Source organism: Toxorhynchites rutilus, chromosome 3, assembly GCF_029784135.1.
Source record: "Toxorhynchites rutilus septentrionalis strain SRP chromosome 3, ASM2978413v1, whole genome shotgun sequence".
Lineage (NCBI taxonomy): Eukaryota > Metazoa > Arthropoda > Insecta > Diptera > Culicidae > Toxorhynchites > Toxorhynchites rutilus.
The window spans coordinates 213,692,155-213,959,485 of record NC_073746.1 but is presented as its reverse complement, the minus strand read 5'-3'; the positions used below and the strand labels follow the sequence as shown (position 1 = coordinate 213,959,485).

General features: G+C 40.8%; 7 protein-coding genes and 2 long non-coding RNA genes across 31 annotated transcripts; 4 read left to right on the top strand and 5 right to left on the bottom strand.

Moving 5' to 3' along the window:
• Positions 1–3,137: 3,137 nt before the first annotated feature.
• On the bottom strand, positions 3,138–4,701 carry LOC129777198 (histone-lysine N-trimethyltransferase SMYD5). Its single transcript, XM_055783325.1, has 3 exons — positions 4,518–4,701; positions 4,084–4,460; positions 3,138–4,030 (listed from the first exon to the last, which is right to left on the bottom strand). The coding sequence occupies exons 1-3, from the start codon at positions 4,551–4,553 to the stop codon at positions 3,268–3,270; spliced, it is 1,176 nt and encodes a 391-aa protein (XP_055639300.1). The 5' UTR covers positions 4,554–4,701; the 3' UTR covers positions 3,138–3,267.
• Positions 4,702–54,832: 50,131 nt separating this feature from the next.
• Positions 54,833–55,742, top strand: LOC129778067 (uncharacterized). Its single transcript, XR_008743359.1, has 3 exons — positions 54,833–55,027; positions 55,086–55,326; positions 55,384–55,742. It is a non-coding gene; the product is annotated as an uncharacterized LOC129778067 (long non-coding RNA).
• A 3,676-nt stretch (positions 55,743–59,418) lies between these two features.
• On the bottom strand, positions 59,419–98,228 carry LOC129778065 (ras-like GTP-binding protein RhoL). Of its 10 annotated transcripts, none has more exons than XM_055784714.1 (6): positions 97,943–98,211; positions 97,250–97,323; positions 60,423–60,488; positions 60,240–60,355; positions 60,055–60,172; positions 59,419–59,989 (listed from the first exon to the last, which is right to left on the bottom strand). In XM_055784714.1, the coding sequence occupies exons 1-6, from the start codon at positions 97,951–97,953 to the stop codon at positions 59,784–59,786; spliced, it is 591 nt and encodes a 196-aa protein (XP_055640689.1). In that variant the 5' UTR covers positions 97,954–98,211; the 3' UTR covers positions 59,419–59,783. The 10 variants fall into 10 exon arrangements, with proteins under 10 accessions (XP_055640689.1, XP_055640696.1, XP_055640690.1 ...); XM_055784723.1 differs by having other exon boundaries at positions 59,855–59,989; positions 60,059–60,172; positions 97,943–98,228; XM_055784721.1 differs by having other exon boundaries at positions 60,240–60,488; positions 97,250–97,666; positions 97,943–98,199.
• Positions 98,229–111,226: 12,998 nt separating this feature from the next.
• Positions 111,227–166,436, top strand: LOC129774029 (TBC1 domain family member 1). Of its 6 annotated transcripts, XM_055777721.1 has the most exons (10): positions 111,227–111,966; positions 120,681–120,778; positions 120,887–121,091; positions 146,649–147,182; positions 149,096–149,298; positions 151,327–151,449; positions 152,922–153,845; positions 153,913–154,508; positions 163,716–163,867; positions 163,929–166,436. In XM_055777721.1, the coding sequence occupies exons 1-10, from the start codon at positions 111,847–111,849 to the stop codon at positions 165,258–165,260; spliced, it is 4,287 nt and encodes a 1,428-aa protein (XP_055633696.1). In that variant the 5' UTR covers positions 111,227–111,846; the 3' UTR covers positions 165,261–166,436. The 6 variants fall into 6 exon arrangements, with proteins under 6 accessions (XP_055633696.1, XP_055633697.1, XP_055633698.1 ...); XM_055777722.1 differs by lacking the exon at positions 151,327–151,449; XM_055777723.1 differs by lacking the exons at positions 111,227–111,966; positions 120,681–120,778; positions 120,887–121,091 and adding exons at positions 124,910–124,980; positions 125,743–126,144.
• An 11,936-nt stretch (positions 166,437–178,372) lies between these two features.
• On the top strand, positions 178,373–181,261 carry LOC129774030 (uncharacterized). The gene is made up of 3 exons (XR_008742709.1): positions 178,373–178,539; positions 178,598–178,838; positions 178,894–181,261. It is a non-coding gene; the product is annotated as an uncharacterized LOC129774030 (long non-coding RNA).
• Positions 181,262–194,195: 12,934 nt separating this feature from the next.
• LOC129774027 (uncharacterized) lies at positions 194,196–201,869 on the bottom strand. Of its 7 annotated transcripts, XM_055777717.1 has the most exons (4): positions 201,576–201,869; positions 201,432–201,516; positions 201,301–201,364; positions 194,464–201,238 (listed from the first exon to the last, which is right to left on the bottom strand). In XM_055777717.1, exon 4 carries the CDS (start codon positions 201,123–201,125, stop codon positions 195,120–195,122), a length of 6,006 nt encoding a protein of 2,001 aa, XP_055633692.1. In that variant the 5' UTR covers positions 201,126–201,238; positions 201,301–201,364; positions 201,432–201,516; positions 201,576–201,869; the 3' UTR covers positions 194,464–195,119. The 7 variants fall into 7 exon arrangements, 3 of the variants coding, with proteins under 3 accessions (XP_055633692.1, XP_055633694.1, XP_055633693.1); XR_008742708.1 differs by having other exon boundaries at positions 194,196–194,528; positions 194,591–194,654; positions 194,722–201,869; XM_055777719.1 differs by having other exon boundaries at positions 201,432–201,869.
• An 18,256-nt stretch (positions 201,870–220,125) lies between these two features.
• LOC129775635 (histone-arginine methyltransferase CARMER) lies at positions 220,126–222,777 on the bottom strand. The gene is made up of 2 exons (XM_055780601.1): positions 222,061–222,777; positions 220,126–221,708 (listed from the first exon to the last, which is right to left on the bottom strand). Exons 1-2 carry the CDS (start codon positions 222,563–222,565, stop codon positions 220,438–220,440), a joined length of 1,776 nt encoding a protein of 591 aa, XP_055636576.1. The 5' UTR covers positions 222,566–222,777; the 3' UTR covers positions 220,126–220,437.
• A 9,078-nt stretch (positions 222,778–231,855) lies between these two features.
• LOC129777702 (zinc finger protein ZFP2-like) lies at positions 231,856–233,674 on the top strand. The gene is made up of 3 exons (XM_055784137.1): positions 231,856–232,027; positions 232,085–232,206; positions 232,266–233,674. Exons 1-3 carry the CDS (start codon positions 231,905–231,907, stop codon positions 233,614–233,616), a joined length of 1,596 nt encoding a protein of 531 aa, XP_055640112.1. The 5' UTR covers positions 231,856–231,904; the 3' UTR covers positions 233,617–233,674.
• A 2,755-nt stretch (positions 233,675–236,429) lies between these two features.
• On the bottom strand, positions 236,430–240,029 carry LOC129779239 (uncharacterized). 3 transcript variants are annotated; one of them, XM_055786605.1, is made up of 3 exons: positions 238,735–240,029; positions 237,472–237,761; positions 236,430–237,414 (listed from the first exon to the last, which is right to left on the bottom strand). In XM_055786605.1, the coding sequence occupies exons 1-3, from the start codon at positions 239,080–239,082 to the stop codon at positions 237,306–237,308; spliced, it is 747 nt and encodes a 248-aa protein (XP_055642580.1). In that variant the 5' UTR covers positions 239,083–240,029; the 3' UTR covers positions 236,430–237,305. The 3 variants fall into 3 exon arrangements, 2 of the variants coding, with proteins under 2 accessions (XP_055642580.1, XP_055642578.1); XR_008743600.1 differs by having other exon boundaries at positions 236,430–237,761; positions 237,818–240,029; XM_055786603.1 differs by having other exon boundaries at positions 236,430–237,761.
• Positions 240,030–267,331: the final 27,302 nt, after the last annotated feature.

Below are 267,331 nucleotides of genomic sequence, written 5' to 3'. Positions count from 1 at the left end.
CTGAAAATTCTTACCTCTGGCGCTTGCGTTACTTTGCGAGATTACGGCAGTGTACCTGTACCGACCTGTTTTACCGCTGTACCAAGACGGGTCTATGGTACTAGGTGAGGCCGTTTCGTCACTAAGTTGGTTAGGGGAGCGGTATATGACGGTATATAACAGCACGGAAGAAAGTAGAAGGGGAATTATTTGCTTGTAGCGTGAAAGAGACAGACTGATCACGAGCGAGCTTCGGCAATAGCGTATTGTGTTTTGTTTAAAAAACACATAATGCCGTCCGAAATTATCCGAAGTAAAACAGATTCAGTTTACGCGAGGATGTTTTGAGTTTTGTTACAAGATGTGTTTCGTTTCGTTTGGAGCATTTAGAAGAGTGTAGCTGTTCACCAAATCCGACATTTATCCATCAATCAACACTCAGCTTCAATATCCGAAAGAGAAAACAAAAAAACAGTAGACTTCCAAGATGGCTGAAGAGTGGTTTTAGCAAGTTGGCCCACCTTAGTATATACTTCTAGGCGCCTTGCGCTGTACATGGCTACAGTTGTACTGTGCGCAGCGCCATAGACGGTTAGTGGTGGGTAGCATGAACAAGCAGAATCAAATCACTTGATAAACGTTCTTTTCAATGACTTTCTCTTAAGTTATTAACTCAGATTGGAAACTTGTTTGTTGTGTTTGATAGTTTAGACACTAAATAAAAACCTTTTTCATTGAAATATGTGGTGGAAATTGGAAAATATCTAATTGTCAGTTCGACAAACGGTACAATGTACAACCAAAGTATGTCTGTCATGGTACGATGGTACCTGTACAACGCTGTACACGCACAACGCAAGAACAGCTGTATGTCTGTCCATGGTATAAGATGTCATAATTGAGAGTGTATAAGTGAATCGTGTCGGACACACTTCGAGTCCAGGATACCTTCTCATAAACGTACCCTGGTGTGTCATGCTATCGTGATACCTGTACAACGCTGTACACGTACAACGCTAGTACCCTTAGAAAAATCCTCGGTCGAAAACTACTAAATACATTTGGTAATGCAAAATTAGTAGAATGTACAAATTTTTTGTACATATTGTCAACAAACCCGCATCCCTACCAGAGATTAGTATATTTTACTCGATAACATTAGTAAGCTTGGATATTGTCATATCTGAAAATTGGTGAGAAAAGCGCGTATTAAACATTTTCATTGTTCCCATAAGGCAATACGGAGGTATAATAAGGATATAATTCTGATACGTGCATTTTCGGCGAGAAAATGTAGCCGATATTGGGCTTCCGAATCATGGTTCTGCTTGACATATGTGTTTATTAGTACGGTCGAAAATGACTATAGATTGGTAGTATTTACCAAAAAATTCGTTATATTTACTAATTATTTCTTCAGTGTACAGTTGTATGTCTGTCCATGGTATAAAGGCTGATTTAGACGATGCCAGTCACCGCTCTAGTTGAGGTATCCAGTGAACAGAGAACAGACACTCTGTCCAAGTTACTTGTACCAGTATCGAACAAGTAATTGGCCTCTAACTTGAACAGAGTGTCTGTTCTCTATTCACTGGTTACTTCAACTGGAGCGCTGACTGGCATCGTCTAAATCAGCCTTAATTGGTCTCTAACTTGAACAGAGTGTCTGTTCTCTATTCACTGGATAACTTCAACTAGAGCGCTGACTGTCATTGTCTAAATCAGCCTTAACAGATACCTAAAATAAGGTTGGTAATACTTATGACAGACATACAGCTGTACTAGCGTTGTACTTCGAAAATTGTATGTCTGTCACCATGTACAGCGCTAGAACCATGCAAGCAACTCGGTACAATCGCTGTACCTGTACCGACCTATTTTACCGCTGTACATGGCTACAGTTGTACTGTGCGCAGCGCCATAGACGGTTAGTGGTGAGTAGCATGAACAAAACGAATCAAAACATTTGGTATACAATCTTTTCATTGACTTTCTCTTGAGTTAATAACTCAGATTGGAAACATATTTGTTGTGTTCGATAGTTTCGACGCTATATAAAAACCTTTTTCATTGAAATATTGGTGAAAATACAATGCAATAAATTCAAACTTCTGATTGTCAGTCTGACATGCGGTACAATGTACAACCAAAGTATGTGTGTCATGCTATCGTGGTACCTGTACAACGCTGTACACGTACAGCGCTAGTACAGTTGTATGTCTGTCCATGGTATAATACTTGTGACAGACATACAGCTGTAGTACCGTTGTACTTCGAAAATTGTATGTCTGTCACCATGTACAGCGCTAGAACCATGCAAGCAACTCGGTACAATCGTTGTACCTGTACCGACCTATTTTACCGCTGTACTGTGCGCAGCGCCATAGGCGGTTAGTGGTGGGTAGCATGAACAAACCGATCAAAACACTTGGTAAACGTTCTTTTCATTGACTTTCTCTTGAGTTATTAACCCAAACTTGTTTGTTATGTTTGATAGTTTGAACGCTAAATAAAAACATTTTTCATTGAAATATGTGGTGAAAATCGGAAAAAAATCTGATTGTCAGTTTGACATGCGGTACAATGTACAACCAAAGTATGTCTGCCATGGTACGATGGTACCCGTATAATGCTAGTACAGCTGTATGTCTGTCCATGATATAAGGTTACCTTGTATATTTCAGTCGATTTTTTTCATGTTCGATGTTTGACGTTGTTTACCAATGTTGATAATTGAGGAGTGGCAAACAAAATAGGATTTGTACAAATTTCAAACTAAACTTTATCTGTCAAAAAGTGTCAAACATTTGACCTCCGGACAAACAGTGTACGGCCACCTTTAGGGGCTTTGGACCCTCTGCTCTGGTTCTCAATGGTTTCAGGTACATGTTTGGACATGCTGCTATAGAGATCCAGCGTTCGCAGGCGGAATTACGCAAATCAATGTGATTTTGACAACCGAAACTATTCGAAGATGTAATTGTAATAATAATAAACAGGCTGAATTGCAAATGCAGCGAGCAGACGCTTCGTCTTCTAACTCCTGACATCGCTATGCTCCCAGAATTTCTTCGGACCGAATCTTAGAATACTTTGAATGTAGTACTGAAAACGGTTAGCAGCAAAGTTCAAAATGATATTCAGTTATGACTCAGAAATTATATAGCATGACGCATATTTGGTGACCGCGTGCATTGTATTTCAATGTTTTTTTCTTTAAATTTATTTTTAATATTATCAATTATTATCATTTCATTATTCGCTAGCCAGAATTTGAAAAAAAAGAGTTCATTCAGAATCGTCCATTTCTTCATCTTCCTCCTCATCCTCATCATCCGATGTTTCGTCGGCATCATTTACTTGCATCTCACACTTATCGCATTGGCATAGGAAGAGATAATTTTCAAGAAGTTTTTTCTGGCGCGAGTGGCGTGACCGTTCTAATGAACACTCGTCTAGGTATGAAATACAAATTTCTTCTCCTTTTCTGATATCTCGAACCGTCGTTAGAGCCAACACATTATTTGAATACGGAAACCGACATTCCGCGTTCGGTGCACAGCTATGATTGACTTTACTTTGATTGCTATAGAGCGCTGATCCCTCGTTGTTCAAAAAGCTTCCAACGACATCATCCAGTTTAGTGTACAAATTATCTATAAGTACATCTACAGATTTTCGTTGCTTCTCAGTTAAATCCATTTCGGAGACGTTCCGAACCCAATCAGCAAATGAACTAGTTCCAATCCCTTGGCCATTGGTTCCTACCATCGCTAGCAGTGATTGAAATCCGGTTAAAGTAAACCATTGCAATCGCTCGTCCGATGCTGTGTCGAATGCAACCGTTATGAGTGAATATAGTTGATTTATTTGATCAGCAAAATTTTCGCCCAATAATTTGTGACAAATCATCAAATCTTCGTTGGTTGTTTCACTCACGAAGTCTTTGAATTTCATGTGAAGTTCACTCACATCATCACACTGCTTGAACATGCCGATAATCTTTAGGATCAGGGTTATGCTGGATGTTTCTGGCGGATAATGAATTTTCCTGGAAAGTTATATAGTGAATAAGAATGTAGTGAAACTGTGGTTTATGCTTACTTCCAAAATTCAACAATTTTGTTGATGGCATGCTCTTTGTTATCCTTTTCTCCATCACGACACAAAACTTTATGATAATATTTGAGCGCATTTTCTAAACACTGTTCACTACAATACATTTCGCTGCAAGCAGAACATTTTGTGTGTGCTTCTAATTGATTTTGAGTCGGACAGCATTCCGGATACGGTAAATTGATTGTAAAATCGTTCGTTAAACGACGAACATTACATTCTGCTGTTTCCAACGGCCGTAGACAGTACTCGCATGCCAGATATGCATATGCAGCGTTCCAAGGGAACTGACAGGATATTAATGGTGATTCCTCGGATAAAACGGTTCCTGATTTGATGTCGGCGGTAGAAAATACACCTCTCCCCTACAATGAAGGATGATTAGCTTGTTTCATTCTTGAGGTTGTATCGTCGGAAAATACTTTGTTTGTGGTTTGACGAATTTCAATTAAAGACATGGTTCCTGAATGTCACGTGCGCTAGTACAAGTTCCGGCACAAATTAACTCCACTACTGCGATATTAGAATTCTTTACAGTGCAATACAGCACATTTTTAGACATCGCGTGCTAATAAGATTATGTGACATTTGTAGCCTTGCAGAGAGCGGAACAATGATGCCAGATGTAAAAACACTGGACCTACACTAGTAGAAAACATTTTGCAACCGAAGCTACTTAATTTTGACGTAGGACTACGCCTTTAATCTTTTAGTCTTCTTTTTTTCTTTAATCAGTCTTTTTAGGATCAGCTCACACTGAAAATATATTCATTCATACAAAAATGTGTAATATTACTCACAAAGTAGTTTCTTTTTAACCTCGTGCATCTTTCTGTCATTTTGGTCTCTATCCTTCGCTTTCCCAACTATATTTTTCCTCCTATGCAACTATCCTGCACTCTTCCGATGCTTTTCTGTCCTTCTGTCCACCAATTTCAGTTTAATTTTCTTCGATATTTTCACCTCTATTTTCCATTCATTTATAACATTTTCTCTCTTCTTTCTTTCCAGGTATTTCAGACTTCCGGACGTTCTCTTACTGGTGAATTATATATATATATATTTTTTTTTTTTTTCCAAAATATATTTTTTATTAAGGCACATGTGGCGTTAGCCTGACGGGGCCGGGAGTCCAATATTTTGACAATTTTTGTCTTACAACTATGTTAGTAATATGTAACCGATTACTCGCGGTTGGCTCGAGGTTAGTATTACAAGTGTTCTCATAATTGGTATGTTGCAGTCTTCGATGCTCTATACGTGTGCCCGACACGGGCTACTTCCTATTGGGATGCAGCTGACCATTAATCAGCAACGCTCCCTAGTCTGTACCCCATATCTAGCGTGGTGCGTCTTTCTCGACTCGAGGAATCCAGGATAGAATGGTCCCTAGCCGGCGCAATCATCAGTTCGTGTAGAGTTGTCATGAGCGGTACAACCTTTGGCTCTTGTTGAAGGTGAAGGTGTTGAAGGTGAATTATATATGTCAAGCGCGTTATTTGCACTTTGATCATATAAACGATTTTTAAACGATATTTCAACAATCAAAAACATTTAAAAAAATGGTGGCAATATAGATGCCACCTGCCCGGCTAGCGTAAAATGTTGGTTACAATATAATTGCCAAACTCCATTACAACGACATGTTTACATGCTAAAATATACAAAACATTTTTTTCAATACGCAAAACAATCAAAAACATTGAAAAATTTGGTGGCAATACATATGCCACCTGCGTAAAATGCTGGTTGCAATCAAGGTGCCTAGAATTATATCCTAAGGTGAGGCCGTTTCGTCACTAAATTGGTTAGGGGAGCGGTGTATGAAAACAGTACGGAAGAAAGCAGAAGGGGAATTATTTGCTTGAAGCGTGAAAGAGACAGACTGATCACGAGCGAGCTTGGGTACAAGCGTATTGTGTTACAAAACACAGTAGACTTCCAAGATGACTGAAGAGTGGTTTTAGCATGTTGACCCACCTTAGGATATACTTCTACGCGCCTTGGGATATACCAAGGCGGTATAATAAGGTGGAACGTTATGTCAGAATTGCTGTTCAGCCATTACTTGAGTTCGAATTGACAGTGGCCAAATGAACGGCTAGCGTTTCCGAGAAAGAGGATAACAAATGGCATGCAATGAAGAATGCATACCGCTATGTGTTTGTTTGTTTACGCTGTTGGCATCATTGTTGTGTTTCGGTGACTGCTGCAAGTTATTGTCTTCATTGCTGTTTTACGGGACGTGAGGGTTGTTGCCGTTGCTGCTGGGTGTGATATCCGGGATTCGCACTATTCAAAAACACCTTTGTTCTCTGTCCTGTATACCAAGCAACTGGCTTTATTTATTCTCTCCCTTAGACTCGCTTTCTTACACACACATATACTCTCATCTAGGGATGCCACATCCTCCCTTTTTCGAAGTTGAAAACAATATATAAACTATTCCAAAAACTAATTATGTTCATCACACTGGTTGAGATAACGTTGCGGGCGCTTGGATGGCCTGACATTGCGTCTCTTCGCAATCGGTTCCGAGTCTTCCGAATTTCTTTCTACGGGTTGTGCAGGCTCCATGCTTTGGACATCCAATGGTAGCTGCGGCGATGTAGTTGGTTCATCATCCAGGGTCAGCGATACTTCCTCAGACAAATGATCTTCCTCGTAAGCATCATCGTTTCTTTCAATATATTTTTTTAAACTCTTGACGTTCCGTTCATATATTTTGTTATTCGTCAAGTCCATAACCGTTGCTCTCCCAGCTCCTGTCATCTTCACCACTTTATGAAAAGCATTTTTATATACCGTGTCAGCTTTATCCCGCTTCTGTTGCATAACCAACACCGTATCCCCCGCTTTAATGTCGGTATTCTTAGCTCTACGCCTAACATCCTCTCTGGTATTACGCACAAATTTGGCGGTCTTATCACGATCACGTAACTCTTCGTCCAGGATCTGCATTGAGTCAACCTTCATGTTCGGTAACAAACTCCTAACAGCTCGTCCAAACATCAGCTCAGCTGGCGGTATTTTCGTAACGTGATGTGGCCATGGATTATATGCTGCCACATAATCAGCCAGGGCGTCCTTCCAGCTTTGTTTGCCTAACCTTGCTATAGCAGAAATTTTATTGATTCCTTGCATGCTACGTTCGACGAGGCCATTTTCGGTCGGATTAAGAGGCGTACTATGTATTAGCTTGATGCCCCAGGTGTCTCTGTGCTATTGAATGGAGGCCCATTGTCAGCCTTGAGTGTTTTAGGTACATAGTACGTATTGAAAATTCTTCGAAGGGTCTTTTTCACCGCCTCAGTATCCGTCTTTTCCGTTGGAATTGCAACCAGAAATCTAGAGTAATTGTCGGTGAGTACCAATGCTTTCCAATTGAAAACGTCGGACGATGAAGAAAAATCCATGGAAACATAATCCCACGGGTTGTTAGGAAGCTCAGTCATGGTGATTGGAAGAGGATGACTGTTTGCGGTGACTAACTGGCATTCTGGACAACTTTTTACAAAATCCTCTACTTCCCGATCCATATTAGGCCACCATAAACCTTGCCGTAAAATGTTCTTCATTGTAGACATACCTGGATGACTGCGATGAGCTAGACTCAATGCTCGTTTACGTAATGTCAATGGAAGCACCAATTTTTCTTGTTTCATCAAAGTCCTGTCTTGAACGTCCCGTATCCCGTATATCCCGTTGGAACGCCTGGAACTTTGTAATTTGCAACGGCCATTGTTCTGTTTTGTCAAGCCATTGGATGACCAATTGTAAATCATTATCCTTCAGTTGTTCTTCTTTGACCTGTTCAGTAGTTAACGCTAGCAACTGTTCACTAATACTGTTGATGTTAGCTTCAACCCAACACAGCTCATGCGGCTCCTTCTCCAAACCAAACTGGAGATCATTCCGCTTACCACCGATCCTGGAAGCTGCATCTGCAATATTATCCTTGCCTGCCACATGTTCGAAGTCGTAATGGAAATGTTCCATTCTCAAAAACCAACCTTCCGCCCGCGACATTATACGTTTTCCGATATCCTTGCGCTGTTTGCTCTTAAGCATGAACATCAGTGCTTCGCTATCCGAACGTAGTATGAATTTCCTCCCCAGCAGGTAGTACGCAAAACGTTCCATGGCCCACACAATGGCCAATGCCTCGCGATGTAAGTGTGGATATCTGCTTTCCACCACAGTTAAGCTCTTAGACACACATGCAATAACACGATGTTCTCTGTTACTAACGTTCTCTTGTGTCAAAACAGCCCCCAAACCCCAAGGAGAGGCATCGGTATAGAGAATCGTTTTATCGCTTTCCTTAAAATATCCTCTTTTAATCAAGTCTTTCTCAGCTGCACTTTTCAGATCTTCGAAAGCTATCTGTTGTTCGTCCGTCCATTTGAATTTGGAATTACAGGAAAGCAAATCTCGCAATGGTTTCGCTTTATGGGAAAAGTTCTTTATAAACGGGCTAACCATGCCTAACAGTGAAACTAGAAAATGGTATTATGAAATTTATTTGTCTGAAATTTTAATATTTTCTCCCGTTTCTGATCAAACTACAAATCAATTACACTCGTGTCTACCTGATTTATCTTCCCTGCTTCTCGTTTCATTTCATCGTAGCCATATGATCTGCCATGATTTGAAGTTCCCGGTTTCTTATTTGATGAACGACAGAATTCAGCGAAATGTCCGACTTTATCGTAAGCGTAACATCTCGCCAGGAATGCTTTACACTGCTTCGGTCCATGTACACGGCCACACCTAGCGCAGTTTGAATTTCCGATATTCCGTTCCCCCTTTCTTCCGTTCCAGCTCTGGGTATACCTTGCTCCAGTATTGTCCGGCCTACGGCGGTATGGTTCGTCACGATTTCTCTTGAACACTTTTCCCATCGGATAAACGGCGTTAACAACTCTCGATGCATCCTGTTGTGAATCATCCTGCTGAGATACTGCCGCCTCCTTCAAACTAAGCTTCACCTCCTCCGCTTCTGATTTTATATAATCCAGATGTTTCCCGTGATTGATGATACGCTCAAGGTTGTTTTCGAAAAAGTCAGACATCTCGTACAGCTTACTAGCGATCTCAGGAATCGAGCGTCTCATCAAAGCCTAATTGAGTTCCTCCTTGCATTGCTCTTTCGAAAATTCACAGAATTTGGCCTGGGATTCTAAACGAAGCACCCAGTCAGAAAAGGGCTCACCAATTCGCATTCTCATTTCTCTAAACTTCATTCGTTCCTTGGTGGCATCGCACATTCCGTTAAAATATTTATTTAGTCCCGAAATCGTCGATTTGTAAACATCTTCCGATCCACCAATTGGTAATAGCCGTTCTTGCATCTCGACAATGCTGAGTAAATAGTTACCAGCGAAAATCTTATGTCCCGTTAGCTTGGCCGCGGTATCAAGGCGCTTTACATGAAACGATGCGCTCGAACTGATCCCGAAAGCGAATCCATTCTGCTTTTCGCTTATTTGTTGGTAGAGACTCATCGAATTGTCGTAGTGGTCATGAACCCGAGAGCCACTCAGTCTGAGGACTGTTTCTGTTGCCATGTTGACTATTCTTCATTGACGGCACGATACCACCATCAGCAGCAGAAAAATCATCACCGGAGTCCTCCGCCCCAGAGATATCGCTTTCATGCCAATTTCCACTCATGTTTCCACTTCACGATTCTCAATAAACTAATTTCCTTTTTTTTTTCAAAATAGTCTCGTCACAACCAGCAAAATGTCCGATATGTACCGTACGATAGAGAAAAACAAAACGCTATTCTGCACACGCTCTCGAAATAATACCTACAGAATGACTATGCTAATACAATCAGTTTCATTTACTCAGAGTCACTACCGATAGTCTAGTGTTGGTGTCATCATGACCAACTGAATTCAGAAAAAACACATACTCTGCATGCCTAGAGTCATATACGTAAATAAATCAAGTTCATTACTGTGTCTGTGTGCGTGTTTCCGAAAAATGGTATCTCGAATATAGCGATTCAATATGCAGTGCTGCCATTTTTCTTCCTTGTTATTCATTTTCAAACATTTGCTATAAGTTGTTTTTGTTACGTTCATTATTTGTTCTATTTTCTCTCTTTTTTTTTTTGCAAATATTCTGGCCATGAGCTGCACTCGGCGCAGTGATATTTACACAGGTTGGTCATGGGCCTTACCTGACTCAACTATTCAAATATGTGCGCATACCACACCCATTAAGTTTCAAGATGTATCCTGACCATGGGCTTTACTCGGTTCAGGGAATAATTTTATGCTGGTCATGGGCTAAACCCGACTCAACAATTTTTTTTTGCACAAATATTCTGGCCATGAGCTTAACTCGGCGCTGTGATACTTACACATGTTGGTCATGGGCCTCACCCGACTCAACTATTTACATATGTGTGCATACCACACCAATTACATTAAATTTTAATATGTATCCTGACCATGACCTTTACTCGGTTCAGGAAATATTAATATGTTGGTCATGGGCTAGACCCGACTCAACAGCCAAATAGTTTTAATATTTGATATCTTACCATATATGCTTGGTAATGAGCTGAAACTCTACTCAAACATTGTATTACACAAATCTATTTTCTTCAGAAAAAAAAAATTTACTCCAGTTTAAAAAAAAATTCTACAACATTACTGGCAACCTTACCTGTATGTAACCAATTTTATCTCGATTTATCCGCCATTCGCTGCTATAACCAGAAGAGCTTTTCGAACCAAACATTTTTCTTTCAGATTCCTAATCTACTCTTGATATTTTCATAAATTGACGGTTCAACTATTATGGCAGGATCGCCAATGTGATATCCGGGATTCGCACTATTCAAAAACACCTTTGTTCTCTGTCCTGTATACCAAGCAACTGGCTTTATTTATTCTCTCCCTTAGACTCGCTTTCTTACACACACATATACTCACATCTAGGGATGCCACACTGGGATTGGCAATTCAGCGATTGTGGGAGCTGTGCTAGTGGGTATATGAAAGAGCCACTACCGGCGGGCTTGTACCGTACTGCTCCTAGTTCCATTCGCTTTGATCACATTAGTCGTTGACGACCCACTACGATTGAGTGAGCGCAACGGTACGGTTTGGATATCCAGGCATGTCGTTTCCCGACGACTGCTGCTTCAGCTGGAGACTCACCTGATCGTGCGGGACACAACAGCTAGTTCGATTGAAACCGGTCCAGCGTAGGTAATTGTTGGTGTGCAGAAAACGTTATGTAGCATAAAAATTGGACCTGGTTTGTTTATAAACAAAAATAGTCGCTGTCATTTTTCATCCCCTCTCGCATCTTCCATGCCTTATCCTCATACTGTCGAAAACGAACCACCTGTCAATTCCAGCTCCTTGGGATATACTTCTAGGCGCCTTGGTCGCAATATAGCTGCCACCTGAAAATCACCTATCTTTTTCTTCAGTTCAGCCGTGTTGACACTGGGTTATAATAGCGAATTCGTTTTTAAAACTCAGTCAGTGCCAAACTGACTCTGTAATAAAAAAAACTTTTCCAGTTTCACGAATGCAGTGGTTTGTTGGTGTGCGTTATATAGTCCGATTTGTTTATATTTGCGATGACAAATGTACAGTGTCGACGTCTGGTGGCGATAATTATGCTTGGGAGGTAAATTATTCGCTATCAGATCTGAAGGGCCAAGAGCAGTGTAAAAATATAAAAGTTTGAATGAAAATTTTTACTTCATATTGTTTGATTACCTGACACATGTAGTTCTGACACTCACTTAACCATTTGTCGATGTATTTCCTGTTTGTTCCACAAATAATTACTATTATACTATAAAATCATCATTAGACACAGTTTTCGTTCAATATGTGTCTGTGATATCGGAAAAAAAAACCTCTTATTTCATCACATAAAATAGACGGCGCCAGTGGTTGTATGGTTAGCGTAACAGCCTCACAATCCGATCGGCCTGGGTTCAATCCCAGCTGGCGTCGTTGGGATTTTCTGAGGCGAAAAATCTCTGGTTACGTCTTCCTTCGGAGCGGAAGTAAAAGAAGTTGGCCCGGCTCATGAGTTGTTGAGTCTGATAGGTAGGAACAGGTGGAGTCGCCTCCCTGATGTCGGTGATTGGCACTAAAGTGGCGGAAATAGGCCGACGAAAAATAAGCGAAGATAAAAAAAAATCACATAAAATAAATATTCGATACGTTAAAGTCAATTTTCATTCATAATTTTGATTTTGAAAGCTGGTTTATTCCACCTGAATATCCATAATTATTTTCGCCTCCCAATGAAAGCACACGTAGCTTACCCAGCAAACATTAAATCGTATAATTTTGCACGTGCCTTGTCTTACAAGAAATCCGAATAAATCATAATTGCATATAATATCAATCAAAGTATGTATCGTGTATATTTGAAATCGCATAAAATGTAAAAACTCGATTTAAAATACCATTATCAAATTAAGTCGCAATTTGGTATAATAAACATCAATTTTATGATGCACATTGTCGTAAATTATATTAAAACCGCATCATATGCGTATATTACGCTGATGCAGTTTATGTGTCGTATAAGCGTATAATTTAAATCGATTCAGTACTGTAGTGAATCGTGTTGCATGCTGAAGAAAATCATGAAACAGTGAATCATATTATACCAGGGACAGACATACAGCTGTACGAGCGTTGTACAGGTACCATCGTAGCATGACAGACACACTTTGGTTGTACATTGCACCGCATGTCAAACTGACAATCAAAAATTCGACCAATTTTCACCACATGTTTCAATAAAAAGTTGTTTATTTAGCGTATGAACTATCAAACACAACAAACAAGTTTCCAATCTGAGTTAAGTGCGATTGACATACAACATCCACGTCACGTCACGTCGCGTCACGTTACGTCAATTATTCTTCCATGCAATTCTTATAGAAGCATTCACATACACCAGCAATGGCAAGTCGAAGTTTCCGTTGCCGGTGTATGTGAATGTTTTCATAAGAATTGCAAGGGAGAATAATTGACGCAACGTGACGTGACGGAACGTGAACGTGACGTGGATGTTGTATGTGAATCGCACTCTATTAACTCAAGAGAAAGTCAATGAAAAGAATATTTACCAAGTGTTTTGATTCAGTTTGTTCATGCTACCCTCCACTAACCGTTTGTGGCGCTGCGCACAGTACAATTGTAGCCATGTACAGCGGTAAAATAGGTCGGTACAGGTACAACGATTGTACCGAGTTGCTTGCATGGTTCTAGCGCTGTACCAAGACGGGTCTATGGTACTAGGAGAGGCCGTTTCGTCACTAAGTTGGTTAGGGGAGCGGTATATGAAAACAATACGGAAGAAAGTAGAAGGGGAATTATTTGCTTGAAGCGTGAAAGAGACAGACTGATCATGAGCGAGCTTGGGCTCAGGCGTATTGTGCTTTGTTTACCAACAAAACACAGTAGACTCTCAAGATGGCTGAAGAGTGATTTTAGCAAGTTGGCCCACCTTAGGATATACTTCTAGGCGCCTTGGCGCTGTACATGGTGACAGACATACAATTTGGAATAAGAAGGTAGTCTACTCCCTGCTTTGTTCAAGTGTGGTAGGCAAAGGAAAAAAGCAAGAAATAGTAATAAACCATCGATCGAATCCATATAAATTTCAAATTTTTATAATTTTTCAAATTATAATACAAGAACTGTCTCCAAAAATGTGTCGAAACGATGAAATAGCAGTTTTCTTAATTATTTTAAAATTAAAAACTGTAAAATTATCGCACCTGTACTATAAAAATAATGCAATCCGATAAACAAATGTGTTGAGAGGTTATATCGAAGCAGTGTTGTTACCGTCCCCGATCCATGGAGCGAATGCATGGGATAGCTGAAAACATCTCCGATTAGTTTATCTCATTCGAAATTATTCTGTTCCGGCATTGTGGGACGTGGTACTTCAACATTTCGCTGAAGCAAGCAAAACCTGTTCAGTATGAAATCGATAAAAACCACATAAAAACTTACTTGCAAGCGGTACATTATCGTGTTTACCGTCGGCACGACTTGCGGTTTTGTCTCTATTCAGGATTTTTGGAACTTTTAAAATCGAGAAATATTGAAAAAAGACGGGTGGGTAATGTCGGTGACATAACCGGAGTGACGTAGGACTATAAAAAGCGGACAGCTTTTGCTAAATATATATTTTAAATATATTGTTTTATTTTCTTCTCCAACGTGAATACCTACCTATCTACCCGAAAAATGGATTAGTTTACTGTTTACTCTTTATGAACATGTTGGGGGTTACCTTTGGTGTTGTGTTTTTGCGTTTTTTTTTTACAAACTTGATTCTTGATTTTTTTTCTGACGGCTTTGTACTTATTAAATGTTCAACGTCGGGCATCTTTCGGCGTATGCATCGTACAATCAAAATGATGGCTGTGATAGGGAATTCATAGCACTATTGAGCACATTACCGTACCTTAAGCTGTGTTTTCGGAGACGAATGAATTGTAAGATTTGTAGTCTCCGCAAACAAAGAAAATAAAAATGAAAAAGAACTGAGGTTTTGGAGACGAACTCTACGATCTGTCGAGAAATAAACGAGCTATAAGCGTTCTGAAAAACCAACAGTAAATACAGGGACGGATGACCTTCGGATTAAAGTCCTTTAAAATAAGAACAGAGCAGCAGGAAATACATAGTTCATCGTGTTGCTCCTTTGTTATTTCTCTATGCAATGCAGATGTAACGTCAGTCAATTTTCAACATCAGTCATCAACCAAAGAAAGCAGTTCTTGCTATTGAGAAAATTCGTTAATGCCATCCTGCATACAATGTGTTGTAATTTGAAGCCACTTTTAATTCGGAAACCATACATGGGTTTGTGAAAACTGAATGATCAATTTAAAAGACCCCAACCACCAATATGTTCAAGAACAAGCATAAACAAAAAAAATCAGTTTATATTATATGTCATATTATGTCACTTTAGAATGAATTGGTATTGTGAAAAACATTTAATAACTCTTCTTTGAAAGGTTTAATGGCCCTGAAAAGCGCCATGTTTTACGGTGGCTGGTTTTGCCACCAAAGCAGTCTGTATAAACAAACTTTCTCTTTCTTCTACCTGCTGCCGTTTTGCGATTGCGTTTGCCAATCGCTGAAACTAGTTGTTGCCTTGATGAGCGCCGAACCGAAGCTGCTCTGTTCTTGATGCGTGTTTTCTGATTGTCGTGAGCAGCTTGCAAGCCAACTCGAGCACTCCGACGGCCGAAACTCTATAATCGTTGTTAGGTATACTGGTACTCCGGCACCAATCCGTTCGGCCTAGTTACCCTTGCGGAGCAATCAGTGAATGCGACCAACAGGGAACTGGAGACCTGCACGGTTCGAGTGAGACTTTGCCTTTCCCTCAACTTGTCCTTCTTTGTTACGTCCACACGTCCACGTTGCTGCTTGTTTTCTTTTTATGATGTGATAAGATGCGATGCCGTACAACCACACTGGTTTACGGTTTGAAAGAAAATGAGGTCCGCGCGTTTTATACTCTAGCGGTACACACTCACAGGATAGAGACAAATCGGCAGACTCAGCCAAAGGGGCGAGTCCAACGAGACGAACGAATGAGCGTTAAAAGGCAGCGATGGCAAAAAAAAATAATTCATTACGATTTGTTCGCTCGTTGGATTCACATGCAGGCTAAAAAGGGTCCTTTTCAGGATCACAAAGTTATCTTCAATCTAAAGAGTTTATTGTTTTGTTATCACTCGATATCCCCATCTTGTTCGGCTAAACCTTTCTGTCTAGCGATTGCGTTTGCCACTCGCCACAGCTTTCACAGTTGGAAAATTTCTTCCCATCCAGCTTGTGACATATTGTACAGTAAATTACATTTAATGGCACGTCGCATTACCACCACTCAGTGTCGGATTGGAGGTAATTTTAACCTGTAATTGAACATTTGCGATGACAGTGGTACAGTGTCGACTTTCAATGTGGGGTCATAATTTGGATCTCTATGTTTACCAAAAAGGTCCAACTAAATATGTCGCATTACATGTCCGTCCAATTAGCTAAATGTCGAACTAATTGTAAATTACTGTACTTTCAATCTGGAAACAATTTAAGAATTGGTGAAAATTGAATAATCAGGAAAGTCCCCAACTATCAATAAGCTCAGAACAACTGCCAAATTCACATACTCATCAGATCCAGGCAAACAAATTATGAAAAAATCAATTTGTGTTTTATTATTATTTTGGATATTATTTTGGATATTATTTTAGAAAGCATTGAACTGTATTTCGTAAACTTTTTTTTGAAAGGTTTAATGGCCCTGATAAGCGCCGTGTTTTATGGAATGGTTCCAATTTAGAAAACTTTGTACTCGTGGTTTTGAAAAAAAAAACATTTCGAACGCCCTCGATGCCGCCTTGTTCTGGATTTGCCACCAAAGCAGATTGTATAAAGAACAAAGTTTTTTCTTCTGCTACCAGCTTGCGATTACGTTTGCCACTCGCCACTCGCTGCCTGTTGTCTTGATGCCCACCAAACCGAATGTGTTCTGTTCCGAATGCGGGTTTTCTTATCGTCGCGAGCAGCTTTACCAGCCAACTCAACCACTTCGGCGGCCGAAACTATATAACGCCGGCTAGGTGGACTGGTGCACTGGTACTAACGCGCTCGGCCTAGCTACCCTTGCGGGAAGATCCAGACCAACACGGTTCGAGCGGGATTTTGCCTTTCCCTTCGCTTTTCCTCCTTTGCCATGTCCAGACATGGCTGCTTGGGTTGGTTTGTTGATGTGTTGTGATGCGAACTGATGTGGTGAACGGTTTAAATGAGAATGATCGTTACGGCAGCGGAGCGGGGATTTTTAAGCTGACTGGCTGGCTCGAGAATTACGCATGTGTGAGACTGCGACCAATGTTTCGTTCATTTTTTTCTTTTTCCTTTCCAATCGTGCTTCATTCTATTTCGCTGCTGCTCTGGTTGCCCGTTTTGGTCGGTACGATTTGAGGAGCACAAAATGGACCAATCAAAAATGGGCACATGGTGCATTTTGACAATGCTTGATATTTCACAATTATTCAATTATTTATCTCAAGAAAAATGAAATGTTATTCGTTATGATAGATGCGTAGATATATTTCCTATCAATTGATGCAAAAACCTTTGCGTTCTATTGAGAAATGCTCGAGTTATAAGCGTTCCAAATCTTGCATTTTTTCCTACTTGTTCAGTGCCTAGATTTCCATTTCACCCCCTATATCTTCCGGTTAGACGTAGTCCTACGTCAAAATAAAGCGCGGTCGTCGTGAACAGTCGTAAACGGTCGTAAATGTTCGTATTCTTGACGTAAACTCAAACATAGTGAGAGAGTGAGCAGTGAGCAGCTGCGATGCGTTTTTTGTGTGAGAGAGTGTGTGCGTCTGCGTGTGTTCGTTTGCGTGTATGTGTTTGTGTGTGCGTGTGTGTGTGTGTGTTTGCATGTACGTTTTTTTGGCAGACTTATCTCACTTCTTAACTAGACGAACCTAGCCAGAATTTTCACCTGCCCCCGGGCTTCTGAATGCCAAAGGGGGACTAGGCTCTGCGGAATGCACGTATCTGCATGCTCGTGCTGTTTCAGTCCTGACCGAGAAATTGTCGGACAATCGCGCAGGTGCTAAGGATGACCGACTTTTGGATGCCGGCCAATTCCTTCTCCATATTCAACACCTTTAGCGCTTCCAGAAGTGTCTTCGGGACAATTCCAGTTCCAGAGAGAACGACTGGAACAATTCTTGGGACCTCCCTTAGCCCCCACAGTTCCTTGAGCTCCACGGCCAATGGTCGGTACTTGCAGATTTTGCGACCGTGGGTCTCCTCAAGTTTCTGGTTCAGTGGAATAGCGACATCGATGATGGTGACTTTGCGGTCGCTCTTGTCGTAAACCATTATATCTGGGCGGTTGTGATGGATCGAGAGGTCGGTTAGAACATTGCGATCCCAGTACAGCTTGAAACGGTCATTTTCCAGGACAGGTGCAGGCAAGTACCGGTAGTTTGGTACGTTGTCTTCCAGTAGAGCACATTGGAGCGCCAGTTGTCGATGAACAATACGGGCCACGTTGTTGTGGCGCTCGGTGTAGGCTGCGTTGGCCAAAACGGGACAGCCTCCCATAATGTGCTCTATGTTTTCACCTGGTTGATGGCACATCCGGCAAATGTCATCAAATTCATGATGCCAGACGTACCGCCTGCAGTTTCTCGTCGGCATTATCCTGTCCTGGATGGCTATCATGTCGGCTTCTACTACGGAAGAGAGTTCACCACGCGTTAGCCACAGATTAGATGCGGCCTTGTCGACGTGTGGCCGGTCCAGTTGATGGGGGTGCGCACCATGCACTGCCTTCTGCTTCCAAGCTGCAATCTCCTCCTCCACTGTCTGCAGATTGCAGTTGAGTTGGTACTCCGCTTGCGCCGAGTGCAGAGCGCTGTATCCTCTGTCGGCGGCGCAGACAGCCCGGTATAGCGCGTTTTGGTTGGCGCGTTCTGCGAAGTACTCGCGCAGTTGTCGTACCTGGGCAACACACAGTGCAGATATGTCGACTATTCCAAGTCCCCCTTCTTTGCGTGGCAGTGAAACTCTCTCCAGTGCCGATTGAGGATGGTGCATTCCGGCCTCTTTAAATGTTTTCCTCATCCTCCTCTCAAGGTCCTCTAGGTCAGTTTTGCTCCATTTGACTACACCAAAACTGAAGGTCAGCAGGGGAACCGCGAATGTGTTGATCGCGCGTACCTTGTTCCCCGCGTTGAGGAAAGTCCTCAGGACACAGTTCACTCGACTCAAGAACTTGTCTCGCAGCTCCGTCTTGATGTCGGAGTGGCGAATCCCGGTGAGCTGTCGGAATCCAAGATATTTATAGGATTCGCCACGAACCATGTCTCTTATAAACTCGCCGTCATAGACCTCGTAACTTCCGGATTCGGTAAGCTGCCCTTTCAGCAGATGGACATATCGGCACTTGTCGAGGCCGAACTCCATGCAGATGTCCCTGCTTATGTCTTCGACAACCCGGATAGCTACACCTAGACGCTGACGTGAATCAGCGTAGACCTTGAGATCGTCCATGTAGAAGGTATGGGTCACTTCTTCGTGGGCGCCGTCGCCATACCTTATTTTATAGCCATGACCGTTTCTATTGAGCGTCCTACTGAGGGGGTGCAGTGCCAGACAAAACCAAAGCGGACTGAAAGAGTCGCCTTGGAATATCCCCCTCTTTATCTGCAGCGTTCTAGACTGCAACACATTTTCCCCATCACTAAGGTGCAGAGACGTGCTCCACTGCCTCATCGCATGCTGCAGGAACCTAACGACGACGGGATCAATTTTGTAGAGCTCCAATACCCGGACGAGAAACGAGTGAGGTATGGAGTCATAAGCCTTCCTGTAATCGATGTAGGCCATACTTAGGTTCCGCTGGTTATATACCGCCTGGCCGACTATGGCTGCGTCGATGATGGCCTGGTCTTTGCAGCCATGCGTATTTTTCCTGCATCCTTTCTGCTCTTCTGCGATGATGTGATGCTGTTCGCAGTGAGCAGAAACTTTGGCGGTAATTATGCTGCTCTGTATTTTGTACAGACTCGATAGGCACGTTATCGGTCTGTACCCATCAATTCAATGTGTTTCTGTCTTTCGGGAGGAGGAAGGTGACGCCACGAGTGGCGAATTCAGGCAGGTTGTGTGGGTCACGTAGCACCTTGTTGAAGCACTCAGCTATCTTTGGATGTGCGACGGTCAGCTTCTTGTGCCAAAAGTTCTGGACACCATCGGGGCCCGGTGCTGCCCAGTTCCTCAGGTACCGCGAGGCTTCGCGGACATCGTTCTCTCCGACGATGATAGCTGGCATCTCTCCAATTTCACCACAACGCTCCTCCTCCCGTCTTAACCACATTTGCCCGTCGCGATGTTCTACTGGGGTCTCCCAAATACCAGCCCAGAAGTTCGTCACATCGCTAATATCTGGCAAACCTTCGCGGTAGTCGGGCTTCTCGTCGCTAATGTGGTCGTAGAACGCTTTTTCGTTATCTCTGAACATCCGATTTTGTTCCTGGCGCTTTGCAGAGTCAGAGTAACGTTTCAGCCGTTTAGTTAGGACGCTCAATTGCTGTACCAGTTTGTCGAGTTTTTCCGGCAGCTGGTGAGCTCCCAGCTGGCGAAGTTCAGTAGGCCGCACGATCACAGCAACTTGGCGACATAATTTCGCCGATCTGCTGCCTCTTTTGTACGCCATCAGTCTTCCAATTGCGGCGCGCTTGTTTAGGATCCGTTGCTCCAATCTCCTTCGCCATGGAGGCTCACGCCTTTCACGGAGATGTTGGAGCAGTCCGCCTCTTGACCTAATACGGTATCCTAAACTTTTGGCGGTCGCCACAGCAGCACAGTAAACTTTCAGTTGCAGCTCCTCCATGTTCTCAGCATCAACCAAGTGCAGCGGAAGAACGTGCTCGTTCATGAGCTTTACTGCGTTTGTCAGCCTGCGGGAATGCTGCAACTTCGGGATCCTGGGGCGCGACAAAGGGTCCGTGTCGCGGAACTGTGAGATCGCCTCGTCGTAATGGAAGACCAGATCGCGTAGTAGTTGTTGATCTGGCTGTGGATCTTCCGGCTCAGGGGGTTGTTGTACTGTGGCCTCCACTGGTGCTGATTCGCGTGCCCCACTCGCGAATGAATTGCTCAGACGTACTGAACTTCGTCTCGACACATCGCTTGCTCTGCTTGTTCTGGAGCTTAGTTCTCTCTGCACCTGCTGCTTGATCTCGTCGACTTGCGTTTGGGAGAGCATATTGTTGCGTACAATCGCTCTACGCCTCGCGTTCATCGCGTTTTGGTCAAGCCTCCCGACGAACTCTGGATACGCTTCCTCGAACATTGCGAGTATTCGAGGGCGACCGCTCATGTCCGTCTCCAAAGCAGTGCAGATGTAATAGGCGCGGATCACGAATTCGTTCATTTCGTGTGTCCACATGATCCGTCGCCTAGTAGTACCCACAAGTGTGGACGACTGTCGTCTGACAGTCGCAACACGCCTCGTAGGCGCAGCGTTTCGTTGGTGATGTCGATGGCTGCTGTTTCCGTGTGGCGGTAGCTCTTCGGGTTGAACCCGGCTGGTGGCCCGCTCTTGCACATCGCCCTCCAGCCGCTGGCCGCTCGCTCTTACGCCCGTTCCAGGACCAGCTCCAGTTCGGGAACCCTCCTCGGGTGATCGCATTCGTAGTATTCGTCTTGACCTTAGCTCCATTGTCTGGGTGTATCTCCTTTGCCCGGGAGACAGCGGGTTGGCAAGGCCTCCATGACCCGGGAGGCCTTCCCCGGGAGAGATATAGCGCTCTGACTCGCTCGCACCCCCTCACTTAGCCACTTTCGACACCCGTTCTCGGAGCCAAGACCAGGTGTGTGTTTCCAGTTCACGCCCGATCTAAAAATGTCGTCATATGATCTTCGTGGAGGCGTGAGATAGGAACATTTGAGACCAACAGGCAGGCTCCTACCCTATGTTGATCCCCATTTGAGAATTTGAGAAGAATTTTTTTTTTTTATATAGAGGTGAGGAACGCTCTTCCAGCCTTATCTGGGAAGGGATAACCCAGACGTCGAGTGGGGATCGCACCCACAAAAACCAAGCCCTCTACTCGTAGCCTCATTCCCCCCGGGACCACATCTAGGCGACTACTTCAGGGGGCGGCTGTGCTCATGCACTTCACGAGTTTTCAACGCAAACTAACGTTGATCCTTCCCTTTTTCTCTATATTCTTATTCACCATTCGTTGCTCTCCACTGCGCTTATGACCATTTTGCAGGCATCCATTTACTCGTCGAGACGTGCACCGATTAGGAAGCGCCCTCCAACTTAACGCGCGACCCGTCACAGTCACCCTCGCAGGATTTCTCTTCCCAACGGAGCGCCGATTAGGTAGTGCCCTCCAACATGACGCGCACTCCGTCACAGCTACTCTCGTGGGGTACGCACCAGTTTGTCGATGGCTTCCTCCATGATGCTCGCTCCTTCGAAATGTTTGCAGTGCCGATTAGGTAATGCCCTCCAACATAACGCGCACTCCGTCACAGCAACTCTCGTGAGGTACACACCGATTTGGTGACGCCTTCCTAGGCGCTCGCTTCGTCGAAGTCCTCGCAGTATTCTTCTTTACAATCCACCATGAGGCATTGCCAGCAATTTGTCAATCTTTCTTGCCAGATTCCGCTTACCCGTCGAGACGTGTACCGATTAGGAATTACCTTCCATCTTGACGTGCACCCCGTCACAGCCACCCTCGCGGGATTTCTCACCTGTCGAGACGTGAACCGATTAGGAAGCGCCCTCCAACGTAACGCGCGCCCCGTCACAGTCACCCTAGCAGGATTTCTCTTCCCAGCGGAGCGCCGATTAGGTAGTGCCCTCCAACATAACGCGCACTCCGTCACGGCCGCTCTCGTGGGGTACTCCGGTGCTTCAGATCTCACTGTGGTTCATCTTTTATAGTCAGGCGTACGCTGGTCGGTCCTCCACTTCCGCTGCAGCTCGGACATGATGTGGACGATTGCACTGTTCACTGCGTTCCAGGTGCCCTCGTCACGACACATTTCCTCTACGATGTTCCCAGCATGAAGGGTAGGCAGCCCCTCGCGCCTTGTGGTGAATCTTGGACATACAAATACGACGTGTTCCGGTGTTTCCTCCACATCTCCACACTCCGGACAAAGAGGCGATCTTGCATTCCAAACCGGTGCAGATACTGCCTGAAGCAGCCATGCCCAGACAAAAACTGCGTTAGGTGAAAATTCACCTCTCCATGTTTCCTGTTTACCCAGCCCATTAGTGTCAGTATGAGCCTGTGCGTCCATCTGCCGTTTTGAGCCGCACTCCACTCTTGCTGCCACCTAGCCATCGGCTCTGCCCTCATTAGCTTCCGGATTCCTCTGGTTCCCCTCATCATATAGCACTCGCTGTCTTCTGCCAAGATGATGTTGATAGGGACCAACCTGGCTATGACGCAGACCGCTTCTGTTGATATGGTTCTGTACGCACTCGCGACTCGCATCGTCATGAGCCGGTACGTACTATTCAGCCTCCTCATGTTCCGCTGAGTTTCTAACGCCGCGATCCAGGCTGGACCCCCGTAATCGTAATGTCGATGTCGATGAGGAGACACTAGCCAAAAGGTGCCTCTTGCTGCTGTTTAGGCCAAAGTTGTTGGGCATGATTCGTGTCAGTGCATTGATTGTCTTCGTTGCTTTTTTACAAGCGTAGTCGACGTGACTGTTGAAGTTCAGTCGATCATCGATCTGCACCCCCAGGTATTTTAAATCTCGCTTCGAAGTTATCAAGTGCTCTCCGATGATGATTTCTGCACGTTGCACCGCCCTGCGGTTGCTGACAATCAACATTTCCGTCTTGTGGTGGGCTATCTGCAGTTTCACACTTTGCATCCACCTTCCGATCATGTCTATCGATTCGGTCGCGAGCATTTCGACCCGTTCCAAGGATTCTCCGGTCACGAGAATAACAATGTTATCCGCGAAGCCAATGATCTCCACACCTCTGGGCAGATTCAGTTTTAGTACGCCATCGTACATGCTGTTCCAGAGCGATGGACCCAGGATAGAGCCCTGCGGAACTCCAGCCGTAGTTTTAATCTGCGCCTGGCCCGTGTTTGTCTCGTACACCAGCACACGGTTCTCGAAGTAGCTTCTCAGTATTCTACACAGGTATTCAGGGACTCTCATCGTGTGGAGCGCAGCCGCGATGGCCTCCCAGCTGGCACTATTGAACGCGTTCTTAACGTCGATTGTTATCACTGTGCAGTATCGATTTCCTCTGAGCTTCTGTTTGGATGCTCTGTTTGCTCTTTCGACCACTATGCGAATGGCATCTACCGTGGATCTCCCTTTTCGAAATCCTAATTGACTATCGGACAGTCCACGAACTCCCTCCGTGCATTCCGTCAGCCTATTGAGGATGATTCTCTCCAAAAGTTTCCCCAGAATGTCCAACAGGCATATGGGTCTATATGATGCTGGATCACCCGGCGTCTTTCCTGGTTTGGGCAGTAGTACTAGCTTTTGTACTTTCCATCGATCCGGAAAGTAGCATTCGTCTAGACACTTCTGCATTGCTGTCCTGAACATATCAGGGAATGCTAGGACTGCCGCTTTTAAAGCTACGTTGGGGATTCCATCTGGGCCAGGCGCTTTCTTCGTTTTGAGGCGTTTCATAGCTGCAACTAGCTCGTTGTTCGTCACCTCTCTGCGTTCGATGCTATCCTCATCCTCTCCATATGGCGTGGGTGGCCAGGTCGTTGGGTCGTGCTGCGGTTTGCATGTACGTGTGCGTGTGCGTTTGCGGGAGTGTGTGTTTTGGTTAGTTGATTGGTTGATGTAATCAAAAACAGTGTGAGAGAGTGAGCAGTCAGCAGCTGTGATGCGTTTTTTTGTGTGTGAGACTGTGCGCGTCTGCGTGTGTACATGTGTTCATTTGTGCGTGCATGTGCGTGTATGTGTTTGTGTGTGCGTTTTTTTAGAGCAGCGAGTAGAGAGTAGAGAGAGTGGAAAGGAGAGAGTAGAAAGGAGAGAGGAGAGAGTAGAGACAGTAGAGAGTAGAGAGAGTAGGGAGGAGAGAGTAGAGAGTAGAGAGAGTAGGGAGGAGAGAGTAGAGAGTAGAGAGTAGAGAGTAGAGAGTAGAGAGTAGAGAGTAGAGAGTAGAGAGTAGAGAGTGGCCGTGGAGCTGCCGGCCTAGAATAGCACTTCGGGTCTACGTCCCTGTCCCTGTCGTAGAAGGCGACTAATCGGGTGACAACGCGAGTAAGGGCGCGGTAAAGCCTATGGAGAATGCACGGGGGAAATACCGTGTACAGGAGCAACGAGAGGAGTGCCGAGCACATCAGGATCGACGCCAGTAAGATCCTGATTACGACATACTGGTATGACATGGAAAACGGACAAGACACGAAAACGGATAACATGCGATGCTAAAAACCGACAGTCGTGCTATTCTGCTCCCTGAGTAAGGAAGGGTGACACCTACCTGAAATGGCGTGTGGGTTAATAGTACGGTTGCCCCCGTCCCGGTAACAACTTGGCAAGTCTTCGGGTACGTTCGATGCTCGTCTAGGCCTTGGCACTAGGTACTAGGCATCAGATGTCACATTCCTGACTTGCGCTGATCCGGCTCTGAACACGGTCCCCATGAAGGACCGTGTCAACCCCTGCATGGCCTCACTGCTTGCATAGATAACCATGGGATCACAAAAAGGCGACTATGTACAACGAGCGGAGATAGCGGCCCGAAGTTGGGACCCAACCAAAATGGAGACAACCTACAAAACCAACGAAGAACGAAGAGAGAGTATGATGGATACAGGTGACCAAGCCAACGCGTTCATTCGTAGTAAAAAGCTTCTGCGATCGCCAATACTCAAACAAGTGGAAACACCAGGCCCTAGCGGCAGTAATGGAGGAATACCTGAGACCCAGCAAAGTCGGGGGATCAATCCCCTGTTCCTGTCAAAGTCCAGCGGTAGTTTAACCCAGGAAGGAGGGCTGACTGGAGATAGCATCCTGAGCACGATCATGTTGAGGGTCAAAGAACTCGACGCCTTCGTGCAGGACAAACCCAACGTGCATAAGGAGATCAAGACCAGGATGTCGGGTATAAGATCTCTCTTGGGACGAGCTTTGAAGGAGCACGATGGACTCGTCGAAAGGACGAAAACCGCCGAGAAGGCACTCGCAGAAGCGTTGCAAAGAGCTGCAGCTGGACAGGTGACGCCAAAGATTCGTCGAAACCGTTCGGAAAAAAGAAAAAAGGATTCACCAGCAGAAGAAGAAATGCTCAAAAAACGCAAGGACGATCATGACAACGATGATCAAGACGATAGTGCCGCCCAGGGCGACAGCGAAGAGCTGGGTGACAGCGATGACCAGATCAGCACTGGAGCACGGTTACGAAAAGAAACAAGAAAAAACAAAGGAACGAAGAAAAAGAGAGGGAGAGAAAAGTGAAAATAGTGGAAAAAAATAAGAAAGAGAATGAAAAGTGGCAGGGGCCAAAAGACAAGAAGCCTAATCCTCGGCGGGCGAGAGACAAAGGCGATGCACTCATCGTCGAAGCGAAGGGCAACGTATCATACGCTGATCTCTTTAAAAAAATGCGAGAGGACCCTGGCCTCAAGAAACTGGAGGAGAGCGTGGTGAAGTCCAGGCGCACCCAGAACGGCGAAATGCTGTTCGAGCTGAAGAGAGACCCAGAAATCAGGAGCTCAGCATTCAAGGATCTTGTAGAAAGGGTTCTCGGCGATGGAGCGAAAGTAAGGGCCTTATCCTCCGAGGCATCGATAGAATGCAGGAACCTCAGTCTGTTCACCACCGAGATAGACCTACGTCAGAAGTTGGAGGAGGAAAACATCCTGGGCAAAGTTCCGATGAAAATCCGACTACGAAAGGCGTATCGCGGGACGCAGACCGCAACGATTCGTCTCTCAACGGACGCAGCGAACAAGTTACTGAAGTTAGAGAGTATAAACGTCTGCTGGGCTGTGGGTCGTTTTAGAATCATTCCGCCTGTTCCCAAGCAACTGGAGCGATGTTTCAAGTGTTTAAACTTCGGCCACCTGGCGAAAGGCTGCTTGGGGCCAGATAGATCCAAACTGTGCAGGAAATGCGGAATAGAGGGACACTTTGCCAGCGACTGCAAGGGAAAACCAAGGTGTATGCTCTGCGAAAAAGAGGACAGTAATGACCATATGACGGGAGGCTTTAATTGCCCTGTGTACAAACAGGCGAGGGCAAGCCAACAGTGATGGAGATAACCCAAATTAATCTCAACCATTGTGACATCGCACAGCAACTGTTGTGGCAGTCAACGACAGAAACAAAATGTGATGTCGCAATTATCGCGGAGCCGTATCGCGTTCCCCCCGGTAACGGTAATTGGGTGACGGATAAAGTAGGAATGGCCGCCATCCAGGTCATGGGCCGATATCCCATTCAGGAGGTAGTTTCGAGGTCTCGCGAGGGTTTCGTGATCACAAAGATCAACGGAATTTTTATCTGCAGTTGCTACGCACCTCCCAGATGGACGATGGACCAGTTCCACTATATGCTGGATGTTCTCACCGAGGAGCTCGCCGAACGAAAACCAGTCGTTATAGGAGGGGATTTCAATGCTTGGGCAGTAGAGTGGGGAAGCAGATGCACCAACGCGAGAGGGACTAGTTTACTAGAAGCTCTAGCCAAGTTGGATGTTACCCTGTGCAACGAGGACACCACTAGTACCTTCCGCCGAGAGGGTCGAGAGTCCATCATCGACTTGACTTTCTGCAGTCCTTCGTTAATGACGAAAATGAGGTGGAGGGTATGTGAAGGATACACCCACAGTGATCATCAAGCCATCCGTTATACCATTGGCCAACGAAACTCCGTGGCAGTACGGATAAATAGGACATGCCCGCGCAGGTGGAAGACAAAAACCTTTGACAAGGACCTTTTCATCGAAGCACTACGCGTGGAAAGCGACGTCTTGAACATGAACGCGGATGAACTGACGGAAACGCTAGCAACAGCATGTGATATAACAATGCCAAGAAAAAGGGAACCCAGGTATAAGCGACCTCCAGCCTATTGGTGGAGCGAGGCACTTGGCGTGCTTCGGGCCAACTGCCTTAGCGCCAGAAGACGTTTCCAACGGTCAAGCATAGACACCAGAGAAGAGCGGAGAGTGGAATTCAGAGAGGCTAGATCCACTCTTAAACGGGCGATTAAGCGGAGCAAATCTAATTGCTTCAGGGAGTTATGTCGGGACGTGGACGTCAATCCATGGGGCAATGCTTACCGAATTGTGATGGCGAAGCTCAGGGGCCCAACGACACCTTCCGAAATGTGTCCCGAAAAATTAAAAATTATCGTGGAAGGGTTATTTCCGCAGCACGACCCAACGACCTGGCCACCCACGCCATATGGAGAGGATGAGGATAGCATCGAACGCAGAGATGTGACGAACGATGAGCTAGTTGCAGCTATCAAACGCCTAAAAACGAAGAAAGCGCCTGGCCCAGATGGAATCCCCAACGTAGCTTTGAAGGCGGCAGTCCTAGCATTCCCTGATATGTTCAGGACAGCCATGCAGAAGTGTCTAGACGAATGCTACTTTCCGGATCGATGGAAGGTACAACAGCTAGTACTACTGCCCAAGCCAGGAAAGACGCCGGGTGGTCCAGCATCGTATAGACCCATATGCCTGTTGGACACTCTTGGGAAACTTTTGGAGAGAATCATCCTTAATAGGCTGACGGAATGCACGGAGGGAGTTCGTGGACTGTCCGATAATCAATTCGGATTTCGGAAAGGGAGATCCACGGTAGATGCCATTCGCATAGTGGTCGAAAGAGCCAACAGAGCATCCAAACAGAAGCTCAGAGGAAATCGATACTGCGCAGTGATAACGATCGACGTTAAGAACGCGTTCAATAGTGCCAGCTGGGAGGCCATCGCGACTGCGCTCCACACGATGAAAGTCCCAGACTACCTGTGTAGAATACTGAGAAGCTACTTCGAGAACCGTGTGCTGGTGTACGAGACAAACACGGGCCAGGCGCAGATTAAAACTACGGCGGGAGTTCCGCAGGGCTCTATCCTGGGCCCATCGCTCTGGAACAGTATGTACGATGGTGTACTAAAACTGAATCTGCCCAGAGGTGTGGAGATCATTGGCTTCGCGGATGACATCGTTATTCTCGCGATAGGGGAATCTTTGGAACGGGTCGAAATGCTCGCGACCGAGTCGATAGACATGATCGGAAGGTGGATGCAAAGTGTGAAACTGCAGATAGCCCACCACAAGACGGAAATGCTGATTGTTAGCAACCGCAGGGCGGTGCAACGTGCAGAAATCACAATTGGAGAGCACTCGATAACCTCGAAGCGAGACCTAAAATACCTGGGGGTGCAGATCGACGATCGACTGAACTTCAACAGTCACGTCGACTACGCTTGTAAAAAAGCAACGAAGGCAATCAATGCACTGACACGAATCATGCCCAACAACTTTGGCCCAAGCAGCAGCAAGAGGCACCTCTTGGCTAGTGTCTCCTCATCGACACTACGTTACGGTGGTCCAGCCTGGATCGCGGCGTTAGAAACTCAGCGGAACACGAAGAGGCTGAATAGTACGTACCGGCTCATGGCGATGCGAGTCGCGAGTGCGTACAGAACCGTGTCAACAGAAGCGGTCTACGTCATAGCCAGGTTGGTCCCCATAGACATCATCTTGGCGGAGGACAGCGAGTGCTATAGGAGGAGGGGAACCAGAGGAATCCGGAAGCTAATGAGGGCGGAGTCGATGGCTAGGTGGCAGCAAGAGTGGAGTGCCGCGCAAAACGGCAGGTGGACGCACAGGCTCATACCGACACTAATGGGCTGGGTGAACAGGAAACACGGAGAGGTAAATTTCCATCTAACGCAGTTTTTGTCTGGTCATGGCTGCTTCAGGCAGTATCTGCACCGGTTCGGACACGCAAGATCGCCTCTTTGTCCGGAGTGTGGAAATGTGGAGGAAACACCGGAACACATCGTATTCGAATGTCCCAGATTCACCACAGTGCGTGAGGGGCTGCCTACCCTTCATGCTGGGAACATCGTGGAGGAAATGTGTCGTGACGAGGGCACCTGGAACGCAGTAAACAGTGCAATCGTACATATCATGTCCGAGCTACAGCGGAAGTGGAGGACCGACCAGCATGCGGATAACGCTTGACCATAACAGATGAATAATCGAGACGGCTGTAGTACCGGATAGTCCCCCCCGAGAGCCGCCGTGACGGAGTGCGCGTCATGTTGGAGGGCAATACCGAATCGGCGCTCCGCTGGGAAGAGAAATCCTGCGAGGGTGACTGTGACGGGGCGCGGCGTCAAGTTGGAGGGCGCTTCCTAATCGGTGCACGTCTCGACAGGTAACCGGATACTGCCACGGAGAAGAGCAAAAATGCCTGCCTGGCAACGCCTGATAGTGGCCTGGATGGAGAAACACTGCGAACGTTTCGAAGGAGCGAGCATCAAGGACGAAACCATGATCAAAATGGTGCATACCCCACGAGAGTAGCTGTGACGGAGTGCGCGTCATGTTGGAGGGCACTACCTAATCGGCGCTCCGCTGGGAGAGAAATCCTGCGAGGGTGACTGTGACGGGGCGCGCGTCAAGTTGGAGGGCGCTTCCTAATCGGTGCACGTCTCAACAGGTAACCGGATACTGCCGCGGAGAACAGCAAAAATGCCTGCCTGGCAACGCCTGATCGTGGCCTGGATGGAGAAACACCGCGAAGGATGAAGCCGTGATCAAAATGGTGTATACCCCACGAGAGTAGCTGTGACGGAGTGCGCGTCATGTAGGAGGGCACTACCTAATCGGCACTCCGCTGGGAAGAGAAATCCTGCGAGGGTCATTGTGACGGGGCGCGCGTCAAGTTGGAGGGCGCTTCCTAATCGGTGCACGTCTCGACAGGTGAGAAATCCCGCGAGGGTGACTGTGACGGGTTGCGCGTCAAGTTGGAGGGCAATCGACGGGTAAATGGATGCCTGCGAAGAGGACATAAGCGCAGTGGAATGAAAAGCGAATAGAGAGAAAAAATGTTGAGAAAAAGGGAAGGACAACGCTAGTCAGCGTTGAAAACTCGAAGAGTGCATGAGCACAGCAGCCCCCTGAAGTAGTCGCCTAGATGTGGTCCCAGGGGGAATAAGGCAACGAGTAGAGGGCTTGGTTTTTGTGGGTGCGATCCCCACTCGACGTCTGGGTTAACCCTTCCCAGATATAGCTGGTAGAGCGTTCCTCACCTCTATATAAAAAAAAAAAAAAAAAAAAAAATTCTCAAATGGGGATCAACATAGGGTAGGAGCCTGCCTGTTGGTCTCAAATGTTCCTATCTCACGCCTCCACGAAGATCATATGACGACATTTTTAGATCGGGCGTGAACTGGAAACACACACCTGGTCTTGGATCCGAGAACGGGTGTCGAAAGTGGCTAAGTGAGGGGGTGCGAGCGAGTCATAGCGCTATATCTCTCCCGGGGAAGGCCTCCCGGGTCATGGAGGCCTTGCCAACCCGCTGTCTCCCGGGCAAAGGAGATACACCCAGAAAATGGAGCTACGTTCACGAAGAGTAATTAGAATGCGATCACCCGAGGAGGGTCCCCGAACTGGAGCTGGTCCTGGAACGGGCGTAAGAGCGAGCGGCCAGCGGCTGGAGGGCGATGTGCAAGAGCGGGCCACCAGCCGGGTTCAACCCGAAGAGCTACCGCCACACGGAAACAGCAGCCATCGACATCACCCAAGAAACGCTGCGCCTACGAGACGTGTTGCGACTGCCAGACGACAGTCGTCCACACTTGTGGGTACCACTAGGCGCCGGATCATGTGGACACACGAAATGAATGAATTCGTGATCCGCGCCTATTACATCTGCACTGCTTTGGAGACGGACATGAGCGGTCGCCCTCGAATACTAACAATGTTTGAGGAAGCGTATCCAGAGTTCGTCGGGAGGCTTGATCAGAACGCGATGAACGCGAGGCGTAGAGCGATAGTACGCAACAACATGCTCTCCCAAACGCAAATCGACGAGATCAAGCAGCAGGTGCAGAGAGAAATAAGCTCCAGGAACAACAGAGCAAGCGATGTGTCGAGACGAAGTCCAGTACGGCTGAGCAATTCATTCGCGAGTGGGGCACGCGAATCAGCACCAGTGGAGGCCACAGTACTACAACCCCCTGAGCCGGAAGACCCACAGCCAGATCAACCACTACTACGCGATCTGGTCTTCCACTACGACGAGGCGATCTCACAGTTCCGCGACACAGACCCATTGTCGCGCCCCAGGATCCCGAAGTTGCAGCATTCCCGCAGGCTGACAAGTGCAGTAAAGCTCATGAACGAGCACGTTCTTCCGCTGCACTTGGTTGATGCTGAGAACATGGAGGAGCTGCAACTGAAAGTTTACTGTGCTGCTGTGGCGACCGCTAAAAGTTTAGGATACCGTATTAGGCCAAGAGGCGGACTGCTCCAACATCTCCGTGAAAGGCGTGAGCCTCCATGGCGAAGGAGATTGGAGCAACGGATCCTAAACAAGCGCTCCGCAATTGGAAGACTGATGGCGTACAAAAGAGGCAGCAGATCGGCGAAATTATGTCGCCAAGTTGCTGTGATCGTGCGACCTACTGAACTTCGCCAGCTGGGAGCTCACCAGCTGACGGAAAAACTCGACAAACTGGTACAGCAATTGAGCGTCCTAACTAAACGGCTGAAACGTTACTCTGACTCTGCAAAGCGCCAGGAACAAAATCGGATGTTCAGAGATAACGAAAAAGCGTTCTACGACCACATTAGCGACGAGAAGCCCGACTACCGCGAAGGTTTGCCAGATATTAGCGATGTGACGAACTTCTGGGCTGGTATTTGGGAGACCCCAGTACAACATCGCGACGGGCAAATGTGGTTAAGACGGGAGGAGGAGAGTTGTGGTGAAATTGGAGAGATGCCAGCTATCATCGTCGAAGAGAACGATGTCCGCGAAGCCTCGCGGTACCTGAGGAACTGGGCAGCACCGGGCCCCGATGGTGTTCAGAACTTCTGGCACAAGAAGCTGACCGTCGCACATCAAAAGATAGCTGAGTGCTTCAACAAGGTGCTACGTGACCCACACAACCTCCCTGAATTCGCCACTCGTGGCGTCACATTCCTCCTCCCGAAAGACAGCAACACATTGAACCCATCAAAGTACAGGCCGATAATGTGCCTATCGAGTCCATACAAGATATTAAGCAGCATCATAACCGCCAAAGTTTCTGCCCACTGCGAACAACACCATATCATCGCAGAAGAGCAGAAAGGATGTAGAAAAAATACGCATGGCTGCAAAGACCAGGCCATCATCGACGCAGCCATAGTCGGCCAGGCGGTTTATAACCAGCGGAACCTAAGCATGGCCTATATCGATTACAGGAAGGCTTATGACTCCATACCTCACTCGTTTCTCGTCCGGGTATTGGAGCTCTACAAAATTGATCCCGTCGTCGTTAGGTTCCTGCAGCATGCGATGAGGCAGTGGAGCACGTCTCTGCACCTTAGTGATGGGGAAAATGTGTTGCAGTCTAGAACGCTGCAGATAAAGAGGGGGATATTCCAAGGCGACTCTTTCAGCCCGCTTTGGTTTTGTCTGGCACTGAACCCCCTCAGTAGGACGCTCAATAGAAACGGTCATGGCTATAAAATAAGGTATGGCGACGGCGCCCACGAAGAAGTGACCCATACCTTTTACATGGACGATCTCAAGGTCTACGCTGATTCACGTCAGCGTCTAGGTGTAGCTATCCGGGTTGTCGAAGACATAAGCAGGGACATCTGTATGGAGTTCGGCCTCGACAAGTGTCGCTGTGTCCACCTGCTGAAAGGACAACTTACCGAATCCGGAGGCTACGAGGTCTATGACGGCGAGTTTATAAGAGACATGGTTCGTGGCGAATCCTATAAATATCTTGGATTCCGACAGCTCACCGGGATTCGCCACTCCGACATCGAGACGGAGCTGCGAGACAAGTTCTTGAGTCGAGTGAACTGTGTCCTGAGGACTTTCCTCAACGCGGGGAACAAGGTACGCGCGATCAACACATTCGCGGTTCCCCTGCTGACCTTCAGTTTTGGTGTAGTCGAATGGAGCAAAACTGACCTAGAGGACCTTGAGAGGAGGATGAGGAAAGCATTCAAAGAGGCCGGAATGCACCATCCTCAATCGGCACTGGAGAGAGTTTCACTACCACGCAAAGAAGGGGGACTTGGAATCGTCGACATTTCTGCACTGTGTGTTGCCCAGGTACGACAACTGCGCGAGTACTTCGCAGAACGCGCCAACCAAAACGCGCTATACCGGGCTGTCTGCGCCACTGACAGAGGATACAGCGCTCTGCACTTGGCGCAAGCGGAGTACCAACTAAACTGCAATCTGCAGACAGTGGAGGAGAAGATTGCAGCTTGGAAGCAGAAGGCAGTGCATGGTGCGCACCCCCATCAACTGGACCGGCCACACGTCGACAAGGCCGCATCTAATCTGTGGCTAACGCGTGGTGAACTCTCTTCAGTAGTAGAAGCCGACATGATAGCCATCCAGGACAGGATAATGCCGACGAGAAACTGCAGGCGGTACGTCTGGCATCAAGACGTTGATGACATTTGCCGGATGTGCCATCAACCAGGTGAAAACATAGAGCACATTATGGGAGGCTGTCCCGTTTTGGCCAACGCAGCCTACACCGAGCGCCACAACAACGTGGCCCGTATTGTTCATCGACAACTGGCGCTCCAATGTGCTCTACTGGAAGACAACGTACCAAACTACCGGTACCTGCCTGCACCTGTCCTGGAAAATGACCGTTTCAAGCTGTACTGGGATCGCACTGTTCTGACCGACCTCTCGATCCACCACAACCGGCCAGATATAATGGTTTACGACAAGAGCGACCGCAAAGTCACCATCATCGATGTCGCTATTCCACTGAACCAGAATCTGGAGGAGACCCACGGTCGCAAAATCTGCAAGTACCGACCATTGGCCGTGGAGCTCAAGGAACTGTGGGGGCTAAGGGAGGTCCCAAGAATTGTTCCAGTCGTTCTCTCTGGAACTGGAATTATCCCGAAGACACTTCTGGAAGCGCTAAAGGTGTTGAACATCGAGAAGGAATTGGCCGGCATCCAAAAGTCGGTCATCCTTAGCACCTGCGCGATTGTCCGACAATTCCTCGGTCAGGACTAAAACAGCACGAGCATGCAGATACGTGCATTCCGCAGAGCCTAGTCCCCCTTTGGCATTCAGAAGCCCGGGGGCAGGTGAAAATTCTGGCTAGGTTCGCCTAGTTAAGAAGTGAGATAAAAAAGAGCCAAAAAGAGAGGCATTCGAAGTTTGAAGTTTGGTTCTCAAATGGGGATCAACACTAGGGTAGGAGCCTGCCCGTTGGTCTCAAATGTTCCTATCTCACGCCTCCACGAAGATCATATGGCGACATTTTTAGATCGGGCGTGAACTGGAAACACACACCTGGTCTTGGCTCCGAGAACGGGTGTCGAAAGTGGCTAAGTGAGGGGGTGCGAGCGAGTCAGAGCGCTATATCTCTCCCGGGGAAGGCCTCCCGGGTCATGGAGGCCTTGCCAACCCGCTGTCTCCCGGGCAAAGGAAATACACCCAGAAAATGAGCTACGTTCACGAAGAATACTTAGAATGCGATGGCCCGAGGAGGGTCCCCGAACTGGAGCTGGTCCTGGAACGGGAGTAAGAGCGAGTGGCCAGCGGCTGGAGGGCGAGGTGCAAGAGCGGGCCACCAGCCGGGTTCAACCCGAAGAGCTACCGCCACACGGAAACAGCAGCCATCGACATCACCAACGAAACGCTGCGCCTACGAGGCGTGTTGCGACTGTCAGACGACAGTCGTCCACACTTGTGGGTACTACTAGGCGACGGACCATGTGGACACACGAAATGAACGAATTCGTGATCCGCGCCTATTACATCTGCACTGCTTTGGAGACGGACATGAGCGGTCGCCCTCGAATACTCGCAATGTTCGAGGAAGCGTATCCAGAGTTCGTCGGGAGGCTTGACCAAAACGTGTACTGTACTGCTGTACTGGCTGTACTGGGATCGCACTGTTCTGACCGACCTCTCGATCCACCACAACCGCCCAGATATAATGGTTTACGACAAGAGCGACCGCAAAGTCACCATCATCGATGTCGCTATTCCACTGAACCAGAATCTGGAGGAGACCCACGGTCGCAAAATCTGCAAGTACCGACCATTGGCCGTGGAGCTCAAGGAACTGTGGGGGCTAAGGGAGGTCCCAAGAATTGTTCCAGTCGTTCTCTCTGGAACTGGAATTGTCCCGAAGACACTTCTGGAAGCGCTAAAGGTGTTGAATATGGAGAAGGAATTGGCACTCCGTCACAGCTATTCTCGTGGGGTATACACCATTTTGATCATGGCTTCATCCTTCGCGGTGTTTCTCCATCCAGGCCACGATCAGGCGTTGCCAGGCAGGCATTTTTGCTGTTCTCCGCGGCAGTATCCGGTTACCTGTCGAGACGTGCACCGATTAGGAAGCGCCCTCCAACTTGACGCGCGCCCCGTCACAGTCACCCTCGCAGGATTTCTCTCCCAGCGGAGCGCCAATTAGGTAGTGCCCTCCAACATGACGCGCACTCCGTCACAGCTACTCTCGTGGGGTATGCACCATTTTGATCATGGTTTCATCCTTGATGCTCGCTCCTTCGAGCGTTCGCGGTGTTCTTCCATCCAGGCCACGATCAGGCGTTGCCAGGCAGGCATTTTTGCTCTTCTCCGTGGCAGTATCCGGTTACCTGTCGAGACGTGCACCGATTAGGAAGCGCCCTCCAACTTGACGCGCGCCCCGTCACAGTCACCCTCGCAGGATTTCTCTTCCCAGCGGAGCGCCGATTAGGTAGTACCCTCCGACATGACGCGCACTCCGTCACGGCGGCTCTCGGGGGGGGACTATCCGGTACTACAGCCGTCTCGATTGTTCATCTCTTATGGTCTGGCGTTATCCGCATGCTGGTCGGTCCTCCACTTACGCTGTAGCTCGGACATGATATGTACGATTGCACTGTTTACTGCGTTCCAGGTGCCCTCGTCACGACACATTTCCTCCACGATGTTCCCAGCATGAAGGGTAGGCAGCCCCTCGCGCACTGTGGTGAATCTGGGACATTAGAATACGATGTGTTCCGGTGTTTCCTCCACATTTCCACACTCCGGACAAAGAGGCGATCTTGCGTGTCCGAACCGGTGCAGATACTGCCTGAAGCAGCCATGACCAGACAAAAACTGCGTTAGATGGAAATTTACCTCTCCGTGTTTCCTGTTCACCCAGCCCATTAGTGTCGGTATGAGCATGTGCGTCCACCTGCCGTTTTGCGCCGCACTCCACTCTTGCTGCCACCTAGCCATCGACTCCGCCCTCATTAGCTTCCGGATTCCTCTGGTTCCCCTCCTCTTATAGCACTCGCTGTCCTCCGCCAAGATGATGTCTATGGGGACCAACCTGGCTATGACGTAGACCGCTTCTATTGACACGGTTCTGTACGCACTCGCGACTCGCATCGCCATGAGCCGGTACGTACTATTCAGCCTCTTCGTGTTCCGCTGAGTTTCTAACGCCGCGATCCAGGCTGGACCACCGTAACGTAGTGTCGATGAGGAGACACTAGCCAAGAGGTGCCTCTTGCTGCTGCTTGGGCCAAAGTTGTTGGGCATGATTCGTGTCAGTGCATTGATTGCCTTCGTTGCTTTTTTACAAGCGTAGTCGACGTGACTGTTGAAGTTCAGTCGATCGTCGATCTGCACCCCCAGGTATTTTAGGTCTCGCTTCGAGGTTATCGAGTGCTCTCCAATTGTGATTTCTGCACGTTGCACCGCCCTGCGGTTGCTGACAATCAGCATTTCCGTCTTGTGGTGGGCTATCTGCAGTTTCACACTTTGCATCCACCTTCCGATCGTGTCTATCGACTCGGTCGCGAGCATTTCGACCCGTTCCAAAGATTCCCCTGTCGCGAGAATAACGATGTCATCCGCGAAGCCAATGGTTTCCACACCTCTGGGCAGATTCAGTTTTAGTACACCATCGTACATACTGTTCCAGAGCGATGGGCCCAGGATAGAGCCCTGCGGAACTCCCGCCGTAGTTTTAATCTGCGCCTGGCCCGTGTTTGTCTCGTACACCAGCACACGGTTCTCGAAGTAGCTTCTCAGTATTCTACACAGGTAGTCTGGGACTTTCATCGTGTGGAGCGCAGTCGCGATGGCCTCCCAGCTGGCACTATTGAACGCGTTCTTAACGTCGATCGTTATCACTGTGCAGTATCGATTTCCTCTGAGCTTCTGTTTGGATGCTCTGTTGGCTCTTTCGACCACTATGCGAATGGCATCTACCGTGGATCTCCCTTTCCGAAATCCGAATTGATTATCGGACAGTCCACGAACTCCCTCCGTGCATTCCGTCAGCCTATTAAGGATGATTCTCTCCAAAAGTTTCCCAAGAGTGTCCAACAGGCATATGGGTCTATACGATGCTGGACCACCCGGCGTCTTTCCTGGCTTGGGCAGTAGTACTAGCTGTTGTACCTTCCATCGATCCGGAAAGTAGCATTCGTCTAGACACTTCTGCATGGCTGTCCTGAACATATCAGGGAATGCTAGAACTGCCGCTTTCAAAGTTACGTTGGGAATTCCATCTGGGCCAGGCGCTTTCTTCGTTTTGAGGCGTTTGATAGCTGCAACTAGCTCATCGTTCGTCACATCTCTGCGTTCGATGCTATCCTCATCCTCTCCATATGGCGTGGGTGGCCAGGTCGTTGGGTCGTGCTGCGGAAATAACCCTTCCACGATAATTTTTAATTTTTAGGGACACATTTCGGAAGGTGTCGTTGGGCCCCTGAGCTTCGCCATCACCATTCGGTAAGCATTGCCCCATGGATTGACGTCCACGTCTCAACATAACTCCCTGAAGCAATTAGATTTGCTTCGCTTAATCGCCCGTTTAAGAGTGGATCTAGCCTCTCTGAATTCCACTCTCCGCTCTTCTCTGGTGTCTATGCTTGACCGTTGGAAACGTCTTCTGGCGCTAAGGCAGTTGGCCCGAAGCACGCCAAGTGCCTCGCTCCACCAATAGGCTGGAGGTCGCTTATACCTGGGTTCCCTTTTTCTTGGCATTGTTATATCACATGCTGTTGCTAGCGTTTCCGTCAGTTCATCCGCGTTCATGTTCAAGACGTCGCTTTCCACGCGTAGTGCTTCGATGAAAAGGTCCTTGTCAAAGGTTTTTGTCTTCCACCTGCGCGGGCATGTCCTATTTATCCGTACTGCCACGGAGTTTCGTTGGCCAATGGTATAACGGATGGCTTGATGATCACTGTGGGTGTATCCTTCACATACCCTCCACCTCATTTTCGTCATTAACGACGGACTGCAGAAAGTCAAATCGATGATGGACTCTCGACCCTCTCGGCGGAAGGTACTAGTGGTGCCCTCGTTGCACAGGGTAACATCCAACTTGGCTAGAGCTTCTAGTATACTAGTCCCTCTCGCGTTGGTGCATCTGCTTCCCCACTCTACTGCCCAAGCATTGAAATCTCCTCCTATAACGACTGATTTTCGTTCGGCGAGCTCCTCGGTGAGGACATCCAGCATATAGTGGAACTGGTCCATCGTCCATCTGGGAGGTGCGTAGCAACAGCAGATATAAATTCCGTTGATCTTTGTGATCACGAAACCTTCGCGAGATCTCGAGACTACCTCCTGAATGGGATATCGGCCCATGACCTGGATGGCGGCCATTCGCACTTTATCCGTCACCCAATTGCCGTTACCGGGGGGAACGCGATACGGCTCCGCGATAATTGCGACATCACATTTTGTTTCTGTTGTTGACTGCCACAACAGTTGCTGTGCGATGTCACAATGGTTGAGATTAATTTGGGTTATCTCCATCACTGTTGGCTTGCCCTCGCCTGTTTGTACACAGGGCAATTAAAGCCTCCCGTCATATGGTCATTACTGTCCTCTTTTTCGCAGAGCATACACCTTGGTTTTCCCTTGCAGTCGCTGGCAAAGTGTCCCTCTATTCCGCATTTCCTGCACAGTTTGGATCTATCTGGCCCCAAGCAGCCTTTCGCCAGGTGGCCGAAGTTTAAACACTTGAAACATCGCTCCAGTTGCTTGGGAACAGGCGGAATGATTCTAAAACGACCCACAGCCCAGCAGACGTTTATACTCTCTAACTTCAGCAACTTGTTCGCTGCGTCCGTTGAGAGACGAATCGTTGCGGTCTGCGTCCCGCGATACGCCTTTCGTAGTCGGATTTTCATCGGAACTTTGCCCAGGATGTTTTCCTCCTCCAACTTCTGACGTAGGTCTATCTCGGTGGTGAACAGACTGAGGTTCCTGCATTCTATCGATGCCTCGGAGGATAAGGCCCTTACGTTCGCTCCATCGCCGAGAACCCTTTCTACAAGATCCTTGAATGCTGAGCTCCTGATTTCTGGGTCTCTCTTCAGCTCGAACAGCATTTCGCCGTTCTGGGTGCGCCTGGACTTCACCACGCTCTCCTCCAGTTTCTTGAGGCCAGGGTCCTCTCGCATTTTTTTAAAGAGATCAGCGTATGATACGTTGCCCTTCGCTTCGACGAGGAGTGCATCGCCTTTGTCTCTCGCCCGCCGAGGATTAGGCTTCTTGTCTTTTGGCCCCTGCCACTTTTCATTCTCTTTCTTATTTTTTTCCACTATTTTCACTTTTCTCTCCCTCTCTTTTTCTTCGTTCCTTTGTTTTTTCTTGTTTCTTTTCGTAACCGTGCTCCAGTGCTGATCTGGTCATCGCTGTCACCCAGCTCTTCGCTGTCGCCCTGGGCGGCACTATCGTCATGATCATCGTTGTCGTGATCGTCCTTGCGTTTTTTGAGCATTTCTTCTTCTGCTGGTGAATCCTTTTTTCTTTTTTCCGAAAGGTTTCGACGAATCTTTGGCGTCACCTGTCCAGCTCTTTGCAACGCTTCTGCGAGTGCCTTCTCGGCGGTTTTCGTCCTTTCGACGAGTCCATCGTGCTCCTTCAAAGCTCGTCCCAAGAGAGATCTTATACCCGACATCCTGGTCTTGATCTCCTTATGCACGTTGGGTTTGTCCTGCACGAAGGTGTCGAGTTCTTTGACCCTCAACATGATCGTGCTCAGGATGCTATCTCCAGTCAGCCCTCCTTCCTGGGTTAAACTACCGCTGGACTTTGGCAGGAACAGGGGATTGATCCCCCGACTTTGCTGGGTCTCAGGTATTCCTCCATTACTGCCGCTAGGGCCTGGTGTTTCCACTTGTTTGAGTATTGGCGATCGCAGAAGCTTTTTACTACGAATGAACGCGTTGGCTTGGTCACCTGTATCCATCATACTCTCTCTTCGTTCTTCGTTGGTTTTGTAGGTTGTCTCCATTTTGGTTGGGTCCCAACTTCGGACCGCTATCTCCGCTCGTTGTACATAGTCGCCTTTTTGTGATCTCATGGTTATCTATGCAAGCAGTGAGGCCATGCAGGGGTTGACACGGTCCTTCATGGGGACCGTGTTCAGAGCCGGATCAGCGCAAGTCAGGAATGTGACATCTGATGCCTAGTACCTAGTGCCAAGGCCTAGACGAGCATCGAACGTACCCGAAGACTTGCCAAGTTGTTACCGGGACGGGGGCAACCGTACTATTAACCCACACGCCATTTCAGGTAGGTGTCACCCTTCCTTACTCAGGGAGCAGAATAGCACGACTGTCGGCTTTTAGCATCGCATGTTATCCGTTTTCGTGTCTTGTCCGTTTTCCATGTCATACCAGTATGTCGTAATCAGGATCTTACTGGCGTCGATCCTGATGTGCTCGGCACTCCTCTCGTTGCTCCTGTACACGGTATTTCCCCCGTGCATTCTCCATAGGCTTTACCGTGCCCTTACTCGCGTTGTCACCCGATTAGTCGCCTTCTACGACAGGGACAGGGACGTAGACCCGAAGTGCTATTCTAGGCCGGCAGCTCCACGGCCAGTAGAGAGTAGAGATAGTAGAGATAGTAGAGATAGTAGAGAATAGAGAGAGTAGAGAGTAAAGAGAGTAGAGAGTAGAGATAGTAGAAAGTAGAGAGTGGAGAGAGTAGAGAGTAGAGAGAGTGAAGAGTAGAGAGAGTAGAGAGTAGAGACGGTACAGAGTAGAGAGTAGAGATAGTAGAGAGTAGGGAGAGTAGAGAGAGTAGAGAGAGTAGAGATTAAGGAGAATAGAGAGAGTAGAGAGAGTAGAAAGTAGATAGAGTAGACAGTAGATAGAGTAGATAGAGTAGATAGAGTAGAGAGAGTAGAGAGTAGAGAGTAGATAATAGAGAGAGTAGAGAGTAAAGAGATTAGAGAAAGTAGAGAGTAGAAAGAATAGAGAGTAGAGAGTAGTGAGAGTGGAGAGAAAGTGGAAAGTTTAAAATAAAGAGCAGAGAGTAGAGAGAAGAGAGAACAAAGTATAGAGTAGATAGTAGGAAATGAAGAGTAGAGAGTTGAAATTCAAAGTCAAAATTGGAAGAGCAACAATTGATCGCAGAGAAAGAGTAGATGTTCGAGACATAGAGATATTTGGACTAAAAAAGAAACATTGAATAAAAGAAAAGAAAATAAGTTGCGAGAGTCTGTTTGAGTGCAACAGCAAAGCTATTCCAATGACTTTGCGGTAAACTTATTAAAACATAGAATTGGGCCGCTAGTCATAAACATATAATGTTTAATTATAATTCTGGTGAACTTTTGATCGAACAATTCAGAGCTGCGAGAAAAACAAATTGGGATAGTTATCATTCCAAATTCCAGGAGAAAATTTTTGTATCAGTGAAAAGTATTTGTTCCACTGAACAGCTTGAAATAGTTTCATCAGAATTTGAAACCAATATTAAATCCTCCTCTGAAGAAAACTGTCCACTGAAGCAGAAAACTTCAAGTAAGGATGCATCCTGCTGGAACAAAACAACTTGAGAAGCTTAGAAAATTGTCTAGAAAACGATTCAACCAAGCAAAAATTACATCTGGACCGATTACAAAAACTGTCTAGCAGAATATAACAAAAAAATCCGTAAATCTAAGAGAAGGGATTGGAAGTTTCCCTGTTGTTTTAAGACTTCGTAAACCCCTTTCTAAGGATCACACCAACGGACTTCCCAGGCTCAATCCAGTTGACTCCCGAACACGCACAGGTCTTCAATACAACTCAATCTTGGCCAATCAGAGACGAGAATAGAGATAAAGAAATGGATATGGATGGTTGAGTGGGCAGTGGATTCCTTAAAGCCCTTTAAATCTCCTGAAACAGATGGGATTTATCCGGTGCTGTTACAAAAATGCAAGGATATTGATGAGGTACAGAGTTGTTAGCGCAGCAATGGTTTATTTGATAAAGAGAACGATACAATTTAATGACAGCGTTTTTATAGCTACAGAAAAATAAAGAGCCTACTACTCAAGAGCATCGTAAAGGATATGTCGAAATGAAAATTTTATCTAGTTATCTAGATCGCGTGTCTGTTATTCAACACCTCCTCTCAGACGCAGCGTTGCTCGATGTTCCTTGAACATACACACCAGAAGGCCTTTGGTGAAGAAGTCCGCAAGTTGTTGCCCCGTTGGTATGTACCGCACTTGGATGTGCTGATTATGGATACACTCGCGAATGAAGTTGTACCTGATGTCTAAATGCTTCATCCTCTTTTGGTCGCGTGGTTCCTCGGCAATACGAATGCATGACTGATTGTTTTCGTGTATTACCAGCGGTGCACTCAGAACAACGTCGAATTCTCCTGGCAAGTTCCTCAACCATATGGCTTCACATGCTGCTTGGCTAAGAGCAATGTACTCTGCTTCGGTCAACGACAGTGAAACGGTGTCTTGCTTCCGGGTGATCCAACAGACAGTGTTCCCGAACATTTGAAAAATGTATCCCGAGGTTGATCGGCGATCGAGGATATCATTTCCCCAGTCGGCGTCGGCGAATCCAACCAAAGGATCTGCTCCTGGACTCCGTTGATACTACAGGCTGAAGTGCTTCGTACCTTGCAAGTACCGAAGAATCCGCTTCAGATGGACCCAGTGGACTTCGGTGGCGCCGTTTTGGAAGCGACTCAGATAATTCATGGCCACACTGATATCAGGCCGCGTTGATACCATCAAGTAGGTCAGACATCCTATTAACTCTCGGTACGGATGCTTAGTCGGGACGTCGCTATCTTTTATCTTTTCCAGCTGCAGAATCGACTCCATTGGGGTTGATGCAGGCTTGCATCCTTCCATGCCGAATCGCTTCAAGAGATCAAAAACGTATTTAGACTGATTAATTATTAATTTACCCGTTTGATGATTTCGTTCGAACTTGATTCCGAGAAAGCTGTGAAGCTCGTTCATGTCATCCATCTCGAATTCCTTCGATAGTTTCTGTTTAACTTTTCCAATCTCTTCCAGACCGTTCGAAGCCAGGATTATATCGTCCACGTAAAGCACCAGATAGACCTGCACGCCGTTCTCGTTCTTCGTGTACAGGCAACTATCGTACTGAGAACGACGGAATTCCAGCTTGAGTATGAACTCGTTGAACCGCTCGCTCGTTCCAGCTGCGTGGTGCCTGCTTCAAGCCGTATAGAGATTTGTTCAGTCGGCAGACCAAACTTCCCCTCTAAAATCCAGGAGGCAGCCGCATGTAGACCGTTTCTTCCAGTCGTCCGTTGAGGAAGGCAGTGCGCACGTCCATCTGGTGCAGATGTAGATTCCGCTGCGCCGCAACCGCCAGTAAGGTCCGCACAGTCGACATCCGGACCACCGGAGCGTAAGTTTCCTGGTAGTCGTAGCCCTGCCGCCGAATCGGGTGGGCAGATTCCGTTCACGATCGCTTCGTTGCACTCGAACATCTTCAAAGACTGGAACTTCCACCGCAACTGGTTCAGGCAGCTGCTCGGGTAGCTGGTCCGATACTAAATGATCTTCGGTGTAGATTTCCGTATACTCACGTTTCCGTTTAGTTTCTTCCACAGCCACATCTCGAGACACAATGACCTTGCGACGAACAGGGTCCCACAAACGATAGCCGTTGACTGCGTAGCCTACCAAGAAACACACTTGGCTTTTAGCATCCAGCTTGGTTCTCTTCTCTTTCGGCACATGACTGTAGACTTTGCTTCCGAAGACTCGCAGCTTGGACACATTTGGTTTGTGCCCGAACCACATCTCGTACGGCGTTTTCGATTCCTGCAAGGCGGACGTAGGACTTCGGTTGATCAGATATACCGCAGCCAACACCGCTTCGCTCCACATCAAACGCTTAAAACCTGCATCGTCCAGCATCGCCCTCGCTCCCTCCATAATCGTCCTATTCATTCGTTCGGCAACACCGTTCTGCTGCGGTGTGTATGGAACGGTGGGTTCCATGACGATTCCGGTGTGCTCACAAAAATCAATGAATTCGGCGTTAATGTACTCACCACCGTTGTCACTGCGAAGTCTGGCAATGCTGCTTCCGAATCTCGCCGTGGCCATGGCAGCAAACTTCCGGAATGCGTCCAGCACGTCACTTTTCGCCTTCAGCGTGTACACCGCGGTGAAGTGTGTGTAGTCATCGATGAACGATGAACAGCTTCTGATTATCCCATGAGCATGGTGTGAATGGACCGCAAACATCCGAATGTATCAGCTCCAACGGACGAGACGAACGAGGCGAATCGGCTTCTTCAAACGGCAACCTGTTTTGTTTTCCCACCATGCACGAGCCGCAAATTTCGGATTCCGGCTTCTCGCTTCTGTCCAAGTCGATGCCTTCGACCATTCCACTTCGGATGAGCTTCAGCAGATTCGTATTCCCGATGTGCCCGAAACGCCGGTGCCACAACGGTAGGCTGTTTTCCACACTTCCTGTCATCGCCGATTCCGGATGCTTCAGTTCCACGTCCAGCTCGTACAGGCGCCCTCTGCGACTGGCTGTACAGACCACTTTCGACTGCTTCATAATCCGCGCACTATTGCTTCCGAAAGTTACCTCCATGCCACGTTCCGTAATCCGTTTCACCGAGAATAAGTTCGTATACAGTCCCGGCACGTAGAGAACGTTGTGCACCGTACAGCTCAACTTTTTGCTTCCAACAGTCGAGAACATTTCAACTTCACCAGCTAGAGCACTAGTGAGGGTAACCCCACTTTTTGCCACGTTTATCGTCACAGGCGTGTCGAGCGGCCGAACATTTTTAAGATAGCTTCTGGTACTCATCATGTGTTCGGACGCCCCGCTGTCCAGTACTCACTGGAAATCACCGCTACCCGACTTTGATTCGCTCGTCATGAAGGCGATGTCACTGTCGGTTTCCGTTGAATGGGCTTTACTCTGCTTCTTTTGCTGCTTTTCCGGTTTCATCGACAATCGTTCCTGCTTCACTTGTTCTGGGCAGTTCGCACGCTTGTGTCCTGGTTTTCCGCAAGAGTGACACTTGAAATTGAAGTTCCTGCTCTTTCCCGCAAACGCAGTGCCAACTTCCTGCTTCACGACGAAATGCTGTCTCTTAACATTTTCGCTCAGCAGCCTCGTTTTGACGAACTTCAACGAACATTGTTCCACTGGCAACGTTTCCAGCACGGTGATGAGCTGCTCGTAGGATTTCGGCATCGACTGCAGCAAAAAGAACACTATAATGGATTCGTGGAATTTGATGTACGCTGACTCCAATTCGCGAACAATCTTCTCGAACTCCAAAATGTGCTCTTCCATTGGCCGACGATCGTCGTACTTCGTCCCGGCCAACTGTTTCAGAAGAAAGAAAATTCCCAAAACTCCTCTCCGCTCGAACGTGTTCTGCAGCGTCAACCAGATGTCTCGTGGGGATGTTTTTCCGCGGATGTATTCCAGCTGCGAATCGGCAATCTTGCGGATCAGTATTGCTTTACACTTGGCGTCCTCCTGCTTCCGTCGATTTCGCTTCGCCTCCTTCTCCGCTTTCACAGCAACCGTGTCCGCTTCATTTTCTCCGAAAAAATCTTCCTCTTCCAGCTTCTTCTCGACGCAATGACGTATACACATTTCTTCCAGGTACACTTCCATCCTGAAGCTCCAATTTGAGAAATTTCTCCCGTCGAAAAGATACACTCTTTGTACGTGGTCATCCATTTTATACGATCCGAAAAGAAAAATTTTCACTCGCAAACGAATCTACTCGCGACGCGCACACTTTCAAACAAACTTCCGTTACTATGGTAACCTGCTCGCTGGGCCCATAACCTGATGAGGTACAGAGTTGTTAGCGCAGCAATGGTTTATTTGATAAAGAGAACGATACAAGAAAGGAAGGAAGGTATTGAATTAGAGAGACTTTAAACTCTGAGAGTTCATTCGTCTCTGGGACGATACAAGGAAGGAAGGAAGGTATTGAATTAGAGAGACTTTAAACTTCAGTGGACAAGCGTGGACATTGACTATACCCTTCCCCTGTTGTCCACGTGGACATTCTTCCATATATTTTAATTGGAAAAAAAACAGGAAGTGGGTTATATCTATGGTATAACCGCAAGAGTGACGTAGGACTATCGTTGATTTAGAGATCATTTGTTTGAAGTTGAATCTGAATTCATTCTGAATGAATGAATATTTGGAGAACTTCGAAAACGAGAGCGTTACGTTGGAGCCACAAGGTTTTATGCATCCAATATTGGATACGGAAATATCCTACTGATGGGAAAGAATAATCTTCAGAAGCTATCCTGTTAATTGCGATTGATTGAAAAATCACAAAACCAAATGTATTTGGTCACAGTGTTTCTTGGATAGAAAACATTAAAATAAACTCTTTCACATGAATGTAATTTTAAATTCCCAGAGGAACTGGCAGATTATTTTCAGTAACGATTAGATATTTCCACATTTTCCTCGATACTGGAAGCCCACCAGTGGTTAATGCTAACTCGATAACCATCTGTTAATAGCACTTGATTGAAACATATTTGGTCACAGTGTTACATGGATAGAAAACATTCAATTAAACTCTTTCACATGAATATATTTTGAAAATTCCCAGAGGAACTGGCAGATTATTTTCAGTAACGATTAGTTATTTCCACATTTTCCTCGATACTGGAAGCCCACCAGTGGTTAATGCCAACTCGATAACCACCTGTTAATAGCACTTGATTGAAACATATTTGGTCACAGTGTTACATGGATAGAAAACATTCAATTAAACTCTTTCACATGAATATATTTTGAAAATTCCCAGAGGAACTGGCAGATTATTTTCCAGCAATGATTAGATCTTTCCGGAACTTTCCCGATGCTGAATGGCATCCTAACGGAAAGAGTTCTTCGCGTGTATGTGTCGATCCTTTGCCGTCCACCTCCTCCAGCACGTTAGGCAACGATGTTGTCTTGTCGATGTCCTCACGAAAAATGAATGTGTCTCACCACCAGAATATCGCTTAAGTATGCTTTTTGTGTGTGATTGAATCGAGAGAAGGTGTGGTTTACGATGGCAATTTGGAAGGCAAACTAGAGGGGAATGAACTCTCTGAGCTCGGAACTTTCGGCGACTGAGCAATAATCGCTTGCGGGCGCATACAATATTGGATACGGAAATATCCTACTGATGGGGAAGAATAATCTTCTGAAGCTATCCTGTTAATTGCGATTGATTGAAAAACCACAAAACCAAATGTATTTGGTCACAGTGTTACATGGATAGAAAACATTCAATTAAACTCTTTCACATGAATATATTTTGAAAATTCCCCAAGGAACTGGCAGATTATTTTCAGTAACGATTAGATATTTCCACATTTTCCTCGATACTGGAAGCCCACCAGTGGTTAATGCCAACTCGATAACCACCTGTTAATAGCACTTGATTGAAACATATTTGGTCACAGTGTAACATGGATAGAAAACATTCAATTAAACTCTTTCACATGAATATATTTTGAAAATTCCCAAAGGAACTGGCAGATTATTTTCCAGCAATGATTAGATCTTTCCGGAACTTTCCTGATGCTGAATGGCATCCTAACGGAAAGAGTTCTGCGCGTGTATGTGTCGATCCTTCGCCGTCCACCTCCTCCAGCACGTTAGGCAACGATGTTGTCTTGTCGATGTCCTCACGAAAAATGAATGTGTCTCACCACCAGAATATCGCTTAAGTATGCTTTTTGTGTGTGATTGAATCGAGAGAAGGTGTGGTTTACGATGGCAATTTGGAAGGCAAACTAGAGGGGAATGAACTCTCTGAGCTCGGAACTTTCGATTGCGGGCGCATACAATATTGGATACGGAAATATCCTACTGATGGGGAAGAATAATCTTCTGAAGCTATCCTGTTAATTGCGATTGATTGAAAAACCACAAAACCAAATGTATTTGGTCACAGTGTTACATGGATAGAAAACATTCAATTAAACTCTTTCACATGAATATATTTTGAAAATTCCCAAAGGAACTGGCAGATTATTTTCAGTAACGATTAGTTATTTCCACATTTTCCTCGATACTGGAAGCCCACCAGTGGTTAATGCCAACTCGATAACCACCTGTTAATAGCACTTGATTGAAACATATTTGGTCACAGTGTAACATGGATAGAAAACATTCAATTAAACTCTTTCACATGAATATATTTTGAAAATTCCCAGAGGAACTGGCAGATTATTTTCAGTAACGATTAGTTATTTCCACATTTTCCTCGATACTGGAAGCCCACCAGTGGTTAATGCCAACTCGATAACCACCTGTTAATAGCACTTGATTGAAACATATTTGGTCACAGTGTTACATGGATAGAAAACATTCAATTAAACTCTTTCACATGAATATATTTTGAAAATTCCCAGAGGAACTGGCAGATTATTTTCCAGCAATGATTAGATCTTTCCGGAACTTTCCCGATGCTGAATGGCATCCTAACGGAAAGAGTTCTTCGCGTGTATGTGTCGATCCTTTGCCGTCCACCTCCTCCAGCACGTTAGGCAACGATGTTGTCTTGTCGATGTCCTCACGAAAAATGAATGTGTCTCACCACCAGAATATCGCTTAAGTATGCTTTTTGTGTGTGATTGAATCGAGAGAAGGTGTGGTTTACGATGGCAATTTGGAAGGCAAACTAGAGGGGAATGAACTCTCTGAGCTCGGAACTTTCGGCGACTGAGCAATAATCGCTTGCGGGCGCATACAATATTGGATACGGAAATATCCTACTGATGGGGAAGAATAATCTTCTGAAGCTATCCTGTTAATTGCGATTGATTGAAAAACCACAAAACCAAATGTATTTGGTCACAGTGTTACATGGATAGAAAACATTCAATTAAACTCTTTCACATGAATATATTTTGAAAATTCCCCAAGGAACTGGCAGATTATTTTCAGTAACGATTAGATATTTCCACATTTTCCTCGATACTGGAAGCCCACCAGTGGTTAATGCCAACTCGATAACCACCTGTTAATAGCACTTGATTGAAACATATTTGGTCACAGTGTAACATGGATAGAAAACATTCAATTAAACTCTTTCACATGAATATATTTTGAAAATTCCCAAAGGAACTGGCAGATTATTTTCCAGCAATGATTAGATCTTTCCGGAACTTTCCTGATGCTGAATGGCATCCTAACGGAAAGAGTTCTGCGCGTGTATGTGTCGATCCTTCGCCGTCCACCTCCTCCAGCACGTTAGGCAACGATGTTGTCTTGTCGATGTCCTCACGAAAAATGAATGTGTCTCACCACCAGAATATCGCTTAAGTATGCTTTTTGTGTGTGATTGAATCGAGAGAAGGTGTGGTTTACGATGGCAATTTGGAAGGCAAACTAGAGGGGAATGAACTCTCTGAGCTCGGAACTTTCGATTGCGGGCGCATACAATATTGGATACGGAAATATCCTACTGATGGGGAAGAATAATCTTCTGAAGCTATCCTGTTAATTGCGATTGATTGAAAAACCACAAAACCAAATGTATTTGGTCACAGTGTTACATGGATAGAAAACATTCAATTAAACTCTTTCACATGAATATATTTTGAAAATTCCCAAAGGAACTGGCAGATTATTTTCAGTAACGATTAGTTATTTCCACATTTTCCTCGATACTGGAAGCCCACCAGTGGTTAATGCCAACTCGATAACCACCTGTTAATAGCACTTGATTGAAACATATTTGGTCACAGTGTAACATGGATAGAAAACATTCAATTAAACTCTTTCACATGAATATATTTTGAAAATTCCCAAAGGAACTGGCAGATTATATTCAGTAACGATTAGATATTTCCACATTTTCCTCGATACTGGAAGCCCACCAGTGGTTAATGCCAACTCGATAACCACCTGTTAATAGCACTTGATTGAAACATATTTGGTCACAGTGTAACATGGATAGAAAACTTCAATTAAACTCTTTCACATGAATATATTTTGAAAATTCCCAAAGGAACTGCCAGATTATTTTCCAGCAATGATTAGATCTTTCCGGAACTTTCTCGATGCTGAATGGCATCCTAACGGAAAGAGTTCTGCGCGTGTATGTGTCGATCCTTCGCCGTCCACCTCCTCCAGCACGTTAGGCAACGATGTTGTCTTGTCGATGTCCTCACGAAAAATGAATGTGTCTCACCACCAGAATATCGCCTAAGTATGCTTTTTGTGTGTGATTGAATCGAGAGAAGGTGTGGTTTACGATGGCAATTTGGAAGGCAAACTAGAGGGGAATGAACTCTCTGAGCTTGGAACTTTCGGCGACTGAGCAATAATCGATTGCGGGCGCATACAATATTGGATACGGAAATATCCTACTGATGGGGAAGAATAATCTTCTGAAGCTATCCTGTTAATTGCGATTGATTGAAAAACCACAAAACCAAATGTATTTGGTCACAGTGTTACATGGATAGAAAACGTTCAATTAAACTCTTTCACATGAATATATTTTGAAAATTCCCAAAGGAACTGGCAGATTATTTTCAGTAACGATTAGATATTTCCATATTTTCCTCGATACTGGAAGCCCACCAGTGGTTAATGCCAACTCGATAACCACCTGTTAATAGCACTTGATTGAAACATATTTGGTCACAGTGTTACATGGATAGAAAACATTCAATTAAACTCTTTCACATGAATATATTTTGAAAATTCCCAAAGGAACTGGCAGATTATTTTCAGTAACGATTAGATATTTCCACATTTTCCTCGATACTGGAAGCCCACCAGTGGTTAATGCCAACTCGATAACCACCTGTTAATAGCCGCGCGTGTATGTGTGTGTAGCGATGTCTTCCCAGGGAACCGTTTGTGGCATCACTCTCCTCCTGATAGATTCCCTTCTGGCCTAGGGTGCACAAACAGGCTCTTGGTGACACCGTTCATCCGCGCTTTCATGATAAATAAAGAGCTTCACCGCAACAGCGACAACATGCTCCAATCGCTGTTCAATTAGAACTGAGTGGATTTCCGAGCGCCGCTCGCTTATATACCGATTGGTGATTTCAATAGCCTGTTTTGAAAGCAATTTTAAGACTATTGAAACAAGTTTTTGGATCAAAAAGTTACAAGTATATAACGCGTAGACATTTTATCTTTCGAATGAAGTGTTTATCATACCATTTCGTTCAGTTGTTTAGGAGCTATTAACGCTCAAAATCTCGGTCTCCGGCGTAACGCTTTCGTTTTCGAAACTTTGATTTTACACCCCGGTATAGAAATGAAAGACGTAGTCCTACGTCAAAATAATTGCATTGTGTCTACATTCGATTTTAAATTAGTCTAATTTTTTTGTGTTTTTATAATGATGAAAAAAACAAGATAAAACCATTGAAGGAAAAAAAAGATGTCCTTTGTTTTGGTTTTTTCGCATTGAACACTTGTTTTAATGACAGATTCCTAGCGACCATTCTGAATTGAATATCCAGATTTCTCTCGGAGTGCTCGTGAGGCACAATTACACTATACAATTCTTGACTCAGACAGCGCATCTTACTATCGTTGCAAGGCAAACTTCTTCACATCCGGAGTCTGCAACATTGAAATAGTTTTATTCGGATCATAATCCTAAATCCTTTTTGAAAAGAAAAAAAATGCGAATAGGCTTTATTAGTAGTTGCAGTTGTTTTCTATTGATTGCACCTCTTCCTACCAATATATCCTAGAGTTTGAAAATATGTGAAATAGTTGGCTGCAGGAAAAGCTCGGTAATGGCAACTGTATGAAATGGTGGATTAAAGTTGCTAAAACAAAAATTCATTCTTTTCCATCTCGTTTGTTCTAATGCGTATGAAAATCTATTTAATCATTTATGTAATAATTCCACTATGATAACTGGTATTATACCCAAAATATTACTCCTTTAAAATCGCTTTTCGAGAACATTCGAGAAAACCAACGACAAATGTATATCCGCTTTTCTAATGATTAAAACGGTACGGCAGTAGAACTGCACAATCTAGCAAAAAAAAATTTGTAATCGTAAAATCACAGCTGAATCAATAAACTATAATCAATGACGCATGAAATAACACCAGAAGAAACTTATTTGGCAATAGAATCATTCGCCTGCAGAAAATCTCCGAGAAACAAGTGTCTATCGAACATAGTTTTTTTGGAGACTTCTGAAATGATTTAGCACAATTGAATGTTGTTTTGAATGAAGCTAATCAAGATACTGTTAAGAAAAAACTGTCGAAAGCATTACAATGGAGTAGCAACCAATGGATTTCGGCATACTTCTTTACTGAACTTTGACAGCAAGATAGTAGTTCAGATAATGAAGCGAAAATTAGAACAAATAAAACAATATTTTAGATGCTTGAAATGCTCCAATTTGAAACAAAAATATTTTCGATGCGGTTAATTCCATAAAACGTGGAATTGTCAAATTCAATTTCAATATACGAAGCCTTATGGCTTGTGATTTACACTATGCCATTGATCTAATCGATAGCAGTTTTCTCTTGGCTGTGGTGCAAAATATGTAATCTAATCCCGGATTCAAAGACTCTTGAAAAAAAACCCGAATGTTGTAATAACATGTACTAATTAACGGAAAACTCACTTGTAACATCCCAATCTTTCGTTCTGTAGTAAAAAGTGATCCACAAAAAAAACCGCATTCCGGTGCTGAGCATGCCTAACTCAGCTACATTAAAGATATCGTCTTAAAATTCGGGAAATATTCGGGAACGAGGGTACTTAGAAAACGTGGACTGAATCTGGTTCTTCTATTACACAAGTGCAGGTGCAGAGATTTGGGTAGCACTCGTTTCCCTAAGTCCTTCCAAATTATTTAGATAATTCTTCAAATATTCCGGTCATTTCATCATGTTATCAACACCCCACATGTACTCTGCAGATAAAAATGTATCAACAGTTCGCAATGTCAAATTTACTCTCCGTAGACTTGGACCTAGAACAAGGAGGTCAGTTTATGCTCAAATGACGTAGCTTAGAAGTTGAAAACAATGATCCTCTGCTTCCAATTGAAACTTGATCGCTCACCGTTTATGTGAGTTTCATTTAGAATACATATTTGAGCGGAGAAGTTCGCTGATTTGGAAAAATATTCGAAATAACCATTCCATGGATGAATGAGCGAAAAGTTCAAACATTCTTAAAACTGCAGAACAGATTTCGTTTATTTTTGAAAACATATCTGAATGCGCTTTTAAAAAAATTTTGTTTAACGTGTCCACGTGGACATTATCTGAACTCTCACCCCCCTCACCATGGACAAACATGGACATTTTCGTACCCCCTACCCCCCTAAAGTTGTCCACGTGGTATGTGGACAGCCCCGAAGATCTTTGAAAAAATCTCGATTTGCCTACCAAGCAAATAAATCAACTAAAACGTTACTTTCAAAAATAGTCTTTTTCTTTTCTAGTCTTTTGATGCTAAAGAAATCTCACTTACAGTTTTTCTTGACATTGAGGGAGCATTTGACAATGCAATGCAGCCGATCTACTTCAAAGTTTTTTTTTGTTTTTAAACGAACGAGTAGCTCCATACATACAAATCAAATGTCAAATTTCGTGGTATGGGTGCGTTCGTAATTCTTCGGATTGATTCAAAGTACGTAGAATAGAAGGTAAGTGATATTACCTGTGTATACACACGGAGCGCGCACACAAAGAAGATAGTAATAAACAATCCTCAATTTGTTCGATGTTCGGAAGTTTTTGCAATATTTCTTGTTTTGAAAAGTTCAAAAAATCGTAAAAAGTGACCAAATCGTTGGTCGAGCCGACGATAATCACGATAGTGTACCGCATTTTCACTGCAGGTAAGGTTTGATGTGATTTTTTATCGATTCCATATTGAACAGTGTTTGTTTACTCCAGCAATATGTCGAAGTGCAACGTCCCGCGATGCCGGAGCTGAAAAATTTTGAAGAAAATCGGATAACTTTCCACCATTTTCCGACCAACAAATTGTTGAGACGGAAATGGTTAAACTTTTTCGAATACAAAAGCTCGTTCGATACGCGAAACATATTTGTTTGTTCGCTTCATTTTTCGCCGGATTCTTTTGGGGATACTGTTTTAACCTATAATCAGCAAAGAAGACGTCTTCGTACTGGAGGTAAGTGTGTTTTTTATATAAATTGTGATGAGATAAACTAATCGGAGATGTTTTCAGCTGTTCCATGCATTTGCTTCTTGGATCTTCCAAAACGTTCCGTTTCAATGGTTTCACACGAAATTCCAAATTTATACATTCACTTCTTGCGAAAGTGCAAAATATTTATCTGCAATCACTTCGGAAGATGATCCGGGTGGGGAAAATGTTTTTCTCGTTTTCCAGAAACGCCAATTTGGTCCCTTAAGTGGCTGAACCCCCACTACGGTCCCCACTACGGCTGAACACTCCAAACTGAGACCAATGAAAGCGTCGCGATGATTCATGATGGATGCTTCAATGAAAGACAAAAAAATCAGCAGTGTTCATCTTTCATCATATTATCAAATTGCGGGAACGACACTGCTTCGATATAACCTCTCCACACATTTGTTCATCGTTTTTTGCGTTATTTTTATAATACAGATGCGATAATTTCACTGTTTTTAATTTTAAAATGATTAACTGTTGTTTCATCCCCTGGAAACATATTTTGAGACAGTTCTTTTGTTACAATTTAAAAAAATTCAAAAATGTTCGAATTTATATGAATTCAATCGATGGTTTATTACAATTTTTTGCTTTTTTTCTTTGCCTACCACTACTTGAACAAAGCAGGGAGGAGACTACCTTCTATTCTACGTACTTTGGGATTGATTGACCCTTGACGTTACTCGTAACCGAGTAACTTACAACGTCTAAATCCGGCTTAATGATCGTAGTGGTACAATGCTCCTATAGAAGAAGAACTTAGGCCACGGTGATAGCTTCTTAGGCTGCACGCAATGTCCTGGAAAAAAGGTAATGAAGATGGTGGTTTTTCAAGCCACCATAACTATTTCTCAAATAGTGACGTCAGTCGTTGTGTTTATATTTGATTACCTACCACATCCATGTGAAAATGCGATTTTCAGCAAGTGTTTTATCAATTAAAAACGTACATTTTATAAGAGTTCCCGCTGAATATGAAGCTAATGTGACAGCGTGCAGTGAATATTTGTGAAATCACGTCGAAAAAGACGGATAAAAGTGATATTTCCATGTGCCATATTCACTCCCCCACGTTCATAGAAACAAACGAACTTTCATTATTTTAACGTTACGAAGTTGTTGTTTTGAAGGCTTTCAGTGTCGGTGTGTATGTTGTGAGAAAATAATGGACAATTAATAAAAATTTCACCGAAAATGTTACTGCTTTCGAGATCTAAGTATACGAGTGCTCTCTGGACGTTTTTACTACATAAATAATCGAAATAAGCCACAATACAATTGGCATCTGTTAAAAACAAACAGTTGAATAATTTCATGAGCATTTCGGCTCAAATTATCATGCAACCGTGAGTACTTTGAACATTGTTTTGTTTTTTCCATATACATTCCATATTGAATGCAAATAATTACGACACGATATTTTGCTTGCCAATACAGATATACTTCGTCTACTGCTCCACCTCAATATGTACCTCATTGGGCTGCACGAAACGCAGACAATCGTGAGAAGTAAACAACTACATAGAGTTGTATTGGTGTGGTTACATTGCTCCCCACTTGCTTCGTTCGAATTCGCCAGCTTCTATCGAACAAAATTGTTTCTTTTCGTCAGTTATGCACAATCAAGTTTTCGTGCGTACTCCGAGCCAATGTAACCTTATGGGCACCTTACACGATCAACCGGATTGACAATAAGTGTCTTCAATATCGTGACAGCTAGGCTTTCAACATCTGATCTAACCTCAATCAATATTTTTCCACCTTACACGGTCAATATCGCCCTCAACCCGAGACAACGAAAATATCCGCGATGGCTAGTGGCGACATTCGAGTTTGGGATCCAAACTCTATCAGATTAGAAGGCTAAAAGGCAATTTTCAATTGGTAAAATTTGAATGAAAATATCTACTTGGTATTATTTAATTAGTTGAAGCGCGTAGTCCTAACCTTAACTTTCCTCTGAATTTTCAGATATTCCTACTAAAATGTATTATTATAATATAACGTCAATTTCAGACATATTTTTGTATGGGATTTTCTCACCACTTGCAGAAAAAAAGTGATTTGCATTCACATAGAATACTAATTTGATTCGTAAAAGTTAATTTTCATTCATAATTTACACTTCAGAATTCGGTTTTTCTTCTCAAAAATACATCATAATACTCGTTTCACAAATACAGACTGTTCCTTTCAGTTTCAGAGATGCCAGATTATTTTAGTTTGCGAAAATATATGCAAGTTATTTTATCTGCAAGCAAATGTTTTTATTCCATAAATGAGACTATGACAGTAGAACCTCGATTATCCGCGAGCGGATGATCCGCCCTGCGGATTATTCGTGACTGCGAGTTCCATAGTAAATCAATAGGCCTTTCCGGAATTTGTTAGTGAGTGGTAGGCCCATGCTCTTTTGTTGTGGTCATGGCTTTTACATTATTTAGCCACTGGTGTACACGACCTTATAGATGGATAGTTGATTGATTTCTGTATTGATAGAACATAGTTTTTATGTTGAAACATCTCTTTTCGTGTTTGCATTTTTTTGTCCTTTAATGGGTCATCCGCGATTTTCGTTAATCGCGGTGAGTTTGCCCAGATCTTCTCATTCTCCAAATTTTATAGCGGAGTGTGAAGAAACACACAACCCGCTCACTAGCGCAAAGAATGACCCAGTTCAACGTTAAAAAAATCCTAAAACGTTTTTAAGTTTCATCCACTCTCTCACCATCACATTGTCAGTTTACTTTGAAGTTTTGATTTGTATCGTGAAAAGTACCGTATTTTGCTATTCAGAGTATCGGTTTTCCAAACCAACAGCTTCCATTTATGATTCCTACAATTTCAGTAGTTTATAAATTTTAATTGCAATCGCAAAAAAGACTAACAAAAATTAAATGTGCGCTTGCATATCTGGCAACTCAGTCTGGAAGTCCGTGAGGTAAAACGTCAACATCATGCATCTATATTAGAGGTGTGCAAATCAGCTCATCATGGTGAACAGCTCTGATCATATCAGCTCATCTAAATGAGCTGTTCTTTATGAACAGCTCTTCAGCTCAGTTGTCAGTGCCGACTTTCAATTTGGGTCCCAAACTCGATAGCCACGAAGCCAGTTTGAAAATGTTAAAATTCAAATGAAATTGTTCACACCATATTATTAATTACTTGAAACACGTATTCCAGACTATTATTTACAACAGACTCGGCGAGTACAACATTTCCGACATTTTTACTGAGGCTTTACATTACAATAGAAAGTTTTCTTCAAAAAAAAAAATCTTATGAGATTTTTGCACCGCCTGCAAACAAAGTGTTTTTCATTGAAATAGAATACTCATTTGATACACAGAAGTTAATTTTCATTAATAATTTGAATTTTAAAAACGTGTTCATTCTGCCTGAGAGCCAATTATTATTTTTGGCGCCCCCTAAACTGGTAAACAAAGCTCAATGCCGTCAACGCGAATATAACAGTTGAAAAGACGAGGGACAAATGAAACTAAACTGATGTCTTAACACGAAGAGCGAGAGACGGTCAGTTCATTTGAATCTTACAGCTCACACACTCTCTTCAATTCTACAGCTCTTTTCTCTCCTTCATCATCATCAAAGTGAGCTGAAGAGCTGTTTAATTTTTTTTGCGAGCTGTTCCGCGTCAACTCACTTCAAAGAGTCGATTCTTCGGAACAGCTCATGAGCGGATGGCACATCTCTAATCTATATGAAATGTTACGATATTGATGCTCGAAAATCAGAAAATCTTGGGTACAACCGTATTGTGTCTTGTTTACAAAACCAGGATGGCTGGAGAGTGGTTTTAGCAGGTTGGCCCACCTTAGGATATACTTCTACGCGCCTTGGTTCTGCGATGGGTGCGGTCAGTGGCGTCGAGTGAAGCTTTTGCACCCGGGGTGAAAGAATTGTTTAGCATTTTGCTGTTTTCTGGGTGGTTTTCGACAAACAATTATATTTTTTTTAGCAAATTGAAAACCAAACGCATATAAATGACCCTTTAGTTTGTTCGTTAACTGTTGTGTCATCTCAATACATTTGTTCGTTGGGTAAGGCAACCAATGTACTTATGTTCACTATATTTTACAATATTTTTCCAATAATTTTTTTTACAAAATTAGTATGACTAGCTAACGAATATGAAAATATCTGCAATATTTGGATAAATTTTATCATCCTTTTGCTAGATTTTACTATTTCAATATACACAATACTTCATTGGTAGGAAATATATAAATACTTTTCTTCTTTTTCATTTCAGGGTAAGCTCAAAGATAACTTGATCTACAGTAATTTCAAATTGAGGAGAGGATAACCCTGGAGTATCTGTCCTTACAGAATATCTCCTATCATCACTGGCCTCAGTCTTGCAATAATAATCTATAACAAAATAAAATCTAAAGCATCGAATGATACTACAGTATGGTGCAAACCCGCGGTTTGGTATGTGGCTTTTTTTCCACCGCTCGGACAGCTTCGTCGAACACATCTCCGAGGTTCAGCTTTTTCTTTGCGGAACATTCGACCAAGGAATAGGCTTTGATTTTGTGCTTTAGTTTCTTTCCCTCCGCAGTAGTGACAAACTTTTCTGATCCTTGTACTCTCAAGTCGCTTTTTGTACCTTGCGAAGAAACAAAAAAATAGATTGTATACTCATTTTAGCTGATTTTTAGTTTGTTATCTCACCTACGAGCACTATTGGAACATTTGGTGCAAAATGTCTTATCTCGGGGTACCATTTTGAAAGCACATTATCGAAAGATGTTTTGCTAGATATGGAGTAACATATGAGAAAACAATCGGTCTGTAAAACGAATAAATGATAAGCAAAAGGGTGGCCTTCAAATAAACATTCAGTTACGGCTACTGACGTTTGGATAGCTGAGCGGTCGTAGTCTTTCATAATCCTCTTGACCAGCAGTGTCCCATAAAGTGAGGGCATATTCTTTTTCGTCCACGTTGATGTTGCAGGCGTGGTTATCGAAAACTGTTGGAACATATTCACTGGGGAATTCGTTCTGAGTGTACGTAATTAATAGGCACGTTTTACCAACCATTCCGTCGCCGACGGTGGTAATCTTCAGCGGTCGCATGTTGCCCATGGTCATTTTGATGTCGATCTGTGGATGAAAAATAAATCCATTATGTTTTTTTGCCAAAATATATATGTAAAAATAAGCTATGCAAAAAGTTACTGCTTTCAAATGGTCGGGGTTCTGCCAAAACGAACCAAGCGCCAAAAACATTATTTTGAGATATTTCAATTAGAAGTTTGGACTCCCGTTAATTAACCGTGGATGATCAAATCTACTATTTAATCGCACAAGTATCACAAACAGGATATCTTCAAAACACAGAGATTGTGATTATCTGTAAAATAACACATAAGAATAGAAAAAAAAACTTTTAGTTTTGGTTCGCATGCACTCAGTACACTTTGGCTGAATGAAAAGATTACGGTTTTCAGTTCGGTGTTGTTGGATGTATTTTTAGTCCGAATCTTTACTACAATAATAATATTGAAAAAAATATGGTTGAGAAAAATGTAATGTTGATTGCCGTTGTATTTCACACTAGAATTACTGTACTCATTTGGGTGTAAAGTTCCATTTTGGTTTGACCAAGTTTAAACCAAAGAAAGGACCATCTGGATCGTGGCTATACTTAAACATAAGTATTCCGGGTTTCGATTTTATCACACGAATGACTTTCACTTTCTGGTTCTAAAATTGAATGATCGAAGAAAATTTGATAAAAAAGTTCAGCCAAAGTGAACCAAGTATAAAAATGTAACCAAGAGTGCTATTGCCTCCTAAATTTCGGGCTTTATAACTAAGTTTTTCGCAATAACGAAGATGTTCGCAATAATGAAGAGACTGTACGCACACATATTCGTCAATTTTAGTTTCACAATCTTTATGAAACAAAAAAAACAAAATTATGTAGCTGCTAGACACGCAAAACTTCGTTCTCTTTGCAGCCCGAGTGAACCAAGTACATGCTAGCTATTAACATTATATCATTACACAATATATTAGTATTTTGTAGTGGCTCTTGACTAATTTCATAAATGATATGTATACAGCCGTTCCATGCAAAATCGACATTATGGTTCGCAGTTTTTCATCAGAAGTGATAATTTTGTTCTTTATCGTAAAATATTAGACCCGTATTTTTAAATTTTTTTATTAGGGTGCCCATTTTTTTCTACTCCAAACCATGAAAACAATAAAAAAACGGATACAATCAATAATTACGGAAACAATATCTATTTTCTTGCAAGCGTAATATTTTTATCTAAAAATACAAAATAATTGTTTTTTATTTGATATATCGATCATCTTAATCGGTTCAGTAGTTCAAAGATTATGAATTTTCAAAAAAAAAATCATTTTTGGAAAAAAGGGCAAAAATGAATTTTTCGGAACACCATTCCCATATTAGGAATGAGCACCCTAATCTAACGGGTCTAATATTTTGCGATAAAGAACAAAGCAACCACTTTTGACGAAAATCTGTGAACCATTATAGAGTAGTGCGGGGCAAAGGTGCGCACCTAACTGATGTTGTCCAATAACTCTTGAAATAAAAGCAAATAAAATTCAATTAGCTTACCAAATTGTAACTATATATTACCTTCGAAACGTAGTACAAGAATTTCTCAAGTTTTGTTTGTAGTTAAACAAAAACCTATTTCAATACAAAATGGCAAATGCGTACTTTTGTCCCATACTGCCCATGATTACATAGGAGACGTAATAGACAACACCATTAGTGTTGGGAAAACGAATTTTTGATATTTTTTGGCCTACAAGCATAACCATGCAAATTTCCGATGAAATGATCTGTCCAGTTGAAGGATATTATCAGCAAAAAGAGGGCCTAGGTGATTTTGCGGATTATAACATATTTTTTCCATTTGGAAAACGCTTGCGTCTATTTATACGGACAACCAATCGTTTCAATGAACATTTGTCCGCATAGCTTGACGTAAAACAGATTGCTCTGTTTGTAGCGTTAGTATTTATAATTCCGATAATAGTCAAAACGTTTCCGTCGGTCGTTTCAGTTGTTATCGGATAAAATCAAAAAGGTTTGGAAGAACTTTAGTGAATTGTCTGGAAATGGTGCTCTTGATTTGTTGCGAGTCTATGATAGTACTTTTTCCTGAAGAATACTCTGGGATATGATGAGAACAGCAGGTTCGTGTTTTTTCAATTAATTGAATTTGTAAAGGCAATCTGCAATGTTGGTAATTTTAGCAACATGATTTACCGATATCACGATCAATCGCATAAAGATGGTGGAGTGACTTACACCAACGGCATGAGTTAATGCTGAGTATGCGGAATAATTTAATGTTGAATCCGAGGAGTTATAATGCTAAGAACCTATATTATTTTAATTTTACTACTGATCTGATTGTTTCATTATCTACTTGAAGATTCAAATGCAGCAATTTAGGTAATTATAACATTAAAAAACACAATTGCTTCTCTTTGTTCATCGTATACAGAAAATAGTAATTATATAAGCAGCGTTTATTATATTCATCTATTAGGAAACACTATGTAATAAGACACTATCGTGATAGACATGTTTGGATTCTACAAAGAATGTGATTCAAATGTAGATTTAGCTTATAGCACATAATACTGACAATTGTTGATTTTCGAACGATGTATGAAAGCTGTATGGAACTACGTCTGTAATGCGGACAAACAGCGATTTTTCGGAAAGGTTTTTTCAAAATTGCTCAAATGTTTTCGTACAAAAAATGTTTGTTTGCATGTTGAGCAAACGTAATGCATTGTGTAGAATGCAAAACAGCGAAAAAGTCGATTTTGTTCATTTTGTCGTTTACGTCTCCTATACAAACATGGACAGGGTAGTGCTCTTTTGTTTTGGCAATTACTTTACATTGTTTGATCACTGGTGTACACGATATCACAGATGGATAGAGTAATGATTTCTGTTATGATTAGGCTGACCAAATAGTTCAGGTAAAAAAACGAAACGCGTAAGCCAAAAAAAAAAAACAAAATATTCAAGCATTCTTAGATGCACCTGCTTTGTTTCCTACAAAGAAAGAATGTTTTTTAAAAGTTAAATATAACGAAGGAATACCTTTTTTTAGTTTTATCATTAAATTTGTCACATTCCAGGTCGAAGTTCTGTTTCACAATTATTATAACTTTCATGGTTTCAACATTGAGTCGTGACTTTTTTGTTCATGGCAGAAAAATACTTTCACCAGGTAGATACAAAATATAGAGAAATTCCACGCCATAACAGACGATTTTGACGCGACCGTTTATTTTATGTAGAACGAAAATTGGAAGCACAATTTTCCTGATGTTGTTAGGTTTTACAGAAATTTTGCATGATACATAGGAAGAATGGGAGCACCGGGTCGACTTTCATGCCGTCTGACGAGAGTGCTTATACATTTATGCATGACACGCACATTTCGTTGTTTTATGCGTTACTAAATGTAAATTGTCAAAAAAGAGTTTATTGTTAATTCAGGGGACTTATTGGTGACTTTTTCCGATCGATCATTAAATTTCCGTGAATTCGAGGATTGTTTCCGGGTTAAAAGTGGCGTCAAAGTGCGGTGTTGCTTTTGACAACTGGCTCTCGCGTGTGCTTTATTGGGTATTTCGTCGAGAGTGGTCTAAGTGTTTTAGATGGTGCTTTGAGCTCCAAACATATTTCATGCTAACCTAAAGGGATGCAGAAGAGGAGGCTCAGAATACAACGTTAAAAAATCTTACTCAAAAATTGAGTTCAATATTGAAAATTTTGATAACTCAAAACATGTCCCCATGTTATTTTTCCAAAATAATCCATTGATTTTCCAACAACTTTGCTGTACATTATATTTTTTATAGACCTTTTTTATATACCGAATTATTATTTTAGCAAAGAAAAGTCAATGATTCTAGACTTGCCCTTATGCAAAATCAGTCGTTATTAAAATTGATCATCTCATAATTAAAATAATGATTTTGGTACCTCCCACCAACTCAAATGAAAAATTGTAAAATATCTACGGCCGGCTTTATTGGCGTGGAATTGATCCATAATTCGTTAGCTTCACGAATTCTTACACTCTAAAAATTTGTTTTCCATCTCTGTGAACATCTGCACCTTCCGATTTGCAACCTACACGTATTCTTTGTTACACATTTTTATCTCATAAACTATAAATTATTCAATCATTGTCCACTTATCAAACAAAAAATGTTCATTTATTTGAACTGGATTTTTTTGACATAGAACTACGTCTTTCAGGAAGGGTGTCAAATCAGAAAACAGGTCACGTTTTTATGAAATAAAGTTAACGTTAATAACTATTTTCAAACACGAATTCTTTGTTACACATTTTTATCTCATAAACTATAAATTATTCAATCATTGTCCACTTATCAAACAAAAAATGTTCATTTATTTGAACTGGATTTTTTTGACATAGAACTACGTCTTTCAGGAAGGGTGTCAAATCAGAAAACAGGTCACGTTTTTATGAAATAAAGTTAACGTAAATGACTTTTTTCACTGTGAACGAATTCTCATGATTTGCACACCCATCGAATCGGAAATTGTCTAAGATTTGTTTGATATGCTATACATCACAATTCGCTAATCTATAAATGGTTTAAATCCATGAAAACTGGAAGAACTTCCTTTTTTCCCATACACTTGTTCTGCCGATTTGTGTGCTAACCCTACCCGTATTTCGAATGCTTATAACTCGAACATCTCTTAACAGACCGGAAAGATGTTTGCATCAATTGATAGGAAATATTTCTATGCGTCTATCACAATTAATAAATATTATTTTTCATGAGATGAACAATTGAAGCGTTATCTAAATGACCTAACTGCCAAGTTTTGATTGGCCCGATTTACGATTTCCCCGCTTTGCAAATATACATGCAAGTCGGGGGTATTTTCGTTCCCACCAAGCTGTGTTTCCCTAACACGGACTTCAAAACCAATGTGTCTTGGGTAATCCGCTTTGTTAAAACATGCAAGTCGGGGGTATTTTTCCCACTGAGTTATGTTTCCCTAACACGGACTTTTAAATTAATGTGCCTGGGGGAATCCGTTTTGCAAATACATGAAAGTCGATGGTTTTTTTTTGGTGTTGAATACTTTTGTACTAGCTTGTCGTTGTGCAAACCGGAATATGTTTCCCTAAAACGTACTTTTAAACTGAGAAGCCTAGGAAAATCGTCATTTCAGATACTAGAGGTGAATGAACTTTCGCGGTTCGAGAACTACGTAAACATGAGATGTGCAATAATTTCAGAGGGAAATGTAAAATACAATGATCGTTTGACAATTCTTCCGTTCACATATTTTGGTAGTCCTAGGCGTTATATCAAACGTAAAAGAATGGTCATCAAATTTACTTGTAACGAAGATCATAATCTATTACAAAAATTTCGATGCATTCTAAAATAATATTCGAAGTGGTAAACAAGTGGATTGCATAATATAATTGAGAAGTTCTACGTCGAAAATATGCGGTAGTGTCCTAGATACAACCCCCTACAATTTTTACTACTGCTTCTTCGAACATCTGACCATTTAGAAATTTAGTAACAATCCATACATTCTATTATCTTTCTCCTAGACTAGCCTTCCGTTATTCAATGTATTCCAACGCAGTATCGAACATTTTTTCATAGTTTTAATAAATTTAGCATACTATGTTTAACCTGAATTGACTAAAGTTTTAAGAATAGTTTGCACCTCGCTAGTCAAAAATACATCTCTCCTTTCACGTTGAAGGATTCTAATGATATGATCAAAAATAAAAACAATTTCAGCAACATTGTTTCTTGCAACAAAGCTGAATAATGTCTGAGAGGTCACTATCCGATCTCTGGTAGAAGGCAACCATAATTTGCGGCACGGGGTTTCGAACAGATCGCGGAGTGCAACAAGACATAATTTTTTCTTTTTATACTCAAAATACGGTACAGATTGATAAAAAGACGGGACAATAAAAAAATATTAGAAAAAACGGTACTGTCCCGTTAAAAACGGTACGTTTGGTCAACCTACACTCTGTCCAACTTCTATAAGACCACCCTGATTCTATTTCGTTGCAACATAAACAGTTAATTTTCAACAAGATACATTCATACATTGTTGAATGCTTAGAATAAAGTATATTTAACGTCAGAAGAACCACATCAGAGAGCTCGAATTTACGTGGAGCTCTCTCCTTACCGTATCCTTGAGGATTCGCCAAATAATTGAGCACTACTTGATGGGATCGTCCAATCCGACGAGAAATTTCTCTGATACCAACATTTTCTTGGTGTAATTCATCGATTTGTCTTTCTTCTCTCTCCGTGAGGACTTTTCCCTTCGGCATTTGTCAGATTTAATTGATTAAAACAACTAAAACAACGGAAAATGTAACTGGTCTTACAGAAACTTCACAGTTGAAAATACAAAAAACATTCGTTTACGCTCAGTGCTTGCACACACACATATGAAAATCATGCAGTGTATGGTAGACACCAATACCTACACACTAGAATAAAAATTGAAGCATTGTTTGTTTACAATGACACAAAGAAACAGGATCATCACCTGGTCTTATAGAAATTGGACAGAGTGTATAATTTATGATGAAAAATAATTTTCATGCTGAAATATCTTTTTTTCGTGTTTGCACCTCATTTTTAGCCCTTTGTTGCGTTAACCGCGATTTTCGTTATACGCGGTGACCTTGCCCGACCATTCCGCGGATAATCGGGGTTCTAATGCATTTTATTTTTATTTTTCCGAGTAAAAGCTAATCGGAGACGATCGTTTCGTCATATTACATTAATGTTGCATTACTGCAAATAAAAAAAGTTAACGAATACAATACGCCAGTAAAATCAAAATCAACATGAACACTTTATTTCTGCCAGTACTGTAAGTTATAACGAAATAAACAAGTAAACAATATATGCCTCGAGGATGGCTTTACATATTACATATACAGCCATTCCATGCCAACCCGATATAGTGGTTCTCAGATTTCCGTGAAAATTTGTAGTTTTCTTCTTTATCGCAAAACATTTGACCTGTATTTTTTTTATTTTTGACGTAGGACTACGTCTAACCGGAAGATATAGGGGGTGAAATGGAAATCTAGGCACTGAACAAGTAGGAAAAAATGCAAGATTTGGAACGTTTATAACTCGAGCATTTCTCAATAGATCGCAAAGGTTTTTGCATCAATTGATAGGAAATATATCTACGCATCTATCATAACAAATAACATTTCGTTTTTCTTGAGATAAATAATTGAATAATTGTGAAATATCAAGCATTGTCAAAATGCACTATGTGCCCATTTTTGATTGGTCCATTTTGTGCTCCTCAAATCGTACCGACCAAAACGGGCAACCAGAGCAGCAGTGAAATAGAATGAAGCGCGATTGGAAAGGAAAAAGAAAAAAATTAACGAAACATTGGTCGCAGTCTCACACATGCGTAATTCTCGAGCCAGCCAGTCAGCTTAAAAATCCCCGCTCCGCTGCTGTAACGATAATTCTCATTCAAACCGTACACCACATCGGTTCGCATCACAACACATCAACAAACCAACCCAAGCAGCCATGTCTGGACATGGTAAAGGAGGAAAAGTGAAGGGAAAGACAAAATCCCGCTCGAACCGTGTTGATCTGAAGTTCCCCGCAAGGGTAGCTAGGCCAAGCGCGTTAGTACCAGTGCACCAGTCCACCTAGCCGGCGTTATATAGTTTCGGCCGCCGAAGTGATCGAGTTAGCTGCTCGCTGCTCGCGACGATAAAAAAACCCGCATTCGGAACAGAACACATTCGGTTCGGTGGACATCAAGACAACAGGCAGTTGCAGCGAGTGGCGAGTGGCAAACGCAATCGCAAAACGGCATCAGGTAGCAGAAGAAAAAAGACGGGTGGGTAATGTCGGGGACATAACCGGAGTGACGTAGGACTATACAAAGGGGACAGCTTTTGTTAAATATATATTTTAAATGTATTGTTTTATTTTCTTCTCCTACGTGAATACCTACCTATCTACCTGAAAAATGGATTAGTTTACTGTTTACTCTTTATGAATATGTTGATGGTTATGAGAAGAACCTTTGGTGTTGTGTTTTTGTTATCACTCGATATTTCCATCTTGTTCGGTTAAACCTTCCTGTTTAGCTATTGCGTTTGCCACTCGCCACAGCTTGGAAAATTTCTTCCCATCCAGCTTGTGACATGTTGTTCAGTAAATTACATTTAATGCGACGTGCCGGAGAAACACTTTGCCACTCATTGAAACTAATTGTTGCCTTGATGAGCGCCGAACCGAAGCTGCTCTGTTCTTGATGCGGGTTTTCTGATTGTCGTGAGCAGCTTTGCAAGCCAACTCGAGCACTCCGACGACCGAGACTCTATAATCGCTGTTAGGTATACTGGTGCTCCGGCACCAATCCGTTCGGCCTAGTTACCCTTGCGGAGCAATCAGTGAATGCGATCAACAGGGAACTGGAGACCTGCACGGTTCGAGTGAGACTTTGCCTTTCCCTTAACTTGTCCTCCTTTGTTACGTCCACACGTCCACGTTGCTGCTTGTTTTCTTTTTATGATGTGATGCGATGCGATGTTAAACGATGCCGTACAACCGCACTGGTTTACGGTTTGAAAGAAAATGAGATATTTTTTTGGGGTCCGCGTGTTTTATACTCGAGCGGTACACACTCACAGGATAGAGACAAATCGGCAGACTCAGCCAAAGGGGCGAGTCCAACGAGACGAACGAATGACCGTTAAAAGGCAGCGATGGCAAAAAAATACATTCATTACGATTTGTTCGCTCGTTGGATTCACATACAGGCTAAAAAGGGTTCTTTTCAGGATCACAAAATTATCTTCAATCTAAAGAGTTTATTGTTTTGTTATCACTCGATATCCCCATCTTGTTCGGCTAAACCTTCCTGTTTAGCGATTTGTTGCCACTCGCCACAGCTTTCACAGTTGGAAAATTTCTTCCCATCCAGCTTTATGACATGTTGTACAGTAAATTACATTCAATGCGACGTGCGGAAGCGCCACTCAGTATCGCATTTGAGGCGATTTTAACCTGTAATTGAACATTTGCGATGACAGTGTTACAGTGTCGACTTTCAATGTGGGGTCATAATTTGGATCTCTATGTTTACAAAAATGTCCAACTAAAAAAGTCGCATTACATGTCCGTCCAATTAGCTAAATTTCGAACTAATTGTAAATTACTGTACTCTCAATCTGGAAATAATTTAAGAATTGGTGAAAATTGAATAATCAGGAAAGTCCCCAACTATCAATAAGCTCAGAACAACTGCCAAATTCACATACTCATCAGATCCTGGCAAACAAATTATGAAAAAATCAATTTGTGTTTTATTATTATTTTGGATAATGTTTTAGAAAGCATTGAACTGTATTTCCTAAACTCTTTTTTGGAAGGTTTAATGGCCCTGAAAAGCGCCTTGTTTTATGGAATGGAATTTAGAAAACTTAGTACTCGTGGTTTTGAAAAAAACCATTTCGAACGCCCTCGATGCCGCCTTGTTCTGGATTTGCCACCAAAGCAGTTTGTATAAAGAACAAACTTTTTTCTTCTGCTACCTGATGCCGTTTTGCGATTGCGTTTGCCACTCGCCACTCGCTGCAACTGCCTGTTGTTGGCTTGATGTGTTCTGTTCTGAATGCGGTTTTTCTTATCGTCGCGAGCAGCTTTACCAGCCAACTCGATCACTTCGGCGGCCGAAACTATATAACGCCGGCTAGGTGGACTGGTGCACTGGTACTAACGCGCTCGGCCTAGCTACCCTTGAGGGGAACTCCAGATCAACACGGTTCGAGCGGGATTTTGCCTTTCCCTTCACTTTTCCTCCTTTACCATGTCCAGACATGGCTGCTTGGGTTGGTTTGTTGATGTGTTGTGATGCGAACCGATGTGGTGTACGGTTTGAATGAGAATGATCGTTACGGAAGGAAGGTCTTGAATTATAGAGACTTTAAACTTTTGCAGTTCATTCGTCTCTAGCCTTGAGAAAGGCCCTTTGAAAACTCTACTCTATTCTACTCCAGCGCTACCACCTCCGCCCTCTTGCCTTGAGAAAGGCACTCGATCCCTCGCCGTCCTGCTCGTCCAGCAACGATGTTGTCCAGTCGGTGTCCACACAAAGAATGTCGTTACGGCAGCGGAGCGGGGATTTTTAAGCTGACTGGCTGGCTCGAGAATTACGCATGTGTGACACTGCGACCAATGTTTCGTTCATTTTTTTCTTTTTCCTTTCCAATCGTGCTTCATTCTATTTTGCTGCTGCTCTGGTTGCCCGTTTTGGTCGGTACGATTTGAGGAGCACAAAATGAACCAATCAAAAATGGGCACATAGTGAATTTTGAGAATGCTTGATATTTCACAATTATTCAATTATTTATCTCAAGAAAAATTAAATGTTATTCGTTATGATAGATGCGTAGATATATTTCCTATCAATTGATGCAAAAACCTTTGCGATCTATTGAGAAATGCTCGAGTTATAAGCGTTCCAAATCTTGCATTTTTTCCTACTTTTTCAGTGCCTAGATTTCCATTTCACCCCCTATATCTTCCGGTTAGACGTAGTCCTACGTCAAAAGTTTGTTCTTTATACAAACTGCTTTGGTGGCAAATCCAGAACAAGGCGGCATCGAGGGCGTTCGAAATGGTTTTTTTCAAAACCACGAGTACTAAGTTTTCTAAATTGGAACCATTCCATAAAACACGGCGCTTATCAGGGCCATTAAACCTTTCAAAAAAGAGTTTACGAAATACAGTTCAATGCTTTCTAAAATAATATCCAAAATAATAATAAAACACAAATAGATTTTTTCATAATTTGTTTGCCAGGATCTGATGAGTATGTGAATTTGGCAGTTGTTCTGAGCTTATTGATAGTTGGGGACTTTCCTGATTATTCCATTTTCACGAATTATTAAATTGTTTCCAGATTGAAAGTACAGTAATTTACTATTATTCGACATTTAGCTAATTGGACGGACATGTAATGCGACTTATTTAGTTGGACATTTTTGTAAACATAGAGATCCAAATTATGACCCCACATTGAAAGTTGACACTGTACCACTGTCATCGCAAATGTTCAATTACAGGTTAAAATCGCCTCCAATGCGACACTGAGTGGCGCTTCGGCACGTCGCATTGAATGTAATTTACTGTACAACATGTCACAAAGCTGGATGGGAAGAAATTTTCCAACTGTGAAAGCTGTGGCGAGTGGCAACAAATCGCTAAACAGGAAGGTTTAGCCGAACAAGATGGGGAGATCGAGTGATAACAAAACAATAAACTCTTTAGATTGAAGATAATTTTGTGATCCTGAAAAGGACCCTTTTTAGCCTGCATGTGAATCCAACGAGCGAACAAATCGTAATGAATGTATTTTTCTTTCTTTCTTTCTTTGTTTTTAAAAGGCTTTAAACTTTGCCATCGCTCCCTTTTAACGCTCATTCGTTCGTCTCATTGGACTCGCCCCTCTGGCTGAGTCTGCCGATTTGTCTCCATCCTGTGAGTGTGTACCGCTAGAGTATAAAACACGCGGACCCCAAAAAAATATCTTATTTTCTTTCAAACCGTAAACCCATGTGGTGCCGTGCCGGACCACCAGTATACCTAACAGCGATTATAGAGTTTCGGCCGTCGGTGTGCTCGAGTTGGCTTGCAAAGCTGCTCACGACAATCAGAAAACCTGCATCAAGAACAGAGCAGCTTTGGTTCGGCGCTCATCAAGGCAACTTTTTAGTAAGTGGCAAAGTGTTTCTCCGTCACGTCGCATTAAATTTAATTTACTGAACAACATGTCACAAGCTGGATGGGAAAAAATTTCTAACTGTGAAAGCTGTGGCGAGTGGCAAACGCAATAGCTAAACAGGAAGGTTTAACCGAACAAGATAGGAATATCGAGTGATAACAAAAACACAACACCAAAGGTTCTTTTCAGAACCATCAACATGTTCATAAAGAGTAAACAGTAAACTAATCCATTTTTCAGGTAGATAGGTAGGTATTTACGTAGGAGAAGAAAATAAAACAAATTATTTAAAATATATATTTAACAAAAGCTGTCCCCTTTGTATAGTCCTACGTCACTCCGGTTATGTCCCCGACATTACCCACCCGTCTTTTTTTTCATTAGGGTGACCATTTCCATTTTGGGGTTGTCCGAAAAATCAACTTTTTCCTCTTTTTTCCAAAAATTACATTTTCAAAAATTCATAACTTTTGAACTACTCGACCGATTCAGATGATCGACATACGGAATAAAAGCCAATCAATCTTTTTTGAAAAAATACTACACCTGCAGAAAATTCGAATTCTGTTCTCGTTATTATTGATTGTATTCGTTTTTTTATTGTTTTCATAGTCTCGGGACCAAGAGCGCTATATTTTTTTATATTTTTTCTGAAAAGCTGATTATTTCCACATAACATATGTCGAAACCAGAGAGGCGTTTTTTTTCGTTTTTAAATTATGATTTTTCAAGGTTAACCGATGGTCCAAAAAATCATTTTTCACTTTCTTTCCAAAAATGACTTTTTTCAAAAATTTATTACTTTTGAACTACTGGACTGATTCAAGTGATCGATATTATATAAGCCAATTAGCTAGCCTTTGACACATTTGCTAATTAATTGAATTCTAGTCGCATACACCCAGTCTAGTCGTATAGAAATATTGAACGAAGACTGAAAATATGTTAAATCATAACTTAAAAACGAAAAATAACACATCTCTGATTTTTGGATATGTTATGTAAAAATTCAGCTTTTGAGAAAAAAAAATTAAAAAATATAGCATCCTTGGTCCCGAAACCATGTAAACTATAAATTGGTGACTGGCTTTAATTTGATATGTCGATCATCTGAATCGGTCTAGTAGTTCAAAAGTTATGAATTTTTGAAAAAAAGACATTTTTTGGAAAAAACAGGAAAAAGTTGATTCCACATTGATTCGGACAACCCTAAAATGGAAATGGTCACCCTACTAAAAAAAATAAAAAAATATGGGTCTAATGTTTTGCGATGAAGAACAAAACTACCACTTTTGACGAACATCTGAGAATCACTATATCGGTTTGGCATGGAATGGCTGGATAGGTACATTTTCCCAAAGTATAACGCAATCGGTTTCGACTAAAACGTACCTCAGAAATACCTCCTCATACTCAGAATAAATAAAGGGTGTGTCTTATCAAATTGCATCACGGGAAAAACGCTGTAGAAATTCGCCCAGTAGACCGATCCTTTTGAAAATTTTAGACAGTAAAATAAAAACTATTAAACAACTTTTGGCATTTTCTTTTTATTCATACTTCGAGCCCAAGCCCGTATGCTCGCACCTTTCTCTTTACCCCGTCCGTAAGGTTCTGTACAACGTCAGGTTGTAGTTTTTTTTAAACAGAAATCCATTTTCTCTTGAAGTCCGCCTCCGATTTGACAACTTTTGGGTTCTTCCGGAGGGCCTGCTTCATAATCGCCCAATATTTCTCTATTGGGCGAAGCTCCGGCGCGTTGGGCGGGTTCATTTCCTTTGGCACGAAGGTGACCCCGTTGGCTTCGTACCACTCCAACACGTCCTTTGAATAGTGGCACGAAGCGAGATCCGGCCAGAAGATGGTCGGGCCCTTGTGCTGCTTCAATAGTGGTAGTAAGCGCTTCTGTAGGCACTCCTTAAGGTAAACCTGCCCGTTTACCGAGCCGGTCATCACGAAGGGGGCGCTACGCTTTCCGCAAGAGCATATCGCTTGCCACACCATGTACTTTTTGGCAAACTTGGATAGTTTCTGCTTGCGAATCTCCTCCGGAACGCTGAATTTGTCCTCTGCGGAGAAGAACAACAGGCCCGGCAGCTGACGAAAGTCCGCTTTGACGTAGGTTTCGTCGTCCATTACCAGGCAATGCGGCTTCGTCAGCATTTCGGTGTACAGCTTCCGGGCTCGCGTCTTCCCCACCATGTTTTGCCTTTCGTCGCGGTTAGGAGCCTTCTGAACCTTGTATGTACGCAGGCCCTCCCGCTGCTTGGTCCGCTGGACGAATGAACTTGACAAATTCAGCTAATTGGCGACATCCCGGACCGAACTTCTCGGATCACGTCTAAACTGCTTAACTACGCGCTTGTGATCTTTTTCACTGACGGAGCATCAATTTTTGCCGTTCTTCACCTTCCGGTCGATGGTTAGGTTCTCGAAGTATCGTTTTAGTACTCTGCTGACCGTGAATTGGACGATTCCCAGCATCTTACCGATGTCCCGATGTGACAACTCCGGATTCTCGAAATGAGTGCGCAGGATTAATTCACGACGCTCTTTTTCGTTCGACGACATTTTTCCAAATTTACGAAAAATTGACAGTGAAGCATGGCCAACGTAATCTATACACTCTTATCTGATTATAAGCGAAAGCTGAAGATATAATTCCTAAAAATTAAATTTCTACAGCACACCCTTTAATCAAATTCGATCAATTGTCTGTAGAAAGATTCCCTCCCAGTAGTAACTGAGTCTGTTACGAGGATGGTATATGAAATAGTGATAAATATAATATATCTACTCACATCCATTCGGTCGTAATAGCAGCTGATTTGCATATTATCACATACTCATAAAGGCTTCCCATCACGAAAGTATCTTCATAAACGCGGATAACAACTAGAAAAATTTAATTATCTCTTCGTCGCGTGAAGTCGTGTTCACTATGAGTTTGTATTTTCCAAACAGGTGAACTTGACTGCATCAATTTAAATTGGTGTAAATAACAAGTTTCTAGATATACTCCTCTACAGTTCACGAGCCAGACGTGCAAATGTACGTGAATGGTGTCGCTGACGCGATGAGTAACATGCAGACACGGCAGAATGTGGTCAGTCGTTGCAATTCAGCTTTCTAAAACACAACATGCACACAACACAGACGACAAATGGAACAGAAAATTACATCGTATCATCAGAATGAAGACGATTTACTAGTTTTCGAATGCTTATGTCATACGGGAAAGCATAGCAAATACGCATAGTGCAAGACGAAACTCGTCCGAACGTAGAAAGTATGAGTATCACTAATAGCCGTAAGCCTCAATGACTCATCGGATTGCTATCGGGGTAAAACATGTTCAATGCTAATGCCTTCTCGATTTAATAACGTATACTTGATCTAACGGAAGTGAGAAATATTCTGTAGGCCGCGAACAACGTTTATGACATCGTTTGGGATTTTTTCAAGGTATTTGTCTGTATGTATCGCACATAAGTTGAAAATACCAATGTACAAGAAAGGAAATTTTAATGACAATGACTTCATTGATATACACCTCTGATGCGTTAGAGCCCAAAAAATGGGGTTTCGGTGCATATTCGACTTATTTCGCTAACCATGTATTTTAAAGTTACATTATGTTGCCGGAGTTACGTTTATGTGATTTCAATCTACTGCCGGTTATGAGGCATTCATCAGATTGAAATACGTTTGGTGTAGCAAGCTCATGTCTACAAACTACAAACGTATCCGAGGAATCACATACAAATTTAATCAATAGTTGTATGATTTCCAATTACAACACTTATAATATTCTTTCGAACTGGGTCAACTTATGTATGGCGACATATGTCAAAACCTCCAGAATGTGATCCGATTGATAGAATGCGAAAACATGAGATTAAAATAAATCAAAAAAATTCCGTAGAACATGTAAATATCCTCTGATTCCAAGAAAAGAACAATGAAATCATGAATAATAAACACGTAATGTTATAATTGAAATAAGTAGGGATTTTCACTTATATTCACATAACACAAAGCTTAATGTCAAAGGTGCGAAAACAGGCGACCATTTGTTTCTGAACGCTTTGAGCGCGAACGAGTTTAGTTGGGTTGCCTAATCTTGAAACACCCATATAGTTGCATGTTGGGTAGTTCCCGGTTCATACGCATGGACACGCGATTCGTCACCTGTTGCAAACAAAGATAACTTTTGAGGCACCTCAAACCGCTTGGAGTAATTTTCGTTCACTTTTCAAATGGTGCTTTTCATTATGGGGAAAAAGAAATGTCGTATATTGTCAATATATGGCAACACTTAAACATATCTTGTATTGTACTTATCGCATCGGGTTATACTATACGGCTATTTAAAGACGACAATCTTTGCTACAAGTGTCGTTTTGACAGTGTTGTGATTGTCCTTTTCAGTCTCAAGTTATAGCACGTCAAAGATGGAGTCCACCAAGCAAGAAATTCGCCATATTTTACGTTTTTACCTGCGAGGTAAAACTGCAACGAAGGCGGGCGAAAAAATTCGTGTAGTTTATGGACCCGATACTGTAACGATTCGCACAGCACAGCGTTGGTTTGATCGATTTCGTTCTGGTGCAGTGGCTGTCGAAGATACACCCCGTACTGGTAGGCCAATCATCGTGGAAACCGATTGAAATCATCCAAGTAGACCGGCATGTGAGCACTCACTCGATTGGCCAGGAACTGGGTATAGACCATAAAACCGTTTGGAACCATTTGCAGAAGATCGGATTCCAAAAAAGCTGGATGTATGGGTGCCACATGATTGACGCAAAAAATCTTTTAGACCGAATCAACGCCTGCGATGCACTGCTGAAACGGAACAAACTCGACCCATTGTTGAAGAAGATGGTGACTGGTGATGAAATGTGGATCACCTACGACAACCTAAAGCGAAAAAAGTCGTGGTCGAAGCGCGGTGAGCCGGCACAAACCATCGCCAAGCCCGGATTGACGACCTGGAAGGTTTTGCTGTGTGTTTGGTGGGATTGGAAGGGAATCATCCACTATGAGCTGCTCAACTATGTCCAGACCCTCAACTCGGTTCTCTACTGTGAGCAGCTTGACCGTTTGAAGCAGGCGATTGACCAGAAGCGGCCAGAAATGATCAATAGGAATGGTGTTGTTTTCCACCAGGACAACGCTCGGCGTCACACTAATGAAGTTGCCTTCTAAATGGCAACAAGTTTGCGAACAAAACGGCACATATTTGACTTAAATTGGATAATTTTAAGTATGTTAAATAAAGCGTCAAATTTCGATCAGAAATACGATATTTCTTTTTCCCCAACCCAATATGAACAATATCACCAAAGCTCATTTCTTGGCGCATTTATTTTAATCGTGCATTTGAAAAACATGAACACCCAAAATTTTGTAGGTATGTGCGTGCAGATTGAAGTAGCTATTTCTATTTGGACATTTAATATGGCGTTCAAGCATGAGAAGCAACGCCTCAAGATTTCGCTCGCGCATCGCGAAAAACCGAACTACTCGCACATCGACGTAACATTGTTAAAAGTAGCTAGATGTCACCAACGTAATAAACGTGTTCAGGGGAATGAAGTTCAGAATGAAGTTCAATTGCATGGCGATGGATGACGAAACCTACGTCAATCGAGTTTTATACGGCAATCGGAAGAGGAAACAAAGCACACATGTTGAAGCATGTTCCGCATTTTTTGGTCGGATTTGGCATACATTTATCCATTACGAAACAAAGGCCACAGAGTAGTATGACACCAACAACGTGCAGAATGTGCCTAAGTACTAGATTCCTTCCAACACGCCAGAGTTCCGTCCAGTTGATAAATATTGAAAGGGTGAGTATCACATACGTATGCAAATAGATTTTAGAAAATCACATAATCTCATTCTTAGAATTCCGCCAAATTCAATAAAATACAATATGACTATCTACAGTGTGTTCTCGGAGAGTCCCAGTAGCAAGAAACCCCTCGAACTGCGCGTATTCTGATGTTAGTCAGGGGCGTTGTAGTCCACCAGGTCAATGGATCTATGCCCAAGTCCTGCGATCGAACTTTGGACAAACATCTCTCACATACACCACTTCTGGATAGTTTTATGGGTCTGCTCCAAAGCTCATGTCTAAGCCCCCTTCTTTATAACTTTGATGTGAAAGATATTGACAGTTGTTTGGCAGAACAATGCACGCTAATACTTATGAAAGACACACAACTGTACTAGCGTTGTACTATTGTATGTCTGTCACCATGTACAGAACTAGAACCATGCAAGCATCTCGGTACAATCGCTGTATCTATACCGTCCTGTTTCACAGTTGTACATGGCTATAGTTGTACTGTGCGTAGCGCCATAGACGGTTAGTGGTGGGTAGCATGAACAAACCGAATCAAAACACTTGGTGAACATACTTTTCATTGACTTTCTCTTGAGCTAATTACTTAGATTGGAAACTTGTTTGTTGTGTTTGATAGTTTAGACGCTATATAAAAACCTTTTTCATTGAAATATGAGATGAAAATTGGTCAAATTACTGATTGTCAGTTTGACATGCGATACAATGTACATCCAAAGTATGTCTGTCATGCTACGATGGTACCTATACAACGCTATACACGTACAACGATAGTCTGTCCATGATATAAGACAGCTTCCCTGGTTCTAATGCACAACGCTACAGTGCGTGTAGCAGCTCCCGGTTGAGACAACTTTACCAATTCCCATATCCCAATCCTGACCAGTCCCACGAAATTGTTGCCCCCTTAACCTCGAGTGAACCGCGAGTAATCGGTCGAATCCTACTAACCATAGATTTATAATTAAATAATTTAAACGACACTGAATTAGCAGCCCCGCAAAGCTTCTGCGATTGAGCCTTACAAATCTGGATCCCAAAAGCCCCGCTTTCGTTGGTGAAAATGATTCCTTACTATATAAATTAACAACTAACAATCAAGAACAAAAACTAACAGAACTGTGACAAATTGTTGTAACCAGAAGATATTTTGAAAGTTTCTAAAATCTCATTCGCTGAAGCACCTCATCAATATAGGGATGAACGAACATTTCGATATATCGTTCCACCCATCTAAAAAGACTTGTACTAACTGTCTGATCTGTGCAGTGCCACGGTGCGCACAAATATAAGGTGATATAGTAGGGACACGTGGTGTCATTCTTTCTTCCTTTCTACCTAAAATCCTTTTTAATACTACATTTATGCTAGTTAAACCAGAAAAGCTCCTGTGATTTAACAATGCAGCAGCCTTCAGGTCCGAATGATTGAAATCTCATCTGCGTATACAATCTGTACCAAAAACATCGAAATAAATTTGTACCTTTCGAGATAAATCTGCACTTGTGGCAACACTGCAGTAAAGTAATACCAGGGACAGACATACAGCTGTACTTGCGTTGTACGTGTACAGCGTTGTACAGGTACCATCGTACCATGACAGACATACTTTGGTTGTACATTGTACCGTATGTCAAACTGACAATCAGATATTTTTCCAATTTCCACCACATATTTCAATGAAAAAGGTTTTTATTTAGTGTCTAAACTATCAAACACAACAAACAAGTTTCCAATCTGAGTTATTAACTTAAGAGAAAGTCAATGAAAAGAACGTTTATCAAGTGATTTGATTCTGCTTGTTCATGCTACCCACCACTAACCGTCTATGGCGCTGCGCACAGTACAACTGTAGCCATGTACAGCGGTAAAATAGGTCGGTACAGGTACAGCGATTGTACCGAGTTGCTTGCATGGTTCTAGCGCTGTACATGGTGACAGACATACAATTTTCGAAGTACAACGCTAGTACAGCTGTATGTCTGTCATAAGTATAACATTCGTCAAAGAAACGCTATTTTATAACAAAAAGTTGGATAATTCTTTTTTACACTAGCATAAGTGAACGCGCGCTTCGTTCTGATTTGTTGGTGGAAAAATCGCAAATCACGAGAGCGCTCATTATGAACTATTGTAAACATGGCTTAAAACTCAGGGGAAGGTGGTCCTGACCCGACCCTCTAAATCGCAATGGCCATTCATGACATAAAATGCTTCTTTTTCGGCGACTTCGGCTTTGAATCGTATACTAAGCCTCTACTATGCCTATTTATGTTTTCTACTGGACGGTATGGTTCATGAGTGTGAAAAATAGGGAAAATTGAGGAAAAATCGGAAGTTGTTTTTTCGACAATTTGAAAAATGGTGCTCCTAAGCCGAGCCTCCATGGTCCTGAACCAACCCTCAATGAATTTACCCCCAATTGGTCGTAAATGACATACACCCCCAATTAAGTAGATAATACGTTAAAATAACTGACGAACGGAAAACGAATTTTGTTATGAGTACCGGTTTACTGAAACTGGCTATAAATGACCTGTAACGATAGAAAACTTCTACGCGTGACTAGAAAAATCGCACATGAAATAAGCGTAACAGAAAGAACCGCAGAGAAAAAAGCGTAATGTCACAACGGAAATGGAAACGAATCCAACCCCAACGTCAACGGTCAACAGTCAATGCGCAAACACAAACGTCCACGAACGTCCATACACAGACGCAAAAACAAACTTTAACAGGCATGGCGGACGCAAGTTATTCAAAAGTATTTAATAGCACAATTGAATGCATTCCCCCGGTAGTGAGCAGGCAAACCGATGAGCCAGGTTTGAGTGAACCTTTGATGGTAAACGCTTGAGTGAATGCGTTCAGTAACTACGGAGCAAAAACAGAGGATCGGTTTAGGATCACCCCGACTTTGTTAAAATAACGACATGCCGTGTACTACAGGCAACAGGTAAGTTAAATTTACATAGCCTGTTTTCATGAGCAAACCATAAACAATCGAAATTGCCTAGTTTTGTAATTTTTTCGCCGTCTAAAAGACAATTGGACGATTCAGAACCAGCAGTCAGATTAGAACCACCTTTCACTACATGTCAATGCTGATAATTAATTTGGCAATTTTCAAATTGACTTTTTATCGCTTTGTGAATTGTTCGCGTCTACAGGTTAGTTGCCATTACGGACCACATATTTTTTAGGCTATCGAGCTTATTATTATTATTGTCATTGAAAAGATTTCATTTCACAAAAATGGAGTGTCCTTCCAAAAAAGTTATACCAGAGACATGCTATCGGAATAACTGTCATGTTTATAAACCCATTTTTACCATATCTTAACATTATTTCTATCACTTTTCTATGTAAACCTATTTCGATCAAGTAGTATATGTTTACACCTTTGTGTTGAGAAAGAATAATCCAAGAAATAATTATTCACAAAACACTATATTTTCTACACAAAAATAAAATATTAATATTAATTCTTAAAAATTCTGTGTCTTCTGACACCTTTCATAACAATAATGTTGAACTCAGTGACGACGGGTTGTCGTAACTAACGATGCAAGCCACACTTTTCTCCAACGAAAAAAAATCATCAGACATTTCCAAACCTTGGACATCGAAAAGACGATGACGACGATTCTGTTTCGGGATCATAAACCGCCTGAGAAACGCTAAAGGTTATCGCAAAACGTTCCGCGGCGATGCACCAGCAGTGACCTACGGAATCTCATCGCTCATCGCACTCATCGCATACCATAATATCTTATTTCAAATAATTAGTTATGAGTTATGGACATGTTCTGAAAAATTTCAATTGTGTCCTTCAAAATCATGTTTCCTAAAATATGAATGCAGTTTCTTACAATGTTTTTGGAAATATGTTTTACAATTAAAAATGTTTTACAGAAAAGTGTTTTTCAATGTTTTTTCACTGAAATTAAAACAGACCAAAAAGTAGAACATTTTTCTCATCACGAAAATCTGTTAAATTATCGAAAATCGAATTAATCCACCTAGGATTGATATTGTACTTTTCAGCAGTATAAACGGACAAACCTTTAGCTATTTTTCTTTTGGTTCCAGCTAGCTCTAGTTCCAGTCCACCTTTCGCGATTTGATTTTCGTTTATAGACGCAGGACATTCCTTAGGAATTGAATAAACATACTTTTCATAGTTCATCTCACTCCCACTGGCAACTGTCCGTTTCAACCCACCAGTACAATTATTTCAATAACATAAATTTGTCACTTAATAATAAATTTACATATCCGTATATGATTAACATCGCTTCTCTCTTAACTTTCACGCTCGAATATAACCATCAGCGAATTGAATTTTGATATTAAAGCACTCAAAATGATTAATATCGACGCCGCAATAATTATATCCATACGCGGAATCATATATTATTTTCAGTTTTTCTCTCTTATACACTTATGATCAGAATTCATTGTCATAGAGTGACTTAAATATTATAGAATAACATGTAGAAGGGGTTCTCATTAGCATAAATATGAAATTTATAATCAACACCCTGTCCATATTACCCCCACTGTACGTCGTTCTCGTGAAATTTAGTTTATTCAATCAGTTTGGACGACTGTTAACATATTCTAGGAGAGGTGAACAGATATTTTGTTCAATCTCAGCGATTAATTAGCATTGAAATTACTTTGATGTTCGGGGGCAAAGTGGTCATAGTTGCATAACTACTTACAATGTTCTGTTTACTAAAGCAAATATACCTCATTACATTCTTTTCTTGAAGAGGTTCCTTTTGTGGTTGACCCTGGAAAAATATGCCACTCCAACTAAACCAAGTCTCATTATGCGGAACGTTCTGTGTTTCTTACAACGTTTTTGTATGCATGAGAAAATTTAAATTGAGACTCTAGGTGAATAGACCAAGCTTATTTCATACATGCCCCCACTATATCGAATATGGGTTGAACTAATTTGGACGAAAAAACGCATAAATCTTGATATGTGATATGCTTGATATGTGCGAGTGACCACTTCGCCCCCATTAGGTGACCACTTTACCTTCACCTTTACCTCCTTAAATGTACTATTTTGATTTTTTATAGTAAAAGCCGTATGCTATCTCGAACAACAATGAGTTGAACTATAATATTCTTAGAAAAACGGGAACTGTTGCGGTATGTGGACGCTGGAAATGGGCATATTCTTTAGGGCGACCACTATGCCCCCACTTCCCCTACAGGAAATGAAAAAAATCTAAGTTTTGCGCAACACAAACAATGCCAAAGACTGATGGCTGGAAGCGACCTATATCATTTACACTCCTCTCTTTTTTGCCTGCTTTGACATGGCTCGGATCGTTGTTTTAATCGCAATTCCAGATGCTTCTTCTTCTTGGATGGCACTAACGTTCCAGTGGAACTTTTGCCTTCTCAACGTAGTACTACTTGCGTCATTTTTATTAGTAGTACTTGGTTGAGATTTCAAATCGAATAACACGCCTTGAATGTACTCTGGAGTGGCAAGCTCTAGAATACGCGTGACCACAGTGCAAGTCGGAAGAATTTTCTTTGACGAAAAATCCCCCGGCCAGAACATGAATCGAACCCTGGCCTGCTGCACAACCTTTCACATCAACTTTATAGTTAGACCTCACCCGTCTTACCGTCCATACATTTTCCCTTCTGATACCAGTTGTGTCTATAGATGCAGTGCGCTCTCACTTGGATATTATGGGCCCGATTATAGAAATCGAATCGATGATTCGATACAATCACTGTCACTATTACACCGAGCAAAATCTCGTATTTTTTAAATCGAGATAATCTCGTACCAAACTAAAATTTCATTTGTTGGGATAGCATATATTTATCACTAGCGCTGCACCGATAGCTATTTCTATAATAGGGCCCTATGTTTCTCTTCAGAACCTGGTATCAGAAATTGAATTGGATCATTCCAAAAGATGAACATTTCTTGGTAATATAAAAAGTAATTCAAACGATAACAATGGCTCTCAAATTACACTTTCAATGCATATTACTACTGTTCAGTACACATGTTATTCAATTCTCAGTTATTAATCTTTGACCATCCGTTACGATTAATTAAAATTAATCTACATCAATTAGTTCACACTAGCGCCTCTCCATACGCCATTACTATCGTCGAAGTGCAGTTCCATGTGGCTCTATCAACATTATTCATTCATAGTTTCTGTGCAGTGTCAAGAGGGACTGGGCAAGTGATAATGCAAGACGGTGAAATGAACACATGCATATGGGGGCACGAGATGTTATACCAAACAGAAAACTTTATTTCCGGAAAGATAACGTTGGAGTGTTCTAGTTCTGTTCCTCCCAGTTGTAGAATGGAATGTTATTGTTTATTGGCATAGTCTAACGAATAGTGTGTCTCTACAAGAAATTCTTAAATATGTTTGGAATATGGATATATCATTGCATGATATATTCGAGCAGTATATAAGTAGTACACTGATTGTCGGTTCTATTTGTAATTGAACAGTTGTTCAAATGTTGTGTGCGAAATGTGGCACAATGAAAATTACGATTCAAGTTAAATATAAAGTGCAATTTATGTAGGGAAAGTGGGTATAAAGTGGTGACTGTAAGGAATATGCCAGTTTCCTGCTTTCCACATACCGCTACAATCCCCGTTTTTCGAAGAATATTGTAGCTCAACTTATTGTTGTTCAGCAAACGGTTTTACTATAACAATTACAAATAGTACATTTTTCATATTAAGAAATAAATTGTAGAACCGAACATTTCAATCTTATGGGATTGAAGTGGACACTCGAACATATCATGCTTAATGGGATAGATTTATGCGTTGTGTTTTGTTCAAATTTGTTTAAACCATTATTAGGTACATGTCTGAAATAAGCTGGGCCGATTTCACTGAAGTCGTAGTTGAAATTTTCTCATCTCTCAGTTTTACTGATATACACAGTGACTCAAAAGTCATGAGACTCTTTACAACTGGCCACTTTATCCCCACTACCCCTTTAGATAAAACACTCCTGTACTTTCCGTAACAGATTCTATTAGGGAGTCAAACATTCAATTGTCTTCTTCGCATAAAAAATCCTCCACAGAACAAATTATGTCACGTAAGTCATATTGTATACATTGTTGGTGGATGTTTGTATTTGGTGAGCAGCGATGAAAATTGAACAGACAGAAATAATATACAGTGATGACAAAAATAATAAATACATGCTATACGCGCACATTTTTCTAATTCCGATATTTTTTTTATTTTTATATATATTTTTTTATATGTTTGTCGAGAAATGAAGCTATGTTGATCATGTGAATGTTTGTTTTACCGCAGTGCAATGAGGTACATATAGAGGTGGAGCAGTAAGCGAAGTGTATCTGTATTGGCATACAAAATATCGTGTCGTAATTATTTGCATTCAATATGGAATGTATATGGAAGAAACAGAACAATGTTGAGAGTACTCACGGTTGCATGATAATTTGAGCCAAAATTGTCATGAAATCATTCAACTGGTTGTTTTTTAACAGATGACAATTATATCGTGGTTTATTTCGATTATTCATGTGGTAAAAAGGTCCAGAAGCAGTCGTTTGCTTAGTTCTCGAAAACAGTAACATTTTCGGTGAAATTATGATTAATTGGCGATTATTATCGCACAACATACACACCGACACTGAGAGCCTTCGAAAAATCAACTTCATAACGGTAAAATAATGAAACTTCGTTTGTTTCTATGAACGTGGGGGAGTGAAAATGCCGCATGGAAATATCACTTTTGTCCGTCTTTTTCGACGTGATTTCAGTAATATTCACTCCACGCTATCACATTAGCATCATAGTCAGCGGGAGTTCTATAAAAATGAACGTTTTTAATTGATAGATTACTCCCTGAAAATAGCATTTTTACACGGATGCGGTGGGCAATCAAAGATAAACACAACGACTGACGTCATTATTTGCGAAATAGTTATGGCAGCGCATGCTAGGTCGCTCGAAACTCGACCATCTTCATTACCTTTTTTCCAGGACATTGACCGCAGTGTATTTATTCCTTTCGTCACCCGTGAAACACTAGTCTTCATGAAAATATCTAGTAGTCACTGATACAAAGAAAACTCTATTAGATCATTGAATAGCGTGCACACGGATCGCAAACAAGCAATGGGCTACATAGGCTGAAACGTCCCGGGATTTCTCAACAGAGGGCGCCACTAAAAAATGAACAAGATTCATTTCGAGAGGGTCAACTGTCACTAGCTTATGTGTGAAGTTTCATGACATTTCGTTTATTTGTTCCCAAACTACAGTTATTTAACCCTTTCGTTACGAGCGTTGTCTATAGACGACATCCGCGCGACGTCCTGTGTGTACGAGCGTCGTCTTTAGACGACATGAAATTCACACCGCTCTTCGATCACACCAGCGTGATGTGCATACTTTTCGGCGCAGTGCTCCGTTCAGGGGTAACACTTCGGCGGAGCACACTTCCGTAATGAAAGGGTTAAGCGTCACTAACTGAGCATTCATATAGAAAATGGAAAAGGAGGAGTATCGTATTTTGACCAAATATTGTTCTTTTTATGGGAAAAACGCCTGATCCTGAACCGAAAACGTTGGTGGCATTAACAGTACCTTCTTCTTCTTCAATGGCACTAACGTTCCTAGAGGAACTTCGCCGTCTCAACGTAGTATTACTTGCGTCATTTTTATTAGTACTTAGTTGAGATTTCTATGCCAAATAACACGCCTTGAATGCATTCTGAGTGGCAAGCTCTAGAATACGCGTGATCACAGTGCAAGTCGGAGGAAATTTCTTTGACGAAAAATTCCCCCCATTCGCTATCCAACTCTTGACGAGTAAAGTTCAGTGTCGGTATTGTGCGTTGCCACTTTTGCTATTGTGCTATTGGTACGAGTGAACCGTGTACGAGTGAAGGTCATTGCTGTCCGCTTTCGACCTGACCATTTGTGAAGTGGAACGAAGGAACAAAGGAAGCAGCTCTCTTGTAGCGAGCCGGATTGCGGCTGTTGAACTGATTCGGCATAACGGGATCGCCATCGCGTGACTGTCCCAAACGGGATTCATCATCACGTGGCTGCGTAAGCTATTCTTGCGCTATTGTGTTGTCTCCGTAGCGCGTAGCTCTGTCTCTCCCTGATTAGGGCAGTAGAGCGCATTATTGGAACAACTTATATATTAAGGTACACATATTTATTATTAATATTATTATTCAAGTAATTTGTTCATTGTTTGATATTATTATCATAATTTTTGTTGTTGTTATTTTTTTTAAGATTATTGTTAAAATCAATAATAATTTAGAAATAAGACAGACATTTTTTTGAATGGAGAATAGTGGAGGATCTCCAGAGATGGAGATCTCCGATAATGAATCTCATACAAGATCTGGGAAAAAAACATAAACGAGTCCCTCATAAGGAAGATAATTCTTCTGGGGACGAATCCGCTCATCCTACCAAGCCCCCCTCTAAGAAAATTGCAAGCCTCCCTTCTCAACCCACTGTTACTTCCACTCCCCCTCTCCCATCATCGATTTCGCTTCCCCCTTCTGATGCTTCCGATCCAACCCAATCCTCGTCCTCGTCCTCATCCTCATCCTCGTCCTCGTCCTCGTCCTCGTCTTCCCCCTCTGTTGTCTCCGCTCCACGTGTCAGAGTTTATCCAGAAGATGCACCTGGAACTGGCCCTTGGGTTGTTTTCCTCCGGCCAAAACCGAAAGGAAAAAACCTTAACGTGATTCAGATCATGAAAGATCTGGCCAGATACACTTCTGTATCTGAAATTCGCAGGGTTAGACCGAACAAATTGCGAGTTGTCGTGAATGAACGGAAACACGCAAACGAGATTGTTGCTGATCAACATTTCACTCTCGAATATCGAACATTTATACCCTCCCATAACGTAGAAATTGAGGGGGTGATAACTGAAACGGGTCTGACGAGCGAACAAATAAAAGCAGAAGGAAAAGGCAAGTTCAAGAAGCTCCTCTCAATGGAAGTGAAAATCTTGGACTGTCGCCAACTCGGGAAACTTTCCCATGATGGGGACCAAACTAAATTTACGCCGTCCGACTCGTTTCGAGTCACCTTTGCTGGTACCGCCCTCCCTGACTACGTTATGGTGGACAAATTGAGACTACCTGTGCGACTCTTCGTGCCAAAGCCCATGACTTGCAACAAATGCAAGTCAGTTGGTCACACTTCGGATTATTGTGCCAACAAGGAGCGCTGTGCCACTTGCGGAGAGCAACATGAGGGGAAATCCTGCAGTGCGACTGAGCATAAATGTCCATATTGCGGGGGATCCCCACACGAGCTCTCAGTTTGTGAAAATTACAAGAGTCGCTGGGAGAAACAGAAGCGCTCTTTGAAGAAACGCTCGAAACGCACTTTTGCGGATATTTTAAAGGGCGCTTCTCCACTGGCCCAACAACAACAACCAATCAACACACAAAATGTCTTCGCCACGTTGCCCGTTGACGAAATAGAAGCGGACCATGCTAACGGGGGCACACCGTTCATTTTCCAAGGGAATCCCCGGCGCAAAAATGTGACCACTCCCAAAGTTCAAGGACAAGCCCCTCCGGTGATACCCCCTGTTAGCATGCCTAAAAAATCGAATGCAGCGGACAAGCAAAATCAGGTTCCTCCTGGTTTCCGTAGGAATAATTCACCTTCGAATGGCCCAGCACTCGAGGGGACATCAAAAACCCCAACTGTCCCTGTTATTCCGTCCAGTTCAACTTCCCAATCGGGATTTATAAAGTTGTCTGACCTTTTGGACCAAATCTTCAAGTGTTTTAATGTTTCCGTCTCCATCAGAACCCTTGTCATCTCAATGCTTCCAGTATTAAAGACAATTTTGCAACAATTGATGCAAACATGGCCCCTCCTTGCAATGATTATCTCTCTTGATGTCTAATTCAAATAGAGAGGTCGGAGATATCACTGTTTTACAGTGGAATTGTCGTAGTCTTATCCCTAAATTGGATACATTCAAATTTTTAATTCATAACTACGATTGTGATGTTTTTGCTCTGTCCGAAACTTGGCTTTCTTCGCGAGATGATATCTCTTTCCACGATTTTAATATTATACGCTTGGACCGTGATGATAGATACGGAGGGGTGCTTTTGGGGATCAATAAGTGCCACTCATTTTTTAGAATTGACCTTCCACCTATTGGAGGGATCGAAGCTGTTGCTTGTCATGCAAACATCAGAGGCAAAGACCTCTGTATTGTCAGCTTGTATTGGCCTCCGAGAGCTGCGGTTAGCCGCAAACAACTTGATGACATGTGCTCACTCCTTCCTGAGCCACGATTGATCTTGGGAGACTTCAACTCTCACGGAACTGCCTGGGGAGAACAGTACGACGACAATCGTTCATTGTTGATATATGACCTTTGTAACAGCTTCAATATGACTGTTTTGAACACTGGGGAAACAACACGTGTACCTAAACCTCCTGCTAACCCAAGTGCTCTTGACCTCTCGCTTTGCTCGAATTCCCTATCGTTAGATTGCAAGTGGAATGTAATCCAGAACCCCAACGGTAGTGATCACTTGCCAATCAAAATTTCCATCACCATTGGGTCGAATTCTTCTGAATCTATAAATATGGCATATGACCTCACAAGACACATTGACTGGAAAAAATATGCGGACGCGATTGCTCTAGCCATCAATTCCAGAGATGGTTTACCTCCATTGGAGGAGTATAACTTCCTTTCTCGTTTGATCTATGACAGCGCGGTTCGCGCTCAAACGAAACCCATCCCAGGTTCCACCATTTCCCGAAGGCCTCCCAATCTATGGTGGGATAGCCAATGTTCCAAGCTTTATGTAGAAAAATCGAATGCATTTAAAGCTTTTCGGAAACGTGGAACCACTGAAAATTTTCGAATGTATTTAGCCCTTGAGAATCAGTTCAAAAATTTGATCAAAGGGAAAAAAACGTGCTTATTGGCGAAATTTCGTGGGAGGTTTGTCACGAGAAACGTCAATGAAAAAATTATGGAAAGTGGCGCGAAACATGAGAAATCGCTCTTCAACGAATGAAAGCGAAGAATATTCACATCGATGGATTTTTAATTTTGCACGGAAGGTTTGTCCTGATTCCGCTCCTGTGCAAAAAATTGTTCGAGATATACCACAAGGTAGGTGCGATCTTGATTCCGAGTTTTCGATGGTAGAATTCTCTCTTGCTCTGCTCTCATGTAACAATTCTGCTCCGGGATCGGATAGAATTAAGTTCAACTTGCTGAAAAACCTCCCTGATGTGGCGAAACATCGCTTGTTGAATTTATTCAATCGGTTTCTGGAGAATAATATTGTTCCAGATGATTGGAGACAAGTACGAGTTATAGCTATTCAAAAACCCGGAAAACCCGCGTCCAACTTCAATTCGTACCGCCCAATAGCAATGCTGTCTTGTATACGGAAATTGTTGGAGAAAATGATCTTGTTTCGCCTTGATCGATGGGTTGAAACGAATGGCCTACTCTCAGATACACAATATGGGTTCCGCAGGGGCAAGGGGACGAATGATTGTCTTGCGTTGCTTTCTTCAGAAATTCAAATGGCTTACGCCGAAAAAAAACAAATGGCTTCAGTATTCTTGGACATAAAGGGGGCCTTCGATTCTGTTTCAATAGAGGTTTTGTCGGACAAATTACACTCTCGGGGTCTGCCGCCTCTATTGAATAATATGTTATATAACTTGCTTTGTGAGAAACATTTGAACTTTTCTCACGGAGATTCGGCAGTAAGTCGGGTCTCTTACATGGGCCTCCCCCAGGGCTCATGTTTAAGCCCCCTTTTGTACAACTTCTATGTAAGCGACATCGACAATTGCCTTACACAAAATTGCAGCCTAAGACAACTTGCAGATGATGGAGTGGTGTCTGTCGTAGGACCAAACGAATCCGACCTGCAAGGACCCTTACAAGATACTTTGAACAATTTTTCAACCTGGGCCATTGGGCTAGGGATCGAATTCTCCACGGAGAAAACAGAGATGGTGGTTTTTTCTAGGAAGCATAGACCAGCAAAACCAAAGCTTCAACTTTTAAGTAAACCGATCACTCATGCTATGTCATTCAAGTATCTTGGGGTCTGGTTCGACTCCAAATGTACTTGGGGGGCCCATATTAGGTATCTGAGTAAAAAATGCCAACAAAGAATAAACTTTCTCCGTACAATTACCGGCACCTGGTGGGGAGCCCACCCAGAAGATCTTATAATGTTGTATCGAACAACTATTCTCTCAGTGATGGAGTATGGCAGTTTCTGTTTTCAATCAGCTGCCAAAACACACCTCATTAAACTCGAGCGAATTCAGTATCTTTGTCTCCGTATCGCGTTGGGATGTATGCCCTCAACGCATACCATGAGTCTCGAGGTTTTGGCAGGTCTACTCCCACTAAAAGATCGCTTCAATTTATTATCTCTTCGGTTGGAACTCGCGACATCTGCTATATGCAGTTGATCTATATGTTTGTGAAACGGTCTAGTATAAGTATTTAATGCTTTTGTGTTTTTCTTTTTCGTTATTAGTTTGTTTGTCTTGTCCCCCCATCTCACCGTCGCCCACCCTCGACAGCTAGTCGAACACCAGATGCTATCCCTGGTCATTATGCACAATGCTACAGTGCGTGCGGCAACCCTCGGTTGAGACAACGATACCTCATATCCATATCCCCAACCTGACCCGTCCCACAAAAATGTTGCCCTTTTAACCTCGAGTAAACCGCGAGTATTCGGTCGAATCCTACTAAACATAGAAATTAGTTGAAACTTTGTATAAACAAACCTTGAATTAGCGGCTCCGCAAAGCTTATGCGATTGAGCCTTACAAATAAATGAACTGGACAAAAAAAAAAAAAAAAAAAAATTATCTCTTCGGTTCTTCATCCGGTGTAAGGTCATGAACCCATTGGTGATCGGAAATTTTGAGCAGCTGATCGAGCTAAATTTTCACTCCGGATTCATGAGTTCATATCATGAATTCATCTCCATGCAGGTTGATCCTTCTTCGTATATTCCCAACCGTGTTTGTTTCCCTGACTACATCAATTCCTCTGTGCATTTTGATCTGTCCATGAAGCAAGATATCCATGGATATTCAGATTACCAACGATCGAGGATCGCTCCAACGATCTTCGATGAAAAGTATGGGGGTATCAATTGTGATAATATGTACTTTACTGATGAGTCCACTATAAACGAGTCCACAGGATTTGGAGTGTTCAACGAATTTTTTAGCACCTCACACAGTCTTCAGAATCCTTGCTCAGTGTATATTGCTGAATTGGCAGCAATTCATTGGGCGCTGGACAGCGTCGCCTCACGACCTGTTGAACACTATTACATTGTAACGGATAGTCTTAGCTCTGTCGAAGCTATCCGTTCAGTGAGGCCGGAAAAGCACTCGCCGTACTTCCTTGAGAGAATACGAGAAATTTTGAGTGCTTTATCCAGACGCTGTTATGTTATTACCTTTATCTGGGTCCCTTCACATTGCTCCATTCCGGGTAATGAGAGGGCTGACTCATTAGCAAAGGTAGGTGCAATTGAAGGCGATATTTATCAGCGTCAAATCGCCTTCAATGAATTTTATTCTTTAGTCCGCAAAAATACCATCGCTAACTGGCAACGCAAGTGGAATGAAGACGAATTGGGCCGGTGGTTTCACTCGATTATCCCTAAGGTTAGCCTCAAACCGTGGTTCAAAAGTCTGGACTTGAGTCGGGACTTTATTCGCACCTTCTCCCGACTCATGTCCAATCACTGTTCGTTAGATGCACTACTCTTCCGTTTCAATCTTGCCAGCAGCAATCTCTGCGTTTGTGGCCAAGGTTATCACGACATCGAGCACATTGTTTGGTCGTGCGAGGTGTATCTGGTCGCCAGATCGAATTTAAAAAACTCCCTTCGGGCCCGAGGAAGACAGCCCAATGTGCCGGTGAGAGATGTGTTGGCTCGGTTAGACCTTGATTACATGTCCCATATATATGTTTTCCTTAAAGCTATAGATCTTCGTGTGTGATAGCCCCTACATCCTTATACCCTCCTTTCCTTCCTTTGCGGGTAATTCGTCCCCTTGCTATAAATAGTAGAATAAGTTGAAATGTAAATACACTATAGATATACGAATAGATTTATAAATTGAGTGTTCATCAACATTGTTACAATTTCCTTATATCCCATCCTTCTCCTAAAAATTTGTCACCCTCCTAAACTCGAGTACACCGCGAGTAATCGGTTTTCCACCTTACTAACCATAGATGTAAGAAAATTGTTTATATATATAGTTTTAAAATTATATTTAAGAATTCGGCTCCTTTAAACTTAAGTAACTGAGCCTGTAAAAATAAACGAATTAAAAAAAAAAAAAAAAATTCCCCCGACCAGAACGGGAATCGAACCCGAACACCCGGCATGTTAGTTATGACGCTAACCACTCGGCCACGGGAGCACAGTACCATTGAAGATAATTTGATGGTCAGTTCTTATCAATGTTATTGCACCGAAAAATGGTTCAATGATGGTACTACATCCACTCTGGTATTTGACAAGAACTACGATGTTTTTCGCTACGATCACTGTCAGATCAACAGTACGAAAAATTCTGGTGGTGGAGTACTGCTTGCCATCTGCCGGAAATTAAAACCCCGCATCGTTCCAAATGACTCTTGGCTAAGCATTGAACAAGTGTGGGTCGAAATTAAGGTGCTTGATCACTCGCTTTTCCTGTGTGCAGTTATTTTCCACCAGACGGCGTCCGTGATGTAGCTTTGTTGACCGTTCACACGGATTCAATCGCAACAGTGCGCTTTAGATTCAACCCGATGGATGAAATTGTGATAATCGGGGATTTGAATTTACCTGGAGTTAGAAGGAAACCCTCGAGGTTTGGATTTCTGAACCTGGATGCCAATCATTCAACGTTTCCGACGAGCACAGTCTCCCTGTTAGATTCATACAGCACCAGCCTGCGCCAACAGATAAACCACGTCGAGAACAACAACGAGAGAATTCTGGACCTCTGTTTCGTTAGCAATGCTGACTCATCTCCAGCTATTTCAGCAGCAGCTGCTCCACTAGTTAAAACCGTTAAAATGTTCTCCAATATCGTGAACTGTGTTATGGACAGGCATGTACCGAAGCGAACGAACTATTATGGGCGACTAATCCATGCTTATAAGCGAATGAGCCAATCGTGTTATCGAAGTTATATTATCAACATGCGGCGGAAACTACTAAGTCGTTTTGGATGTTTGTAAACGAGCGAAGAAATGAGTATGGTTTACCTACTACGATGGGCATTGGAGTTCTGACACACAAGCGATATCTAACCTTTTTGCTGATAAATTTGGAAGCGTATTCTCGGAGGAGGTGGATGTAATCATAATATGTCTGCTGCTGAAAACGTACCGTCTGAAAACGTACCGTCTTGTACCGTCGTAACATCTTGCTCCTTTGATCCTGATGGAATTCCGTCTATTTTGTTGAAGAAATGCACTACTAATCTGATGATTCCTCTTTGTCGCATTTTACGCTTGTCGTTGAAAAGTGGAAAATTTCCAACCTTCTGGAAGTCGACGTTTTTGTTTCCTGTTTATGTACAGAGTGCGAAAACTCAAATCGACAACTACAGAGGAATGCCCGCCCTAAGCTCAGTTGCCAAACGGCTTGATCTGGTTGTCTTGGAGTCGATCTTCAGTTTCTGGCAGCAATACATTGTAGATGACCAACATGGTTTTATGTGTAAGAGATCAACTGTAACCAATCTGTTGTATTTTACGGCCTATATAACGGAAGGTTTTACCGACGATGTGAAAATTTACTTTCAAGTCAACTCGATTGCCGATGCCGGCCTACTTGAGCAACAGTTGGCCAGCTTTGCCGAATGGTGTAGTAATAATCGCATGAAAGTGAACCCAAGTAAATATGCCATTATTACCTATTCAAGAAAAAAGGAACCGATCTTGTTCGGTTATAAACTCTTTGGTACTTCCATCGAAAGAATTAACTGTATCGACGATCTAGGCGTGCTTCTTGACAGTAAACTATTGTTCCAGCAGCACATTTCGTGTATTGTTGGCAAAGCATCTAGAAGTCTGGGTTTTTTGTTTCTAATCGGTAAAGATTTCAATGACATCTATTGCTTGAAATCCTTGTACTGCGCGCTGGTGCGTTCGGTGCCTACACTACCAAAACGGTGTCGACAGAATTGAAGCTGTACAGTGAAGGTTTGTGCGCTTTTCTTTTCGACGTTTACCGTGGAGCGACGAAAGTAGATGCCATCTAATCAATCTAGATACCTTAGCTCTTCGTCGTAATGCCGCCCGTGCTATGTTAGTGCATGATGTGACCAGGGGTTAGACATCAATTGAATATAGGCTACCCAAAATCAAATTCAATATGGCGTCATTTGTTTATCAACATATCATTTACGAGGATTGAAATCGTAAAATGCGCTGCTTTATTTTAACTGCATGAGCGATTTTCATATTTCGGTTTCACATGGAGGTGTTCACATTTAACATGGAGTTTAAAGTTAGCCACTATTCGACTCTATAACCGGACCGAGTTGTAAACAACAGTAATTGATTGAACCAAAATGTCAGTAAACCGCAGCAATATTGGGTACACTGGCAATATGAGGGATTTGACGTTTTAGTCGTACCCCTGGATGTGACGGCAAAAACAGAGTGTTCGGCATTGCTCAGTCCATTCCACCTACAGGTGCGTCCAAAAAGTCTGTGGAACCGAAATTTCCTGCGTATACCGGTCCGGAATAAAAATTACGCGATATCCAATCTACTTGGAATGTTTAATAGAATTGCTGAGGGCTTTGATTTTGATTTATTAAACGTAATTTTAACCAATTTAAATATTATTAGGACATAGATTAAGCCGGTTGGCTATAAATAGGTAAATAAAAAAATAGATAAATAGCGTTAGTGGTTGACGAAATGTTATTCCACTTCTGCCCTTTCGAGAACAACAATTTATCGGTGGTTTAGTGAATCAACAATTTATCGGTTTAGTTTAGTGAATCATTTTGAACGATCATAAAGTGAAGTTACGCGAGTTAGTTGAGGCCGTAGGCATTTCAAAATGATGGGTGGGATACATTTTGCACGACATTTTGGGCATGGAAAAGCTATCCGCGCCGTCGACCGTCGACCAAAAACCGCGGCGCGTTGATGATTCAACAGCCGGTTTGGCATTGTTGAAGCTGAATCGAGTGGACTTCTTTCGATGTTTTGTGACAATGGATGAAACGTGGATTCATTACCACACTCCCGAGTCCAATAGAAAACTCGCTATACCAAGGAAACGAAGGAAACTATGTTGAGAATTAAATACAGCTTTGCCCAAAACACGATTGTTTTCATTGAAAATCCCGGGACTTTTCAGCCCATGTAGTATTACAGCATCCAAGATATAAACCTAGCATGCAAATCGGGAATGAAGAACATACATCGGTTGTATCTTTATTATTTTCGCCACCACTGTACTATACCACACCCAGTGAAGCGAATTTCGCGTCTTTCGGTACTGATTATGTGGTTATATGTCTTTGTCATCCAGCATTGCGATCGAGATTTCCACTCTCCAGCTTACCATTGAGGAAAGGGTGATACGTAATCTATGAATCACAGTTCATGAGCAATAATCAGACCATTGCGAGTAATTGGTGATAAAAATGTTCAAAAATGTGATCTAATATTTCGAACTGAATTTTCTTTACCTCTATATGCCTCGTGATCAACCAACGTTGTACTATCAGCCTTATGTGATATAATCCAATTTTTTTATCCACTCAGTATAAAACTTTCTCTCCGTGGAGTTTCGGTCAGTTTACCACCAAGATATGCGACTGTCTTACTGTTCCGAATAACCGTTGGAAAGTCCACCATGAAGTTAACCTCTCTCAAGCGACTAAGTTTTCCATGCAGCCATTATCACGATAAAAGATGCAGTTTGCGTCGAATTTAAAATTCATCTAAAACACTGTGAAAAATGGCAGCTTTTTCGCGAACTAATCTTAATTTCTTCACTGTAGATTCGAAACCAATTGAGGTGTGTTACTTTGTCGCTACTCACATATTCCAAATATAGCACTGCAACTTATATCGTCTACTGCGAACACCAACAACTCTGCCCGATGGCGACAACGACTAGAAGCAGCATTGAAGACGAAACTGAATTATTCGTATTTTTCCGCTGATAAGGAACTTTATCACTTGATGTGTGATATTTCTTTTCTTTCTCCACTTGAAGTTGTTTGTGTCAGCGTTATTTCTCACTATAGATAAGCACTAACACAAGCAGAACTGTAGAAGCGCAACTCGAGGCGTAAATCATTTCTGAACAACGTCCTGAGACGACGACTGATTAAGTCACTCTATACACATTGTTGAATGTTGAAGCAAAAAAGTGCTAATGTCAGCAGCAGTGAGGATTTAACATCTAAATTACTTCAACTCGTTTAGACTGCACACATGTTGGTGAAACACCGAACTACCACAAAAATACACGAAGAAGCTCAATATCAATTATTCATAGCACACACTGAACTAGCTCTCGTCATTAATTAGCATTCCTCACACTCAGGAAAGCATTGCTTTTATTAGCATGTGCTATCTTTTGCTCTGCGTATTTATCAGTTAAACATACAGACAATTTGACAATAAAAATCGTTAGTATTCGTAGAAGACATTGCAGTACTTTGATCATACGAAAGGATATGTCTGATGCTGATAAGTAAGCAATATTGATAAAACTCAAATTGATTACATTACAAACATCACTTCGTTCACTCGGTAGACATGATGGTCAATCCGTCCTTTCCTCGTTCAACATAAACAAATTCTAACACCGGAAGGTAACATGACGATGATGACGATCATTGATGCGATAGTTATTTTTACTCTTGCACATACGCCCCTCACGAAGATAAACTCTGACACGCGTGCCAACCAGTTTCACAACACGCATTCACTACTCGATCAACACTGAACAGGCCGCTTCCTACAAGTGAAATCAAACGCTCGCAGCCTACCGCAGTCGGAGAATGAGTGGCGTAAGTGTGTACACATTTTGAGACTCAACAACAAAATATCATTTCACTGAGTCGGATGAATGGAATCGTGAGTTCCTGTGGTTTGATGATGTGCGAATAGTTTTGAATCCGGTAGAGACATTGGATCAATATGGGCATAGATGAGCTTTTGTTTTCTCATTCTCCAAACATGTTTTACTCACTTGAATGGTGTTCAGATCCAGACTGTGTTGTTTACATTTTTGACGTAGGACTGCGTCTTTCATTTCTATACCGGGGTGTAAAATCAAAGTTTCAAAAACGAAAGCGTTACACCGGAGACCGAGATTTTGAGCATTAATAGCTTCTAAACAACTGAACGAAATGGTATGATGAACACTTCATTCGAAAGATAAAATGTCTACGCGTTATATACTTGTTACTTTTTGATCCAAAAACTTGTTTCAATAGTCTTAAAATTGCCTTCAAAACAGGCTATTGAAATCACCAATCGGTATATAAGCGAGCGCCACTCGGAAATCCACTCAGTTCTAGTTGAACAGCGATTGGAGCATGTTGTCGCTGTTATGGTGAAGCTCTTCGTTTATCATAAAAGCGCGAATGAACGGTGTCACCAAGAGCCTGTTTGTGCACCTTAGGCCAGAAGGGAATCCATCAGGAGGAGAGTGATGCCGCAAATGGTTCCCCGGGAAGAGATCGGATCAGCCGCCACACACACACATACACGCGCGGAACTCTTCGTTTGGATGCCATTCAGCATCGAGAAAATTCCGGAAAGATTCAATCGTTGCTGAAAAATAATCTGCCAGTTCCCCTGGGAACTGAAAAATACATTCATGCGAAAGAGTTCATTTTAATGTTTTTTATCCATGTAACATTGCGACCATATATTTTTCAATTAAGTGCCATTAACAGGTGGTTATCGAGTTAGCATTACCCACTGGTGGGCTTCGAGTATCGAGGAAAATCGGGAAAAATCTAATCGTTGCTGAATAATAATCTGCCAGTTCCCCTGGGAATTGAAAAATACATTGATGCGAAAGAGTTTATTCTAATGTTTTCTATCCATATGACACTACAACCAAATACATTTGGTTTTGTGATTTTTCAATCAATCGCAATTAACAGGAAAGCTTCTGAAATTATTCTTCCCCATCAGTAGAAAATTTTCGTATCCAATATTGTATGCGCGCGCAACGGAAAATGTTTCGCATCGCGAAAATAATATAATTTTCAATTGATTATTGCTCAGTCGCCGAAAGTTTGCCTTCCAAATTGCCATCGTAAACCACACCTTCTCTCGATTCAATCACGCACAAAAAGCATACTTGAGCGATATTCTGGTGGTGAAACGCATTCATTTTTCGTGACGACATCGACAAGGCAACATCGTTATTGAACGAGCTGAACGAGCGGAACGAGCTGGACGAGCTGGACGGCGAGGGATCAAGTGATTCATTATCCGGCCTAACCTAACTTGAAACACATACAATTTGTTTGGAACTGTAAGGGAGCGCAGAAAAGCCGATCCATCAGAAGAAGAGAAGACGACCGAGAAATTATCAGCACCGAAAAACGGTTCCATTTGAGATATCGAAGCGGCCGCCACAACACACATATATATACGTGCGGAACTTCTTCCGTTTAAATGCCATCCAGCATCGAGAAGATTCCGGAAAATTATTATCGTTGCTGAAAAATAATCTGCCAGTTCCCCTGGGAATAGAAAAATACATCCATGAGAAAGAGTTTTTTTTAAATGTTTTCAAATATATAACACTGCGATCAAATACATTTGGTTCTGTGATTTTTAAATCAAGTGCAATTAACAGGTGCTTATCGAGTTAGCATTAACCACTGGTGGGCTTCGAGTATCGGAGATTATCTGGGAAGATGTTATTGTTGCTGAAAAATAGTCTGCCAGTTCCCCTGGGAATTGAAAAATACATTCATGCGAAAGAGTTTATTTTAATGTTTTCTATCCATATAACACTGCGACCAAATACATTTGGTTTTGGGATTTTTCAATCAAGTGGAATTAACAGGTGCTTACATATAACATATAACACTGCGACCAAATACATTCGGTTATGTGATTTTTCAATCAAGTGTGATTGGCAGCAAAGGTTCTGAAGAGTATTCTTCCCCATCAGTAGGATATGTTCGTTTCCAATATTGGATGCGCGCGCAACGGAAAATGTTTCGCATCGCGAAAACATAATTCTCAATCGATTATTGCTCAGTCGCTGAAAGTTTCAAACTCAGAGAGCTCATTCCCCTCCAGTTTGCCTTTCAAATTACCATCGTAAACCACACCTTCTTTCTATTCAATCACGGACAAAAAGCATACTTAAGCGATATTCTGGTGGTGAAACGCACTCATTTTTCGTGAGGACATCGACAAGACAACATCGCTACTGAACGAGTTGAACGAGCTGGACGGCGAGGGATCAAGAGATTCATTACCTGGCCTGACTTGAAACGCATTCAGTTAGTTTGGAATTGTGAGGAAGCGCAGAAAAGCCGATCCATCAGAAGAATAGAAGACGACCGAGAGAATAGCAGCATCGAAAAACGGTTCCGTTTGAGACATCGAAGCAGCCGCCACACACATATATACGTACGGAACTTCTTTTTTTAAACGAGTGGTGGACTTCGAGATCAATCGAGAAGAATCCGGAAAGATGTCATTGTTACCGCAAAACAATCTGCCAGTTCCCCTTGGCAGTGTTTGCCAAATGATCCACTCATTGAAAAAATCGCTTTTGTTCGTTCAAATATGATCTTTCAGGAAACATTTCCCCCAGCGGTATTCTTTTGTTGTTATGTGTTGCAAATCACGACACAAAAGAGAACGAGACAACTCTGCATCGGCTCGCACTTTATTGCACACCAGCATGCAAGGAAAGCTATCATATACGCTTTTGGTCAGAAAGCTTATTTTCTTCTTTGCCTTTAACATATGCATAGCGACCTCTCCATGCATCATGAAACAGCAGGATCGTACGGACCACGCAAAGCGAAAGATTCATATTCAGCTAATGTAGCAGATCCTGATTTTTAAGTCTCAGAGAGTGCAAACTATATTATTATTTAACTCGATAGAGGCTAAGGGAGGGTAGTCAGATTATATTTTCCATTTTTAACGCCGCTATCCCTTGAAATATGTATATTCAATTGAGACTAAAACAATAACAAGTTCGGTCGTTTTTCTCTAACGTTCTCTGATTTTCATATTTTTATCGCGTAAACTTTATCTTATCGATAAAAATTTGGTTTAATTTTATCAACATATCATCCGCGAACAAGTTGACTACGGAGTTAAGTTGAATCTGTGCCCTAGAATCGGTAGATCTCTTATTTCGTGGATTCTAATCTGCACTGCTACAAGCGGAATACTCTGCCATTATCGTTCTCGAGTTGAGGATAATAGAGTAAAAGTTTTCCTTTATACTCGTGTGTCTGCGATTTTGAGTTGCGAATATGGCTAAAAGGTGCGAAGCAAACCCGTGCTTCACAGCGTCCGCACGCAGCAGTAAAATTGGATGCTGGAAATGTGAGAAATCGTTCCATCTCAAGTGCGCTGGCATTTCGGGGAACCAACATAAAATCATCCGCGATTGTTCTAGTGCTGTGTGGCTCTGCCCGTTATGTCTTGATTCGAAAGATTCTGCTGACCGGAATTCACCGACACTGCAGTTAATCTCTGATCGCCTTGCGTCTATTGTCCGGCTCGTTATGTCGCAGATAGAGGTGACTCGCTCTCTGTGTCGAGCTTATGGGCAAAATCTGCCGCGTTCTAGTTGTTGCCATCACTCTCCAAAAATTAGCGCTACAAATGTTGTAAGCAATTTCGAAGACCAAATCAACAATATCGAATTTAGCAAAATTTTCGATTCATTCGTCGCCGATGATGATCAACTTGTGGAGAAAACCAGCAATAAAAAGAGAAACAGGACCAGTAGTTGCTCTTCAACTCATATAGCAACTTCTAGGATCGGCAAAAGAACGAGAGTTGATGCGTCAGTAGATGCGTCTGATTTCAACCCACCGATGATCGCAGCATCATTTACAGTCTCAGAAATAGATAGGAGACATAACATCTCAACAATTGACCAGCGAGAACCCCTACTAGATTCTATAGTTGAACATCATCCTACCATCGTTAATGCAGTAGTAACATCATCACAGCCTCTTGCAACCTACTCCACTAGTAATCCAGAGATAGGCGCACCTGTGCCGGCCTCCTCATCTAGTTTCACAGGTAATGTGCCCTCTTGTATATGTCCGGCCGAAGCCGGTCGAGATACTACACAACTGATTCGTTCTTCACCGATACCAGATGCAGATCTTAACCAACAACGGACAGCCACTACTATCAACACGCTAACCTCTGGAATTAATTCCTGCATGGACAATGGGTCCGGATCACGAAACAACGCAAGTATCCAGCATTCTAGTAACACCGACGCTGTCTGTATCAGCAACAGTACACCTACCGCTACACTCCCCACGCTCTCCGTTGCTCCGGTCGCTAAACGATCTGATTGGTTTTATTTGACACGATTCCTACCAACAGAGACAACTGGAAATATTGCTCTTTATATTTCGAAGAGATGCAGCGTTGAAGCTTCGAAAATTCGGTGCCATAAGTTAATCCGTCAAAATAGGGATGATGATATTCCGTTAACTTTCATTTCGTTCAAGCTAAGCGTTCCAGATTCGATAGTAAGCGTAATTTGTTCTAAAAACTTCTGGCCCAGAGGTGTGTCAATATCACCTTTCTCAAATCGTAAATCATCAACTAATGCAGTGCAACTTTTACCCTCTCGCAAGGATACTGCTGGCTCTGACCAGCAACTACAATCAGTCGCACAACAGAACGCTCAGTCGAGTCAGGCCGTTTTTTTATGCCTTCCTCCTACACCGAAAGCTCCTCAGAAATTGAACTAGGTAGCTCTGTCGTCACAACAACACAATCACTTGAGCCCTCAGGCAGATCGCAACCGATTAGTGCGAGCATCGCTGGTATGATTCACGAATTGGTTATCTATTACCAAAATGTCGGTGGTATGAATTCCACTATTTCTGACTATCTTCAAGCTAGTTCTGATGCTTCTTACGACTTCATTGCACTCACTGAAACATGGCTTAATAGCAACACACTGTCTAAGCAGATTTTCGGTCCACTTTACAATGTCTACCGACTGGATCGATCTACGATGAACAGTAATAAACTTCATGGAGGTGGAGTCCTTCTGGCCATTCATTCAAGAATTCATTCTCGTGAATTGCTTCCCCCTAATGGGCCTAAGATTGAGCAGATCTGGGTGACTGTGTCGCTGAGCCTCCACACTATCTTCATCGGAGTTGCATACGTTCCACCTGACCTCACAAATGATTCATCTGTGATTGAACAACATATTTCATCGTTAATTTGGATTACTGAACAAATGAAACCTAAAGACAATATCTTGCTGGGTGACTATAATCTACCAGGCATTAAATGGATCCTCAACACATCGAATTATTATCACCCTGATATCCTGCATTCGACTATGCACCGCCAGACCGAGTGTCTACTCGACAGTTTTAGCTTCGCTGGACTATGTCAATTGAATGGAATCATCAATGCAAACAACCGCATACTTGACTTATGCTTCACCAATACTGAGCTCATTTCGGTCCATTACAACTTCAACAAGGCTGACTTTCTATCAATGAATAGATTTTTTCTGAACATTGATTGGAACGCCATTTTAGATGCATGTGATGTTGAATCTGGCTCTCTTGCTTTATCGAATGTGTTGCTCTATGCAATTGACCAGTTTGTCCCGAAGAAAAGAATCCATAATATTCAGCAACCTCCGTGGTCAAATCGTAATCTGAAACATTTGAAAGCAGCGAAGAGATCCGCTTTGAGAAATTTCACTAGATTTCGCTCGTATTATTGGAAAACCCGTTACGCGCTGGCCAACAGCAATTACAAACGTCTTAACAAAGTTTTATTTGCCAGTTATCAGAACCGCGTGCAATCCACTTTAAAATGTAACCCCAAGAGATTTTGGGAATTTGTCAACAACCAAAAGAGAGAGTCCGGTCTACCGACTGTGATGACACGTGGAAATGTAGTAGCTTCCAGCAGAGAAAGTATCTGTGAGCTGTTCCGGTGTCAATTCAAGAGTGTTTTCGTCAAGGAATGTCTTAATCATGAGCAAATTGTCTCCGCAACCGCTAATATACCTCATCTTGCAACGTTTGGATCACCACCTATAATTAACCAGAACATCGTCAAAGACGCCTGCCATAAGCTGAAACGTTCTTCCAACCCTGGACCAGACGGAGTCCCCTCCATTGTTTTGAAAAAGTGTACCGATAGTTTGTCTTACCCACTGAGTCTCCTTTTCAATCTCTCCGTAGATTCTGGCATATTTCCAGATATATGGAAAAAGGCTTATGTTTTCCCGGTTTTTAAGAAAGGCAGCAAGAAAGAAGTGCAGAACTACAGAGGGATCGCTTGCTTATGTGCAATATCTAAGCTACTAGAGCTCATCGTCTTGGATTACATCTCCTACACATGCAAGAGCTATATAGCTGAACAACAACATGGATTTATTTCGAAGCGATCAACAACTACAAACCTAGTTGTTTACACATCATTTATTGCTCGTGCTCTACAGTCGCGTTATCAAATAGATGCAGTTTACACCAATTTTTCGGCGGCTTTCGATACCATCAATCACCAGTTAATAATTGCCAAACTTAATCGTCTCGGTTTCAACGGCTCCTTTCTTAAATGGTTGCAATCCTATCTGGTAAATCGACAGATGTCTGTTAAAATTGGTGACACTATTTCCAAGACCTTCAGTGTTACTTCGGGTGTTCCCCAAGGAAGTCACTTAGGACCATACATTTTCCTGCTATTTCTGAACGACATCAATTTTGTTTTGGATTGTCAAAAATTGTCTTACGCAGACGACTTTAAATTGTACTATTTAATTAATAGTGAAAATGATGCAGCATTTCTACAGTCGCAAATCGATGCATTTGCTGCTTGGTGTGACAAAAATAGAATGATTATAAACCCCACCAAATGCTCAATTATTTCATTCTCGCGTAAACGCACTACAGTCCACTTCAATTACAAGTTGCAGGGCTGTATATTACAACGAGTCAATTGTGTCAAGGACCTAGGAGTTATGCTCGACTCTAGGCTTACATTTCGTGAGCACATTGCATATATAACGATGAAATCATCCAAAATGCTCGGATTTATGTTTCGTGCAACAAAACACTTCAGGGACATACACTGCATAAAGGCCGTATATTGTTCCCTCGTTCGTTCGATACTCGAGTATGCATCAATTGTTTGGTCACCATACTATCAAAACAGCATTCTGCGGCTAGAAGCTATCCAGCGCAAATTTGTTAAATTTGCTCTACGAAATCTACCTTGGAGTGATCCCAGCAACCTTCCCAGTTACGAACATCGCTGCAGACTCATCGGGCTTGATTCTTTGTGTAATCGCCGCAACCTTGCCAGAATATGTTTCATTTCCGACTTGATACTGTCGCACATAGACTGTTCAGAGCTTTTACAACTTGTGAACTTTAATATCCAGCAAAGGAATCTGAGATCTCATAACTTCCTCCAGATACCGTTTTCACGCACGAATTACGGATACTACGAGCCAATGTCGAGTATGTGTCGATAGTTCAATAGACACAGTATTTATTTTGACCTCGGGATATCACGCACATCACTTAGAAAGAGATACATCTCTTCGATCACAAATACTCCGTTTAGTTATTAAGTTTTTTATTATAATTTAGTACGTAAGCGTCATTTGGGTTCTGTATACCCGTTGATTTGTCGAATAATAAATAAATATAGACCGCATAGTTTTACTAGCAACACCGCTCCAGTGAGAAGCAAAAACTCTCGCGTTTTATCTCTTTTCCCATTCGTTGCTCTCCGCAAATGATGACTGAATGATAACGTAATTTTTCTTGTATCATTTATTGCTTTGCACTTTTCTGTGCAGTGGGCTTCGCTATAGTAAAATGGGACGATATATGCGGTTCAAACTTGTATGCAGGCTTCGAAAATGGTATGCGATGTTTGATACAGATCGGATATGCAATCAACAGTCTTCGTTCCTCTCTTAGTTTAATCATTTAGTGTAACACAAGTGATTACTGACATTCATACAAGTATCTGAATGATCCTCTCATATTTGGTTATATGTTCGTGAGAGTTTACTTGCATGACACATTGTGTATCATTCAATTTTGATCGAAATCCAAACACTGCCCCTTGGAATTGAAAATTACATTCAAGCGAAAGAGTTTCTTTTAATGTTTTCTATCCACAAAGTTGCTGCTGCGATCGAATACATTTGGTTTTGTGATTTTTCAATCAAGTGTAATTGATTAGCAGGAAAGCTTCTGAAGATTATTCTCCCCCATCAGTAGGATATTTTCGTATCGAATACAGTTTGCGCGCGCAATGGAAAATGTTTCGCATCGCGAAAATCATATAATTTTTAATCAATTATTGCTCAGTCGCCGAAAGTTGCAAACTCAAAGAGTTCATTCGCCTCTAGTTTGCCTTCCATATTGCCATCGTAAACCACACCTTCTTTCGATTCAGTCACGGACAAAAAGCATACTTAAGCGATGTTCTGAAACGCATTCATTTTTCGTGAGGACATCGACAAGACATCATCGTTACTGAACGAGTTGAACGAGCTGGATGGTGAGGGATCAAGGGATTCATTACCTGGCCTGACCTAACCTGAAAGGCATTCAGTTTGTTTGGGACTGTGAAGGAGCGCAGAAAAGCCGATCCATCAGAAAAAGAAGAGAAGACGACCGAGAGAATACCAGGTTCTGCTTGAGGCATCGGAGCAATTGCCATACACACACACACACACACACACGCATACACGCGCGCAACTCTTTACGTTTGCTGGAAGAATCCGGAAATAAGTGATCGTTGCTGCAAAATAATCTGCCAGTTCCCCTTGGCATTGAAAATAACATGCAAGCGAAAGAGTTTATTTTAATGATTTTTTATGTTTTTCTGCGACCAAATACATTTGGTTCTGTTATTTTTCAATCAAGTGCAATTAGCAGGAAAGCTTCTGAAGATTATTCTTCCCCATCAGTAGGATATTTTCATATCCAATATTGGATGCATAAAACCTTGTACCTCCAACGTAACGCTCTCGTTTTCGAAGTCCCCCAAATATTCATTTATTCTTTCATTCAGAATGGATTCAGATTCAACTTCAAACAAATGATCACTAAATCAACGATAGTCCTACGTCACCATTGCGGTTATACCATAGATATAACCCACTTCCTGTTTTTTTCATCTTTCAAAAACTGAGATCTATCCCGTTGTTGAAACTAACTTTTTGTCTGAAATTCATGATGTTATGCTATTTTTGTAGATTACTCTGAAATAAACTCTGCTGTTTGCTTATTTTTATTCGTATTTATTGTTAATTTTGGGTTGATGAAAGTTTAAAGTTACTTTTCGATTCACTCCTTAAAAGAAGCATTGTATTGAACTGGTTCAAGTGCCGTCTATTCTTGGATCATTTTCTAACAACGAAAATATAAGAACTTTGTTGCGTTTCGAATTAAGCGCTATTCATATACAACATCCACGTCATGTTCACGTCCCGTCACGTCACTTTGTGTCAATTATTCTTCCATGCAATACCTATTGAGGCATTCACATACACCAGCAACGGCAAGTCGAAGTTGCTGTTGCCGGTGTATGTGAATGTTTGCATAAGAACTGCTTGGAAAGATAATTGACGCAACGTGACGGGACGAAACGTGATCGTGACGTGGATGCTGTATGTGAATCGCACTTTAGAGAGATCATCGGTCGATCGAAGCCTTCGCAATGGAATTGGGTAAGAGGCAAAGGCAATATGGGGAACCATCTAACGGAGTGGAAGGTTGGAGAGCACATTGGACAGCAAAGTCCTTGGTTCCGGGGACCAAAATTTTTATATGAACCACATATGAACTGGCCGCAGCAGTTACGAAAAACATCGGTTGTACAGGAGGAAATGCGAGCAACGTTTCTACTACATACGATTGAGATTCAAGAACCACTTATGAACGCTTCAAGGATTTCTGAAAGGAACGTGCTGATTAAAACATTCGCGTATGTGTATCGATTTAGGCGGCGGTGATAGTGGTTGCGGAAAAGTGGTCGTACGACTTGTATGCAAAAGTGAAAGTAAACAACCACATTGAGTTGTATTGGTGTGGTTACATTGCTCCCCCCTTGCTTCGTTCGAATTCGCCAGCTTCTATTGAACAAAATTATTTGTTTTTCTTCGTCAGTTATCGTACAATCAAATTTTCGTGCGTACTCCGAGCCAAGCCAAAATTATCTTAGCATTCAACAACATTCGTGCGAAACGTTAAGGCAAACCAATTGAAATAGTTCCAGCTACATCCAAAATTAAAGTGATGTCGCTTAAAGGATTACCATCAATTCAGAAATCATTTACAAGGGGAGAATATCAGATTGTGGAAAGAATCTTCTGGAAAATGGACCAAGCAGAACGATTTCAAGATAAGGTTCGAGTTTTCACCAAAATCCGTCAGGATGATTGCAGTAGTTCTATGAAAAAAAGGAGCAGCAGTTTATTTAAGCTCTTTCCGATTATGGACGAATTTGAAATCATTCGTATGGAAGGGCGAACAAAACCCGTTGAGTTCATTCCATTCGAGCTTCTTTTTCCGATTGTACTTCCGAAAAGTCACCTTGTCACACATAAATTGACTGATCATTACCCTCATAAATTAGGACACGCTGGGCGCGAAACAGTAGTAAATGAATTGAGGCAAAGCTTTTAAATATAGAACATTCGCATGGAATTGAGTAATGTGATGAAGGCTTGTGTTTGGGTTAAGATAAAACGTTGCAGACCGGTAATTCCAAGACTGTCTTCATTACCAGCGCAAAAAGTTACGTCAAATCAACGTCCTTTCAGCTTCACAGGTGTAGATTTTTTGGACCAATTATTGTTCCAGTTGTGCGTCGATTGGAGAAACGATGGGTTGCCTTGTTCACGTGCCTGACCACGAAAGCAATCCACCTCGAGGTCACACACAGTCCTCCTAGTCAATCATTTTTGATAGCGATTCGAATATTTGCTTGCCGTAGAGGTTTTCTGCTGAAATTTTTCTTCAATCAAGGAACAAATTTTGTCGCTGCCATTGAGGAAGTGATGAAGACCATTTTAAAAGATTGCGGCGAAGTGTATACTGACGTGAGAACATATGGGTGGGGCGCGGGTGGCAGGTTGAAGCTCCATTTCGCCCTCGCGTCATTATACAGTAATTTACATTTAATGGTAAATTTCCCCTTGGACAGGCCGGTAATGCGACACGTTTTATTGGACATTGTAAACATTGTAAACATCGAGTTCGGGGCCCAAAATAAGGCCCCACATTAAAAGACGCCACCAGACGACGACACTGTACCACTCTCATCGTTAATGTTCAATTACAGGTCAAAATTGCCTCCAATGAGACACTGAGTGGTGCCTTAAAAAAATCAGTTTTGAGCCGTTTATAACATAAGCTTAAAAAATCTTGTTGGAACACTTTTTATAGTTGTATTCAGAAAGTGCCTTCAGTTCACGCAGCGAATTTGTTTTTCCGTCTTCAATGCTGTCAAAACGGGTCCCACGAAATGGTTATTGAGTTTTGGAAATAGGTAAAAGTCACACCCATGACTCGTCGCTAGTAATTACACGTTGGATGAACGTGAGATCAGAATTTGATCGTTCAAGCATGTCTTCAGCCACTTGATTTCGATGAAAGTTTTAAATAAAAATTGAGCTCTTTTGGCATTGGTCATACTGCGACTTATCACATGCCCTAAACATCAGTCAAAATATGATGAAAGTTCTTGTGTGAGATATTCAATTAACGGGCTAGCTCTCTTAAACTCAAATGACGATTTCCAAGCACCATTGCTTTCAGTTTGCCATTCTCATCAGTTAAAGAGATGGATAGTCGTTCTTGACGTGGCAAATCGTTCATCTTTTCTCGGCCATCTTTGAATGCCTTAAACCTTTCATGCCCATGTTTTCGACATAGTTGAGACACAAGAAATTTTGTTTGAATGAAACCGATTTATGCAAAAACATTTAAGTAAGTCTAGATTGATTTAATTTATTTTCGAGACATTCAATGATTGGCATTTTTACGAAATAATTAAAAAGACTTACCTTGAAATGTTTTCTCATGAAATCAATTAATTATCGCTTGCTTCTTTTAGAAGGCGAAACTTGGGTATCGCAAATTGGGCCAATCAAAATAGGAGATTTAGCACAGCAGAAAATCAACCCAAACGCATGTTTCATTGCACAATTCCGTATTCGTATTCAATGGGCAACTGGGAGCACATCTTGCTTGCATCAAATGACCAACCGGAACGCGGGATTTTCGCTTTGATAACACGTTTTTCAATTGTTCGGTACTTAGTTTGAACAAATATATTATTTTCTTCATTGTAATAAATTTACGAGTTTTTTGCATCAAACCGATTGATGTAAAAAATTCGTAAGTAAGTCCAGATTGATTTACTTTATTTTCGAGACGTTCAATGATTGGTATGTTCACGAAATAATAAAAAATCTTACCTTGAAATGTCTTCACATTAAATCAAATATCTTCACAGTGTAGATCTTTGACACTATAAACATGTCTTCACATCTGGCATCCCTGATCCACAATATTCCGTGCGCTACCTATCATTTCAACTATGAAACAAATTTCCCCGCATAGTTTGTGTATTGGCTAAGCCCTTTAAAATGATACTGTTATGAATTCATGTTTGAGCATAAAGAGAATGAGAGAACGGGAGAGAGGGCCGTCCGACAGCATAATCGGAGCTAAAAGGTGTTCCAGCATACAGAGAGAATTACTCTGGCGTATATTTTTCTGTTATTCGTTTCACGTACAAATTCGTCTACATACAAATGCTTCAGAAGTTAGACATTTTTGTTTTGTGCATCTCTCATTCTGCGCTTAGTTTACATCGCGGCAACGCACGTCCCTTCGCTCGGATGAAAAATATTATCGTTGAAAATTCAAATTCAGCACTATTACACGGCTCGGTTTATCGGTTAATAAAACTTGTTATAATGAGAAAAACAACTATCATCTTCAATCTTAACGGGCGTTTGTTCGTTTGAAACATGGTTTAACTTTCCCATCGCGCTTTTGAGGTGAGACTACCTGTCCAAGTTAGCACAGGCAGCAAAACGATTTCCACTGGAATGAAAATCGATTATATTTTGTGAAGTGAGATAGAAGCTGAAGCAGTCTTGAATAGTGCTACTTTTCTTTGTGATTTTGTTTGCTGTGCACTGTGTGTTGCCTATAAGTTGATCACAAGTGGAATATGTTTTCAAAATAGTGAAATCAAGTGAAAAGTTTATTACAAAATTTGTGGAAGCTTTTAGAAAACTCCGAATAATGATGCCACAAAGGAAATGTTCAATGCAGTAAAATTGCACTAGCATCAAATTCGTCATCATAAAGTGTTTCGATATTGTCTGTTTTTTTAAAATTCAAAGTGGAATCCCTTATTATGAAAACTCGTCTCACTACCCTGACATGGCGAGGCTCAGCATCTGTGGATCCGAGGTTCTCCGCTTCGATGCTACCTTGGTCCATTGCCGATATAAGAAATCACGAGAGTTATGTAACTGTAAGTAACTCTAACTTCACAATAATTCATCAACCTTCATGATAAAGTACATTCCTGGCCATTTCGGGAACTCCTGATTTTCAGCAAGTTGGCCAGTCATCGCAAAAATATTGATTTTTTTTCCACATTATGCATGAATGCGCTGTTTTTCTTCATTCATGCAAGGCCCTCTTTGACTCTGAGTAAAAAAAACCACAATGCCAGGCTTCAAATTATCACTTAAAACTATATTTATCTGAATAGGGTTTCATCTTGGCAAAACGCAATGTTTTGTGCTAGTCAACTATTATTTAGCACCCTTGTTAGCTCTTAGTTCAAAATTACTTTTAGTGCTTTTATCTTGTCGAATGAAGCGTTTATCGATTAGTGGGTGGATATTAATAGTGGTGTTATGATAAAAAATACGGTGCTCCATATATACATCATGTGAAAACAAGGTTTTATAGAAAAAATAATCATGTAATGCTTTCTATTAATAAATTCCACTGACAAAACGATTTATTGTATGGAGCTACAATGTTTGTAAAATTGTACATTGCATTTTAATCACGACTTTATTCATCAATTGTGCTCACTTGTACAAAAATCCCTATTGATTTGACCGAAGGTGGGTGCAAATAGTGTTTTGAATTCAGTGGGGACTATTTAAGTTATGGTGTAGAGTGCTCACACGTGCTAAACACCAAAAGGTGAATCAAACTCCGCATCAATTGCATATCATACAACAATGACTCTTCAGAATTATCGATCAAGTTGTATAGCACGTATTGTCGGGAGTGAACACTCTTTTTTGAATATCTCAAGGGCAGTTGTGTGTGTCCGTGTTATGTTATATGTTCGTGAAACGAAAACAAATTAATTTTGGACCCATCGCTCCTGTTTCTACATATAGGGGATATGCAGATATAATGGACAGGGGTGGTAAAATGAACCAGTGCTTAAATTTTCATAATTTAACTGAAACCCAATTAATACTTATTGGCAACCCTATTCCTAGAACCAATGTAGCTATTCGAGACACTCTGTTACGCAGGAATCTGTCAAATGTTGAAAATAATAAGCAAGAACAGAAATTGAACGACTGTTAATATACTCTGGAAGAGGTAAACAGATATTATATTTGATTTCAGTGATTGATTTGCATTCGAAATTACTCTGTTGTTTGGGTGCAAAATGAGCTACCCCCGGATAACAACTTTGGCGTCGTGCTCAAATTACGTAACGCGAGTAGGAGGGAGGGGGGCTTTACGTAACAAAATTCCATTTTTATTCCTAAATAAATTCACGGGCCCCTATATGCTTGAGCAGGTAGCTTCGATTCTGGGACCGAATGAGGTGTGTTTCCTGAGCCAAGATGATAAAGCACGTGTTTTAATGGGTTCAAGGAGGATCGATACCACCAGTTGAGAAAACATGGTTTCGAGAAAGACGCATTTAAAAATTCGTACAGTAATTCTATGTCCCTTGAGGTGACTTCATACTTTTGGCTGTAACTTTCCAACAAAATCAAATATCGAAAAACCCTTTAAGAACAACATTTCTGAAAGTGTAAGCTTCCCAAAAATGCAAAAACCTAAAATTTGATTTTATTCGCTTTTCCGACCGGGTTCCCCCCTTAACAGCAGCCAGTAAGAAAGCACTGATAGATGCCTTTCGAACAGGGTTACCATATCTACATAATAATCTGTATTTATACAGATTTTTTAGACTTTTTTAAACCAAGAATCTGTAGATACAGATTACATTTCTTGACGTAGGACTACGTCTAACCGAAAGATATAGGGGGTGAAATGGAAATCTAGGCACTGAACAAGTAGGAAAAAATGCAAGATTTGGAACGCTTATAACTCGAGCATTTCTCAATAGATCGCAAAGGTTTTTGCATCAATTGATAGGAAATATATCTACGCATCTATCATAACGAATGATATTTCATTTTTCTTGAGATGAATAATTGAATAAATGTGAAATATCAAGCATTGTCAAAATGCACTTTGTGCCCATTTTTGATTGGTCCATTTTGTGCTCCTCAAATCGTACCGACCAAAACGGGCAACCAGAGCAGCAGCGAAATAGAATGAAGCACGATTGGAAAGGAAAAAGAAAAAAATGAACGAAACATTGGTCGCAGTCTCACACATGCGTAATTCTCGAGCGAGCCAGACGATCATTCTCATCCAAACCATACACCACATCGTTTCGCATCACATCACATCAACAAACTAAAGGCTGATTTAGACGATGCCAGTCAGCGCTCTAGTTGAAGTATCCAGTGAACAGAGAACAGACACTCTGTTCAAGTTCGAGGCCAATTACTTGTTCGATACTGGTACAAGTAACTTGAACAGAGTGTCTGTTCTCTGTTCACTGGATACTTCAACTAGAGCGCTGACTGGCATCGTCTAAATCAGCCTTAACACAAGCAGCCATGTCTGGACATGGCAAAGGAGGAAAAGTGAAGGGAAAGGCAAAATCCCGCTCGAACCGTGTTGGACTGCAGTTTCCCGTAGGTGTATTTGCCAATTGCTCCGCAAGGGTAGCTAGGCCGAGCGCGTTATTACCAGTGCACCAGTCCACCTAGCCGCCGTTATAGAGTTTCGGCTGCCGAAGTGATCGAGTTGGCTGGCAAAACTGCTCGCGCTTTGGTTCGGTGGACATCAAGACAACAACAGGCAGACGCAAACGCAATCGCAAAACGGCAGCAGTTAGCAGAAGAAAAAAATTTGTTCTTTATACAAACTGCTTTGGTGACAAATCCAGAACAATGCGGCATCGAGGGCGTTCGAAATGGTTTTTTTTCAAAACCACGAGTACTAAGTTTTCTAAATTGGAACCATTCCATAAAACAAGGCGCTTTTCAGGGCCATTAAACCTTCCAAAAAAGAGTTTAGGAAATACAGTTCAATGCTTTCTAAAACATTATCCAAAATAATAATAAAACACAAATTGATTTTTTCATAATTTGTTTGCCAGGATCTGATGAGTATGTGAATTTGGCAGTTATTCTGAGCTTATTGATTGTTGTGGACTTTCCTGATTATTCAATTTCCACCAATTCTTAAATTGTTTCCAGATTGAAAATACAGTAATTTACTATTAGTTCGACATTTAGCTAATCGGACGGACATGTAATGCGACTTATTTAGTTGGACATTTTTGTAAACATAGAGATCCAAATTGTGACCCCACATTGAAAGTCGACACTGTACCACTATCATCGCAAATGTTCAATTACAGGTTAAAATCGCCTCCAATGCGACACTGAGTGGCACTTCGGCACGTCGCATTGAATGTAATTTACTGTACAACATGTCACAAAGCTGGATGGGAAGAAATTTTCCATCCGTGAAAGCTGTGGCGAGTGGCAAACGCAATAGCTAAACAGGAAGGTTTAACCGAACAAGATAGGAATATCGAGTGATAACAAAAACACAACACCAAAGGTTCTTTTCAGAACCATCAACATGTTCATAAAGAGTAAACAGTAAACTAATCCATTTTTCAGGTAGATAGGTAGGTATTCACGTAGGAGAAGAAAATAAAACAATATATTTAAAATATATATTTAACAAAAGCTGTCCCCTTTGTATAGTCCTACGTCACTCCGGTTATGTCCCCGACATTACCCACCCGTCTTTTTTGTGTTGCATACAGAATATAAAGATTTTTTCAAAATAACGGTGCAATAATGGCTTGAGTTTTACACTAGGTTTACGGGTTGATTTTTTGGACAACCCTGAAATAGAAATGGTTACCCTAATGTAAAAATAGAAAAATACGGGTCTAATGTTTTGTGGTGAAGAAACAAAATTGCCACTTTTCACGAAAATCTGAGAATCAGTATATCGGTTTGGCATGGAGTGGATGTATAGTAACTACATATTTGTTTGTATCTGAAATATATTAGGCTGTCAAAAAAGTCCTGCGGTATGTTTTTTGAATTTTCATTTGTTCATAAAATTAGTTTGTTCGATGACTTGTTCCCAACGAGATGCCAACTTCATAATACCCCTGTTATAGAAGCTCGCTTCCTTATTGGCAAAAAACTCGTATAGCCAATTTTCACAGGCCTCTTTTGTGGCTAACTTCTGACTACCTAGCTCGTTCGCCATGGACAAAAACAGGTGGTAGTCACTTGGTGCAAGGTCCGGACTATACGGCGGATGCAAAAGAACCTCCCATCCGCGCTCCCGGAGGTTCTGGCGCGTCACCAAAGAAGTGTGTGGCCTGGCGTTGTCCTGATGGAAGACAATGCGGCCTCTGTTTATCAAAGATGGCCTCTTCTTCATGAGTGCTACCTTCAAGCGGTCCAGTTGTTGGCAGTACAGGTCCGAATTGAGCGTTTGGCCATAGGGAAGCAGCTCATAATAGATTATTCCTTGACAATCCTACCAAACATACAGCAGAACCTTCCTGGCCGTTAATGAGGGCTTGGCCACCGTCTGAGCCGCTTCAGCGGGCTTCGACCACGACCGTTTGCGCTTCACGTTGTCGTAAGTGACCCACTTTTCATCGCCAGTCGCCATCCGCTTCAGAAACGGGTCGATTTTGTTGCGATTCACATGCGTCGATACGGTCAAAGATGTTTTTTTGTGAATCCAAGCTTCTTCAAATGGTTAATAACGGTTTGATGACTTATCCCCAGCTCTTGGCCGATGCTACGACTGCTACTATGCCGGTCTTTCTCGGCTAATTCAGCGATTTTGTCGCAATTTTCGACGACAGGCATTCCGGAGCGTGGCGCATCTTCGACGACCTCTACACCAGAACGAAAACGTTGAAACCATCGTTGTGCGGTGGAAATGGAAACTGTATCGGGTCCATAAACTGCACAAATTTTATTGGCAGCTTGAGATGCATTTTTGCCTTTGTCATAGTAGTACTGAAAAATATTTCGGATTTTCTCTTTATTTTGCTCCATATTTGCGACACTATCACTCACGAACGACTTAACCAAACAAAACACTGTCAAGCACTATATTATGGCGCGCAAAATACCTTTCCAACAATGTATAGTATGACTCGATACAATGCATACGACTAGAACTACGCGCTTACAACGAAACCTCGCGGAAATACCGCAGGACTTTTTTGACAGCCTAATATTATAATATTAATTATATTACTATTCATGTTGCCCAATGTGAACAAGCATCCCCTGTTAATTGACCATTACACCTCAATAAAGCAATGTATTTTTACTACAGTGTGTATGTTTCCTGGCATTATGTGGATACCATCAACATCGTCTAATCGATAATTTCTTTGCCAATCAATGATACCAAAGCTGGGGGTCTTTGTAGCCAGTTGGTTGCGCGTTTGCTTACTAAGCGATTGATAGTGAGTTCAGACTCAGGGCCATCAATTGATCATCTTTGTGTTGTTATAGAATAACTACGTCCACGTAACCATCATCAGCGATGGAGATTAATTCACGGTGGAACAAAGATCGATTCATTCATACAACTGCTCTGCTCTGCAAGAAACATCGAACTGTTGTGTTATTAATAACAGAACAATTATCAATATCAACTGTCTCCGCTGTCCGGTATGCTGAACAATGGAAGAACAGAAAGAATATCCTTACGCCTAAATGGCCACTACTGTGTAATTTACCATAATGTAATGGAACAGAAAAAATACTCTTACTCCTAAATGGCTACTGCTACTGTGTAATTTATAATTTATAGAACCATAGTTTTAAAATTGGAATTGCCTAATACATAACCTAATACAGATTTTTTGAGAAAAAGAAAATTTAAGACCTAAGACACAGATCTTGATTTTGTCATGGCTGCTAAACAAAAGCTTATTCCATCTGTTATCGAAGGATGCTAGGGCACCTTGGTCATGCTGAAGTAGTTTAATGCAGTGCTCCAATGTACGTAGCAGTTCGTTCAGGAAGGCACTGTTCTTTGAACGCATTCACTCGTGGATTGGATTTTAAAAAGGTGAGCGAGCTGCTTTAATTCGATGTTATTCAGCTTAAAAGCATAATCAAGCCAGTTATCATTAATAATGTGGATGGAGGACCATACTTGAACCCGTTTTAAAAAGGTCATAGATATTTTCGATTCATCATTTTAATCAATTGAATCTTGATCCTACACGCGTTACTACAAATGCTCCAGGACGCAGTGCGTTCTATCGTTGAACTTCGGATGGTTCCTCTTCCCTGGGAGTTAGTAGGTATACTTCCTCATGATCATGGGGGATCTCAACTGGAAACGAAACATTTTAAGTATGCAGGGGAATCGTTAGCTGATGTGAGGAATAATCTAGCGATCGACGGACATTCCCTCAAAGCAGAATATATTGAGTTCATTAACTCCAAAATCGATGAAGCGGAGGGAGGAGGCGATCTGGCGTAGTGGTAACATCCATGCCTCTCACGCTGAAGGTCACGAGTTCAATTCTCACTCCCGACATTCTTCCAAAAATGGAAGTACAAGTGATGAACCAGCCAAATGAGTTGAAAATCACTATAATACAGATAACAAAAAAAAATGGGTGGGTTATATCTATGATACAACCGCAAGGTTGACGTGGGACTACCTTAGCTTAGCAATCACTTGTTTGTATTGATTAAACTCTTGATTGAATGAAACAATTTCCGAATTCAATTGAAGTCAATATATTTGCTTCGTGAACAAGTAAGGTCAATTCATGCATTTTTATAGATTATGTTCTTCGTTAAAAGTAAATTAAACGACAGTCCTTTTGCGTTTGGTTTAAGTTTCGAAATATGTGAACGGAAGAATAATCAAACGATTATTTTATTTTACATTTCCCTCTCAAGTTTGCGTCCCTCAAGTGAACGTACTTCTCGAACTGCGAATTTGCTTGAAACCTGAAAGTTCATTCGCCTCTAGTGTCTGCACGATATTCCCAGGTTCCGAAGTCTAGAAGATCATGTTAGGGAAACATGTTATAGTCTGCACATAGGCAAGCGAGTACAAAAGTACTCATAGTTTGCGTTTATTTGCAAAGCCAATTTCCCCAGAAATCTTAAATTTGAAATCTGTGTTAGGCAAACACATTTCAGTCGAAACAAAAATGCCCCCGACCTGCATGTATTTGCAATGTCGATTTCCTCAGAAACCTTGGTTTTGAAGGCTGTGTTAGGGAAACATGTTTCAGTTGGAACAAAAATACCTCCGACTTATCTGAATTTGTAATGCCAATTTCCCTCAGACACCTGGCTCAGAAGTCTCTGATGGGGAAACACATATCAGTTGGAACTATAATACCCCCGACTCGCATGTACTTGCAATGTAAATTTCCCCACGCTCCATGGATTTGAAGGCTGTGTTAGGGAAACACATTTCAGTCGGAACAAAAACACCCCCGACTTGCATGAATTTGCAATGCCGATTTCCTTCAGGCACCTTGGTTTTGAAATCTCTGTTAGGGAACACATTTCGGTGAGAACGAAAACTCCCCCTACTTTCATGTGTATGCAATGTCGAGTTCCCCAAGGCGTCTTAGTTTTGATGGCTGTGTTGGGGAAATCGTAAATCAGGTCAATCGAAACAAGGCAGTTAGAGCGCATTCAATGTTTTCTAGCATATTTGTCTACCAGAAGGTTTGAGCATTTCTGTTTAGCAATACACTGGGTTTTTTTTATAAGGAGAGAACTATTGTTTAATGAAATGTGAAAAGATTCTCTCATTTGAATCAATCAATCTTGGTTACAAGCTTGAAAATTCATGGTGGGACAGTTATGTCTAGAATATCAACATGGGACAATTGAATTTGATGTTGTTTTTTGATATACTGGGAATAAACAATAAATTTTTTGTGCTTTTATTTGGATTATGCATAAAAACATCGTTTTATGAAGAAGGGAGTGATCTGCAATACTTTACATAATATAAATCTCGCTAACAAGGTGTACACGTGTTCTGTTAAACTTTTTTTTATTTGTTTGAGAATTAGTTTCTTTTTTCGAAACCAGAAATGAAAACATTAGTCCTGCTGAAAACGTGACATAAAATTCTTGTACTTGAACCGAGTTATTTGATATGGATTTACAAAAAAAAATGGTGGGACAGTTATGAATAGAATATCAACATGGGACAATTGAGCTTGGTGTTGTTTTTTCAAAGCTGAGAACAAACTATAACTTTTTTTTGTGTTTTTCCGGAAGACTAGGCACAAAAACATCGTTCGAAGAAAAATGAAATTTGTCAAAAAGTAACATGGGACAACTATGCGTAGAACGGCAGTATGAACCTGTCGAAAGTTCTTCCGATGTCATTACTTGCATATAAGGAATTTCCGTAAGAACATTTGATTCCGACCTGGGCAGATATCTATTTTTTATGTTGAACGATCGACTTTGACTTTTTGTAAAGATTAGCGTTACGTAACATAAGGGGAAGGAGGGTTTGTCTTGCGTTACTTTTTGTTACATGGGGGAGGGAGGGGGTCCAAAAATAGCATTTTTAGCATTACGTAGTTTATGCATGACGGCTAACCCAGTCTAGTCGCTCGCACTGTAACTATTTGACGCTTGTCTGTTTTTGTATCTACGGAAACATTGAGTATTAGATTCCATGTTTTAGTTATTTATTTTTCTTTACTGCCGGATTATTATGAGTTTTCCATATAATGTTACCAAAGATGATGACATGAACTTTCCCATTACATTCTTGTACGTTAACTTTGGAAAATCATTTAAAACATAATACTTCTTTTCTTATTCATTCCAGTTATCCGTCGGTGTTGAAAACGATCATCTTGAGGCTTACAACACTGATTTCGAGCTTCAATTCGTACATCAATTGAAATATATTCTCGGATATTGCAGGTACGTACACATTTTTCATCTAGTGTATCTGGTGAATAGTAACATGACATGACATTTGACTTGTATATATTAAAATGTTTCATAATGTATGTTTGTTTCCATTTACAGAATAATTGTGAAACAAGACAAGGGGAAGAAAAACTCCGACTTCCGTATTCCGAAATCAAACAGTACGCGTGTGCTTCCAATCACTATTGGAAACGATAACGTGGCAGAGATCTTTGGACCAGATTATGGTCTGGTCTATCTGCTGAAGACTCCACAAGATCCGCTGCTCCACATTCATCTGTACGAGTGCGAAAAGTACGATCAGGTAAGAATTTTGTATTCCGTAATATTTCACTCTTTCCCCAGAGTAGTTTGTAAGGAAATAATGTTAGTTCATTTTAACGGTTGCATCACTGCGGACTTCTCATAGGGAGGTGTAGGTGTTAGGTAAAAAGTTGAAGTTTCTGTGCCTAGAGTCACGGACGGAAACTTGACGTAGGACTTTGATGACAATAGCTTTTGAATTAAGTTTTTGTAACTGTTCAGAAATCCATAAATTTTACGTATTCAATACTCCAAAATGGTGCCTCTCGAAATATTGTTTGTTATATGAACTGAACTGAAATTGAAATGGTCGTAGTTGTAGTGTTAGAAAGAGTCCGTAACCATTAATTATTATAACTTTTTTTTTTAATAGTAAACTCGACATTCTCTGGTTTTCTTGAATCGATGTTCAAAAATGTACATGAAAAACCTTATTAATATAACCGTCCGACAGAAATATTAATCGATCGATAGCCTTTTTCATTATTTTTTAAAATTTAGCTGAATACGATTAAAAGTCATCTTATAGTGCGTTCCTAAACTTAAGTTTTGATGGCTAGCTTGGAGAAGTGTGACAAAAATAATTATATTTGAAAAAAATATATCAATAGGTGATGCAGATTAGATATCTTATACCCGTGAGTGCTCCCTTGTGAGATCTGTGTGGTTTTTTTGTCGTGAACTGGTCTCAACGGGGGCTACTTATTTATGGGGAAGGGGAAGGGGAATAGACAAGTAGATTTGAGGAAGTATAGCTGGCTAAATAAAATCATTATCACTTCTTGATAAGATATCACGAACTGGTATGAGTGAGTATACTCTCTCGAACCTCTCAATTGGGAACCAGCTTAGATCTTTCGTTGCAAAATTTTGAACATTACCATCGTACCCAAGATCATATCCCACATGATAGAGACCTGCATTGAGCACGATATTCAACAATCTTCAATTCTTTAAACCAGGCTCTCGTCAAATTTCGGGAATTCGTATTGAATAGACATATGTAGAAACGAATAAGGAAACTAGTGAACCAGTTCTCTCGAACCGTCATTTCGATCTTTCGTTCAACGGTATCACTAACGGTATCAAGAACGAAGTTGAATGTTAGCCCTTAGACCCAACCGATATAGGAAACTAGTGCTCTTCGTGTCTTGGCATTGATATCTTTGGATTAGATTGGACATTTTCTGATTTATATGGTATTTTTTTGACTACTGGGGAAAGAAAATGTGCTTCTTTATTGAATGTATGTTGTATGTAATAATTTTAATCGCGCAATTTCTCATATTTTTGGGACTCCACCTAGGTTCCATAAAAAATAATGTTCAATATTAGTTCAGAGAAAAAAAAATATTTTTCAATTTCCAAAAACAATTCGGTAATGGTTATCACCAGCAAAAGGCCAAACAATGGATCAAAACAACGAAAATACATTTTTCAATTTATTTTCTTTCTTTGTTTACGATCGAGGATCGATGTGTTGGTTTGTAAATGCAACTGGAGATGGTTGATACATGATTAATTCTTGTTCTCGTGAGAACAATACCCGACCAACCACCAACATTATATATCTTTGTCAACGTAGAAAACCAACAACCCTTGCGATTCGAGTTGACTCACAAACTTTCTACACCTAATGGTATGAAAACCAACGATGTACGGAACCCATGCGAGCTTCCGCATAAATCTACTTAAAGCTTTCGTGAATATTCGAAACAGGCACTGTTGCTTTTATCAAACAATGCAGTTTTAGCGATATTATAAAATATTCTCTAACCCATATAAAAATTTCGTATTCTCCGCTATCGAATCCATAGCCCATTTAACCATTTGTACGCAATGCATAACGAATTATCATCGATACTTTATTTTACGCTAGAATCTCCGTTCAGACTGGTAGCAGAATAAAAATGGGTTTTGGAGAGGAAGAGCATAGCGTTTGGCGAACGAGCGAGAACATTCTCTAGCCTCTTCACAGACACAACTAAGAGAAGCTTCGAGCGGGTACCAGCTTAAATACAGATTTGAGTGGGTTCAATAGCCTCTGTAATTAAAGATCCTACAGGAACATTATAGAGATCAAATGATAGCTGGTTAATAAAGTTATTTGGATTTACTATTGAATTATTTTGGAAAAAATAAGTTAGTCCACAGATTCTTTAAAAGAAAAAAAGGAAAAAAATTATTCTCTCATTTCTTCCCGATATTTATGTCCACCACATCTACACACCAAGATAATTTTTTTTTCGTAATATATTCCATAACTTGAGAGTTTAAGCTTTAAAATGATGTGCATTCTATCTTTATGCATTGCTTCACAGAAAAAGTACAGAAAGAAGTGTATGGCCTTTTGATCTTAATCGCGGTTCTTAATCGGCCCCTTCACAATAGTACGATGATGAAACAGGCGTTCGGTGGTCAACGATTCGATAACACTGAAGAAATTTGTGACGCAAAATCGTACCTCTAAAAGATGGATGCTACGCACTTCGCGCTCGGAATAGAAAAACTCGTGCCATGCTATGAAAAATACCTAGAACGTTACGGCGATTCTGTAGAAAAATAGAAAATAAAACGTAGATTACGAAAATCACCTTGTTTTTTTTTGTCCTAAATTTATTTTCCGCAGTTTCTGAGGCACTGAAACTTATTTTTTGCCCGACCCTCGTAATAACGATTTTGCGGAATTCTTTTACTTTGGCTGAGCGCCCCCCCCCATGTATGTTTCTTTCAAAAATGATAAAAAATCACAGAAATATTGGTATGTGAAATGTTTCACGCTATTAGATACGTTTTATGAGGGCTCCAAGACTTTTCTGTTCCTGATCTAATTCAACTATTGTTGTATGTATATGGAAGTGAATGTTAATCTGAATTTTCCTTTGATTACATCTATGTGTGTTCATTGCAACAACATATGAGAAAGCTTAGAGGCGAATGAACTGAAAAGTTTAAAGCCTCTTTAATACAACATCATCATCATCATATGAGAAAAGCAGGTTACAAGGTACAATGCACGTTTAATGAGGGCTATTCTCTGAGTATTTTTTCACACTAACCCAACCAACAACATCATACTGATTTCTTTCGCTTCAGCGGCACGATATTGATGCGCTACAATGCGGTTTCAGGTGCAAACTAATCATTAGAACTAATATAAATTCAAAATCTCCTTTTTCAAAGGCACTACATTCTTCGACTGCTCAACATCGCATTGCTAATCTCATTTCAATTAGTAGTGAGATTTGGATGGTGAACCCTTAAGTGCGCTACACATACAACGTCCCGTCACTGGAAGTCAACGTAAAGGAATGAAATGGCAAATATTCTCCCATGGAAATCGTATGGTACCATTCACATACCCAACCACCGGCAACACTTTGACGTCGGGAAAATAAGTCTAAGAGAATAGTTGACGGGACGGTGACGGTGACGCTGTATGTGTAGCGCACTTTAGTATCACGATATTTGTGATTATCACTGACGCCGTCAATCACTGTGAACAGTAGCCACTACTAGTTGAAAACTTCCTCTGCTTATCTAATGTCTATCACAATCTGAAGTTGAACACACTTGCACACATTCTTTCTATCTATCTGTATGGTGGATCGATTGTCCAACGGATTTCACACCCATTGCCTGCTGCTGCCCACTATGTTGTCCTGTGTGTGAAATTCACGATCTACGTTTCTTTGTATATATTATTCCGCTCGCGACATGCACAGGAACAGAACAGCTGAATAACCTCCAACACACCATCAAGAGACAATTCCGACGACGAAGCGGCATAGCTCTTCGAACCGAACATTCATTCGTTAGTCTAATTCTATGTTTCATACAATTCGGACGGTTGGACGGATTTAGTGCGATAGTGCGATATTGCGATATGAGTAAATAACACTATGTATATAGTGCCACTGAATACTCCTTGTGATTGGCCATAATATCCTACATTAGTCATCACCAAAGGGGGTGAAGTTTTGGTTCATTCAAAGCGTGAACAATGTACCAAAGCCGATTGGGATAAATCCAAGTAGATCAGATCTGGATCGGAGAACATATTCGTTTAGTGCGAAATATAAAAACACTTCAAACATGCGGAGCAGTGTAAACACAGCTAGAACGGGCGGAAAAGCAAAATAAATGCGTGAAAACGAACTTTTCCTATAAAAAGAACACTTATATAAATGGTGGAAATAACGCGTTTATGTGATTCGAAACGGTTATAAGGCTATGTGATGAAATTGAAAACATTGTGCTATTTTTTCTACTTTCGGGTTTTTTCATCATTTTGACGAAGTTTTCTATTATGTTGGAATCCACTTGATGTTATCTCGAGCTTGTTTAGAGAAACATGATATTATTTCTGTTATCTTGTATTCGAAAATATTTAATTCAATTAGAAAACTGAGGATCGATCAAAAATGGCTTGTTGAGCAGGGACGAGAACACCAATAAAAATATGTTTACTACTAAAAGCTGACGTCATTTGTCGATTGAACACTTCATCTTCATTCCTCAGTTAAATTGGCAAAATGTTTCTTGATTAATAGCTTTGTTAGTTAGTTGCGGCAAGCAATGATACCAAACAACACGTACCATCTAACTATTTTATCAACTCTGTTTGAAAGTCTCGTGTTCATTTCCGACAGACCATGACAATTTTGGCATTTGTAAATGAAAACTTTGTTTAAACATTTTGTATTGAAAGTCAGCCTTAAGAAACATAACAATACAAAACATCTCCCACAAGTGAAATGAGCGAACAACTCAATCAAATTCAATTAGGTTGATTGGTTTGTTACACTCGAGTAAGCGGCAGATACTTGTCCAGACATAAAAAAGTGCTAGTGAGTGAAGAAAAGTGCAGAAAACAGGATAGAAGATAGCTGTTGCTGAACAACTGATCTGAGAGAGCATACCTTCTCAAAGCGAATAAATATTTACGCATCGCCAAATCAACAACTGTGAAGATGTTCACATTACCTCTGTACAAGGATAACATAACGGTGACATCGTGGAGTGATGCATCATCACTGCGGACGAAGAAAACCGTAAGTTTCGAATGTTCCTTCTTCGAAAATTATAATAAAAATAATATCGAACAATAATCTCTCTTGCCTGTCTAACTTGTTCTCCATATGTAGCAGTTTGTGTCATTTTATTCAACGACGTATATAATTGTTGCATAAGTTGGGTCTGTCCAAAAAACACTTGCGGGTGAAATAGCGCGGCCTAACGACCGATAGTGCAGGCTCTAGTTATCCAATCCAAGACGGGTCTATGGTACTAGGTGAGGCCGTTTCGTCACTAAGTGGGTTAGGGGAGCGGTATATGAACACAGTACGGAAGAAAGCAGAAGGGGAATTATTTCCTTGAAGCGTGAAAGAGACAGACTGATCACGAGCGAGCTTGGACACAAGCGTATTGTGTTTTGTTTACAAACAAAACACAGTAGACTTCCAAGATGGCTGAAGAGTGGTTTTAGCAAGTTGGCCCACCTTAGGACATACTTCTACGCGCCTTGATCCAATCTTTCTGATGACCTTCACGAAGATGAAAAATATTACTTTCGAAGCAAACCTATGAATGTTTCAACATAATTTTTTTTCAAATGATGGAAATTCTGTTCAGCATATACGGAAGTGACATACCAATTAAAATCTCTCAATGCTCTCTTGAGAACTTTTGTGTGTTGCCTGACGAAATTGTTGTTTAACGAAACCACACCCATTTGGGACGTTTTGTGATCAAACTGATCTTCTGTTGTCGATAGCGGGCGGCATTTATTGTTTCACCAGGTTTGAGAAGTTAGCATATCATCCTTATTTTTTCGAATACGTCTGTCAAATAGATGGTTATGTATCATCCAGAATTGACTGTTCTCAGAAGGCAAGGTCCATTTCTGAAAAAATGGTAAAAAAAACTTTTCAAATTAAGGTGAAGGTGGAAGCTAGCCATTGTAGTAGTATAGGTAAAACCACGTGTAAAAATGGGGTAATAGTGTTTGTGAGAGAAAAGCAAAGCACATGTAAATAGATCAATTCACTTATCAGACTGTGTGGCGCTTCGTTGACACGAGTCTTTGAATACATTTGAAAAAAAAATAACAATTCAATACTGAAGTTAAATGTATGAACGATATGTTCCGATGAACCAAGCCAATTGCAAACATAAATATATAGAAGGGGTATTTTTGCATATGAAGTAAAATTCTGATTATACGCGAGCGTAACATGAACAAATTTATAACACATGCGAATTGGGGCTCTTTTGATATTAACAAGTTCTACCGCATAGTAACTCGATGCTGATAATTCCTCAATATTTTCCTTCGTTGGTCGTATTGTTTTCACATATTCACGTTGGAGATCCTTAACCCTTCTCTTCGTTGGCCGAGACATTTTGATTGAATGTAATACTTTTCCGTTTATTGTTTTTGAAAGCATAGGCAGCCGTGGCAGTGTTCCGAGCTCTGCAATACAATTTTCTTACCCAATATTAAAGTTGCTAAAACTTACATTATAGACCCATTAAACGTAAAAATAATTATTGTATTGATATCAACACTATTTTATTCTATTGATTTTCATGACATGAAAGGCTATGACTCAGGAATAACATTTTATTGAGTGGTTTTGATAGCTGTTTCGATGATGAGGTCTGGCATCAGTGTCGAAAAAATAACGATGCTTTCACCAATACAAACAAAACCATTGCCGAAGATTGAAAAATGAAAATTTAACTTTCAGAGCACTTGCTCGAGTTTTCCGACGTTTTTCACTATACAGTGCGACAGCAGATGAAAATTTAATATCTTGTGAGTAATCGATTAGATTTTGGTTGATATTACTTCATGGGAAGTGTGCGAAAACGATAATTTTCTTCACATAGTTTCGCGCAATTATTGATTTTCGGGCGAGGGGTGAGGGACGGAGATGAAAGAAATGAGCGCCATTGTGGCAGCCATTTGAGGCTAGCTTCCACCTTCACCTTAAACGGTTTCAATGTGTTTTATACATAATTAGCTGACCCGGCAAATTTCGTCATGCCCAACATTTATTTTTCGGAGCGTTAGGCGGGTTCATTTCCTTTGGCACGAAGGTGACCCCGTTGGCTTCGTACCATTCCAACACGTCCTTTGTATAGTGGCACGAAGCGAGAGCCGGCCAGAAGATGGTCGGGCACTCGTGCTGCTTCAATAGTGGTAGTAAGCGCTTCTGTAGGCACTCCTTAAGGTAAACCTGCCCGTTTACCGTGCCGGTCATCACGAAGGGGGCGCTCCGCTTTCCGCAAGAGCAGATCGCTTGTCACACTATGTACTCTGCTTGCGAATCTCCTCCGGAACGCTGAATTTGTCCTCTGCGGAGAAGAACAACAGGCCCGGCAGCTGACGATAGTCCGCTTTGACGTAGGTTTCGTCGTCCATTACCAGGCAATGCAGCTTCGTCAGCATTTCGGTGTACAGCTTCCGGGCTCGCGTCTTCCCCACCATGTTTTGCCTTTCGTCGCGGTTAGGAGCCTTCTGAACCTTGTATGTACGCAGGCCCTCCCGCTGCTTGGTCCGCTGGACGAATGAACTTGACAAATTCAGCTTATTGGCGACATCTCGGACCGAACTTCTCGGATCACGTCTAAACTGCTTAACTACGCGCTTGTGATCTTTTTCACTGACGGAGCATCCATTTTTGCCGTTCTTCACCTTCCGGTCGATGGTTAGGTTCTCGAAGTATCGTTTTAGTACTCTGCTGACCGTGGATTGGACGATTCCGATCGGTTCGCGACAGACGTGTGTTTTTGTGCTCCTTGTTTTGTTACGGATTGTGGCGATTGAATCTGTTTTTTGTGCGTGAAAGTTGGCATTTTTATGGCCAATATGATACCCTGTCGCGATTTAGTGAAATGGAATCATTCGTTTTGGAGGATCCGTGAATTTTGGCTACGAAATGGATATGCTTTTTAGTTGAGAAAATACTTCCTCATCGCTGGCCCAGTTTCGGTGTGTTTGTGTATTTCAGCTCAGAGAGCTACAGAGAGCAAAACGAAATTTTCGCTTTTTAGTCACCAACACAGTGAATGTAAGTCTAAGCGGTGTGCGTGTGAACTTGAGAGTTCTTGTAATTGAGTTTTGAGAGCATCACCGAAAAACTCTACTAGTACGAGAGCAGCACGATGCTGTGGGAGGCGGAAGATGCGATGGACAGCTGGGTTCACACATATCGGCAGTTGGTGTTGAATTGGCCACAACACTTTTTAAGCTAAGTAGTCTCTGTATTTGTGTCTCTTCTTTTTATCGAACTACATGTGCGCTTATGTCTCTGTCTCTCGAGTCTACTGTTTTGATGGCTTATGTTGTACTGTGTACTGCAGAGAGCAGAGAGGAACACATGTATTCTTGGCATGGAGGCTGGTTTCGACGCATGCAGCGGGTTTTGCATCAGTGTAGAATGGGGAGCGTGTTCTTCATTGACCCCTAGAACGATGGTTTGTTTTCAGTCAACACTGCATGGCGGCGTGGATTTATACAGTTTGCATTATAACGGTAGCTAGAAGCATGCACACAAGAATAGCAAAGCAATAGACTCGATACGACTAACAGATGCTGCTTTAAAAAAAGCATCAAACCTCAATAGTTTCTGGCGAGTGCGGCTCGTTATTGTCGATTTGTGCAGGAAAGTATATGACGAACTGGACTCGTCATTTCCATTCTAGGGGTTCAGGGTGGTGTGGTTGTATGTTTTACTGTTCTCTGTTTTTATTTGTTGCTCGTGTGATTGTTGTCATATGGATTTGTTTCTTGACCTGTAGGTTTGTTTATTTGTTACGTGGTAGGCCTGTTCTGGTGTGTGGGTGTGTATAATTTTTGATCGTACGTTGTGTCATGCTGTACATACAGATATCCAGTGAATGCCTTCTGGTTGTGTGGGTGTGCGAGGGAGGTGAACCGATCTGGTATGTGTCACTTGTGTGTGTTCGTGTATATGTTCTGGGGATATAAGTGGAGTGCCGAACCAGCCAGGGGTGTTGAAAGTAAAAAAAAGAATGGGAAGCGTCTCGTGTTCCGCTAGGTGGATGCTGTAGTTCTCCGGCGCGTGTATAGGGCACATAAAGTAGTTTTAGTTTTCGTGCTCAACCAAACGGAGGAACGGAACTCGTTAGATCTTTAATTGTTTGATTCCTTAATTCTTTGATACTTTGGTTCCTTTATTCTTGGTTTCGTTCATGCTTTAGTTCTTTAATTCTGCAGTTCTCTAATTGTTGAATTCTTTAATATTTAATTGGTTAGTTCTTCAACTCTTTCATTCTTTAATTTTTTATAAATGGTACGCTCAATGATCAACGAGGTATATTGCCGGTCCAATTAGTTTCAGACGAGCTCTCGGCGATCTTCTCAGGACTCCCAAGTATAGGTCTCCAAAGTCGCATTTGGAGTTTGATAAGGTGTGTGTGCGATGAATGGCGATATATGTTTCTAGACTTATTAGTTCTAAAAGAGTTTTCGGTTACCTTCTCAGGTTTCTAAAAAAAACCCTATGCCGTCGCGATTAAAGTTCAATAAAAAGTACACTTGTTAATTAATGCAATGTATCTCTCAGTGACCTTCTCAGGTTCCCCAAATATAGTTTGTTAAGAATACTCATGATGAAATACGATGTATAATTTGGTTTATTAGTTTTACAGAAGTTTTCCCGGTTACCTTATCAGGTTTCCTGAAAAAAATTTCCCCGCTACGATTGGACTTCTATAAAACCTACATTAAAAGAACGTTCGATGAAAATGGAATATATAACACGTCCAATTTATTTTATAGGTTTTCCTTCTCAGGTTACCTAAAGATAAAATCGTCAATAGTTCGCGTTACACAATCACATCACTTACCACAGTGAATCCTGATTCTTGCCTCTCCCTACTAACAACTATCCCTTCCATGATATTCGCTAGGGAACCACGCTATAGAGGCGACCCTTCTGGCCTTCGGGCGGCGAATATCATACTAACATTCCTTCCTCTCCCCTGGTGACTGTAAGGACGTGGCCGGCGTCGTTATTGACCATTTAAAGCTTGAATCGCCGAAAATTGTACAACGAGAATGATTTGCTAGTCCCAAGCGTCATTCTGTGTGTTCTTTGGTTGGTTCAGGTCAATCACGGAGAGCAACTACGAATTGTACAGTCTACCCAAGCTCAAGCTCTGCTGACCGTGGATTGGACGATTCCCAGCATTTTACCGATGTCCCAATGTGAAAACTCCGGATTCTCGAAATGAGTGCGCAGGATTAATTCACGACGCTCTTTTTCGTTCGACGACATTTTTCCAAATTTACAAAAAATTGACAGTGAAGCATGGCCAACGTGATCTATACACTCTTATCTGATTATAAGCGAAAGCTGAAGATATAATTCCTAAAAATTAAATTTCTACAGCGTTTTTTCCGTGATGCAATTTGATGTGACACACCCTTTAGTCGCATCAATGCCCTAGATTAATGAAGAAATGGGTGTGACAAATCCTAACTGCTATTTGCCTAATTATTTTCTTGCTTTTAGTACATTATCGGTATTGTTATTATGTTAAAAAATAAAATGATTTTTTTACCTTTTTTATTTTATAGTTTTCGGTACATAATTTGTATCATTAGTATATTTCTCTACAATAAAACCATTGAACATTTTTTTTAAATTTTATTCGTCACTTCGTTTCTTCGGAATGTTTTCAAAATGCACAGTATGATATTAGTCAAATAATTTCATTCTATACCCATATTGATGGTGTTTCAAAAAAACATATGTATAGCCATTTTGTGATGGCGGTCATTTTGGATTTGTATTTTTCATTAAAAACTGCGTTCTAGCCCTTTCATCGGATATTCATATTGATGGGGTTTTGAAAAACAATATATATACCTCCATTTTGTGGTGGTGGCCATTTTGGATTTGTATTTTTTTAATAAATAACTGTTTTGTACTAGTCAAGCCCTTTCATTTGATACCCGTATTGATGGGGTTTTGAGAAAATATGTAATTCGCCATTTTGTAGTGGCCGCCATCTTGGATTTTGAAGATCATGGAATACGCAGATTTAGAATTACAGCAGAGATAAAGGTGTGTTACAAATTTCAGATCAATCGGTCAACATGAAGGGGGTCAAATCTCTATCAATGTGTGCCAACGCTACAGACAAACAAACATGTTGCAAACATACAAGCAGGCCAAGCTACATAAAACCGTTTAAAAACAGGCGACCATGTTTCTCGAGAAAATTCTTGCGCGAGCAATTTGTTTTAAATTGAAGGGAGTTTCCACATATTCCGAGACAGGAAAAAAACATGATTTTAGATACTCTCTCCCCTCCGTGGACTTCACCTGATTCCCAAATGAATTTTTATTCATATCTTTTCTTATTCAATTTAATTCAAATTTACAGAAGTAATTGAATGACTGACTTTATTTCGTTTTTTTTTTGCAGAATTTCGACACTTCTTGATTTTGGCGGTCGCTCTTGTCGTAAACCGTTGTATCTGAATGGTGGATCGAAACTTGGTCAGAAAAGCGCTATCGTAATACAGCTTGAGAATATGTAGCAAAAACTAGCATATTCTAACACCTACTAAATGTGCTGAAAAGTCTCGGGATTTTTAATGAAAACAATCGTTTTTTTGGCAATGCTGTATTTATCCCTCAACATAATTTCCTTCGAGGGCAATACACTTGGTATAACGAGTTTCCAACATTTCGAATCCCTTTTTGTAGTACGAAACGTCTAAGTCATCTAAATATGCCTCAGTGTCACTCTGCAGACTGCCTATTGGACTCAGGAGTGTGGTAATGGATCCACGTTTGATCGACTGTCACGAAACGTCGAAATAAGTCCACTCGATTACGCCTTCAATAATGCCAAACCGGCTGTACTCTCCATCGACTGCAACACACCTATACAGGTCGGACTCGATTATATATAGTCGACAATTTTTTTTTCAACAATTATTTTCAAATTCTATACATAATCGAATCTCAAGAAAACAATTTTTTCATTAATGTATGAATGTCAAACATTAATAGAAAAATAGCTTGTTTTGTGATTCGATTATGTATTGGATTCGAAAATTAACGTTGAAAGTAAAATTGCGATTATATATAATCGAGTCCGACCTGTACCAGCGCTTGATCCAATCCTCGAAACATTTATTATATTCTACTTGCGGAATGGCCATCAGTGCCATCTTCGATTTCCATTATCTTATCTCGGGCGCTGAATCGTGGTTTCTTGAGTCGTTCGAATAGGAAAAAGTCACAGGGAGCCAAATCAGGTGAATTTGGTGATTGCCTAATGGTACTCGTTTCGTTTTTGCCAAATGTTCACGAATAACGATTGATTTTGCAAATTGTACAAAATCGAGGCACGCACAATAGCAGATGTACTCAATGTACTCAATTTAGAAATGTAAAACTGTTACATTACAAATTTGATAGAATGTCAATGACAGATGTGCCAACCTACAAAAAATTTAAAATTAAAACGGGTGACTTAGAGCGCCACACGGTGGAGATTCCGGGAACTTTTTGATCAAGATAGTACACCCAGGTATTTGAAAACCATAGACTGCATGATCGGTTTGCGGATAGGATAAGGTTCGTGCTCCCTGGAAAAAACGACCATTTCGGTTTCCTTCGTAGAGAATTCAATACCCAGCTTGAGAGCGTGAATAGTTGTCTCAACGTGCAATCTCTATATAGACAACCATCATTGACACAAAAACTATACGAGAGAGGAGTTTAGGCAGGAGCCTTGTGGTAGGCCCATAAAACTATATCGAGGAGATTTCGAGCTGCCATGAGAAGAAAACATGTACTTTTTTGATAGTAAATTGTACAGAAAATAATTCGGAATCGGCGAAAGTCCACGATCATGAGGCTGCTCTGAGAGAACTTTCATGGAATCTGAATCAAATGCCCCTTGGATATCGAGAAAAATAGAAGCCATTTGTTCTTAGCGAGCAAATGCAATTTGAATTCCAGAGAACAGTAGCGCGAGACAATCATTCGTCTCTTCACCTCCACGGAAACCAAATTGCGTATTTGAAAGCAAATTGTTCGTTTCGACCCACTTGTCTGAACGAAGTAGGATAATTTTCCCTGCAAGGAAGGTTTGGCGCGTGGCTGTGTTGTGCTTTTAGTTGCATGCCGAAACTTGTTGTTGTTAAGATGCGTCCACATTACACCAATCGGCCTTAGCCGCCCGGTAAAGCCGACCAAATGTGGACGTACCGCCCGGGCTTGCCGAAAACCGACTCGAATCAAACCGAACCCAATACGAAACGAGTGGGTCCGGTTCGAGAAAGTCGAAAACGAAGTAAATTATCGTTGACGACATAGTGCTTCGTGTGTTCGTGACGACTTCGTGCATCCGATGGGACTTCGGCTTCGTGCACCCGATGGGGCGTCCACATTACATAACGAACCGAATATGCCGCCTGGTACAGGCCGATCGGCATCATTCGGCATAATGTGGACGCGCCTTTAGAAATCATGTCATGACGCACATATGCTTTTTCCACACTGAAATGCATATAAACCATCGAAAAAACAAAATGGACGATAACTACGTCAAATATGCTTCTTTTCATATACCGCATTAAAAAAATCGCACGAGAACAGAAAACCACACAAAAAAATTCGCACAAAAATAGGTTTTCCTGTAAAGTTATACTCGTTATGAGAAGGAAGTTCATGTATCGAAACGATTGCTTCAGATATTGTTTCCGTAAACATTCTGCAGTCAATATTTTTGGTGAAGTTATACGGAATATCGATTGACTCGCGAGATCTTGATTCATTGGCGCACGATAAAATTATTGACAGCTGATCACTACCGTGGGGATCTTGGATTGCTTTTCACGTGCAATTCAGGGATAATGAAGAAGAGCACGGAGATATGTCTAGAGTGCTTACCCGTGCAGGAGGGATACCCTATTTGTTTCCCCACTATTCAAAATTGTCATTCTAAAGTGATCGCACCGATCCCATGGAACCCAAAAAGTTCCATCATTGACACAATGGATGTCGTGTTTGCTGACCGTCGACCAAAAACAGCGGCGCGTAAATGATTCAACAGCCGATTTGGCGTTGTTGAAGCGTAGCCGAGTAGACTTCTTCCGACGTTTTGTGACAATGGATGAAACGTGGATTCATTACCACACTCCTGAGCGCTGAAAAGGCACATTTTTCTTTCAAGAATGATCTCACAAACGGTAGCGGACATAATACTATCCTTTTAAGAGGATCATCGATGTTTAAAGCACTTAAAATGTTGTCCACCAGGTCAGAAAGCGCAAACAGGCCCAGCTGTGGCCGTGGCTTTCACCGCAAATATGAAACAGGCCTATTCGGTGTTGTTCCGGAATGTGTTGAGGATTCCTGGTTGATAGGAGAACCACGTGAATCAGGAAGTACTTACTACGGTCTATTCTCAGCACGTTCGACTCGAGGTTTCACTCCAACTTGGAATGTTTCGGACTTCATTCTGGGGAGCTATGGAAAGAAGTAATTTTTTTCTTCCTTGTGTCACCCTGCGGTGTACCGGAACTCCCCGCATTGCGAGCGTCAGCAACAGGCTCGTCGTTCTGTGAGAGGAGTCGGGATTGTGCAATGTCGTTGGCACGGAATTTTCGAGCATTCCTGCATAAGTCCACTTGGAACGATCCTTTAAGGAAGGCTTTATACTTTAAGAAGCCTCGCCGCAATGAAGACACTCGCACTCATCCTGGCTCTTCTAGCCATGAGTCAGTCACCTTATCGTAGATCGCTGGCGTCCCTATGGTGTCACTGAGGCGCGTCCATAGAACAACACTCAATTATTGTCATTGATGTCAGTAAGTTCTGAAACTTATTCATTCACCTACTTTTTTACTGCAGTCTCAATAAAAGTGTTTCGGTTGAAGATTTCAATTAATAGAATATTTCCATTTTCCTTGAAACCAAAAATCTTCCGAATTTAGTAGTAAATCATATAAAAAGTTTGTCAAATCAGGTTTAGGATGCAGCACTTAGATATATCTATATCGAAAATATCTTTGGACTGTGTACAAAGTTTGTGGCGACGAAAACAACAAATTCAATCCTCGTTGACAATGAAAACAATATGACACCGGTTGAATGCAAAACTCACGTCATCAATATTATTTTATTCATTGGGGAACGACGCGAGCACATTGGAGCAGTGCCAGAAATTGTGTTATTTTTACCGGTCGCTGCGCTGTGATCAAACTATCTCGTACTGAATTGCTGCTGTTGTTCTTTTGCTCTCTACACCTTCCCGACCTTCCCGATTGGCGCTTCCGTTCTTTTGAGCACTACATAGGGCGAGGAAGCCTGTTTGATGAAACTTGACACCCGAAGAATTGCCCACGACACTCGTGTATGTGCAGAGCAATGACACAATAAATTCTCAATTCAATTAATTTACAACAATTTGTAGCTCTGTGAAACTTCCACTGGGAAACTGGGAGAGCAGTATTTCAATTTTAATTAAGAAGACTCGATTAGTGAAGTGCTTCAAGAGTTATTTTTTCAGTACCCATTTCCTTAGTATTTTTATTTTCTCAAAAGTGAACTCAGTGTCTCAACCTTCATTTGGTTCAAGTTTATAATTACGTTATCTGATTAAATCGGCTCCAAAGCATCTCGAAGCTATTACAAAAAGTCTTTCCCCCTATATTATCGTTGGAAGTAACTTTCTGTTTATTGGAATTTTGCATCACCAAAACGGCTCTCAGTGAAGCCGACAACATCAACTATACACGAGAAACAGCAGAAGAAGACTTCACAATATAATTTCATTACCTGTTGTTGATTTTATACAGCGAAATTAAATTACTTTTCATTCGAGCGCTGTTGAATAGGACTGAATACGTTTATTATAGGCTCTAAATAGCGATGGTTGTACTGAAAAGTCACTTTCCCGACTATGCAAACGTCGTGTTTTCAAACATGGCATAACTGTACAGTTCACAGTTTAACGCATCGCATAAACAAACGTCTTACGTCTTCTGAGTTTTATGACAATGCAATTATTCTCGTATGTATGTATTCATGCGTATTGCAGACATGTGTCTATTTTTAAAACTTGTGTGAAAGAAAATCGCCGGTTTTCTCAGTGGGTTGTCAGTCAAGTTGGAAAACAAAAAGTGAATGAAAATTAGGTCGTTCACACTAGTGAAAAAAATTGTATATTTCCGCGCACACTAACAGAGTATCTTCTTGTAGAAACTCAATGTCAGTTCATCTCATGCAGACACCATGTTTTGAAATAGGAAAATTTGAACGATAATTATACTACGACGGATCCAATGACTTATCATATTGCGTGATTATGTCGTAGAGAGAGAAAGATTCAAGATGTAAACAAACGTTTCTAGCAGTTTTTGATGCGATCAGTGACCAGATAACATCGATAAACTCCAATATCTTGGCTTCAGTTGCACCTTCCTGTGTTGACTTCAATCACATTAGGCAGGCTAGAAAATGTCAGTGTAAATTGGCGAACCATCTCCAAACCAACTTCGGTTTACTTTAGGCGTTCTCCAAGAAAGTCATTCTGGCACATGTTTGTATTAGTATGTTCCAAAAGACTTTCGAAGACAGTTTGTATGTAGAATCTGAAATATTAAAGTTAGAACAAAAAAACTGTTTTTTTCATGGTGACCCTAACGCAACTTAGAAAAAAGGCTCTCTATAGGTTATTTCAAGAGATAAGAAAAAAAACTTTGTTCTACAAAGATGTCTCAAATAACTGGGACTACAACATTGTCGAACTATGTTTACCTCTATCTATAAAGATAAGGAAGTTAGATTTTTCATTTAATCGAAAACATTGATCACCCTATTTTCGAAAACATGGAAATGAGCGCTCTATCATATGTAGCAACTTTGTCGAAGACAGTTTTCGTCTAGAGAATAACTGTCTAGCTCTTAACGCTAAATTCCACTTAAATGCACCTCCTGGACCATTGTGCACTGTTGTTTGGTGCGAAAGGATAATTTTGAGCTTAATCCTTCCCTCGTTAACACTAAACGGTTTATTATGCCCATAAACTTTAAACGTTCACTGGGTTAAGTAACATGGAATCAATCTCGCGTTGTGGTTAACATCCGTACCTCTCACGCTAAAGTTTACGAGTTAAATTACTATACTCTAACATACTTGCAACGGAATAAAGCCGTTGGTCCAAGTAACGAACCAGCTGAACATTGCTATAATACAGCAAAAAAACTACAAAAGCATCCAAAGCACATAGCTTTATGTCTCGCTCGATAAAATATTTCAGGGATATTTATTGCATGAAAATTCTGGTGCCCTGCTGCCCTAGTCCGCCCAAAACCGCCCAAAACATGCTCCATTGTTTGGGTAACATACTACCAAACGCCATTTTACGCGTCGAGACTGTCTAGCGCAAGTTCATGACGTTTGCCGCGTCGTCGAGTAATCCTCGTAATTTCTCTTCCTGAACCTCAGTGAAAACTCATCGGAAGATTGCCAATTCCTGCTTTCTATCGGATTTTATAATATCTCGTATTGATTGCCCAGATTTTCTGCAGTAAGAGATGTTCAACACCGAAAACCTTAGGTCTCGTAGCTTCTTCAAATACTGTTCCTCAAATAATCATTTTATACAAAAGATAAAATGTCCAAGAGCTATATGCTTCAAACAAATGATTACCATTCCAGTGCTGCCCATGTTTGTATAGGAGACGTAAACGACAAAATGAACAAAATCGAGTTTTTCGCTGTTTCGCATTCTACACAATGTAATACGTTTGCTGAACATGCAAACAAACATTTTTTGTTCGAAAACATTTGAGCAATTTTGAAAAAACGTTTCCGAAAAATCACTGTTTGTCCGTTCCGTACAGCTTTCATACATCGTTCGAAAATCAACAATTGTCAGTATTATGTGCTATAAGCTAAATCTACATTTGAATCAAATTCTTTGTAGAGTCCGAACATGTATGTCACGATAGTGTCTTATTACTTAGTGTTTCCTAATAGATGAATATAAGAAACCATTGAAACGCTGCTCATATAATTACTCTTTTCTGTACACAAGAACAAAGAGAAGCAATTGTGTTTTTTTAATGTTATAATTACCTAAATTTCTGAATTTGAATCTTCAAGTAGATAATGAAACAATCAGATCAGTATTAAAATGAAAATAATATTGGTTCTTAGCATTATAACTCCTCGGATTCAACATTGAATTATTCCACATACTCGGCAATTACTCATACCGTTGGAATAAGTCACTACACTATCTTTATGCGATTGATCGTGATATCGGTAAATCATGTTGCTAAAATTACCAACATTGCAAATTGACTTTACAAATTCAATTAATTGAAAAAACACGAACCTGCAGTTCTTATCATATTCCAGAGTATTCTTCAGGAAAAAAGGACTATCATAGACTTGCAACAAATCAAGAGCACCTTTTCCAGGCATTTCACTAAATTTCTTCCAAACCTTTTTGATTTATCCGATAACAACTGAAACTACCGACGGATACGTTTTGCCTACTATCGGAATTGTAAATACTAACGCTACAAACAGAGCAATCCGGTGATTACGTCTAGCTATGCGGACAAATGTTCATTGAAACGATCGATTGTCCGCATAAATAGACGCAAGCATTTTCCAAATGGAAAAAATATGTTTTAATCCGCTAAATCACCTGGGCCCTCTTTCTGCCGATAATATCCTTCAACTGGACAGATCATTTCATCGGAAATTTGCATGGTTATGCTTGTAGGCCAAAAAACAACAAAAACGCGTTTTCCCAACACTAATGGTGTTGTCGATTACGTCTCCTATGCAATCATGGGCGGAGTGGTAGCCCTACCTTGCGGTTATAGCACAGATATAACCCAATCTTTTTTAATACCTTCTATATGGGATCTTTGAAAATTGAAAACATCCTCGACTTTATTGCAATCGAAAGTTTATCTAAACAGAACGCAGACATATTTCCCGCGACAACAAATATTCGATTCAACTTAATTTACGGTTCAATATTATATTCAAAAATTGTCGTTTTCGACAAAAAAAGTTGAAAATAAGTTATATAAAAAAAATAAATACAGAATACACTGCCATAGTAACAATGTGCACAAACCAACATCAGCGCATTGAACAAACCATGATCAGAATTGAGGTTATCGAGATGCATTAATTACATTATTTAGATGCATAAATCTGATCCAAATGGTGTGCAATCGTGATGTTTACAATATTTGTAAGTGTTATAATCGAGAAAAGGTCTGAATACGCACCGAAGATTCATGTGGTAATTGATTAAAAGTTATCAAATGAGGGGCGCTTTGTCATCGATAAACGGTGGACAGTATTAACATCTACAACACGTGTAAAAATATCCTCTAAAACTACTGTAAATTATGAAAAAAACTATTTTATTTATAAGTTTGGAAACATTTGAATACCTGATTTGACAAAGGTGCGCTGAACTAGAGGTTCAAAAAAGTGGACAATCCATGATCATATGTTCGACTGGACAAACCAACATCATTTACCTTATATGAGTATATTTTTACTGACAGGTTTTCATTTCTTTTATGAATACAGACTTATTTTTCCAAATAATGACAAATCAAAATTAAAATTTCAATTTTAAAATATTTAATTTTTCGGTTTTTGACGTAGAACTACGTCTTTCAGTAAGGGTGCCAAATCAGAAAACAGGTCACGTTTTTATGAAATAAAGTTAACGTAATAACTATTTTCACTGTGAATGAATTCTCATGATTTGCATACCAATCGAATCGTAAATTCTCTAAGATTTGTTTGATATGCTATAAATTACAATTCGCTAATCTCTAAACGGTTTAAATTCATGAAAACTGGAAGAACTTCCTTTTCTCCCGTACATTTGTTCTGCCGATTTGTGTGCTAACCCTATCCGTATTTTGAATGCATGAACAATTGAATAACTGTAAAATGTCAAGCGTTATCTAAACGCCCTAACTGCCAAAAGTTAATTGGCCCAATTTACGGTTTCCCCAACACAGACTTCAAAATCGATGTACTTGTGGAAATCCGCTTTGCAAATATACCTGCAAGTAGGGGGTATTTTTATTCACACCGAGCTGTGTTTCCCTTGTTTATCTAATGAAAAATAACATTTTATTAATTGCGATAGAAGTGTAGAAATATTCCCTATCAATTGATGCAAACATCATACGATGAGTTTCGAAGTCTTGGCAGGAGTACTCCCGCTTACTCTTCGGTTCACAGAAGTATCCTACAGATTTCTCATCCGTTGCAAGATCATGAATCCATTGGTGATTGATAACTTCGAAAATCTACTCCAACTGACTCCTCAGTCAAGTTTTATGTCTTTATACCATGAGTACCTTATCCACGACGTGCACCCTTCACCAGGCATCTCCAACCAAGTTGGCTTCCCATACTTTTGCAATTCCTCTGTAATTTTTTATCTGTCCATGCGACAAAAAATCCATGGAATCCCAGATCATCTTCAATCCAATGGTATTCCGTCGATATTGCGGGAAATGTGGGAAAGTTAGATCTGATAAAATGTTCTTTACTGACGGTTCATTCATAAACGGGTCCACTGGCTTCGGCATCTTCAATGAAAATTCTAGTGCCTCTTTCAAACTCAAAGATCCTTGTTTCTTGAAATGGGTGCGATATACTATGCTCTAGGGATAATTGAAACACTGCCCATCGACCATTATTTTATTTTTTCAGACAGTCTCAGCTCAATAGAGGCAATCCGCTCAATGAAAGTTGATAAACGCTCATCTTATTTCCTAACAAGAATAAGTGTTAGTGTTTTGGACATTTCACAATTTTAACATTTTTTACGTTTTTTGACGTAGGACTACGTCTAACCGGAAGATATAGGGGGTGAAATGGAAATCTAGGCACTGAACAAGTAGGAAAAAAATGCAAGATTTGGAACGCTTATAACTCGAGCATTTCTCAATAGATCGCAAAGGTTTTTTGCATCAATTGATAGGAAATATATCTACGCATCTATCATAACGAATAACATTTAATTTTTCTTAAGATAAATAATTGAATAATTGTGAAATATCAAGCATTGTCCAAATGCACTATGTGCCCATTTTTGATTGGTCCATTTTATGCTCCTCAAATCGTACCGCCCAAAACGGGCAACCAGAGCAGCAACGAAAAAGAATGAAGCACGATTGGAAAGGAAAAAGAAAAAAAAAGGACGAAACATTGGTCGCAGTCTCACACATGCGTAATTCTCGAGCCAGCCAGTCAGCTTAAAAATCCCCGCTCCGCTGCCGTAACAATCATTCTCATTCAAACCGTACACCACATCGGTTCGCATCACAACACATCAACAAACCAACCCAAGCAGCCATGTCTGGACATGGCAAAGGAGGAAAAGTGAAGGAAAAGGCAAAATCCCGCTCGAACCGTGTTGGTCTGGAGTTCCCCGCAAGGGTAGCTAGGCTGAGCGCGTTAGTACCAGTGCACCAGTCCACCTAGCCGGTGTTATATAGTTTCGGCCGCCGAAGTGATCGAGTTAGCTGGCAAAGCTGCTGGCGACGATAAGAAAACCCGCATTTGGAACAGAACACATTCGGTTCGGAGGACATCAAGACAACAGGCAGTTGCAGCGAGTGGCGAGTGGCAAACGCAATCGCAAAACGGCAGCTGGTAGCAGAAGAAAAAAGTTTGTTCTTTATACAATCTGGTTTGGTGGCAATTCCAGAACAAGGCGGCATCGAGGGCGTTCGAAATGGTTTTTTTCAAAACCACGTGTACAAAGTTTTCTAAATTGGAACCATTCCATAAAACACGGCGCTTATCAGGGCCATTAAACCTTTCAAAAAAGAGTTTAGGAAATACAGTTCAATGCTTTCTAAAACAATATCCAAAATAATAATAAAACACAAATTGATTTTTTCATAATTTGTTTGTCAGGATATGATGAGTATGTGAATTTGACAGTTGTTCTGAGCTTATTGATTTTCACCAATTCTTAAATTGCTTCTAGATTGAAAGTACAGCAATATACACTTATCTCGACATTTAGCTAACTGGACGGACCTGTAATGCGACATATTTAGTTGGACATTTTTGTAAACATAGAGTTCGGGGTCCAAATTATGACCCCACATTGAAAGTCGACACTGTACCACTGTCATCGCAAATGTTCAATTACAGATTAAAATTACCTCCAATCCGACACTGAGTGGTAATGCGACGTGCCATTGAATGTAATTTACTGTAAAATATGTCACAAGCTGGATGGGAAGAAATTTTCCAACTGTGAAAGCTGTGGCGAGTGGCAAACGCAATCGCTAAACAGAAAGGTTTAGCCGAACAAGATGGGGATATCGAGTGATAACAAAACAATAAACTCTTTAGATTGAAGATAATTTTGTGATACTGAAAAGGACCCTTTTTAGCCTGCATGTAAATCCAACGAGCGAACAAATCGTAATGAATGTATTTTTTGCCATCGCTGCCTTTTAACGCTCATTCGTTCGTCTCGTTGGACTCGCCCCTTTGGCTGAGTCTGCCGATTTGTCTCTATCCTGTGAGCGTGTACCGCTAGAGTACAAAAGGCGCGGATCCGCTGAAAAATATATCATTCTCTTTCAAACCGTAAATCAGTGTGGTTGTATGGCATCGTTTCACATCACATCGCATCAACGGATTGGTGCCGGAGCACCAGTATACCTAATAGCGGTTATAGAATTTCGGCCGCCGGAGTGCTCGAGTTAGCTTGCAAAGCTGCTCACAACAATAAGAAAACCCGCCTACAGAACAGAGCACATTCGGTTCGGTGGCAACAACTAGTTTCAGCGAGTGGCAAACGCAATCGCAAAACGGAAGCAGGTAGAAGAAGGAAAAAGTTTGTTTATACAGACTGATTTGGTGGCAAAACCAGCCACCGTAAAACACGGCGCTTTTCAGGGCCATTAAACCTTTCAAAGAAGAGATATTCAAAGTTTTTCACAATACCAATGCATTCTAAAGTGACATAATATGACATAGAATATAAACTGATTTATTTTGTTTATGCTTGTTCTTGAACTTATTGGTGGTTGGGGTCTTTTGAATTGATCATTCTGTTTTCACAAACCCAAGCATGGTTTCCGAATTAAAAGTGGCTTCAAATTACAACACATTGTATGCAGGATGGCATTAACGAATTTTCTCGGTAGCAAGAACTGCTTTCTTTGGATGATAACTGATGTTGAAAATTGACTGACGTTACATCTGCATTGTATAGAAAAATAACTAAGGAGCAACATGATGAGCTATGTATTTCCTGCTGCTCTGTTCTTATTTTAAAGGACTTTAATCCGAAGGTCATCCGTCCCTGTATTTACTGTTGGTTTTTCAGAACGCTTATAGCTCGTTTATTTCTCGACAGATCGAAGAGTTCGTCTCCAAAACCTCAGTTCTTTTTCATTTTTATTTACTTTGTTTTCGGAGACTACAAATCTTACAATTCATTCGTCTCCGAAACCACAGTTTAAGGTACGGTAATGTGTTCAATAGTGAAATATATGATAGTGAATGAGCTGATGATCACCTATGCATTCCCTATCACAGCCATCATTTTGATTGTACGATATGTGCATACGCCAAAAGATGCCCGGCGTTGAACATTTAATAAGTACAAAGCCTTCAGAAAAAAATCAAGAATCAAGTTTGTAAAAAAACGCAAAAACACAACACCAAAGGTTCTTTTCAGAACCCCCAATATGTTCATAAAGAGTAAACAGTAAACTAATCCAATTTTCAGGTAGATAGGTAGGTATTCACGTAGGAGAAGAAAATAAAACAATATATTTAAAATATATATTTAGCAAAAGCTGTCCCCTTTGTATAGTCCTACGTCACTCCGGTTATGTCCCCGACATTACCCACCCGTCTTTTTTTTTATTTTTAATTCTTAGTTTTATGTTTTTGTTTTTCAATTTTTAATTTAAATTTTTTTTAATTTTTAATTTTTAATTTTTGATTTTTAATTTTTAATTTTCGTTTCGATTGCGTTTGATGTACTGAAACGTTTTTGTGAACGTGCAAGATTTGTTCTGATGGATCAGAGGACTCGTCTTAGTGGATCATACGATCGGAAGCCAAGATGTGATCAAGGTGTTCGTTTTTTCAACCCTTCTTTAACATATTAATTATTGAGAAATTTATAATTATCTATTGTGCAAAAAAAATGTTTGGGAATGTCCAAAATTTCGTAAATGCGTAAAGAAATTACTGAGCACTTAGCGCTCAAAAGTGTTCCCGTGGCCGAGTGGTTAGCGTCACACCTAGCAAGGGTTCGGGTTTGATTCCCGTTCTGGTCGGGTGAATTTTTCGTCAAAGAAATTTCCTTCGACTTGCACTGTGGTCACGCGTATTCAAGAGCTTGCCACTCAGAATGCATTCAAGGCGTGTTATTTGACATAGAAATCTCTACTAAGTACTAATGAAAATGACGCAATTAATACTACGTTGAGACTACTAAGTTCCTCTAGGAACGTTTGTACCATTTAAGAAGAAGAAGCGCTCAAAACTGGACAAATTTTCGTAACACGATTGGAAGCCTTGGTTGTGGTAACCTTTCTCCGTGGAAATCCACCTTACATTAATATATATTACATTAATATTTCAATTTAGCAATACTTTATTGATATTAGTTTCATGTTCGTTAAAAAGAACGTGCCCTATCACTGTATACCAGCCCATGGCAATCAATTTCCCGGGATATTGAACTATTGCGACTTTTCGTATTTTTTAAATTCCTGTTAACGGTAATTATCGGTGTACGACGTCGAATTTGTTGTATGGGGTGGGTTGTTGAATACCCGTCAAAAGAAGTTATTATCACTCACCAGTTGCGATATGCTGGACAAGGATAGCATCAACATAATAACGAAGAAAGGAAATGCAGATTGTTATGAAATATATTTATGTAGGTATAGACAAGTAAGACTAATAATAAGTTTGTAGTTAATTTTGATGTGTAATGTGATGGGGCTTGAGCCAAATAGAATATGGAGAAAAACTACGATCCTTCTCAATACTATCTCTGCTAATAGCATGCGAACGTTGTCGAACCGAACTAACCCTGAAACATGTGACAATACTGCAAAAACACACTTCGATTCTCGAAGGCAAATAATAAAACAACTCTCTACGTTCACCTCACTTATATCATAATGTCACGTGCTCGCGAAACCTATGTACATGCAATTTCTACAGCTGATCATTTATTCACCTGTCGAGATTTAATTTACGCTCATAATTCATCCTGAGTAGTATATAATTAATTTCGGTATAATAATGCATTACTTAAGGAGCAGCCGCAATATACAGACGTTATCCGAGATCAATAAATTGTGAACGGCTAAATAATATATGTCTCTTTTGTTTACGTATACAAGTCATCGAAGTTCAAATTCTAGACCGTTTTCTCACGTACAACTCGTCTCACACTCTCAATACACACTTGCTCCTACTTACTCTCTATTTTCAGATGGCAGAACTAATGCAGCAAATGCGTGATCCAACATCGATCGGTGGAGGATCAGTCGGTAGTATACCACAGAGTATCGTCTCTTCCAGTGCAAACTCAAACGATATACACCGGGCACTGCGTGGCCAGGGCATCCATTCGACACCGGCATCCAATTTGAAACTCTCGGAACAAATGCGAACCGCACAGCATGACAGTAGTCCAACGTTGAGTCACTACCAGAATAGCAATGGTACAACAACAGGAAACCAGCCTTCCAGCCAAGGCCGTCTATCGTCTTCGAAGAGCTACTCTGGCGGGTTGAACCATTCCGCTAGCGGAGGAAACATGCAAACCAGTGCCAGTGTGTCATTGAGCCTGTCATCGTTGCCCGATATCTCCGCCAATAATTCACAGTTTTTTGAGGTGCTGTATGTAGGTAAAATTAAAGTGTCACACAAACGGGTTCCCTTCACCTTCATCGATGACGCGTTACCCAAGTTCAAGGCATACGACGCGCAAAAGCTCAAGCAACAGCTGGAAACGGCACGAATGGTATGTACAACTCTCATGCGAGAAATGCTATCATTACATTTACAAAAAGGGAAGTCTACATCAAAACGTATCAGTAATGTTTTACCTCTAAGGGATGAGTCCGAGAAGGGAAACCAGCAGTACGCTTCAAGTGTATTATCTGATATTTCAATTCAAATGAAGGATGAACATTAGGGTGCCAATGAATGTATGGGAAAAAAATCGACATTTAGCATCAACATATTTTTTTGAAAACCTCGATTTTCGGTGATTTTTCGTTTTTCAAAAAACTCAAATTTTAAAGTTTGTGACACCAGTAAATGAAGTCCGAATGAGCTAATATTTACATAGGGTGTATTATCGTGCAAATCTACATTTCGTAGCAAGTTTCGAATGAAAAATCGAGATAACTATTTTTATTGGCACACAAAACCATACTTTTCGTTTCGTATTCCGAAAAAAAAAGCTCAGTCCCAGAGTGTCGATTTTAGACAAAAAAAAAATTATCACATCAAAATCCATTTCCATTTTCGAACGAAGATCAATTTCGTTATCGCAAACGTTATCGAATCACGCATACCAAACACCCCTCCTCCTCCGTCTGGAACATCCATATGTACAATTTTGGTTCCGTTTGCTTGATTGATTCTCGAGTAATGCGCCCCACCGCCCTCCACTCCTGTAGAGAGGGGGAAGAGTGTCAAACCACCACAGAAACATGTATTGCCTCCTAAAACCTCCATATACCAAATTTGGTCCCTTTTGCTTGATTAGTTCGTTAGATAGAGTTATGCAGAAATTTGTGAAATTGCGACCTTGATCTCTTCAATCGTGGTGTACCGTTCTCCCTCAGTGTAGATTCTGCGTACAAGGATCCCCCTAAGATTTTCAACAGGATTCAAGTCTGAAGAGCGAGCCGGTCAGTCCAAAAATTAAGTTTTTGGTCCTTAATCCATTGCTTTGTTGGAATGTGATTTTTTTGTGACGATATCCACGCAAAAACGGTAGGAGAGAGGATTCCAGAACATGTATGTAATCCTTGAATGATGTGAAAGCTATCTTGAGTTTTCCGGTTGCACAGAATCCCGCCAAAACCATGCACGAGCCTCCACAAAAAATACTGTTCCTTCTTCCGCAAATCACGCCAGTACCCGTTGAAACCATGAGGACCATCCAAATTGAAAGTTTTCTCTTTCGTTTCGTTATGGTATATAGCACAATGTATTTTTTGCAAACATTGTTTGTCACAACATACTTTGTCCCACTCTCGGTTCATGTGAGCTTTGCCAAAACTCAGACGTCTTCTTATGTAAGAGGGTGTAAGATAAGGAGCTTTAACTTTTTAAGCCCTCTTTATGTGAGGATTTTTTACCAAAATTTGACGAATTGTCACCCGAGTTGTTGAGTAGTTGAATATATTGCTTTATTTGCATATGCGATTTTGAGTCATTCGAACCTGCTCTAGTAATTTCCCGCTTATCCCGGTCAGAGAGCTTCGACTTCTCTGAAACCATCTTCTTCGTGAAATGTATCGATTTGTCCTTCATCTCTCTCCATTAGCACTGTTCCCTTTGGCATTTTCCAGATTTATTGATCAAAAAACCTAAAATAACGGAAAATGTACCTGGTCTTACAGAAACTTGACAGTTGAAAAATACGAAAACATTCATTTACACTCAGCGCTTGCACGAAAATCATGCAGTGTATGGTAGTCACCAAATCCTATACACTAGAATATAAATTGAAGCATTGTTTGTTTACAATGACACAAAGCAGCAAGATCATCACCTGGTCTTATAGAAGTTGGACAGAGTGTATAGTGAAAACGAAATTATTTGTATACAAGGTTCGCTGACTCTGAACAGAATTAGTGAAATTATTATTTATTTGAAAAGTATTGAATAAAATGAATTACCCTTCTTTTTCTTTCGTAGAATTCCACCTCGAACGATGAGGAAGGATCAGACACGGATGTGGAAAAAGCTTCGCAAACGCTGACTCTGAACAGAATTAGTGAATCCAGTGAAGCAGGAGGAAATTCGACTACTGAGAACGCTCCATCAGCACTAGCAGCAGAGAATGGCGAAGCCTTCCTAGGACGACGAGTTAGTCATTTTGATCTTCCAACCAAAAAGGTGTAAGTTATATATTTCGATGTAAAATGTATGTTGGAATGGAAAACCCGCCGTAGGCAACATAATGTTTGCGTCATTTGGAAATGGGAACATTTTAAAAAGCATCGACGTATTTGTTAAGAAAGGAAAGTAATTTATTCCTCAAGTAGGTTAAAAAATAAAAGAAATTTATTCCGGTTTGCACTGTGGTCACACGTATTCTAGAGCTTGCAACTCGGAATATATTAAAGGCGTGAGATAATGAATTTCAACTAAGTATCAATAAATGACGCAAGTTAATACCTTCGTTGAGATGGCAAAAGATTTTCTGGGAAAGTTGATGCCATACAAGAGAATGGCTCTCGAGGCCCGAGACTGGCGATTCATTCATCAAATACTCGAACGTGAACGGGTCGTCAGTATTCTATTCAAGTTTCTATAGTTAACTGCCAACTCAGTATTTTCAAACGTGTTCTCATATTACATGAAATATTTACTTTATACTGAATATTGGAACTGACTGGAGACTGAAAGTCCCGAAAAGAAGCAATTGTTTCGCAAAAAAAAAACTGTTCAAATCTAATGTGTGAAATTTTCACGTTTCACTCTTCAGAGGAATTTCAAACGCAGTTCAATCGAAGCGGTTTCAAAGCCGCTATGTTGGGTTTCTCTCATTCACATCCCAATATCGAGCCCTTGCTATGGCTTGTCATCTGGAAAAACCGCGCCGGTAAACCGTCTAGTGTGTTTTCAGTCTTAATCTTATACCAACCATCCACACTTAAGTGGCATTCTCAACGGAATTCGACGATGACGTTTGCTGATATCCTGTTACATTTTTGGCGTATGTAATTCAAAAACAGATAATAAGAATATCAAAATTTATTTAAATCAGCTATTCATTGATTATAACAATATTTGCCTTAGATTCAGTGGCGTAGTGTAGGGGGACGGACGGGACAAAAGCTATTAAGAAAAAAATATGATTTTGAACGATGGTAACCGATTATTATTTATGGTACTATCTATAAGTCACTGTGGAAAAGTCCATGTTATAGATTTTTTCTGGGTTTTTTTTATGTTCATTATTTTGTCATACTCCATCTTTCATTTCTGTACTGGAGTGTAAAGTCTCGAGAACGAGGGAGTTACTTTCGGAGTACAACGTTTCTCTCTACCGGATGAACGAATTGAGATGTTTTTTTACTTATTGCCCATACAAACATGTTTCAATAGCTCAAAAATGCTATTGTTTCTTGAAATTTCATTTCAGTCTCGATTGGTCTGCGGTTGATGCATGATACATGATGCGTCGGTTGGCCAACCTCTGTCAGTTTCTCTTTTACTGCCGTGATGAAAGGACATGCAAAATTGTTTGCTTGTAAATGCACCCAAGGGGTGGAATATGATTTCGCACACATTTGGGCAGTTAACTAGTTGTTCCCATGATGATTTTTTATATCACGGAAGATATATTTACGGAGGATTGAATAAGCTTTTAGTGATGATTTGAACATCAAAAAGAGACCTCACGAAAGAATATTATTTCGTATATATTTGAACAGAACGCAAGACAATTCCATTTATTGAGAATTGATTTAGATGCACAAGGATAATTTATTACTTTGGCGAAAACTTCTGTTACGATTTGCGATTAAGTGCTCCTCTAATTTACTCCAAATTTTGCTGGCGATGCGTTTTGGACTGATATGCGATTTGATACGACAACGTTACCACTCAATCCATCGATGACATGGAAAATCGTGTTTTTGCATTTTATGCGATTTTAGATATATATGATCGATATTTTGATTGATATTTTATGCGATTGTGATTTGATAAGAAATTATATGTGACTTATCATGTGCAAAGTTATACGATTTAATGTTTGCTGGGTAGTGACCCGCCACGGGTGTCACCCGGTCACGCTACGCCACTGCTAAGATAATAGATGACTTAGTGAGATTCAAAGAGTCTATGTAAATTGGAAAATGCAAGACTAAGCACTCATTAGAAATTTTGACATCTCATAAATATACTTTCCCATGCAGAGAATGCTCCTCGGTGAAACAGTTTGTAGAAGAAAATGACAATTCAAAAGTCGGCCACATCCCAAAGTCGACCGTTCAACAGAAACAGCAGAAAGACATTCCCAAGCCATCTTCTGAGGATAAGTAAGTCAATGAAAAACAATATTTGATTTGCATGTTTACGCGGCACATCTTGCTTTTCTCCTTTTTTTGTTGATTATATGTATATATATATATATATATATATATATATATATATATATATATATATATATATATATATATTGAGATGTAATTTTGTTAGTTGAAACAAATAACTCTCTGACCTACTGCTTAGTTACTTTACATTAACGGCGTCATATCAATCACCGATTATTTGTAGAATTCATAAAAACTGCTTCTATCCAATCGCCGCTTACACCCGCTGATGTGACATGCTAATCAACAGCACATATCCTGCGATTGTTGTGAGCGCGAATTTTATGCGAAGCTGCAAGCACTGAACCACGTTCGCTTGATGTAAAATCATCACCTACATCATTGCTCTTAGTTGAGTTGTATGCAGTCTTGAAGTCGTATAAACTGACGATGAGTCGGCAGGTGGAGAATCTGTCGCAGCATTTGGTCCTTTGTGGAACATACCTTGCGGAAACCACACAGATATTCCCCACCAAAGGATTCCTGCAACGATGTTTGTCTATTATATAAAGCCTGTTTCAGTAGGACATTTCTCAGCATAGAAACGTATAAAAAACAGCTCAAATAAAAAGAAGTGGAACAAGGTAGCAAATATTGTCCCAGCAGTACTGTGCAGAAAACGAAATTCTACTTTATGCGACCAAATTATAACTGAAACAGGCTTGAGAAAATAACTTTTAACGTGAAATCGAAGAGTAAAATTCTTTATAAGAATCCGGTGTACCGCACGATACAGCTGCTCGCTCGCTCGCGCTATCAAATCAACAGGAAGAACGTTCTTCTAACTATTTTTTTTCCTACCTGTCTGTGAAGCTTGATCCACTTAGAATCCGAAATTACAAAACCAGTGGTGTCTCGAAATTGTATAAAGGTTCAAAAATGTTTTCATATCATAATGCAAATAAGAAAGACTTGGACAGATTCAACTCTTTGGCCACATCCCAGACCGAAGCTACAAGATTCCGCTTGAATGCTTTCACGACGCACTTGTTAACCTGACCACTAATAGAACATCTTTTCTGACCGCATTTCTCCTTCCGTTTGATGCTCAGAGTTTCGTAGTAACGATTAATCACACGGCTCACCGTTGACTGAACGATTCCGAGTTGTTTTCCGATATCCCGATGAGAGAGTTGAGGATTTTCCAGGTGCTTGCACAAAATCAATTCGCGACTTCCCAAAACTGACAGTGATAAAAATATAGTGTAAAAATACACTCTGAACTACTTGTACCCCAATTTTCAAGAGAAAATACCCAATGGGTAATTTTCTACAGCGTTTTTTACGTGCACCCTTTATAATATTTCAGAACGCTTTTTGTCGTTTCTTCACGCTTTTGGATAACATGTCATTTTCTTACCTTTCAATCATCCGCTACAAAAAATTGATATTACTTAACTTTACCCCTCTGTTCACAGTGTTCCCCCGCGTCGTGATCGCTCGGCTTCAATTGGTTCAATCCCAATTGTGGAGCAAAATCGAACTATGGTTTTCCTCATCGGACAAACCGACCTGAGGCTGATAAGCCCTGATCGCAAACAGGTTCTGCTGCACAAGGAATTCCGTGATGTCGCCAGCTGTGCCCAGGGCCAGAAAAACGCTGACCATTTTGGTATCATCTGCAGGGATGTCAACAACGATGGCTACATTGGGTACGTGTTCAAATGTCAGTCAGAAAATGTGGCCGATGAGATTATCATAGCAATCTCGCAAGCTTTTCTGGTGTGCTCAGAGCAAAAACAGAAAGATAAAGCATCTGCCCAGATATACTCTTGCGAGCATTGTCCCATGCTGTGGTATCACAAGCTATGCTCAGACATTGAAGGTTTGAGCGATAAGAAAACTCAGTACATGATATTCAAGCGGATAGACACCACACTGACCGAGGATGAACAAAGGTTGCTAATGGAAAAGTATCACGGGGCTGAGGAAGCTGCAGGACACAGCCTCAGTGAACAGAATCAATTCCTCATGATGCTATTGAGGGCTCACTGCGAATCGAAGCAGCAAAGGCACGTTCACGATACGGCTGAGAACCGAACAGAATTTTTGAACCAGTATTTGGGTGGCAGCGGTATTTTCATGAAAGCAAAGCGATCACTAACAAGTTCTTTCGATCACCTATTGAAACGGAGAGCCAGCAAAGACGACTTCAATGGTGGTGTGAACATAATCAAAGATTCAATGAGCTCAGTAGGAGATGTGAAGTTGGGAAGTGACCTAGAGCCACAGACAAGAGCTCGTTCATCTACTGTTGGTTCTAGTCCTTCGTTGAGCAGGAAAAACTCAGATTTAGGAGTCAATGCAACGGCACCGCAACTTAAATCACCAATGATGGATATGTAAGTAGAAATTATTAGTTTTGTATACCTATGGAGAGTAAAGTTGATATGTTATTTATTACCTTAGCTTCATCAAAGTTGGCAATAGTCCCCGAGAAAACTCTTGCCATTCCGGCTCCTGGCGACAAGCAATACTTAATCGTGTGGTAACACCGTCCAAAAATATGAAAGCAACCGACGATGAGTATATGTCACCCTTGCGGGCTTCCCATTTGAGCACAAGAAAACGGGATCGGGAGGAACTGCGTGAACTATGGCGCATTGCAATCAAGCAAACAATCATTCTCAACAGAATGGAGAAGGAAAATGCTCACTTGCAGGCGCGCCAGAATGAGATAAAATCAAATGAGATCAAACGTATTAAATTGGAGTATGATGAAATTACGCTGTGTGACAAACAAGCGACAGACATCTGGGATATGTTCCTGGATGCCTCGTCAATGGAAGCAGTCCAGAGCAAGAAAGATCCCAAAGTGTTGTATCAAGCAATAAAAAATGGCGTACCCAGAACCAAACGCGGGGAAATTTGGCTATTCCTTGCGAAACAATACTCGTACAACACCGCGCCGGTTGACAAGTTGAAATTTCCCAATTATAATACGCCTTACCCAACTTTGCTGAAAAATTTGACGGAACACCAACACGCTATCTTCATAGATTTAGGTAACTTTTTATTTCGTATAATCTTTATTATTAATTCATCATTTGACATCTAGGTCTTCATGAAGTTTATTTATACTAAATTAAAAAAACACACAGACAATAGACGCTGACGAAATGAACAAATTGACAGATTAAAACCAAACAAACTATATGCTACTTGTATTCCTCAGTGTAGTTAAAATAAGTTGCGCATGCGACCCAGTAGCTCAGAACTGTTAATTTCAGCCCGTATGATCTTCGCTACGAATACAGCTTGGTTGACAGCATGCCGAATTTGAGAAAGTTCTTCATGAGGTGGAAAATTCGTCGGGTCACGCCAATGCAGGTTATTCAGCGCCCGCCTCACAAACCTCAATTCTAGCAATTCACACTGCTTCCAGACGACACATTCATTCTCCAAAATGGCCAGACTAGCGAACAGTAAAGAGAACGCAAACACAAGGGATCCTTAAAACCTTCGACGACTTTTAGGATGAACTCTGATTGACGGTTGGCTTTATCAATTATAGCCGAGTATTGCAGTTTAAAGGAGAGCCGATAGTCCAACAACACTCCAAGATCTTTAACTTCCTCAACACGTTCGAGTTGTTCTCCACGATTTTGTTTTTATTTATAATGACACTACATCCCATTGAGAGATTAGATCCTCTTCAAAATTTTTCACCAATAAACCCGATCCATGGTTGAGTGGCCAAAATATTCATATGGGGCAGATTACCTCGTCCTTCCATTTTTCCGGTAGCTATTCTGAATCCCAGATCCTAACTATCAACCGATGCCTACACTCTACAAATTTTCCCTTGAAGAGATCCGCTACGAGGCCATCATTATCAGCTGCTTCGCGGCTCTTCAGTTGAATTATGGCCTCCTTAACTTCACCCATCGGGTGGTATGTCGTCGTTGTTCACTAGTCCTTCTCAACGCCGTCTTGGTCTCCTGTCTGCGCGCTGTTCAGGTGTTCATCGTAATGCTGCCTCCACCTTTCGATCACCTCGCGTTCGTTCCTTAAGATGCCTCCTTCCTTGTTCCTGCAAATTTCGGCCTGCGGCACAAAGCCTTTGTGCGAGGCGTTTAGTTTCTTGAGGAACTTCCGCGATTCTCGAACACGATAAAGCAGCTCCATCTCCTCATACTTTTTCTCTTCCAGTTGGCGATTTTTTCCCCGAAAGAGATCTCATGTACTGATTGTACTGTCACGAATTTCTTTGTAAATTTTCCTGTGCTTTTTTATGGATGGCTTGCAGGGCCTGCACCAATCCTCTGTCTCGTCGGAGTCCCCGCTAGCACGAAGACAGTGACCAGCCGCCCCTGACATGGTGAACAGACGTTGTTTTGAGCCTCTTTCCCTATCAGCATACTACCAAGATCTCACCGGAGTTGGTTACCCGATCTTCCCTATTTTATGCCTGTAGGTACGCGAAGTATCGATGGTACGCATCCTCGGTGATGGTTTCCCTGAGATTCGGGTTGTCTCTGGCGATCAGGTGTAACGAGGAAACCCTGTAGAAATCCCAAGCAGCTTTGTCGAAGATTTTCAGTCTTCGCTGAATTAGTACTGCATTGACACAGTAAATGTTCCGAAATTTCAGCCTCGAAATTAAGAAGCGACAATTATCATCTGTCAGTTTTCCGATTTTTTAAGGTGATATCTGCTCGGACAGTGGCTGGTCAATAGACCGATTAATGTACTCAAATCTGTCTTATTCAAGCTGAGTAGGCTGCGTGTTATTCTGTTACAAGATGTAATGAACAATTTGGATTGTCTTGGTTTTGATAGAGCTCTCCAGTTGGCTTCAAACATCGATATTTCCCAGGTTCTAAGCTCTGGAGCCCAGCTTTGTGTACCATTGGTATTTACCACCGAAGATTTTCTGGACGTTCTATGGAGACACTTGGTTTATTTCTTCAAGAGCGATGACTGAAGGACTCGGCTCCCGGTCTAAGATCTCCAACTCTGCAAGGTTGTTATGCAGACCATTGACATTCCACTGTAGGGCCAGGTTTGTTGGGCCTCGCTGGCGATTGATAACGTGATGGTTGGTCACCGGAATCAGACTCTTGGTTGTGACGAGATTCGATTGGACTGGGAGGGCCTGGCGCCAAACGGATGTAAGAATAACGTAGTTGACAGGCGACCGGAGAACCTGGATATAGCTAGTAATGAGTCTCCCAGGCTCTGTCTCCATGCATCGTGGATAGCAGCATAGGACCATGCTTCAGCGGGTATGGATCCGCGTTCCCAGTTACCGAACTACTAGAAGCATTCGCAAAGGATGGCCGCGAATCCATCATCGATGAAATATTCTGCAGTCCATCAATAGTTCCAAACAAGAAGTGGAGAGTGTCGAAGGGATACACAGCGACCTCTAGGCAATTCTGTATAGCGTCGGCGAACGGAATCCTGCGGTGTTACGAAGAACATGAACCTGTGAGCGGAAATGAAGGACGAAGGTTTTTACAAGGAGCTTTTCGTCGAAGCACATCGCAGACTCCTAACCTGAGCGCCGACGCTGACAGGAACATAGGTGCCGAGAAGACTGGACCCAACAAATAAACGATGCCCAGCCTACTGGTGGAAAAAGACACTCAGCATCCTCCGCGCTAATCGTCTACCAGCCAAAAGAAGAGTCCAGAGCACCGCGCGTTGTTCTGAGCGACCAGAGTCGCCTTGAAGCGAGCGATACGCAGTAGTAAATCAAATCGCTACAGAAAACTGTGCAAATCCGCGGGGGGAGCATATCGAATAGTCATTGCGGAATTCGTGGTTCAACGACTCCCATGGAATTATGTCCGGAAAAACTAGAGGTCATCGTGAAAGGACTCTTTCCGCAACACGACCCACCGACGCATAGTGGTCCCTGAGAAAATTGAAGCGGTTAACTCACATTTTTGAGCTAAAAATCCAATTTTTGGTTGACTGAGGTTGTCAGATACGCTCATTTTTAGACACTGTGCTAACGTAAGAACTGTTGTACACACACAACACGCGAAATGCGACAGGGCACAACACTGATGGTTCTCACAAACATAAAAAGGATGGTAAATTTACCTTTTTAGTCAACCGGTTGCGGGCTCGATGCTGCCCATCTACGGGACGATGTCCGACAGATTACACAAAGCTTCGTACTGGTGTAGTACACGTCGAAGAGAAGTAAAATCATTTGATGATTTGCTTTGTCAAGTTGGATAGCTGCGATGTAATTGGGGCTTCAAACTCGTTCATAAGCGGCGGCTCAGCGATGTGAATGAACATGGATTCCCATGCGTTTAGATGGGAAGCCTTCTTAACACACTTTTTGTACCGGTCCGTGGATGTCGGTTTACGATATATGCCATATTTCAGGGTATCGTCATCTTTCCTTGTGATCATTAGATCTAAGAAAGGGAGTTTTCCATAAAATCGACTGGGACAACGCGAAGCTCATTTGATGATTTGCTTTGTCAAGTTGAATGACAAAGCAAATCATCAAATGATTTTACTTCTCTTCGACGTGTACTAAACCAGTACGAAGCTTTGTGTAATCAGTCGGACATCGGCTGAGTTCATTTTTCAACCTTGTTTCACCAAAAAACCAAAAAGGGGGGTGGAACAAGGGGACAAAGTTCAAAATTTTCAGTTTTTATCGTGTTTGGTATCAAAATGTATGTTTCAGGCCTCCCTCCTAGAGATGAACCATTTTCACTACTCGGTTCAGCAATCCCTAAATAACATAAAAAATATTGTAACCTATAATTTTTTTAAAGCACCATTTATAATAAGAAAATACTACAATTAGCAGTTTCTGATGGAATTACAAATTGTAACATCAGCCATGCATCTTCTTTATTTGAAAATCAGTCCACCATATTGTTTGCAGAGCCCTATTTCTCTACTAATTTACTAACAAATCTCCCAATTTTCTTTCGTAGAAGCGCTTGCAAAGTTGACGAAATGTTGGTTATATTTGTTTTTCCTATAACGAAGTCGTATAATGAATTCCTCACGGGAGTTGAGGCAGTTCTATCCTGTCCAGTTGTTTTTAAATGATCGAACAAATTCTTATTACATAACTGGGATCCACAAAAAATATTCACAAAAATAGGGACAACTTCAAATAACAGTTATTTCTAATTCATTTCGGGTTAATATTGAGAAAAAAAACCAAAAAGGGGGATTCCGGGTGAAAAATTCAAGTGCTGAGTGATAAGAGACACTTTGATGAACCCTTTCATTAAAAAAGTTATGTGGGGAAATACGGGGTAATTTTTATAAGTTCATCCGAAGCAAAATTAATCTTCCAAAATAGTAATTACTTTGTGTAGAGTTAACACATACTACAATCAAGCGAATTTTGGAGCTGACAACAAATTCAAATTCTCCGTTAAAAATGCTTCAAGAAACATGTGAGCCAAAAAAAATCGTTCACAAACTTTACCAAAACACATGTTAGAAAAACACACGCGAAATAGTGGCTCTGGCGAGCATGCGAAACTGCTATCTTATCGCGTTGTCAGGGCAATGATTCGCGAGTGGAATGGTTGAAACACGTGATCCTAGATGCCTTGAACATCGTAGAATGTAGGATAGACTACAGGATTTTTTTTATGCAACTTCATTTTTTGGGTTTTGGCCGCCTAAATTTATTCAGGAACCACTGTGCCTTGGCCACCCTTCACTGTACGGTGAGGAGGAAGCTGAGAACGCACAAGTCACCAACGGAGAGCTCATCTGAAGGTAAAAAAAGCACTCGGCTCCAATGGAATTCACAGCGTGGCCTTGAAATCAGCGATCCTTGCTTTCCCCGACATCTTCAAGATGGTGCTGTAGAAATGCTTGGACGACGTTTACTTTCCTGTGAATTGGGAATTCCAAAAGCTGGTGCTGCTTCCGAAGCGGACAGTTATTGAAAAAAGCTCAGATCTCGCTTAAACAAAAAAAAAAGAGGTGATCGTTACTGAGCGGTGATTTTGAACGACGTGAAGAACGCCTTCAATAGTGCCAGCTGGGAGATCATCGCCGAGGTGCTACACGAATTGAAGATCCCTGGTCACCTGTACAGGATACTGAGCAGCTATTTCCAGAGTCGGATCCTGGTATACAACACAGTCAGGGGACAGATACTGAAAAACATCTTGGCGGAAGGTCCACAAGGCTCCATCCTAGGTCCAACGCTTTGGAACACGATATACGACGGTGTACTAACGTTGAAGCTACCCAAAGGTGTGGAGATCGTATGCTTCGCGGACGACATTGTAACAACGGTGATTGGCGGGACGCAACAAGAAATGGAAATGTTGGTGACTGAGGCAGTAGACACGATCGGTAGCTGGATGGACATTGTAAAGCTCCAGATGGCACACCACAATACCGAGGTGCTGCTGGCGAGCAAATGGCAAAACAGTGCTGCGGGCAGAAGTCTTGGTTGGAGGACGTACCATTGTTCGAGGCGGGCAGTGAAATACCTCGGAGTTATGAAAGACGACCGGTTAAATTTCAATCAGCTTGTCGACTATGCATGCGGGAAGGCAGCAAAGGCCATCAACGCGGTGACGAGGATTATGCCAAATAGCTTTGGTCCAAGCAGCAGCAGGAGGCGCCTCTTGGCAAGCGTATCTTCGTCGATACTGAGGTACGGTGGTCCTGCCTGGTTGACGGCTCTGGAAACTCGCCGTAATCGGAGGAAGCTGAACAGCACATTCCGACTCATGGCCATGCTAGTCGTAAGCCCTTATAGAATCATTTCAACAGAAGATGTGTGTGTAGTCGCCGGGATGGTTCCCATCTGCATCATTCTGGTGGAAGACAGCGAGTGCTACAAGCGGAGGGTAACCAAAGGTATCCGGAAAACGATGAGAGCGGAGTCGATGGACAAATGGTAGCAGGAATGGATACGGCAAAGAACGGTAGATGGAAGTACATTCTAATACCGGTACTATCGGCCAGGCTGCACAGAAGACACATTGAAAAAAGACGGGTGGGTAATGTCGGGGACATAACCGGAGTGACGTAGGACTATACAAAGGGGACAGCTTTTGTTAAATATATATTTTAAATATATTGTTTTATTTTCTTCTCCTACGTGAATACCTACCTATCTACCTGAAAAATGTATTAGTTTACTGTTTACTCTTTATGAATATGTTGATGGTTCTGAAAAGAACCTTTGGTGTTGTGTTTTTGTTATCACTCGATATTCCCATCTTGTTCGGTTAAACCTTCCTGTTTAGCTATTGCGTTTGCCACTCGCCACAGCTTTCACAGTTGGAAAATTTCTCCCCATCCAGCTTGTGACATGTTGTTCAGTAAATTACATTTAATGCGACGTGCCGGAGAAACACTTTGCCACTCACTGAAACTAATTGTTGCCTTGATGAGCGCCGAACCGAACCTCTCTGTTCTTGATGCGGGTTTTCTGATTGTCGTGAGCAGCTTTGCAAGCCAACTCGAGCACTCCGACGGCCGAAACTCTATAATCGCTGTTAGGTATACTGGTGCTCCGGCACCAATCCGTTCGGCTTAGTTACCCTTGCGGAGCAATCAGTGAATGCGACCAACAGGGAACTGGAGACCAGCACGCTTCGAGTGAGACTTTGCCTTTCCCTTAACTTGTCCTCCTTTGTTACGTCTACGATGCCGATGCCGTACAACCACACGGGTTTACGGTTTGAAAAAAAATAAGATATTTTTTTGGGGTCCGCGTGTTTTATACTCTAGCGGTACACACTCACAGGATAGAGACAAATCGGCAGACTCAGCCAGAGGGGCGAGTCCAACGAGACGAACGAATCAGCGTTAAAATGGAGCGATGGCAAAAAAAATACATTCATTACGATTTGTTCGCTCGTTGGATTCACATGCAGGCTAAAAAGGGTCCTTTTCAGTATCACAAAATTACCTTCAATCTAAAGAGTTTATTGTTTTGTTATCACTCGATATCCCCATCTTGTTCGGCTAAATCTTCCTGTTTAGCGATTGCGTTTGCCACTCGCCACAGCTTTCACAGTTGGAAAATTTCTTCCCATCCAGCTTGTGACATATTTTACAGTAAATTACATTCAATGGCACGTCGCATTACCACCACTCAGTATCGGATTGGAGGTAATTTTAACCTGTAATTGAACATTTGCGATGACAGTGGTACAGTGTCGACTTTCAATGTGGGGTCATAATTTGGACCCCGAACTCTATGTTTACAAAAATGTCCAACTAAATATGTCACATTACAGGTCCGTCCAATTAGCTAAATGTTAAATTAAGCTAAATTAGCTTTGCCAGCTAACTCGATCACTTCGGCGGCCGAAACTATATAACGCCGGCTAGGTGGATTGGTGCACTGGTACTAACACGCTCGGCCTAGCTACCCTTGCGGGGAACTCCAGATCAACACGGTTCGAGCGGGATTTTGCCTTTCCCTTCACTTTTCCTCCTTTATCATGACCAGACATAGCTGCTTGGGTTGGTTTGTTGATGTGTTGTGATGCGAACCGATGTGGTGTACGGTTTGAATGAGAATGATCGTTATGGCAGCGGATCGGGGATTTTTAAGCTGACTGGCTGGCTCTAGAATTACGCATGTGTGAGACTGCGACCAATGTTTCGTTCATTTTTTTCTTTTTCCTTTCCATCGTGCTTCATTCTATTTCGCTGCTGCTCTGGTTGCCCGTTTTGGTCGGTACGATTTGAGGAGCACAAAATGGACCAATCAAAAATGGGCACATAGTGCATTTTGACAATGCTTGATATTTCACAATTATTCAATTATTTATCTCAAGAAAAATGAAATGTTATTCATTATGATAGATGCGTAGATATATTTCCTATCAATTGATGCAAAAACCTTTGCGATCTATTGAGAAATGCTCGAGTTATAAGCGTTCCAAATCTTGCATTTTTTCCTACTTGTTCAGTGCCTAGATTTCCATTTCACCCCCTATATCTTCCGGTTAGACGTAGTCCTACGTCAAAAAAATTACTTGATGCAGTCCCTGTCTGGCTGGATTGCTGCTTGAGGCAATACTTACATCGGTTTGGGCACGCAATGTCGTCCCTTCTTCCGGAGTGTGGAGATGTGGAGGAAACACCGGAGCACGTAATTTTCTTATGCACAGATTTACCGCAAGGCGCGAGGGGCTGCTTGTCCTTCATGCGGAGAATATGTGGAGGAATGTGTCGTGAAGAGGGCACTTGGAACGCAGTGAACAGCGCCATCACACATATCATGTCTGAGCTGCAGCGGAAGTGCTAACAACGCCTGATCTGAAAGATGGTACCCTACGTGAGTAGCTGTGACGGGGTGCGCGTTATGTTGCGGGCATTACCTAATCGGCGTTCCGCTGGGAAGAGATATTCTGCGAGGCGCACGTTAAGTTGAAGGCCATGATACTGGCAATAGGAATGTAAGCGGAGCTTCGAACACCAAAATGCGTGCAGACAACGCCTGATCGTAGACTGGAGGGATAAACACTGCGAGGGACGGAGCAAGCGTCAAGGAGGGAGTCGTCTAACCGGTGAATACCTCACGAGAGTAGCTATGATGAAGTGCGGGTTATGATGGATGACACTATCTAATCGGCGCTCCGTTGGGAAGAGAAATCCCGCGAGGGTGACTGTGAAGGGTGGCGCGACATGTTGCAGGGACATTCTTAATCGGTACACTTTTCGATGGGTAAACGGAATTTTTTCGCCTAGATGTGGTAGAGCTTTCCTAACCCTTAAAAAAAGCTTTTCTAGGGCAACCGACATTAGTGGTTGATTCTTCGGCGATGGCGATGACGGCTGGCAAGGTTTCGACGATGCAATTGTACGACGGCTGGAATCTCACGTGGTCTGTCGGGGAACGAAGTAACCTTTCTGCAGCGTGGGCAAGACATAATTCTGTGCAAATGTGCAGACAGCTAACGCCAAAATGTAGGCAATTAATTTTGTATTGTTAGCAACAACGTTGAGTGCGAACTTGCAAGAAAGTGGCCATACAATTAGCCTCTTGGCACAATAGAGGTTGATCGAAGAATGATGGAACAAAATCAAACTGAGATTGTTGCACTAATTTTCTTTTTAAAAAAAAAATTATTGACACGATGACTTCAATAACAAATCACGATACGACTTTAACACGAGAAACTACTTTGAATACACGAACAAATTTTAGCTTCTAATGCTGTCTGATTGCTGTCTGTATGATTCAATGGTATAATTTTTGTATAACAATATTTCGTATTCTCACGCAGGACGAACTTTCCCGGATCATAAATATTATAAGGATGCTCTTGGAGTGGGACAGCTTTCATTGTTCAACCTACTGAAGGCGTATTCAATTCTTGACCCTGAACTAGGATATTGCCAAGGCTTAGGATTCATCTGTGCGGTTCTATTATTACATGTAATTATTCTCTAGTTTTCGTGCTCAACTGCGTTAATTTTATCGCCATTATCCATTACAGCTCGAGGAAACAGACGCATTCGAATTACTTAAACATCTTATGTTCAAGCGACAGATGCGCGCTAAATACCTTCCAGACATGAAACAATTCCAGCTGCAACTGTACCAATTGTCCCGTTTACTGAAAGATCATATACCTGAGCTGTACGACTGGTTCGATCAACACGACATTTCACCAACACTTTATGCTGCACCATGGATATTGACTGTGTTTAGTTCTCATTTTCCGCTTGGCTTCGTAGCACGTGTTTTTGACCTGCTATTCCTGGAATCGTTCGATGTGATATTTCGGTGTGCAATTGCCCTCCTAGAGGTACACAAGGATCAACTTTTGCAGCGCGATAATTTTGAAGATATCATGAACTACTTGAAGACAGTTGTACCAAAAATCGATTCCGAAGTGATGGAGAAGGTTTTTCGGAATGTGTTCAAGTCCGATTTCTCTCGGCAGCTGATCGAATACCAAGTCGAATATAATGTGTTGAAGGAGGAAATGACTTCTCAGAACCATAATCAGGAAAATTTCAATCGCATGAAGGAAGAATATCAACAGATCGAAACGCAACTCCATTTTGCTCAATCCAGTCTTGCGCAGCACGAGAAAACACGCCAGGCACAACAGCATCAAATTCAGATACTGCAAACTCAAGTGCAGACGTTGGAAAACACCGTCCAAACATTGGTGAAATTCGTTGATCAGGCAATCGAACAGAAGTCGGACTTTGTCTTGCCAAATGAGATATGTCGAATAATGCAACAGGTGCAAGATTTACAGCATCAACAAGCCGCCATCCAGCAGCAGAAGAAACGTTCTCCAATCTTCGTTGACCGCAAAATCGGTAAATCTATTTCGTTCAACAGTAATTTGGGACTCGCTTTGAATGTACTCGAGGAAGGGAACGAGCAAGACGGTACCAGCGGAACGCCAACCAAGAAAAAACCTTTCTTCCAAAACTCGTTCGAGCAAATTCGCTTACAAAAAGCAGGTCTTAGATTGAATAAACTCGAAGAGTACAGTAGCCTAGAGCAGCATGACACAGATCGGACACAGAATGGAAAACTGAGCAGCACTAATGATGATAGTGGCATTGCAACGCCTATCAGTCCACAAATGCATGCACCATCTACAACACCAATGGCACCGGAATATAAACCTGTGTTGTCGATAATCGATAACCATCCACTCAGCGGCGATGTAAACGTACAATTCAATGGGACAACACAGCTCAAATCAATCAAATCCCGCATACAGACAAGACAGGGCTCCAGTTCTTCGGTCATGAGTGACATCAGTGACAACGGAGTTCCAGCTGGTTTGTCGAATCGAAGTTAGCAATTACCAAGTCACTGAAGCGATGCATCTGATTTAAAACTGATTCACATCTCAATCAACAACAAATAACGCTAGGCTAGGATCAGAGTCTGTAGTCCATAGTCCGACCCAATTTAGATATGTTCAAAGAACATATTCCAAAGAAGTTTCTCAATCATAAAATTCGCTTACAGACCCAGCTTTGCCGAAAAGTCATATGTGGTACTATTATTAATATGCATAATAAGTGTTTAGGGAGTCTATGGGTAAGAATACATAGAAAATGTGTTTAAAGAAAGCAGCTTTTTGATACCGACGCTCAAGGTACAAATTAGAGAATAGCCGTTTCGCCTCTGCATAATTTACCAAACATCATTTTTCTTATTGAGGTGCAACAATATTTTTTTTTCGTTCACGTTAGGATTTTTTCCGCCAATATAAAATATTTTTTGAAAATTAGTGCTCTCAAAATACGATGAATGTGCTTTCCTGAAGGTGGTTTCCTTGCAAACCTAGCATCTGGAATATATATGTACTCATATACAAGAGTTTAGCAACGTGTTGGAGGACGCAAAAAAAAAAACAATTCAGAAAAAAAATCTGTGCGATAAACACAATTGGCAGTTTCAACCTTAACTTGTACATATATAAATCATCCGAAATATAATCGAATGGTAGACAAACAAGTAAAGCTTTGCATTGATAAAAAAATATTTAGATACAATGCTATCAATGCTTGAAAGTACTGTAGCTGTCCTGGGTAATAGTAGTAGATAAATTGATTTTTTTTTATGAAGCTCCAAAGCTGCCTCTTTTAAAGATCAGATTCTCGAGGATTTTTTCAAAGGTGTCTTATTTCGAGCTTATTTTAGGTTAGGTCTACATTATGTTACGTTGATTATTCGTTAGTTTGTTGCTAATAAGATTTATGAAATCTCCTAATTTCGTTATTTTTGTCGTTCATTAAATGAAATATAGTGTGGAATAAATTGATATTCAAGTGATATTATTTGTGGAACCTTTGAAGTTCGTGAGATGGAATTCGGCCTGTACTCTTGTTTTGATTAGTATTAATTGGTATTAACAAATTTCGATGATGGTGGACCCATGACACATATATACTTCAATCATACAAAATGAAATATTGATATAAGCATTAAATAAAAACGAGAAACTTTGCATATATCCAAAACTGAATCATTATGACTTTTGTATTATCAAAATATCGCTGCCTTAAATCTTACAACGTTCACAACAGATACAGACTGTGTGGCATGTCCAGTTCTGGGGTGGCATTGCGTATTTCGAAACGAGTAACTCGTTTCGAGACAATTCGAACTCAAATCGAAATGTTTTTAGTATTATGTATATTTTTGAAGTTCATATTTTCGATGTTCTAGATTTAGAGCAAAATTTGTCTCGTAGAGAAATTTAAAATTTTTGGGTTCGTAAACAAAGGCCAAAATGGTCGAAACGAACAAAAATCACTCGTTTCGAAATGCGCAATGTCACCCCTGGTAACACGGGTATCGCCAGTTTAGCGATCAAGTAGACCGAGCACTCGGCTCATTTCTCTAGCATCTTCCTGCTAGGAGCGAGGACTAAACGAGATAATCGGAAACCGCTTATATCTTGAGAAGTGCTCCTTTTGGGGCTCTGCGTGAGAATTAAGCGACACAAAAGTTGCACGATTCCGAAGTGCATTTGTTGGTATGTGTGCAAAAGGACTTTAGAACCTTTTTGGGGGAGCAACTGGAAATTACGAGCACTGGAATTCCACCACTGCGACGAAGGCATGAGTGGTGGGAACTACAAGTAGCAGAACTAACCTACCATGGGAGGCATGAAGATTATCCGGCTCTATTTCTGTTTCCCCTTCACGGTGAAAACGAAATGTGTATCCGCGATGACAAAGGTGTCAAGTACCCCTATTCTGTATTCCGATCGATTCGAAATATTTCGAACGACTTGAAAAAATTCCATTCTGTATTCCGTTCGAGTTGTCTTTGCATTTCGTTCGATCTGTTTCTCTTCAAACATCAAATGGGCAAAACGTTCGAAATATGGAAAGCAAGATTATAATTCTAACGAAATGGAAATCCGTCGGAGTACAGAATAGGGCTGAACATCTGGATACGTAATTAGTTTTCCTCTAAAACTTATCATCTCTATACACAGTGCATTCAAAAAGTTCCAGGACTATTTTTTAAAACAAAGAAAAATATACTCAAAAGATTAAATATTAGTTTTCTACGTATAGGCCTTCTGTTGCCACACAACATTTTTGAACGTTCGTAATGGTGTCGGAAGGCGCATTTGAACTGCTCAGCCGGTATGGAGTTCATAATACGCGTCACATTTCGTTGAATGTCTGGAACATCGTCAAAACGGTCCCCTTTCATAGAGTTCTTGGGAAACAAAAACAAAGTCTGCCGGGGCGAGGTCCGGAGAATAGGGGGAATGGGTGATGACAGTCACCTTTTGTTTGGCCAGAAACGGCGCTACAAAAATCGCGGTGTGCACGGGCGCATTGTCATGAAGCAAAAATCATTCTCCAGATCGGTACTGGTCGGGCTGCACGCTCCGTATCCGTGCCAATAATCGTTCCAGGACACTTCTGTAGAAGACCGCATTTACTGGCACAAAATGTGATGGCGGCTCTCTGCTACATAGTTAAAATTGTGACGCGACAAAAAAACACTGCGTTACTCTTAACAGCCAAAACTAGCTACTGAATCGAGATAACGGTTCACCGTAGAAATGGTAACTGGCCAGAAGTTGGCGGGAAGTAGTTCGCGCGTTAGAGTAGAAATAGCGCCACTTCCCGATTTTAGCGCGCGGTAGTACCGGAATTTTTTGAATGCTCTGTGTATATATAAAAACCTCGTGCCACGATATCCGTGGTCGAACTCCTTCTAAACGGCTCGACCGATTTTGATGAAACTATGCACAAAAAACTTGGTAGGCATGAGAATAGGTTGTAAAATATCAACGATACCACCAGGATACCGATTACTATGGAGGCGATCTGGCGTAGTGGTAACATCCATACCTCTCACGCAGAGATCACGAGTTCAATTCTCACTCCCGACATTCTTCCAAAAATAGAAGTAAAAGTGACGAACCAGCTAAAATGTGTTGAAAGTCACTATAATAGAGAAAAAAAAAAAAAAAAAAAAAAAACCGATTACTATATATATTTAATTTATTAATTATTATTCGCTGCTACTATACATTTAATACCTACTATATATTAATACCGATTCTTACATTTGGCTTTAAATCAGTGGTGGCTAGGTATAGACATAGTGCGAGCCGCATTAGAATTTTCATTATAGCCGCAGGCCGCAATGATTTTTCTCTTACTACAGTAGAACCCCGCGGATGATCGGCGGTGCGGATTATTCGCGACCGCGAGTTCCGTAGTAAATCTATAGACCTTCCCGGAATTTGTCAGTGAATGATATGCACGTGCACTTTTGTTTTGGTTATGACTTTCACATTATCTGACCACTGGTGAACACGACCTTGTAGATGAATAGTTCAATGATTTCTGTATTGATAAAACATAGTTTTTATGCTGAAATACCTTTTTTGGGGTTTGGAACTCATTTTCAGTCCTTTATTGCATTACCCGCGATTTTTGTTATTCGTCTTGAGCTAGCCCGACTATTCCGCGGATAATCGGGATTCTACTGTACTTTTCATTATGAAATGTGAAATATACGTATTTGACTGGTACTTTTTTGACTCACTTTTTTATTTAAAACTAGCTGACCCGACTGTGGGAAATATGATGAACCTGATGAAAAGTATGATTTTCAATAATTAGATTCGACAATTTAATTTCAAATTTCTTTCGGTTTTCTGTTGGGATGATTAGAAGTATGGATGAAATAACACTACAAAATATATTAATATAAATGACAGTGTAGAGAAACGCAAAATCATTCACGTCATTCAGTATTCTATCTTTGGTACAGTAACAAGTGAAACAAGAAAAGAAAATATCGGCAAACGAGGAACACGACAATGGCGCAGATAACGCTCCCAAAAGACAAACTGACGGTGAAAGAAATTAAAAAGTCACAGAAGGTTGTGTCCGAGACACGACCGCATAGTTGACGTAGGATTACGTTAGGCTATCTGTCGCAGGCTGATTTTGGATGTTTGAAAAAATAAATTGTTAAACTCTTTGATAATGATCTGATGGCCCTGAAAAGGGCCGTTTGGTTTGGTTGTTGGGTAATTTTTGTTCATTTCACCAGTGTTACAATCGAGCTTTCGGTATCAGTGATAGAAAGTTGTTTCAGCTCCGAGGCACGTTTACGAGATTGGCGCTCATATTGCGTAACATATATTCCGACATATTTACTCGCGTAAAACTTTATGGAGCAACAAAAACAACAATTCACTTCTGTTGTTTTTTTGGCAGCGGTAGCTTTTTCGGAGCCGCTGCTGCTTATTTCTGTTTTCATTTTGGTTGTTTTCGTTGACACCATCACGTCGAGCTAAACGGCGAATAGCGAGTTTGATACACTGGATATTGTCATGTAGAACCTTGCGATACGCTTCGATCCTCCTTTGCCTTCCTTGCCGCATGAAGTCATGTTGGTTGATGTTGATCTGATGTGACCACACTTAAAACACTAAAAACATATATGTTTACCGATCTGAGCATCGAACAAAATGAGAAATCTGACTGAGCAGCAGCATCAGCAGAAAGAGAGAACATGCCTGAAACTTTCTGCTCATGATGTTTGCTGTTGCCATCAGTACTGGACCGATGCGGGACACAGCTCGATTGTTGATGTTAGGCCTCGATGTTTACCGCCGCTGCTGCTGCTACTGCCACTTAAGTTCGATATGAGACACAGCTCAATTGTTGGCCGCTCAGATTCGATGCTCGTCTTGAAGTTCACTGCTGCACTTTCACGATTCCAAGAAGCGTGTGCTCGCACCTCTTTAATGAGAGAGCGTGCCCGAAATGCTCCGCTCGCGATGCTTGCTGCTGCCACTAGTAGAGTAGTAGTAGTTTGCCGCTGCTTATACTGCCATAGAAGCTTGATGTGAGGCACAGCTAGTCTATTGACCACACAGTTTCGATGCTCGTCTATATATTAGCCGCGTCCACTGCTGCTGCTCTCCACTGTTGTCCGTTCCACGTCCGTTGTAAAAATGAATAAAATCCACGAACGCTCCATCCTTTTATATCATTTGGTATGTGTGAAGTACACGCCTCCTACTCGATTGTCATGCAGCTTGCCGGTGAACGAACGAATCGGGCGCGAAAAAGAAATGACGTCAATTTCGATCAATCAGGCCTAGGTATCTTCTGTTTGGATAGTGGTTGAGATTTGTTTATTGTTCGATTGTTAGTTACATGATATATATTATTTTATTCAATGTGAAAAATAATGCCGACAACGTATGATGCAAACATCTCATCAATCCATCATGAAATGAATGAGCAATAAACGTTTGAAATTGGACGGGTCGTTCATTTATTTTCTAACGATCATTTATTTTCTAACCGGGAAGCAGCTGACATACTACACTGCGCTTTTATGTACATAAAAAACCACTTTTAACATGCGGGGGAAAAATCTTATATGAAAATTGCCAGATGTCAATGTTGCCAAGCGTAGTTATTGATGGTTAACCCTTCCGTTACGAGCGTCGTCTATAGACGACATCCGTGCGACGAGCTGTGTGTACGAGCGTCGTCTTTAGACGACATGAAATTCATACTGCTCTTCGATTACACCAGCGCGATGTGCATACTTTTCGGCGCAGTGCTCCGTACAGGGGTAGCACTTCGGCGGAGCACACTGTCGTAATCACGAACACCCCTTTCACGAACTTCGGCATTTGAATTGCTATTATGGTGCTACTCGCCCGTGTAGTTCGCGCAAAGACATCGGCAAAATATTATTTTAGAAAATTCCTTGAGGCATGACCGGAGCCGTTTCGCTATATATATATATATCTGCATGCATATGTCATTCGCCTCCCTTACCGCATCCAGTCCGGTTGGTTGATGGAAAGTATGTTTCTGATGTGATAAGTTTCCTGTTAGTTTTTTTTATTTTTTATCTTCGCTTATTTTTCGTCGGCCTATTTCCGCCACTTTAGTGCCAATCACCGACATCAGGGAGGCGACTCCACCTGTTCCTACCTATCAGACTCAACAACTCATGAGCCGGGCCAACTTCTTTTACTTCCGCTCCGAAGGAAGACGTAACCAGAGATTTTTCGCCTCAGAAAATCCCAACGACGCCAGCTGGGATTGAACCCAGGCCGATCGGATTGTGAGGCTGTTACGCTAACCATACAACCACTGGCGCCGTCATATCCTGTTAGTTGCACATGATCAAAGAAATAGTAAAAGTAAACAGTATTTTTGATCGTAGTTTTATATCATTTTTGTGATAAGTGGAAAACAATAAATTAAACTCTTTCGTTTCAAAGCAATATCGAAAGTCCTGAAAAGGACTGGAATGGTTAAATGGGTTGTACGGAATCTGCTGCGTGCTAATGTGAGGTTTCAGTCGGATGTAGCAGTTGTTAACTTTTTGGCAGCGGTAGTTTTTTCGGAGTCGCTGCTGCTTTCCTTGGTTTTGGCATCTTCGGCTTCTGTGCATCGGTTTGCAAGGGTTTCGTTGACAACATCACGGTGAGCTAAACAACGGATAGCGGGTTTGATACACTGGATGTTGTCATGTGGAACCTTGCGATACACTCTTCCTCAACCGGATCCTTTGTCTCCTTTACCTCCATAACCGCATCCAATTGTATTGGTTGATGTGAACAGGAGTACCAGCAATGCACACTAGAAGCACATATGTTTATCGATCTGAGCGTCCAACAAGAATGAGAAATCTGACTGAGTAGCAGCAGCAGCAGCAGCAGCAGTAGAGAAAGAGAGCATGCCTGAAACTCTCTACTCATGATGTTTGTTGTTGCCAACAGTAGTGGACCGATGCGAGACACAGCTCGATTGTTGAGGTTCAGCCTCGATGTTTACCGCCGCTGTTGCTGCTACTGCCACTTATGTGAGACACAGCTCAATTGTTGGCCGCTCAGATTCGATACTGCACTTTCACGATGCCAAGAAACGTTCTCGCATTTCTGACGGAGAGAGCGTGCCTGAAACGATCCGCTCGTGATGCTTGCTGCTGCCACTAGTAGTAGACCGGTTTCAACAACCGTTGCTACTGTTTGCCGCTGCTTATGCTGCCATAGAAGCTCGATGTGAGACACAGCTCGCATTTTGATCGCTCAACTTCTATGCTCGCCTATATATTAGCCGCTTTCACTGCTGCTGCTCTCCACTTGTTGTTGTCCGTTCCACGCCCGTTGTAAGAATGAATGAGATCCAGTAGTAAGTAAAAATGATGTTTTATTTACACTGTTTTATGGTTACATATTATTTACAGTTCAAGTGTTAAGCCTGAAGGGCCCGTCAGCTTTAATATATAAATTATTTTCCTATGACCAACATAGATTTTTCATTTGGAAGGTATTCTAACCATATATACATCTCTTCTTAATAGGAGATATAGAGCTAATTTAATGAAAAGAAAATTTGATATCCTACCTAACTAATCCTAACTTAAACTAAACTATACTGAACTAAGTTGCCAGATCATTGATGATGCGATGATCAGATCTTTGGCAAGATTCTCTGAACCTAGCCAGAATTATTATTTTTCTCTCAACCAACATTTGAAGACCAGCCAGACGATGGATCTCAGTGTTTCTAGTTCTTGGAGGACTGTCAAGTATCCTAAGTAGTTTATTCTGGACAATTTGCAATTTAGTATGATGTATTTTTGCGCATGACTCCCAAACCGGCAAAGCGTATTCTATCAACGGAAGTATTATTTGCTTGTGTATAGCAAGCTTGTTTTTGATGGACAATGACGATCTCCTATTGATCAGTGGATATAAAACTTTCTTGAGGATATTACATTTATTAATTATTTTGTCCACATGGGGACGGAATAGTAAATTGGCATCGATTGTGAGACCCAGGTAAACCACTTCCCTCGACCATTCAATGGGAGTGTTATTGAGGCTGACATACACATCATTAGGCGGAACAAGCTTATGTGATCTAGAGTGTGGGAACAGAATGGCCTGTGTCTTAGCCGCATTGATACAAATTTTCCAGCTACTGAAATAGCCGGACAAAACATCGAGGCCCTCCTGCAGTCTTCTCGTTAGGGCACGGATCACTCGACCCTTATAGATGATGGCAGTGTCATCGGCGAATAAAGACAGAATACCACCACCTGGAAGGGGAGGAACATCTGATGTGAAGATGTTAAACAGGATAGGTCCTAGAACGCTACCCTGAGGAACCCCCGCATCTACTCTGAACGTATCAGAATAAGAAGTCCCCAGAAAGACCCTGAAAGATCTGCCCGCTAAATAGCTACTGACGATCTTCACAAGGAAGATCGGAAAGTTGTATCTATGAAGCTTGGACACAAGGCCATCATGCCAGACATTGTCGAACGCCTTCTCGACGTCCAACAATGCCATCGCGGATGTTTTTGAAATGCTCTTGTTCCGCCTAATGATGTTAGTTACCCGTGCAAGCTGATGTACAGATGAGTGACCTTTTCTGAATCCAAATTGTTCCTGAAGGATGACATCATTTTGGTTTGAGAACTCCAGTAAACGACTGACAATCATCTTTTCGAATATTTTCGAGATGGGATAGTGGTCAGAACTGAGCTCCTGATAAACGACAGGATCAGAGATGTTCATCATATTGGTAATGAAAATATCGATGATAGCGTGAACACCAGACCTAGTATTTAACCTGGTGGGTGTATCTGGGCTCAGGATCGTATAGAGACCTTCCTCAAGTCCTTGCTGGATAATGGAACCGTTGACGTTACGCCGGAAGTTGCCCCAGGCCTGGTGCTTTGCGTTGAGATCGCCAGCAACGATGTACTGACCTCGTCGCCTAGTCAGTTTGATGATGTCTTGATGAAAAGCTTCAGCCGACCCGTCGCTAAGAGTGGAATGTTTGGAGCAGTAGGCTGCTATGATGGTGATTGGGCCGGCGGTAGAATCCACTTCGACACCGATGGCCTCGATCATCTTGAGCTGAAAGCTTGTTAGCAGGCGACATCCAATATTGCCTCGCAGGGCGATAGCCACTCCACCACCTCCAGAATGGATCCGATCAAGTCGTACGAGGCGAAAATCGGGGATGTAAATATTCAGGTCTGGCTTGAGATGCGTCTCCGTGATGATGGCAATGTCAATTTTCTTCTCATTAAGGAAATCAGTAAGTTCAATATTTTTGTTCCTTACAGAACAAGCATTCCAATTTAGGATCTTGAGAGTGTCTTCAGGGTCCATATTTGTTCATGAAATTTAGCAGCACTCTAGTTGCAGCATCAATTTGATCTTCCTTGGAACGGCAAATGCGCAGCTCTCTGTACATATCCCGGACGAACACCATCCTTTGGTCAGGTGTAAATAGGGAGTCATCATTCGACGGAAGGACTGAGGTGGCGTTGGTACTTGGGGAACCCCAGGATGAAGTTGGATTTAACTGCACTGGCTGGACAGCAGCTGCGAGTCGTGATTGAACGGATGTGGATCGTTGAGGAATATCCTGTCCATGATTCAGAGGGAGTGGCATCAGATTTGGTACATTGTGTCGGAGAGGAGGATAATTCTCGATTGTCATCGAGGGAGGCTGTCGTCTCGCACGCCTGTGATGTGTGTTTTTTGTGGACGCTTGTTTGCGAATATTGATGAATTCTTCTCTCTTAGGGCAGGCACGGTTGTTTCCTTCATGTTCGGCACCGCAATTAGCGCATTTTGGCACAGCATTTGCTTCCATCCGATCACATTTTGATGTTTCGTGAGAACCAGCACATTTTCCACAACGTGATTTCATGTGACAGTTCCTAGAGCCATGGCCGAAGGATAAACAATTTTCACATTGTGTCACATCGCGTTGAATGAGATCCACGAATGCTCCTTCCTTTTATATCATTTGGTATGTGTGAAGTAGGCGCCTCCTACTCGATTGCCATGCAGCTTGCCGGTGAGAGAACGAAGCGGGCGCGAAAAAGAAATGACGTCAATTTCGACCAATCAGGACTGGGTATCTCTGTTTGGATAGGGGTTGAATTTTTTCAATTGTTCGATAGTTAGTTATATGATATATACTATTTTATTCAATGTGAAAAATTGTTATGGAGTGCCGTAATCGTTTGATGCAAAAATCTCATCAATCCATCATGAAATGAATGAGTAACAAGTGTTTGAAATTGGACATTTTTCACGATGCGATCGATTTTCATTTTTCAATTTGTACCCCAATATGTTCCCGAAAGACGTAATCCTACGTCAAAAAGCATTATACTCAATACAATTTTTACAGGATGGTTTGAGCTTTAGAATGAAACAATACACAAAACAAACTTGGTGTTGATTTAGGCGCATAACGCTAGTTTTCATAATCTGGACAGTTTTGTTCGAGACATCATTGAAGGAAAATTTTTAAAACATTTAATAAAAAGATAAACATTTTTGAAAACTTTGTTATTTGATAATTCGCGGATTGAATTCCCATATGTTCTACAATTACATCATGACGACCGCTGTTAGTTCATTCGATGTTTGCGCTAACGAAATTGATCTTTGTTCAAATGTGGAAATAAATTTTCTGATTTTCAGGCAAAATAACTCACTTCGATATCTTCTATCTATATTAATAAAAATGGAAGGCCAAATGTGTTGCTAAGCGCAAAACTCGAGGAAGGAATTGTCCGATTTGAACCGTCTTTATTTTGTTGTATTCGTCTCTGCCCGTAGATCAATGATATGTCATGGTTAAAATTTTGAAACCTTTAAAAAGTTTCGAGAGAAAGATAAAAAACCCAAGTTTTTTGACGTGGGACTACGTCTAACCGGAATATATGGAGGGTAAAATGAAAACCTAAACACAGAACATGCAGGAAAAAATGAAAGATTTCGAATGCTTATAGCTCGAACATTTCGTACTTTATAGGAGAGATGTTTTCATCACTTGATAGGGAATATTTCTACGCATCTATCGCAACTAACAAAATGTTGTTTTTCATTAGATAAACAATTGAATAACTGTAAAATATTAGGCGTTATCTAAACGCCCTAACTGCATCGTTTTGATTGGCCCGATTTACGGTTTCCCTAACACAGCCATCAAAACCAAGCAGCCTTGGGGAAATCGGCATTGCAAATACTTGAAAGTAGGGGGACTTTTGTTCTCATCGAAAAATGTTCCCTAACACAGACTTTAAAACCAAGCAGTGAAATCGGCATTGCAAACACACGAAAGAGCCTAGAGGCGAGTGAACTGAAAAGTTTAAACCCTCTTGAAGCCAAAAAGAAGAAAAAGAACACACGAAAGTAGGGGGAGCTTTTGTTCCTACCGAAATGTGTTCCCTAATAGAGAATTCTAAACCAAGGTGCCTGGAGAAATCGGTATTTCAAATTCATGCAAGTCGGGGGTATTTTTGTTCCGACTGGAATGTGTTTCCCTAACACAGACTTCAAATCCATGAAGCGTGGGGAAATCGGCATTGCGAATTCATACAAATCGGGGGTATTTTTGTTCCGATTGAAATGTGTTTCCCTAACACAGACTTCAAAACCGAGGTTTCTGGGGAAATCGGCTCTGCAAATAAATGCAAACTGCGAGTACTTTTGTCCTCGCTTGCCTTTGTGCAGAGTGGAATATGTCTGTCCTAACATGATCTTCTAAACTTAGGAACTTGGGAAAATCGTGCAGCTACTAGAAGCGAATGAACTTCCCAGTTTCAAGCAAATTCGAGATTCGAGAAGTATGTACACTTTTGGGATGTAAAGTCATCATACCAAACGTAAAAGGTCCGTTATTAAATTTACTTGTAACGAAGAACAATCAATCACAATAAATGAATGGACTTTACACGGCATTTGTTCATTTTTTTCACTCACAGAGCAAATATATTGAACTCAATTGAATTTGGAAACTGTTTCATTCAATCAAGAATTTAATCAATACAAACGAATGATTGCTAAGCTAAGGTAGTTCCACGTGAACCTTGCGGTTATATCATAGATATAACCCACTCATTTTTTTTTCGCCCAATTGGATTTCACGTTTTCTGAATTAAGCTCCGTGTTCCGTTGGTGTGAAGCGAATATGGCAATAAATTCTCAGGTGAAATAATGCGCTTCGAAAATAAAAATTATGAATGAAAATTTATTTTTCTGCATCAAACATGTATTCCATGTAACGTAAAAACATTTTATTGACAAGTGAATCAGCTAGCGAAAATTATGCCTGAAAATAAATTTATAGTATAATAACTATTTTTGGTAGAAGTAATAGGAAAATTATAATAAAAAGACAAATAAATTAAACCCACGAACGTTTGCTTAGTGAGAAAACGAAAATATTCGATGGAATTCATTTAAAAAAAATAATTTTGAGCGGGACGAAAAATATTAAATATAAATAAGCAATTATATATTGACCGGCTGAAATAGAAGTTAACCAGAGGTGAATCCAACAATAACATGTGGTTAAAATATTCAGGTGCTGTTGTGTTGTAGTCTGATGTTGTGTAAAGAATATGAATATGATTTGGGGAAAAATATCGTTTATAACTTTTGAGCTGATATAAATTATAGGCTAATTACATTAGACAAATATTACCATATTTATCTTTTAAATCCTATGAAAATAACTGTTTTATATCATTCATGAGATTCCGCTACGACTTAACGGTTGAGAGTAGAGAAGAAGGATATTGTGGGAAATATGATGAACCTATGATTTTCAATGATTTTCAATAATTAGATTCGACAATTTCATTTCAAATTTCTTTCGGTTTTCTGTTGGGATGATTAGAAGTATGGATGAAATAACACTACAAAATATATAAATATAAATGACAGTGTAGAGAAAATCTTATGCGATTGACAAACGCAAGTTGTCACGTGTGCTGGCATGCAAAAGAGAGAAATAATCCGACAGGGGTTGCAAATAAAAGAGAGAGCGAATTTGAATGCGTTCCGCGCAAAGTACGTAGAGTAGAAGGTAAGTGATATTACCTGTGTATACACACGGAGCGCGCACACAAAGAAGTTAGTAATAAACAATCCTCAATTTGTTCGATGTTCGGAAGTTTTTGCAATATTTCTTGTTTTGAAAAGTTCAAAAAATCGTAAAAATTGACCAAATCGTAGGTCGAGCCGACGATAATCACGATAGTGTACCGCATTTTCACTGCAGGTAAGGTTTGATGTGATTTTTTATCGATTTCATACTGAACAGTGTTTGTTTACTCCAGAAATATGTCGAAGTGCAACGTCCCGCGATGCCGGAGCCGAAAAATTTTGAAGAAAGTCGGATAACTTTCCACCATTTTCCGACCAACAAATTGTTGAGACGGAAATGGTTAAACTTTTTCGAATACAAAAGCTCGTTCGATACGCGAAACATATTTGTTTGTTCGCTTTATTTTTCGCTGGATTCTTTTGGGGATACTGTGTTAACCTATAATCAGCAAAGAAGACGTCTTCGTACTGGAGGTAAGTGTGTTTTATATAAATTGTGATGAGATAAACTAATCGGAGATGTTTTCAGCTGTTCCATGCATTCGCTTCTTGGATCTTCCAAAACGTTCCGTTTCAATGGTTTCACACGAAATTCCAAATTTATACATTCACTTCTTGCGAAAGTGCAAAATATTTATTTGCAATCACTTCGGAAGATGATCCGGGATGGAGGAAATGTTTTTCTCGTTTTCCAGAAACGCCAATTTGGTCCCTTAAGTGGCCCCACTACGGCTGAACACTCCAAACTAAGACCAATGAAAGCGTCGCGATGATTCATGATGGATGCTTCAATGAAAGGCAAAAAAATCAGCAGTGTTCATCTTTCATCATATTATCAAATTGCGGGAACGACACTGCTTCGATATAACCTCTCCACACATTTGTTCATCGTTTTTTGCGTTATTTTTATAATACAGGTGCGATAATTTCACTGTTTTGACGTAGGATTACGTCTTTCGGGAACATATTGGGGTACAAATTGAAAAACGAATATCGATCGCATCGTGAAAAATGTCCAATTTTAAACGCTTATTGCTCAGTCATTTCATGACGGATTGATGAGTTTTTTACATCAAAACATTGCGGCACTCTATAACAATTTTTCACCTTGAATAAAATAATATATATCATGTAATTAACTATCGAACAATTGAAAAATCTCAACCCCTATTTTTTTTTATCTTCGCTTATTTTTCGTCGGCCTATTTCCGCCACTTTAGTGCCAATCACCGACATCAGGGAGGCGACTCCACCTGTTCCTACCTATCAGACTCAACAACTCATGAGCCGGGCCAACTTCTTTTACTTCCGCTCCGAAGGAAGACGTAACCAGAGATTTTTCGCCTCAGAAAATCCCAACGACGCCAGCTGGGATTGAACCCAGGCCGATCGGATTGTGAGGCTGTTACGCTAACCATACAACCACTGGCGCCGTCAACCCCTATTCAAACGGTACTGATTGGTCGAAATTGACGTCATTTCTTTTTCGCCTGCTTCGCTTCTTTCGTTCCCCGATAAGTCAAATATTTGCATGGCGAGCGAGTGGGGGGCGCCTATTTCTAACATACCAACTGATATAAAAGGACGATAGCATTTTTGGATTTCTGTTTCAAGAGACGAATGAACTCTCAGAGTTTAAAGTCTCTTTAATTCAATACCGTTACCGTGGATTTCTCATTCTCGTTCAACGCTCAGATCGGCAAACATCTGGGCTTCTAGTGTGCAGTGCTCTACAAATCAACCAACACCATACGGTGCGACAAAGGAGAGGAAGCCATCGGCAACAAACGATGGATGCGGTGCGGCAAAGGGTACAAAGAAGAGGAAGCAGCGGAGAGCATCGAATTAAATCTAGTGTGCATTGCTGGTACGGTCCTCTTCACATCAACAATTGGATGCGGCAAAGGAGGCAGAGGAGCGAAGTGCATTGCATCGTATCGTATCACACCCGCTATCCGTCGTTTAGCTCGTCGTGGTGGTGCCAATCAAACCCTCGCAAATCGACGCACAGAAGCCGATGGCGCCAAAGGAAAGCATCAGCGAATCCGTAAAAGCTACCGCTCCCAAAACTAAACTGCTACTTCCGACTGAAACGCAGCAGATTCCGTACAACCCATTAAACCATTCCAGTCCTTCTCAGGATTATAAATTTGTATTGAAACAAAAGAGTTTATTTTACTGTTTTCCACTTACCACAAAAACAATATAAAACCGATCAAAAATACTGTTTTTGACGTAGGATTACGTCTTTCGGGAACATATTGGGGTACAAATTGAAAATCGAAAAACGAGCACATCATGAAAATTGTCCATTTTTAAACGCTTATTGCTCAGTCATTTCACGATGGATAGATGAAATTTTTGCGTCAATCGATCGGCACTCCATAACAATTTTTTATATTGAATAAAATAATATATGTCATGAAACTAATTATCGAATAATTGAAAAGTCTCAACCCCTACCCTAACGGAAATATCCACTTCTAATTGGACAAAATTGACGACACATGCGGGGGTTCCCTAACAGAGACATCAAAACCAAACTGCCTTGGGGAAATCGGCATTTCAAATACATAGTGGTAGGGGGAACTTTTGTTCCTAACGCAATGTGTTCCCTAACAGAGACATCAAAACCAAGCTGCCCGAAGGAAATCGGCATTGCAAATATATGCAAGTCGGGGGCATTTTTATATTGTACGTAGGGTGAGTGGAACGATAAATTCTAGCAAATAAAATTTAAATTTAAAACTTTAATGTTGGTTGCTTCGTAAAATTTCATATCAATGACCGATCGTGTATTATGAAACATTTAGCACAAGTATAAGTGTAAAATTGTATATGGTAGCAGTTGTGTTAAAAATGACTTGATTTCATTAATAAAAACCAAGGTGTTTTCCCGCTCGAGAACGGACTGTTGGTTTTTTCTCTTTATTTCATCCATACATAATACATGAGGCATCTCGTCTAAGGTCACAGAGGGCAGTTTTCATCATATCTCATTCCACTTCAGCATCTTTTTTCTGATACACACCACCCAACGACTGTTTACGATACTTCTGTCATCATCACTTGGTAAACACTAGTGGAGTGAATAAACAATACCCAACAACCAAACAAAGTTGCCCTTTTCAGGGCCACCTAATTTCTATCAAAGAGTTTAACAATGTAATTCTTCGAAATTCCAAAATCAACATATAGCCTAACGGAATCCTACGTGAACGATGCGGTCCTGTCTCGGACACAACCCTCCTGTGACTTTTTTTAATTTTAAAATGATTAAGTAAACTGTTGTTTCATCCCCTGGAAACATTTTTTGAGACAGTTCTTTTTTTTTTTTATCCAAAATATATATTTTATTAAGGCTCATATGGCGTCAGCCTAACGGGGCCGGGAGTTCAATATTTTGACAATGTTTGCTTAGACTATGTTAGTAATATGTAACCGATTACTCGCGGTTGACTCGATGTTAGTATTACAAGTGTTCTCATAATTGGTATGTCGCAGTCTTCGGTGCTCTGTACGTGTGCCCGACACGGGATACTTCCTATTGGGATGCAGCTGACCATTAATCAGCAACGCCCCCCTAGTCTGTACCCCATATCTAGCGTGGTGCGTCTTTCTCGACTCGAGGAATCCAGGATAGAATGGTCACTAGCCGGCGCAATCATCAGCTCGTGTAGAGTTGTCATGAGCGGTACAACCTTTGGCTCTTGTTGAATCATCAGTGGACTGCACAACCTTCGGCCCGTGCATCTGTAAAGAGTGTGTGTATGTATTGCCGCGACTAAGTAAAAGTTTATCGATCGGATAGGAGGGATATGAAACGGGGACACAACGAAGGAAACATCATTAAACGTTGACATCGACGTTTCTGAGGAACAGGTATAGATGAAGCAGAAGATCAGGATCTCGGCTACCTAAGAGACAGTTCTTTTGTTACAATTTAAAAAAAAATGAGTGGGTTATATCTATGATACAACCGCAAGGTTGACGTGGGTCTACCTTAGCTTAGCATTCATTTGTTTGTATTGATTAAATTTTTGATTGAATGAAACAATTTCCGAGTTCAGTTGATTTCAATATGTTTGCTTTGTGAGTGAAAAGATTGAACAAATGCCATGTAAGGTTAATTCAAGCATTGTGATAGATTATAATCTTCATTACAAGTAAATTTAATGACAGTCCTCCTACATTTGGTATGATGCCTCGGACAAAGTGTTGGAAGTGTTGTGGAAATACATTCCAGTCGAAACAAAAAATACTCTCGACCTGCATGAATTTGTAATGCCAATTACCCCAGACACCTTGGTTCAGAAGTCTGTGTTGGGGAAACACATTTCAGTCGGAACAAAAATGCCCCCGACTTACATCTATTTGCAATGCCAATTTCCCCCACGCTCCATAGATTTGAAGTCTGTGCTAGAGAAACACATTTCAGTCGAAACAAAAATACCCCCGACTTGCATGTATTTGCAATGCCAATTTCCCCCAGGCACCTTGGTTTTGAAATCTCTGTTAGGGAACACATTTCGGTGGGGACAAAAGCCTCCCCTTCTTTCATGTATTCACAATGCCAATTTCTCCAACGCTGCTTGGTTTTGAAGTCTGTGTTAGGGAACACATTTCGGTGAGCACAAAATTCTCCCTATTTTCAATGCCGTTTAACCCTAGGCTGATTGGTTTTGATGACTGTGTTGGGGAAACCGTGACCCGGGCCAATCAAAACGAGGCAGCCAGGGCGTTTAGATAACGCTTAACATTTTACAATTATTCAATTGTTTATCTAATGAAAAATAACATTCTATTAATGGCGATAGATGCGTAGAAATATTCCCTATCAATTGATGCAAACATCTTCCCGATCCGGTAAGAAATGTTCGAGTTCTAAGCATTCGAAATCTTTCATTTTTTCCTGCATGTTCAGTGTTTAGTTTTTCATTTTACCCCCCATATATTCAGGTTAGACGTAGTCCCACGTCAAAATTCAAAAATGTTCGAATTTATATGAGTTGAATCGATGGTTTATTACAATTTTTTGCTTTTTTTCTTTGCCTAACACTACTTGAACAAAGCAGGGAGGAGACTACCTTCTATTCCACGTACTTTGCGTTCCGCGAAGGATGTTGTTCTCTCACGTCATTCAGTATTCTATCTTTGGTATAGTAACAAGTGAAACAAGAAAAGAAAATATCGGTAAACGAGGAATACGACACCGACGAACTACGTCCCGCCCAAAATAGATTTTTTTGACGTAGGATTACGTCTTTCGGGAACATATTGGGGTACAAATTGAAAAATGAAAATCGATCGCATCATGAAAAATGTCCAATTTCAAACGCTTGTTACTCATTCATTTCAGGATGGATTAATGAGATTTTTGCATCAAACGATAACGGCACTCCATAACAATATTTCACATTGAATAAAATAGTATATATCATATAACTAACTATCGAACAATTGAAAAAATTCAACCCCTATCCAAACAGAGATACCCAGTCCTGATTGGTCGAAATTGACGTCATTTCTTTTTCGCGCCCGATTCGTTCTCTCACCGGCAAGCTGCATGGCAATCGAGTAGGAGGCGCCTACTTCACACATACCAAATGATATAAAAGGAAGGAGCATTCGTGGATCTCATTCATTCTTACAACGGGACGTGGAACGGACAACAACAAGTGGAGAGCAGCAACAGTGAAAGCGGCTAATATATAGGCGAGCATAGAAGTTGAGCGGTCAAAATGCGAGCCGTGTCTTACATCGAGCTTCTATGGCAGCATAAGCAGCGGCAAACAGTAGCAACGGTTGTTGAAACCGATCTACTACTAGTGGCAGCAGCAAGCATCACGAGCGGATCGTTTCAGGCACGCTCTCTCCGTCAGAAGTGCGAGAACGTTTCTTGGCATCGTGAAAGTACAGTATTGAATCTGAGCGACCAACAATTGAGCTGTGTCTCACATAAGTGGCAGTAGCAGCAGCAGCGGCGGTAAACATCAAGGCTGAACCTCAACAATCGAGCTGTGTTTCGCATCGATCCACTACTGTTGGCAACAACAAACATCATGAGTAGAGAGTTTCAGGCATGCTCTCTTTCTCTACTGCTGCTGCTGCTGCTGCTGCTGCTACTCAGTCAGATTTCTCATTCTTGTTGGACGCTCAGATCAATAAACAAATGTGTTTCTAGTGTGCATTGCTGGTACTCCTGTTCACATCAACCAATACAATTGGATGCGGTTATGGAGGTAAAAGAGACAAAGGATCCGGTTGAGGAAGAGTGTATCGCAAGGTTCCACATGACAACATCCAGTGTATCAAACCCGCTATCCGTTGTTTAGCTCACCGTGATGGTGTTAACTTGAAAACCGACGCACAAAAGCCGAAGATGTCAAAGCCAAGGAAAGCAGCAGCGACTCGGAAAAAACTACCGCTGCCAAAAAGTTAACAACTGCTACATCTGACTGAAACCTCACATTAGCACGCAGCAGATTCCGTACAACCCATTTAACCATTCCAGTCCTTTTCAGGACTTTCGATATTGCTTTGAAACGAAAGAGTTTATTTTATTGTTTTCCACTTATCATAAAAATGATATAAAACTACGATCAAAAATACTGTTTACTTTTATATTTTCTTTGATCATGTGCAACTAACAGGAAACTTATCACGTCAGAAACATACTTTCCATCAACCAACCTGACTGGATGCGGTAAGGGAGGCGAATGACATATGTATGCATATATATATAGCGAAACGGCTCCGGTCATGTCTCAAGGAATTTTCTAAAATAATATTTTGCCGATGCCTTTGCGCGAATTACACGGGCAAGTAGCACCATAATAGCAAATCAAATGTCGAAGTTCGTGATATGGGTGCGTTCATCGCTATTCGGTTCGGCGTCGGTTTAACCCTTTCATTACGGCAGTGTGCTCCGCCGAAGTGCTACCCCTGTACGGAGCATTGCGCCGAAAAGTATGCACATCGCGCTGGTGTGATCGAAGAGCAGTATGAATTTCATGTCGTCTAAACGCTCGTACACACAGCTCGTCACGCGGATGTCGTCTATAGACGACGCTCGTAACGGAAGGGAAGGGAAGTAACATCAATAACTACGCTTGGCAACATTGAAATCTGGCAATTTTCATATGAGATTTTTCTCCCGCATGTTAAAAGTGGTTTTTCATGTACATAAAAGCGCAGCGTAGTATGTCAACTGCTTCCCGGTTAGAAAATAAATGATCGTTAGAAAATAAATGAGCGACCCGTCCAATTTCAAACGCTTATTGCTCATCCATTTCATGATGGATTGATGTGATGTTTGCATCATACGTTGTCGGCACTCCATAATAATTTTTCACATTGAATAAAATAATATATATCATGTAACAAACAATCGAACAATTAAAAAATCTCAACTACTATCCAAACAGAAGATACCTAGGCCTGATTGATCGAAATTGACGTCATTTCTTTTTCGCGCCCGATTCGTTCGTTCACCGGCAAGCTGCATGACAATCGAATAGGAGGCGCCTACTTCACACATACCAAATGATATAAAAGGATGGAGCGTTCGTGGATTTTATTCATTTTTACAACGGACGTGGAACGGACAACAGTGGAGAGCAGCAGCAGTGGACGCGGCTAATATATAGACGAGCATCGAAGCTGTGTGGTCAATAGGCTAGCTGTGCCTCACATCAAGCTTCTATGGCAGTATAAGCAGCGGCAAACTACTACTACTACTAGTGGCAGCAGCAAGCATCGCGAGCGGAGCATTTCGGGCACGCTCTCTCCATCAGAAGTGCGAGCACACGCTTCTTGGAATCGTGAAAGTGCAGCAGTGAACTTCAAGACATCGAAGCATCGAATCTGAGCGGCCAACAATTGAGCTGTGTCTCATATCGAACTTAAGTGGCAGTAGCAGCAGCAGCGGCGGTAAACATCGAGGCCTAACATCAACAATCGAGCTGTGTCCCGCATCGGTCCAGTACTGATGGCAACAGCAAACATCATGAGCAGAAAGTTTCAGGCATGTTCTCTCTTTCTGCTGATGCTGCTGCTCAGTCAGATTTCTCATTTTGTTCGACGCTCAGATTGGTAAACATATATGTTTTTAGTGTTTTAAGTGTGGTCACATCAGATCAACATCAACCAACATGACCTCATGCGGCAAGGAAGGCAAAGGAGGATCGAAGCGTATCGCAAGGTTCTACATGACAATATCCAGTGAATCAAACTCGCTATTCGCCGTTTAGCTCGACGTGATGGTGTCAACGAAAACCACCAAAATAAAAACAGAAATAGGCAGCAGCGGCTCCGAAAAAGCTACCGCTGCCAAAAAACAAAAAATACCCAACAACCAAACCAAACGGCCCTTTTCAGGGCCATCAGATCATTATCATAGAGTTTAACAATATATTTTTTCAAACATCCAAAATCAGCATGCGACAAATAGCCTAACGTAATCCTACGTCAACTATGCGGTCGTGTCTCGGACACAACCTTCTGTGACTTTTTTAATTTGAATACTTTCAAACATCCACATTTTCTTACTAAGGGAACGTTAGTGAGTCCAATCACTGAACTCTTCATTGATTGATTGCCCTTTAACCCTTTACAATTTCCTATAAATTGTCTAGTACTTCTACAAAAATTTGTCCTTATAATATGAAATTATTTTCAGACACAATTCTCGTTCAAGATTCTTCAAGCATTTGGAAATAACATGTTTCTCTGTTGCATGGAATACATGTTTGATACAAAGAATATTACAAAATAAAGACATCTCAAAACGGACCATTCCTTCCTCGGGTTTAGGGCACACCAATACATTTGGCCTTCCATTTTTTAGCGCCAACATTAAATGGACTAACAACGCTTAGCTAATTGTAGAACATATGGGAATTTAATTTTCCGAATTTTCCGATTTTTCTCTCCGCTATATTGATCTAGGGGAAGAGACGAATATAACGAAATATAGATAACTGAAATTGAACAATTCCTTCCTCGGGTTTTGCGCTTACCAACACATTTGGCCTTCCATTTTTATTTATAAATATAAGATATGGAAATGCGTTATTTCGCCTGAGAATCCATTTCCACTTACGAACAAAGATCAATTTCGATAGCGCAAATATCAAATGGACTAACAACGCTTATTATGATGTAATTTTCAAACATGTGGGAATTAAACTTTCCGACCTTCCATCAGGATTTTCCGAAATTTTTCCGATTTTTCTCTCCACTATATTGATCTAGGGGAAGAGAGACGAATACAACAAAATAAAGAAGGCTAAAATCGGACCATCCCTTCTTCTGGTTTTCCGCTTACCAACAGATTTTGCCTTACATTTTTATTTATATAGATTAGAAAACATTCAGTTCCATACCTGTAAAATTCATAACTCGAGAACAAAATGAGATAAAAACCCAAAACTTTTAATGAAGGTATAAAAGTATCCAGACTTAACATTTTTGGCAAAATTATACGACCATCTCTTCTTCACGCAGAGTCGTAAACGCTTAGGCCAATCGTTAATCGCTACAGCTTCTCGATAGATTTCTTTAACGTTTGGTAATTCCAATGAGGACGTCCACGGGCACGCTCCTCCAACGTGGCCCAAAGTGAATAATCCGATGGATTTACAAATGGCCAATCATCTGCGGAGATGAAGTCTGGTCTGTTTCTAGTCTCGTTTTTTAATCGTTCTAGGAGTGTTTTGTATCGTTCCAAACATATTCGTTTCAATCTGGGCGTCATAAAATGACTCACAAATCGATGTACGCATCAATTAATTTATCCAATTCATTTCGATTGATGAATGCATTTGTTTCCGAAGAGGATTGCGTTGAACGCGTTCATGAAAAACATATATAACATTGTGCAGCCGTACCGACCTCAGACGTTCCTTTTTGGGCCTATCGCACACATCAGATGTTTCTTTGTACTGTTGTAGTGTACAAAACAAGAACCGTTCATTGATAGAAAATAGTTTGAGCAGCTCGTAGATCTGTTTTGGCGTTTTCCCGCACTTAAATATCGTGACAGTTGCCATACGCTTCTCGTACAGGCCGAACTTTCTCATTGCTAGGAAATCGAACAGGTACTGATGGGACCACGAAACTTGGTGAGAGTTAAGGAGGGCATCGAACTACACGACTGCAGTGTTACCACTTGTCTTCGCTTCAAATTTCTCTGTTGAGAGCAGTTGTGATTTCACTGACAGAGTTAAGGCTATACTTGATAATGTGAATACGGTATTACGATTAAGTTGGACACAGTTTCAATCATCAAAAAGTTTCTACATTATTTTTTTGTATGTTTCGTACAAACATACTTAAACACCGTCTGGAGAATACGGCGGCTGGGATAGGACCTCCCATTTCAGCGTTTCCAAGTATGTTTTGACCGGTTTCGCGACATGCGGCTAAGCATTGTCGTGCTGCAAAATAACTTTATCATGTCTTTGCTCGTATTGTGACCGTTTTTCCTTCCGTGCACGGCTCAAACGCGTAAATTGTCGTCGGTACAGGTCCTTCGTAATGGTTTCATTCGGTTTTAGCAGCTCAGCAGAATTCTTTCATATGCTTTGAAGTACCAAAGACTGCGAGAAAAATCAGCATTAATCGACTGGAGTGAATTCTCAATGTCAGAAAATGAGTAAAATTAAAATTTTTCCCATTTGTAGTTTGAACTTGAGTTTGTTTTCGAGTAAAATAAAAAGAAAAAAGGAAAGAAGCTTGGAAGCTCACGAAGTTCTAATGTGTGCGAGTTGATTGAATATTTGGACGATATCCGATATCCTCCAATTCCTCAATAATTTCGAAATCCTTCTCTCACTGAATAAAACACATAGTCGGCAGCTCGTTCTTTCAAACTTTGAAACGAAAAATTTTCGCTCCTAACTCAGCCAATTTTCTCGCACGGTTGTGGCAACAAACTTGTCCATTTTTGACTCATATGTTCGTTCGGATTGAACCTTCAAAACAGAAACAGCTTCATTAGAAATCAAATAAACCATTTTCTGATTTATGCACGTAAAAAAGTATATTTCAGACAGTTTTCCCTGGAATACAGTCCTTCGTCAGCCAATTTTCTTCTGCACTAGGCCTCCATTTTGCTTCAATTTACACAACATACGCCACAGCGATAAAAAAAGCGATTGCTATTAAACACTGAAATGGTGAATGATCTCGACTGCCCTCTAATGGCGAAATCGAATAAATTTTCTCCCAAACTTTCTCTCACTTATATACTCACGCGTACGTACATCCCGTTCTCTCTCATAAGACTCTTGAAAAAGTTTCCAGCAATTAAGCTGGGTTTATACGTTGTCAGTTACTCGGTTGCGAGTAAACGCCAAACGATCAGAAGAATTACGAACGTACTCATACCACGAAATTCGACATTTGATTTGCTACTTGCAACTGAGCTACAGTCAATCGCAAAACTGAGTGTACAAATGCTACTTGACGATACTTTCCATTTATTTGGTATAAAATATTTTGAATACATTGATTCTTTTGATGCATATTAATTACTCACACATTTAACTAGCTGTACGTGCAATCAAATTCCGCGAAAATTTTTCTGCTAATTGTTTATTCCTAAAAATTGAAAACGATCTCTATTCTAGGCATCGCAAAATTAAGTGACCACCTTAAATTTCTCCGAACAAATTAGCCTTGTAAGTAAGAACATGGCGAATTAGCGTACTTTTTTTCGTCAGTGATTGGTGTCAATACTTAACCACTGCCTGGGCAGTGTTGGTTTTTGTTTTTTTTATTGATGTTTGAAAAAGTTTTTATCAAAATCGCAAGTTATAGGAAAGAAAGAGATATATAAAGAGAAATATGAGTTGTCGTGGAAAGACATCGCAGGAAATAGCAGATATAGTCGGAAGAACCTATACAGCAAAGAAAATCATAAACAAGTGGAAATACAAAGGAACCATGGAAAATCTCCCGAGTAGAAGACACAACCGTATCCTGTCTTCTGATGATGAACGAGTAATTGTGCGAGCCTTCGAAAGACCCCCAAAACAAACATTCCTAAATTGACTACCGAAGTAACCAGCACCATTGGAAGACCTGTCAGCACAGACACTGTCCGGAGGGTAGCATACAGGAACAATCGTGTTGGCCGTGAAAAGTCTTTCATCTCAAAGGAGAATATGAAAAAAAACGACTACAGTTTGCTAAGGCATATGTTAACAGACCTGAGGAGTTCTGGAACAAGGCCCTTTATACGGATGAGATGAAAACCAATCTCTTTGAATCGGAGTTCCCACAGTGAAACTCGGCGGCGGCAGTCAGATTATGTATGGTGCGATTGCGGCTTCTGGAACTGGAACCATGGAGTTTATCGATTCGGCGATGGACACGATGGCTTCATTGAATATCCTGAAATGTAACCTTCAATGTCCCGTGCAGAAATTGGGTATCCCTCGTGCTGAGTGCTATTCACCTTTAAAATGGCAATATTCTGAAGAAAGCATAAATTATGAATGGATCAATATGATGACAGTAAACTCAAGCAATGAAAAATACAACATCTACTTGAAAATTAGAATTTCGACATTCAAAAATGGTGATTTATAAACAAACCATGATCAGAGGTGGATAAACCATGATCGTAATTTCTCTTTGAAGAAAATCGTTGAAAGACATAAAAAGATGAATAATTCGAACGCCTTACGGTATTATTAGCAACTAGAGACTTGGGGCTTTTCAAGAAACCCAAAATCGTCTTGATTACGGTGAGTTTAGACTAATGTATTCATGTGAAGAAATTACTAGCGTATTGGTGTGATGAAATATGATTAGACTTATAAAGGGTGTGTCACATCAAATTGCATCACGGAAAAAACGCTGTAGAAAGTTAATTTTTAGGAATTATATCTTCAGCTTTCGCTTATAATCAGATAAGAGTGTATAGATCACGTTGGCCATGCTTCACTGTCAATTTTTCGTAAATTTGGAAAAATTTCGTCGAACGAAAAAGAGCGTCGTGAATTAATCCTGTGCACTCATTTCGAGAATCCGGAGTTGTCACATCGGGACATCGGTAAGATGCTGGGAATCGTCCAATACACGGTCAGCAGAGTACTAAAACGATACTTCGAGAACCTAACCATCGACCGGAAGGTGAAGAACGGCAAAAATGGATGCTCCGTCAGTGAAAAAGATCTCAAGCGCGTAGTTAAGCAGTTTAGACGTGATCCGAGAAGTTCGGTCCGGGATGTCGCCAATAAGCTGAATTTGTCAAGTTCATTCGTCCAGCGGACCAAGCAGTGGGAGGGCCTGCGTACATACAAGGTTCAGAAGGCTCCTAACCGCGACGAAAGGCAAAACATGGTGGGGAAGACGCGAGCCCGGAAGCTGTACACCGAAATGCTGATGAAGCCGTATTGCCTGGTAATGGACGACGAAACCTACGTCAAAGCGGACTTTCGTCAGCTGCCAGGCCTGTTGTTCTTCTCCGCAGAGGACAAATTCAGCGTTCCGGAGGAGATTCGCAAGCAGAAACTATCCAAGTTTGCCAAAAAGTACATGGTGTGGCAAGCGATCTGCTCTTGCGGAAAGCGGAGCGTCCCCTTCGTGATGACCGGCACGGTAAACGGGCAGGTTTACCTTAAGAAGTGCCTACAGAAGCGCTTACTACCACTATTGAAGCAGCACGAGGGCCCGACCATCTTCTGGCCGGATCTCGCTTCGTGCCACTATTCAAAGGACGTGTTGGAGTGGTACGAAGCCAACGGGGTCACCTTCGTGCCAAAGGAAATGAACCCGCCCAACGCGCCTGAGCTTCGCCCAATAGAGAAATATTGGGCGATTATGAAGCAGGCCCTCCGGAAGAACCCAAAAGTTGTCAAATCGGAGGCGGACTTCAAGAGAAAATGGATTTCTGTTAAAAAAAACTACAACCTGACGTTGTACAGAACCTTATGGACGGGGTAAAGAGGAAGGTGCGAGCATACGGGCTTGGGCTCGAAGTATGAATAAAAAGAAAATGCCAAAAGTTGTTTAATAGTTTTTATTTTACTGTCTAAAATTTTCAAAAGGATCGGTCTACTGGGCGAATTTCTACAGCGTTTTTTCCGTGATGCAATTTGATGTGACACACCCTTTAGAAATCGCATCAACCCTTTATTCTAGCGTAAATTTATATAATGAATATATTCATGAATTCTTTCATGCAATTTGAGGTTGTGATAAATGTACGACCCGTTTACAGATGCATATATCTATTTTGAATTATGCATCATTCTGCTACTTGAATAAACATCAGTGAAGGGCCCTTTTGGATAAGTTAATCGATTTCGACTCATCGATTCTACTGCTCACTCTTATCGATCATGGCAATAAATTAATCATCGATGGCAGAAGCAAATCACCTGAAGTAGAACTGCGACCAACTTTAGTGATTTCTCCAGGTGTATGGCACGATTCTCGCTATCTCACTCTACCTACTGTCATCGCCTATCTCACTATCTTCTTCTTGAATGGCGTTAACGTTTCCTGTGGAACTTTTGTCGTCTCAACGTATGCATCAACTAGCGTCATTTATTATTAAGATTTCTTAAGCCAAATAACACGCCTTGAATGTATTTCTCTGATGAAAAATCCCCCGGCCAGAATGCTATCTCACTATCACTCTGCTGTAAAAGTTCATCATCGACATCACGATATGTCAGATGGTGGTAAATTGGTAATTCGCGGTGACAGTGACAAGGTGTCGACGTCTGATGGCGACTTCAAATTAGGCCCTAATTTGGGTCTCAAACTCGTTAGTGTAATCTTTATCAGATTAGAAGACACGTCCACCTGCAAACAAAAATGTTTTTAATCTAAAAATAATACTAATTTGATATAGAAAAGCTAATTTTCATTCATCATTAGCTTATCTTTGCTTCGCTGTTCAATTTGTTTCCGAAGAATAGGATTTGTAGAATGTGCAAACTAGTCAGTTTGAGTTTATTTAGCCTAAGACGATTCATGAAATAAAGTTAGTTTTATTTAGATCGTAGACAGTCGTTAGTTTAAACCCGAGTTCCCTTTTTTAAAAATCCGACTTCCATGAATGTGAAGTTAACTTATATACCTCGAATAAGGGTATAATATATATTATCACCCATTTACCTATTTATCTATTTTCACGTGAAAAAATCCATCTATAACTATAGATCTCCCTAATGTATACACGCCATTATAGGTGATTTTCATGAAGGAAAATCGATTTACATTTACAAGTTGCGTGAAAACACCCTAAATCGGACAAACCACATCATTTACCCTATAGAACAGAGAAAGTCAAACCATCAACCGAGTGAAATCTATCAGTGCAACTGACATACTTTTTCGAGTTTTTTGGTTTGCTTGTTGCATATCTTAGAGAGTTTTTCTGTTTCGGTTTGCGTCCATGATATATTCATTTGGGAAACATTTCAGAAACGCTTAAATACAGTAGAACTCCGATTATCCGTGGAGTAGTCTGGCTAGCTCACCGCGGATAACGCAATAGATTACTAAAAACGAGTTACAAACACAAAGAAAAGATATTTCAGCATGAAAGCTATGTTTCATCAATACATGAATCATTAAACTATCCATTTGTATGGACACTGGTGTACCAATGGTCAAATATTGTGAGAGTTATAATCAAAAAAAAAAAAAAAAGACGGGTGGGTAATATCGGGGACATAACCGGAGTGACGTAGGACTATACAAAGGGGACAGCTTTTGTTAAATATATATTTTAAATATATTGTTTTATTTTCTTATCTACCTGAACAATGGATTAGTTTACTGTTTACTCTTTATGAACATGTTGATGGTTCTAAAAAGAACCTTTGGTGTTGTGTTTTTGTTATCACTCGATATTCCCATCTTGTTCGGTTAAACCTTCCTGTTTAGCTATTGCGTTTGCCACTCGCTACAGCTTTCACAGTTGGAAAATTTCTTCCCATCCAGCTTGTGACATGTTGTTCAGTAAATTACATTTAATGCGACGTGCCGGAGAAACACTCAGTGTCGCATTGGAGGCGATTTTAACCTGTAATTGAACATTTCCGATGACAGTGGTTGTTGGAAGAATAGTCGCGGGCGTCGCCAGAATTAACCGAATTCATGAACTTTATTACTGAGAGTACATCGAGTTATAAATTCCTACAGGAATGATGGATACAATAATTATTTTAAATACATAATTTAGAATCCAATTCACTTACTTTTAGTAATTCAACTTCTCTTCCACATAATAATTCAAGGTTATGTCAATATTCCTAATTTGCCCTATATTGTAAGTTTGTAAATTGTATGTATAAGGAATTGTATAATAGGTTTAATGTTTGATTCTCACCGATGTGGTAAATTGTAGGTTTAGCGTAGTATAATAAGCGATAGATGTAGATAATTTCTTCTTAGTTCCTAGTTGTAGCTGTAACCTATTTTTAAGGACACTAGGTTTTAAGATAAATTGATTGCAAACTCAACGTATTGTTACCTTTTTTATCCTAGTATTTATAAAAAAAAATTTTAGGTAATTTAGGTATATAAACACTAGCACTAGTCTTTAGAAATTATTATCAGGCACAGGATCGTATAACTTAAGGATTTTTGCAAGTAATCTGTTCTTTTGTGCTCGTCGCAGATAAAGAAATGCTGATCATCGTCCACTGACAGATCACGATTGTTACGTGATGGTCAAGCAGACTGGACGATCGACGAACGACGATCGATAAGTAAGCAGTTACATTGCTACTGTGTACTGTACGAGGGGATCGCCAAATCGACGGGCGTATTAACACTCCCCCCCGAATGCGCAGAGGGTTCTCCGGAGGCGTATTGGTTCCTAACGCCCACGTCGAGTACGGCGAGTTTAACCGCGGGACGTTCGTAGATGCCCTGATTAGTCTGTATGGTGGCACTCCTGACTTGCCCGTCCTGTCCTGCTCTGGTTGCGATGATTCGTCCCATAGGCCAACTATTGCGAGGGGCCTTGGGATCTGCGATGACTACCACATCATTCACTTGAATTGGTTTTACCTTCATGAACCACTTGGTGCGACGGGTGATTACAGGGAGATAATCTCTTAACCATTGGCGCCAAAATTCATTGGCCATAACTTGTGATTGCCTCCAGGAATTCCGGAGCACGATGGGGTTATCGTTGTACTGTACCCATGGTTTTAGTCCATTTGATGACCCCAGCAAAAAGTGGTTTGGTGTCAGCACTGGAGATTCATCGTCGTCCATGGGGATGTCAGTAAGTGGTCGCGAGTTTATAATGTTCTCAATTTCTAGCAGTGTACTGTAAAGAACTTCATCCGTGGGAAGTTTCCTCCACTGCAGTTTATGAAGGTTGCATTTTACGCAGCCAATCAAGCGCTCCCACGCTCCGCCCATGTGTGGTGAAGCTGGCGGTATAAAGGTCCATTCCGTATTGGATGTTGTGAATTCCCGCATGAGCTGTTCTTGGTTGATGTCTTGCAGCACTTCTTTCAATTCTTTACTGGCGCCCTGGAAGTTGGTGCCACGGTCGCTAAAAATAACTGCAGGTGTCCCTCTCCTAGCCATTACGTTACGTATTGCTAGAATACACGAATCGGTTGTCAGTGTGTGAGCTAGTTCTAAATGGATAGCGCGAGTTGTGAGGCATGTTGCCAGCACTCCCCATCTTTTTTCTGAGCGTCGTCCAACGACGACGGTCATGGGACCGAAATAATCGATCCCCATGTACGTGAAGGGTCCTGTGAAAGCAGCTAGACGGTACGGTGGCAGGTCACTCATGGCGGGAGGTTGTGGAGACGCTTGGTCGTTCTTGCATTTTTGGCACACCCTGCGTACCTTCCTGTATGTTCCCTTCAGTCTTGGAACGTGGAAACGTTGACGTATTTCATTGAGAATCGTCTCGTGATTCTGGTGGTTGAACCGCTTGTGAAAATCAAGAAGAATAAGCCGTGTGATTGGGTGCTCGCGTGGTAGAATGATTGGTTGAGCGGCATCTCGGGCGATAAACTGGCAAGCTCTTGTTCGACCTCGAACCCTTAGAACATCGTTCTCGTCGAGGAAGACACATTTGTGAAATAATGGACTGTTTCTCGGAATGGTTTTGTCTGGATTCTCTGCAAGCCGGTTTCTAGAGAGAATGGTGATTTCGTCAGCGTAGGTGTAGTTTTGTGCCATACGAAATAGGCAGCATTCGGAATCGCTTAGCTCTCGACGTTGCAGTGGTCCGTTGGTTACATTCTTTTTATATACGCAGGATTTCAGATTATTTATGTAGCGAAAAACATGAGCCGTGCAGCGAATTAGTTTCCGCCAGTCGGAAAAGCGATGGAGATCGATTACAGGTTCTACAATTTTAGTATGAAACAACAGATGAGGACGTAGTTCTTCAGTGGTTACTCCGATGCGACTATTAGACATAGGCCAATGTTCCGTAGATTTCCACAGGAATTCTGGCCCACGGAACCAACGGCTAGAAGCGGACAAGTCGGGGTTGGTCTTCCATTTCGTTCCTTCGTCCGCCACGTTTTGCTTGCTAGGTATCCAATTCCATTCGCGCACATCTGAGGATTCGAGGAGCTCGCTGACTCTGAAGGCCACAAACTGGCTATAACGACGATGGTCGGAATTCAGCCAGCAGAGTACATCCTTCGAATCCGTCCAAAAGTATCGTTGTCTTATCTTGATCGATAACGATTGCTTCACCGTTTCTGCTAGTCTGACTCCAATTATGGCGGCTTGAAGCTCTGAACGGGGAATGGACAGAAATTTGATAGGTGACACTCTCGTTTTCGATCCAACTAATGCACATTCGATAGTGGTGTCTTCCTGAAATCTCAGGTATACAACTGCAGCGAAGCCGGTTTCACTCGCATCAACAAAGGTATGTAGCTGGATGTCATTGTGCTTGGCTATAGAGGATTTTGTTCGATAGCAGCGAGGGATCTGAAGCGCCGTTATTCCGGGGAGAGACACACACCACGAAGACCACTTTTCGAAATGCGAGTCGTTGATCGAATCATCCCAGCCGATTGACGAGCGCCATATCTCTTGGAGAAGCGTCTTGAGGATCATCAGAAAATGTCCGATAAGCCCTAGCGGGTCAAAAACCATCATGAGAGTCCGCAAGACCTCTCGTTTGGTAGGTCGACGGGTACCGGACAAGAGCAGCGCATCTATACGATCGGAAATTTTAAACGTAATGTTATCTGTAGAAGTGTCCCACCACATGCCGAGGATTTTCTCAACTGAACCATCACCACTTAGCCTTTTGACTGCTGTGGGGGACTCGTCCAGCGCCTTCAGTACCGCGGGAGAATTGGAGGCCCAATTTCGGATGTCGAATCCCGCAGATGCATGAATTTTCCTCACCTCTCTCGTTAGCTTTATTGCTTCTTCCTCATGTTCGACGCTTAGAAGCATATCGTCGACGTAGTGGCGTTCCACGATTACTTCAACAGCTGTAGGATAGCTCTGTTCGAACTTCCTTGCATGGAGATTTTTTATGTACTGTGCAGTACTAGGCGAGCAACAGGCTCCAAACGTCATGACCTGTATGACGTACGTGTTCGGGTTGATTCCACTTTTTGTATAGAAGAATAACTGGTACGGTTGATCCTTCTTCCGAATTGATACTTGCTGATACATCTCCCGGATATCTCCGGATACTGCAATACGGCATTCGCGAAACTGTATCAGTACAGATAACAGCGACGTTAGAAGATCCGGACCCTTCAATAGCACGGAATTCAGAGAAACTCCGTAAGTTGTGGCTGCAGCATCCCACACGAGCCTTATTTTTCCGGGTTTGTTTGGGTTTACCACTGGAAACATCGGGAGATACCAGACATTAGGGTAGGCTTGAACCTCTTCGTCAGTTAGCTTGCGTATGTAACCCTTCTCGATGTGGTCTTCGATTTTCGCGTTCACTGCTTCAGCTAATGCTCGATCGTGCTTCATCCTCCGATCCAAACACTGCCACCTCTTCAGCGCCATCTCTTTGTTGTTCGGCAGACGCACATTGTCGTACTTAAACAGAAGTCCCGTTTCATACCTTCCATCTCGAAATATTGTTAGCGATTCCAGAAGCATCAGGGCACGCTGGTCGTCCTGAGACTGTAAGGGTCTTTCGGGCTTTGTAATTCCAATGCTCTCTAACGAAAAGAAGCTTTTAACTGTTCTATGGAGATCCTCATCATTGTATTGGTTGCATTGACAAATCTGCAAGGAGTGGTAGTTAACGGAATGTTCAGCAGCATCTTCTGACACGCAGCTTCCATAGACGGTCCACCCAAGACGCGTCTTGACGCCTATTGGTTCTTGTGATTGTCCTTCTTTACACTTCAGTGGATGTCCGAGATTGAGATTATCAAGACCTATCAATATACGAGGACAGGCGTTCTCGTACGATTGAATGGGAAGCCCGACAAGATGTTGGTACTTTTTCTGAATCTCAGAATAGAGTAGTGTTTGCGGTCTTATTTGTAGACTTTGTACGGTATGTACGGAACAAAGTTCGTACCTTTTTGCCTGACTGAAGCAACTTGAAATTTGCAGACTTACAATTTGTGACGATTTTTCTAAACGCTGCGTCTCTCCTGTCCATTTCAGGCATAAAGATTTCCTGGGGCCTTTCAGACCTAACTCTTCAGCCAAGCTTTGATCCATTAACGAGAGTTCCGAACCATCATCGATAAACGCGAAGGCTTGCACTGTTTTCGAGGGTCCATAGAGACGAACTGGGAGTATTCGGAACAAAACTTTCGATTGACCTTGGTGAATGTTACAACTCTGCTGAGATGTCCCTTCTGATAGCGTAGCAGTGATTGATCCATTTGACGAACTATTGCTCTGTTGTTTCTCACTGTGGAGAAGAGGGTGGTGTAAATAAGTACAACCACTTATTCCGCATGGCTTCTGTTGCCTGCATGATCCGTTGTGCTTCCGTAAGCACTTTCGGCAGAGTTTACACTCTCGCACTGCAGCCCATCTCGAGTCATAACTGAACTCGGCAAATCGTTTGCACTTTGGAACGCTCTGGCACCCGCCCTTACATATGGGACAATGCTTCTCAAACCCACTGAAAGAAGTTGGTTTCACTTTAGATGGTGACATGTACGATCTGTTATTTCCCGACTCGGTTTCTGAATGTATATTCAAAAATCCATCCTTCTTAATGGAACGAGGCTTTGGGTCGTTATTTATCGTAGCCATTACCGCACTGGCATCCTCTGCTGTTGAATACAGCCACGAGCTGAAGTCGAGCAAATTTGGATTGAGCTTATCCCTAGAGTGTTTGGCCCAATCAAGCTTCAACGTCGAAGGTAACCGTTCCACCAGTTCGTATCGTAAAGAAGCATTATAGACGAAATCGTGTACTTCACATGCTTGGATTGTTGCGACCAAGTTCTCCACGGTGAGCGCGAAGTTGACGACGGTCTCTAGCCTATCGATGTTTGGCGATGGTAACGATCGAACATTTTTTACAATTGCTTGTATAATCGCTTCCGGCCTGCCATATAACATTTTCAATGTTGACATAACTCCTGCGACGTTAAACGGATGAAGCAAGCGGCACTTGACTGCTTCTAGAGCTCTCCCTTTGAGGCACTTTCGGAGCCGCAACATATTTTCTTCGTTGGAGAACCCGCACATCTGGGTGGAGTTACTGAAGTTCGAGAAGAAGAGTGGCCAATCTTCGGGGTTGCCACTGAATTCCGGGAGATCTTTCGAAACCGCTTGTCGTGCGGCTAGCTGACTCCTGTTTAGAATGCATACAGTTTCATTTGCAACATGCGGCGCAGACGGCGGCATCGATACTTGCTGACTCGGACGCATCGGTGTTGATCTTTGTCCTGGAACGAACATGCGAGGGTCGATTAGCGAAGGAGGGTTAACACGATGAATACCAGGAACATCCGAAGATACTGGATGTTGTGGATTTGTGGGTTGCACGGTGCCTTGTTCAAGATTCGGAGCAGTTTGCTCTGTAGGTCCAGCCAGTTGGATTGGCAAAAGTTCTTCCATCTCTTCAGGCTCTAATCCGGTGTTCGCTTGGTTATCGCAACGCTCAGTATCGGCCACCCATTCCTCGATTTTAGATATTTTCTCCGCCTCGTTGACACTTATCTCCGTTGAAGTATCACTTCCGTACTCAAGAAGCACGTCGTATTTCTTCTTCAGGTACTTCTGTTCAAGTTTTTTCTCTTCTTCGATTTTCAGCAACTGCAGCTTCAATCTCCTCCTTGCCTCACTTTGTATACTCTTTACAACGCTCTTCGCCGTCTGCGACTGAGTAGGCAATGTTTGGTTTTGAGTAGGTACGGGGGCAGTCGTACGTTGTTGATTACTCACAGTAGGACAGTCGGTGCAGCTCCAGCTCACATTTTGAATGTCCTGCGTTACCTTCACGCACCGAAAATGAAACCACCTCTGGCAAGTATCACATTGGACCATTTCCATATCATTTGGCTCATCACACAAGGGACAGTCTGACTCCTGAATGACCGCTGCGCGGGTGGCGCCACTAGATTTATCGGTTCGCCTTTCTCCAGCCATACGCTTCTCAGGGGCTGCTCCAGTCCCGGCCTGATCGATACTAACTACTGTTACCTGGCCGCTAGTAGAGGGAACAGCAACGGTATTTGTTGAACAGGATGTAGCGTTCGTCGCGGGCTCTGCGACTTGCTGATTGCTCATCGTGACCGTTTTACTCGCCTTTTTCGCGGTTTCGGCTTTGGAATGCTTCGACGACATCTCTCGGCTCGGTTAAAAGAATTTATGAAATGTTGGAAGAATAGTCGCGGGCGTCGCCAGAATTAACCGAATTCATGAACTTTATTACTGAGAGTACATCGAGTTATAAATTCCTACAGGAATGATGGATACAATAATTATTTTAAATACATAATTTAGAATCCAATTCACTTACTTTTAGTAATTCAACTTCTCTTCCACATAATAATTCAAGGTTATGTCAATATTCCTAATTTGCCCTATATTGTAAGTTTGTAAATTGTATGTATAAGGAATTGTATAATAGGTTTAATGTTTGATTCTCACCGATGTGGTAAATTGTAGGTTTAGCGTAGTATAATAAGCGATAGATGTAGATAATTTCTTCTTAGTTCCTAGTTGTAGCTGTAACCTATTTTTAAGGACACTAGGTTTTAAGATAAATTGATTGCAAACTCAACGTATTGTTACCTTTTTTATCCTAGTATTTATAAAAAATAATTTTAGGTAATTTAGGTATATAAACACTAGCACTAGTCTTTAGAAATTATTATCAGGCACAGGATCGTATAACTTAAGGATTTTTGCAAGTAATCTGTTCTTTTGTGCTCGTCGCAGATAAAGAAATGCTGATCATCGTCCACTGACAGATCACGATTGTTACGTGATGGTCAAGCAGACTGGACGATCGACGAACGACGATCGATAAGTAAGCAGTTACATTGCTACTGTGTACTGTACGAGGGGATCGCCAAATCGACGGGCGTATTAACAGTGGTACAGTGTCGACTTTCAATGTGGGGTCATAATTTGGACCCCGAACTCTATGGTCACAAAAATGTCGCATTACAGGTCCATCCAATTATCCAACTGTCGAGCTAAATATAAATTACTGTACTTTCAATCTAGAAGCAATTTAAGAATTGGTGAAAATTGAATAATCGGGAAAATGCCCAATCTTCAATAAGCTCAGCACAACTGCCAAATTCTCATACTCATCATATCCTGGCAAACAAATTATGAAAAAATCAATTTGTGTTTTATTATTATTTTGGATATTATTTTAGAAAGCATTGAACTGTATTTCGTAAACTCTTTTTTGAAAGGTTTAATGGCCCTGAAAAGCGCCGTGGTTTATGGTGGCTGCTTTTGCCACCAAAGCAGTCTGTATAGACAAACTTTTACCTTCTTCTACCAGCTGTCGTTTTGCGATTACGTTTGCCACTCACTGAAACTAATTGTTGCCTTGATGAGCGCCGAACCGAAGCTGCTCTGTTCTTGATGCGGGTTTTCTGATTGTCGTGAGCAGCTTTGCAAGCCAACTCGAGCACTCCGACGGCCGAAACTCTTTAATCGCTGTTAGGTATACTGGTGCTCCGGCACCAATCCGTTCGGCTTAGTTACCCTTGCGGAGCAATCAGTGAATGCGACCAACAGGGAACTGGAGACCTGCACGGTTCGAGTGAGACTTTGCCTTTCCCTTAACTTGTCCTCCTTTGTTACGTCCACTATGCCGATGCCGTACAACCACACGGGTTTACGGTTTCTTCTTCTTCTTCTTCTTTGTTTTTAAGAGGCTTTAAACTTTGCAGTTCATTCGCCTCTAGCCCAGTGAAGAGCCACAATTAGACCAGCCCAGAGGGGACTGGCGAAAAGGGAAACCAAAAACAAAATAACATCCATCAGATCTGTCCGCTCGATTTCCGAGTCAAGAAGAAGGTAGGAAGGGATCCTATGCTTCATAAGATATTTAATATAAGCTGTGAAGGGAAGTAAGTATTTAATGATCCGAGGACCAAAGCGGTAACGTAAAGGTAAAGGCGTGCTCCAAAAACAAAAAAAAACAAAAAGGCCCTTCTCAGGAGGATAGGAAGGAAAGGAGTGGTAAGGATTTGGGTGGGATTAAAAGGAATGGATTAGGGAGGAGTGACATGGGTAGGAAAAGGGGAAGGAGTGGGATAGGTAAGGCTTCTGAAATTGTAAATTAGTTAGTTGGCATTTGTTAGTAATTTATTCATTTTTTTACACATATATATATATGTTATTTAATTTAATTTTATTTTATATATGTATACACATACACATATTTATATGTATTTAAAAAGTATTGAGTGTCAGGAATCGCCATCAATCCCACTGAGTGAAATGGAGGACAACTCCCGGCCTTTAGAGAAAATATAATATTAGACTAGGAACCGCCACTCCCCCTACCATCTCCAAAAATAAGGTGAGAGTCGGTTTCCGGTCCTACGATTATGATGTGAAAGTTATTTAAAGAAATAATGCGATTAAATATAATATAGATGAGTGAAAGCCAAGAGACCGCCCTCGGTCCTACCTCTCCCTCAATAAGGCGGTGGCTCCAGGTCTTTCGATTTGATGGAAAGTATGGTGAGAAATAGATAACATATATCTAGCATGAGAGATTTGGAGCATCATCCGCTCTACCCTCTTCAATAATAAAGCGGATGATAACTCCTGGCCTCTCAATTTAACTAAGATAATCGTAGAATTGTTGTAAGAATGCTGAAAAGTAAAGGTTATAATAATGTAATGATTACAGCGTAGGTTTAATGAAAAAATTATTTATTTGTTCTATTATTACCCTTTGGGGGGCTAGAATTTTTCCTGTTGTGAGTGTTGTTAGTGTTGATGTTATTTTTGGTTGGAGTAGATTGGCTTGAACTGTCAGCCTGTGATTGTTGATTATTAGTGTGTGAGTGTCTATTGCTAGCGTGTGTGTTTTGGTTGTTGTGAGTGTTGGTTCTTTCAGTTGTATGTTCGTTTCGTGTACGTTTCCTTTGACTTTCTTTAGTTTGTTTATTTTCCTCATCAGAAGACTTATGTTCTTCTGAAGATGTCCCCTTGTTCGAAATTTTTCTTTTATTCTTTTTCTTTATTTCTATATATTCCATTGAATTGTCTGAATCCTCATTAGTTTCCCTATTCTGTTCTTCTTCGGTTTCCATATTTTTCTGTTCCTCTTCTTCATCTTCTGATACTTCCGAATCTTCTTCCGATTCTTCATTTGAGTTAACCGATTCATCTTCGGAATGGACGGATGGGCTCTCATCCTGAGGGGAATTATTAGAAGTGCATTGACATTTGCACTGTGTGCAGCCGCCAACAGCATTTTTAGCAATGTCCAGTCTGTCTTTAAGGACACTGGAGTAGGTAGTTTCATTATTCTGGAAATTGAAGATTTCTCGGGCTTCCTTGTAGGAAATTCCCTGGTCAATACGTATTTTGGTAATTTTATTTTCAATTATCCATACTGGGCACATCCTACTAGAAGAGGAATGATTACCCTTGCAGTTGACACAATATGCAGAAGATTTGCAAATTTTATTTCCTGACTTTTTTATTTGGTGCTCTTGGCCGCAATAAATGCATAGTGGATTGTCACGCTTACACCGTTTAGTGGTGTGTCCAAAGCGGAAGCATTGAAAGCATTGCATGGGATTTGGACAAAAATTCCTTGTCCCAGCACGAATGAAACCGAAGTAGATAAATTCGGGGATTACTGTTCCACGAATTGTCAAAATAAGCGTTGGAGTTGGTATAATTGCATCATTATCTTTTCTGGTAATTCGCTTGACGTTGATCACTTTCTGATCTGCAAGCTCCTTTGCCAGTTCAGACTCGGTTAAATCTAAAACATCACGGCAAGTGACAACGCATTTGCGTTAGTTGAGTACCGGATGGCTAATTATCTCAATTGGAGTGTTGTCAATCAATTTAGTAATTTCAAGAAGCTTACCTAAATGTTCCTGGTTTCGTACTGGAAGGATGTATTGGATCCTGTTTTTGTCGTCTCTTTGAGGTCTGGCCTCATTTAAAGATGATTTGATCACACTGTTGATCGTTTTGCTGACAGTAAACGGGTTGGTGGGGAGGACATTGTCCCCTTTAGCTCGAAGAAGTAAAATTTCCAGAGGAACACATTCCGGATCAATCCACCTTGGGAGGGGCGGCCTGGTAGACTTCCCCTGATACAGATTGGTAGCTCGGCCTCCTGGAGGCCCGGAGCTACTGGAAGGCATTTTGTCGCCTAGCTATACCCAGGGTATAGCCGGCAAAATGGTCGAACTGTTCACTAGAACACTTGTGAGAAAGGCTAATACTTCTGGATGTGACCAGGAAAAAGCCCTCACTGGGAGAAAACACACGAAATAAGCACAAGAGCACAAACAGTAAGTGTCCTTACTTTCACTTTTATACTTATGATCTTCAGCCTATCAGACTATTTTCCTAGAAATAGTTCACATTAATTTTCTTTTTATTTTCCTATTTCACTTTTCTTCCTAACTACTTATCGCACTCACTTTTCATGTCCCAAAACACAAACGCTAGCAACGTAAAAAACCCCTAATCACTGCCGCGAGAACGTTCTGGAACCTGCAAAAAGTAGCGTGGGGAACGCTAAAAAGCGCGCCCCTTTTTCGCCGTTAAATAGATGCAACGGATGATGGAAGAGATGTGGGAGAACGAGAAATTAACCGCCGTTGCGGCAATATGTAATCCTTATGATGGTTTTGTCCTTCTGCTGCTCTGCAAAGCTGTTACAAAATCTTGTTAGCACATATAATAAGCCTTAAGAAAGGCTGTAAGCAGAAAACTCCTATTTTTCTATACTCTTTTCCAAGGGGCGCCAAAAACACGACCGAATCGGTTGAATGTCAGTAGCACCTTGGGTTTACGGTTTGAAAGAAAATAAGATATTTTTTTGGGGTCCGCGTGTTTTATACTCTAGCGGTACACACTCACAGGATAGAGACAAATCGGCAGACTCAGCCAGAGGGGCGAGTCCAACGAGCCGAACGAATGAGCGTTAAAAGGGAGCGATGGCAAAAAAATACATTCATTACGATTTGTTCGCTCGTTGGATTCACATGCAGGCTAAAAAGGGTCCTTTTCAGGATCACAAAATTATCTTCAATCTAAAGAGTTTATTGTTTTGTTATCACTCGATATCCCCATCTTGTTCGGCTAAACCTTCCTGTTTAGCGATTTGTTGCCACTCGCCACAGCTTTCACAGTTGGAAAATTTCTTCCCATCCAGCTTTGTGACATGTTGTACAGTAAATTACATTCAATGCGACGTGCCGAAGCGCCACTCAGTGTGGCATTGGAGGCGATTTTAACCTGTAATTGAACATTTGCGATGACAGTGGTACAGTGTCGACTTTCAATGTGGGGTCATAATTTGGATCTCTATGTTTACAAAAATGTCCAACTAAATAAGTCGCATTACATGTCCGTCCAATTAGCTAAATGTCGAACTAATTGTAAATTACTGTACTTTCAATCTGGAAACAATTTAAGAATTGGTGAAAATTGAATAATCAGGAAAGTCCCCAACTATCAATAAGCTCAGAACAACTGCCAAATTCACATACTCATCAGATCCTGGCAAACAAATTATGAAAAAATCAATTTGTGTTTTATTATTATTTTGGATAATGTTTTAGAAAGCATTGAACTGTATTTCCTAAACTCTTTTTTGGAAGGTTTAATGGCCCTGAAAAGCGCCTTGTTTTATGGAATGGTTCCAATTTAGAAAACTTTGTACTCGTGGTTTTGAAAAAAACCATTTCGAACGCCCTCGATGCCGCCTTGTTCTGGATTTGCCACCAAAGCAGTTTGTATAAAGAACAAACTTTTTTCTTCTGCTACCTGATGCCGTTTTGCGATTGCGTTTGCCACTCGCCACTCGCTGCAACTGCCTGTTGTCTTGATGTCCACCGAACCGAATGTGTTCTGTTCCGAATGCGGGTTTTCTTATTGTCGCGAGCAGCTTTGCCAGCTAACTCGATCACTTCGGCGGCCGAAACTATATAACGCCGGCTAGGTGGACTGGTGCACTGGTACTAACGCGCTCGACCTAGCTACCCTTGCGGGGAACTCCAGACCAACGCGCTCGAATCGCGTTGCCGTTGCCGGATTTTGCCTTTCCCTTCACTTTTCCTCCTTTGCCATGTCCAGACATGGCTGCTTGGGTTGGTTTGTTGATGTGTTGTGATGCGAACCGATGTGGTGTACGGTTTGGATGAGAATGATCGTTGCGGCAGCGGAGCGGGGATTTTTAAGCTGACTGGCTGGCTCGAGAATTACGCATGTGTGAGACTGCGACCAATGTTTCGTTAATTTTTTTTCTTTTTCCTTTCCAATCGTGCTTCATTCTATTTCGCTGCTGCTCTGGTTGCCCGTTTTGGTCGGTACGATTTGAGGAGCACAAAATGGACCAATCAAAAATGGGCACATAGTGCATTTTGACAATGCTTGATATTTCACAATTATGAATTAAGAAAAATGAATGTTATTCGTTATAATAGATGCGTAGATATATTTCCTATCAATTGATGCAAAAACCTTTGCGATCTATTGAGAAATGCTCGAGTTATAAGCGTTCCAAATCTTGCATTTTTTCCTACTTGTTCAGTGCCTAGATTTCCATTTCACCCCCTATATCTTCCGGTTAGACGTAGTCCTACGTCAAAAACAAAAACCTACTACTTATTCACAAATTTAGGGAAGGTTCATAGAATCATTAAGAAACTCGCTTTCGCGGATAAACCGCACCGCGGATAATCGAGGTTCTACTGTATATACAATTTGCAACATATGAAATTTGAGCTCGATAAGAGCGAACGAAAGTGATGAATCATAGGGCTAGGATTGGGCAATCTCGGATCGATTCTTATAAGATCGATCTTTTCCATTTCGATTTCCGATTTTTTGGATCGATCTTTTGTACTCAAGAGAATTGAGAAAATCGATTTTTTTACTTTCGATCTTATCGATCTTAGAAAAACTTTTTGTAAATTTGTTTTTCAGTACACATTGATTTCTTATCTTACCAAATGCCAACTAACATTTTTTTGAAACATAATGTCAACATATGGAACGCTTCTTCTACGATTTACTTCTGTACAAATGCTAACAGAGACGTAACCAGTTGCGCATAGGATCACTGAACGTGATGTTGACATCAATTACAGGCGGAAGGTTTGGTTTAGTTTCAGGCTGTGGTTGAATTTCTAATAATGCTTCTCCAATCAATTTATCTAATAAAACAATTGCCTGACGGCACAAGATGAATGCATTATGGCCTTCATGCTGAGGAACAAAACAAAATGCTTTTGCTTTCAACTGCTGAAGTGGCAGCACAAGGAATCGTTGGGTTCATTGCAAGCTGCTGGGTTGGCGTCACTTGCTGCTGCTGTGATTGCTGCCTACCAGTGCTTGAGATAAGTCCAGGATGAATGTTTGGTTGATTACCAATTCGCGTCATCGAAGGTACGGTGTCGCCACCTATGAAAGTTTCGCGTGTGAGTGAAAAATATGTAAACAAACCGTTGCATATTTTCTCTGATTTACACTGATTTCTCGAAAACTTGTACCGTGTTTATCTTACAATTAGTGGAAATTGTTGAAAAATAGTTTTTCTTAGCTGTTTCGATGCTCCGAACCAAAATTTATTGTTATTTAGTAGTGAAAAAAAGCCGTTGAAGTACACCCTCTGTCAATCTACCTGCGAGAGAGGTAAACCGAATTAATGAAATTTGATATAAAAATATCCGCTTAGTGTTCATAAAATACCTAAAATACAAAGATCTGGCTTCTATTCAATCAGTGCTCTAATATTTTTCAAAATATTTTCCTTAGAACGTGTAAAATATGGACGTCAAAAACTGCGCAAATTGCCCGGAGAACATGCAAGTCGGACGAAATTTGCTTAAAGCTGACTCCGAACAATCTGCAAAATTCAAAAGCCGTAATGTTTGTGTCGTCCCCGGATGTAAGCAGAGATATCGCCCTGGAATCTCTTTTCATGCCTTCCCTCCGAAAACGGACAAATCGCGGTATCTAGACTGGATCCAACGACTACGGCTAAAGATAGAACCTACAAAAACCTCCCGTATTTGTAGCCTCCATTTCACCGTGTCGAACTTCTACTCTTCAAGTATTCACATTCACATTTTCGTACTTTTGAAAAAGTGTGAAACAGTCCAACTTGGTGCAAAATGTGCAATAATAAAGAAATAAAATAAAACATACTTAAGCAAATGATACAAAACAGCCATGACGTGTTTGCACTTCCCTTTGCCAGCTTTACAGGAACACGGAAACAACCATTTGGAGAAGGAGATTTTCGTAATTTTTATTGTATGGGGTTCCGAGCTTGGAGATGATGACTGGAGGCAGGACGAGAAAATACTGAAGCCTTCATCGTGAACTTCTTCATCACCAACTATTAAAAGATGTTCAGCTTTAAATACTCTTTCACCTTCGACGACTAAACGGCTTCCACCCGCAGCGTAATCGAACACATCCGCAAACTCCACAGCCACGTAGCAGGTTTCATTTTCTCCGACTGATGGCTCCTGATAATACATGAAACAAGGTCACAGAAAAACACTTATAAGTTAAATTCAGCTTAAGCTACGGCAAAGTTTTTTTTCACTGCATAAGGAAAACTCATTTTCCAACCGTTTGGAAGATAAATTTTGCACACAATTATTAATTTTTATTAAAATTTAGTATCCTGAAAGTTTGTTTAATTTTTCACAAGTAAAGACAGTGTCCTTTGGATGCGGTAAGAAAACGTTTTCCCCTGCAGTAAATTTATGTGATTTAACTAAATTAGCATCCTAGAGGATAGTTCTTTCGATACATACTCACCATTACGAAAATTTCTGCAAAAAACGTTAAAAACGGTGCGTTTAAAAATCACATTCTTTTTGCAATTCTTTGTTGACATTCGCTTCACGCACACAAGCTGTCAAATTCAGCTTCGTAGTCGCGAATTGGCATAAGATTAGTGTTGATGCTTCCTTCTTTCATGCTGAGGAACAAAACAAAATGCTTTTGATCTTTCAATAGAAATATGAAATGTTTATTCCTTGTTTAAAGAAATGACGACATTTTTATAGAATAAGCAGATAAATCGAAAAAAAGTGTTAACTTTTCAAAGATCGATTCTTTGGTACCGATTTAATCGGTGGATCGATCCCTACGCCCTTTGGAAAATCGATTCGACAAGATCGATCTTTTTGAAAAGGGCCCTATTATATAAATCGAATCGAGGGTTCGATACAATCACTATCACTATCACACCGAGCAAAATTTCGTATTTTGTAAATCGAGATAATCTCGTACCGAACTCGAATTCCATGTGTTGCGATTGCATATATTTAGGCGTTTCTGAAATGTTTTTCAAAGCTAAATATCAGGGACGCAAACCAAAACAAAAAAATTCTCTGAATATATGCGACAAGCAAACCAAACAACTCGAAAAATTAAGAAAGCTGCACCGATAGCTATCACTCCCTCGATGTTATCGAATTGCTTAATACAACATATCTATAATGGGCCCTATTATAGAAATCGAGGCGATAAGAATTTTGCTCGTTAGCTCTATTTTACTATTATAGAAATCGAACAATTCGATAGCACCGAGCGAGTGATAGCTATCAACGCAAGTGTCAGAAATTTTCGAGTTGTTTGGTTCGCTTTTTGCATATCTTCAGAGAATTATTTTGTTTTGGTTTGCGTCCCTGATACTTTCCTTTGGGAAACATTTCAGAAACGCTTAAATATATGTAATTTTTGAAGGCAGTTCAAATAGAATCCCTGTTAAGGAAAATTGGGAGGAATTCAGTGAAGAGATTGATGCATTGAGACCATCAATGCGTCTTGGTTCAGAATGGCAGAAAGTAAGTATTCCTTCTACGATACATATAACTTCATAGGTAAATTTTATCATATTCTTTAAATTACTATCAACCGTATTTCCTACCTAAAAATTGCTTATTCCTGCTAGCGTACATTAGTACGTGTTACTTTTGACCGTAATTTTCTTTTTTATTGCTATACTATACCAAACTTTCTATACCATATGCTAAAGCTGAAATGTCTTGCAAAACAATGATTTTTTTGACGTAGGACAACGTCTTTCATTTCTATACCGGGGTGTAAAATCAAAGTTTCGAAAACGAAAGCGTTACGAAGGAGACCGAGATTTTGAGCGTTAATAGCTCCTAAACAACTGAACGAAATGGTATGATAAACACTTCATTCGAAAGATAAAATGTCGCGTTCTATACTTGTTACTTTTTGATCCAAAAACTTGTTTCAATAGTCTTAAAATTGCTTTCAAAACAGGCTATTGAAATCACCAATCGGTATATAAGCGAGCGCCGCTCGGAAATCCACTCAGTTCTAATTGAACAGCGATTGGAGCATGTTGTCGCTGTTGTGGTGAAGCTCTTCGTGTATCATGAAAGCGCGAATGAACGGTGTCACCAAGAGCCTGTTTGTGCACCCTATGCCAGAAGGCACCCGAATCCATCAGGAGGAGAGTGATGCCACAAACGGTTCCCCGGGAAGACATCGCTACACACACATACATGCGCGGAATTCTTTCCGTTTGGATGCCATTCAGCATCGAGAAAGTTCCGGAAAGATCTAATCATTGCTGGAAAATAATCTGCCAGTTCCTCTGGGAATTTAAAAATACATTCATGTGAAAGAGTTTATTTGAATGTTTTCTTTCCATATAACACTGACCAAATATGTTTCAAGCAAGTGCTATCAACAGATGGTTATCAAATTAGCATTAACCACTGGTGGGCTTCCAGTATCGAGGAAAATATGAAAATATCTAATTGTTACTGAAAATAATCTGCCAGTTCCTCTGGGAATTTAAAAATATATTCATGTGAAAGAGTTTATTTGAATGTTTTCTATCCTTGTAACACTGTGACCAAATACATTTGGTTTTGTGATTTTTCAATCAATCGCAATTAACAGGATAGCTTCTGAAGATTATTCTTCCCCATCAGTAGGATATTTCCGTATCCAATATTGTATGCGCCCGCAATCGATTATTGCTCAGACGCCGAAAGTTCCGAGCTCAGAGAGTTCATTCTCCTCTAGTTTGCCTTCCAAATTGCCATCGTAAACCACACCTTCTCTCGATTCAATCACGCACAAAAAGCATACTTAAGCGATATTCTGGTGGTGAGATGCATTCATTTTTCGTGAGGACATCGACAAAACAACATTGTTGCTGAGGATGCTGGACAGCGACGGATCGAGATCTGCCCTGAAACGCAAGCAGTTTGTTTGAAACTGTGAGGGAGCACAGAGAAGCCGATCCTTCATGAGAAGAGAAGGTGACCATCGAAGCAGCCACTACACACACACATACAAGCACGGAATTCTTTCCGTTTGGATGCCATTCAGCATCGAGAAAGATCCGGAAAATAATCTGCCAGTTCCTTTGGGAATTTAAAAATACATTCATGTTAAAGAGTTTATTTGAATGTTTTCTATCCGTGTAACACTGTGACCAAATATTGTTCAATCAAGTACTATTAACAGGTGGTTATCGAGTTAGTATTAACCACTGGTGGGCTTCCAGTATCGAGGAAAATGTGGAAATATCTAATCGTTGCTGGAAAATAATCTGCCAGTTCCCCTTGGAATTGAAAATCACATTCAAGCGAAAGAGTTTATTTTAATGTTTTCTATCCATAAAATATCCATATAATACATTTGGGTTTGTGATTTGTCAATCAAGTACTATTAGCAGGTTAGCTTCTGAAGATTATTCTTCAGAACAAGGTTTTTCGTGTCCTATATTGGATGCATTAAACCTTGTGCCTCCAACGTAACGCTCTCGTTTTCGAAGTCCCCCAAATATTCATTTATTCATTCATTCAGAATGGATTTAGATTCAACTTCGAACAAATGATCTCTAAATCAACGATAGTCCTACGTCACCCTTGCGGTTATACCATAGATATAACCCACTTCCTGTTTTTTCTTCAGAAAACAATTGATTGCGCATTGGAATACATTGGAATAAAAGGTAAAACCATGTGAAAATGATATAGATTGCGATTTAAAATTAAAAATTTTTGACCAGATTATGTACCAACAGACGGAATATAACATCCGATGGACGCCTTGGGATGGCAGCTCGTATAGCCGTTCCGTCACAGCTTCCAGCTTCTATGAACTTTGTTCGAGGACAATCTAATTGGCGGTTTCTCGGAGGAATACTGGCTCGTCGATTTCGGGCACCTGCTGGTTCACTGTGAACGGATGCTGTTGTAACTTGCAAGCTTCTAACATGAAATTTCAAGAATATCCACCTCAGATGGAGTCGGCGCTCCACGGAGCACAGTATAAAAAAAGTTCAACTTAATTTGGCTATCGTTGCTTCTCGAGAAAAGGCCAAAGAAAGGTAGCTACTGCAGGAGGAAATATTAGAAATGTACAGTTCGAGATAGGTGTCGAATGAATTGTCAATAAATGAATAACAGTTTGAAGGATAACTTTAATTACATTCAGTTTCGACAGCCATGAAATAGATAGCGGTAACATAACATCAAAAACAGAAAAATATAGATCATCTCGGAGACCAACTCAACTAACGGCCACCAATAATATACAAATGTAGACGGTAAATCGTCTGACACTCATGGTTTCCATTGTTGATTACCAATCGGAATCCATTTGGGGCTTTCTGTTTTCCCAGCTGACCGGCAATTTCCATCAAATGCCCAAACGTTTCCACATCCTTCGCGGTTTCATCTTCATGTTTTGGGATTCGTTGCTTGGGAATGACTAGAAAATGCACCGGACCCTGCGGCGAAATGTCGTTAAAGGCTAGACACTTGTCATCTTCGTAGATTATGTCCGCTGGTATTTGTTTTCTCGAAGATGGTTTCCGCGTATGCAACGGGTGGTCCAAGTGGTGTGTCGCTGACGAATGGTCGTATATGATTCGCTTGTACGCTTTTTCGTCCTAAGCAATGGCCTTAAAATTGATCTTTTGACGTAGGACTACGTCTAACCGGAAGATATAGGGGGTGAAATGAAAATCTAGGCACTGAACAAGTAGGAAAAAAATGCAAGATTTGGAACGCTTATAACTCGAGCATTTCTCAATAGATCGCAAAGATTTTTGCATCAATTGATAGGAAATATATCTACGCATCTATCATAACGAATAACATTTCATTTTTCTTGAGATAAATAATTGAATAATTGTGAAATATCAAGCATTGTCAAAATGCACTATGTGCCCATTTTTGATTGGTCCATTTTGTGCTCCTCAAATCGTACCGACCAAAACGGGCAACCAGAGCAGCAGCGAAATAGGATGAAGCGCGATTGGAAAGGAAAAAGAAAAAAATGAACGAAACATTGGTCGCAGTCTCACACATGCGTAATTCTCGAGCCAGCCAGTCAGCTTAAAAATCCCCGCTCCGCTGCCGTAACGATCATTCTCATTCAAACCGTACACCACATCGGTTCGCATCACAACACATCAACAAACCAACCGAAGCAGCCATGTCTGGACATGGTAAAGGAGGAAAAGTGAAGGGAAAGGCAAAATCCCGCTTGAACCGTGTTGATCTGGAGTTCCTCGCAAGGGTAGCTAGGCCGAGCGCGTTAGTACCAGTGTACCAGTCCACCTAGCCGGCGTTATATAGTTTCGGCCGCCGAAGTGATCGAGCTGGCAAAGCTGCTCGCGACGATAAGAAAACCCGCATTCGGAACAGAACACATTCGGTTCGGTGGACATCAAGACAACAGGCAGTTGCAGCGAGTGGCGAGTGGCAAACGCAATCGCAAAACGGCATCAGGTAGCACAAGAAAAAAGTTTGTTCTTTATACAAACTGCTTTGGTGGCAAATCCAGAACAAGGCGGCATCGAGGGCGTTCGAAATGGGTTTTTTTCAAAACCACGAGTACTAAGTTTTCTAAATTGGAACCATTCCATAAAACAAGGCGCTTTTCAGGGCCATTAAACCTTCCCAAAAAAAAGTTTAGGAAATACAGTGCAATGCTTTCTAAAACATTATCCAAAATAATAATAAAACACAAATTGATTTTTTCATAATTTGTTTGCCAGGATCTGATGAGTATGTGAATTTGGCAGTTGTTCTGAGCTTATTGATAGTTGGGGACTTTCCTGATTATTCAATTTTCACCAATTCTGATATTTTCGGCAGAATATGGGAAAGTTAGATCTGATAAAATGTTCTTTACTGACGGTTCATGCATAAACGGGTCCACTGGCTTTGGCATCTTCAATGAAAATTCCAGTGCCTCTTTCAAACTCAAAGATCCTTGTTCCGTGTATGTTGCTGAACTGGGTGCGATATACTACGCACTGGGGATCATTGAAACATTGCCCATCGACCACTATTTTATTTTTTCAGACAGTCTCAGCTCAATAGAGGCAATCCGCTCAATGAAGGTTGATAAACGCTCATCTTATTTCCTAACTAGAATAAGACAACTATTGAGTGTTTTGGTCGAAAAATTATTCAAGATTACCTTAGCATGGGTTCCCTCTCATTGTTCGATTCCGGGGAATGAGAAAGCGGACTCGCTAGCTAAGGTGGGCGCTTTAGAAGGCACACTTTTTGAAAGGCAAATTGCTTATAATGAATTTTTCCACATTCCTCGTCAGTACACGCTCGTAAGTTGGCAGCGCATGTGGAGTGGAGATGAGTTCGGTCGTTGGTTACACACGATTATCCCTAAGGTCTCGACGAGTGCATGGTTCAAGGGATTGAATGTAGGTCGTGATTTCATTCGCGTGATATCTCGGCTCATGTCCAATCACTACAACCTAAACGCGCATCTCTATCGCATTGGGCTCGCAGCAAATAATCTTTGTGATTGTGGCGATGGCTACCACGACATCGAGCATGTTGTCTGGTCGTGTATCCGGTTCCATACTGCTCGCTCTCAGCTCTCTAGAGCACTGAGAGCACAAGGCAGACAATCGGAGATCCCCGTCCGGGATATCTTAGGTAGCCGTGATCCTGATCTTCTGCTTCATCTATACCTGTTCCTCAGAAACGCCGATGTCAACGTTTAATGATGTTTCCTTCGTTGTGTCCCCGTTTTATATCCCTCCTATCCGATCGATAAACTTTTACTTAGTCGCGGCAATACATACACACACTCTTTACAGATACACGGGCCAAAGGTTGTGCAGTCCACTGATCATTCAACAAGAGCCAAAGGTTGTACCGCTTATGACAACTCTACACGAACTGATGATTGCGCCGGCTAGTGACCATTCTATCCTGGATTCCTCGAGTTGAGAAAGACGCACCACGCTAGATATGAGGTACAGACTAGGGGGGCGTTGCTGATTAAGGGTCAGCTGCATCCCAAAAGGAAGTATCCCGTATCGGGCACACGTACAGAGCATTGGAGACAGCAACATCCGAATTACGAAAACACTTGTAATACTAACCTCGAGCCAACCGCGAGTAATCGGTTACATATTACTAACATAGATAATTGTCAAAGTTTTGAACTCCCGGCCCCGTGAGGCTAACGCCATATGAGCCTTGATAAAAATAAATATTTTGGAAAAAAAAAAAAAATTCTAAAATTGTTTCCAGATTGAAAGTAAGGTAATTTACAATTAGTTCGACATTTAGCTAATTGGACGGTAATTGGATGTAATGCGACTTATTTTAGGACATTTTTGTAAACATAGAGATCCAAATTATGACTCCGCATTGAAAGTCGACACTGTACCACTGTCATCGCAAATGTTCAATTACAGGTTAAAATCGCCTCCAATGCGACACTGAGTGGCGCTTCGGCACGTAGCATTGAATGTAATTTACTGTACAACATGTCACAAAGCTGGATGGGAAGAAATTTTCCAACTGTGAAAGCTGTGGCGAGTGGCAACAAATCGCTAAACAGGAAGGTTTAACCGAACAAGATGGGGATATCGAGTGATAACAAAACAATAAACTCTTTAGATTGAAGATAATTTTGTGATCCTGAAAAGGACCCTTTTTAGCCTGCATGTGAATCCAACGAGCGATCAAATCGTAATGAATGTATTTTTTTGCCATCGCTCCCTTTTAACGCTCATTAGTTCGTCTCGTTGGACTCGCCCCTCTGGCTGAGTCTGCCGATTTGTCTCTATCCTGTGAGTGTGTACCGCTAGAGTATAAAACACGCGGACCCCAAAAAAAATATCTTTTCCGTGCATGAAATTGTACGGAATTTGTATATAGTAGTTTAAGGTCTTAGGTTAAGTAGGTAGTTTTATTATAACAATTAAAAAAATACAAATGTTTATCATTAAAAAAAAAAAATAGATATAGTAAAAACAAACAGTACCTAGCATTCTATTATGCAAATTAAGATGAACAAAGATGTGAAGCGTTAGCTGGCCAATTAAAATGTATAGATCTTTGTATTAACCAAAAACGTATAAGAAATATAAATGAATTTATGCAAAAAAAAAAAAAAATATCTTATTTTCTTTCAAACCGTAAACCCGTGTGGTTGTACGGCATCGGCATCGTGGACGTAACAAAGGAGGACAAGTTAAGGGAAAGGCAAAGTCCCACTCGAACCGTGCAGGTGTGCCGTTCCCCGTAGGTGTATCCGCCAATTGCTCAGCAAGGGTAGCTAGGCCGAGCGAGTTAGTACCAGTGCACCAGTCCACCAAGCCGGCGTTATATAGTTTCGGCCGCCGAAGTGATCGAATTGGCTGGTAAAGCAGCTCGCGACGATAAGAAAAACCGCATTCGGAACAGAACACATCAAGACAACAGGCAGTTGCAGCGAGTGGCGAGTGGCAAACGCAATCGCAAAACGGCATCAGGTAGCAGAAGAAAAAAGTTTGTTCTTTATACAAACTGCTTTGGTGGCAAATCCAGAACAAGGCGGCATCGAGGGCGTTCGAAATGGTTTTCTTCAAAACCACGAGTACTAAGTTTTCTAAATTGGAACCATTCCATAAAACAAGGCGCTTTTCAGGGCCATTAAACCTTCCAAAAAAGAGTTTAAGAAATACAGTTCAATGCTTTCTAAAACAATATCCAAAATAATAATAAAACACAAATTGATTTTTTCATAATTTGTTTGCCAGGATATGATGAGTATGTGTATTTGGCAGTTGTTCTGAGCTTATTGATTTTCACCAATTCTTAAATTGTTTCCAGATTGAAAGTACAGTAATTTACAATTAGTTGGACATTTAGCTAATTGGACGGACATGTAATGCGACATATTTAGTTGGACATTTTTGTAAACATAGAGTTCGGGGTCCAAATTATGACCCCACATTGAAAGTTGACACTGTACCACTGTCATCGCAAATGTTCAATTACAGGATAAAATTACCTCCAATCCGATACAGAGTGGTGGTAATGCAACGTGCCATTGAATGTAATTTACTGTAAAATATGTCACAAGCTGCATGGGAAGAAATTTTCCAACTGTGAAAGCTGTGGCGAGTGGCAAACGCAATAGCTAAACAGGAAGGTTTAACCGAACAAGATGGGAATATCGAGTGATAACAAAAACACAACACCAAAGGTTCTTTTCAGAACCATCAACATATTCATAAATAGTAAACAGTAAACTAATCCATGTTTCAGGTAGATAGGTAGGTATTCACGTAGGAGAAGAAAATAAAACAATATATTTAAAATATATATTTAACAAAAGCCTTTGTATAGTCCTACGTCACTCCGGTTATGTCCCCGACATTACTCACCCGTCTTTTTTTATACACAGATGAGACAGTGCACAAATATAAACATTGCCCTTTAGAAATTTACAAGAGTAAATGTCATCACCTCCAGAGATGCCAGATGATTTTTTTTAAAGTCTTCAACGAAAATCTGAAATGTTGATGTGTTTTATACACTGCTAGCTACCTTTGCAACCGCGAAGAGAGGTCTGAAAAAAGAGGTTGTTAGCGCAGGGAACTGAATCAAGCCATAAAGAAAATGAATGTGGATCTGTAACTGAAAATATAAGTGTCTGCAACAGGATAGAGTTTGCGACAAAAATTAAATATCAGTAAAATTGCGAACGTGTCTGCAAATTTGGCATCCTTGCAATGATGGAAAACAAATTCCGAAATAATTCGAAGTCGAACGGATTGATAAATGTGCTTAATCGAAATCGAACGGGTAACAAAATGCATCATTTTGCTAATTCCAAACCCGAACGTGAACCGGAATAGAGGTGATTGACGCCGCTACAACGAGAAATCGACGCTAAAAGAAAATTACATGCAAAAAAATTGTTTTGCTAAAAAAAGTGGAATTCATGCGTGACTTCTTACGGAATTCCAGCGATTGCAGTTGTGAAAATACATGAAAAAGTTCATTTTCTAATAATTATACTTTTTGTACAGCAAATTGTTTCATGAAGTCGTTTTTATTACATCCATGCATGCATTACACCCATTAAGCTTCATTCGTAGAGGGAATATCAGTTTTCTCCAAAACATAACCATATTAACACTTTTGGAAATATAGATATTTATAATTTTCATAGCCGATGTCTCAAAAAAAGATTTGGCATCCTTTCTATAGTGCTTTGTGAAACATTTCAAACTCGTTTCAAAATATTTCATTACTGCCACTGACATTCGAGCAGAGTAACGAATCGAGCTGTTTTCCTCGATTTCTATAATTCCAGAATTTACTCGGTGTGATAGTGATAGTGATTGTTTCGAATCCTCGATTCGATTTCTATAATAGGGCCCAATAGTAAAATAGGGCTAACGAGCAAAATTCTTATCGCCTCGATTTCTATAATAGGGCATAGATGCATTTTCAGTTCATTCGCCTCTAAAACCTCGGTAAGAGATTATCCCGATTTATAAAATACGAAATTTTGCTCGGTATGATAGCGTTAGGGATTGTATTGACTTTTCGATTTACATAATGAGGGCCCAATATTTGTCTTCTATGAAACGTTTCACGTCGGATAATATAAAACTGGCTTAGCAGTGATTATGTGGTTAACGTGATTGTCCCGTAAGCCTGGGCCTAACTTAGCCACAGTCGACATCCTGAGGATTAGGTTGCTTATGTATGTTAATCGCAACCCAGGAAAATGTGATATATTCTGTATGAAACACAGTAACACTTATTGTACACTGTGCGCGGTTCACACAGACATTGATGAAAAACATTGGTTTTTTTCCGCTGGTCGACAAATTTTAATTGGAAAATCTATTTAAAACTAAGAAGACATTGAACAGAACTGTACTTTTGAAAATAAAAGCTTGCTACCTTTAAACGTATTCTATCCGGGACACAGGACAAGAACAGGCCCTGTTCGGTCAATCTCAATAAAATGATATACATTTAAATAATATAATTATAATAATGATAAGAGTAGCGATGTAAACTTGAAGGACGATGATGAAGCGTTTGTGAGTAAGTGTTTTAATGGTGTAGTAGTTCTGTTGTTGTCCGGTGCAATGAATAGCTGCTGACTCGGAGCATAACATGAATGCCTAGTAAAACTGGTTACCATGAATCGGTTGCGCATGATGACTGTTAATTATTTGCTGGGTCGGTGTCGTAAACAGAGATGGCGAGATAGCACCTCCAATCAGCTGCTGCTGAGCTACATTCTGAGTCGAAGTGGCAGCACAAGCAATCGTTGGGTTCATTGCAAGCTGCTGGGTTGGCGTCACTTGCTGCTGCTGTGATTGCTGCCTTCCAGTACTTGAGATAAGTCCAGGATGAATGTTTGGTTGATTACCAATTGGCATAAGATTAGTGTTGATTATGGACATATCAACTTCTCCAAGGCCGTTCACGGTGATTCCATTTACAAGATTTACAGCATTTCGAGCACCTTGAGCGTCCAATTGTCCCCAGTAAGCTTCACTAGGTGATGTAGTATTGGAACCAGGCGGTGCCGGGACCGGAGCACCCGTGTATCGGAAGTATGGATTCTTAAGATCTAGAGTGTTGGAGGATGAGATTATCGTTCCTTCTAGTTTCAAATCGATCTCCACATCATAACTTTGCCGTTGATTTGCCGCTAGGATAACTTTACCCGAGAGTACCTGGCCTTGCTTTACGAAAATCGGGGTTTGCAACAAACAACGCACTTGATACCAATGCGTCAACGATTCCGTTGGGGCAGTAGACAGCCAAATTTGAGAGCATGATCCGGCGAACTCCACATCGAACCAAAAGGCCAACCCGTGACAAGTACCAGTTTCTAAAATATGGAACTCTACATCAATTTGGATTCGATGCAGGTCTTTCTCATCTGCAGTCAAAAAGTTGGTGGTATGTCTGATTGATTTAGCTATGCATATACGTATATCGAACGTATCAACGATCGGTTGTCGGAAGTATTCCTTCATCGCCGCATCTCTGAGTGCGACTAAGTTAACTCCGTGAAATTCAGTCTGCATCCAAAAATTAGCCTTATTGTATTGTTCCATATAGAGAGCTTCATCGGTGAATGGAGCCACATGAAGATCTCCCCTTGACGGAAACATCTTTCCCTCTGGTTTTAACCATTTTTTACCATGAAGATAGGTTTCCAGCATACGTTCGTTATATAGCATGTAACCCATGGGCTCGGAGATAATTACATCCACCATCTCTGGAAGTTCAATTTCCTCTATTTTGCCGGCAATCACAGTGATTTTTTCTTCGAGATTATTCGACTGAACCAGCTGCTGGGCATACTGGGCCATATTGCTAGCCTCCACCGCGTAAACTCTAGCCGCACCAGCTTGAACCGCGAAGAAAGAAAGGATACCTGAAAAATTCATTGAAAGAATAAATTGTTTGTTAACTGTTACCAGCTCAACAGGTTTATGATTCACTCCACACGAATAGAGATTGTATTTTACATACAAAAAAAAATATTAACGCGGCTTTCGACCAAGTGAGACCATGTTATTCTCTTAGTATGTACTTCACGTATCTCATATTTTATACGGAAGAGTGTGGACACAAAAGGTGTTCTCGAACATGCAGTAATTAATATTCTCCCAAAATTCATATCCGAGCTTGTATTCCACTCGAAATACAAAAATCTTTTGCTTGAAATATCAACAAAAAGATATTAAATCATTAGCGTTCATTCAACGAACATCGAAACAACTCACCAGAGCCAGCACCGACGTCAAGCACGATCTTGTTCAGGAAGTCCTGCGAATTACCATATATTGCTCGTTGATAAGTGCTAGTTCGGACGAAATCCTGCATCATATTCTGCTGCTGCGAGAGATAACCGTAAAACTGAAAATACTGTGATGCTGAAGAGTCCTCCGTGCGAAGGTTGAATACTGAGTTGACTTTTCCGGACATTTTCTGCAGCAGCTGTCGGAACAGTTTGCAGTCGGCTTTGGATGCGAACTTGATGTAAAGCATATCGCCGCCCACTATCAGAATCTGTGATGTTGTGCCATGGTTGAGATGAGTCGTTTTGGAATTGACAGGGTATTCTTCCAGCTGATGTTGAGTATTTTCCCTTAGAACACGGACACTCATTCCCTGCGGGTCGTAGCCACAGGCGATTGTAACATTGTGGCCATATTTATTAACAAGACTATCGTTGTCGCCGATAATGGAAACGTTGCATCCGTGCAATCTCGCCAGTTGTTCACACATTGTTGCGTTGTCGGTTCTTTCCCTACAAACCACTGATGGACGACCGATGAATTGCTAGTGATTATTCGTTTCACCTTTATTAGACACTATTTTCGTAAGAAATATGTAAATTTTTGTCCAATTCTAGATATTTTCGCTTCCCGGACAAATCTTCACACAATCATTTTCGGCTGTCTTTTTATTATGGATAGTTTGCGCACACAATTGGCACGCACACAAATGACATCAGTTGGTTTATGTGCGTGAAACGAGACGCCTGCCATGTAAAGCCCGAAGAGAAATCGATGGCGTCGGAAAACGGGATGAGATTTACAACCCAACACCACACACTATACACGAAGAGAAAGCCGAGAAAGCACTAATTCTTAACAACTATCTATTTTCACATATTTAATTAACATGAATATATTTTTATAGTACAGTGACGTCTCGATGAAATCACTGGGTGTTTTTATCACGTCTCGTTTATATCACTTCTGTTTTTGTCACTGAAAGTGTTTCGTTTATATCACGTTTTTCGAAACAAAAGAAGTGGGTTATATCTGTGGTATAATCGCAAGGGTGACGTAGGACTATCGTTGATTTTGTGATCATTTGTTTTTAGTTGCTTCCGAATCAATTCTGAATGAATGGATATATGAACATCTGGGGGACTTCGAAAACGAGAGCGTTACGTTGAAGGCACAATATTCAACAAAAGAAGCAACCACACGAAAGTTGTATAATACATAATACATTGCTTGTATTGTGATACGATTTGTATTCCATTTCCAATAGACAAAATATCTGTTGCATCAAATCAGTCTACATAATTTTTGCGTTCGCTCATCATTTCTCACAACACCCATTTCTCGTTTGAGAAATTTTTGAGTAAACATCGTTTGCCAGTGCGAGTAGAGCGGGAATTCCTTCTTAAGATTCATTGCACCTCTAATAAATTGCGTGGTCGTGGTCGTGGTCTTACGTTGATCGCACTTGATTGAAAAATCACAAAACCAAATGTATTTGGTCGCAGTATTATATGGATAGAAAACATAATAAACTCTTTCGGTTGAATGTAATTTTCAATTCCAAGGTAACTGGCAGATTATTTTTCAGCAACGATAACATCTATCCGGAATCTTCTCGGTGCTGGATGGCAACCAAACGAAAATAGTTCCGCGCGTGTATGTGTGCGTGTGGCGGCTGCTCCGATGTCTCCGATGTTTTTCGATGCTGATACTCCTGATGGATCGGCTTTTCTGCGCTCCCTCACAGTTTCAAACAAACTGAATGCGTTCCAGGTCAAGTCAGGCCAGGTAATGAATCCCTCGATCCCTCACCGTCCAGCTCGTCCAGCTCGTTCAGCTCGTTCAGCTCGTTCAGTAACGATGTTGTCTTGTCGATGTCCTCACGAAAAATGAATGCGTTTCACCACCAGAGTATCGCTTAAGTATGCTTTTGTACGTGATCGAATCGAGAGAAGGTATGGTTTACGATGGCAATTTGGAAGGCAAACTAAATGCGAATGCACTCTCTGGGTTTGAAACTTTCAGCGACTGAGCAATAATCGATTGTAAATTATATGATTTTCGCGATGCGAAACATTTTCCGTTGCGCGCGCATCCAATATTGGATACCAAAATATCCTACTGATGGGGAAGAATAATCTTCAGAAGCTTTTTGAACCATTTCGTTCGGTTGTAACGCTTTCGTTTTCGAAACATTGATTTTACACCCCGGTATAGAAATGAAAGACGTAGTCCTACGTCAAAATATTTTTAAGAACTCATACCACCTCCAGCGATTAGCCGTATTCACGAAGCTTACGGAAAGTTTTCCTAATTTGGGATTTATAGCGAATATTGCGCATGGTCTTCCATACAAATGAAACACAAATTTCTGCATTACTTGAGAATTAATCAAGCAAATGAAACCAAATTTGGCATGCGAAGGTTTTAGGGGACACGAAACGTTTCTATGGTGAATGAACACTTCTCCCCTCTCTCTGAGGGGGGGAGGGGTTACTGCCATACAAATGAAGCATACATTTCTGCATAATTTAAGAACTAGTCAAGCAAACGGAACATGAGGAACATGACATGAGGAGGTTTTAGGGAGCAATAAATGTTTTTATGGTGGTTTGACACTCCTTTCCCCCCCTCTAAAGAGAGGGCGGGAAGTTGCTGAACAACTCGAGAACTATTCAAACAAATGGAATCAAACTTGCCATATAGAGGTTTCAGGGATCGATAAACGTTTCTATGGTAGTTCGACACTACTCTCTTAAAGGGAGCTCCCATACAAATGAAACACAAATTTCTGCATAACTCGAGAACTAATCAAGCAAATTGAGCCATATTTGGCATATGGTGTTATGGGGCACGAAACGTTTCTATGATGGTTAGACACCCCTCTCCCTCTCTCCCCCTCTCTAAGGGCAAGAGGGCTGCTGGGTCCATGAATGTGCGTTAAGTAAGAAACCGTGGATGTGATAACGAAACATAAATATTGGGCGGGACGAAGTTTGCCAGGTCAGCTAGTACCGAATATATCCGCAGAACCCAGGGCGTGACTATAGTTTGTCACTTAGGGCATCCCCAGCAAACATTAAATCGCATAACAAGCGTATATATAACATCATATGCACTAAATTTTGGTTGGCATATAATGCGCCTAACTGGCATATGCATGCAAAAGTGGAGGCCATATACATACATGGAAAATGCTTACCGAATTAGTTTAGATGAGTATGCAAGTTTGATCAGCTATGTTTATGTTTATGCGATTATGTTGAAATTGAATTGTGATCTAATATGAATATATTCGTGAATTGTCAACGCACCTAATACGATATATAGAAAAAATATATAAAAAAAAAACAAATGACGCAAAATATTTTCGTAAAATGCTTATTATAGCCTCACGAATCGCCATTTTTATATATGAGTATTTATATTTGTAGAAATAATAATTATTTAATTTACTTGTGTTGGGAGTGGAATATAAATGTTTAAAGTGCGATTCACGTACAACATCCACGTAACGTTCACGTTCCGTCACGTCACGTTACGTCAGTTATTCTACCATGCAATTCTTATGAAAACATTCACATACACAGTCAACGTAAAGACCCGTCAGCATACGTTCAACGAAAGCAACCGGCAGGATTTGTAGAAAAGAATAATTGACGGAGAGGGACGGTTCGTTGGGTTTTTGTCTGGGCTTTGTGTCTCGGCTTTTGTTTTGATTTTGGTTGTATTTTTTATTCCAACATATCTATTAGTTTTAAACTTCGGAGTAAAAATCATTCGCGATTAGCTGAGAAAAATAGTGTACATATTATTATTATTGTTTAATAAGTGTTGGGACTACGGGGTATAATGATTTTCATTTAATTTTTTCCAAATTTAGAACTGATTTTAGGTATGCTGATTCGAAAGAAGGCATTGCAATTCAATACTGTTGCAGGTGGCGACACTATAAATAACATTGAATAAATCATTTGTTTGACATTTGACGTGACGGTGCTGCTGCAAGCGTAGACTGCATGTGTGAATTGGTGGAGACGGTGACGGAACGTGGACGTTCTTTTCCGTAACGTTCAATGTGAATCGCACATAAAATGGCACAGATTGATGTTTGGTGAAAACTGCTCCGATGTGGATTCGAACTCCGGTTGTTTGGATTATCATCCACCATCCACCATCCATCATCCACGGCTATCTGAAATTTAATTCAACAGTGGTCAAAACTCATACATATGATTCGAAATGATATAACCTAATACATTCTATGCAGTAGGATCAGTCATTCCTGGTTGCCGATTTTATGATTTAACTATGTTCCAAAGAAATGCATCTTTGATTTCCTTATCATAGAAACCAAAAATATAATATCATTTTATCCCATTTATTTATTTAAGGCTCATTAGCATTTTAGATGTAACAGAGCCGAATTTTAATCGTGTACATGTCACATGGTTATTATTATCTATAATTAGCACACTACACAGTTGTCATTCGCCAGTATTCCTTCTATACCATTACATATGGTACATTCACATAGTAGCCATTTAGGCGTAAGAGTTTTCTTTCTGTTCTTCCGATTCCGATTATCCAGTTGGACCACCGGACAGCGGAGACAGTTGATTGATCATTGTTGAGTTATTTATAGAACAGCAGCCCGATGTGTCTTGCAGAGCAGAGCACAGTTGTATGAATGAATCGATCTTATTTCGACCGTGGATCGATCTCCATCGCTGATGATTGTTGCGTGGACGTAGCTATTCTGTAACAACACAAAGATGGTCAATGAGGGCCCTGAGTTTTGAACTCACGATCGATCGCTTACTAAGCGAACGCGCAACCAATGTGGCTACGGAGACCCCCATATAATATCATTGAAACGGAATAATAAAAAATAAATGAATATCAATGAAACTATCTCAATTTTAAATTATTTTTATTACAATTTTCACTGTACAATTTGTTTTCACAATCATATCCAACTAAATTCTGATTACTATTAAAATTAAAATAATAAAACAACCTGGCAACCTTGCAAAGCGATGCGATGCAATGTGCCAAATTCGATGTGGTGTATATCTAAGATTGGCGTTCAATGGCGTAGTTCACTTCGTTTTGCTGCATGTTTCATTAGAAAAGATGTTTGCCGTTGTTACTTTCATCGAACATCAGCAATTCCGAGTGCATTTCATCATTTTCGAGTGCATCAGCATTTCATTGACATTTCAATATGATGTAATATGTTCTTTATTAGGATCTAATATGATTTACTGTTTCTAGATTTTCTTCAGCATGCAACACGATTTACTACAGTACTGAATCGATTTAAATTATACGCTTACACGACACGCAAACTGCATTAGCGTAACATACGCATATGATGCGGATTAAATATATTTTACGACAATGTACATCATAAAATTGATGTTGACTTAATTTGATAATGGTATATAAAATCGAGTTTTTACATTTATCAAATATACACGATACATACTTTGATTGGTATTATATGCGATTATGATTTATTCTGATTTCTTGTAAGACTTAGCACGTGCAAAATTATCAATTCAATGTTTGCTGGGTCCGCACCAATGCGTTACTATTCAAGGTTTCTAGTCTCGAGTTTTAGCCGTTGCCAATTTATTAACTCGTCGATTTGCGCACCTGTCGTTGCAATCACGATTGCTATAGTATCGCATCTTTTTCGCACCGTAGATTGCTGAATACGATTGATATTACTAGGAGAAACGACAACTGTTTGTTTGTGTTATCTCTGTGAGCTTCGAATATAAAAAAATATGGAAAAACCGGGAAGTTTTTTCGAATATATTTCCGAGTCTAGCGAAGAAGAAAATCAGTTCTTGGAATCATTATTAATTCATTCATGGCGAGCATCAAACGACCCAATATTGTTCGTAGAGCGGAATAAGGTGCCATCCGATTGTTCCACGACTATTTTTCTGAAACTCGGTTGCTGTCGCGTTGCCAAATTTGGTAACTCACTATTCATCGAGAGGCAGATTACTATTTTCCAAACCTAAACCGCAACCACCAGTGGGGTACCTGCGTTATGGTGAGGGTTATCAAAAAGTCTGTAACAACGCTGACTGGTGCTGATGCCCTTAGGTAAGATTTGAAGTCGTGTCCTCAGATGTTAGCGACTCGGGTACTAAATAGAAGCTGAAAAAGTCGGGTGGGTAATGTGTCGGGACATAACCGGAGTGACGTAGGACTATACAAAGGGGACAGTTTTTGTTAAATATATATTTTAAATATATTGTTTTATTTCCTTCTCCTACGTGAATACCTACCTATCTACCTGAAAAATGGATTAGTTTACTGTTTACTCTTTATGAATATGTTGATGGCTCTGAAAAGAACCTTTGGTGTTGTGTTTTTGTTATCACTCGATATTCCCATCTTGTTCGGTTAAACCTTCCTATTTAGCTATTGCGTTTGCCACTCGCCACAGCTTTCACAGTTGGAAAATTTATTCCCATCCAGCTTGTGACATATTGTTCAGTAAATTACATTTAATGCGACGTGCCGGAGAAACACTTTGCCACTCACTGAAACTAATTGTTGCCTTGATGAGCGCCGAACCGAAGCTGCTCTGTTCTTGATGCGGGTTTTCTGATTGTCGTGAGCAGCTTTGCAAGCCAACTCGAGCACTCCGACGACCGAAACTCTATAATCGCTGTTAGGTATACTGGTGCTCCGGCACCAATCCGTTCGGCCTAGTTACCCTTGCGGAGCAATCAGTGAATGCGACCAACAGGGAACTGGAGACCTGCACGGTTCGAGTGAGACTTTGCCTTTCCTTAACTTGTCCTCCTTTGTTACGTCCACGATGCCGATGCCGTACAACCACACGGGTTTACGGTTTGAAAGAAAATAAGATATTTTTTTGGGGTCCGCGTGTTTTATACTCTAGCGGTACACACTCACAGGATAGAGACAAATCGGCAGACTCAGCCAGAGGGGCGAGTCCAACGAGACGAACGAATAAGCGTTAAAAGGGAGCGATTGCAAAAAAATACATTTATTACGATTTGTTCGCTCGTTGGATTCACATGCAGGCTAAAAAGGGTCCTTTTCAGGATCACAAAATTATCTTCAATCTAAAGAGTTTATTGTTTTGTTATCACTCGATATCCCCATCTTGTTCGGCTAAACCTTCCTGTTAAGCGATTTGTTGCCACTCGCCACAGCTTTCACAGTTGGAAAATTTCTTCCCATCCAGCTTTGTGACATGTTGTACAGTAAATTACATTCAATGCGACGTGCCGAAGCGCCACTCAGTGTCGCATTGGAGGCGATTTTAACCTGTAATGGAACATTTGCGATGATAGTGGACAGTGTCGACTTTCAATGTGGGGTCATAATTTGGATCTCTATGTACACAAATGTCCAACTAAATAAGTCGCATTACATGTCCGTCCAATTAGCTAAATGTCGAACTAATTGTAAATTACTGTACTTTCAATCTGGAAACAATTTAAGAATTGGTGAAAATTGAATAATCAGGAAAGTCCCCAACTATCAATAAGCTCAGAACAACTGCCAAATTCACATACTCGTCAGATCCTGGCAAACAAATTAAGAAAAAATCAATTTGTGTTTTATTATTATTTTGGATAATGTTTTAGAAAGCATTGAACTGTATTTCCAAAACTCTTTTTTGGAAGGTTTAATGGCCCTGAAAAGCGCCTTGTTTTATGGAATGGTTCCAATTTAGAAAACTTTGTACTCGTGGTTTTGAAAAAAACCATTTCGAACGCCCTCGATGCCGCCTTGTTCTGGATTTGCCACCAAAGCAGTTTGTATAAAGAACAAACTTTTTTCTTCTGCTACCTGATGCCGTTTTGCGATTGCGTTTGCCACTCGCCACTCGCTGCAACTGCCTGTTGTCTTGATGTCCACCGAACCGAATGTGTTTTGTTCCGAATGCGGGTTTTCTTATCGTCGCGAGCAGCTTTGCCAGCTAACTCGATCACTTCGGCGGCCGAAACTATATAACGCCGACTAGGTGGACTGGTGCACTGGTACTAACGCGCTCGGCCTAGCTACCCTTGCGGGGAATTCCAGATCAACACGGTTCGAGCGGGATTTTGCCTTTCCCTTCACTTTTCCTCCTTTACCATGTCCAGACATGGCTGCTTGGGTTGGTTTGTTGATGTGTTGTGATGCGAACCGATGTGGTGTACGGTTTGAATGAGAATGATCGTTGCGGCAGCGGAGCGGGGATTTTTAAGCTGACTGGCTGGCTCGAGAATTACGCATGTGTGAGACTGCGACCAATGTTTCGTTCATTTTTTTCTTTTTCCTTTCCAATCGTGCTTCATTCTATTTCGCTGCTGCTCTGGTTGCCCGTTTTGGTCGGTACGATTTGAGGAGCACAAAATGGACCAATCAAAAATGGGCACATAGTGCATTTTGACAATGCTTGATATTTCACAATTATTCAATTATTTATCTCAAGAAAAATGAAATGTTATTCGTTATGATAGATGCGTAGATATATTTCCTATCAATTGATGCAAAAACCTTTGCGATCTATTGAGAAATGCTCGAGTAATAAGCGTTCCAAATCTTGCATTTTTTCCTACTTGTTCAGTGCCTGGATTTCCATTTCACCCCCTATATCTTCCGGTTAGACGTAGTCCTACGTAAAAAAAAACCATTTCGAACGCCCTCGATGCCGCCTTGTTCTGGATTTGCCACCAAAGCAGATTGTAAAAAGAACAAACTTTTTTCTTCTGCTACCTGCTGCCGTTTTGCGATTGCGTTTGCCACTCGCCACTCGCTGCAACTGCCTGTTGTTATCTTGATGTGTTCTGTTCTGAATGCGGTTTTTCTAATCGTCGCGAGCAGCTTTACCAGCCAACTCGATCACTTCGGCGGCCGAAACTATATAACGCAGGCTAGGTGGACTGGTGCACTGGTACTAACGCGCTCGGCCTAGCTACCCTTGCGGGGAACTCCATATCAACACGGTTCGAGCGGGATTTTGCCTTTCCCTTCACTTTTCCTCCTTTACCATGTCCAGACATGGGTGCTTGGGTTGGTTTGTTGATGTGTTGTGATGCGAACCGATGTGGTGTACGGTTTGAATGAGAATGATCGTTACGGCAGCGGAGCGGGGATTTTTAAGCTGACTGGCTGGCTCGAGAATTACGCATGTGTGAGACTGCGACCAATGTTTCGTTCATCTTTTTCTTTTTCCTTTCCAATCGTGCTTCATTCTATTTCGCTGCTGCTCTGGTTGCCCGTTTTGGTCGGTACGATTTGAGGAGCACAAAATGGACCAATCAAAAATGGGCACATAGGGCATTTTGACAATGCTTGATATTTCACAATTATTCAATTATTTATCTCAAGAAAAATGAAATGTTATTCGTTATGATAGATGCGTAGACATATTTCCTATCAATTGATGCAAAAACCTTTGCGATCTATTGAGAAATGCTCGAGTTATAAGCGTTCCAAATCTTGCATTTTTTTCCTACTTGTTCAGTACCTAGATTTCCATTTCACCCCCTATATCTTCCGGTTAGACGTAGTCCTACGTCAAAATAAGGTGGCTTCCACAATAAAGCGAAAGGCTTTGATATGTTACGTCATTCGTTGCGCAGAAAAGGGGGAGAATACTTTCAAGGTGGCTGCATAATGGTTTTTACATATTGGCTCACCTTAGCTACTTGTAATCACCTTGAGAACCGATTCCAAGCGGTTCGAGATATGAAACGGTATATAGACGGCAACTGTCAATCACGTAAACAAATATCAATTTACATTATTTTTTCAGAAAAAGTAAACACTGTTATTGAATATGTTTCAAATATGCTGTCGGTTATGTTTAGAACAGGTTCATTTAAACAAAATGCAGTCTTTATACGGACGATACGAAGATTTCACAATCCGTGACAAAATATATGAATTATTTCATATAAAAGTAAGTAATTAGTGTTTATTTTTCTCCCTCAACCTCAGAATATTTTTCTGTTTGCAGTTCTCGGATACGGAGAAACTTTCCTCTATTTGCGACGAATGTATGAAGAAAATCCGGATGGTTGACAACATTCGTAATTCCTTCCTTGAGGCAGACCGAAAATTTCAACTATTGTTAACAGAGTTGGTTGTTTTACATCTATCTTCATACATGAAGTATAGTAACAAGCATACATTTTCAGAAATTTAGAGGAGGAATCGTGTTGTAAAGTGGAAACGGATGAAAATCACGTCGATACCCAAGATAATACTTGTTTCAAAAGTACAACTGAAAGAGCGGGAAGTATAGTCCCAGATTGTACTGATGAATCAAATTCTGGTCAAAAACAATCTGTGATGGTTCAGGGTCAAAATTCAACAAATCACAATTTTGAGCAGCCACCAACAGCACAACATGTTGAAATGTTTTCAAATGAACATGAGTCCGATGCATTGATAGAAACTTTAGAAACCCCCAGCGAAGATTTATCGGACTCAGAAGTGACTGTTTATGAGGAGGAAATGCTTTCTGAACTTTCGACTACTTACGAAAAGGAAAATAGGATTGATAATTATGATGAATCTGATAATCTTATCTATACATCAGATCAAAGTTGCGATGTAATTGAACTGGAAGAATCAAAGTTTGTAGAGTTAATGAACGACGAAGCGATCTTTGATAAAACAGTGGAAACTGACAATAACCAGACCGCATTTTTAGAGGCTGAACAAGGGGAGACCGTTTCAAGTGAACATCAATGCAATTTATGTAACGAAACGTTCGACGACAGCGACAATCTTATTCATCATCAAAACAGTGTACACCAAAATGCTGAATCTCATTCATGCAAACAATGCTTTCAGCTTTTCGAATCAAACAATGAATTGAAAATGCATGACTGCATTGAAAAATCTCATATTTACCGATGTTTATTTTGTTCCGAATGCTTTGGAACCGTTAAAGATCTGCGTAGCCATACACAAAGTTCTCACGGAAGTTATACTAATGGTAATGTCACGATACGAAAAACAGATCTTTATAGGTGCGCACTTTGTACGGATGTTTTTCGAAACAACAAAGAGCTCATAGAACATGGACACTCGACACATCCAGATGGTTTCATTCTCCATCGATGCGAACGATGCGACAAGACATTTGGTAACATTAAAATTTTGCAGGCACATTTGACAGCCCACGAAAAGAACTACGAGTGCAGTTATTGTGGGAAAGTGTGCCCAAACAGTGTCTCTTTGGCTGGCCACGAAAATACTCATACGAAGGAACAACCGTTCCAGTGCACCCAATGCGGTCGCAGTTTTGCCCAATACACCAGTATGCGTAGGCACATGAAAATACATTACAATGAGAAAGCCTACCAATGCGAGTTTTGCCCAAAAAGATTCCGGCAACGATCTGTTATGCTCACTCACAAAAGGATACACACGGGAGAGAAGCCCTTCTCATGTGTCATTTGTAGTAGGACATTTCGAGATCACAGCACGTTGGCCAAACATAAGAAGGTTCACGAAAAACATGATAAGCGTGAGAAGTAGAAAGATGGCATTGTTATTGAAATATATTCTTACGAACGTTCTATTTTTTTTTCTTAAATATTTGATTATTCATGAAATCGTTCAAATAGGTACATCAGTTCATCTAGTTAACTGAGATATTTTCAGAAAGTTAATGATTCCTTACATTTCACTTCGTTCATCCAAAGATCCATTGATATACCAAAAACAAACGACAAAATCATCACCAATGAGTTCTCAAACGGGTTCGACTATGATGACAATTCCTTCATTTGGACAAAAATCTAATATTATAAATTCGTAAACCTTAACGTTCTCTCGAACACCTTGTCTGCAACGCGTGTTTGCAATGAAATCTTCGTCAGGACACCCGTGCATGAAAGCATTTCTGCCATAGGGCCCTATTCCAGAAAACGAGACGAGCAGACGATCGCTCGTCTATTTTGTTTTCATATTCTAGAAGCCGAGCTCGACTAAAAACAGACGAGTAGCTCGTCTGGCTCAACGACCGTTTAGCCGCGCTCGTCGATGAATCAGTCGAATCGTCTAGTTTGTTTGATGTGTTTGTTCACCTTGTTGATTGAAAGCATCGGTATTCTTCTGCTCCGCCTTTATCTTCAAAAATTGTTTCACGGCTAAACTAGTATTGCATAAGCAATGTATGTTTTCAACTGCAACAGTCAAATTCAATTCAGTAATTGAAAGATTTTACAGATTTTCAAATGGACCTCTTCCAAACAACACAACCAAATGTAAACATTGAACTCATATCCAGGGATGGTAGATGACTGTTTTGAATATATGAACACGGCACGAAAAGGGTCTTCACATATTGAACGAAAATGAGTAATTCAAAACAACTACTCTATTGGAAATACGTATATATAGATTTAAAACTTTTCTTGATAAATCGTTGATTAGGTGAACAAACATTGCCCCCAATAAATCCATAATAACAAAACGTCTGAGTGATAAAACCAGCCGTATGGCACCCGTCATGTTTTTGATGCCAACATCTCACACGTCAGAAGTATTTGTTTTCTTCAAAACAGCGATCCGCGTTGACGGCAGTGAGCTTCGTTTACTAGTTTAGGGGAGCGTCAAAGTCAAAGCTGATTTTCAGTCGGAGTGAACGTTTTTAAAATTAAAATTATGAATGAAAATTAGCTTTCCCATATCAAATTAGTATTCTGTTTAAATTAAAAACATTTTTGTATGCAGGTGGTCTCATACGAAAAATGTTTATGAAGACAACTTTATATTATAAAGAAAAAAATCAGCAACAATGTTAGAATTGTATGACCATATGGTTGAATGAAAGTCAGAAATACGTGTTTAATAATTAAATAACATAATGTGAAAATTTTCATTCAAATTTTAAAATTTGAAAACCGGCTTCGTGTCTTCTAATCTGGTAGAGATTACACTAACGATTTTGGGACCCAAATTATGACTCAAATTTGAAGTCGCCACCAGACGTCGACGTTATCGCGAATTACCAATTTACCACCATCTGACATATCGTGATGTCGATGATGAACTTTTACAGCAGAGGGATAGTGAGATAGGCGGTGACGGTAGGTAGAGTGAGATAGCGATAATCGTGTCATACACCTGGATAAAACCATATGCTCGAGGAAAAATATCAATGAAACCAAAAGATATATGAACCTTATTCTTTTTTATGTTTTTTAAAAGTATTTTGGCACTGAGAAAAGAGTATCGATTGATCAATTTTGAAATTGTTTGTTGTTTTTCTCAAAACAAAAACATGTCTTCTCATCTGACATCACTGTTCATACCAAGAAAAGCTGACTGAAGCCTCTCCAGTCTACCAAATAAAACATTTCAATGAAACTCGTGTACTGAAATGGGATATTTCGCTCGTCTCGACCCGAGATGAAAAATAGAAGGTGGGAAGATTCACGGGTGTTGCTTGTGTTAAACTTTGATTGTATTAGTAGCCAGGAAGATAAGAAGTTCACATACCAGGCATAACAGTCCGTTACTCAAATGGTACAAAATTGAATGTGTCAACGAATAACGTTGAAAGAGGATATACAGAAAATAATTACATATTTCCAAAAAATATTTTTCGCGTTACATTCATCATTTGAAAAATAAACAGAACATGTCACGAACCAAAATGTTTCATTTTTGTTATTTCTTCTTATATCAGAATTAGTATTCTAATTTTTACTATGTTTGGATTTTAGAGCATCTTCATGGTAGTTTATCTCTTGTTAGCAATTGTAATTCCTTTTTCCACAATTGGTGCTGAACACTTCATTCGTCTAAAACTAGGACGGAAGCAGAAAACTTTTCGTCTCAATTTAGGTCATATGGAGTCTATTCAATTTAATTTTCAAGTGCATTTTACGCGGAAAAAAAACTTGCTACTTTTTTCTCATGCGCTGTAAAATGTTTTCCGCCAAAGGAAAAAACGATTTTGTAACTCTCACTTTGTTCATTTACGTTTTTGGTCGATGTAACGTAAATAAGATTGAAATAAAGTTTAGAACACCTCAACAATACTGAAATTTCAGTTTCTGCTAAAATTTCAGTTGGGCCCCTATGATTTTGAACGCTAGCATTGATTTAAGAAAAAATACTAATTTGTTCATTTCATCTGCTTATTTTTACTTTTAATAACAACACTTTTCCTATGTAGTGGACTATTATAAGAAAAGTAACATACATAAACAAAATCTGTGACGTCACAGATTTAAAAATCTTCCCACCTTTCATTTTCCATCTCGGTCTCGACCTAGGTAGTGCGGACCTAAAGGCCCATTTATACGTTGCTAGTAGCTGACTTGACAGTGAGCAGCTACTGACCCGGTGGACTCGCTTGACAATCGGTTGACTCGCCTTGTCTGTTCACACAGTGTGAGTTGTTGGCATGTAACTAGATACAACAGCACGGGTTTACCAGGGATGCCAGGTGATTTTTCAAATGTACATCAAATAATGAGAAACAGGAATCAGATCAGAATTTGACAGATAATTGATCCGAAATCGACATCTCTATTGGCAGTTTTTATCTCAGGTTTTCAGTTGCATTTATTATCACACAATTTGATCCCGAAATACACGCTAACCGTAGTTTATACCGTATACAATGTTGTCCAGCAAAACACGGCTGACTGTAGTTCGTACCGTGACAAAAGCGGTTACAAAAATACTTTGTGCTGAATTACTTCGAGCTGAAGGTACTATTCGGAAAAAGCAGAAAGGCAAAAGGATTTGGGCCAGGAATTGGATGCAAAAAAAAGGAGCAACAAATACAATACTGAACGAACTCTACGATAATGATCCCCGAGAGTACAGAGCAGTGTTGAGAGTAACACCAGAACAAGTGGAAACACTATTGGATTTAATTGCTCCAAAAATACAACGCCAAGATACACTTATGAGGGGTGCTATACCTGCAAGAGTGAAATTAGAAATTACTTTGGTGTACCTCTCCTCTGGAATATCGTTCAGATTATTGTCGATATTTTTTAGAATCTCGAAGGCATCCATAGCTAAGATAATTCCGGAAGTATGTGACGCTATAAATTTCAGTCTAAAAGATTTTATTAAAGTAAGTAGCTTTTTTTATTATCTAAGTTCTATTGTATGGAAAGTGATCCTTAAAAATAGTACAATATTGCATGACTTGGTTATAGTATTTGCGACTGTTGATTTGATTGTGAAGATGTAGGACGTTAGGGTGATCTTGGTGGAAAACCTACAGTCGCCTGTGATGTTTCAGTATATTCGTGATCAGAATATGTGTATTGCATTCTACTGACGCAGAGGGCATTCTTACGGTATCTAGAAAGAATTGCATGTATTTCATCTGTCGCATCAATTCTATCAATTGGGGATAACTGTCTGAGCTGCATTATAACATGTCTTCCAATTGCCTCACATTCATCTTCTGGTTCTCCCATACTCGAGGCAGACACTGTTAAATTATTATTCAGTTCCTTCAGTTCATTCACGGCCGCTTGTATTGTAGACTGCTCAGTTGACAATTTCTTCTTCGATCTTCTGTTCGATGGCTTCTTTGGTAGGATTTCATCAGCGTTGTTTTCATCAGTAGCATCGAGGTACTCCTCATCGATTATTGTAATTTCTTCAGCAAAATCGCTCCCAGATGTTGATGCATGAAATGGTTCCTGAAATTGAAAATATTTTATTTTATGACACTATTCTAATTGAAATCATAACTAACAATTATATTTTAATTTTTCAGATGCCGAATAAGGAAGAATGGCAAGATATAGGAGTAGGATTCCATTCAAGGTGGAACTTCCCAGGTTGCTATGGAGCTATTGATGGGAAGCACATCACAATTCAAGCACCACCTAATTGTGGTAGTGAATATTACAACTATAAGGGAACGAATAGCATAGTGTTAATGGCAATCGTGGATCACGATTATTGTTTTAGATATGTTGATATAGGCTCATACGGTCGTAACGCAGATGGTGGGATATTTCAAAAATGCTCTTTATATTCTCATCTAGAAAACAATATTCTATTGCCTGAAAATGGCGTTTTAGTAGGTGATGATGCGTTTCCATTAAAGCCGTATTTATTGAAGCCCTATAAAAATACACCGACTAAAGAAGAAAAGATTTTTAACTACAGATTGAGCAGAGCAAGGAGAATAGTTGAAAATGGATTTGGCATTTTAGCATCTCGTTTTCGTATTTTGGGAAAACCAATCCAGGTTAGAGAGGATACCGCAATGAAGATAGTTTTATGTGCATGTACTTTACACAACTGGTTGCGTATGTCTGCATCGAAAACGTATACTCCACCAGGAACAATTGACTATGAAGACATAATAAATTTTGAAATTAATTTAGGGCAGTGGAGGTCAGAGATTGAGGGTTTACGAAGCATTCAACGCTCACGGATGAATAATAGATCAAAGGCTATTGCAGAGAAAATGAGAGATAAATATAAACATTACTTTAATAGCGAGGGAGCGGTTACTTGGCAAAATAATATGATTTATTAATTAGAGAATACAGTATAATATAGTGTAGTATAGTTGCAGTATAGTATAATATCGAATCATTTAGTAATGTATATATATATTTAGTGTTATAGTGCATTATATAATAGAAGAAAATAACTTACTAGATTACTTATTGTTTGTTTTTCCTTCAGATGAATAATATTCATGATGTAATCCATGGCATCGAACCATTGGACGGAAGGTTTATATATCTCATCAGTACCACATCCGCTTCGTTTGCTTTTCTCAATTTTTAATTTCTCCTGGTTGTATGTAGAACGTAAATTTTTTATTTTTTTTGTAACTTCTTTCGTATCCGATAACCCCACTTCTGAACGAATGTATTCAAGCGAGGCTTTACGCAAATCTCTGTTTTTATAATTGGGATCCATACAGTTCCACAAAATGGTTTGTTCTTTATATAATTCCACAAAGTGTTCATTTTGTTCCGAATTCCATCTTTGCGTCATTTTTTTGCTTTTAACTGCTGCTGCTAACACGAAAAAACATGCAAACAAACAGAATGCACACGGACTACTATCTCTTCGTATTTCGCCTTGACAGCAGCTTCTTGTGCCGATTTGTGAAGTGAAAATGATAGTTGATTTACAGGTGGAATAAATACGCGTCAAAAATTGAAATTATGAATGAAAATGAACTTTTTCAAATCGAATATGTATTCTGTTTAATAGAACAATACTTTTTCTGCAAGTAGTGAGTGAATCTTGAACGAAAATTGTGTCTGATGATAACTTTATACTATAATGATAAGTTTTGGTGGAAATATAAAAAAAATATATAGGAAAATAGTTTATTGAGGATCAGGGTCACGTGCTTTAAATGGTCAAATAATGTATGTATGAAATTTTCATTCAAATTTTAACGGTTTAAAACTGCCTTCAAGTATACTAATCTGATAGAGAAATTTGCCTCACAAACACGGATGCCGCCATTTAATATAGATATTCTATCTTTGATTAGGGATGCCAGGTATCTTTCTCAAATATCCTTGCACGGCATATGGAATTATCATCTGATGTCTTCACTCATGGATGGCTTATGTTTTTGTTTTCAAGAAAACTATCTCAAAAAGAAAGAGTATAAAACAAAATAACAACGATTTTATTTAGAAACTATGTGGGTTTTATTTGTTTTCCAAGAATTTTCGAGTTTGTTAATATTTTGAAATATCTTCAAAATGGAGACATTTCTTTACGTTTGGCATCCCCGATTCGAGCGCTAAATGCTGTTTTTGACGTTTTTAGGGATGCGAGTGCGAGTAAAATCAAAAAACTTTGAAGTAGCTCGCACGCCGGATTACTCATGACACTAACTGGCATGATGTGTTCACACGGTGTGAGTAGCTGCACTGCAGTAACTGACTAGACCGACTCGTATGCTTACTCGCACCGTCTGAACCCGGCTTAAGTGGTGCGGACTCAATCCACTTCATTTTCAAGCAAATTCATGCATGTTTTCAAGCGATTTCTTGCAATAAATTCTTAGACCACCAGAGATGCCAGATTTACAAATATGTTTGTAAATTTACAGACATGTCTGTAAAACACTTTTTGTTTTTGTTGTAGACTTTTTGGATATAACAATATTTCACAGGTTTTTGAAAAATAAAAGGGCTCTATTCATCACATCAAAAATATTCGACTCACCATATGACATTTTCCACAGTTTTAATACAGAAAAGTTATTATATTTAGTTTATATCAATACACATGACGTTAGACCAGCTATTCTCAACCTGCGGCCCGGCAGTCTTTCTGGTTGGCCCATCTGGTGTGTATGAAGTTTGGAACCCGTACTTTTGCCCTGACATCATTGCAGACGAAAGAGAGGATACGGTTATTCACAATTAATGAAAAATTGCATTCTCTGCAGGTAACGAAAAATCTTGAACGAAAATTGTCTCTGATAATAATTTTTTGTTCTAGATAAGATTGTTTTGCTGAAATGCAAGGAGATTTATTGAAAAATAGTAAGGCTAGGGTCAGGACTATGTCTTCTTAGTATTAAAACAAAATCGAATAGAAATTTTCATTCTATTCTCAACAATTTACATTCGCTTTCGGGCCTGCTTATGACGAAAAATTGGTTACTGTTCGATATTGTTACCACAGACATAGTTCATGGCTAAGTGGGGATCTAAAACTTGTATAGCCTTGCATGGCGGATGGAAAATATACACTGTATTTTCTTATAAGTTTCATCAACGACAAGACCGCAAACCTTGGTGGATGTCCAATATATCAACGAAGAAATACCGATTTTTATAAAAATTAACAACGCGTATGTATGTGTATGTATGTATGTGTAGATCGTTGAAACATTTAAACACACTTACAACACATAAGTTATTAAGTGGTCCGAAAAATCAATTTTTTCCACTTTTTCCCAAAAATGACAAATGAAAATTAAAAACTTTTGAATCACTGAATCGATTTAGATGATCGACATATAAAATTGAAACTAATGACTTAGCCTTTTATTAAAAAATATTTAACTTGCGAAAAAAATAATAATATTTTAGTAATTATTAATCGTAGTCGTTTTTTATTTTTTTTTGTGACTTTGGACTAGAGGGCGCTATATTTTTATATTTTTCCTTGAAAACTGAGGATTTTTTACATAACATATCTCGATATCAGAGATGCTATTTTTTTGTTTTTTTAGATATGATGTTTCAAAGTAATCCGGTGGTTCGAAAAATCATTTTTTCCCCTTTGTCCAAAAATAACTTTCTGCAAAAAATCATAACATTTGAACTACTGAACCGGTTTTGATGATCGATGTATTAAATGGAAGCCAATAAGCAAAATTTGAAAAAATATCACACTTGCGGGACGGATATTAGTAGCATAGTTCTAGTTTAGTCACATATGAATATTGATCGAAGACTTAAAACATGTTAAATTTACAAATTTATAACTTAAAAGCGATAATTATAACATCTCCGATATCGAGATATGTTAGGTAAATAATCCTCAGCTTTCCATAAAAAATATAAAAAAAATATAGCGCTCCTATCTTTAAACGAGAAAACTATGAAAAAATAACTCAATCAATAATTACAAAAACAAGAATTAAATTTTTTCGCAAAAGTAACATTTTTCCAAAGAAAAATAGCTCGTAAGCTTCAATTTGATCATGTCGGTCCAATAGTTCAAGAGTTATGTTTTTGTAGTGGGAAAAATGGGTAAAATTTGTTTTTCAAACCATCGATTAGTTTTGAAAAAACATATTTCAAAAACGAAAAAAATAGCATCTCTGATATCGAGATATTTTATGTAAAAAATTCTCACGTTTCAAGAAAAAATATAAAAAAATATAGCGCCCCCTAGTCCAAAGCCATGAAAACATTAAAAAACGAGTACAATCAATAATTACGAAAATAGGATCCATGTTATCTGCAAGTTCAATATTTCTCAATTAAAGCTCATTGGCTTCAATTTGATATGTCGATCATCTAAATCGGTTAAGTGGATCGAAAGTTATAAATTTTTGAAAAAAGTCATTTTGGGAAAAAGTGGAAAAAAATGATTTTTTGGATCACCCTAAAATGGAAATGGGCACCCCAATGAAAAAATAAAAAAATACGAGTCTAATGTTTTGCGATAAAGTACAACATTACCACTTTTGACGAAGATCTGAGAACCACTATATTGGTTTGGCATGGAATGGCTGTATATATATACAAAATACAATCTTACGTGCATCACGATGTACAAAGTATTAATGAATATGTGAAAATTAACGTTAAAAGACATTTCTATAGATCTGCACACTTTTACAGACTTTTCCACATTTTTAACAGACATTCACATGTTTTTACAGACTTTTTTTAAAAATCATCTGGCATCTCTTCCTTCCACTTTTTATGGAATATTTTCAAATCGCAGGAGTAAACATTTACGTGACTCTGACTTCGTTTGTTTTTATTTCGTTCGGAAAAACGTTATGTCAAAGAGAGGGGACATTAAAAAGGCGTAGCTCAGTGAAAGGCTGAGATGCTCTTTCAGAGATGCAATGGTTAATTAAACAATTTACGGAAAAATGTAGTTCGTTCATTTTATTGTTTGAATTATTTTTGCCCCTGACAACAATACCTCTTTTATAGTGTTGATTATCATAAGAAAAATAACACTCCTGATCGTTGGATCTCTTTTGACATTTCAATTGGATCTTTTTTGACAGCCGTTTGGTTCAGTCCGCACTACCTAGGTGCGGACTGAATCAAAACGGCTGTCAAAAAAGATCCAATTGAAATGTCAAAACGGATCCAACGATCAGGAGTGTTATTTTTCTTATGATAATCAACACTATAAAAAAGGTATTGTTATCAAAGGCAAAAATAATTAAACTTATAAAATGAATGAACTACATTTTCCGTCAATTGTTTAATTGATCATTGCATCTCTGAAAGAACATCTCATATTGCAAGGTATCAAAACATGACAGGATATCAACAACCTACGAATAACGTTAGTTCACTTCAAGATTTAAATGTGGGAGCAAAATTCGACATTGGCGAATTTCGTTACATAAATACATAGCAAAAGTGAAATGTTTTTTTTCTAACGTCGGTGAAAACAGCCTTGCTAGTGAAGCTGACCGAATGGGATTCGCGTAATTATGATCCGCTAGTGCTGATGATGAATATAACGGTAAAGCAATCTGCACATTTTGTTGATGATGGACGTAATCCTCCGAGTCAAATGCCGGTTTAATTGTTGGGAAGGCATTACAGTTTCTCACGAGGTTTCCTTTCTAGTTGAAACGAAACGATGTATTTCTATCAAAACGATCCTGAAAATATGTATGAAAGGTTTGCTACACTTGGTTTTCAATAATTCAAACATCGTACTTACTTACAGATACGGGAATCCTCATTCGGAACTAGTTTGTTGTCTCCGCAAAGATCGACCCAGCGCGTCTGTAAAAACGTGAGCTACGCATTTTCAATGTCCACTTTCCCTAATATAATGTTTTTCCGAACGAAATAAAAACAAACGAAGTCACAGTCACGTAAATGTTTACTCTTGCGATTTGAAAATATACAGCCGTTTCATGCCAAACTGATAAAGTGGTTCTCAGATTGCAATGAAAAGTGGTGGTTTTGTTCTTTATCGCAAAATATTTGACCCATATTTTTTATTTTTTCGTTGGGGTGACCATTTCCATTTTAGTGTGGTCCGAAATTCCCACTTTTTCCCAAAACTGACATTTTCAAAAATTCATAACTTTAGAACCACTGAATAGGTTTAGATTATTGACATATCTAATTGAAGCCAATGGGCTAGCCTTTTATTGAAAAATATTGAGCTAGTCAAAAAAAAAATTCATATCTGTAATTTCGTTTAATTTCATTTCGTATCGATTGTAGTTGTTTTTTATTGTTTTCATTGGCGCTATATTTTTTAATATTTTTCTTAAAGGTTGAGGACATTTTACATGACATATCTCGATTTCAGAGATGCTTTTTTATTTTTTTAAGACATGATTTTTCAAAGTTAACCGGTGATTCGAAAAATCATTTTGCCCCTTGAGAACCACTATATCGCATTCACATGGAATGACTGTATATATATTTCCAGATTTTTGTGAAAAGTGGTAGATTTGTCCTTTATCGCAAAATATTTGACCAGTATTATTCCATTTTTTCATTATGGTGCTAATTCATATTTTAGGGTGGTCCGAAAAATTATTTTTTTCGTTTTTTTTTTCCAAAAAATGACTTTTTCGAAAATTCATAACTTTCGAACTGCAGATCCGATTTGGATGATCGAAATATCAAATTAGATGGTATTTTTTAGAAAAACACTTGCAAAAAAATGGATTTTGTTTTTGTAATTATTGATTGTAATTGATTTTTGATGTTCTCATGGCTTCAGACTAGAGGGCGCTATATTTTTTTATATATATTTTAGCTGCATAGAAATATTGAACGAATACTGAAAACAACTTCAATTTGAAATTTCATAACTCAAAATCTAAAAAGACACTTCATTTGTTTCGAAATACATTACGTAAAAAAAACCTCAGCTTTAAAAAAAAATATTTAAAAATATAGCGCCCTCTATCTTCAATCGAAAAAACTATGGAAAACTAACACAATCAATAATTACTAAAACGAAAATCCATATTTTTCGCAAGTATGTATATTTTTTCAAAGAAGATCTATCATTGGCTTCAATTTGATATGTCGATTATCTGAATCGGTTCAGTTGTTCAATAGTTATGATTTTTTAGCATGAAATTTCGAAGTATAGTATAGTAAATGTATAGTATGTATAGAAAATGAATGCCATTTTTCATTCATCGTGAAGAATCATATCGTCTCTTTCGTCTGCAATGATGTCAGGGCACACGTACTTATGAAATCATGAAACGTTGACGTGTACAAGATATTGTTACAAAACAAAACACCAACAGAATGCAAAAGATACTGAAGTACTGTCGTCGGCCACTGAGCGATACTATGCTCAGACATTACTGCGGTGCGACCTATTTTGCGCACGTAACCACTATGGTGACATCGGCAGTTAGGCGCTAGTTTGCACACGTAACCACTGCAGTTACGCCGGACGGCAAAGTGTTAATGAATAACTCAAAAAATTGGTCTAACGTAATGTGTTTTGATATAAACTAAATATAAAAACTTTTTATGTATTAAAACTATGGAAAAATGTCATACGGTGAGTCAAATATCTTTGATGTGATGAACGTCGCATTGAATGTAAATTACTGTATATTCAAAAAGTATGCAACAAAAATGAAAAGTATTTTACAGGTATGTCTGTGAATTTACAAACATATCTTTAAATCTGGCATCTCTGGTAGTCTGAACATTTGTTGCAAGAAATCGCCTGAAAAGATGCATGAATTTGCTTGAAACTGAAGTGGATTGAGTCCGCACCACTTAGGCGGCTCGCACACCGGAGCAATAAACAACTAGCAACTATCAACATGCAATAAGCAATATTATCGCCAATGCATTTTTCCATTTGATTTTTGGTGATCTCGCACACCGACACAATACGGTATTGCTATCGCCTTTACAGAGCAACACATATCGCTGGCAACACGACGTGTCGGTTGAAGAGCAACTTATCGCCCATAATTTGACAAGTTTCGACATTAAGTAGATTTTTTGCATAATGTCAGGCGTTATTATTGCTCTGGTATGCGAAGAACAACAAATATGTTGCCTGATGCATAATGCGTATTGCAGCTTGCTAGTTGCTTGTTGCTCCGGTGTGCGAGCCGCCTTAGGTCTCGACAGTGACTGAAGCCGAGACGAGACGAGACGAATTGCTCGTCTCGTTTTCTGGAATAGGGCCCAAAATCTCGCAATTTGACGCAAGCCCCACAGGGAAAATTTTTCAGTACGAAACTTTTCTTAAAATTGCATGTACAGGCAAACTTTTTTTTGTTCGGGGGATAGGGACCGCACAAAAAAGTCGCATAAAAAAATCGTGCAAAACTTCACCAGCAGCTTTAAAAGTGTTCGGTACTCATTTTGAAAAAAAACTAGATAGCGACCGCATAAAAAAAGTTTCCCCCAAGAAAATAACTCAATTCCACGCCATTCACCGTTCAATTTCCTTTTGTTTCCCTGCTTTGCTATGGGATACTTTGCCTTTTCGATTGCGCGTGGCAGTTTTGTGCTTTTAGTTGCATGTCGAAACGTTTTGCTGTTAGAAATCATGTCATGCAAAAACATAGAAAAACTTAGAGCATTTGATGAGAGGAGGGGAATGATTTCAGAAGTGGATAATTGAGACGCAAATATGCTTTTTTCGCATTGAAATGCATATAAACTATCGAAAAAAAAAACTAAATGGACGATAACTTCGTCAAATATGCTTCTTTTCATATACCGCACAAAAAAACCGCACAAGAACAGAAAATCGCACAAATAAACCGCACAAAACAGGTTTTACTGTATAGTCAGCTTACGCATACACTATGAAAATCTGATCTGTACAAAATGTGTACACTTGATGGAAAAACATTGCCATCGGCTTAATTATTGAAAAAATGCAGTTTCATTTAAGCTATGGTACCAACGCCAGTTCGTTGTGGAAACAGCAAATTTCAATTGCTGTTTCCACAATCGATTGGCGTACATTCATCAAAGTATGCGAAAATCTGTTTCCAATTATTTTCTCCAAAATTCCGCCATTGAGCGGAGCTTGAGGAAGCATCAGGGAGTGGAGTTTTACACATTTTCCGACTCTGTAGCATGCGTCGAGCAAATTTACGTAGTTGACAACCCGATTGTAACAATAAGAACAGTACCGAGTTTTTTCCAACCCAAAATGCAATTGATAACATCCATGTTAAATATGATAATGTCGTCCGAAATTTTCTGATGTTTTGAGTTTTGGATGGGTGTTTTAAGTTTTGTTATGAGAAGCGTTTCGATTGAGAATTTAGAAGAGTACAGCTGTTCACCAAATCCGAAATTTACCCTTCAATCAACACTCAGCTTCAATTCATCCGAAAGAGAAATTGAGCAGGAGAGGTAAGTAAACGTCGTCAAGAAGCTTTGTCTCTCTATTCCTGAAGATAAAAGGACTATTGAGAAGTCCTTGTAATCAAAAATTAAATTGATGAGTTTCAACTTAGTCACAATCGTTATGGGCAATATGTGAGAATTGTGAATGTGAGAACTTCAATCTAGGATATATTTTTTTTAAAGATTAGTTTGATTTTATGAATTTGAATGTTTGACGAGTCATGATTTATAGTTCTAAAACAAAATGGCTATCATAAATGTAGAACTGCACGTCTAGCGGAAAAGTGTTTTTAACAAGAAAGAAGGCATGTGACTTTCATTATGCTAAACGTCCATTTGCTGTCCCTGCTCGTTCATTCTATGCAATCAGAACTGAAATCACATCGTATCACAATAAAAAAAAAATTATAGAAGATTGTGTCCAAGATACGACCGCATTGTTGACGTAGAACAACGCTGTTATTTTATATAAGTCGCTTATTTATACCTTCGGATATTATTCTATAATGCGGTGAAATTTTAGAAACAACTATTGCGTTGTTGTTGAAAGTTACATTACTTTCTCGTGCTCGAGAGAAGCGCAGCTGTCACCCTTAGTGGAGGAAGTTTTGCTACTGGCAAGCGAAACCTAATCACATACAAAATTCCAGAACGACATTTACTTTCTTGGTGACTAAACAAGCGAAATAAACTCTTTTTGTTAATAACAACCTCGAAAACATTAGCAATGAAGCATTTATGATCAATATTAGCGCAAATGCAATCCTAGTTGAAAGCAGTTTTGCGACTGGCACGTGAACCTAAATAACTTATAACATTCCAGTAAGACATTCAAGATGCTTGGTAACACCTGCTTCGCCATAACGTCAGTTTAATGCATTGATGCATTCTCAAAGGCACCAACGAAGCCCTTACAATTACGGAAAACAAACAATGTTAACTGCTTGGAAAAAGACTGAATTATGCCACACAGCTTGTACTCTGCCCATCGATGCGAATTCGCTGATGAGTTTGTCAAGTGCGACCGCCTTCACCACCAGCGGGGGGAGCTTGATTTTGGTTGCTGCCTGGGTAACGGCGTTTACGTTTTCGACCGACGCGCCGAAATCGCCTACTTCGCTGTTGTTCGATGCGGTGTCACACTCGCGAAGACTCGGTTCAGTGCGAGCGCTTTTCACTGCACCAACATCACGTGCATCATTAGATGACGCTTGCCTCGAAATATTATTGCCCCTGGCAATGCGTTCATTTTTTGCAGGGCTCGAGCCTGCTTTCCTCTTCTTCGTGCTCGTCACACACTACGCGAAGCGTCCAATTTATGACGCGGAAAGAAAAACACAATACGAATAACGCGAAAAACGAACAGAAAAACTAAACGACGATATCCAAGTTGGATTACCACTGGTAGGATCCAATCTTAGATCGAAGCGCAGCGAAAGCAAAGTGAACTGGATTGCTCAACAGTCCGATGCCGAATGAAAGTTTGCCTCGACGAGATCCACTGTTTGTACTCTAGGCAAGTATTCCCCTTCATTCTTCTACTTTTCCTTTGTTCACGGAGACTTAAAAACCTACGATTCCCCCTCCGTTATCGTCGATAAGTTGCTCGTTATTGACAGCTCTGTTCGGGAAAGCACACAAATGGACAGAACAAATGTATGGGAAAATGGAAACTCTTAAAGTTTTCATGAATTTTAACCATGTACAGACTATGGGATTGTAATGTATATCATAATAAACAAATCTTACGGAATTTTCGATTCGTTTAGTACGTAAATCGTCAAAATCCGTTCGCGACAAAAATAGTTATTAACGTTAACTTTATTTCATAAAAACGTGACCTGTTTTCTGATTTGGCACCCTTAATGGAAGACGTAGTTCTACGTCAAAAAACTACGTCACATCAAATGGGAAATGGCCCTTGCGCCAAATCACAGTGGAAATGGTGCTTACGCCACTCCGTTTTCTATCTTTTACGGGGTCATTTTTATAAACATATTTTTTTTAAATTCTGGAAAAAATATATATGAATAGCTCTTACAATTTCCAGCAAGTCGTCTATACATGGGCACATTTACAGGGAAAAGTTTTTCTAACAACAACTTTTTCATGTTTTATTTGAAAAAATCACAACTAATCCTAATTTTGTTTAAAGTTATGATAGCAATATAATGTATTCAACATAGTTTTAGATCATATTAAAATATGAACTTTCGTCGAAGATGCCAATTTTTCATCTTTTGTAGTTTCTGGTATATAGGTCATTTTGGTATGGAGATCTCTGAAAAAAATAATGTTTTACTCGTTACATTTTTGTGTGTAAATTCTCGCGTTCGACATGTTCTTGACATGTTTCTGAATAGAAAAAAAGTTAGCAGAGCATGTAAATCGTGACAATTTATACATACGAATGTTACGAATTAAACATTGTTAAAGGAAGACGTGTGTTCAATACAAAGTCTGGTTTATTACTGATGGCAAAATTTTACATTGACTACGACTAACAAAACCATGACTACAGAAATCAACTGCTACTATGATTTATTTCTTCACCCCCTCTCAGTTGATGGTCTCCAATCCGATCTTTTTCCTCAAAATTGATAATGTCGGGGCAGGAAGAGATTTTGTTAAAATATCCGCTTCTTGCTCCTGGGATGGTACATATATAAGCTTAACTTTCCCATCTGCAACAGCTTCTCGAATAAAATGGAACTTGATATCTATATGCTTGACACGTTAAGTCTCCTCCTTCTCTGCCATAGCTATAGCGCCTTGGTTATCCTCATAAACTGGGACAGGATATAAATTTGATTCACGTAAATCAGACAACAGTCCAGTAAGCCAAATTGTTTCGCTAATAGAAGAACTCATCGCGATATACTCAGCTTCTGTGGATGACATTGCTACAGAACGCTGCTTCTTAGATGACCACATCACGGTGCATCCAAACACCTTGATCAAAAAGCCAGAAACGCACTTACGATCAACCTCATCGCTCGCATAGTCAGCATCGACAAATACTGTAACCGGTAGTTCATGTGGATTCCTCTGGAAAATCAGTTTCAAATTCTTCGTTGCTTGTAGGTAGCGCAGCACTCTTTTAGCATGCTTCCAGTGCTCTTTTCCTGCAGCATCTTGGAATCTTGCCAGATAGCCAACAACATAGCATAGATCTGTTCTTGATCCTAGCATGAGGAACATCAAACTGCCAACAAGTTCACGATAAGGATAACTACACTCTTCAGTGGTCTTCTGGAGTTTTAACTTAGTCTCAGCAGGTGTGCTGGCAGGTTTACAGTTGTCCATTTCGAAACGTGCCAATATTTTTCGAATCAGCGCTTCCTGGGATAGATACATAGTACCTTGTTTATCACGTTCTATCTTGATACCCAAAAAATTATGTAGCTCGCTCATGTCCGTCATATCGAATTCCTGTTTCAACCGTTCTTTCATATTCTCGATTTCTTGCAAATTCTCCGCTACTACGATCAAATCATCAACATATATAACAATATAGGCAATATGATTTCCATTTCCTCGTACGTATAAACAGTAATCATGTCGAGAGCGAACGAATCCTATGCTCACTAGGACATCGTTGAATCGACCATTCCAACAACGCGGAGATTGCTTGAGACCGTATAGGGATTTTCTCAACAGGCAAACTTCGTTAGATTTACAGCTTACCCCCTCTGGAACACACATGAATACTTTTTCCACTAGAATACCATTGAGGAAAGCCGTTTTCACATCCATTTGATGTATCTTCAGATTTCGGTTTGTCGTGACTGCCAGTATCGCACGTATAGTTGAAAGCTTGGCAACCGGAGCAAATGTCTCTTCGTAATCTACGTGTTTCCTCTGCATGTATCCTTTAGCGACCAGTCGAGCCTTATATCGCGTAGGATTTCCATCAGCATCAGTTTTTTATGTGAACACCCATTTACTCGGCACAGGTTTCACCGCAGCAGGGCACTTCACCACTGTCCAGGTTTGATTTTTAATCAAGGATTTTAACTCATCAGCTATCGCTTGCCGCTATTCCACCTCGTGAGGGTGACCGTCCACCTCGTCGTAGCACTTTGGAATCTGTTGGAAATCGTCAGCAGCAGAAAAAGCTCTATAAGGGGAAATAAAATCTGCAAACCAACCTGGAATCTTGCACTCCCGACCACTAACGGGTGTTAATAAAAAAATGAGAATTTTTTCAATCACATATAAATTTTTTTTTCATCGATTTCAGTATTTTTTATTAATAACATAATGTATTTACCTGTTCCTCAGAAACGCCGATGTCAACGTTTAATGATGTTTCCTTCGTTGTGCCCCCGTTTCATATCCCTCCTAACCGATCGAAAAAACTTTTACTTAGTCGCGGCAATACATACACACATTCTTTACAGATGCACGGGCCGAAGGTTGTGCAGTCCACTGATCATTCAACAAGAGCCACAGGTTGTACCGCTCATGACAACTCTACACGAGCTGATGTTTGCGCGGGCTAGTGACCATTCTATCCTGGATTCCTCGAGTCGAGAAGACGCACCACGCTAGATATGAGGTACAGACTAGGGGGTGTTGCTGATTAATGGTCAGCTGCATCCCAATAGGAAGTATCCCGTGTCGGGCACACGTACAGAGCATCGAAGACTGCAACATACCAATTATGAGAACACTTGTAATACTAACCTCGAGCCAACCGCGAGTAATCGGTTACATATTACTAACATAGTTGTAAGACAAAAATTGTCAAAATATTGGACTCCCGGCCCCGTCAGGCTAACGCCACATGTGCCTTAATAAAATATATATTTTGGGAAAAAACAGGAAGTGGGTTATATCTATGGTATAACCGCAAGGGTGACGTAGGACTATCGTTGATTTAGAGATCATTTGTTTGAAGTTGAATCTGAATTCATTCTGAATGAATGAATATTTGGAGAACTTCGAAAACGAGAGCGTTACGTTGGAGCCACAAGGTTTTATGCATCCAATATTGGATACGGAAATATCCTACTGATGGGGAAGAATAATCTTCAGAAGCTATCCTGTTAATTGCGATTGATTGAAAAATCACAAAACCAAATGTATTTGGTCACAGTGTTTCTTGGATAGAAAACATTAAAATAAACTCTTTCACATGAATGTAATTTTAAATTCCCAGAGGAACTGGCAGATTATTTTCAGTAACGATTAGATATTTCCACATTTTCCTCGATACTGGAAGCCCACCAGTGGTTAATGCTAACTCGATAACCATCTGTTAATAGCACTTGATTGAAACATATTTGGTCACAGTGTTACATGGATAGAAAACATTCAATTAAACTCTTTCACATGAATATATTTTGAAAATTCCCAGAGGAACTGGCAGATTATTTTCAGTAACGATTAGTTATTTCCACATTTTCCTCGATACTGGAAGCCCACCAGTGGTTAATGCCAACTCGATAACCACCTGTTAATAGCACTTGATTGAAACATATTTGGTCACAGTGTAACATGGATAGAAAACATTCAATTAAACTCTTTCACATGAATATATTTTGAAAATTCCCAGAGGAACTGGCAGATTATTTTCCAGCAATGATTAGATCTTTCCGGAACTTTCCCGATGCTGAATGGCATCCTAACGGAAAGAGTTCTGCGCGTGTATGTGTCGATCCTTTGCCGTCCACCTCCTCCAGCACGTTAGGCAACGATGTTGTCTTGTCGATGTCCTCACGAAAAATGAATGTGTCTCACCACCAGAATATCGCTTAAGTATGCTTTTTGTGTGTGATTGAATCGAGAGAAGGTGTGGTTTACGATGGCAATTTGGAAGGCAAACTAGAGGGGAATGAACTCTCTGAGCTCGGAACTTTCGGCGACTGAGCAATAATCGCTTGCGGGCGCATACAATATTGGATACGGAAATATCCTACTGATGGGGAAGAATAATCTTCTGAAGCTATCCTGTTAATTGCGATTGATTGAAAAACCACAAAACCAAATGTATTTGGTCACAGTGTTACATGGATAGAAAACATTCAATTAAACTCTTTCACATGAATATATTTTGAAAATTCCCAAAGGAACTGGCAGATTATTTTCAGTAACGATTAGATATTTCCACATTTTCCTCGATACTGGAAGCCCACCAGTGGTTAATGCCAACTCGATAACCACCTGTTAATAGCACTTGATTGAAACATATTTGGTCACAGTGTAACATGGATAGAAAACATTCAATTAAACTCTTTCACATGAATATATTTTGAAAATTCCCAGAGGAACTGGCAGATTATTTTCCAGCAATGATTAGATCTTTCCGGAACTTTCCTGATGCTGAATGGCATCCTAACGGAAAGAGTTCTGCGCGTGTATGTGTCGATCCTTCGCCGTCCACCTCCTCCAGCACGTTAGGCAACGATGTTGTCTTGTCGATGTCCTCACGAAAAATGAATGTGTCTCACCACCAGAATATCGCTTAAGTATGCTTTTTGTGTGTGATTGAATCGAGAGAAGGTGTGGTTTACGATGGCAATTTGGAAGGCAAACTAGAGGGGAATGAACTCTCTGAGCTCGGAACTTTCGGCGACTGAGCAATAATCGATTGCGGGCGCATACAATATTGGATACGGAAATATCCTACTGATGGGGAAGAATAATCTTCTGAAGCTATCCTGTTAATTGCGATTGATTGAAAAACCACAAAACCAAATGTATTTGGTCACAGTGTTACATGGATAGAAAACATTCAATTAAACTCTTTCACATGAATATATTTTGAAAATTCCCAAAGGAACTGGCAGATTATTTTCAGTAACGATTAGTTATTTCCACATTTTCCTCGATACTGGAAGCCCACCAGTGGTTAATGCTAACTCGATAACCACCTGTTAATAGCACTTGATTGAAACATATTTGGTCACAGTGTAACATGGATAGAAAACATTCAATTAAACTCTTTCACATGAATATATTTTGAAAATTCCCAAAGGAACTGGCAGATTATATTCAGTAACGATTAGATATTTCCACATTTTCCTCGATACTGGAAGCCCACCAGTGGTTAATGCCAACTCGATAACCACCTGTTAATAGCACTTGATTGAAACATATTTGGTCACAGTGTAACATGGATAGAAAACTTCAATTAAACTCTTTCACATGAATATATTTTGAAAATTCCCAAAGGAACTGCCAGATTATTTTCCAGCAATGATTAGATCTTTCCGGAACTTTCTCGATGCTGAATGGCATCCTAACGGAAAGAGTTCTGCGCGTGTGTGTGTCGATCCTTCGCCGTCCACCTCCTCCAGCACGTTAGGCAACGATGTTGTCTTGTCGATGTCCTCACGAAAAATGAATGTGTCTCACCACCAGAATATCGCTTAAGTATGCTTTTTGTGTGTGATTGAATCGAGAGAAGGTGTGGTTTACGATGGCAATTTGGAAGGCAAACTAGAGGGGAATGAACTCTCTGAGCTTGGAACTTTCGGCGACTGAGCAATAATCGATTGCGGGCGCATACAATATTGGATACGGAAATATCCTACTGATGGGGAAGAATAATCTTCTGAAGCTATCCTGTTAATTGCGATTGATTGAAAAACCACAAAACCAAATGTATTTGGTCACAGTGTTACATGGATAGAAAACATTCAATTAAACTCTTTCACATGAATATATTTTGAAAATTCCCAAAGGAACTGGCAGATTATTTTCAGTAACGATTAGATATTTCCATATTTTCCTCGATACTGGAAGCCCACCAGTGGTTAATGCCAACTCGATAACCACCTGTTAATAGCACTTGATTGAAACATATTTGGTCACAGTGTTACATGGATAGAAAACATTCAATTAAACTCTTTCACATGAATATATTTTGAAAATTCCCAAAGGAACTGGCAAATTATTTTCAGTAACGATTAGATATTTCCACATTTTCCTCGATACTGGAAGCCCACCAGTGGTTAATGCCAACTCGATAACCACCTGTTAATAGCCGCGCGTGTATGTGTGTGTAGCGATGTCTTCCCAGGGAACCGTTTGTGGCATCACTCTCCTCCTGATAGATTCCCTTCTGGCCTAGGGTGCACAAACAGGCTCTTGGTGACACCGTTCATCCGCGCTTTCATGATAAATAAAGAGCTTCACCGCAACAGCGACAACATGCTCCAATCGCTGTTCAATTAGAACTGAGTGGATTTCCGAGCGCCGCTCGCTTATATACCGATTGGTGATTTCAATAGCCTGTTTTGAAAGCAATTTTAAGACTATTGAAACAAGTTTTTGGATCAAAAAGTAACAAGTATATAACGCGTAGACATTTTATCTTTCGAATGAAGTGTTTATCATACCATTTCGTTCAGTTGTTTAGGAGCTATTAACGCTCAAAATCTCGGTCTCCGGCGTAACGCTTTCGTTTTCGAAACTTTGATTTTACACCCCGGTATAGAAATGAAAGACGTAGTCCTACGTCAAAAAATGTATTTTCTTCAAAAAAATGTCAGTGAATGTTTGAGTAAGGGCCGTCGTCTGCTGTTCGATGCAACTTTGTCGCGATGCTCTCACAAGAACGTTGTACGGCACTTACGTCCATTTTCCGGATACAATTCCGGATTCTTGTAGTCAGTTGCTTCGTGTCCTTGGCCCTCCAATTGTTTTTATACACTAGGGCACTGAGTGAGCCAAAGAAATCCTCTATTGGGCGGCACTGGGGCAAGTTTGTTGGGTTACGATCTTTCGGCACGAACGGTATCTTTTTCTCCTCAAGATACGCCAGCGTCTTCTTGGCGTAATGGGATGACGCCTTGTCCGGCCAGAAGACGTACTTCCCATCCGCGTGATGCTCGTTCAGGAACGGCAGCGGGATTTTATCAAGGCACTCTTCTCGATAGATTTGTTGGTTGATTGCCAGATCGCTCGGCTTAAACCAAGGCTTTGAAATGCCCCGGTCGGAAATGGCGATGTACAACATAACCTTTTTCTTCAAACTTGTGCTTGAACTTGTATTTCACTTCAGGCGATGTGGATGACTTGTCGCTGGAGTAGTAATTATCATTTCCTGGAATATGCGTTTTGGACAGCGGAAAATAGCTTTCGTCGTCCAGAACGAAAGACGTCCCGCGGTATTTTTTGGTTATCCACCGACACTGTGATTTAACCGTCTCAATCTGCTCCTCCGTGTACTCCGGCGACCTCGTCTTCTTCCTGCAGACGATTCCTTCCATCTTGAGGGTCCGATGGATCAATACGTGGGAGCAGCCATATTTCCGACCGGCGTCACGCAGGCTGGTTGCGTCCTTGTTGTCAAACAGCTTCTTTAACGATGTCTTCCTCTGCTTCGTCATTATCGTCACCGGACGACCACTTCCGACCTTCCGCTCTACGTTCAGGGAACCCAGGATACGATATACCGTACTGACAGGTACATTTTCTTCCTTAAAATGTGCCACCGTGAACTTTTTTCCATGCTGGAAATGCGTTTCGTAGAACCGTACAATGCGTTCGCGGAGCACGTGCTGTTTCGACGCCATCTTTGCTTTGACTAAATTCAAAATAGCAAAACCAAACACGCCTACTGTTTCTAGGGAGCCCAAAGAGCAATTTTCTTGGAGAAAGAAAATTTTACGCTCTTTATTTGAGTTACTAGAAGGTATTGAAAAAATTCTCATTTTTTATTTAACATCCGTTAGACCTCGGAATACACTCCTCACAGTCATTCCCATTGTTTGATTGTGGTGGGACCGCTGATGCGTTTTCTTCTTCAGGATTTTCAGCAACTCCGTCATCTTCTAGCTCATCATCTGGTAAAGGATCACCATCTACAACGACACTTTCAGGTTCGCGCACTAACTGGTTGTTTTTCCGTAACTCGAAGACTGGCGTAACATCCGGAATAATTTTCCTCGAAACTACATCTACTTCATTCAGCGGTTTCGCTGTTTCCTCAAATGGAAATATATTCTCGTTGAATTTCACGTCTCGTGCCACGAACATTTTTCTTGTTGTTTGATTTCACAAGCGATAACCGGTTGGAGAATACCCTAGCATTACACTACACAAACCAGTAGGGTCCAGTTTGCTTCTCTTTTGCTTCGGAATCCATGCAAATGTTTGGCACCCAAATACCCTCATTTTACCAACATCTAGTATGGCAGGGGTGCATTTTCCTTCCAACGCTTCAGTGAGACTTCGGTTGGTTGAATAAACTGCATTCAATACTGCCTCACCCCACAAAAACTTCGGTGCACCGGATTCAGCTAACATGGTCCTCATTTTCTCCACTATGGTACGATTGAACCTTTCTGCTACTCCATTATGTTGGGGTGTGTAGCCAACAGTTGAATCAACTTGGATCCCTTGTTTTACATAGTACGAATGCTGCTCGTTCGAAAAATATTCTCTTCCAAGATCACATCTTAGGTTTTCGATCTTCTTCCCGAATTTCGCCGTCGCCATGGCCTCGTATACTTTAAAATAATCGAAGACTTGGTTCTTGTGCTTCATTAAATATACCACAGCAAAGTGTGTAAAATCATCAATGAATGACACGAAGTACCGGCAACCATCTACTGTTGTTGGTGTTATCTGGCCGCAAACATCCGTATGTATACGCTCCAATGGTCTCGTTGTTTTCGGTCGACTCTTATTGAATGGCAAACGTATCATCTTGCCCTCTGCGCAAGATTCGCAAAATTCTCCTTCATTTTTAATTTCTCCGATTCCATTTACTATTCCATTTTTCTTCATGCGTACTATATTCTTGTAGCTCAAATGGCCGAATCGTTTATGACATAATTGCAACTCAGAATCTATCATGACCATGGCTAACTCTGACGTTGTACACCGCATCTTGAGAAAGAACAAATTTCCTCGCAATTCCGCCACAGCTATTATCTCGCCGTTTCTGGACAACACTGCTCGATCTGGATGGAACACTCCCGTTTTGAATAATCGCGATAACGACAAAAAATTAAAACTTAGATTCTTCACATACAGGACATTTCCCAAGGACAATGTGAGATTATCACCGTCAACAGATGTTTTTGCTTTCACTGTGCCTTCTTTAGTAGCAACAAGCTTTTCACCTTTCTTCGCACTCTCAATAACGAGTGGGGTTTCGAATTCCGTAAATTCGTAGAAATAGCGCTCATCATTTGCCATATGACGACTAGCTCCTGAGTCCAAGACCCATTCAACAGATGACTCCGATTTGAAATCTTCTTCCTGGGATGAAATCATCAACACCACCTCTCGATCTACTGGAACTGTTGCTACTTGAGCTCGATCATATCGCTTTTTCAGCTTTGGACAAGCAAATTTCTTATGACCTTGTTCACCACACATAAAACATTTTCCATTGAACTTGTTTTTCTCCTTCCCTTTTCCTGATTTCGCTACGAAAGCCGTTTCTTCCGCGATTCCATTCGCACTTACGAAATCTCTTCCTGATCGTTTCTGCTCTTCGGCCAACAAACGCGCCTTGACCATATCCAATTTCAGCTGCTCCTCCCCCAGGTTCTCCATTGCCGTTGTAACCACATCATACGTCGATGGTAGTGAGATAAACAGCTGACTTATGGCATCCAATTCAGAAACAGTGGCACCAGCTGGTGTTCCTTCTTCCATTTTCAGCGATGCTAAGGATCTTCTTATGTATGTTTGTGCTGCAAAACCTTTTTTCGCGAAAGTGGTTGCTAAGAAGTTCCACATTTCCTTAGCAGTATTTTTGTCACGAACGTACTCCAGGTGAGAATCCGCTATGTACGAAACTTGAAGAGCCTTAGCCTTTTCATCCTTTTCTTGAAAAGTCTTCCTCTGCACTTCATCGGCAAGTACATCAGCTGTTATCACCTCCTTTACGCCGTGAGCCGACAACTGCGTTTCGACCCGGAACTTCCAAACATCGTATCCTTCTCCAGCAAACTGAATTATTCCTACTTTCGTCGGGTTTGACATTTTCCGTAATTTGAACTCTTGATTTCTTCAAAAACTTATCCGCTTCAGTTCCAATTCAAAATGGCCAGATGTAACTGGGCCCATAACCTGGTGAAGAAAGACGTGTGTTCAATACAAAGTCTGGTTTATTACTGATGGAAAAATTTTACATTGACTACGACTAACAAAACCATGACTACAGAAACCAACTGCTACTATGATTTATTTCTTCAAACATTAATAGTAATGAAAAAGATGATGCTCGAAAAACTTTTTCCTTGTAAAGTGCCTATCTTCCGATGTATGAGTGAGTTGCTGGAAATTGTATGGGCTATTCATATCTATTTTATCAGAATTTTAAAAAACATGTAAAAACAAAATTTTCAATTAATTTTTTTTTAAATTTGATTTATATCGACTCACCATCGCTCTATTCTGGAATTTTTTGCATCGGTGATTAAAAGATGAAGAAGATAGATACGTGAACGATTGTTTTTGTAATGCATTCAATGATTGAAAACTAATAGCGTGCACCCATTAACTCGATTTGTTTACATTTGTTACATAGGACCTTTTCAAAAGTTACGCGAGAAATGCAATCGTGTGGTGCCCGTATTAGTTAACCTAGATAAGCAGATTCGAATCAATATAAAAGAAATTTATTAGATACACTCTCCGTAGTCTTCCATGGCGAGACTCATTAAATTTACCATCTTATGAAGAGCTCTTCGGGCTTGACGCGTTGGAACGCAGGAGATATGCTGCCCAAGTAATGTTTGTCGCAAAAATACCTTTGGGCGATATTGACTCAGCGGAAATACTGACACAACTAAATATACACGCACCTGTAAGAGCCCTTCGACAGCGGGACTCCCTGTTACTAGACAGTCGTCGTTCAGCATATGGTCAATACGACCCAATTCGATTTATGGCGACAAGATTCAACGAAGTCTATCAAATGTTCGATTTTAACTCTTCTGCTGCAGCATTCAATCGAAATTTATTAAATGGATAACACCCAAGAAGTATTATGAAAAGATGTGAGGTTTTTATGCCCTTTTGTGTAAAACATCAAACAACAACTACGTACTATTGTGAAGTTTCGAACCGATTAAGAACAAAAGGCCAGGTTTATTGACGAAAGGAGTGTTCCTCATCCACGATAATGTGCGGTCCCATTCTGCTCGCGTAACTTAAGAGCAGTTGAAAAAATTCAAATGGACTGTGTTCGAGCATTCTCCTTACTCCCCAGACCTCGCCCCTAGCGACTATCACTTATTCCCGGTGATGAAACAGGCGTTCGGCGGTCAACGATTCGATAACACTGAAGAAATTCGTGACGCAGTTACATCGTACTTCAAAAAGTTGGACGCTACGCACTTCGCGCTCGGAGTAGAAAAACCCGTGCCACGCTATGAAAAATGCCTCGAACGTAACGGCGATTATGTAGAAAAATAGAAAATAAAACGTAGATTACGAAAATCACCTTGTTTTTTGTTCTAACTTCATTTTTCCGCGATTTCTGAGGCACTAAAACTTATTTTTTGAACGACCCTCGTATTTGTGGAATTAGACCATTTAGACACGAAATTCCGGAGGTCGAAGGTCATTTCCTCAAACATATATAAACAGGGGAAACGTACTGGTTTCTCAAATGCTTTGTAAAAACACTAGCTTCGTATGTTTATAACTATCCACGGACGAGAATCCTCCACAGGTGGTGAGTGCATTGGAAGGACAATGAGTGATTGAGAATGTATGCTTTCATAGTAAACATACCTGTTGAATTGATATTCTCTCAACTTTTCATATCAAGAGCTCATGTAACGTCAGCATGAGAATGCAACAGGTGAAACGTAACACAGGAAACAACATAAGGGCTTCGTATAGATATATAATATCGTTTGAATTTTTGCGTAATATTCGTAACACATATTTGTAACTCACAAGAATTCGTATGATTATAAAATATGATCCGGAGGACCACCTATACCTTTTTTTTAGATTGGTGTGTGCTTTTGATATATTGTACTCAAATTTTCGATGACTCAGTGCACCATTCCCGCAAAAGTTTCAGTAATGATGGCTTGTATGTTAGATTGAAGTTCATCAAGGGTTTGCTGGTCTGTTGACAAGCTCAGATTATTATATCATCCAATTTAAAAATTTAATCTTTTTGAAAAAAAAGTCTTCACCTAGGTCAGGTGGATATACTCGAATTGGTTGTCAAAAAGAATTCAATAAGATCAGTCAAGCGCTTCTTGAGCTTGAGCTTGAGTTAGTTACTCGTGTTACTAACTGGTTACTAACTAGTTCTGTCTGATGTAGGAGGCTGATACTGCCTGAGCAGATGCTTGGCTGGAATCTGTTGAACCAGCTTCTACTTAAAAGAGTTCGTCGCTATAGTTCAGGTTCGATCGATGGGAGATTCTGTTGAGTGGCCTGTTATATTGATTTCATTCAAATTTTAACAGTTTAAAACTGCCTTCCGGGCTGCTAATTCGATAGAGATTAATCTGCCTCCCTAAATGATTATTGCCACCAGATGTCGACATTTCGAGAATTCCTTCATGCATTTGTCTGAAACGTGCTGTGTATGCCCGGAGCCGTTCCGCTATATATATGCATACACATTTGAAAGACACGCAATCTTATTTGTCTTGCATGAAACGTGCCGTGCCGGTTACGCTACGTGCCTGATAATATAATATTACCTTAAGTGTGGACGGGCCGCCCGGGCTTGCCAACCTGCCGAAAACCGATTCGACACATGCCGAACCCAACCCGAAACAAGTCGGTCTGGATCAGAGAAAGTCGAACCAAAACAAAACGAAGTAAATTCGCATTGACGGCATTGTGCTTCGTTTGTTCGTGTGTTCGTGTTCGTGCACCCATGGAGTTTCGACTTTGTGCACCCTATGGGGCGTCCATATTACATAACAAACCGAATATGCCGTCTGATACAGGCCGATCGGCATCATTCGGCATAATTTGGACGCACCTTAACAATGGCTTCGATGACAGTCCCGGGAATCTACTTCCACTTGTCTACGTTTTCACAGAGCTTCGCATACACTGTGGAAACCGCCGTAAACTCTGGTCGTTTCTTATCAGGCTTGACGTTAAACAGTTAGACTGAAATAGCCCACGGTCAGTGGCGTAACGTGGCCGAGTGACACCCGGAGCGGGTTACTAGGGTGTCACCCCTCTATGATACTTAGTGGACGTTTTCGAATGAAAAATCAAACAGTTACAAAATACGAAAATAAATAAAATATGGGTTATTTGTGGATGTCGAAATGTGACTCAAATAAATATTTTCAAATAAATATCTTTGGAAACTGAGACCGACAGTGATATTGTACAAATGCTTCTCGTAAAGTGAACTTTCGTTCTCTTTTTGCGTACTCAATGGAATGCGCAGCAATAAGCCTCTCCATAAGATGCCACAGAAACGTACACAGTTAAAAACTGCTTCATTGTACGATTTGGAATCGATTCTTGGAAGTTCGAACCTATTCTTCGCGATGAACTGTAACACATTCAATGTAATATCATTATCTAGAGGCGAATGAACTGCAAAGTTTAAAGCCTCTTAAAAACAAGGAATTGAATCTCATTATTGACATCATTTGACATCAATCAATTTCAACGGCCTTCATGTCTACGAAGTCTTGTTATCACAAGCAAAAGCTGCCTTTCCGAAACTTCATAGTTGCCAATTTGTCAAATCGACTTTTTCATTTCGCTGTCAGGTACTCATAACATATGTCGAGCTTGAATCGCTTCCAAAATTTCGGCTTCTTCTTTAGACGATTTTGACCGTTCTTGTAATTACCGATGAAAATGACTGATGCACTTCAACATTCCCTCTTCCATCGTTGGACTGGGCCCGGAAAGTATTTCACCTGGTTTACTCATCTTATGAGAAATTCTCCTTTCAGTAGCAAATTTTTAATCGATGGATTTTAATAAAACCTTCTTAATGACCATTTCGTCTAGACTGTTCCATTCAACAGGGAGAAAAATTACCAGTGCATTGAGTCTGATCACAACGATACTCAGAGATGGTTCTTCGATTTGCAAAAATTCTGCGCTAGATCTAATTAATGTAGTAGTGTAGGGCGAGGCTTGTTGGTCAGTTTTGAATAAATTTGGCTATAACTTTGCAGTACGAAGTTTTGCGTTAGAACGTTATGTACCACAATGGAGCTTACCTTTTACCCTTTAAATAAAAAAACAAGGGATCATTTAATTGGCATTTTTCTTTTATTCAACGTCTTTATATTTGAGAATAAATTGACCAACTAACCAACACGGGGTAAGTTGGTCAATAATAGGCATGTTATTTTTGAGCAAATAAAAAGGGTTTTTCCATTAGAAGTTTCCTTCATTATAAATTAATTAATTGAAACAAAACAAAAAAAGGTTAACAAGTATAACGTAGTCAAGTAAAAAACAAATTAATGAAAATTTTAAATTCTAATCGTTGTTGGAAATTAGTCAGGCAATCTTTTCTAGCGATTTCGTCTCTCTTCCACTTTGCGGCGCACCAAAGATTTTGAAAACATTTAGAAATGTGTGAAGACATTTCAGTATGACAGCTTACGTAGATTTTTAATTTATTTATTTATTTATTATTTATTAATTTATTTATTTCCATCTAGCTTGATGCCTTAATGAAATGTTTCATGTTTAAAAGATATTATTTCTATGAAATTCTAACTATTGGCCAAAAATATCGTCGAAGAAGTAGGGCTTTAGTCTCAGCGAACGAAGCGGTCTGAATCGATATTGTCTCTAGAAGACATTAGTTCATTTGCGCTGGAAATTTCGAATGATTGTGCCATTGCATTTCTATTATTTTCAGCCTATACTATACAATAGATTAACCTAGATCTTTCTAACGACCACTTCACAAATCGAAGGTTTTCCGGTGAAGACATTTGAAGATGTTTTCTCGTACCGTGTGAAGATATTTGTAAAATAAAAATCAAATTAACATTTGAAACTAATACATATAATAAATTGCGTTAGAACCGATTTTTTCATGATTATTAACCATTTTCAGAACCAATTTTATAATGCTCAAACAGTGAATGATTTTTGGAAAAATCGGCATCATGTTCGTATTTTTTAACCTACTTAAGGTGAAGGTGGAAGCTAGCCATTGTAGTAGTATAGGTAAACCCTCGTGTAAAAATGAGATAATAGTGTCTGTGAGAGAAGAGCAAAGCACACGTAAATAGATCAATTCACTTATCAGACTGTGTGGCGCTTCATTGACACGAGTCTTTGAATACATTTGAAAAAAAAAACAAATAACAATTCAATACTAAAGTAAAATGTAAGAACGATATGTTCCGATGAACAATTGCAAATATAAATATATATAGAAGGTACATTTGCATATGATTCTGATTATACGCGAGCGTAACATGAGCAAATTTATAACACATGCGAATTGGGGCACTTTTGGTATTAACAAGTTCTTCCGCATAGTAACTCGATGTTGATAATTCCTTAATATTTTCCTTCGTTGATCGTATTGTTTTCACATATTCACGTTGGAAAGCCTTAACCCTTCTCTTCGTTGGCCGAGGCATTTAGATTGAATTTAATACTTTTCCGTTTACTGTTTTTGAAAGCATAGGCAGCCGTGGCAGTGTTCCGAGCTCTGCAATACAATTTTCTTACCCAATGTTAAAGTTGCTAAAACTTACATTATAGACCCATTAAACGTAAAAATAATAATTGTATTGATATCAACACAATTTTATTCTATTGATTTTCATGACATGGGACGCTATGACTCCGGAATAACATTTTATTGAGTGGTTTTTATAGCTGTTTCGATGATGTTGTTTGGCATCAGTGTCGAAAAAATAACGATGCTTCCACCAATACAAACAAAACCATTGCAGAAGATTGAAAAACGAAAATTTATCTTTCAGAGCACTTGCTCGAGTTTTCCGACGTTCTTCACTATACGGTGCGAAAGTAGATGAAAATTTAATATCTTGTGAGTAATCGATTAGAGTTTGGTTGATACTTTTGGGCTTAATCATTTGTTTGAAGTTGCATCTAAATCAATTCTCAATAAATAGATCAATGGATATTTTGTTTTCCCCTTCCTTTTTTCACGGCAGCAACAGAGAAACGGACAGAGGTTGGCCAGCTGACGCATCATGCAAACGCAGACCAATCGAGACTGAAATGAAATTTCAAGAAGCTATCGTTATTTATAATGATTTAAATAGTTTGCTTTCTAAGCAGTTTTGAGCTACTGAAACAAGTTTTTATGGCCAATAAGTAAAAAACATCTCTTGCAGATCTTTCGAATAATGTTATTTTCATACCACTTCGTTATTCGGTAGAGCCATATTAACGTTGAAAACCTTGTAGGGGAACTGGGAGGAATGTGGTCACCCTAAGGAACATGCCCATTTCCTGTGTCCACATACCACTAAAATTCCCGTTTTTCGGAGAATATTGTAGCTCAACTTATTGTAGTTCAAGATAGTAAGCGATTTTTATTATGAAAATTGAAAATAGTACATTTTTCATTATTGGAAAAAAGAGTGAAAAAAAAAATAAACTAAATTTCACTAGAAATTCCATAAATTCGAAACGCACAAAACGGGAGCGTTTTTGTTTTTTATTTATTTTTTGACATACAACAGCTTCACTGTAGTACAGGGTGACTCAAAAGTCATGAAATTCTTCAAACATAAGATGACTATCAATACGGTGTCAATAGTCATACTACTACATACTACCAAACAAGCAGGTGACCACTTTACCCCACGTGACCGCATTACCCCTCCTTCCTCTACTTCGTACGTCACCTCCTCATTTTCGAGTACACCCCATTACAGAAATGAAAGATGTAGTATGACGAAATAATGAACATAAAAACCCAGAAAGGTTCTATAACATGAACTTTTCCATAGTTGTTCTTGAACACTACCTGCACGTTGCTGACGGTATACCACTTCATGGCCTTCGTTCCGGTTTCCCCTTTCGATTGCCCTCTAAGCTTTTGCCCAGGAAGCCTTGAGAAGGGTTTCGTCGTCTATCACCACGCGATCGAACTTCGTCAGCATCATCGTGTACCAGGATCCTGTTTTGGCCATCTTGGTTCGTTTATGGTTGCATTTTGAATTCAGTACTATCTTAAAAATCCCGAAAACTTCAATAACGCTGCATCTCTTGCTTGGACGCCATTTTGATAACTGAAGGGCATTGGATGATGTTCAAGTCAACCCAATTTTGATCGTAACACCCTAATTTGTAAACAAGCCAATCCATTTGTGTCTTGTCAACTCATGTGGTACCCATATGTCGACCAAATTTCTGCATAACTTGAGAACTAATCAAGCAAATGGAGCCAAATTTGGCATGTGTTTCTATGGTGGTTCGATACTCCTCCCCCTCTCTAAGGTGGGCTGCCATGAAAATGAAACACAAATTTCTCCACAACTCGAGAACTAATCAATCAAGCGGAATCAAATCTAGCATGTGGAGGTTTTACGGGGTACGAAATGTTTCAGTAGTGGTTCGACACTCCTCCCCTCTCTTAAAGGGGATACAAACAAAACACAAATTTCTGCATAACTCGAAATAATAGAGCAAATGGAACCAAAATTGGAATGTGAGAACTTCACAGTACAGGCAAACATTTTTTTGTGCGGGGGATAGGGATCGCACAAAAAAAATCGCATAAAAAAATCGTGCAACACTTCACCAGTAGCTATAAAAAATCGTGTTCTTTACACATTTTGAAAAAATAGTTTTTGTGCGGTATATAGGGACCGCATAAAAAAGTTTCCCCCAAAAAAATAACTTAAATCCACGCCGTTCACCGTTCAATTTCCTTTTGTTTCCCTGCTTTGCGACGGGACAGTTTGCCTTTTCTGTAGCGCGTGGCTGTTTTGTGCTCTTAGTTGCATGTTGAATCGTGTTGCTGTTAGAAATCATGTCATGCAAACACTTAGAAAAACTTAGAGCATTTGATGGGAGGAAGGGAATGATTTCAAAAGTGGATAATTGAGACGCAAATATGCTTTTTTCGCACTGAAATGCATGTAAACAATTGAAGAAAACTAAATGGACGATAACTTCGTCAAATATGCTTCTTTTCATATACCGCACAAAAAAATCGCACAAAAAAAACCGCACAAGAACAGAAAACCGCACAAAAAAATTCGCATAAAAAAAACCACACAAAAACAGGTTTTACTGTATAATAAATG

Coding starts and splice junctions, on each gene's coding strand:
- LOC129774027 (XM_055777718.1), bottom strand. CDS start 201,125: ATGTCGTCGAAGCATTCCAAAGCCGAAACCGCGAAAAAGGCGAGTAAA.
- LOC129779239 (XM_055786603.1), bottom strand. CDS start 239,082: ATGACGCAAAGATGGAATTCGGAACAAAATGAACACTTTGTGGAATTA. Junction 237,762..238,734: donor AACAAACAATAAGTAATCTA/GTAAGTTATTTT, acceptor TTTCAATTTCAG/GAACCATTTCATGCATCAAC.
- LOC129775635 (XM_055780601.1), bottom strand. CDS start 222,565: ATGTGTGAACAACTGGCGAGATTGCACGGATGCAACGTTTCCATTATC. Junction 221,709..222,060: donor TGACGTCGGTGCTGGCTCTG/GTGAGTTGTTTC, acceptor TGAATTTTTCAG/GTATCCTTTCTTTCTTCGCG.
- LOC129777702 (XM_055784137.1), top strand. CDS start 231,905: ATGTTTCAAATATGCTGTCGGTTATGTTTAGAACAGGTTCATTTAAAC. Junction 232,028..232,084: donor ATGAATTATTTCATATAAAA/GTAAGTAATTAG, acceptor TTCTGTTTGCAG/TTCTCGGATACGGAGAAACT. Junction 232,207..232,265: donor TTTCAACTATTGTTAACAGA/GTTGGTTGTTTT, acceptor ATACATTTTCAG/AAATTTAGAGGAGGAATCGT.
- LOC129778065 (XM_055784714.1), bottom strand. Junction 60,356..60,422: donor CCACCGTCGGCGACGGAATG/GTTGGTAAAACG, acceptor ATGTTCCAACAG/TTTTCGATAACCACGCCTGC. Junction 60,173..60,239: donor GACCGCTCAGCTATCCAAAC/GTCAGTAGCCGT, acceptor TTCGTTTTACAG/ACCGATTGTTTTCTCATATG.
- LOC129774029 (XM_055777721.1), top strand. CDS start 111,847: ATGAAAACTCGTCTCACTACCCTGACATGGCGAGGCTCAGCATCTGTG. Junction 153,846..153,912: donor AAATCACCAATGATGGATAT/GTAAGTAGAAAT, acceptor TTATTACCTTAG/CTTCATCAAAGTTGGCAATA. Junction 163,868..163,928: donor GTGCGGTTCTATTATTACAT/GTAATTATTCTC, acceptor TATCCATTACAG/CTCGAGGAAACAGACGCATT.
- LOC129777198 (XM_055783325.1), bottom strand. CDS start 4,553: ATGTCTTTAATTGAAATTCGTCAAACCACAAACAAA. Junction 4,461..4,517: donor TTCGTCAAACCACAAACAAA/GTATTTTCCGAC, acceptor CCTTCATTGTAG/GGGAGAGGTGTATTTTCTAC. Junction 4,031..4,083: donor AAAATTGTTGAATTTTGGAA/GTAAGCATAAAC, acceptor ATAACTTTCCAG/GAAAATTCATTATCCGCCAG.